The 288358-nt window shown below is 43.4% G+C and overlaps 1 protein-coding gene across 1 annotated transcript; it reads right to left on the reverse strand.

The window, feature by feature from the left end:
- Window positions 1-37100: 37100 nt before the first annotated feature.
- Window positions 37101-199434, reverse strand: LOC124619765 (cell surface glycoprotein 1). Its single transcript, XM_047146347.1, has 7 exons — window positions 199285-199434; window positions 191153-191352; window positions 154572-154958; window positions 45874-45939; window positions 44648-44752; window positions 43426-44106; window positions 37101-38320 (listed from the first exon to the last, which is right to left on the reverse strand). Exons 2-7 carry the CDS (start codon window positions 191327-191329, stop codon window positions 38300-38302), a joined length of 1437 nt encoding a protein of 478 aa, XP_047002303.1. The 5' UTR covers window positions 191330-191352; window positions 199285-199434; the 3' UTR covers window positions 37101-38299.
- Window positions 199435-288358: the final 88924 nt, after the last annotated feature.

The raw sequence follows: 288358 nt of genomic DNA on the forward strand, positions 1-288358 counted from the left end.
TGTTATTCACCTGGCAAACACACAAAATGTCCTCAGCACATGAATGTTTGAACTTAAATACACCCGCCACTGGAGCTGCAGAGAGGGGATGCTTCATCTCATTGTCAGTGACATAATCATTAGTGGCAGTGCCCTTGAGCTGTGGCGATGGCTGTAGGAAATGTGCCGGCGTAATTGGCAGCACACGTATTTGAAAGTGTGGCTGACTGGACAGCGGCCAATACTGCAGTCCCTTGGGGAAGGGTCACCTTTTTTGAAACCACCTATGTGGTAGTTTAGGTTACAACCCCAGGTATTACACTAAGCAGCCACAATTAACTGAATAAAAGTAATGATGACAGTCATTTCTATTAAAATGTAAAGAAATTGACATGTGACAGGACTCATGCTAACTACCTTGTGCATACTAGCCAAGTGTCTCGACCACTACACTACATAGTGTTTTCTTAAAAATAATACTTTGTTATTGTGGCTCTTACACATACAAACAAAATGACCATTTTGAAGTAATTCAGACAAAGGGGAAGGCAGTTCCCAAACATTGTCGAAATGAAAAATTTGAACTGAAAGTTACCTCTTTTTGCCAGGAGTTTTCGGTGATTTCCCAGGATTATTTTTACAAAACCTGCAAAGTCTTCTCACAGAACTGAAGTTTGTCCTTGTTTATGTCACTGCTCATATTATTAGCTGAGGGAGAAGGTGAAGCAACTCTTTATTTTTGCTCTCCTGCTTGCAACATTCAGCAACATTATTAATTATTTTTATTGCTCCACTAGGTAATGTACTATGCATTTCCCTTCTCTGAGGAGTTGTAGGAGTACCTGGCATGACCTGTGATAGGCCAGGAATTGCTTTGCCACTCATCAAGAGACGTGTTACTTTACTACACAACACAACACAATACAACAGTCACTTCATAATGGCTACATGTGCCTGGTTCTATATTAGATTGCTGAGGTTGTAGCAGTTGAACGCAAAATGTGAACAGACTGAAGTCAGTCAACTTGTGCTGATTTAGAACTAGGGAGGTCTCATTCTTCTCTTTGTGAACAAACTGTAGTACTGAAATAAAAACTAAAATGCAGATACGCAAGCCAATAAGGTAATTAAGAGATTGCAGGAATCAGTTCTAAGATGAAGCACATTAGTAATAATCTTTGGACTGAAGTTATACAGAAAATAATGGAGGTTCAAGAGGGAGTAACTAACGAAACAGAACATTTGGGTATCCATATTAAAGAATCCAGTTTAAAAAATAGAACAAGTGACAGTGCAGTTGCAAAAATTTAGAGGAGAGCTCCCAGAAAAGACAGAATAATTTGGGAAGTTTGAAACCAAAGATAGATACTGTAGTGGCACCACCATTTAGGATAGGGAAAGTTAGTTTCGTGCTATATCCTGAGTACAAGGTACAGCAAGGTGCAAGCCGGATTGCAGTGAGTTATGCATACCAACAGTTTCAAAGTGGAATAGAGGCCACAGGGCCGTCAAATAGCTGAAAGAGTATACGTAGTGGTATGGCATGTCGCAAAGCACAGGCAGAAGGGGCCCACTGGCCAACCTAGCATGTTATGAATACGTGACGCGAAGGGGCGCATATGGCAAAACAGAGGCACACAGCCGCGTATAAATAGGCGCGGGTTTCTAACGAGATTCATTCAAGTGTGGCAACTCTCCTGGATGGCGGGGCATGTCACACCACCAGCTAGATGCAGCAGCAGATGGGGCGCCAGCGATCCAGTCCTTGGCGGGTTGCTGGTTCGATCCTCTGAGGCCGACATGGGGCCGTAGCCAGCCAACGGCGGGCCACTCCACGGCTCGCTACTGCGGGCAGTCATCCTGGCTTCCAACACATGCCGGAGGCATCTTGAGGCGAGGGCCGCATATTCGGACTCCAAATAGTACGCGCTTGTTGTCGCCACGATCTTAGCTGCGCCAGGGAGAAACAAGCAGCTGGCCATCTGCGGCTCACACCGAGTTGACTTTCGAGTAGAGAAAGTCTGATTTAATGCATGCATGGAGGTAGTACCATGGGTAATCGAGGGCTACAACATGATCCTAGGAGTAGATTTCTTGCATCAACATCATACCAAAATTGACCTTGGACAACAAACTGTAGAACTTGGTGGAATGTTATTTCAGCTAGAGGAAACTGTTGTCAATGCAGAGCTGTCACAAGGGGCATTCAATGTAATGAACAAACCAATTGAACCACGTACATTAGCATTAAGGCTTAATTCACATGAGTGTGTGTCTAGTGGCACTGAGAAGCCGCTTTGGGTAAGTGTGGAGTCAAATCTACCTGTGGGTACAGTATGTGTTAGTGAACCATTGGAGGATAATGATGTTTTGGGTCCATTGGGTTTTTTTATGAAACATAGAATTGTATGCGTACAAGAGGGAAACGACGGGCAAGTAGTTCCCACAAACGTGCATAATTTTAGCGCTGTAGACGCGAATTTGAGAAAAGGAGTTTTAGTAGCAAATTTGGATGTGCCTGATGATGAAGACTGGTGCTCGAGAGGTAAACGAACCAATCAACCACTAACTGCTGATAGAACTGCATTGTGTGACAAAGTTAAGCATTTGAAAGGAGGAGAAAGAGAGCATGTGGAAGAATTACTGTGGGAATTTAAGGATTTGTTTTTTCCACAAGGGGCATTACTAGCAACTCCATTAGTTCAACATAGGATACCAACAGGAAATGAAGCACCTGTTTACCATAAACCATACAGAATACTGAGGTATTTTCAGCCGATTGTGGAGGACTTCATTGATCAGCAGCTTGCGGACAGTATTATAGAACATAGTAATAGTTGCTGGGGAGTGAGCATTGTCATTGAACCTAAAAAATCTATGGATGGAACTAAGAAATAGAGGTTCTGTTGTGACTACCAATACCTCAATAATAAGACAGTAATGGACACATACCCCATTCCAAACATATCAGAGACTTTGGATCACTTAGGACAGTGCCAGTATTTTTCTATGATCGATTTGACAAGTGGTTATCATCAGTTAGAGGTGGCTCCAGAGGATTGTCCAAAAACTGCTTTCTCTACTCCTGAAGGCCATTACCAGTACATTAGAATGCCATTCAGTTTGAAAAATGCTCTGGCAACATTTCAGAGGTTGCTACACAGCGTCTTGAGGGGTTTGAAACCACAGCAGTGTCTGGTCTATTTGGATCACTTTATAGTGTTTTCAAGTAGTATGGAGCAACATAGACAGCGGTTAAGGGAAGTCTTTATGAGGTTAAGAGCAGTTCATTTGATGTTGAGCCTAGAGAAGTGTCATTTTGCATTAGAAGAAGTAAAATAATCAGTAAGGATGAAGTGCAAACAGATCCGAGGTTGGTACAGGCTGTAAGGGATTTTCAGGAACTGAAAACAGTTAAGGTAGTGCAGTCATTCATCAAAATGTGTAATTTATATCAAGAGTTCGTGAAGGGTTTCGCAGATTTAGCACAGCCATTGATGCGATTGTTACGGAAGGGTGTGAAATTTGAGGGGACAGAAGAGTGTCAGAAAGCGTTTGACAAACTGAGAGAAGTGTTAACATCAAGTCTGGTTGAGGTTGAAGGATTTGTCCACTAGACTCGCTAGATGGGCTGTGAGGCTTAGTGAATTCGACTACGAGGTGGTGCACATGTTGGGGAGAAACACGGTAATGCAGATGCACTAAGTAGGAAGGTGGCAAAAGTAGAAGTCATCGGCTATGACCTAGCAGTATGGCAAGAATTACAGGACGCAGACGACGATTGAAAACTGTATCGGACACAGCCACGATTTAATATGTACAATGGTCTTCTGTGCAGGGAAATGAAGTTAGGGCCAAGGGTAGTAGTGCCAGTGAAGTTGAGGAATGAGGTTTTAAAGGAAGCACATGATCACATGTTATCTGGTCATGGAAGGTGTAGAGTGATGAATAGGAGAGTGACGGAGAGGTATTGGTGGAGAGGTAGGAAAGTAAATGTGGATCAGTATGTCAAAAATTGTATACCATGTGCGCAGAGAGCAGATTTGAGCCAGAAACAGATACAGCTACAACGATTACTGGAAGCAACATGTCCATTCTCCATGCTGGGGATCGATGTCTTAGGACCTTTCAGGTGAACCTCATTGGGGAACAGAATCATTCTAACAATAATAGACCATTTTTTGAGGTATGAGGAGATAGTGGCTATGCCAAATCAACAGGCAGCAATGGTCGTGCAAGCGTTAGTAAACAACTGGATTTTGAAGTTTGGTGTACTGGAGACAATAATTACTGACCAAGGGACCAACTTCATGTTGGATTTAATGATGGAACTGTGTAAATTGTTGAATGTAAAGAAGTTGAGGATGAGCACGTTGCATCCTCAGGCCAACAGAAGGACAGAACGGGTAGACAGAACAGCATACTGATTTTTTATGTGGATTCTCATCGCCATCAGTGGGATGAGTATTTGAAGCATATTGTATGTGCATACAATGCAAAAGTCCATACAAATACCAGTTTATCACCATATGAGGTAGTGTATGGGCGAAAAATGCAATCACCATTTGATTTGGTGAGGCTACAGAAAGGAAGGACCGGTGAATCTGTATGTGAATTTGCAAGGACAAGTCAGAATGTTTGGAAACGGGTACAAAAGGTTAATATGAAGGCTTTGGAAAGGCAGGAAGGTGCAGTAAAGTGGCAAGGAAGTTTACCGCAATATAGAGTGGGGCAATGGATAATGTTGTACAGCTCCTATATGCAAAAAGGGAAAACAAAGAAGTTCCTCACGAGGTATCAAGGGCCATACCAAGTTGTTGAAACCACATCTCCCATTAATGTTAAGCTTCAGCTGCCAACTAGAACAACGCTAGTACACATTGGGCAGTTACGGCCATTTAAAGGTTGCCTGGATGTGATTCCAGGCGTGTCACAGGAAGGAAAGAGGAAGAAAGAGAGAGTGAAGAGAGATGCTAAGCACAGAGAAAATCAGGAAGATAGAGTACAGCATGAAGTACCATATGCTATGCGATCCAGAAAGTAGTAGAGTGTTTGTAGTTTTCTTCGTTTTCTCATCATGTATCATTGGATTTGCGTAGAGTAATTAGGCATTGTATTTTTGTATGTTGTTTGTATTTTCAAATATAGGCTGCTGCGGACAGCAGTCCTTTTGAAGAGGGAGGAAGGGTGATGGTGATTCCTGTCCTCAGGTGACTGAAAGGGGGAGCATTGGCGGTGATTCATCTCTTCATCATCAGGGCTGATGCTTTATGGGTGCAGCACCTGGATGGGGGTGTGCTGTACACAAGGCAGGAAGATGTGGTGGTGTCGAGTTACTAGTGGGCATTGAGGTTGGCATGGAACATATGGGAAATGCAGAATGAAGTAAGGAGGCATGAGGAAGTGTTCAAAGAGCTTAGGCAATGTGCAAAGGGCAAGGGAATGCTGAAGGAAATTGCAGGGGAGTATAAGAAATTGCATGAGGCTTATAAGATGCTACGGAAGCAGGTAGGACAGATGGAGGAAGCAGTGCCACGGGTAGGACGGAAATGAGGATGGCTGAATGCAGGGGGAAAATTTTTAAAGACAGTTTTTGGAACCACAGACAAAAGCAATATAAAAGAACTGAACAACATGGTGGAAGTGGTGAGGCAACTCCCAGAGGAGAGTAGGGCAATGGAAGCTTGGCATGCAACTCAGACAGGGACATTGTAAGTCCTGAACAATACACAGTTGCTCCATGCGTTAGCAGGGCAGGTAATGGTATAGACTAAGGCGTCGGAAGACGTAATAAATCATAATCTGTGAACCTTACAGGGGCATCTAGAAGTGCTAGATAGCAGGGTGGTAAGTACTAATCCGGACACATGCACGGTGCAGTTATTTTTAGCCAGGGGGAAAGGAATAGACTGTCAAAGGGACATCGTGGAACCAAAATCGAGCTTGCAACGGGTCGGGATGCATTGGATCTTCTCCACCTACGAGAGTTTGGTAGTAGTAGCAAGTTGTTTTCAGCAGGGAGTATTTGCAGAAGTGAAATGTATAGAGCTTGAGGGGAGCGGAATTTTAATCAATGGAACTAAGTGAAACATAATAGGACCAACCTTCCACCTGCCAGTGTCAATTTCAGGAGCCACGCAATTAGATGTTACACAGCCACAGCTGTACTGGCGAGAAGCCACTTTAGAGTTTTTGCCAAGGCAGAATCTGACCTCGTTAAATCAAACTCTGGAGTCAGGCCTGTTGAGATCCGAAAACCAGTTCATTTTAGAGCAAGAGGGGCGCATATCAGCCGAACAGCTTGTGCAACATGTCGCTCAGTATAGGGAAAGGCAACAGCAAATAATGATAATATTGACGAGCACCTCTGTGCCAAGTGTCATAGCAGCCTTAACTTTGTTATGTGTTGTTTTCTTTCTGATCAGGCGGAGAGCTAATTCAAAGGGGGAACCACGGGTAGTCCAAGTCCCAGTGGATTGGATACTGAGGGCGTAAGACGAGTAGGTAAGTGGTTGATCGAGCAGTGGTCATCCAGTAAGGAATAGGCAGATCAAGAAATGATGGGTGTAACATATCAGGCAGTTGTCCTGGCTTCCAACACATGCCAGAGGCATCCCAAGGCGAGGGCCACAGATTCGGACTCCGGATTGTGGGCACTTGTCACCGGGATCTTAGCCATGCAGGCGAGAACCATGCAGCTGGCTGCCTGCGCCTCACATCGAGTGGTGCTGAGTCAGCAGAGACACAGACCACTGAGTCAACTGCCGGCACCCTGACGACAACCGACTCTGCTGCCGTACAAGGCCGACACACAGCAGTGCGTGTATGGGTCACTGAGGCAGCCATTCTGTGCCAAGCTGTTTCACAGACAGCGAAGTGGTGTCCTCAGCATTGTGGGACCCAGTGATGCAGATCGAGAGGAATGGGGGCACTGTAGTTGGAAACAATAAATCACTTGGAAAGCTCGGATGAGTCTTAATACTGTGCCTTCTACGTCTTTCCGCTATATTTGGTGTTGCTGTTACATTCAGTGGGAGAAGTTGCCACTATAATACATTAGCTACAATTATATCTAGTGAAGACCTAGATGAAAGGCTTACGGAAGTCCGACAAAGTGTAGATAGTAAACTTAAAGATGTAAAAGAAGAGCTAACAGAGTCTTTGAATGAAATCATATCTGACAGTATTAAACTACATGAGCATACAATAGAGCACATAGAGTTACATGTAACAAATATTAAAATACAAAGAAAATAGACAAAGTGACAGAATAGATTCAGAAAATATAAGAACATATCTATAACTATCCCCAAGCAAGGAGACAATTATAGTTATTCTAAGTTTTATAAGGGGGAACAAAGAATAGCAATAGAAATAATAGGCAGATCAAGAAATGATGGGTGTAACATATCACTTTGGTAAAGTGATGTGTTGCACAAAGTCTATCGTAAGAGGAGCATTCGGTAAGTAATGCAACACATCTTTTTTTCTGACAACAACCTCTGGTAAACTCCTCCCCAACAGGCCATGAAGGCCCAACGGTACTGAATGGCCGCCGTGTCATCCTCAGCTAATAGGCGTCACTGGATGTGGATTTGGAGGGGCATGTGGTCATCACACTGCACTCCCGGGCGTATGTCAGTTTCTGAGACAGGAGCCGCTACTTCTCAATCAAGTAGCTCCTCAGTTTGCCTCTCAAAGGCTGAGTGCACCCCACTTGCCAACAGCGCTCGGCAGACTGGATGGTCACCCATCCAAGTGCTAGCCCAGCCCGACAGCACTTATCTTCGGTGATCTGACAGGAACCGGTGTTACCACTGCAGCAAGGCTGTTGGCTTTTTCTGACAGCAGGTTGGTTTTTTTCAGGATTTTAGTAGACCATATTATTCCCTACTCTTCTGGCTACAAAAATCTATTTTCCAACATAATCTCTATTCAGTGTGAAAGCCTTATGCCACCTTACTTGGAGGGGCTGTATGCCCACATGGACCACTCTACAGGTTGGCATTGGAGCCAACATTTTGCTGTGTTAATAACCTCCACATCATCCATGTACTGCTTCCTGCAGCGTGCATCCTTCTTTGGGCTGAAAACATGGAAGTCAGAAGGCGTGAGTTCCCAGCTGTAGGGAGAATGAGGGAAAAGAGAGCTGTGAAGTTTTGTGAGCTCCTCTCCAGTGCCTCAAGGCTCCGTTTTGGGCTCACTGCTATTCCTCATCTTCATTAATGATCTTCCTATTTATTCTGAGCCGGCCTGTGTGGCCGTGCGGTTAAAGGCGCTTCAGTCTGGAACCGCGTGACCGCTACGGTCGCAGATTCGAATCCTGCTTCGGGCATGGATGTGTGTGATGTCCTTAGGTTAGTTAGGTTTAAGTAGTTCTAAGTTCTAGGGGACTGATGACCACAGAAGTTAAGTCCCATAGTGCTCAGAGCCATTTGAACCATTTGAGCCTTTATTCTGAGACAAACAACAATTTACCCTGCTCACTGATGATCCCACAATTCTAATTGATGATTTGATAGATCACAATCTTGAACAAACTACAAATACTATTTTTAATGACATCTTAAAATGGTCTCTCACACAATGCAAATAAAACTCATTATATGAGGTTCCATACATCACAATGTAATCTCGATGAAATTAACATAAAATGTAGAGATCAACCAATACAGAAAGTTGAAGATACAAAATTCCTGGGTGCTTTTTTAGACAGCAAATGTAATTGGTCAGTTCACATCCTTCATCTATGTAAAAAACTTAGCTCGGCGACATTTGCATTATGGGTTATTTCTTCAGTGGCTGAAGTTGACGCCATTAAGGTTGCCTACTTTGGCTACTTCCACTCATTGATGTCATATGCTATCATATTCTGGGGGAACCAACCACTTGCAAAACAAGTTTTCACTGTCCAAAAAAAAAAAGGAATCAGAATAATGTGTGGGGTCCATCAAAGACACTCTAGCAGGCACTTGTTTCAAAAGATAGATATCCTAACAACTACCTCACAGTATATTTTTTCCTTGTTGACCTTTGTGTGCAAAAATTATTCTATCTACCAAGAGAACAGTAAATTCCATGGCTATAACACCATAAACAAAAACAATCTACATGTCAAAATGAAACGTCTCACTCTGGTACAAAAAGGAGTTTACTACTCCAGCATTAAGCTGTTCAATGCTCTCCCACTACATATCAAATGTGTTCATACTGAACTGCCAAAATTTAAACAAGTTCTCAAAGATTACCTGACAGAGAAATCTTTTTATACTGTGGATGAATATTTGAAAGAAAATGTATACCATCACTAAACTTATTGTGTCTAGAACTAGTTCAATTGATTTTATTGAGCATTTGAGCATTATCACACTTTTAGTAACAACAGATTGGCTGTACCTGTATTTACTCTTGTAGGCCTAATATCTTATTTAACTTTGTGCTCTTATTTATAACCTTTATTTGAAACGCCTTTTTCTGTTAAATGGTTGTTATGTTATCTAGCTGACATTGTATCTATTACTGTATTTATAGGATGTCTTACTTAAACTATGTACAATTTGGCATTGAACTGCCCTTGTATTTATTGTAAGTTTAAATTGAAACCTGTACAATTTGACGCGTTCCATATCCTTGTGATTGACTCACTAACTGGATCTACGGAACATGAAATAAATAAATACAGACTTGTGTGAAACCTTGTGTTCTCATGGAGAAGGAGAAATTTGTTTGTATTTTTGTGGTAACATACATGCTGAAGTTGTTTCTTCAGTTTCCTGAGGGTAGCACAGTACACTTCAGAGTTGATCGTGTAAGTAGGCTGTATAGGTTTTTTTATTGATAACGCCACGTAGCACTCTATATGAAAATCACTGGCTGTGCTGCGTGTAGTCTGTGGCTGGTTTGCATTGTTGTTGGCTATTGTAGTGTTGGGCAGTTGGCTGTTAACAGCACGTAGCGTTGCGCAGTTGGAGGTGAGCCGCCGGCAGTGGTGGATATGGGGAACTGAGATGGCGGATTTTTGAAATTTGTAAGACTGGATGTCATGAATTGCTATATATATTATGACTTTTGAACACTATTAAGACCCAGTAAAGAATAATGTTACGATCTACTTCCAAAAAAACAAGGGAGCGCAAAAAGACATTTCCACTTCACAGGAATTGCATACATAATTTTTGTCAGTGACGTGGTAACTTGTCTGCTAGAGTAAGTTACAGTGATGCATCACTCTAGTGTTAAGATGTGACATAGGTATTAAACATGGCCATTTTTACTGTAATATTTTTTTGCTTGAGCTTTGTCATGTTTAGGTATAAGTTATTGCGTTTGCTGCTGCTGTTTGCCAGGCATAGTGCTACTGAATTTCAGTTTGTATTACTCTGTTAAGCCAGATTCTGTTTTGTTTTAATGCTCATGTGTGAAGTTGATGTTTCGAAAGTTATTCTGATCTTTTATGTATGTACTAATGTCATAATTCCTGTAACACTGATGTATATGTTATTTTGATTCTTTTGTAAAGCCTGTACTACAAATGTTATGTGTACTGTTATGTTCTTTAATGATGTATTTTGTACCTTTGTAATTGTATTCTTATGTTGTAAATTTATAATTGTATAGACACCAGTTCTTCAAATTAAGTATCATTTCACTGCACATGTTTCTGTTGGTCATAATATATGCACAGTATGTGAGCAGTTGGTTGTTTGGACATGTGTTAATAATTCAGCAAGGGACTGGTTAACAGCATTGCTGGTTCTAAGGACATTAAAAAAAAAAATTGTGAGTGCTCTAGTGGTGGTTTCTTGTCTTGCTATAATGTCCGCAAGACTCGTCGATGGTGATTGTGGACCTGCACAGTTGCAACAGATGGCTGCTGGCCGTCTCTACAAGGACTACAGTGGGTCTGCATCTTTGATGGCCCACCAATACCATTATTTCTACAAGGACTACAGTGGGTCTGCATCTTTGATGGCCCACCAATACCATTATTTCTACAAGGACTGCAGTGGGTCTGCACCTCTGGTGGCCCACCAATACCGTAATCTCTACCAGGACTACAGAGGGTCTACTCTGTGATGACCTACCTACCAATATTCTTCAAAACTTCAACTGACTCTGCTGTGGGTTTGCTCTGTTGTGGCCCATTACCTGTCTGCATGTCAAGAGTCAGCACTGTCTTTCCGTTGAAAGGACAACACTACTTCTTCAAGACTGCATGGAAATCCACTACTTCCATGTGCATTTTATTTTAGTGCTCAGACTTTGAGAAAAAAAAAACCACTGCAATTTTACTGTGATGAATGATCAGGACTGTCTTTATGGAGTGTGAGAAAATTTTAGCTTTTGACCAACATTGTATCAATAAGTGTGTGCATGTTATATATTTGTTATTGTAATTATGAAAAATTTTATCAAATCGTTATTGGCCACTGCCCAAAACACTTTTGTAAAATTTTTTGTGTGGAGCATGGGGGCTATGTAAGTAGGCTGTATAGGTTTCTTTTATTGATAACGCCACGTAGCACTCTATATGAAAATCACTGGCTGTGCTGCGTGCAGTCTGTGGCTGGTTTGCATTGTTGTTGGCTATTGTAGTGTTGGGCAGTTGGCTGTTAACAGCGCATAGCGTTGCGCAGTTGGAGGTGAGCCGCCAGCAGTGGGATGTGGGGAAGTGAGATGGCAGATTTTTGAGAGCGGATGATGTGTACGTGTGTCCATCAGAGACAGTACATTTGTAAGACTGGATGTCATGAAGTGATATATATAATATGACTTTTGAACAATATTAAGGTAAATGCATTGTTTGTTCTCTATCAAAATCTTTCTTTTGCTAACTGTGCCTATCAGTAGTTACTGCCTTCAGTAGTTTGAATCTTTTATTTAGCTGGCAGTAGTGGCGCTCGCTGTATTGCAGTAGTTCGAGTAACGAAGATTTTTGTGAGGTAAGTGATTTGTGAAACGTATAGGTTAATGTTAGTCAGGGCCATTCTTTTGTAGGGATTTTTGAAAGTCAGATTGCGTTGCGCTAAAAATATTGTGTGTCAGTTTAAGCACAGTCATGTATAATTGTTCAAAGGGGACGTTTCAATCGTTGCACCACGAGGGAGGACATCAAACAGAATAACTGCTTCAAAATCTCCTTAGACCTTTGCCGTGTCTTTACTGGCTGAGGATGCAGCTTTCAACATTTTCTTCGGAGGAGAGGTGGTGCGGTGCCAGTTCGTGGATTGCCATTTTGTTTTTGATTCAAAGCAATGATCCCATGTTTCATCACATGTGACGATATTTGGCAAAAAATTGTCACGCTCAGTCTCGTAACTCACAAATGATTCTGCACAGACTGTCTTTCTGGTCTTCTCTTGGGTGGTGAGTAATACAGTGGGTGCCCACCTTTGAGTACTCCAACTGATGGATGAGTGTGTCTGCATTTCCAACAGAGATGTCCAGCTGCGGAGTGAGGTGTTTGATTGTGAGCCCTTGATCACCTCAAATGAGAGTGTCTGCACATTCCAACATTGCAAGAGTCATAGCTGGGCTTCATGGGAGATTGTACAGTTTCGCGTGACCTTGTTGTGATGATGACAGATGTCTTGCCCAACAAGTCACTGGTCTCTGGAGACATTCTGCAAGCACCTATGAATATCTGCAATGCTGTGGTTTTTTTGCCGCAAATGACAGCTCTCTGCTTGGAATACACAATTACAGACACCATTTTGAAGATTACATATAGAGCTGCCAGGTATCTGAATTTCATGAAACAACAGGGGCTGAAGTAGGAATATTCCATAGTTTGAATAGCAAGTTTAGGGAGTATGATGACTATCGGTATTACACCGTGGGAACAATTGAGGAAGCTGATCTGCCATTCTAATGAGAACTGTTGTTCAAGTTGTACGGAATGCACGGAATATCACAACTTGTAAAGTTATTGATGGCTCATTATAATCATGTATGAGAAGAAGTGTTTTCTGTTAATTTAGTAGAAAATAGAGAACACTTTCAAGAATTCAGAACAGATACAGCAGCAGCAGAGAAAAGGCATGCATCAGAGGAACTACACTGTTTTTAGCTGAATGATAATTCAAGTGGTGTTAGTCCAGAATTTAAGGGTATCAGATATAGCAACCTGAACTTGTACACAATTTCCACATATGAAACACCTCAGTCTCCACAGATGCCATAGGAGAGTCTAGTAAATAGTGCACTTAATGTGACCATAGGTAGCTCTAATAAGAGATGCAAGGAAAAAGAAATGATAGAGGGAAGTAAAGGGACTTCAAGTGCAGTAAAGGGTATCTGGGAAGAGTACTAATTTGAGATTGGAACTTTAAACTTTGTGTTCTGCCTGACGGCAGGTCTTGTCATGGGGGAAGCCTCGTCAGAGAGGTCCACCGCATGAGCATCTAGGGAACTGATTCCAGTGGTGGTTTCCCGTCGCCTTCCACTGGTGATGATGAAATGATAACGAGGACAACACAACACCCAGACCCTGAACGGAGAAAATCCCCAACCCAGCCAGGAATTGAACCCGGGCCCTTTGGTACGGCAGACTGCCGCACTGACCAGTTAGCTATTGGGGCGGACTGAGATTGGAAAGGGGATGTCAAAAAAGACACCAGTATTTAAACAAGGTAATAAAGTACATCTGGTGCTATATTTTAGATCATTTGAAGGTGCATTTCCAAAATCGTGGGACAAGGATGAAAGGCTACAGCATGCTGTTGATCATTTAAGTGGAGAAACAAGAGAAGTGGGATTCTTGAATATTGATGAGTTTACTAACTGGCAAGAATTTTGAAGCTTATTTGAAGAAGAATATTGGTATGCAGGCAATCAGGAAATGCACACTCTAAAACTATCAGATCATGCTCATATGAAAGAAAATGAGGAGCCTGTAAATGTCATTTTAAACTGCACATTTTTAAACTGTCGAAGTGAAAAATCACCTCATCCTTCATCTTCAAACAATACTGATTTTGCACCTGACAATGAACTAACCAGTGAGCTATGAAAGTTTAGCCAGGCTGAACTAAGTGATTTAATTAGAGACTTGGACCTATCTAAAGACAAAGCAGAGCTTCTGGCATAGAAGCTTCTAGAATGGAATTTTCTGCAACCTAGTGTCAAAGTACTATACTTGGCAAAAACAGTTGGGTCAGTACTTCAGAAAGGAAGATACCCTTGTTGGGTACTGTAATGCAATTTGTTTGATGACAGTGTTTCATCTAGAGTAGAATCAAAAGGACTGTAGGCTATTCATACTCTTCGAAGCTAAGTTTAAAAGCTGAACATCTACACAATGGCTATTTTCTCCCTCCAGTTCTTATTGGCCATGCTGTCCACATGAAAGAAACCTATGAAAATATGAAATAACTTCTGACAGAAATTAAGTGCACCAACCATCAGTGGAAGATCTGTGGAGACTTGAAAGTCACTGCAGTTTTGCTGGGCATGTAGCTGGGCTACACAAAGTACTGCTGTTTCCTGTGTCAATAGGACTGTTGGGCTAGGTCATCTCACAACGAGGTAAAGGCCTGGCCCTCAAGGAAAATCTCTGGCATGAAAGGGGAGGGGGGGCGGGGGAACCGTTGAGCACGATCCTCTGGTAGAAAGAAGAAAAATTCTTTTGCCCCTCAACTCAAAAAACTTAATTAATTAACTTGATTAACGATGAACTTTCTAAAGGAGATAGAACAGAATGGAAAAGCTTTTCAATACCTCAGTGGACTGTTCCTACAGATCAGTGATGCTAAAGTTAAAGAAGGTATCTTCATTGGCCCACAGATTGATCAATTTCTCCAGAGCCATGAGAAAGCAGCATGATGTTGTGAATGGCTTCGTGGGAAATGAAAAGTTAACAACTGCATTGTGATTGTGAATGATCTCCTAGAAATGTACCATCAATTAGGATGCAACATTTCGCTTAAACTCCGTTTCCTACATCATCACCTGGACTTCTTCCCTGGCAACTAAGGTGCTCCAAGTGATGAACATGCAGAGCAATTCCATCAGGGCATTTCACAAATGGAACAAGGTATCAGGTAAAATGGAACAATTCTATGCTTATGGACCTCTGTTGGAGAATGACGAGACATGACCCAGAAAAGGAGTAGAAGTGACTACAAATGAGAAGACATGTTGTTGTTGTTGTTGTTGTTGTTGTGGTCTTCAGTCCTGAGACTGGTTTGATGCAGCTCTTCATGCTACTCTATCCTGTGCAAGCTTCTTCATCTCCCAGTACCTACCACAGCCTACATCCTTCTGAATCTGCTTAGTGTATTCATCTCTTCGTCTCCCTCTTCGATTTTTACCCTCCACACTACCCTCCAATGCTAAATTGGTGATCCCTCAATTCTGAGAACATGTCCTACCAACCGATCCCTTTTTCTAATCAAGTTGTGCCACAAACTCGTCTTCTCCCCACTTCTATTCAATACTTCCTCATTAGTTACGTGATCTACCCATCTAATATTCAGCATTCTTCTGTAGTACCACATTTCGAAAGCTTCTATTCTCTTCTTGTCTAAACTATTTATTGTTCATGTTTCACTTCCATACATGGCTACACTCCATACAAATACTTTCAGAAACGACTTCATGACATTTAAACCTGTACTTGATGTTAACAAATTTTTCTTCTTCAGAAACACTTTCGTTGCCATTGCCAGTCTACATTTTATATCCTCTCTACTTCGACCATCATCAGTTATTTTGCTCCCCAAATATCAAAACTCCTTTACTACTTTGAGTGTCTCATTATCTAATCTAATTCCTTCAGCATCACCTGACTTAATTCGAGTACATTCCATTATCCTCGTTTTGCTTTTGTTGATGTTCATCTTATACCCTCCTTTCAAGACACTGTCCATTCTCTTCAGCTGCTCTTCCAAGTCCTTTGCTGTCTCTGACAGAATTACAATGTCATCGGCAAACCTCAAAGTTTTTATTTCTTCTCCATGGATTTTAATACCTACTCTGAACTTTTCTTTTGTTTCCTTTACTGCTTGCTCAATATACAGATTGAATATCATCGGGGATAGGCTACAACGCTGTCTCTCTCCCTTCCCAACCACTGCTACCTTTTCATACTCCTCGACTCTAATAACTGCCATCTGGTTTCTGTACAAATTGTAAATAGCCTTTGCTCCCTGTATTTTAATCCTGCCACCTTCAGAATTTGAAAGAGTTTATTCCAATCAACATTGTCAAAAGCTTTCTCTAAGTCTACAAATGCTAGAAACATAGGTTTGTCTTTCATTAATCTTTCTTCTAAGATAAGTCGTAGGGTCAGTATTGCCCCACGTGTTCCAACATTTCTACTGATCTTCCCCGAGGTCGGCTTCTACCATTTTTTCCATTCGTCTGTAAATAATTTGTGTTAGTATTTTGCAGCTGTGACTTATTAAACTGATAGTTCGGTAATTTTCACATCTGTCAACACCTGCTTTCTTTGGGATTGGAATTATTATATTCTTTTTGAAGTCTGAGGGTATTTCACCTGTCTCATACATCTTGCTCACTAGATGGTAGAGTTTTGTCAGGACTGGCTCTCCCAAGGCTGTCAGTAGTTATAATGGAATGTTGTCTACTCCGGGGGTCTTGTTTCGACTCAGGTCTTTCAGTGCTCTGTCAAACTCCTCACGCAGTATCGTATCTCCTATTTCATCTTCATCTACATCCTCTTCCATTTCCATAATATTGTCTTCAAGTACATCGCCCTTGTATAGACCCTCTATATACTTTTCTGCTTTCCCTTCTTTGCTTAGAACTGGATTTCCATCAAAGCTCTTGATATTCATGCAAGTGGTTCTCCTTTCTCCAAAGGTCTCTTTAATTTTCCTGTAGGCAGTATCTATCTTACCCCTAGTGAGATAAGCCTCTACATCCTTACATTTGTCCTCTAGCCATTTTGCACTTCCTGTCGATCTCATTTTTGAGACGTTTGTATTCCTTTTTGCCTGCTTCATTTACTGCATTTTTATATTTTCTTCTTTCATCAATTAAATTCAATATTTCTTCTGTTACCCAAGGGTTTCTACTGGCCCTCATATATTTACCTATTTGATCCTCTGCTGGCTTCACTATTTCATCCCACAAAGCTACCCATTCTTCTTCTACTGTATTTCTTTCCCCCATTCCTGTCAATTGTTCCCTTATGCTCTCCCTGAAACCCTGTACAACCTCTGGTTCTTTCAGTTTATCCAGGTTCCCTCTCCTTAAATTCCCACCTTTTTGCAGTTTCTTCAGTTTTAATCTACAGTTCATAACCAATAGATTGTGGTCAGAGTCCACATCTGCCCCTGGAACTGTCTTACAATTTAAAACCTGGTTCCTAAATCTCTGTCTTACCATTATATAATCTATCTGACATCTTCTAGTATCTCCAGGGTTCTTCCATGTACACAACCTTCTTTCATGATTCTTGAACCAAATGTTAGCTATGATTAAGTTATGCTCTGCGCAAAATTCTACCAGGCGGCTTCCTCTTTCATTTCTTAGCCCCAATCCATATTCACCTACTATGTTTCCTTCTCTCCCTTTTCCTACTCTCGAATTCCAGTCACCCATGACTATAAAATTTTCATCTCCCTTCACTACCTGAATAATTTCTTTTATCTCACCATACATTTCATCAATTTATTCGTCATCTGCAGATCTAGTTGGGATATAAAATTGTACTACTCGTACTGCAGTAGGCGTGGGCTTCGTGTCTATCTTGGCCACAATAATGCATTCACTATGCTGTTTGTAGTAGCTTACCCATACTCCTATTTTTTTATTCATTATTAAACCTACTCCTGCATTACCCCTATTTGATTTTGAATTTATAACCCTGAATTTACCTGACCAAAAGTCTTGTTCCTCCTGCCACCAAACTTCACTAATTCCCACTATATCTAACTTTAACCTATCCATTTCTCTTTTTAAATTTTGTAACCTACCTGCCCGATTAAGGGATCTGACATACCACACTCCGATCTGTAGAACGCGTTTTCTTTCTCCTGATAACGATGTCCTCTTGAGTAGTCCCCGCCCGGAGATCCAAATGGGGGACTATTTTACCTCCGGAATATTTTACCCAAGAGGACGCCATCATCATTAACCATACAGTAAAGCTGCATGCCCTCGGGAAAAATTACGTCTGTAGTTTCCCCTTGCTTGCAGCCGTTCGCAGTACCAGAACAGAAAGGCCATTTTGGTTACAAGGCCAGATCAGTCAGTCATCCAGACTGTTGCCCCTGCAACTACTGAAAAGGCTGCTGCCCCTCTTCAGGAACCAGACGTTTGTCTGGCCTCTCAACAGATACCCCTCCGTTGTGGTTGCACCTATGGTACGGCTATCTGTATCGTTGAGGCACATAAGCCTCCTCACCAACGGCAAGGTCCATGGTTCATGGGGGGCGGGGAGAAGACATACATGTGAGTAAGTCATTTTATTTGAAGTTAGTAAAGCTATAAAACTAGAGTTGGAGTTACTGTACAATCTCTAATGTCACATCCATTTTTCTTGACCCAAAATTGGGCTAGTTTAGCTATTTTCAAAAGGAAAGAATTTTGAAATTAATTTGTAGTATTTCTAGTTGAAAGTAGTTTATTTTAAAAATTAGAGGTAACAAATAAAATCTGATGCCATATTTGTTCTTCTTGGCATAAAAGTTGGGTAGTTTAGCTACTTTTGAGACAGGAAAGCATTCCAAAGTGCATTTTTGTTGAAAAGTGTAATCAGTATCCAAACAGGACAGTGATTATTGAAACTGTAGAGGCCAGACTGGGGAAACAATAAGAAATGGTAACAATAGTTCCAAATAGGACTAAAAATGAACTAACTGAACTAGTAGTGGTGGGAAAGATTGAAAATCGAACCATGAAAAAGTTCTAGATTCAGGTAGTGACAAAAGTATAGCCAATCAAAAAATGTTTTGAACAAGTAAGGAAAATGGGAATGCACCCAATATTTGCTGTAACAGGAGTACATATTGTTGTTACAATTGGCTTCTGAGGGTAACTGGTAAGAGCAGAGGTAGTGATGACTTTTGCAGTAAGAATCTAGTCTTTTATCATAGCTTTCTAATCATTCATAATCTAATGAATAATTAGACTGGCTAGAAGCAACAAGCTCTATTAGATTTTGCAGATAAAAAGCTACAACTACCCTCTGCACCCAGTAGCTGAAATCCTATTAACTGATAGTATTCAGAGCAATAAGCCAACAGAAAACCAATTAATGATTTGTGTGAATACTAACACTGTAGGATTGTTGGAGAGGGGCAATATTAACTGTGGCCTAAGAGTGAAAGACAGGGAGGTAGAAAATAAAATTTTGCGAAACCATTAGTTAGTGAGTTCCTGAGTAATAAGGAGATGACTGAATTTCAACAGACTGCAATAGAGCATAAGAAAGGAGTTACAAGAGTGAGCTAAAAATTAAGACTGACAAACCCTTCTTCTTTTTGTAAAACCTTGCTAAACCAAAGGGTGATACAAAGGTCATTTAGTGCTTATAACAACTCACAACTTGGATCAGAAAACTGAGTGGAGATTTATGGCTCGTACTAGATTCTCATGCACTAAATTGAATAATTGAAATGGAAAGAGACCACAGAGGCAAAGATAAGCCACTACAAGGCAACGGTGAGGAATGCAGTATTATATGCTGCTGAGATGATGACACTAGGAAGAAATGGGGCAGAACAACTAGAGAAAGAAGAGAGAAAAATACTGAGAAAAATACTAGGTCCCAAAGAGGTGGAGAGAGGTGGATGCGAAGACTTAGGGAAGAATTGTACCGGAACATGAGAACAATATCCGGGGAAATCAGACTCAAAAGGGCAAGGTTTGCTGGACATGTAGTTAGGATGAGTATGGACAGAATGACGAAGAGAGTGTGGGAAACAACAGGGAGGACAAGGGGAAAGACAGGAACCAAGTGGGTTGTTGAACTTCGGAAGGACTGGTTGGAATTGGGGATCAAGGCCGAAGGAAAGGAAAATTGGAGGAATAAATATACACCGACCAATATGCCGGAGATCAATGACAGAGAAGAATACAGGAAAAGATTAGAGTGTCACCAGTGGAGCTGACAGGAGAAATGGAAACTGAAGATCTCGGAAGAAGAGAGGGAGCGAAGAAGAGAAAGAATGAAGAAGTTCTGGGAGAAGAAGAGGAAAATGCAGTCCACGAAGGAGCTACCCATGGTCCTACAGAGGCTGTAACGCAAGAAGAAGAAGAAGAAGAAGAAGAAGAAAGAGACCCACCCAGTACCTACTGAGGAAATCTTATTAAAGCTAGATGGTATCAAATACATAACTCCTAGTGAGACTGTTCTTCTGTGGAGTCATACCAGTCCTGTCACAGCTTGTGTTGCAGAGCTTTATCTTCAGCATTGTGCATCTTACTAGTTCTGAGGTGTTCTTGCTGTTAGTGCTCAGTGAAAAATGGAGTATGGATTTGATGAGGTTACTGACATGACAGTGTTATGGTGAAACAAGGGGAAATGGAAGAGCAGCTCTCCATATCTGTGAAAATCAGTTCCCTAGCAGAAGACACCTGCACCACAGTTCCTTTGCTGCAATTAATGAATGCTTATGAGAAACGGGGAGTGCGTGGTGGGCATCTGCACCTGCATCTACATACACACTCCACAAGACACCATAATGTGTATGGAGGAGGGTACGCTGTACCACTACTATCAATTAATTTTAGCAACAGAGTGAGGGAAAAATGATTATCTATATCCCTCCATGTGAGTCCTAATTTCTCTTATCTTATCTTTGTGGCCCTTATGAAAAATGTACTTTGGGGAAATAGAATTGTTCTCCATTCAATTCAAATGCCAGTTCTCCAGATTTTCTCTATAATGTTCCTAAAAAAAAATGTTGCCTTTCCTCCAGGAATTCCAATTTGAGTTCCTGGAGGATTTCCGTAATACTTGCGAGTTGTTTGAACCTACAGGTAACAAATCTAGCAACCTATATCTGAATTGCTTTCAGGTTTTCCTTTAATCTGACCTGGTGCAGATCCCAAACACACTAGCAGAACTCAAGGACACACTAGTGTCCTAAATGCAGTCTCCCTTGTAGATAAAATAGACTTGCCTAAAATTTCTCACAATAAAGCAAAGTTGACAGCTCACTTTCCCTACTCTAATCCTTATATACTTGTTCCATTTCAAATCACTTTGCAATGTTACACATAGATATTTAATTGACATGAGTGTGTCTAACAGCACACCAGTAATGCTGTTTCAAACATTAGGGGTTTGATTTTCCTACAACTTACATTTTTTCTACATTTAGAGCTAGCTGCCGTTCATCACACCAACTAGAAATTTTGTATCCTCCTACTGTCACTCAATGATAACATCTTCCTGCATATCAAAGCATCATCAGCAAACAGCCACAGACAGCTGCTCTCACTGTCTGCCAGATCATTTATATATTAGATTGGTGCATAAATTTATAGCATTTTTGTTTTGCATGTTGGTATTCCAATTGCTATGGGTTTATTTATCGACTGCCATATTTTATTTGTAGTTCATGTTGATGTTTGAGTTTACATACCATCATTTTGTCATTTGGAGATAGTGAGTGGAGCTGTGAGCACAAAGTGGAGTGCCAAGTGGAGAAATTAGAACATTCCTGACATATTCTTCTGGTTGAGTTCAATTGGGGGATGACAGCAATGGAGGCAGCTGGAAACATTTGTGCTGTGTATGGAGATAATCCATTGGACAGAACACAGAAAGCAAATAGTTTTCTCATTTTAAGGAGAATCGTTTTGACATTAGTGACTCCATACTCAGGAAGATCTTCGGGATTTGATGAAGGTTGTTCAAACATATTAATCCACAATGATCCATGTCAGTGAATTCAAGAACTGGCAAATGTGATGGAAAAATCAGTGGGTGGCCATATGTGCATCTTTGCTTCCTCATCGTTAATTGGCTCATGAGAAACACTGACCACTCCTATGCTGCATCATTACTGGTAACAAGAAATTGTATCTTTATGCTAATGTAAGGAAAAGAAAGGAATGGTTGAGCCAAAACAAGGCAGTAACTCCCCGTAAAAAGACCTGCATGCATCCACAAAAGATAATGTTCTGCACCTGGTGGAATGGTGGCAGTGTGGTGTATTATGAATTACTTCCCCAAGGTTTAACCATTATTCCTGACATTTATTGTCAACAACTGAGACATCTTGCAGATGCAGTCCAAGAACAAAGACCAGAAAGACAGCATGAAGTGATGCTACTCCGTGATAATGCCCATCCTCATTCCACCTGATTGACCAAAATGCTATACAGGAGTTGGATTGGAAAGTCGTTCCACACATACCTTATTCACATAAGCTTGCCCTCAGATGTTCACCTTTTCCACTCTCTATCAAATAACCTTCAAGGAACTTTTTTTGTGGATAAAAATGCATGCCAAACATGACTTGACGAGTTCTTCATCTCAAAAGCATGTGATTTCTAGTCACGAAATCAAAAAATTACCCCGGCATTGCCAGACCGTTGTAAATAGTGATGGAGAATGTATTACTGATGACTAGAGTCCCTGAAATGTGTATCTGTTGTGGTTATTAAGCTTATGGAAAAATGCTATGAACTTAAGCACCAACTCAATATAGACACAAAGTAACAGTTGTCCTATCACATTTCCCTGATGACACCCTTGTCTCTTATGAATACTTGCCATCGAGGGCAACATACTGGTTTGTGTTACTTAAGAAGTCTTCGAGCCAGTCACATATCTGGGAACCTACTCAGTGAACTCTTAGCTGTGTTAATAGTCTGCAGTGAGGCACTGTGTCAAATGCTCTTGAAATCTAGGAATATGGAATCTGCCTGTTTCCCTTCACCCATAGTGCACAGGGTATCATGTGAGAAAAGGGCAAGCTGAGTTTCACGCAAGCAATGCTTTCTAAAATTGTGATGAATCATGGACAGGAGCCTTCTGGTCTTGAGAACATTTATTAAACACAGATGGAAAAAAAAAAAAAAAAAAAAATTGCAATACCACGAAGGAGTTGTGCGACTTAAACAAAGATGATCGGTGTGTTTCTACATCTACAAGATAATGTCTGTTAAAATTTTGCATCAGTCGCATAAGAGTGGCACTAGTAGTGTCACTTTGAGGACAATAAATTAAGTTCGCTTTAAATACATGCTGTAACCATCATGAGCATTAGTTACCTTTGAGACTGGACGTGGTGAGTTGATGTTAGTCAAGAATGCCTTTAAGGGGACAAAGATGCTATTATCAGCACCACACTGGACCTGAATGAGGTTGTGTAATTGGGCTATAATAAACTGGATGATCTTTCAGTGATATTGCAGAAAGACTTGACAGTTTGTAACCATTGTATATGATTGCTGGCAGTGGTGGTCACGTGAATGTACGATTGCACAAAGATCAGGCTCTGGAGGGCCACGTGGCACTACTGAGAGGGACGACCATCATCTGCAGCAGCAATTGGCATCACAGTGACAAAACAAACTGTTACTTCAAGAACAGCTCCGAGCCAGATGCCTTGTAATGTGCATTCCACTGACCCCAAACCACCACCATTTGTGACTTCAGTGGTGTCGAGTGAGAGTTCACTGGAGGGCAGGGTGGAGGTCTGTTGCATTTTCTGATGAAAGCTGGTTCTGCCTCACAGGTGAAGGGTGGTCGAGTGCCTGCAACCAAACTGTCTGCGTGCTACAGACACTGGACCTACACCCGTGTTGTGGTCTGGGGTGCGATTTCATATGACAGTGGCAGCACTCAGTGGTTATTCCGTGCACTCAGATTGTAAATTTGTTTGTTGATTTGACCTGTTGTGCTGCCATTCATGAACAATATTCTAGGATTCATTTTCCAACAGGATAACACTTGCCTACATTCCACTGTTGTAACCCATTGTGTTGTACAGAGTGTAGACATGTTGCCTTAACCTGTTTGATCACCAGTTCTGTCTCCAATTGAACACACATGGATGACAGCTGCAGCATCACCCACTAACAGCATGAACCACCCCTGTGTTGACTGACCAAGTACAACATACATGGAACTCCATACCCTGAACTGACATCTGACACCTGTATAATGTAATGCACGCGCATTTGCGTGCTTTCATTCAACATTCTGGCAGTTACTCCAGTTATTAATGTACCAGCATTTCACATTTGCAATGGCTTACCTTACGCTTAGATTAACCTCTGATCTTGCAATGTTACTTAAATATGTTACCTAGACAAATGTGTTCCCAAAATTTCATTACTCCACATTAATTATTTTTTTCCATCAGTGTATTTGAACTGAGAATATGTTCAGTTCAATAATTATGCAGCAAATTGACGTTTTAATATTGGCTTGTAAATTTGTGGGTTTGTTCTTTTACTGTTCTTGTATACAGGAGTGACCTGCAGATTTTTCCAGTTGCTTGGGACTAGGCGAGAGAATCAAAATAAATGCAAGCTAAGTAAAGAGCCAATGCCATAGAGTTCTCTTTGTAAAACCAAACAGGGATTCCATCTGTACAAGGTGACTTATCTGTTTTCAATTCTTTCAGTTGTTTCTCTATGCCAAAGATGTCTATTACTATGTCCTCCATACAGGAGTTTGTGCAGTGGTCAAACAATGGTGTGTTTGTACAATTCTCCTGTGTGTACAATTTCTTAAATGTGAAATTTAAAACTTCAGCTTTTCTTTTGTTATATTCCACTGCCATATCAGACTGGTCAATCAGTGACCTTGGACCCACTTAGTGATATTACATAGGTCCAGAATTTTCTCAGGTTCTCGGCAATATCTTTTGCTAAGTTTTGATGTAGTAGTTTTATGCTTTGCACACTGATCTTTTTACAGATGCACAAATCTCTACTAAATTTTGCCTGTCATCGTTTGCATGATGTGAGAATACCAGAATTTAAGGTTGAAGTGATCCATAGATTTAGCAATGAATCTTCATGCAGCACACATGCCATAGACTCTGCTACTGGAAAAAGTCACATATCTGTTTGGAGAGTATTCCAGGAGTACAGCCAACACACATACCATCTTTAAGGGGTGCATCTTTTAGGACCAGCTGATTAGCCACACTGAATACAATTTGTGTAATGGTGTGTACACCAACAAATGGATGATGCTTTTCTGCAATTTTATTTGTAGATGGCTATATGCCCATGATTCACAACAATAGTTAAAGAAGAGCTTTTGCAACAGTCACTTTTTAGGGTTTTTGCAACAGTCACTTTTTAGGGTTCTGTACCTCATTCTGTAAAAATTGAACCATTGTAGGATCATTTTATCAACAAATTCATTTTCCTTGTCAAGAAGTCAAATACAAACAAAATCTGTTGAAAAAAGATAAACAATTTTGTTATGTTTTTAACATACAATGCAAAATCAGTAGATTCATATATCCTAGCCAAGTAAATTCATTGTCGACACTGGCGTAAACTTACAGAAATACTTGTCACTGAGATACAAAAAAAAAATTCAGTGTCATCTTTTGGGTCTTTGGTGTACTACACCATCATTAAAGTAAACATCCAAACTGCTAAGCATAGCAGACTCCTAAAACTTTTTACATTATAATATCTTTTTTCTATGATCCTATTTCCACAAAATAACGACTGTATGCCGCCCCATGCTCCGCTAAAGTTACCTGTGAAATCCCCATGAAAATTCATCTAGTGGTTTTGGAGATCAGACATGGTAGTTTTACGGTTTTATTATTAATATAGAAAATACTGGTGATGTCTTTCTTACACTTGATGGGTATTTTAACAGCAGGAACAGCCACATCAGGGATACAAGAACCCACACATCTGCTGTTAGCTCTCACCAACAAAGTTTCCTCTAGGACCTTTAATACTGCCACCTACATTAACTAGAGAAGCTTACTTACAGTTTCTGCATACAACAGGGCCCCAGCACACTTCAGTGTTGATGCACAAGCACAGCTTTCTAGTTTGGGAAAGCTCAAATAGGACAAGAAGGACCAGTAGCGTGACCAGACCCTTGATTACTTTCTTTGGGCATATGTCAAATGTATGGTTTATGTTACCCCAATTGCCACTAGAGCTGAGCTGATAGCCCAAATAACTGATGCATTCCACAAAATCCAATGCAATCCTGACATGCTCTCCAGGGCTGGAAAAGCAATGACATGAAGGTCAGCAACACGTACTGAGGTACAGGGAGGCTGTTTGGACCGCTCAAGTAAATTATTGTCAGAACACGCCTACTAATAATAATAAACAGTAATTTTTGTAATCACTGTTATCCATTTTGCAATCTTATGGAAACATTTAAGACTATAAATTCCTTAATAAAAAATGATCCTCTTTGTGTGAACTATCATTCCTCAAAGTTGGTCAGTGAGGTCTTGAAACACCCTGTATGTTAACAATGTTACGACTGTCTCAAAAATGTGGGCTGAACACACTGAAATTTTAAAAGTAATAATACTGATTTTACCAGAGAGATGAGTTGTGTAAAATCGAGTAAATCCACTTTCAGGGTGAAGGAAGTTAGATATTTAGGACACACAGTAGAATCTCACTAATCTGACCTCGGATGTTCCACCTCCCCACTTAATCTGACCATCCCATTTCCGGTGTTTGCTTACATACACAGGTCACTGCTACAATCAGATCTGGAATTGTCCATGGCTCATCGTCTACCATATGGATCAGTAGGCAGTTGACTGTTGGTAGGTGCAATAGTTCTGTCACTTTTATTATGAAGTAACTTGTTTCTAACTGGATCAATAAGTGGGGTTGTGCATGCATTTGTTTTGTGACAGTGTTCCTCTAACATATTAAAGTGGGTTAAACTACATTTGGCATCAACTAAACGTAAACATGTGATGCTGTCTTTACAACTGGTTGTTGTAAAAACAGCCCAGTGAGGTAAGTGAATAGATAAGTGACAATGACGACGAAAAAGACATTGAAGCTATGGCTCAAGTATTACATACATATGCTAAAAATGCATTTGATGTAGCCATTCAACGCACTGAACAAAGCTCTATGTCTGCCCTAATAGACATTTTGTGAATTAGGAAATGCCAGAACATCCCGACAAAATCAAAGTAGTTGTCTGCTCAGCACACGAACATTACAGACTTTTTTCGTCCTGCTTAAGAACAGGACGTTTTTTACCATGTGATTTCTCATGTTTTCAATGTTTATGTGCAAATCAGTTGTGTATCACTGTGATGATGGAATGAAGTATATACAGATGTTAAACTTGTACTCACAGTAGCAATATATCTTACCATGTGATACAGTAATGGCTCTATTGTATGTTACACTGTCATGTAAGATTTTCTAGTGTGTGAATGTTTTCTTTCAATTTGTTACTGTTATGTAGCTACTTTGTTACTGTTATGGAACTAGATTTCAGACGGTCTTTGTAGTTGAACTAGAAAGTTGTGCTGTACTGTATTGTGATTTTATGGGTCAGTAAAAGTGTTCCTCTGATAATCCGATGTTTCTTGCCTTCCAACCATGTGCTGGTTCATTGGGTACAGATTAGTGAGGTTCTAATTTACTGTCAGTGGTATAAGGCCTCCCCCACAGCCCACTGCAAAATGCTCATAACCAAAAAGTAAAGGCAGTTAAGAGTCCGTTCTCAGTACAATAGATATCTATAGATGGTGCTGTCCTAGATTAAGTGTGTTTCACCCTTTTGTATTATACTTATTAAAACCAAACACTATGGGGTGATAAGGAAAGTGAAGTATTTGATATTATAAAGAAGGAAATATTAAGTGCCAACTTATTCTATCAACCTAAAATGGATAAAGTCTTTGAATTGTCTTTGGATGCTTCAACGTATGGTATTGCATCTGACCACTAATGCTAATACTACACAAGCATTTAAAGGAAGATCATGTCAAAGTGTAAAGTTCCAAAAGATTACAATCTGATAACGGTAGCAAATTCGTTGGAGCCAAATTCAAAGTTTCTAGAAGTATAAAAAGTCAAACCAACAAGAATTTCCAAATGTCATCCACTAGAAAATCACAGAACAGTGTAGCAAATGGGTCAAAAATTTAAGAGAATTTGAGGCACTATTAAATGGTCTTCCACATTTAAGCACTGGGTTAGCACCTTTTGAAATTTTAGGCAAAAAATCACTGATGAGCCTCTATCACCTTTATTACAATGGCCTACACTGTGTGAGGGAAAGATATGAATTCTATCTTACTTAGAAGAACAAAAGCTTAAAGCAAGTGAAGAACAATGTTTGAAACAAACATTAACTTGCTAGTATACTAACATTTGTAAGTAAAGTAGCTGACTTATGGATCCACGCCTATGAGCATAGTCCTAAACTCGATAAAAACACAGGAAAATTTTGTGTATGAAACAACAGATCATAGGAAATAATAGATGTAAAACACCCAAGCAGTAATTTTGAAAGATCTTCACACAGAAGAAATTAAAGGTCAATATAAAGTGGAAAACATATATAAATGCACATCTTTACACACACGTAAATGTGTAGGGCCAAGGGCTTTACGTATATTAGAAAGCAAAGTACTGAATACACATATTTTCTAAATTTTTATTTATTTAATTTTATTCCTAACAGAATATGTTTGGGTGACTGCAAGCAGATCAGTGGCATTAAGATACCATGCAAATAGCATTCCGTTTAATGTGCAAAGATACAAATTGCTCTTTAAGTATGTGAAGTTATCTTAGGTTTCACAAACATTAAAGGAAAGCATATATAAGCTGGTATGATGGATTCTTCACAAGAAAAAGAAAACTTGATATGTGTGTTTCACTTTCGAAAGAAAAAAGTATACTATCTGCTATCTGCTCAGACAGTACAGAATATGGATAGATGCTACCAATGACAACTCTTTCTAGAATGTGACACCTTAACTAATACACAACTATTACACTAAATGCAATACCCTATGACACAGATAAGACATTTAGTAAATTCAGATAAGTGGTATATCAGGAAAGGCAATACAGTTTGTTTGAAAATGTTACACAGGTTTAGAAACTTCTTTGGTCTTAAAGCTGAGCTTAACTGTAAGAAATAGGGAAAAAGTGTGATGTAATATTGGGTTAGTCAAAATAAGTGGCAGTGTTGGTGGTAAAATATGATACTGGACTATATGAGACTGGACAACATAATATTAAGTTATGGTACTACTGGAATTTGAAACTAGTCAAAATGGGCTTATTTTAAACTAAATGAGAAAAGGTTATTATTATAATCATATATTGTAATGTTATTGGGGTTTTAGCAGGGAACCAAATCCCTTAGTGCTACTTGCATGGAACTGTGGTATCCATAATACTAGTCCCATTGTGGCAAATGAACTAATTACGAGTATTGGTTGGAGAGGATCTAAGATCACAGTAGGCTTGTAGCAAATGTGAATGCATTCATACAAGTCCTTTATCAAAGACTGAACATTTTGTCTATAAAACTGTGGCCTAAAAGACCCAATATAATGAAGTAAAAATCTTGTCTCACTTTCTCAGAGTATTAACCATACAACATTATACATTTGTTGTAGTTATCGAGTCTGAAAAGACATTATTAATGGAACTGATAAAGAAGTAGAAACAGATTTTGATGAGTTCCCTCAGACAAAACTTATTAGTATTATTTAATTATAAATTGGTATTCTAACACCTATTCTCATTACAGTTGACTCGACATGCCAATGTTATGAATGTCGTTATTCCATCTGGATTTTTCATTGTTTGATTGATATGCATTCGCCATATCAGAGATGAACTACATCTTAGTAATTAATGCCTAATCAATGACTGTGCACTAATAATTAACCAAGTCTTTCCCAGGCAAACTATGCTTCTCTTGCCAGTAAGTAGTGATGAGCTAGGGAACCATATCTGGAGCTGACGATCAAGGCAGTTCATTTCCAAACACCATTAGCAAGGCCATGTAAAAGACTTTTTGCAAAGTATTAAAAATATGACTACCATGTAGCTGATTTAAGTTGATATTTTGGTGTCCATAATGAGCACAAACTTTAACCCCAAGTGCGATTGAAAATGGTGTTCGCACTGCCAACTACGTCAGAACACTTCCTCATTTTTTTTTAGGGTGTCATGTTACTAAAATGATGTGCAAATGAAGATTGGTATGTCCTTGGCTACACTTTACTGCATACGCACGTCGAAGTAACATTATAATACATGGCCAGTAGCATGTATACAACAAACACGGTATAAAACTGCAATTTAAAAATCTATTCAGTGGTTATATATAGAGTTATTTCTGAATATCTTTTTACTGAAATGAGTAATAATTATGGAGAAACATAGGTGGGAGGGAGGGGGTGCAATGTTTATATTCAATGTTAACATATTCCTCTTCTGTGAAAATTTTCCTCTCTGTTCTCAGTTTGCATTTTATATCCTCTACTTCTGTCTTCCTCAGTTATTTTGCTGACCAAAGAGTGAAAATTTTCTACTACTTTTAGCATCTCATTTTCTAATAAATTTGCCCAGGATCAGACGAACTATACTGCACAGTCCGTGTTTTACCTTTAGTTTTGTTCACCTTACAACTTCTTTTCAAGACATCACTCTGTTCAAATGTCTGCAATCTGACAAAATTACAATGTCATTGTCACAAAGTTTTTATTTCTCCTCCATGATCACTTCCCTTTTAGAATTCTCCATATGTTTCCTTTACTACTCCCCAACAACTGTACTGAGGACATGGCAAGATACGGGCATGGGCACAAAAGGATCCTTTCCCTTAAGCACTGTAAAGAAATGAGTACTCAAAACATACAGCTATTGCTAACATGGCATATGTGGCTACATTGCATTTGGTTCACAACACTGCCACCTACACAATTCTCATGTTCAACAATGGAGTTCCCACTGCAGCTACTTTGCTATAGTGAGATGGTTTTGAGCTAGGGCACTTTAGAGTATTTAACAAAAGTGTTATAGTAAACATATCACATGTATCAAACATTTCATCTGACTAATTTCCTGTAAGTGTAATGAGCTTCCTGCACTTAAAAGAAATGCAAAATAAAATAATTATACAAAAATAATTTTTTAAAGGAATAGCATCTCAACTCATTAGACCTTTTTTCTTCTAATTACATAAAATCTGTATGTTAATATTTGCTCATGGACCTTACAGTGTTCTTACATTTGTTTTTCCAATCTTCCATACAACTCTCGTTCTCTCTCCATAGGCTATTTTTCTTTCTTCAGTTGACTTTGATAGAATGAGGATGGAAAAGACCCAACAGTATCTTTTGACTGAACAGATTTCTGTCTACCACTGCAACTGCTTCTGTCTGGACATAAATTGATGTCCTTTTTAACTCATTTGATCCATTCTTTAATTTTGCAATACTATAACCTGGTGTGTAAGCCTTGACTTATGTCCACAAAATCTTTTTTTTAATGGCTGCTGCCAGGTTTGACAATTTCTTTGTTCTGTTGAGATATTTCAAACTATTATTCTTCCACTTCATCTGGACCAAGAATTGCCCTTTTAATTCTTCATTCTTCCTTCAGACTGTTCTCCAGGCCACCATTTCTACTGGGAACTAAAATTTCCCCTCATCTACAGATTAGATTAGATTAATACTAGTTCCATGGATCATGAATACGATATTTCGTAATGATGTGGAATGAGTCAAATTTTCCAATACATGACATACTTAAGTTAATTTAACAACATACATAAGTTAATATAACAACTTTTTTATTTTTTGTGTTTTTTTTAAATTTTTTTTATAATTTTTTCTTAATTTATATCTAAAAATTCCTTTATGGAGAAGGAGGAGTTGTCATTCAGAAATTCTTTTAATTTCTTCTTAAATACTTGTTGGTTATCTGCCAGACTTTCGATACTATTTGGTAAGTGACCAAAGACTTTAGTGGCAGTATAATTCACCCCCTTTCTGTGCCAAAGTTAAATTTAATCTTGAATAGTGAAGGTCATCCTTTCTCCTAGTATTGTAGTTATGCACACTGCTATTACTTTTGAATTGGGTTTGGTTGTTAATAACAAATTTCATAAGAGTGTATATATACTGAGAAACTACTGTGAATATCCCTAGATCCTTAAATAAATGTCTGCAGGATGATCTTGGGTGGACTCCAGCTATTATTCTGATTACACGCTTTTGTGCAATAAATACTTTATTCCTCAGTGATGAATTACCCCAAAATATGATGCCATATGAAAGCAATGAGTGAAAATAGGCATAGTAAGCTAATTTACTAAGATGTTTATCACCAAAATTTGCAATGACCCTTATTGCATAAGTACCTGAACTCAAACGTTTCAGCAGATCATCAATGTGTTTCTTCCAATTTAATCTCTCATCAATGGACACTCCTAAAAATTTTGAATATTCTACCTTAGCTATATGCTTCTGATTAAGGTCTATAGTTATTAATGGCGTCATACCATTCACTGTACGGAACTGTATGTACTGTGTCTTATCAAAATTCAGTGAGAGTCCGTTTACAAGGAACCACTTAGTAATTTTCTGAAAGACAGTATTGACAATTTCATCAGTTAATTCTTGTTTGTCAGGTGTGATTACTATACTTGTATCATCTGCAAAGAGAACTAACTTTGACTCTTCATGAATATAGAATGGCAAGTCATTAATATATATTAAGAACAACAAAGGACCCAAGACTGACCCTTGTGGAACCCCATTCTTGATTAGTTCCCAGTTTTAGGAATGTGCTGATCTTTACTTATTATGAGAACTGCTTATTTCAACTTTCTGCACTCGTCCAGTTAGGTACGAATTGAACCATTTGTGCACTGTCCCACTCATGCCACAATATTTGAGCTTGTCTAGCAGAATTTCATGATTTACACAATCAAAAGCCTTTGAGAGATCACAAAAAATCCCAATGGGTGGTGTTCGGTTATGCAGATCATTCAAAATTTGATTGGTGAAGGCATACATGGCATTTTCTGTTGAAAAACCTTTCTGGAAACCAAACTGACATTTTGTTAGTACTTCATTTTTACAGATATGTGAAGCTACTCTTGAATACATTACATTCTCAAAAATTTTGGATAAAGCTGTTAGAAGGGAGATTGGACGGTAATTGTTGACATCAGATCTATCCCCCTTTTTATGCAAAGGTGTAACAATAGCATATTTCAGTCTATCAGGGAAAATGCCCTGTTCCAGAGAGCTATTACACAGGTGGCTGAGAATCTTACTTATCTGTTGACAACAAGCTTTTAGTATTTTGCTGGAAATGCAATCAATTCCATGTGAGTTTTAAGCAAGTTTATTATTTTCCTAATTTCAGAGGGAGAAGTGGGTGAGATTTCAATTGTATCAAATTGCATAGGTATGGTCTCTTCCATTAACAGCCTAGCAGCATCTTCTAATGAACACCTGGATCCTACTATATCCACAACATTTAGAATGATTATTAAAAATATTTTCAACGTCTGACTTTTTGTTCGTAAAGTTTTCATTCAATTTGATGGTAATACTGTCTTCCTGTGCTCTTGGTTGACCCGTTTCTCTTTTAATAATATTCCAAATTGTTTTACTTTTATTATCAGAGTTGCTGATTTCAGACATGATACACATACTTCTGGATTTTTTAATAACTTTTCTTAATATAACACAGTAGTTTTTATAATGTTTGATAGTTTCTAGGTCACTACTCTTTCTTGCTGTCAGATACATTTCCCTTTTCCGGTTACAAGATATTTTTATACCGTTAGTAAGCCATGGTTTGTTACAAGGTTTCTTACGAGTATAACTATTTCCTTGGGGAAGCAGTTTTCAAATGCGTTTACAAAAATGTCATGAAATAAATTATATTTTTAATTGGCATCAGGTTCACGGTACACTTCATCCTAGTCTAACTGCTGTAGGCTTTCCCTGAAACTTGCAATTGTTAAATCGTTGACTGAACGTACTACTTTGGAGGACTGTTTAGTATTGCTGAATGGAGCTATGTCATATATTGTAACTAGCTGTGCACCATGATCAGAAAGACCATTCTCAACAGGCTGAGCATTTATCTGGTTAAACTTATCTTGGTCTATAAAGAAGTTATCTATCTAAGCTGCTATCCTTTACCACCCGAGTAGGAAAATCAATAACGGGTGTCAAATTGAAAGAACCGAGTAATACTTCAAGGTCATTTTTCCTATTACCCTCTTTCAGAGAATCTACATTGAAGTCCCCACAAACAATAATTTGCTTCCCCCTGTCTGCACAACAAGGAGTCCAAATTTTTCAGAAATAGATGAAAATTTCCTGATGGGGACCTATATACAGTTACAATTATAAATGTGCCTTTATTTAATTTAAGCTCAGGCACATGCTTCTATATGTTTCTCTACACAAAACGTTTTTGTTTCTATACTTTTTGCACAATAACTTTTGACATATATGGCAACTCCTTTCTCCATATTTTCTCTCATTACATGTGCAGAGAGCTTATATCCACTTACATTTACCTTATCCATATCAGTAACAATGTGATGCTCAGACAGGCATAGTATATCTATTTCATCCTCAACTTCTAAATCTTCTAAACAAACCAGAAGCTCGTCTATTTTATTCTTTAAACTGCCAATATTTTGATGAAATATACTTACATTATTTTTAATTACACTTTTATGAGAACCTTTCCTTATTCTAACATTTGCAGTACTCTCCTGTCTGAGTTTCTCATTGTGCTTAGGCCTAGTTCCTATACCAGAGCTTCACGATTGCTCACTGTACTGTAATGTCTAATATCTGTATGTGGCTATGCAGTTTTGGTTGTAAGTCTTGCTTTCTCCTAAACACTCCAGAGTTCTTGTAATCTATCTCTCAGTGCTTCTTTTCTAGCCTGATTTTTCCTATGACCTCACTGAAACTAATTGTCTGATCCTTTTGACATGCTGTACTTCATGTTTAATTTCTGAATGTTCAGTATAGTAAAATCAACAGTTTTTGAAGTGATTTTTAGGGCAGCCTTTTCCATTGTGTTTTGAAGATTTCTGCCTTACTAATTTTTTTTAGAACATCTCTCTTTGAGAACAGCTTTTTCTTATTACTTAAAAACAAACATGAAAGTCACAACCACAATGGGAAAAAAAAAGTTTCTCACAGTTGTGACTTCTTGTTCATATGTCTTACTACTGAAATTTCATTGCCTGTTAGTATCACTAAATCTGTTGAAGCTACACGAGAGAGATTATCTTTGTTCATCCGAACAGAAAAGGTTTCCAGAGATTTATTTTCATTCTTTTTCCCCATTTGCTTAAGATTTAATGTAAGACAAGATTATAGTAGAGACATTCCATCTCCTTGGCAAGTGCTTGTTTTAATTTTTTGAAGGGTTTTGATATTCTGCATATAAATTTTACTGTAGACATTGTTTCCAGGAATGTGTGGTTAATGAGGCTTCCTGTTTTTTAGTCTAGCCCCTTACCTTCTAAAATAGGAAACAGACTATCAAGTCATGTTGTCAAAGTCAACAAAAGAGTAAATGAGTTAGCTACTTCAGGTTGCCTTATTACTTCAGAACTGATTTTAGGTCTATGCATGAGCACCCAAATAAACTTGCTTGGTATTCACCATTGCAATGTTCATTCTGTGCTTGCATTCTTTTAAGTAAACATGCCGAGTATTCTTGCATCTGACTCAAGAAAGTGATACCTTTCTTGTGGATTGGGTTGATGAATGGGTACTTTCACTCTTCTGGTAGTTTTTCTGCGTACCAAAATGTGCATGATCATTAGTGTAAGTTCCTAAACTGTGCAGAGTTATCGAAACACTAAGGGATACACAAACATGTCACCTTCTCTGGATGTCTCCCACATTTTTTTTCCTAAGGATATGTTTGCAGGTTTCATCTTTGGTGGATGGTTGATGCATATGTTTCTGAACAGTTGTGTACATCAGACAGGTGACTAAATTTCTCCTTACACAGCAAGTGCACCAGCTTGCTTTCTGAAAGATTCTGGGGGGTGTATCCACAGTTCTTCCCACTAAATGACCTGCTAAAGCCACACGTGTTCCCTAAAGTTGATTTCAATAATTTAGTATTGTGTCATCTTTACTTCATGTTGCCACATTTTCTGATCCCCAAAGCATTGTTTAGTCTAGTAGGATTCTTATTCTTTTAATGTACAACATACTAAAACCAATGTACATCATACTAAAACCAATGTACAGCAGCTCCATAAACAATACAGTACCCTTTACTTGAATTTTTTTTAGAAAGTTTTTACTAGTGATTTATCTACTACAATGAAATTTAATTTGTTGTGTGCATTGTTTTGTGTATAGTTGAATTAAATAATATTTTTCAGTTATAAAAAAATAGTTAACCTAAGTACACAGTTACAGTGGGTGGGGGTGGGGGTGGGGGTGGGTGAGAGCAGCAGCGACAGATTTGGCAGTTCAGCCAATGGCGCAGGATCAACTCTGTATGGCACTTTTCGCTGACTATCCATTGAACAACATGGGAATATGCTGTTGCTGTCACTGTCCCACTCCCTTTCATCTCCAACCCTAACTGCAGTCAAAAGTAATTACTGTATTCTGCAAAAACCAGCTGCATATGTTCACTGTCTGGTAAAGTTACCATTATCTATTATCTGATCTGATAATTACTTGCCCTCATTCTTTTAATAATATTTTATGATCTAAGTGGTCATTTCAGATATGATTACATTTTTTCCATATGTTACAGTATTGTTTATTATATGAATATTCATTGACCCAATAAAGTTCATAAACAGTTTCCCCTCTAACAGCTGGTTCCTGAAGTTAGTGTGTGGCCACTTTGTGCTTTATGTACATTGCTGAGTAATAATCAGAGGAGTTACATGGTACTCAGATATGAACATCCCATGCACAAGAATGGTCGAAGAAATTATTGGAAACAGGCAAGGTCTATAAGAAAGAGCACTCACATGCAACATATTTAGCGGCAAACAATTGCCTCCTCTTTTGGGCAACTCCTTGTTTATTAATGTTTAATCTATTTTGATCTTTAAACAAATTACCTTTAGTATATCATTACTTTATTTCCCTTCATATTCCAGGTGAGTGACTTTCCTGTCAACTTATATAGTGTAGGGAAAGGTTTTTACACAGAAAGAATTTTGCCAGATTTTAATGTATACTTTTACAATACAGAGAAATTGCTTTCAAAGCACCACTATAACTTATGCTATTGATTCAAAGCAAAACAAGGGAATGAATACTCAAATATAAAGGGGAATATTTATTACATATCAATGCTGTAAAACATTTTAAACTAAGAACTGTACACAAATCCAATGCTGAAAATATAGTATCAGACTTTTACACTCTCATAGTTTGCCAAACAATACTTTCACATATGATGAAGGCCGACAATGTGTACAAAAGATTAAATGGAAAAAAATTTTCAAGATAATATCACGTTATACAAATGCACAACTTGACGACACTAGGTTTTGTGCACTTAATTTCGTTGCATAGGTCTGCAATGTAGCTGCCAATTGTGTAAGCTTGGTCAGTTCTGCAGCTGCTTAATATACACAGACTTTCAATACAATGATATACAAATGTAGTACAATATAAATTATATGCTAAAACACTGTAGAAATATATATTTATATATAATATAGAGATCTCAAGGTAATGTAAAAACTGCACAATTCATAAATTTAATTTCTGAAATTTAGATGTCAGTAAAAATATTCTTTATTTGCTAAATCTAAATCTACAAATCAGAAAAATTCATACAAAACTTCAGATAATAATACAAAATCTTAAGAAAATATTTCCATAATTTTTAAAAAATTATCCAGAAATTTATCAAATTTTGCTTCCTGTGTGATGTAAGATAACTGACGCAACTCAGATCTACATTCGAATCCACTGAAAGAACCACTCCCCCACTTACTGAACTACAATGAGAAACAAATCTCGCAATCTTGCCTACAATATTTTACAAACTGCATATCGTCCACAATGCTGTCTCCATATCTTTAAAAATTTTTACATCACAAGCATGAAACCACTTCTCTTTGTAACACATGTTATGTAAATATATTGTGACAATGCTTTGGAAGGAGAATGTCAAGTAAGAGTATTTTTTTAACTTCAATACAGATTTAATTACATACGGCATCACATTAGTGCCTGCTTTGTCTTGGTCCTCTGGTGAACTTTTCGTGGCTAAAATAATTAGATGCCACTGATGGTGTAGAAAAGGCACAAGCATATGTTCCATTACTTGACTGGCCACACACACCACCATTCACTTAGGCGCACTTAGTACCTCTAGTCCCAACACAGATTCTTCAGTCCTATTCCGCTGCTGGTTTAGCCTGTGAAATGGAAACAATGTTAATGATGTACAGATAGTTTTCAGTGTGTTACAAGCACAAAAAATCTCAATAGCAAAACTATGCAGAGTGTACTTCTAGGACGTAAAATGAGCAGTACTGCCGATGCATGTAAAAGTAAAGGGAACACCTAGCTTTCAGATTTAATAGTTTCTTTGCCAAAAGGAGATAAGGTTAGATTGCAGAAGATTAAAAAGAATGTGTGGATCACTCAGACCCCTGGAAGATAAGAGTCCCACCTGTAGTGAGGATGAGTATTAGTTCAGTATGAAGGGGGAGGCATCATAGATGGTACATTAGAAGGCACTGTGCCAGGACAGAATGAGAAGTAAAGAGACTCCAGGTTTGAGAAACAAATAGAGTGATTAAAGTCCCTATTTTTACAAGTGGCATTTACCTAAAATTTCCCTGATGAATCTCCAAATGTGTAGAACAGAAAAGGTTAAAACCCTAAGTTCTATTTCAATTGCAGGATTTGACTGAAGCCAAACTAACAACAATGCAATGTTACAGCAATTGGGAATACAATCTTTACTTTGGTTCCAAATTGCACTACAGAGTGGGACTACGATATTTACCTTCCACAGACTACTTCACATCTTGAAAAGTCAAAACTGCACAAAATCTTTTCTCAGGGGGTTGTAGGATCACAGAAGTGAAGAGCAATTCTCAAACTAACAGGAATGACTTAACTGCGAGTTGAAATCCAGTTATTAGATATGTGATCGAACAAATCAATGGGAATACCCTTTCTGTGGGGCCACACAATTTTCATTCACAAAACTTGGGTTACAGAACATCTGTAGAATATAGACAAAAGGGGCAAAGTGAGACCAGAAAGGGCAAGAAAACAAAAACCTGTCATATCTTCCTTACATAAGCATTAATATACTGTTACACAGGGCATTTCATTTCATGCATTTTGTGTGCTTTTTATGCGCTGATAGTTTTGTATTTATTTATTTATGACTTTTGTACAAAGATTTGACTGAGTATTTAAGTGAGTAAGACTTGTCCATTTATTTCTGGCATGTTGTTGTGGTCTTCAGTCCTGAGACTGGTTTAATGCAGCTCTCCATGCTAATCTATCCTGTGCAAGCTTCATCTCCCAGTACCTACTGCAGCCTACATCCTTCTGAATCTGCTTGGTGTATTCATCTCTTGGTCTCCCTCTACGATTTTTACCCTCCACACTTCCCTCCAATACAAAATTGGCGATCCCTCGATGTCTCAGAATATGCCCTACCAACTGATCCCTTCTTCTAGTCAAGTCGTGCCATAAACTCCTCTTCTCTAAAATTCTATTCAATATCACCTTATTAGATATGTGATCTACCCATCTAATTTTCAGCATTCTTCTGTAGTACCACATTTTGAAAGTTATTCTCTTCTTGTCCAAACTATTTATCGTCCACGTTTCACTTCCATACATGGCTGCACTCCATACAAATACTTTCAGAAGAGACTTCCTGACACGTCAATCAATACTCTATGTTAACAAATTTCTCTTCTTCAGAAATGCTTTCCTTGCCATTGCCAGTCAACATTTTATATCCTCTCTCCTTTGACCATCATTAGTTATTTTGCTCCCCAAATAGCAAAATTCCTTCACTACTTGAAGTGTCATTTCCTAATCTAATACCCTCATCATCACCCAACTTAATTCGACCACATTCCATTATCCTTGTTTTGCTTTTGTTGATGTTCATCTTATATCCTCCTTTCAAGACACTATCCATTCTGTTCAACTGTCTTCCAAGTCCTTTGCTGTCTCTGACAGAATTACAATGTCATCCGCAAACCTCAAATTTTTTATTTCTTCTCCATGGATTTTAATACCTACTCCGAATTTTTCTTTTGTTTCCTTTACTGCTTGCTCAATATACAGATTGAATAACATAGGGAGCGGCTACAACCCTGTCTCACTCCCTTCCCAACCACTGCTTCCCTTTCATGTCCCAATAGCCTTTCGCTCCCTATATTTTACCCCTACCACCTTCATAATTTGAAAGAGTATTCCAGTCAACATTGTCAAAAGCTTTCTCTAAGTCTACAAATGCTAGAAACGTAGGTTTGCCTTTTCTTAATCTTTCTTCGAAGATAAGTCGTAATTCAGTATTGCCTCACGTGTTCCAACATTTCTACAGAATCCGAACTGATCTACCCCGAGGTTGGCTTCTACCAGTTTTTCCATTCATCTGTAAAGAATTCGCGTTAGTATTTTGCAGCTGTGACTTATTAAACTGATAGTTCAGTAATTTTCACATCTGTCAACACCTGCTTTCTTTGGGATTAGAATAATTATATTCTTCTTGAAGTCTGAGGGTATTTCACCTGTCTCTTACATCTTGCTCACTAGATGGTAGAGTTTTGTCAGTACTGGCTCTCCCAATGCTATCAGTAGTTCTAATGGAATGTTGTCTAGTCCCGGGACCTTGTTTCGACTTAGGTCTTTCAGTGCTCTGTCAAACTCTTCACGCAGTGTCATAACCCCACCTCATCTTCATCTACATTCTCTTCATTTCTGTAATATTGTCCTCAAGAACATCACCCTTGTATAGACCCTCTATATACTACTTCCACCTTTCTGCTTTCCCTTCTTTGTTTAGAACTGGGTTTCCATCTGAGCTCTTGATATTCATATAAGTGGTTCTCCTTTCTCCAAAGGTCTCTTTAATTTTCCTGTAGGCAGTATATCTTACCCCTAGTGAGATAAGCCACTACATCCGGACATTTGTCCTCTAGCCAACCCTGCTTAGCCATTTTGCACTTCCTGTCAATCTCATTTTTGAGACATTTGTATTCCTTTTTGCCTGCTTCATTTACTGCATTTTTATATTTTCTCCTTTCATCAATTAAATTCAATATTTCTTCTGTTACCCAAGGATTTCTACTAGCCCTGATCTTTTTACCTACTTGATCCTCTGCTACCTTCACTATTTTATATCTCAAAGCTACTCATTTTCTACTGTATTTCTTTCCCCCATTCTTGTCAGTAATTCCCTAATACTTTCCCTGAAGCTCTCTACAACCTCTGGTTCTTTCAGTTCATCCAAGTCCCATCTCCTCAAATTCCCACCTTTTTACAGTTTCTTCGGTTTTAATCTACAGTTCATAACCAATAGATTGTGGTCAGAGTCCACATCTGCCCCTGGAAATGTCTTACAATTTAAAACCTGGTTCCTAAATCTCTGTCTTACCATTATACAATCTGAGACCTTCCAGTATCTCCAGGCTTCTTCCATGTAAACAACCTTCTTTTACGATTCTTGAACCAAGTGTTAGCTATGATTAAGTTATGCTCTGTGAAAAATTCTACCAGACGGCTTCCTCTTTCATTCCTTAATCCCATTCCATATTCACCTACTACGTTTCCTTCTCTTCCTCTTCCTACTATTGAGTACCAGTCACCCATGACAAATTTTCATCTCCCTTCACTATCTGAATAATTTCTATTATCTCATCATATATTTCATCAACCTCTTCATCATCTGTGGAGCTAGTTGGCATATAAACTTGTACTACTGTGGTAGGCATGGGATTTGTATCTATCTCTGCCACAATAATGCATTCACTATGCTGTTTGTAGCAGCTTACCTGCACTCCTATTTTTTATTCTTTATTAAACCTACTCCTGCATTACCCCTGTTTGATTTTGTATTTATAACCCTGTATTCACCTGACCAAAAGTCAGGTTCCTCCTGCCACCGAACTTCACTAATTCCCACTATAACTTTAACCTATCCACTTCCCTTTTTAAGTTTTCTAACCTACCTGCCCGATTAAGGGATCTGACATTCCACGCTCCGATTCGTAGAATGCCAGTTTTCTTTCTTCTGATAATGATGTCGTCCTGAGTAGTCCCCGCCCGAAGATACAAATGGGGGACAATTTTACCCCCGGAATATTTTACCCAAGAGGACACCATCATCATTTAACCATACAGTAAAGACGCATGCCCTCGGGAAAAATTACAGCTGTAATTTCCCCTTGCTTTCAGCCGTCTGCAGTACCAGCACAGCATGGTCGTTTTGGTTACTATTACAAGGCCAGATCAGTCAATCATCCAAACTGTTGCCCCTGCAACTACTGAAGAGGCTGCTGCCCCTCTTTTGGCATACATAGTTATAAAGCAGACTAGAAAAAAAACAAGGCACATTACACTTCTACAAAACTGGCACTGCAGTGATGACAGTTTGCAAGGATGGATTTATGTAAGAACCTTTTCTTAAGAGAAGTATGGCCAACCACTCTGTCATATAGTTTAAGAAATTTTGAACATCAGTGTAAATTCATACTAAGTGCAGGCAAGATGGTACTCAGTTTTACAGGACACCAAGCATCGAGCTGAGACAATGTATTGTTTACCAATGCAGAAACTATGCTTCACAGTTCCAAAACTTCTGCAACATTAATGTTTGTATCTGCAGAACAATGAGGAATACTGATTTTTGTGGGATTATCCACTATCCTATCTTACTCCAACAATTTGACAATTTTCTTACACTTCAAAAATATTTGGGACACACATTCTCAGTCAACACTGTATTTCTACTGGCATAGATTATACACAGCAGTTTTCTTTATTAGCTGCATGGGGAAACCTAAGTGCTGTAACAGTTATTTAGGACAGTTGTGTGCTTTACAGATACCTTATTTTCCATTGTCAAGCAGTATCAAAAACTGAAGCTTTGTGGGAATTCAGGAATCTGCAAATGTAGTGCTAATATGAAGAACCCTCAATTTGAACTGTATTCTCAAGAATTAAATTTCAACATCCAACGACTGCAATGTGAGTCTTCGATATTTAAAAGTTACATATTGTTATTCTTCACAGCTATGAAAATTATGGCAAAGGTATATTTACTCAAAGTCAGCAATGTCCTCCAAGATTAGCCAGAGGTCAATAAATCTGGATGCACACACAATGATTAGGGTGCTTTTGGGTAACCAAGTATTAGAAGGTAGAAAAAGTAAGATCCTACCACAAGTAAAAAGGGAATTTAAGTAGTACACAGGTGTGTTCTCTTTCAGGCAAAACTAACTACTAAAGCCACACAGCTTCTATGTAAACATCTGTAACGTACCTGCGTGTCTGTACCAGAGTCTGTTGAGGCAACTGCAGAATCTGCTTCAGCAGGTACTGCTGCTGAATCTACGGCCACAACTGTAACATTTTCTGATGACTGTACGACATTATCAGTTGTGGCAGCAGCGGCAGCAGGTGTGGGAGCAGCTGGTACTTCTGGTGCAGGAGAATTCTCTGGCTTATCTTCCTGTGGAAGTGGCTGTGGCTGTGGTTCCGGAGTTGTTGGCACAGGAGGGATAACTGACGGAGGCTCTACAGCTGCTGGAACCTCTGGTACTTCAGAGGAGACCTTTGCTTCTGGAACTGGGCTATCTGCTAATTCAGGCTGAGTCACCGAGACTGGCGACACAGCCACCTCTGCCGGGATCTGCGGTCCTTCTGCTGTCTTAGCTGGTACTGGGGAAGCTGGTGTGGGGGAAGCCGGTGCTGCAGGCAGTGATGTCTCAACTGGGGGAACGACCTCTCTTGTGCTTTCAACAGATTCTACAGGAGAGGCAGCTGCTGCTAGCACTGGCGCTTCGGGAGATGCTGCTTCGACCTTCACCTCGACCGGTGGCTGAGGAGATTTTGGTTCTTCAGCAGGTGGTGGATTTGAATGAACTGCTGGAGCTACTTCCTCAACTTTAGCTGGCTCCTCTTTCTCCAGTTTAATTTCTGAATTTGTTTCTGTTGCACTAGCCTGAAAAAGTAAGTACCAAATTAAAATGAAATCTTATAGGTACAGAAAATATAACCCATACATAAGCTCATTTCAGCTGATCATGCTGCTTTGAATCGAAGATTTAAGAAATTAATGGCAATAGTAAAAACCTGCAGTTTAACTTCTTATTATGGTAGCTCCAGTGCATGTGAGATACTAGTAAAATTATTTTAACAGACTGTGTGGGCTTCATGATTATCCAAGGAAATTACCTCATTTAGAGGGAAACAAAACCTAAGGTTTAGGCACTAATTTTTGCATCTGTTTGAACTTTAGCACTCCCTGAAAGTACCAGCTTCGTATGAAATTATAGACTATTACTTTTCAGTCACGATTGGCTACTTAATTTGTGAGATCTGCCACACACCAGCTTTACACCTTTCCCTCCAACCATTGTTTATATTCCTCTGTGACATACCTCACTGTTATAGACTGTAACCACGGTGATGTTTAGGAAACCAAGCTATTACTAGCTAGATCACTGCTCAAAGTTTTTTGCTGGAGTAACTACAGTACTTACTTCCTGGGCTGGTGCCTCATTTGGAGCCGAAACTTCTGGTTCTTTTGCATCTGGTGAAGATGGTACTTCTGATTTGACTTCCACTTCCACCGATGACGAATCCGCCTGAAAGAATTAATTACATAAACATTACATCTCTCTCTCTCTCTCTCTCTCTCTCTCTCTCTCTCTCTCTCTCTCTCTCTGTGCGTGTGCGGGAGGGGGGGGGGGGGGGGCACTCACGCACAAATCCAGGCCTGCTGCTATGAAACAGGAGAACATGAAACTTCCCTGTCTGGTCCTTTATTACTTTCATAGCATTCATACATGCCAGATATTACACTGTTCAAACAAGTTTCCATTCCCTTATGAACACACTGCCCAACAGCCTCCTCCACCCTCAGTTCCACTACTTACACCCACACCTTTTGGCAGCAATTCTCAACTTCATGTTTTTGTAATTACAATAAAACATTAAATAGATTAATGCTAAAACAGAACATTTTAGAATTAACCATACCAAATTATGACCAATAAACAATGTATAAAATGTTTTGCAAAACACAAGGCACTAGTTTTTGATCTCTAACTATTTGCAATTAATTCTACCCAAACTTTAATAGGGCTGATTTCATAATCTAACAAGTTTGATTTTTGAATATTTCCCTTAAAATCCAAGATTTAAGAACAACGTATTCAGAAAATTGAGCTAAAATATTAACAGAGATTTTAGAAATATGAAATAGTATAAAATTTGGTGGTGTCAATATATAACTTTTCAACTATCTAATCTTAAGGTAAACTAATTTTTTCAAATCTAGACCACCTGGTTTACGAAATTTACGATGTTGCTGGTTGTTAAGCTTTAATTTTGACACTTTTTTTGTATCTTAATGATTTTATGGTTAAATTACAGTATCTCCTGAACTAATTAACTTTCAATAAAAACAATCTCATCCAAATGTTCGGGATCAAAGGAAACATATCTATAACAAGAATTAAAAATATTTTATGAAAGGAAAAGTGGACAAATGTGTATGCACATATGGTGCAATCACAATTTTGTTGTTATGATAAAGAGATGTCTGTAGAATGTCAATGGCTGAAACAAACATTGTGTTTCAAATGGAATCTTAACATCCACGTACTGGTCACAAGAGCCAGTTGAACCCTTTTCTATTGTGGCTAAGCATATTAATATTAACTATATTGCAGAGATAAAGACAGGCTGAGCTCACATATCATACCTGTGGTGCAGCTGTGTCTGCTGGCATTTCTGCTGTGCTAGCACCATCGGTCTTCTCTTCTGCAACCTGCAGGCAGATTTCCCTCGAGATCAGCAAGAATAAATTTATTTACAGAATTATTTAATAATCTAAGAAAAATCCAATTACAGCTGTTCCTAGTACAAAGTTAGGAAAATTATTGTACTTTTTGTCATGTGTAAGTGTCGTAGAAAACCTATCGCACTGCATATGTGATGGTGATGTTTAGTGTCAATACCAATTTTGGGCAGTTTGAAGCACGCAAGTAAATTACTGGCATCTGGATGCTGCTCTTCCCTTATGGCCAACACCAGTGCCTTTTATTACAGTATGCATTCTAACAGTTGCTCCTACACATCTTAATAGGCATCATAGGTAGAACCTGTCTCCAAATTAACCATATTTTTTATTATTATTATTAACATCCTCTCATGAGCTGCTTATAGTTCACAGAATAGTAAATGTTATTTACTGTGACTGCTGTATCTATCAATATTTATTATATACTCTAAGGTAAAGACAGGTTTTCCGTAATAACTTAAAAGTAATAACTTAAATGCACATTGCTTCCTGAAGTAAAGTTTTATTCTGGAAGGATGAGCACCATAATGACAACTTTAGGCTGTTCAAAACTGACAGGATGGGAGAGGATGTGAATCCCATGACTACCAGCTTGCCTCCCTTTTTAACAACGCACTACATTTTTATCTTGTTTGTTTCTGTCCTGTCCTGTCTCTTGCACTAATATTTATTTTCCTTTAAATCTGTAACTACCACCAACGGCTGGAAGTATTAGAAGTGCTAACGACTGTAGTAACATTGTATGTTCTCTTTGTGCTAAAAATATTTTAATATATCTTTGTCTAAGATAATTATTACAATGACATATCAACCTACGAAAAGACCAAATCACTGATGCCAAATACAAATTCAGTAAAACACATTTTCTGACAAATTTTAGTCACAGAACTAATTTCTCCACTAACAAAACATCTGACATAACTAAAGCCAGTGCTGCAAGAAGTAATTGCACCCTCAGCTGTAACAGTCTACTTATCTCTAACTCCATGCATACACCTTCGATGCCTCCTTATCTAGCACGCGAAACAAGTTTTCTTCTGCACTATTACCTACATACTTTTTCTTCAGCATAAATCTTATTTCCAGCCTTTCTCCCCACAGCAAAAAGGTACTTCATGTAAATATAACCATTTTTGCTTGAAATTTAGCTGCCTGGCAGTCAGAGTACAGTAATAAACACATCACAACTTAACAGTTTCACATTCAGATGTTTACATCATTCCAGAGACCATGATATAAACATTAGGAATGTAAACGTGTTAACCTGTCATGCGTTTGTTACTGTGCTCCAAGTGCCAGAAAACTCAGTTTCCAGCTAAAATGGTTATTTTTCCAATACAAAATCTTACTGGAACACCGAGCAAATGAACCTCACCACAGTTCAGATTAACATAATGTACATAAAACTCTAATGCAACTGACAATGGCATTGTGTTAATTAAATATTAGTAAAAAGTGACTGATGCAGTAGAAATTATTTCTTAAATTTACAGTACAATCACACACCTCAAACATTTCCATATAAAACAGATATATTTTAAGTCTGGTGTACAAGAAGGGAGGTTGAAGGTGGCAGTGCTGGTGAAGCAAAACTATTATCCCAGGAAATTGAACCTTCACTACAAATACTCTCACGTTACTTGTACCTATAAATTCCAGTCTCTATCACCATCAACTTTTCGACAGTAATTTCTCTCGGCTGCTGTCCACTGATGAGACTTCACAGGAAACTGCACTTTTATGCATACTTGCATTCGAATGTTTTCATCGCTCGTTGCATACTGTGCAATTTCCATCATCTTAAAGCGGATGACGCCGATTACCAGTTCCCAATATGTCTAAAGCTGAAGAATGCCAGATGCCTCTGTTCCGAGGGACCCGCCACATACAGGGGCCGGAGGGTGAAATGTACTGCCAAGCACATCTGGACCCCAGTGGAAAAAAGTAACCTCTCTAAGCTGACAAGAGGCACTAGAGTATATCTTACAACACGTCATTTGAATTTACACCTGATCTATTTAATATCACCCTCTTATGGAATAATAGTACTTTTCGTCTAAAGTGTGTCTTTTTCTATCACCTCCCAAGGCCAGAGAAATACTCAACGACCTTTTGTCATGCACCATAAGTTCAGAAACTGCCATAGGGCGCATATGTGAGGAGGGTTCAGTACCTAATGCAACACTTTTCTCGTACAATTTCGGTTAAAAATACGTAGTTTATTATGGGGCGTGGTGGGATGATATCGCCCAAGCCCCTGCACTTTCATGAAGTTCAGACAGGTGACAGTGCAATATGTAGCCTCCAAAATGGCGTCTGTAACGGAGGTGCATTCCAAGCAGAGAGCTGTCCCTGGGTCTCTTTTGGCAGAAAAAGAGCACCTCAGATATTCGGAATGTCTACGGAGACCTGGCAGTGAACGAAAGGACAGTGAGTAGTAGCCGAGGCGTCTGTTATCTCAACGTCCCGTGCGCCGTCCACCCACACACAGCTGTGGCTCCTACAGTGTTGGAACGTGCGGGTGCGGACACACACATTCGTGGTTATCGACGGATCACCATCACATACCGCGTTGCATAACTGCACGTGACTGTAGTGCTGACACTCGTGCACCAGTTGTACTCAAAGGATGTGTGCCGCTGAGTTCCTCAGTGCCTGATATAAGAGCGTGAGGAGCAACGAAGGTCCATATGTGCGGAATTGTTTACAAGTTACAAGGTACGAGGTTCAACGAGACGATTTTTTTGTCCAACATCGTCGAAGGCGAGAAAACTGGGGTTTCATCACTTCGAACAGGAAACAAAACGGTAATCCCCGAGTGGCGCCACACCACCTGTTCTCCGAAGAAAAAGCGAAAGCCGCACTCTGTGAAGTCATGGCGACGGTCTTTTGGGACTGTGATGGGGTTATTCTGTTGTCATCCCTCACGGTCCAACGATCAACTAACTGCATTGTGCCATCGTCCAGAACTTTAAGAAGAGACTTCAGCATGTTCGTCGCCACACAAATGCAAATTTACTACTCCATGACAACGCAAGGCCTCAAGTCCGCGCATCCGAGAGGATCTCACGAAACTTCATTGGACTGTTCTTCCTCACTCACACTACAGCCCTGATCTCGCAACTTCCGTCTGTTTGACCCAATGAAGGATGCACTCCGCGTGAAATATCAAGTGGAAGATGGGGAGGTTATTGAGGCAGCAAGACGTTGGCTCAGACGTCGACCAGTCCAGTGGTGCGTTGTGGCGCCGCAGTTTTGGTGTGTACTAGGTTGTTACGTAGTTTGTGATGTACTCGGAACTGGTTCAAAGGGCTCCAAGCACTATGGGACTTAACATTTGAGGTCATCAGTCCCCTAGAATTACAACTACTTAAACCTAACTAACCTAAGGACATCACACACATCCATGCCCGAGGCAGGATTCGAACCTGCGACCGTAGCAGCGTTGCGGTTCCAGACTGAAGCGCCTAGAACAGCTCGGCCACATCATGTACTCACGTTCGTTGGACAACTTGCAGCTGCTTTTAAACACAAACATACAACATTTGGCACCTTGTGTTTTTCTGTTTTTAAAAAGCACCTGCAAGCACTCTAACGAACGTGAGTACGTAACATATTACACACGCCAAAACTGTATCCACAACACTCCAGCAACCCCAACACTTTCATATTTTTTTACTAACAGCCACTTACACAGTTGCAGATAACATGCTGTACGCCTTAGAAACGGCAAAGAAAGCAGAAAAAAGCCAGAAATGGCGGCAACAAACGTAAAAACCAAACTGTGATGTGAAGCGAGTAAGGTACTAAGACGCGATGAACAGAACATAATATTTTGGAACCAAACGGTCACACCTTTTACAGTGTTTATAGGTGTGCTATTTTTGTCTTGTTTTAGAATTGAAGAACCCACTGATGGCGATATTGTCGCTGAAACTAGTTTGGGGATAAATAAAAAAACTCAAGTTTTTCCACCAAGGCTGACCCACAATACGATATAGGTTTTACGTTAGCATAGACCAATGGAAGGGTCTCAAAGCAAAATGATTTTCAAAGTTTAATATCCCCTTATTACGTAATGTTTTATGCAGTTTGGTCGACCAGCACAGCTGTTTTCGTAAATTACACTGTAGGAAATAATGCAACCCACCGCAAGTCTTTTAGAAATTATTTTATTGTACCATCAAGTGAAAGTCCAAGTTCATGTAGGCAATGAATTGCTTGAACAAGTTGATAAATTTACTTATCTGGGCAGTAATATTACCAGGGATGGAAGGAGCAAGGCAGAAGTGAGCAGTAGAATTGCTCAAGCAAAGGCTGCTTTTAACAAGAAAAACATCTTAACATCTAAGAGCATCAGCCTTGAAATCAGGAAAAGATTTTTGAAATCACGTGTGTGAAGTGTGGCATGCTACGGGTGTGAAACATGGACTCTCGGGACAGAGGAAGACCAGAACTAAATTCTTTTGAAATGTGGTGCTAAAGACGCATGCTCAAAATAAGATGTATCGACAAGGTCACAAACGAAGTGGTTCTGGAAAGAGCAGGTGAGAAGAGAAGCTTCTGGAGTTTCATTGATAAAAGAGTGCAATTTACAGGCCATCTATTAAGACAAAGGACTCCTGAACACAATCATCGAGGGATGTGTCTACAGCGTATAGCAGAGTAAAATTACATAAAATTTTACTTTGTTTATAATTATATACAGTTTTACATTTGCATACTAAAATATAACAAATGTCCACCGTACCATCTGTCTCAGGCCCGATACTAGCAATGGTACAATAAAATCATTTCTGAAAGGCTGGTTGCATTATTTCCTATAGCGTAATTTAAGAAATGACACTCGGCTGCAGTTTTAACTGGAAAAAATCTACGCTGACATTTTTGTTAATTCTACACTAACGAAAAGCACCAGAGCAACAGGATAAGTGACGACCGGCTACTAAACAGCGCCCCTACCTTCTGGGGTGCGGCTTCTTGCGTAGCGGCTGCAGCCGTCTCTGAAGCTGGTGGAGTAGTGGATTCAGGAGCAGTTGGGGCAGGAGCAGGGGCGGCAGGGGTTTCTGTCGGAGAAGCCGCGGCCATGGGAGCAGACTCCGGGTCGGGGATCACTTCGGCAACGGGGGCAGCAGCGGGAGCGGGTTCGGGAGCGACCGCAACTGGGGGTGAAGGTTCTGGACCAGCTGCAGCTGGAGACGCAGGTTCAGGTGCAGGTGCGGCTGTGGGAGCGGGTGCAGGTTCAGGCGCGACTGCAGCCGGCGGTGAGGATTCAGGTGCAGGGGTAGGGGTAGGGGTAGGTTCGGGAACAGCTGCAGCGGGTTCAGAGGCAGGCGCTGGGGGCTGGACGGGCTCAGGCTTGGCGGGGGCGGGGGTGGCGGCTGCGGCAGCCTGCTCGGCAGGGGTGTCTGCGGCGGGGGCGGCCGCGGACGACATGGCGGCTCGCGACAGCACGGCTCCCAGGAAGCACGCGGCGACGCCGACGAGCCCAAGGCAGAGCAGCACCAGTACCAGCGACAGCGTGTCCGGGCTGCGAGGGCGGCGCTCCCTCTCGTCGGCGGCGGTGGCGGAACTAGGCGCCCGGCACGGCCGCTCGCGCACTTTTATATTTACCCAGTACCCCTCCTCCTCGGCGGCCCGGCCTTCGAGGAGCACCACGAACCGAAATACCCCGTCCCCACCCCCCGCACCGGCCTACCCTGCCGCGGCATTCCGAGAGGTCGGGACACGAGCTTCCGGAAGCGGCGGCCGCCGCAGCGCCACACACAAAGAGCGCCTGCCATTGGTCGCCTGCCGAACGGGCGGATCGCGTTTCACGGTGACATTCCCGGCGCCCGGTCTCCCGTGGGGACACGCCCTCCCTCCGAGCAACGCGCCGCTTATTGTCTGCCGTGTCGTCGTCCGCTCGCAGCGATATCATCCTTGCCGTTTGTACAGTCATTAACTGCGAGGCTTCTAGTACAGATTTTAGGTTCCTTTCAGACAATGCTTATGCAATAGCTCCATAATTATCGCTCGACGAAAGATCCTAACCCAAAAACTGAAAACTTCACAAAAGACCCCAATATTCAAGAAAGGAAATAAGAGCAATCCACTGAATTACAGGTCCATGCCATTAACGTCGATATGCAGCTTTTGACAATGTTAACTGGAATACTCTCTTTCAAATTCTGAAGGTGGCAGGGGTAAAATACAGGGAGCGAAATGCTATTTACAATTTGTACAGAAAGCAGATGGCAGTTATGAGTCGAGGGGCATGATAGGGAAGCAGTGGTTGGGAAGTGAGTGAGACAGGGTTGTACCCGCTCCCCCATGTTATTTAATCTGTATACTGAGCAAGCAGTAAAGGAAACAAAAGAAAAATTCGGCTTAGGTATTAAAATCCATGGAGAAGAAATAAAAACCTTTCAGGTTCACCGATGACATAATACTGTCCGAGACAGCAAAGGACTTGGAAGAGCAGTTGAACGAAATGGATAGTGTCTTGAAAGGAGAGTATAAGATGATCATCAACAAAAGCAAAACGAGGATAATGGAATGTAGTCAAATTAAGTCGGGTGATGCTGAGGGAATTAGATTAGGAAATGAGACACTTAAAGCAGTAAAGGAGTTTTGCTGTTTGGGGAACAAAATAACTGATGATGGTCGAAGTAGAGAGGATATAAAATGTAGACTGGCAATGGCAAGGAAAGCGTTTCTGAAGAAGAGAAATTTGTTAACAGCGAGTATAGATTTAAGCGTCAGGAAGTCGTTTCTGAAACTATTTGTATGGAGTGTAGCCATGTATGGAAGTGAAACATGAACGATAAATAGTTCGGACAAGAAGAGAATAGAAGCTTTCGAACTGTGGTGCTACAGAAGAATGCTGAAGATTAGATGGGTAGATCACATAACTAATGAGGTGGTATTGAATAGAATTGGGGAGAAGAGGAGTTTGTGGCACAACTTGACTAGAGGAAGGGATCGGTTGGTAGGACATGTTCTGAGGCGTCAAGGGATCACCAATTTAGTACTGGAGGGCAGCGTGGAGGGTAAAAATTGTAGAGGGAGACGAAGAGATGAATACACTAAGCAGATTCAGAAGTATGTAGGCTGCAGTAGGTACTGGGAGATGATGAGGCTTGCACAGGATGAGTAGCATGGAGAGCTGCATCAAACCAGTCTCAGGACTGAAGACAACAACAACAACAACAACAACATGCAGCAGTAATTTGAAACATGTATTGTGTTTGAATATTATAAAATAGCTCGAACAGAACAATCTACTGACACGCAGTTAACACGGATTTCAGAAACATTCTAATAAACACAACTAGCTCTACTCACACGAAGTGTTCATTGCTATTGACAAGGGATCTCGAATTGATTCCGTTTTTCTACATTTCCAGAACGCTTCTGACATTGTAGCTCACTAGCAGCTTGTAATCAAATTGCGCGCTCCTGGAATATCGTCTCGGTTAAGGTAGATTCGTGATTTCCTGTCACAGATCACACTTCGTAGTAACTGACGGAAAGTCATCGAGTAAAACCGAATGATTTCTGGCGTTCCCCAAGTTAATATCACAGGCGCTCGGCTATTCCTTTTCTACAATGGGGTTCCGTAAGAGCGTGCAAAAAAATTTAACAGGACAGAGAATGCTCCACTTAACAATTTGAGGTAGGGTACCTGGGGGTCGGAGAGCCAGGTTAATGAGATATGGAAGTGAACTTTTCCATTTCCTGCAAGTAAACGAGGACGACGAGCCTGATTACTAGGAAGTATTTCCTGGTCGCCTGATTGGAAAGGGAGGTCCTTTTCCATGGCCTGCGAGGGCAACTGAGGTGAATCAATTATTTCCTATGGGGGTATCTAAAGTCACTTGTGTGTGAGGCCCCAGTGGATACGGAGATGGTATTAACTGCTAGAACTGTAGCTGCCTGTGGTGTGACTAAATAACGCCAAGGATGTTTGCCAGCGTGCGTCATAAACTTGTTCGCCGGTGTCATGTTTGCATTGAGGTTGATGGCCGTCAGTTTCAGCACATTTTGTATTATACAGTACAAATGATCGTTCATTGTGTCGATGATGGTATTTGCAGTTAACTAATGTAAACAGGAAGGTACACAGTAATGTGGTTTTATTCCTATCATCTAAGCTGAATTCCTCAACCTCAGGTTCCCTGCCACAAATTGTTCAGTGGAGCATCCTCTATGTCTTGTTTGCTTTTACGTGAACACCTTGTATATGAACGATTCAGTAGACACACTGAGCAGCCGTGTTAAGTTGTTTGCAGATGATGCTGCTGCTTATCGTCTAGTAAAGTCATCAGAAGACCAAAACAAATTGCGAAACTATTTAGAAAAGATATCCGTGTGGTGCAAAAATTGGCAATCGACCCTAAATAACGAAACGTGTGAAGTTATCCACATGAGTGCTAAAAGGAATTCGTTGAACTTCGGTTACACAATAAATCAGTCAAATCTGAAGACCGTGAATTCAACTAAATACCTGGAAATTACAATTAAGAAGAAAAATTGGAAGGAAAAAATGTTGTGGGAAGACGAACCCAAGACTACGATTTATTAGCAAAACACAGGATGCAACAGATCTTCTGAAGAGACTTTACACTGCGCAGTGTGGGATCCTTACCAGATACCGAATAGGATTAACGTAGTGCATCGAGCAAGTTCAACGAAGAGCAGCACGTTTTGTATTATCGAGAAGTAGGGGGAGTCACATGATACAGGATATGGGGTGGACGTCACTAAAATGCGTTTCTCGTTGCGATGAAAACCCCCTCACAACGCGAAAATATTTTCCTGACGCCGACATACATAGGAAGAAACGATCATCATAATAAAAGTGACGGAACTAATGTCCGACAAAGCTGGGCAGAGTGCGCGCGCGTTTGTGTGTGTGTGTGTGTGTGTGTGTGTGTGTGTGTGTGTGTGTGTGTGTGTGTGTGTGTGTACGCCGCGACATCGGCAATTACGATTAAATGGACACATGACTAGGCACTGGACGTTGGCAAAGTGAGAGAGCGTTGTATGGTCTGATGACTCCCGATACCACCTCTATGCCGATGGGAGGGCGCGAATCCGTAGTCTTTCAGGGGAACAGCAGCTTGACATCTGTACTGCAGGACGGAGACAAACTGGCGGCGGCTCCATTATGCTCTGGGGTACATTCACGTGGCCATCCATGGACCCAGTGGAGCTTGTTCAAGACACCACGACGACCCAGGAGTATCGTACACTGGCTGCAGACCACTTACACTCCCTTCCCGACGGCAGTTGCATTTCTTAACAAGATAACGCGCCATGCCTCAAGGCCAGGAGTAATGGAGTTGTTTGAACACAGAGGCGAGTTCCAATTTGTGCTCGGTTATGTCGTCATAGCGTGGACCCTTCATATCTATTTCTGCTCCCTGTAGGTTCGCATTGATAACACGAAGTCTCGTCACCCGTAATCATTTTTCTTAAAAATAATTGTCCGCCTTTTGCATTTTAAGCAAGAAGCGACAGGCGTACGCGCCACCTCGTTTTTATTCGGGAGTCGAGGTGCGCGAAAAATTTTAAACACCCTTCTCTCTTTAATACATTCCGGAAAACAACGTTATTTCGAAATGTCGCTCCACTGCGATCTGTGGCAACGCCGACGCACTACCACCGCAGGTCTAATACTTAACACTGCCTGCTCACCACCGACTGGTCAAACGCGTCATCTGTTTACAGTCGTTCAAGTTGCCACGGTGGCTACTACTACGACTTTCGCTACTGCACCAAGAAGCAAACCAGTGTCCGAACTTTCTGGACAGGCTGTGTACAGTCTGCCATTTCACTTACACGCTGGATGAAGGCTGATTCTAGAATTTTCCATGCATTGCGGAAGAATTTACCACCTGCTTTAGAGAATGATCACCCGAAGCTGAACCCTGCCAAAATTCACAGTGTAACTACCCGACTCAGGAATATCTGGGAGTGACTGCGCTCTACACTTTCATATAAGGAACACTGCCTAAAAATGAAAGTGAGTGTGTGCCAGAAACAACATAACGTGCAAACTAACAGGTAGTACGTGGGGGACTCACCCATGCACCGCGAGAATTAGCGCCAAGTTACTCCAGTGCTGAAAATGTATTTTCGGCATAGTACATGTCCAGTCATACCAGAAACATGTGGCGCTTAATTAGACCTGTTTCACCATCACGGGTTGTTTAAGACCTACACTGTTCTGCTGGCAGAGCCCCTCCTGAAATTAGACGCGAGATACGAGAAAAGCAAGGCTACGGCTTTGCAAGCACGTCCTTTATATTGCCGTCAGCCAGCACTTCAGCTGAAATTAAGAAAGAGCTTCTTGGCAGATACTGGAACTCCTACAGGAACATCAAAGCAAGCAAGAATCTCAAAGTGGCAGGAGAAATGTCAACAGTCTGAGATATGGACTGTCCCGAAGAAAGAAGTCATTCAGGGAAGTGGACAATATGGAAGGCTCTCAGTAGACCCTGTACTATCACGATATGCAGACCAAACTGCAGAAGTGAGGTTCTCTTGTGGAGTTAGTTTTTTCCAAGTGCAATCCTACGCAGACTAACAACAATCTGGTACAGTGTCATCTCCAGACACATGCACCACGAGAAACAAAGACGAGACCAAATTTACTCAATGTGGCCAATTTATGGTCAATTTATGTCAACGATCGATTTCCTTTTGTTGATTATACTTGTACAATACTAAATAAAACTAGATCGTCTGCTTATTTTTGAATCAAGACTAACTTACTTCATCAACCTATCATCCTTTCGCCTGATCACACGTGCCATTCACAGTCATGTTTTCCACTCTAGTTTGTTCTTCGACTCTTGTCATAGGAAAATCGAAGGTGCGTTCCAGAAAAAAATTTCTCAAGTCTAGAGGCCCAGAAAAACACACTGCAACAGCAGGGAGCAGTCGACAAGAAAAGGCCTTCATTCAACGTTTCCCACAATCTGTGTGTAGTAAGATTTACCATTGATGAAAAAGGCTAAACCCATTTTACTTAACTAATTTTACCAAAGTGTTCGCTCCGACTAATAATGGTGTCTGCATTAGTGGGTTAACATCAACGAATGCTCAAGCCCACAACAACACTAAGTGCAAGAAGAACGCGGAAATTCAACGCTCCCAAAATGTCTTTCCTCTTCCAGAGGATGTAGATGACAATGAACTATGTTTTGCAGTAGCTATATCAGAGTCTTGTGTTACGCAATCACAGTTTCTCAACCGAATTGACAAACACGACAAATTTGTATTTTCAGCTCAGTAGGCACGACGGGTAAAAACTTGCCAAGGTTTTTTTCAAAAATTCTCCGTGCGTTTATATTTAAAGCGGGTCCGTTATGCGCAGCCGGCAAACGAGATTTCAGATTTAGAACTGAGTCAGGAGGTGAACTGCGCACCTCCAGCTTCCTGTACACGCGACAAACGAGAGCGGCGCTCCCGCTCGCGAGCATGTGTCGTGGTTCAAAAAAAATGGCTCTGAGCACTATGCGACTTAACTTCTGAAGTCATCAGTCGCCTAGAACTAACCTAAGGACATCACACACATCCATGCCCGAGGCAGGATTCGAACCTGCGACCGCAGCGGTCACGCGGTTCCAGACAAGCGTCTAGAACCGCACGGCCACACCGGCCGGCTGTGTGTCGTGGTACCTGGGTCAAAGTACAGTCACCACTTCTATCGACAGCTGTTTTCCTCGCGGTTAACCAAAGCTCAAGAACTTCGAATTCTCCGATTTTGAATTTGCATTGTTCTGCGGTTGCAAATGCTGGGAGCAGTAAATCACTTTCCCACGTGTGCTTTCTTTCATGTTGCTGGTCATCTATTCGCAAACATATCAAGCGTTTTTTATAGTTCCATATACTCCAAACAATATGTTTACATTTGTCACGAACTATTTTTACCTATGTAGCGGCAGTGTTCAGAGTGTACGCCAAAGAACAATTGATTATATTTTACAACTGATCCAGAAACAGCGATGTGTGGTTGCTTCTACACTTTAGTTCTTTTTGAGAAGATCCTGCGGCAGCAGACGTGTGTTTTTAGAGGTGTAAGTTATCGGAATGATCTATTAAGGGGGGTGAGGTATCAACAGTTAAAGGGTAGTTAACTCAATCACACTTGCAAATTAGTTTGTTCAAGTAACTGGAGCACTTTTGCAGTTAGTGCAAAATCCTCCTGAACAACAAGAGCAAAGTGAGTTTGCGATCAAGTTAAAGAGTTGAAAATTATTTGCTGCAGGGCACAACTTTTTGCTGAGTCTTTGCACCTAAAGCAAATTGTGCAACCACCATTCTTACTCAACCTGAATAAGGCCGCCTCGACAACGTAGTGTCGGGGCGGAACCTGATATCGGCTTGTTTCACCCCAGAAGTAACTGTGTGTCTGGCAGAGGATGTTAACTATAATTCCGCCGAATAAAGCTTCAGTTGCTAGCTATTATTCTGTCCATCTCAATTATTCGATCAGTGGTTCTATTCCTGGAGGCGTCTTCATTCAAAGGGCGAGAACTTGATAATTCACACGTTTGTTTGGTTCGGGTCATATACCTTTGAGCGTTAACCACAGCAAAGCACGGTTTGCACATTTTGGTTTCTTTCAGTATTCTTCAGGCCGAGAAACTTACCTGCGTTATTAGTTTACGACGATCCTTTCATAGTAAACTCATCGCAAATTTTAGACTCCCCAGTATTTGCGTCTATTTCGTTGAAGCAATTCTAAATTACACTACTTAGGTTTCATTACGATTACTTTTCAGCCGCAGCAGCAGCCCAAATTCAGACCACGCGCCACACAGCGTTAATGGATCGCGCATGGATGATTTTAAAAATTGTAGCGGTCACTTGAAAGCCCTTTCGCATACCAGGTACGCTAAGTTCTTAAAAAATTTTACTAATCCTCACAGTGGATTTATGTATGAGGCGATTTGTAAACAGCAGAATTACAAAGATTGGAACATTAATATTGGCAACTATTTATTTGAATTCATAAATTTTGAGAACATTGTCTATGGGCCTCAGCGATGTGGTGCTATACTTACAATCAACAGTCGAGGTCGCAGTAAGCTTTGTATATTGACCAGTTTCGGCTGATGTTAAAGGTATCGCTCAAGACTCTTTGGTGCTGGCGGCTCCTCTTTTCACGTGATACCACTACCGTACAACAGTGTACAGCCGAACCCGTCACTAAACAAACATTATTGCGATCTCGACTCATTTTAACCTATTAATTTGAAACTTATGCAACGTGGATACACGTCTGAAAGTTTTGTCCTTCATAGTAGTCACACAGTCTTTAACCCGTTGTCAGTGATGTGGAAGTCTTAGGATACCGTTAGTACCACCAGTTGTGTTGATAGTTCAAGCGGAACAGTCTATTGCCCGACAAATCTCAGTTCTGAAGCGAATGCCATGAAGAGGTTCCTTCATCTTAGGAATCCAACTGCAGCCACACGGACTTGTGGATGGTACAACACTTCCCAGTCCCATCCATAGAACAAATCAGTCACAAACTTGCGTCATGTGCGTCAGAGCACAGTCATACAAAATAGTGGGCGGGTGCTGCAGAATTTGTCGCCGGTCGTTATTTTGAGAAGTTCATTTTTTGGAAACAGCCTGCGACAAAATTAGAGAAAGAAGCTACGACACTGTGGGGCCCGCCCACCATTCTATAGGACAATGCTCGGGCGCAGCATACGGCGCAACTTTTGATTGATTCCAGAGATTTAGGAAGCACTTCATGGCATTCGTTTCAGAACTCCGATTCCTCTGACAACAGACCGCTCTGCTGGAACTATCAACATAACTGGCGCTGCTAAAGGGTATTTTACAACTTCCACAGCCTTGGCAAAAGGTGATACACAATGCTGGCGACTACTCTGAAGGGCAGGACAACTTTGAAACACATTCCTATTTTGTGTAAGTTGTAAATAAATACTGGATGGGTAAGGAATCTTTCCTTAGTTTTAATTGTCCACACATTTTGTAATTATTGCTATTAATGAACATCGTCGTGTTGTGTTACAGGAACCCTGAGAATACCTTGGCCGTCCGTAGCATCATCTTACGATGAACGAGGAGATGGCAGAAAGTTTACTTTACACGAGCGCGCTTAGGTCGCTTCACTGAAGTGTAGCGATATGTAGTTTTTGTTCAGCGATGGTAGTGGGGTGTTTACGGCCCTCATTTCACACTTTGTGCCAAAGCCTTTAGGAACTGTCACACCGAGCTAAAGATAACTGGATCTGTTGTGGACAAACCACGAGGAGGACGACGACCTTCGGTGGCCTCATCTCCAGAAAATGTGGCAGCAGTGAGTGACACCACCACCAGTACTAGGGAATCAAAACGCCAGGTAGCTGGCACACGGTGCGTGGTGTATTAAAGAAGGACCTGATCTCGAAATCCTGGAAACCCCGTATGTTCCGGTGTTACCGTTTGAGGATTGAGTAATTGAGAAGGATTATGGGACCAAATGTTGTCGTCATCAGTCCCGCGATTCCGAAGTTACTCGCAGAAGAAACAGGGCTCCCTAAAAATGGAATGATTGTCAGGGGAGTCAAAACAATGAAGGTAAAACACAGCAAAAGGCATAAAAGGTGAGACCAAATCTAAACACTGGTAAAGAGCGGCCGGATATCCGCAGCTGGAATCATGAAAGGGAATGGGGGTATCAGCGTCTCTAGCTAATCTGTCAGCCAGGTCATTCCCTGGGACGCCCATATGACTTGGGACTCAGACAACTGAGCAGGCGACACAGCCAGGGGTAGAGAGGTGGTTATGAATAGCAGAGACGAAAGGGTGACGAGAGCGTGACGAGAGTAGCATCGGTCGATAGCCTACAGGCTGCTCATTGATTCGTAACAAATTAAAACACTGGGGAGCGAGGGCTGAGAAGGAGGGCCCTGTGAATGGCTAGAAGCTCTGCTGTCGACACAAACTACATGACCCTGGTAATAAATGGTGTTCGATGGCAGTAGAAGACGTGAAAACATATTCCACCTTATCGACTGTCTTAGGACTATCGGTGCAGAAGATGGTGGCACTCAGGAACTCTGCATGGATGGCACGTACAAGACGCTGAAAAACCATAGGGGCGACAGAGGCCTTAGGACCCTGGTATAGATCCGTCATGTCGTCTAGGCACCATCCTGAAGGGGGGGGGGGGGGCGAGGGGAGGGTTGTGGGAGGAAATACATGGAGTGCATTCCAGCGAGTGGAGATCCGGACAGAGGAAGTGAGATGCATGCCAACTGGCAATTCCACCTGTGGGCAGTTGTCAGAAAAGAGATTCCTCGTTAGCAAAGAGGACTAAGCTTCCACATGCACGAAGTCCTTAGGTGGCGAATATGGGGCAGCCACGTCAGCTTTATCAAACAGACGACTAGAAAACTGACCTGGTCAGCCTGGTCCCGATTTCAGTTGGTAAGAGCTGATGGTAGGGTTTGTGTAGCGCAGACACGAAGCGATGGACGCAAGCTCTCAACAAGGTACTGTGCAACCTGGTGGTGGCTCCATAATGGAATGGACTGGGCTGGCCTCTAAGCCAACCGAACCGATCAATGACTAAACGGTTACGGTTATGGGTGTGGGCTTAGTTATGCTCGTCTACTGGGAGACTATTTGCAGCTATTCATGGACTTCCTGTTTCCAAAAAGCAATGAAATTGTAATGGCTGACAATGCGCCATGCCACCAGGCCAGGCCAACGCGACTGGTTTGAAGAACATTCTGGACAATTAGAGTGAACGATTTGGCCACCCAGATCGCCCAACATGTATCCCAACGAACATTTATGGGACATGGTAAACAGGTACACAAAATCCTGCACCGACAACACTGTCGAAATTATGGACGGCTATACATGCAGCATGGTTCAACATACGACTCGTTGGGCCTATGACACGTCGAGTTGCTGCACTACGCCGGGCAAGAGTAGGTCTCGTCACCTCAAAGTAAAGGCGCTCCGTTGGAAGGAAATGGTCGCGAGGCGAGGTGGCTTGTTGGGAGACGCCAGACTGAGTGCGGAGCAGAGCAGGAGGCGCGGAGGTCGGCTGCGGTGGGTCTGCGGCCCCCGGACAAGGCCGCTGGCGCTCGGGTTTCCCGCCTTGCGCCGCCGCTGCACCGGCAGTCCTGAAACCGACACCCCGGCCCGAGCTGCATCTTGTCACGCAGCAGTGGGCCCCGAGCTCCGACCTTGTGCGGACGTAATCACCGAAGCCCTTCCGGGGAGCAGGCCAGCCAGACCCTGCGACCCACCGATTCCGACGGACTTTGGCGAACTGTAATCCGTTCATCATAAGAACAAACCTGATGTAAACATTGCACTATGTATTCTTCCGCGTTTGCTGGAACCTGATTGGATTTCCGTTTCACATGGGACTGCAGCCAAGCTGTCTCGACTACTGTCAAGTACGATAATACGTGACAACAGCTTTACCTGCACGTTTGACAACACTGGCCGGTCAGCTGGTACAGTTAGCCTGCAGTGACGTGGACAGATGCAGTTCACACGTAAAAATAGACGAGCAGAGGAGCAGAGGAGCAGTACAGCTTCGAATGTCATTTAATTTTTAAGCAGAATGAAATTATACACTGCAAATCTCCCGCAATGCGCTCCTTAGACGACTAGACGAAAACCGCAACACATCGTTTTCAGCCAACGTGCTATACGTAAGAGTATTGAAGGATTTCACCGTCAATATTGAAGCCACTGAAGATATTACTTAAGCCTAGTTTACACGACGACAAGGTTGCAGGCAACTGCGCTAGCAGCCACTGCGCATGCGCACCGCGCGTTTGTGCAACTCGTTGGTGAAACTAAACACTTTCGGCTTGTTCCAACTTGGGCGACACTAGTTGCAGGGGTTTTGAGGTTACGTGTGTTCGTAGAGTGTAGACAAACAAATATGAAGTGGGGAACGGAGAACAATGTTCGCTTGTTAGCTATCTATGCTTTGCATATGAGTCTGTGGGATTCCAGTGATGCTGATTACAAAAGTAAGCAACATATTGCTGCCGCTGAGACCGTCGTCACGTGCGACCATGACAGATTGTTTGACAGTATCTGAGATGCACGGCAAAATTTGAGTTAGGAGCACATATACAACTGAATTAAGAAAAATACAAGCAAGTGTAATTCTAGCTGTGGCAATGCTCTCGTCTACAAGACTAAAATCCCATTACAAATTTAAGAAGCTGTATTCTTTATTCAATATTCATCCATTTAAAACGTCGCTGCAGTGCTCCCCATTCACATGTTAGAGTTTTGAAATATTGCCACTGTACAGATTTCTTCAAGACAGTAGTTTGCAAACCATTCTTCTCTTAATGCGGCCTTCTTCGAATACTTATTGTTGCTAATGTTAATAATTACTACTGTTAATGTTAATAAGTTAATGAAAAAGCGTCAACTAAAACCGTATCTTGTAGCATGCCAAGTGTTCGATTGTAATGCACACAATATGATATGTAATTTCAGTTCTGGCGACAGTGCTTCATGCATTACAGTACCTTTATTCCTTATTTCATAATTAACTATTTAGAAGACGTGCGAACAGTTCTGGCGACATTCTAAGATAATTAGAACAACTTTTTGGATCTTGCGATATAAATTATTTCAGAAAGGACGCTGAGCAACCAAGCTGATGTCTTTTCGTCATCCAGTCAACAATCGAAACAAGTTTCTTATTTTTTCCTTATGCAGCGATTCCTCGCAACAAGCTTTAACTCGAACTCGTGCGTGTCATTTCAGAGACGACTCAGGGACCCATGAAACAACGAAACTGAAATGTATACTGCTATCGCCGTGTCTAGTCATATGAAACCACTTGCGTGCAACTCATTCCACGCAACGAGCGGCGCAGCCCAATGTCATCGTGTAAACTAGGCTTTACAGTCAGTCGTCTGGTAATGTCTTAGCTCCTCCCTCATCCGAATGCGAGAAATACAGTTCAGTTATGGAAGTGTCACCTGCTACGTTAATAATGAGGCTATGAACAACAGAATCCACGAAGCCAACGAGCCGTAGCATTTTCTTCTCTTATGACGAGCCCTCCTATATCCCGTCACCTTTTGCAGTGACGTGGGAAAGCTGCGTGCGTTAGTTCCAGTACGTTTCGCAGCTTAACAGTCTTGTTACTTCTAGGGTGAGATCCCGCAGCAAGACATCAGATCAGTTTTTTTGGGTTCATATTGTAATGGTACAGTAGCAAATGTAAAAATGCAGCACTTTTTAAGATGTGTCCGATGCTGTGAAAATGGTTGTTTTTCATGTTTCTACGATATTTATCTACCTCTGTGGTATAAAACCATGGGCATAGTCCAAATAAAGAGGATTTGGTTTTTCATTTTTTGCCTTAAAATTGTTATGTTTCCTGAATTTAAGCAACTTATGAACAGTCTTTCATAAAACATCGGTAATTAAGAATTTGTATTTGAAATGGAAACAGGAATTTCGCGTCCAATATGCAATTAGAAGAAGACATGTATTACTCATAAAAACTGATGAGTTTTATAGTCACAAGATGTAAGTATTTTACATTGAACGAGAAAAAAAGGTACTGGGAAGATTTGAACCAACGCACGAATAACTGCATTTAGTTCACATTCCATAACGCAACCGACTGCGCTATACGTTCAATTGTGTTTATCAACTGCATTATATATAACGCTGGGAAACTTCGAAGCAGTTTATCTCAGTAAATTTATGATAAACACTGAGAACAGCCTATTTGTCGGCACTTTATGACTATGTTCCACGCGTGTTTGACTACGTAACAGAAAACAGCCTCATCCATCTTCGTACCGCGCACTAACAGCGCGACAATCAGAGCACAACGCTGCAGAGGCTGTGACTGGACGATTTTTGAAATAACAACGTAGCTAAAGCGTGATTGAGATATTCAAATGTATTAACAGCCATCAATGTTTTTCTTAGTTTCATTTAAAGTAATAAGACAGCTAATGCATAAGTAGGACCTACTTCAAATAACACCAGTGTACGTGTGCTACGGCTTCTGACCAATCATCGCGTTTGTGTTTGTTGACATTATGTTTATTCTTATCATGAACGGATTATAGCCACGGGACACTTAGCTCATTACGCTTTCGTTTATGGACCGGTTCGAATAGTTACAAGTGGCTTTCAATTTATGATGCAACATTCGTTTCCTCGTCAAATTGCGGTCGAAAGAATGCGGAATTTGAAACTTCTTGTCAGACTTAAAACTGTGTGCCGGACCGAGACTCGAACTCGGGACCTTTGCCTTTCGCGGGCACGTTATCTACCAACTGAGCTACCCAAGCACGACTCACGCCCCGTCCTCACAGCTTTACTTCTGCCAGTACCTCGTCTCCTACCTTCCAAACTTCACAGAAGCTGTGAGGACGGGGCGTGATTCGTGCTTGGGTAGCTCAGTTGGTAGATAACTTGCCCGCGAAAGGCAAAGGTCCCGAGTTCCAGTCTCGGTCCGACACACAGTTTTAAACTTGCCAGAAGGTTTCATATCAGCGTACACACTGCTGCAGAGTGAAAATCTAATTCTGAATGCGGAATTTGTCGGACATGGTGAAATACTTTCACTTCAGTCCCTATAGTTTCATGAAGTTCCAACAGGTTGCCTTCGGAATGGCGTCTGTGACGGCGGTGCGTTCTAAGAGAGCGGTCGAGTTTCTTTTGGCGGGAAACTAGACCATCTTAGATATTCTTAGGTGCTTGCAGAATGTCTATGGAAACCCGGCAGTGAACAAAAGCGTGGCGAGCCGTTGGGCGAGGCATCTCATCGCAACAAGGTCGCACAAACCTGTCCGATATCCCACGTGCGGCCGGCCGCACACAGCTGTGACAATGTTGGAACGTGCGGACACACTCATTCGAGGTTATCGACGAATCACGAACACCTCGCCGCTTAACTGGACGTCTCTGCTGGCAGTACCTGCGCACTCGCCCGCCAGTTGGAGTACTCCAAGGTGTGTGTGCCCTTTAGACTCCCATCTGCTTGGCCCAATGAAGGGAAGCAGTACCTGGATGATGGGGAGGTTATTGGTGCAACAAGACGTTTGCTCCGACGTCTTCCCATGAAGGCATACAGGCCCTCTCTGTAAGGTGGTTAAGGCCGTTGCGTTGAACAGAATATGTTGGAAAACAAGGTTTTGTGGTCAGAGGAGTGGGAAGTAGTATGGTTTATTGGAATTCTGAATGAAACCAACCTGCCTTCAGGAAAAGGCATGCTGCTTTACTTATTGAATGCCAGTCTTTAAACACGACAGGTTTCACTTCTACGACCTCACGGAAGACAATTTTGGATTCCAGAAGAATGTAGGCGCACACGGCGAAGTACTGACTCTACGACATGTTTTATAGGATATATTAAACGAAAGAAAATCTCCGTTTATGATATTTGTAGACGATGAGAAAGGTTTCGAAAATGTTGACTGGATTACACTCACAATCGAAAGATTTGGGGGGGGGGGGGGGGGACGGGGGGGGGGGGGGGGGGGGAAGGCGGGCTTAGGGTTACTTCCAACTTTTAGAGGAATCAGTCACGTGAGTCGAAGGCTGTGAAAGGTAGGCAGTAGTTTAGAATGGAGTGAAACGGTGGTGTAAGCCTATCTCCAATGTCATTCCATCTGTAAAATAAGCAAGCAGCGAAGGAAACCAAAGAAAAGTTTAGGGCAGGAATTGAAGTTCCGAGAGAAGAAATAGAAACTTTGCGGTTTGCTGATGACATTTTAATTCGGCCGAAATAGCGAACGCTGTAAGATTAGTTTAACAGAATTGACATTGCCTTGGGAGAAGGACGTAAGATGAACAGAAAAAGGTAATGGAACACAGTCTAATTAGATCAGGCGCTACAACTGGAATTAGATCAGTAAAAGAGATAAGTAGCAGATGAGTTTTGCTATTTGCGCACCGACGTAAGCGATAGGAGGGCATAGAAAATGCAGACTGACTATAGCAAGGAATGCTTTTCTGAAAGAGCAATATAAACTTAAATATTACGAAGTCTTATGAAGGTATTTATTTGGAGTGCAGTCTGAACTGTTAACGTTATGCAATTCACGCAAGAAGAGAATAGAAGCTTTTTATGGTGCTGCAGGAAATGCTGAGTATTACATGGCCTCAACGCGGAACTAATGAAGTACTGACTAGAATTAGGGAGTAAAAATATTTGTGGCATAACTAAAGTAAGTGATCGGTTGACAGGGCACGTTCTTCGATATCAAGGAATCATCAATTTAGTACTGGGTGGGAGGGGAGGGGGGGGGGGGAGGGAGGGAGAGAGAGGGAGGGAGAGAGAGAGAGAGAGAGAGAGAGAGAGAGAGAGAGAGAGACCGGTGTGGCAGTGGGAAATCCTGTGACGGAATGAAAATCCTTGTGACTTCAGTGCTGTTTATAGAGTATCTGCCGAAAATAACTTCCAATCGCACGAGTGGAGCCTTCGCCAGACGATTTAAATTACCACCCGGACATCAAACTGTTAGAAACAAACATTTACATGCGCACTTGCTCTGCCTGTGGCCTTTTGTTCTATCAAAGATTACTAAATTGTAACCAGGATGTTAATAAAAGCTCTACAGTCGACAACTACCCGCAGCTTCTTGTTTAAGAACACGTCGTCTACCTGTGCAATTTGTAATAAAATATTAACTAAATATTTAACACACCTCGTCACACACTCATTGAACAAGAAAAAACTTCTATAGTCGGTAAAATGCTGTGTAGTCAACTCATGGGTGTGCAGAGAATGGTCGAACAGCCCTTCACATGACATTCTGAATCATCGCGATAGTGTTTGGTAGTGCGGTGTGTTGATGCAGCGAAACAATGTAGGAATTGAACATGCCACGTCCTTTGCGAACTGCTTTGCGCCTGAAGACCATGACAGTAATCTGCCACAAAAACTTACTTTACAACTAAGTCTTTAGTTTTGCTCTCCGACAAAACTTTCAATAACAGCTAGTACTAAATTATTTACAAAGCTTTAACGAAATTGTCCGACGACTCTGGAACAACAGCTTTTAAGAGATGTGGCCCCCTTTTCAGAGCTCATTAAACATTACGAGCACATTACACAAAATGAAAAATAGCTTTACGCTCACTCTGTAACAAAGACTAATTGTCTTGGCCTGTCTTTACTACGTAGCAGCACCTGCTCCCTACGCCGCTAGCTTCAGGAAGGTGGTAGTGTGACTTGAGTTGTTGCCAGGGGAGCCGACTGATTAAGTAAGCTCTCATACAGGTTTACAAACTCTAGGACGACACGAGAGAGAGAGAGAGAGAGAGAGAGAGAGAGAGAGAGAGAGAGAGAGAGAGAGAACAGGCATCTGATGACTAAGTAGTATCAAAGTATCTTGTGCCATACTGGAATCTATGGACTGTTGCTTCGCTTTTACGCGGAATCTTGCAGAGTGGATTCTTTAGAGAGCTAGCTCATACAGTGAGGCCTGCTCAAACCAGAAACATCTTTCGGTATTCGCCCGGAAAACGACGAACAGCTATCTTCTAAATGAGTGAGTGCTTGTCTGACAAGAACTGCCGAAGAGCAAAGGAAGTTTGCTAAAGAAAGAAATAGCTACTAAAACACAAAAATGTAAGCCCTTAGGCCACAGTAAGTTTCATGTAAAATTATGTTCCAGCATAGCAATGCATGATAACGATATGTTTGTATGGCCGCACGAAAGCAAGGTCCTTAGCGACCGTACTAAAATTTTATGGTGTTGTGGATGGGGGCAAAAGGATTAAAACGGTAGTTCCAAGGAAAAACAGGACACACACACACACACACACACACACACACACACTACAACTTGGAAGATTAGGCTGCAGTCTAGGAAATTCACAAGAGTTTAAAATCTCCGCCACACATATTAGCTAAAACAGACTGTAGATTCCCATCGAAATTTGCTTCTGTTCCCTCATCACAACAAAATCCACTCAAGGCGAGGTCACAACATTCGGACGAGGATTTACTTCAAACTTTTTACACCTAGTAGTCCATTAGGACAACATTATGTGCAAGTAGAAAGGCGTACTACTTAGGCGATTTGGAGAAAATAGTGTGCAAGCTACGTAATTTGTGGATCGCTGGATCGAGTCCTGCTCTTTATATTTTTTTCATTACTAATCATTATTTCGTACTTATTACGTTCAGTTTGTTGTTAAAATACTACGCTAATGCAATCAGTCTATAAACGATATTTCTTATATGTAAGTTGTGCGACCCGTCCTTAACTATGGAGAAACGTACCAAATACGACTAACAGTGCACACATTTAACGTATACAGAGAAGCGCAGAACGAATGTCATTTTTGACCCGTGGGAGATTGTTTCTTCAACATCTGCGACAGAGCTGGCAGACTAAGAGAAAGTATCCCGGGAAAAATTACTTACAAAGTGTCAGGAAAAGGCTTTAAATCACGACTACTAATATATTGCAAGCCACTACGTATCGCTCTAATGGGGACCTTTAAGGGAACATTCATACAGAAAGCACGGAAGCATTTAATGTCATTCTCCCCGTGCTCCATAATGCCACACAGTTCAAGTGGTTTGCAGAGTACGGATGTAGATATATAAGTATCAAATGGGACGATCACGTAGAATTATTAGGGAAAGGCGAATGGAAGACCTAGATTTGTTGGAAGAGTTCTACGAAAATGTAACGCATCGGTAAAGCAAACTGCATACAAGACAGTGGGAGCAATTTCAGAGTACTGTTACAGTGTTTGGGGCCATCATAAGGTAAGTATGTACCTAGTATAGAGCGAAACTGAGGGGATATACTAGGGGAGCATAAATGAGAATCCTGGAATTACTTAGTTCTCACGAAAATCAGTTTGGTAAATTTAGACAGCATGTAGTCGCAGAAGACCGTGCAATCATTTTGCAGTCACCATCGTATATGCCGCACAGCAATCACGTGACTAAAGTAAGTGTGGTGGAGCAGGGAGGGGAGGGGAGGGGAGGGTTTACAGAGGCGTGTAACCATTTTCGTATCTCCCTATAAGCGAATGGAACAGCAATGAGTTAAAAGGAGCCCGCTTCCCCTTTGAATGAGAGTGAAATATTCCGACTTCTGAATTAGATTAAATAGCTACAAGAATAGACAGCTCTGCAACAATCTGTTTCCATTCTGTCAGCGTTTCTGTTTATTTCATCAGTGTTGTTTGCAAAATGACTTTTGACAGAATAAAGTTTTTAAATTGTGGAAGCATATGTAAAAACAGGTTGATTTAAGGAAACTCGAGAAATTTTCGGGTCAAGTATCCGAATAGAGGGCTACCAAACAAGAGAGCAATACAGTCTGTATAAAATTTTACGCACCTACTGATCTGTGCACAATATAAAACTACAAAGGATTCCTTCAGTTCGCACACCAGAAGGTATTGCAGACATTCGCTGAAGAATTATTCAGAGCCTAAAGGAGTCTACACGTAAATTGGCCCAAAAGGCGCATGTAAGTAGGAGTTGGCAGCGGATATTGAAAAGTCTTAGTCTGAACCCCATGTGTGATGGTTGTGCAACAATTACGGGAGGATGACAAACGTCAAGGTAACTGCACATGGCTTTTGAAGATCAACGATAGTTTGTTAGACCCTTTCGATGACGCATGGTTTCATCTATCCGGTCATAGGAATTCATATAACCCGAGGTACTGCACAATGGAGAATCCTAACACTGTTTCAGCAACGACTGCATGATGAAAAATCTGCGTTTGATGCCGTGTAACAGAAACGCGCATAACTGGGCCGATACATCCAGACACTATCAGCCGTGAAGTTGTCGCCATCAATATCCAAACTTTACGCCGGATGTATCTGAATACGCTTATACCTTCACAGTTGTGTACTGATGTTGCAAGGAGTCACTTTCAACCTCTTTAAGCAGTAAGTCCATTTCAGCTCTTCCTTGCTGTAGTTTCACTACATTTTCATTACACTCACACGGGTTACTTTTATCTGTGAAACCTGTTTATGTAGACGTAGGACTGACGACGAAACAAATACGAAAGTAATGCCTCCTGTTTCTGTGGTGACTAGTTGTCCGTGCCGCATGCTTGTGTGGAGCTAATGACTGAACCTTCCTCTCGTTTGCAGGTGGTTCCGTTGTTTCGCACTAGTTAGCGCCATATAAAACAGATGTGTGATTGAATTCCTCACTACTGAAAAAATTGTGCAAACTGGAATCCCTCGACGCTTGCTGAACTTGTATGGAGACGATACAACAGGGGTGAGCAATTTGAGGCGAAGGGTAGGGTATTTTCAAGGCGGTCAAAAGGGTGCGCATGAAAAGCCACGGTCCGGTCGGCCCTGCACAGCTGTCATCCCTCGCAATGAAGAGGGCCTCTATCAACTCATCCGTGCTGATCGGCGGATAACGACCAGAGAACTGTGTGCGAAGCTGAATGTCGGCTGTAGTACCTTGAAAACGATGTTGCAACACCAGTGTTATTGCAAAATCTGTGAGAGATGGGTCGGGCGGATGCTTACAGAAGAACAAAAAGCCCAACGAACGGATATTTGTCGCGAGAAGACCGTCCATGAAATGGCGACAATAGAATTCTCCGTCAAAGAAGAAATTCAAAACACAGACGTCTGCATGCGGAATAAAGTGTGCAATCTTCTGGGATAGCCAGGGTGCAGTTCATTTGGATGTCCTGGAGAAACTCGTTCAGCACGCTACAAGGTGACCGTGACTAAGCTGAAAGCCCGAATTCCCAGCATAAGGTCAGAGAAGACCACCTTTCACCTCCAACACGGCAACTCCAGGCCTCAGAAAGATGGACTAAGTGGCGAACATTTTCAACACTCAGATGGTGTAGTCAAAGCTTAAGGAAGTGGTTAGCCTTAGGTGGTTCCGGTATTTTACAAGCGCGGCATGCAGGTTCTGGTTCATCGTTGGCAAAAAGTGCTAAACGAATTGTGGTGACTGTGTGGAAAAGATTGCAGTCTGCAGCTGAAACATTCCCCTATTTAGCTGTGCTGTTGTGCTTTGTGTCTCCTATAGTTGCCGCGAATAAAAATAGGACCCTCGTAACTGTGGTATAAAAAAGGAAGCAAGCTTGACGAGCTAACAGCTAATGAAGGCAAATAAACATACGAGTGTATCGTTATCCTTCGGAACGATGGCGGCGCTAGGGGGCCCAGGAGTGGGGCAGTGTGTTGGACTAGGTGGGAGGGGAGGGGAGGGTGTCACCGGAGCCTGGCGCCGTCACGGCCACGCGACGCTACAAGAGACGCGAAAGCCGACACCGCAACCCTAGCCGCGGGCCGCGGAGCGCCTGGCGCGCAGTTTCCGGCGGACGCCGGGAGTCGAAGCGGGACCAATCGACCGCTCAGAGCCCCGCGCCGTCGCCAGACGGCAGGGGGAGCTGACAGTTCAGCGCTACCACCGAAGCGTGCCAAGTTCTCATACCCAGAGAATCCGACAACTTACCTACACACACAATTTGTTGTTCGTAGAGCAGATTTGCGATTAGATTAACTGGAATATGTCGGTCGGTCAACCTACGCGAAACCGTCATCAAGATGGTGAAAAATTTGAGCTAGCGAATGCTTTAAGATAGACGCCTAGTTACGAAGTTATCAAGGAACAAGCAGTCTTGGTTGCAAAGTTACCATTTTTTTTTATTACTTCCCAATGACGCGTTTCACCTTCAGTCATCTTCGGATTGGCTGATTTGGTAGCGATGGCTACGTGGGATACCGTGCATAAAAATGTCCGACCAAAGCAAATTCCCTTGCACACATCACACTTTACAGCCACAATACCCACTATACCTCCGGCACGTCACTGAAGTAGAGATTCACTGTAGGCTTGATCCTGTGTGAATTAGTCTGCGCCAGATGCCATAAGGAGCGCACCGCCCAGTGTTTTTAAAGGTCTGACAAGGGACATCTGCCGTTTCGGATATTTGTACGCGAAATATCACATGCACGCATCACTAAGAGAGATCAGCCAGTCCGGAGGTGCCTAAATAAAGGTGAAACGCGTCATGGGGAAGTAATAAAATTTAACACTGCAACCAAGACTGCCTGTTTCTTCATATCACGCGTACTAGTTGCTGTCCCACAGCCCGGAATGAAACTGAAAAGTTAGTTACGAAGTTACGAGAAGCACCTGTAAGCGAGGAATCTAAAAAAATAAATAGCGAAGTCCACGTAATATCGTTACCATGGGGAGAGTGACGACGCATTTCTCGTAACACTTCCCACGCTCCATACTCTACTGAAACCTGAAGCCGATCTAATACGTGGTACAATGGAAAGCACACTGCGCACGCGAGAAACTGAAGTCTTGAGTCCGAAACATAATGAAGGGAAAGTTACGAGGCACGATATGCCGGTCACCTAGACTCAATAGCCAGACCTCCGAGGGAGAATACATAAAACGTCAAGAGGCCGCTAAATGCATAGGGGAAAGTACTGACCAGATTTGCCACGGTGCGGTCGCGTATAGCGATAACACTCTAAACTGTAATAAGAACAAGCGAGTTATAACTGCAGTCAAGGAGCGAGGGTAAGAAGAGTAGTGTACAATTAGAGCCAATGAGATGCCGAGGCAACTTCGACAACGCACCGTTTTAGGGACTGCCGTGGGAGAATGGCAAAACTGAATGAAACACTGAAGCAGGGCGCTCTGAGATGTCTACTGCTGTCTGAATATAAAGGCGGCAGCAGCTATCTGAGCCAGCCGGACAAAGCAGCCAGGCACGGCTAAGAAGAGTTAGCTGCAGCGGAGCTTATGGAATCCTAGTCGTTCAGCTGACCTCTGCGTGTCTCTGATGCGCGCGCTCAGTACAGAGTCGTTTCACGCAGGCGGAACGGTGCTAGTCACCATCTGAGCAAAGACGTTTTCAGGGATACAATTCCTTTAGAGCACGTACATCAGGAGTTGGTACTGTTTCCTGAAGAAAGTCAAAAGTTGTAAAACGCTCATTCATTGCCATTTCAGTACTTCCAACAAGCCTTACCATAAGTCAGGTCAAGCCTCCCTCCCTCCTACTCAGCCCAACAAGTATTCCCGTTCTTCCCGAACCCAGTGGCCCAGTCGCAAGCAACCCTAACGTTTGTGACGCGACAGCATCGTCTGGAACGCCGGCCGCGCAGGTCTGTCGCAGAGAGTTTTGCGGCAGCACCTTCACTTCTGTGCGGTCTGTCTGGGTGCCGTCGCGGCGCGGCTGGGGGGAAGTCTAATTGCTACGCATGCACACAGGCCGCTATTGATTCGCGTCGGCCACGTCCGGCGCCGCTGGAAGCCCGGCCAACGGACGCCGCCTGCTAGCTATCCGCTCTGCTGGCCGTGGCTGCGCATCCGACTCCAGCGTATGCCTCGCGAGAATAAGGACAAATCGCTCCATAGCGCCTGACAATCTTCATTCATTTGTAAGAAAGTTGACCTGAAGCTGTTTTGTGACGGGGGTACACAGACTGCTGTAGCAATTTTACCCCCTCGATTGTTGCTTGCAATCTATCGAAGACAAAGCCTCAACTTCAAGCACTTTGGCACAATTAGCTATGAGAAGGGTAGAAGGACGGATGTGAAGGGATGCCAACTCAGCCTGCATCCGAACACAGCAGTTGCAGTCCCTATCCACGCTAAAAACTGTTGTGCAAAGAATGTCTTAACTAATCTACAGAAACGCAACAATAACAATACAAACAGAACACAGCATGTTGTTCTCAATGGAGAGACGTCTACAGACAAAGTAACTTCTGGCGTGCCACAGGGGAGTGTTATGGGACCATTGATTTTGACGATATATATATAAATAACCTAGTAGATAGTGTCGGAAGTTTCATGCGGCTTTTCGCGGATGATGCTGTAGTATACAGAGAAGTTGCAGCATTAGAAAATTGTAGCGAAATGCAGGAAGATCTGCAGCGGATAGGCACTTGGTGCAGGGAGTGGCAACTGACCCTTAACATAGACAAATGTAATGTACTGCGAATACATAGAAGGATCCTTTATTGTATGATTATATGATAGCGGAACAAACACTGGTAGCAGTTACTTCTGTAAAATATCTGGGAGTATGCGTGCGGAACGATTTGAAGTGGAATGATCATATAATATTAATTGTTGGTAAGGTGGGTACCAGGTTGAGATTCATTGGGAGAGTCCTTGGAAAATGTAGTCAATCAACGAAGGAGGTGGCTTACAAAATACTCGTTCGACCTGTACTTCAGTATTGCCAGATCGGGTTGATGGAGGAGATAGAGAAGATCCAAAGAAGAGCGGCGCGTTTCGTCACAGGGTTATTTGGTAACCGTGATAGCGTTACGGAGATGTTTAACGAACTCTGCAAGAGAGGCGCTCTGCATCGAGGTGTAGGTTGCTCGCCAGGTTTCGAGAGGGTGCGTTTCTGGATGAGGTATCTAATATATTGCTTCCCCCTACTTATACCTCCCGAGGAGATCACGAATGTAAAATTAGAGAGATTAGAGCGCGCACGGAGGCTTTCAGACAGTCGTTCTTCCCGCGAACGATACACGACTGGAACAGAAAAGGGAGGTAATGACAGTGGCACGTAAAGTGCCCTCCGCCACACACCGTTGGGTGGCTTGCAGAGTATAAGTGTAGATGTAGATCCTCAAAATTACTGACCAATATCCTTAACATCGGTTTGTTGCAGGATTCTCGAACATATTCTCAGTTCGAATATAATGAATTTCCTTGAGACAGAAGTTGCTGTCCATGCATCAGCGCAGACTTAGAAAGCATCGCTCCTGCGAAACGCAACTCGCCCTTTTTTCATATCATATCTTGCGAACCATGGATGAAGGGTATCAGACGGATGCCATATTCCTTGACTTCCGGAAAGCGTTTGACTGTGTCCCGCTGCAGACTCCTAACTAAGGGACGAGCATATGGGATTGGTTCCCAAGTATGTGAGTGGCTCGAAGACTTCTTGAGTAATAGAACCCAGTACGTTGTCCTCGATGGTGAGTGTTCATCGGAGGTGAGGGTATCATCTGGAGTGCCGCGGGAAGTGTGGTAGGTTCGCTGTTTTCTATCTACATAAATGATCTTTTGGATAGTGTGGATAGCAATGTGGGGCTGTTTGCTGATGATACTGTGGTGTACGGGAAGGTGTGGTCGTTGAGTGACTGTATGAGGATACAAGATGACTGACAGGATTTGTGATTGGTGTAAAGAATGGCAGCTGATTCTAAATATAGATAAATGTAAATTAATGCAGATGAATACGATAAAGAATCCCGTAATGTTTGAATACTCCATTAGTAGTGTAGCGCTTGACACAGTCACGTCGATTAAATATTTGGGCGTAACACTGCAGAGCGATATGAAGTGGGACAAGCATGTAATGGCAGTTGTGGGGAAGGCGGATAGTCGTCTTCGGTTCATTGGTAGAATTTTGGGAAGATGTGGTTCATCTGTAGAGGAGACCGCTTATAAGACAGTAATACGACCTATTCTTGAGTACTGCTCGAGCGTTTGGGATCCCTATCAGGTCGGATTGATGGAGGACATAGAAGCAATACAGAGGCGGGCTGCTAGATTTGTTACTGGTAGGTTTGATCACGCGAGTGTTACGGAAATGCTTCAGGAATTCGGGTGGGAGTCTCTAGAGGAAAGGAGGCGTTCTTTTCGTGAATCGCTACTGAGGAAATTTAGAGAACCAGCATTTGAGGCTGACTGCAGTATAATTTTACTGCCGCCAACTTACATTTCGCGGAAAGACCACAAAGATAAGATGAGAGAGATTAGGGCTCGTAGAGAGACATATAGGCAGTCATTTTTACCTCGTTCTGTTTGTCAGTGGAACAGGGAGAGAAGATGCTAGTTGTTGTACGAGGTACCCTCCGCCACGGACCGTATGGTGGATTGCGGAATATGTATGTAGATGTAGAGATTCACATCTGCCAGTACAGCTTGTTGCTGCATCACAATATCGTCCACTGGGGTAAATGTAAGACTCAGAAGGAGGAGGAGGAGGAGGAGGAGAAACTGAAGAGAAATAGGAGAAATCAAGACAAAATTTGACAACTATGTGCCCTATCCATCAGAAGGTGGGCTCTGTTCTTTCTTTAGCTGTCTTTGTTCCGTATGCTTTCACCTTACAATCACATCAACATGGAAGCTTTAGAGGGGTTGAAGTATCCCAATGGATTTGTTACTTTAAGTGACATCCAATGACCAGTCCACATTCGAAGTCCCTGATCTTTTCTGACGCACCACTCTGCTCTTTCTGCTTCTCTGCTGACAACAGTACTCCCCACCTCGTTTTATACTTTCGGGTCGGGCTCTCGTGGCATCTAGTGATCAGTTCTGAATAGCATACGGGTGTCCAGATTCTTTTGACACGGCAGTGGATCTTTTTGCGAAAGAAGTCACGAGCGCTCACGTAGTTTTGCCGACAGTCTTTCTTCCCACGCACCATTCGCGACAGGAAAAGGGAAAGTGCCTTCCGCCGGCAGCAACTGTGAGGCGTCCCGTGCGCTCCAGATGTGGGCGGAGTCGCGGCTGCCCTGCCCCGCCCTGCTGGAATGCGGCGCCAGATTTACTGCCAGACGGCAGGGAGGATCCCGCTCCAAAATATTGTGTGCCTTACTCGCGCCAGGAATAGCCGCCCTCTACACTCCAGACTTCGTTACGCAGGCCACAATTCAAGAGCGGGAGGGGCGCCTTCGAGAGCAGGCGGCCACAAATCTCGATGCCAGCAACGGCCGTGACGCGCGCTGCTTAGGCAACACTGTGTGCGGGCGCTCCTGTACTACTGCAGGTAGTGTCTGGACTCGCTCACTGAACCGCGCAGACACTAACCCTGCCATATTACGTGGTGAGAGGGTGGTACTATATTCCCTTCTATTGAATATTTCTGCGAGAGGACTGCAGTTAGATTCTTGCTCATCTCGAGCACGCAAAGACTTATCCAGTAGCAGGCCCAAATTTATTTGCAGTGGGTTTTCGCTAGCAGCGTTGTTATGATACCAGGTACCCCACAATAGTCTGATCTTTCCGCACTTCCATTTATGGTTGCACGACGAGAGGTTCTGTATACTTTGATGCTGAAGGATGAGAGGAATATGGAGGCAATGGAAGAACTGGAGATGAAAGTGTCCATGATGTTTAAGAGGGCGTGACAGTCTATGAAGAAGTGATATTTTGGTAAAGAACCTACACCGCTACAAAGTATGCTGAAAGAGCACACTGCTAGAGCAGGACCCTGTTCCGTCCCAGGGAGAACGAAAGAAAAACGAACTTTCAGTTTTAAACACTGAACAGATTTATTTGCCACAAGAATTGTCAAAGTCCTATTTGTAAATTATAGGAGTACCAATGTCACTATTCACTGGATTGTTCATTTCATTGCAATTAATGATTCGAATAGTGACTATTTTCACACCGCGGATATAGAGCTCACAAGTAAAGTGAATAGGTATAGTATTGCAGTTATATTTTGAAGCTGAACTTTAAACTACACACGTGGTTAATCTGTCATAGGTTGGAAATTTAAGACTGCCATCCAGTTGTAACTACTTTCTATTAATATACGGGGTTCAGAAGTTTTAATTATCACCTCGGAAAAAATAACGATACGTAATTTTGTTTGCAGGTACGTGTCTGCTGCGCTGTTCACACTGAAGTAACCACGCCACAGTACCGCTCCAAGGCCGCAACGGGAACCAAAATGAAACGGCGCAGCCCATCGAGAACGTGGAGTATGGAGCAGTACATTATTTCCTGCATTTGAAAGGGAACGGTTATGTAACAAGACATGCTGAATTAGTCAAACCGTACGGCAACAATGCACTATCACAGAAGAGGCACAGACTCTTCAGGTGCGGCCAAACAAGCCTGAATGACGAATAACGCCGTAACACACTACTGCTCTGTTAAAGAACAGGTAATCGCAAGATATGTGAAGTCGACAATGGAAAAAGTGAATGTGTAGGTCTGATATAATTAGTGTTTCGTCGAGACATTTGAGTCTCATCTTCACCTACAATAATTACGGAAGCTGAAGAAATGAATTAAAATTTGTGCCACGGCCGAGACTAACACAGGTCTCGTCACTAGGAAAGTATGCTAGCCATTACACCAGCACAGCAAAACAGCCAAGATAGCTGCATGGACTATGCCAGTCCAATTCCCTCCCTAACACGAACTTCAGTTCATATCAAATTTTCCCCTTCTTAGAACATCACTGTTGCCAAGACTCGTCAGTATTAGAATCGTATTCCAGAGTTGGACAGAATGGGGAAATCTCGCCTGTAGTTCAGGTGTATGCGATCTATAGCTCTGATAAAATTTGATTTATGTTAAGCAGGCGTTGCACTATGATCGTGAAGGTATCTTTGCTATAGCGCCGTGGTGGTGTGCTGGCTAGCATTTCTTCCTTAGCAAGGAGACCCCGGTTTCAAGCCTGGCAATGTCACAAATTTTAATTCATTTCTTCAGCTACCATCATTGGCACAGTCGGGATTACGTTTTCAACTACTTGTATATAATTTTGAACAGAGTACGCCGGCCGCTGAGGTCCTCTACTGCTCACACCCATTCAGAAACCGCATGTAACCGGGGAACAAGCGAAAACGTTAACTTGTCACGCCAATGCAACCGACTTCTGATCACCATGATACAGAGCTGTGTGTATCATGACTCCGGGAAAAAGGAGCAAAGCATGTAGTACACCTTAGTTTTTCACTCTGAGGTTTTTGCGAGTAATACCTGTCGTGTAAACAGCGTCGTGGCTCAGCTCGCTGGCAGTCTCAGAGTGAAGAGGAACGGAAGGGGGGCGCAAGATCGCAGCCAGTCGTGCTCTGCGAGTTTAGACCTCCCGAGTAGACGGCAACCTCCGTCTCTTAAGCTGCTCGCCGTAGCTCTGACAAAAATTATACTGGTATTGTCGGGAAAGCTGAGGTTACTCAGAGCCGAGCAGCAATTTTGCGCCACAATTTTGGGCTTATTTCAGTTTGTACAGTTCCATATCATGGTAATATATTTTGCCCTTCCTATGCACACATTAAAGTGCCCACGAAACTGCGTGTTTCGAGTTTTGAGCCATAATATGTGGCCGTGGCATGTTTCTGAGCGAAGAAGTTGACCGCTTTACCTCCTAAACGAGCAGCACGAGCTGTTAGCCTATTTAGAAAATTCTATATTTCAACAACGCTGTGCAGCAACTAACATAGAAACATCCATACACATTACATAGATTTAAGAAACTAAAATAAAACTGTCTGTGGAGAGTAGATTCCACGTTAATATGAAAATGTTTAACTAGCGCGCTACCCATTGCGCCACACCAACACGGTAACAATCCGCTCCATAAATGTGCACCGGCATTATCGGGACAACAGGCTAACGTCGCGATGGATATGCGCTGTGAGTGAATGTCAATGTGCAAGCGAAACAAGGAATGAAGGAAGCTGCCAGGAACTGGACTCAAGACGTATTTTTCATTTAAGTGGTTTGGAATGTACAGTTACTGGACTACAGAAACTGAGAAGAAGCAAAGTTTGTTCGCTGAAGTGGCTACAGTTTTTACCACCACCACCACCACCACCACCACCACCACCACCACCACCGAAATTTACCAGAATACCAACAGTTCAACGAATCAATAGTTCCACAACATAGTAATTAAAATAAACAAGTGAAGTTTTGGAAGTCTGAAAATCGCCAGTTAACTTCATGTATTACAGCTGTAGCTACAATTTTATATAAAGTGCTATTTATTGATTACAATAATGTGTTTGGTGTTTAACAGAACTTCGAGAATGTACGAATGGTTCCTAGTCAGTCCAAATAGTACTTTCACATGAATGTACGCCCAGAATATTTTTTATCAGATAGCTTTTTAACTTATTGGTATCAAGATGAAATTTGTGTAATTTTATTTCGTCGTAACGTATTTCACCAAATATTGAAGAGAATAAACGTAGCTAATGCTAGATTATTATTCTCACAAGTAGTCACTAACACTAACTGATTTGCGCATAATAGTATTTACACTGGAATTTTGAGTCCAGTTATGAAGAGAATGATATTTCCATTGCTGGCGCTGTCACTCTATAAAATTTCGATCACAACGTCTCCGACAAGATTCTTGCTCCCGCCGCCTAATTCGCTCTCGTATCCAACAGGAACGCGGTCGTTTTCGTTTCTCTCCTTTTTCCACAAAAGGCACTCTAAGTGCGGCTGCAGGCCGTATCTCTTCTATCGCAACCTCTTCCTTCACTGGCGGAATGACACACACTGCTCTGAGTAAACGGTTCCGACATCTGCTCTCGCAAGTCTCCAACATTAAAAGAGTACTCGCATGGGGATATCCGACAGTAACTGTCATGGAAAATTCGGCCCTAGTATAAACCATTTTGTGAGTACTATTCGAGTATACCAAACTGTCCGAAAGCAAAAAACTATTGTTTACCCTAGCCCTTGTCGTAAGCGACATATCGTCGCAGGAGGCTGTCAAGATAAAATATCGCGGAAAGCTGTTGCTCCGTAACGCCCCAGTTCATTCAGCACAGGACAGTCGCACGCTGCTGCTTCTGGCTGTCAAATTTTGCCTCGCCCTCCGAATTCACCCGGTAACTACTTTATCGTTCTTGAGATGAAGCAACAGCTGCGCGGCACGCGATAGAACAACAAAGTGATTTTTCGTTGCCTATCACTGATCGGAAATGATACTGGTGCCATACTGCTAAAAGTACACATTATGAATGTCTTCACACGATTTGTAAAATGTGGCTGTAATCAGCGCGTGATAATACCCGCCGCAGAGCAGGCTCATCTCCCACACAACTACGTGAAGGTAGTAAAACCTTTCCAACTGAACGCCTGAGAAGGGGCATCCGGCAGTAGTTGGTGAGATGGCTCCTCAACTTGTTTACAGCCTGCAGCCAGTTTAGCGGCGAGTAAACGGCGTAGGGAGACGGTGCGTTCCCAGGTCTCTCTTACCAGCTGTAATGGTGCCAGCGCTGCTGCTACTACCTGCCACCGGGATCTAAACTTCACAGATGTGTTTCTATTGCCAAGGCTATCTGCTGGTCTCTTCCTTACTTTCGGTTACGGCAGTAAGCGAAAGAACAACACTAAATACGGATCCGTAATTTTCTATCTGATTCGTTAAGTTTTCTTGTTACGGTACCTATACAGTCTTCTGCGGGTACAATTATAATATTTCAGACACATTTTACTTCATACTTTCAGAAACACACTGACAGGGGAAAAAATTGCTGCACCGAGATGGAGTTGTGTGACAAACTGAAGTTGGTAGACTTTTTCTGCACCTGACGTCTCTTCTAATTTCGGGCAGTCACATACGACTGGCGCTAACAGCGCCACCGTGAAGATTCAAATGAGTTTTGCTTTGTATACACGCTGTAACGGTCGTGAGCGTTGGTTAGCTTGAGATTGGACGTGGTGAGCTAATGTTAGCAAAGAATGCCTTTAAGGCAACAGAAAGGCTAATATCACCTCACCTAGTTTGAACTAAGTTTTTTTTAACAGGACTACGAGAAGCTAGCTATTCCTTCTTCGATAGTGCAGAAATACTTGGCAGGAATTAAGCCACTGTACGTGACTGCTGGCAGCGGTGGTCACTGGAATGCAGCGTCACAAGAGGACACGGCTCCGAACGGCCGAGTGGTACTACCGAGGTGGAAGACTATCGTTTTCGGCGTATGGCTCTGTCGCATCGAACTGCATCTGCAGCAGCAACTTTAAGCAGTAGTTTGCACGACAGCGACACACAGAATGTTACAAATCTGTTACTTCAAGGGCAGCTCCGAGCTAGAAGCCCTATAGCGTGGATTTCTGAGGCGCAATTTTGTACGACACCAGCACTCTCGTGGCTATCCCACGCAGCCGGACTACAAATTTGTGCGTCAATCTGGCGATTACACTTGTGCTACCATTCATGAACAGCATTCCAAGGGAGGATGGGTGTCTAGCAGGATAACACTCGCCCACGTACCACTGTTGCAACCGAACATGCTCTACAGTGTCGACATGTTGCCTTGTCCCGTTCGATCACCAGCTCTGTCTCCAATCGAGAACATATGGGACATCTGACGATAACTCCACCGTCATCCACAAACAGCATTTACATCCCTGTATTGACCAGGTGGAACATCCCACAAAATGACATCCGGCAGCTTTACAACGCAATGCATTCCCGTTTGCATGCTTGCATTCAACATTTTGTCAGTTACACCGGTTATTAATGTACCAGCATTTCACATTTGCACTGGCTTCTCTCGCGCTTACATTAACCTGTGATCTTTCAATGTTAGTCACTTAACTGTGTTACCAAGAAAACTGTATTCTCGAAATTTAATTACTTCTTTGATGTTACGATTATTTTCCGTCAGTGTAGTTCCGTACTGGTTTGAGTGACTCGTTACGTAGAAATTCCACTTCGTTTGATATTGATTATTTAGCTTCGTATCAGTAATGCACAAAGTATATCTGCGACAGAGCAGATATCGACAATATCTCTCGTGTGGGGAAACTTCACTCACTGTACTCTAGACAACAGTAATGCCGCCTTCCGTTATTTCCGTGAAGCTTCCCTTCGGTACTGCTGGGATATCTCTCGGGTTTGTTTTTCAGACACTTTGTTGTACGTTGACAATGATACTCAGCGGAATGGCAGGTTTACTTATTAGTTAGCTGTTACCCACTTTGTATAAGGGTTCAATGGATACAACAGAAAAAGCGGAAAGAAAATGAATGCTGAGCTGTGCCTGCAGAGAAAGCAAACCAAGGTACTTTTGCATCTGTAGATTAGCGGCTGTTAGGAAACGGATCCTTCGGTGTTTAGAAAAGAAGATACTAGCCGTGCAGGGTAAGTTAGAACACTATCTGAAAGAAAATGTATTCGCTCGTTTGAGGACAATCTCGCCACCAGTTGAGTGTTTTATGAAATATAAACCGAAGAACTGTTGAGAATTCCACATGAACAATCACCGACTTTTCGTGATTGCGTATTACAAGAGTTACGCTGTTCAGGTATGATCGCCGAAACTAAGGTAACTTCCTCGACTTATTACTCTAATGTGTCAGACGTCTCACACGAGAATACTCAGAAAACAACTCTGACCAACCTCAGAAATTTTGTCGACGTTTGTGATCATCTTGTATACTTTGTGGAGCGCCAAATCACCGTCTTCTTCCAAATCCGTTCCCCTAGTAGTTCTACATCTACATACATACATACTCTGCAAGCCACCACACGGTGCATGGCGAAGTGAATGTTGCACCTACACCACCACTAATCGTTTCCTTACCTCTTCCTCTTGAAAGACGACTATCTAAACTTCTCTGTACCAACCCCAGTTTCTCTCGTCTTCGTGATCCTTACGCGAAATGCACGTTGGTGGCAGCAGAATCTTTCTCCGGGCGACAGCAAATGCCGGTTCTATAAATTCTCCATGTAGTGTTCCGCGAAAAGAACGTCGCCTTCCCTCCAGGGATTTCCCCATAATGCTCGCTTGTTGATGGAAACTGCCAGTAACTAACCTAGCTGCACGCCACTGAATTGCTTCGTCTTCCGTTATTCCCAACCTGGTGTGAACCCTAAACGCTTCATCAGTACCGACGAAGGCTCCCACTAGTCTTCTAAACTCTGCCTCTTATTCGAGCGGCACTTCCATAAAATTGTCCAGTAAAGCGAGATCTACAATTCGCCTTCCCTACTATCGACATCGCGTGCTCGTTCCATTTCACATCGCTCTGCAGCGTTACGACTTGTGTTTAATCGACGTGACTATCAAGCAGCGCAGGACCAATACTTATTAGAACATTACAGGGTTCCTCAAGGCTTTACTTCCGCCATTAACTCATTCCCTCCTTGCAAACTTCGGAACAAAACTACTATGAAGTTTGGAATGTAGGTGATTAGGCACTGGCAGGAGTAAAGCTGTGAGGACGGGCCGTGTCTCTCTCTTTGGTAACTCAGTACATGCCCGCGAAATGCAAAAGTCGCAATTTCGAGTCTCGGTCCGGCACAGTTTTAATCTTCGATTAACTTTCATAACGTTTTTGCTACTAATCTGCATCTACATACATATTTGTACCTTCATAGCAAGCTACTACTATCGCACAGAACAGGAGTTCTAAGCCATCCTTTATTCTCCTACAGTCACAACGACACTTTCTCTTAAGTACGTCGTCGGCAAACAGTCGCATATTGGTGCTCATCCTGTCCGTCACAATTATGTATATCTACCAACATCAGCGGTACTATCACAGTTAGCTGGGGCTCTCCTCATGATACCCTAGTCTCACACTTGCCGAAGAGGACGAAGTAGCCTTTGAGACACATCTGGGAACTAATTTTTTCCGTATGCTCGTACCTTCGTTAACACTCTACAGTGGGGCACCATGTCAAATGGTTTTTGGGTATCTAGGAATATTAGATGTGCTTGTTGTCCATCCTGGTTCGCAAGATATCGTGCGAGAAAAATCACGCACGTTTTAGGAGAGACTTTGGTTGTAGTAATAGGAAATTAAAAAGTGAAAACAGAATGGAAGTTTCATTTAAGCGTGGTCTTTTTCAGCTGAAGCGTTAAGGCGACTACTCGCAAGAAGCAGTCCTGGTTTGGCGTAAGCTATCATTTATCACTTTATACTCGCTGCACTGCAGGATTTCGCTCATAGGTCTTAGACTCGTCACACCCAGTGATGGTTCACAGTTTACCGCACTTTTTAGCAGTAATGTACCAGGGTACGTGCTGGGTAGCTCGGTAGGGGCCTTAGGCCCGGTGGCGGGGCTGAGCGCACTCGCAAGGCAAACATTTGGAGTGCAACGCCCTGCATGTGCAGTGCGGTGCGGTGCGGTGCGTTGCAGCGGGGCGGGAGGAGGGAACAGGTCGATACGGCGTCCCGCCATTGTGCCGCAACTGTTTTCACTCGCGGGAGCACCTCTTCAGTTCCGCTGCTGTGATCTCCGCCGCTCGGCAGTCTTTCATTACGGTAAACGCCACCGACACGCAAGTGACACTCCAACAGCACCGTTACACGCCTCTAGCACTGCCTCAATAAAGACGACGACACTTCTGACGCAATTTTGCGATCGAATTCGGAAGCCATCCAAGCCGAACGCCTGGTGTTCCCCTATAACTCTTCGATTAGAAGTTGGTTAACTTCCTCCTCGGCTCAGCTGTGAGGCAATACATCTGTTCCCTGAAGACTTCTTTGGCTTCCGGAAATGAAATGCCGCTACCCACCAGTTTCTGCGATTCATCGCGCCACTGACAATACAGGCACTCGATCGACATGACCACTTCGGGACGACGTTTGGGCTGTATCGCGTGCATTCGGCTTAGTCACGAGGGTGCCTGTGCATCTGACTTGTGCACCGCACGTGCGTCTTCTGAAATCTCTATCGGAATGGGAACCATGTCATGGTACAGCGTGGCCTGACCTCAAAGTCAGATCCCAGCGGGAGGAACTTGCCCCCTTCTTGCAGCGGTGTACCGTAGGTCTCTAGAAGAGCGTAGCGTTCCAAAGGATTGGAAAAGGGCAGAGGTCATCCCCGTTTTCAAGAAGGGACGTCGAACAGATGTGCAGAACTATAGACCTGTATATCTAACGTCGATCAGTTTTAGAATTTTGGAACACGTATTATGTTAGAGTATAATGACTTTTGTGGAGACTAGAAATCTAAAATACATGGAATCTAAAATCTAAAATCTAAAATACATGGAAGAACCCTGGAGATACTAAAAGGTATCAGATAGATTATATAATGGTAAGACAGAGATTTAGGAACCAGGTTTTAAATTGTAAGACATTACCAGGGGCAGATGTGGACTCTGACCACAATCTATTGGTTATGACCTGTAGATTAAAACTGAAGAAACTGCAAAAAGATAGGAATTTAAGGAGATGGGACCTGGATAAGCTAAAAGAACCAGAGGTTGTACAGAGATTCAGGGAGAGCATAAGGGAGCAATTGACAGGAATGGGGGAAATAAATACAGTAGAAGAAGAATGGGTAGCTTTGAGGGATGAAGTAGTGAAGGCAGCAGAGGATCAAGTAGGTAAAAAGACGAGGGCTAGTAGAAATCCCTGGGTAACAGAAGAAATATTGAATTTAATTGATGAAAGGAGAAAATATAAAAATGCAGTAAGTGAAACAGGCAAAAAGGAATACAAACGTCTCAAAAATGAGATCGACAGGAAGTGCAAAATGGCTAAGCAGGGATGGCTAGAGGACAAATGTAAGGATGTAGAGGCCTATCTCACTAGGGGTAAGATAGATACCGCCTACAGGAAAATTAAAGAGACCTTTGGAGATAAGAGAACGACTTGTATGAATATCAAGAGCTCAGATGGAAACCCAGTTCTAAGCAAAGAAGGGAAAGCAGAAAGGTGGAAGGAGTATATAGAGGGTCTATACAAGGGCGATGTACTTGAAGACAATATTATGGAAATGGAAGAGGATGTAGATGAAGATGAAATAGGAGATATGATACTGCGTGAAGAGTTTGACAGAGCACTGAAAGACCTGAGTCGAAACAAGGCTCCCGGAGTAGACAATATTCCATTGGAACTACTGACGGCCGTGGGAGAGCCAGTCCTGACAAAACTCTACCATCTGGTGAGCAAGATGTATGAAACAGGCGAAATACCCTCAGACTTCAAGAAGAATATAATAATTCCAATCCCAAAGAAAGCAGGTGTTGACAGATGTGAAAATTACCGAACTATCAGCTTAATAAGTCACAGCTGCAAAATACTAACACGAATTCTTTACAGACGAATGGAAAAACTAGTAGAAGCCAACCTCGGGGAAGATCAGTTTGGATTCCGTAGAAACACTGGAACACGTGAGGCAATACTGACCTTACGACTTATCTTAGAAGAAAGATTAAGGAAAGGCAAACCTACGTTTCTAGCATTTGTAGACTTAGAGAAAGCTTTTGACAATGTTGACTGGAATACTCTCTTTCAAATTCTGAAGGTGGCAGGGGTAAACTACAGGGAGCGAAAGGCTATTTACAATTTGTACAGAAACCAGATGGCAGTTATAAGAGTCGAGGGACATGAAAGGGAAGCAGTGGTTGGGAAGGGAGTAAGACAGGGTTGCAGCCTCTCCCCGATGTTGTTCAATCTGTATATTGAGCAAGCAGTAAAGGAAACAAAAGAAAAATTCGGAGTAGGTATTAAAATTCATGGAGAAGAAATAAAAACTTTGAGGTTCGCCGATGACATTGTAATTCTGTCAGAGACAGCAAAGGACTTGGAAGAGCAGTTGAATGGAATGGACAGTGTCTTGAAAGGAGGATATAAGATGAACATCAACAAAAGCAAAACAAGGATAATGGAATGTAGTCTAATTAATTCGGGTGATGCTGAGGGAATTAGATTAGGAAATGAGGCACTTAAAGTAGTAAAGGAGTTTTGCTATTTGGGGAGCAAAATAACTGATGATGGTCGAAGTAGAGAGGATATAAAATGTAGGCTGGCAATGGCAAGGAAAGCGTTTCTGAAGAAGAGAAATTTGTTAACATCCAGTATAGATTTAAGTGTCAGGAAGTCATTTCTGAAAGTATTCGTATGGAGTGTAGCCATGTATGGAAGTGAAACATGGACGATAAATAGTTTGGACAAGAAGAGAATAGAAGTTTTCGAAATGTGGTGCTACAGAAGAATGCTGAAGATTAGATGGGTAGATCACATAACTAATGAGGAAGTATTGAATAGGATTGGGGAGAAGAGAAGTTTGTGGCACAACTTGACCAGAAGAAGGGATCGGTTGGTAGGACATGTTCTGAGGCATCAAGGGATCACCAATTTAGTATTGGAGGGCAGCGTGGAGGGTAAAAATCGTAGAGGGAGACCAAGAGTTGAATACACTAAGCAGATTCAGAATGATGTAGGTTGCAGTAGGTACTGGGAGATGAAAAAGCTTGCACAGGATAGAGTAGCATGGAGAGCTGCATCAAACCAGTCTCAGGACTGAAGACCACAACAACAACAACAACAACAACAACAACAAAGAAATCTACTCTGTAGGAATCAGCATGGGTTTCGAAAAAGACGATCGTGTGAAACCCAGCTCGCGCTATTCGTCCAGGAGACTCAGAGGGCCATAGACACGGGTTGCCAGGTAGATGCCGTGTTTCTTGACTTCCGCAAGGCGTTCGATACAGTTCTCCACAGTCGTTTAATGAACAAAGTAAGAGCATATGGACTATCAGACCAATTGTGTGCTGGATTGAAGAGTTCCTAGATAACAGAACGCAGCATGTCATTCTCAATGGAGACAAGTGATTTCAGGTGTGCCGCAGGGGAGTGTCATAGGACCGTTGCTATTCACAATATACATAAATGACCTTGTGGATGACATCGGAAGTCCACTGAGGCTTTTTGCGGATGATGCTGTGGTATATCGAGAGGTTGTAACAATGGAAAATTGTACTGAAATGCAGGAGGATCTGCAGCGAATTGACGCATGGTGCAGGGAATTGCAATTGAATCTCAACGTAGACAAGTGTAATGTGCTGCGAATACATAGAAAGAAAGATCCCTTATTTAGCTACAATATAGCAGGTCAGCAACTGGAAGCAGTTAATTCCATAAATTATCTGGGAGTACGCATTAGGAGTGATATAAATGGAATGATCATATAAAGTTGATCGTCGGTAAAGCAGATGCCAGACAGATTCATTGGAAGAATCCTAAGGAAATGCAATCCGAAAACACAGGAAGTAAGTTACAGTACACTTGTTCATCCACTGCTTGAATATTGCTCACCGGTGTGGAATCCGTACCGGATAGAGTTGATAGATAAGATAGAGAAGATCCAACGGACAGCAGCGCGCTTCGTTAGAGGATCATTTAGTAACCGCGAAAGCGTTACGGAAATGATAGATAAACTCCAGTGGAAGACTCGCAGGAGAGACGCTCAGTAACTCTGTACAGGCCTTTGTTGAAGTTTCGAGAACATACCTTCACCGACGAGTCAAGCAGTATATTGCTCCCTCCTACGTATATCTCGCGAAGAGACCATGAGGATAAAATCAGAGAGATTAGAGACCACACAGAGGCATACCGACAATCCTTTCCACGAACAATACGAGACTGAAATAGAAGGGAGAACCGATAGAGGTACTCAAGGTACCCTCCGTCACACACCGACAGGTGGCTTGCGGAGTATGGATGTAGATGTAGAGTCCCACAAGGTTCAGTATTCGGCCTCCTACTGTGCACTACAAACAGCAAATGTGCCATCGTGTCCACTATCGCTATGTATGCCGACAACACATTGCTATACACTCGCAGTATGAGGCTAAATGAAGGTCGGTCTTCGCTGCATCGAACAGCCGAGCAGTCTCAGTGAGACGCCCAGTCCCCTTTGACTTTAGTGAGCTAGACTTCCTGGCTGGGTCTGTGCAACGGCGGAATACGGCCACATACAGTGCTTGCACAGTATTATGGATCACTGCAAGAAATGCATTCTTGAACATAAATGCAGATCCTAGCCAACCCTCCACGTAGTGCTGTTCTATCTGACCACCAACAGCAGCTGTGCAATGCTCAACACATGTTTGTACAGCGGGTGTTTCCGTAACCAAGGTAGCCTAAATGTATGGTGTTTCAAGAGGCACCATATCGCCGATTTATACTGCATACAGAGAAAACGGCAAAACGTCATCCACTAAATCAAGACGCGAATGTGCATGTGCGAGTCGGCGTAATGGCTGATTATACTCTTCCCAGAGTTGCAGTCGGATAATCTAGTCATCTTGGCAGTATTTCAACGGAATAACCGGCCGCCATCCTCAAGTGATTATGCTGATGCACAATCTCGCCGGTGGGAGATCCATAAGGAGGGAATTGCAATAAGGAGGGAATTGCAGGCGAGCTGGAGAGTCCGAAATCAATCGCCAGTTCTGCAAATGCTCACACCACAAACGTGGCGCCAAAGCCTTAAAACCTGAGTATAAAAAGATAGTAGAAACTCATTTGGTCAGGTGACTTGCATACAGTTTCCGTTTATCCAGTAAACAAAGTGACCTACACGGTGTTTTCCTATACACTGGATGTGGCATAGTGGACTGGGTAGTTACGTTTATGAAGACAGGAAAGTTTTTAACACGGACGGTGGATCGAGGGCGCTGTTAATTTCGTGACTAACGCTCTCCGCGACGTACATTATCCCTGGTGACCCCACAGTAGTTGGTTGGTTGGTCGGTTAACAATTCCCGTGAAATTCTGAAGTCGGAAACACGTGACAGTGCAGCTCTTCATATAATCTATATTTCCCGTTAAATACCATTCGCATCCCAGGCAGACTAACAACATTCAAGAATGTCTTACGAGAATTTGTTACGAGTAAATTTTATTTCCTGAGGATTCTTCACACTAATCAGCCTGACATCTTCCTTGCTCACGGCTACATTTAAGTAAGTCAGGACGAATTCAAGGACTAACAGTGAATTCGAACACATTTCGGGAACACTGATGATGCCGCAAATCGAACCTACACATCTTCCTAATTATTTTCATTCCTCAATACTGAAGTAACAAAAACTTTCATACCTCAACACCAAAAACGCTTTATACTGGATTTGCTGCGGGTTTATTTTCGACAGGCAAACAGTAGAACTGTGTTGGTGCACTACCAGTTGAAGTGGAAGCAGATAAACGCCCAACGACTTCGTAATTGAGCGCAAAATACAGGAAGACTAGAAATACAAATGTTATAGCAAAAAAAAAAAAAAAAAAAAAAAAAAAAAAAAAAAAAAAAAAAAAATCACTAAACTAGTTGGATTAATTTACATCACAGGCTGTGGAGGCCTAAGGTGACAAGATGACGGGATTTGAAAGCAGAGTAAGTTAAAGAATTTGCTGTATGTCTCCTGACATCTACAGGCTGTTACAAAAAGGTACGGCCAAACTTTCAGGAAACATTCCTCACACACAAAGAAAGAAAATATTTTATGTGGATTTGTGTCTCTTCAAATCACATTAATCAGGGAATGGAAACACACAGCAACAGAACGTACCAGCGTGACTTCAAACACTTTGTTACAGGAAATGTTCAAAATGTCCTCCGTTAGCGAGGATACATGCATCCACCCTCCGTCGCATGGAATCCCTGATGCAGCCCTGGAGAATGGCGTATTGTATCACAACCGTCCACAATACGAGCCCGAAGAGTCGCTACATTTGGTACCAGGGTTGCGTAGACAAGAGCTTTCAAATGGCCCCATAAATGAAAGTCAAGAGGGTTGAGGTCAGGAGAGCGTGGAGGCCATGGAATTGGTCTGCCTCTACCAATCCCTCGGTCACCGAATCTGTTGTTGAGAAGCGTATGAACACTTCGACTGAAATGTGCAGGAGCTCCATCGTGCATGAACCACATGTGTCGTACTTGTAAAGGCACATGTTCTAGCAGCACAGGTAGAGTATCCCGTATGAAATCATAACGTGCTCCATTGAGCGTAGGTGGAAGAACATACTGACGAAACTAAAATGAGCTCTAACATGGAAATTAAGCGTTTCCGGACACATGTCCACATGACATCTTTTCTTTATTTGTGTGTGAGGAATGTTTCCCGAAAGTTTGGCAGTACCTTTTTGTAACACCTTGTATACGATTGTACAGACGCAGCGCCATCTTCCCTCCACTCGCAAGTATACGGCAGAATAACACTGGAATACTACTATTCAAGTACTGAGGTATGTGCCTCAGTGATTAAAATATTTGACCCGAATTTGGGCCTATCAGGGTTCGAATCTCTGACTGCTAAGCCACGCTGATTCAGTTTGTCTACTTTCTTCCAGAAACAAGTAAGTCCAATTAATTCGTCGTGTAGTGTAAGCTTCTGCTTCGTCATTGGTGAGCGGTGTATATCAGAGATTTCCTTACCCCTTCTAAATATTAACTCTTTCTGTACCTCTCAGTTTTAGAACAGATCAAAAAGTATCAATAAAGCTTGACTTATATCGTGCATGATTTTTACAGTCATCACCGCCACGTTACACGCATTTGTAGTATGTCGTCTATAAAGATTTTAGGCAAACCTACAACTTTAGTTTTAAGAAAACTTAACGAGCGTTTTACTCAAAATTACCGTACCGAGCGTGGTGCGCATTGGGAAGACTGGACTCATCCTGGAGAACCTCCATTCAATCCCCTTCTGACCATCCTGATTTCCATTTTCCGAGATTTCCCCGTATCTGGCACGGTTCGCACAGGAAGGGAGGATTTCCTTCCCCGTCACAGCTTCTGCTCTGTCTCCAGTGACATCGAAGATGTAATGTTAGCTCCTAATCTTCCTGTCCTGCTTCTGTAAATATCTTTTCCTGGCTCGAAGAATCGGATAAAAAGTTACAACCATGATTCGAAGCATTTCTCGTACACTAGTCTTCTAGTGATCAGGGTTTGCACTTTCATTTAAAGTATTTTTAAATTTTTTAGATCTCGTGAAAAGCAAGTCTAGATTCTACGCCCACGTGCTCTGTGATTAACGCACCTACCCGACATTAATTCAAACCGACACGGAGCAGGAAGTCACGTGGACGGCACCATTACCCGCGCGCACGGCGAAACACGTGCGTGCGCGCTGCAGCCATATTGAAGCAGGCAGCGGCTGGCGGGCGGCGAGATAATTACATCGAAGGGGGTGGGGCAGCGGGGGTGGCCGGGTCGATACCAGACGTGGGGCTCCTGTTGCCATGGCGACCGCCGCCCGCGCTCCGCATCGATCATCTGGGACACTTTCACACGCGCCGCGGGTCGCCACTCCAGCGGAATGGTACCTCGTCCCGTAATGACCCGGCCGAGAGCACCGGGGCCGAAATAAATACGGTCTAGCCGTGCCCGCTACACATCGTCCTAAGTCTCGACACGTGGCGAGGGAGCGCCACATTTCTCGGTATGTGAATTCCACCCAGTTTCTCAAATCTATGGAAATATTTTATTACCCAGCAACCCTTTGACTATGTAACTGGACCAAGCAAAGAAGTAATTCAAGAAGAGCCTCTCAGAATCCAGATGTAATAGTGTTCATCCAGGGCAGGATATTGTTTCTAGCACATTTAATTACGTGTGCACCATGTTCTCCGCACCAAATTAGTGCCGTAAGTCTGCTGACCTGGGTAGATTCCCTGACGGTATTGTGACAACCGTAAACCGGTTGTACTTTGACCGCCGTGGTTACTTTGACCACTCACACAACGTTTTTCAGCTCTCTTCTGAGCTGAGTGTTTAGTGAATACTGTTTGGTGGTAATGTTAAATCAATAATACTAGTTGGCGACATGTAGTGCCGATTTTCTTGCGCAACAGTTCGCGAACCTGTTATTTCTAATTCTATACGAAAAGTGTTGAAATATGCTCGTGCCAAACCCAGCGACATCGTTTAACAGCAAAGCCATCAGTTTTGTCCGACTACATCATGTATGTTACTCGATTAAATCTCAAAACAGACCACTGATTAGTTTTTCTTCACATGTACGTATCTGCCAGTATATTACAACTTCTGAAGTCTTGTTTATTTCTCTGTTTCGACGTTACTTTGATCATTGGTCATTGTTACACCAGGATTACAGATCCACAATTTGTTGAACAGTGTTTAAGCCGATGACTATGTCGAATTAATATAGCTTAAGCACGAGTATACTCATGAAAGCTCCATTTGTAACTGCAAATGTGTCTAAAACTAAGACCAAATAACAATCATATTGCTCAAACTGCAAGCTATTGTGGTTCAGGCAGCGATTGAGGTATAACAGATCTCTTGAAATAAGCAATGAAGTTAGTCTGGCCGCAAGTGCTAGATATTGACTGTTTTGAAACGAGAGTTCAGGTTTAAGAGGAATGAAATTGATATTATATTATGCTCTAATAAATTTGGAGCTGTGTGTGTGTGTGTGTGTGTGTGTGTGTGTGTGTGTGTGTGTGTGTGTGTGTCTTTCCTAGTACCTTCACTGTAATATGTATTATAAATATAATTCTGATAATGCATCTTACCGATTTTTGCACCATACTAGGTTTCTTCCTTTTGTGCGAATAAAGGACTTAAGAAAACTTTAGATCAATGTATTTATCCTTGGGCGGTCAAAGTTTCATTGTGTGTTTGAAATACTGACAAACGGAATGGTAATTGACAGTTATCGTGGAAGTGTAGGCCGCTCAATATATCCTCAAATCCATGCTTGCTTACCACCACAATTTTTCCTATTACTTCCTCTGCATTTAAGAAAATGAGTTATTGTAATTAGTATGCAGTCCTTCCATGCAAGCCCATATGTTCACTACCGTAAGTAGCACTTAAGTTGAACAGTCACGATAAACACATCTGACTCTGAAAATCTGCCAAATTGTACCCGATTTACCATACTTTGGCCGACCCTGCCACATCCTAATTTTACTTTTAATGGTACTGTAGAAGAGCTTCTACGCCGGTAGCCGCACCCCTGGTTACTCAGACTAGGTCCCCTGGCTAAGCTACTGCTGTCTCCGTCAAGTGAGCATGCGAAAGCCAGCTACAGCTTACACTACAGTCTGTACTCCATTGACAGATGTAATCTAAAGGAGTGATTATGCATTTTCAAAGTTTTCGCTTTAATAATACACATGACAGTCTTTTCATATCGGTACCCAGCAAGTTTGCAATTTGACAGTGCTTTCTTGGCAGACAGAGCATCTGTCTGTACAGTCATACATAAGCAACTTCGTCTGTTTCTTAGGGACCTAAATCATAACAAAAGGTTGGCATTCAGTGATACTTATGATTAAGAATACCAAATGAGAGCAGTAATAACTGCAACTTTTGCAGGTAACACTCGTCGGTAACAGCGCTGTCCGAAATTTAACACGGAGGCTAATATTTAAACGTTCAAAACCATTCAAAAACCAAAATCCCACAAAATACTTTTTATTCAAGATAACCCGTTTCAGCAGTCTTAGCTGTTATCTTCAGGTCTTAAACGTTTTTTTGTAGTAAAAGATGTTCATTTTACGCAGAACCTCATGCACAAGATGTCAAGTGGATGAAAGAACACGTTACAAAAATTTGTCACCGCTAAAAATATTTAATGACCCACAGCACCTTGTCTAAATGGCTGTTTAAAGTGGATTCGCACTGTTTTGTATGTTTCCAGCATATGTAAACAGATGTGCTATTGCGTATAGTGTTTTATCACGTAACCAGCAGCTGTGAGCAAAATGTATAAGGGCATGGCCTTTTGGACAAGGTGCTTTGTGTTTTCAAATATTTTAGCGCCGACAAACGTTTATAATTTGCTGTTTCATCCACGTGACATCTTGTGTTGAGGTTCGGCATAATATGAACACTTCTTACTACAAAAAAACGACCGCTAGGACTGTTGAAACGGGTTGTCTTTAATAAAAAAGTATTGTGCTGTCTTTGCTTTTGAATGTTTTTTAACAACACAGAGCGCCCTTTAATACTCTCAACTAGGAAAATTCAATCAAAGAGGCTAACATTGACAAATTCCAATAGATCTAGCGCGCGAAAAACTGTAGAATTCAATCTTTGGATTGGTCGCAATCTTTCGTCCGAGGACGAGTCGATTTAGCGCTCTATGCAGAAGTGTCATACTAACCTGTTCACCTCTGCCTAGCTATATTGCAAGCTACATCTATTTGAAACCTCTTTACTGGAGTAAAGTCAGTCTCATTCTACTTTCAACACCTTCTCCCCACCCCTGCCCGACTTCCCTTCACTAAGATATTTACGACACACTGCTTGCGCATGATATGTTATAGCAAGTTATTTTTTCCTTTAGTAAACTTTTGCCATAAATTCCTTTGCAGCTTAATTTTATTCAGCACTTCATTAGTTATATTGACTGCCGATCTAATCTTGGGCATTCTCCTTTAGCACAACATTTCAAAAGCCTCTATTCTCTTATAAGGGTTTATTCTCTTATCTCCTGTGTATCTTGTCCACTTTTCACTTTCGTCGAGGTCTACAAGCCTGACAAATATATTCAGGAAAGAATTCTTAACAACGCTCCACAACTACGCCCAAGATTCAGGAAACCCCTAAATTACAATAAGATGCAGCTGCCTGAGGTGGGATTCTTTAAGGTATTTCGTATGGGGTACCCAGCAAGATTTGCTAACTGAACTGAGGACATTTTTAAAACAACAAAACACGGTCTCCGTATTTCCTCACTGGCTATTAAAATCATCTTTACAGAGGTAATTAAGATAGCGCATGCAACCCGTACAACTTAGCTTGTGAAAGGCAAGAGACGATCTGCATCGCACCAACTCCAAACTGTGTCCGTGAGGGGAGGTTGGACTACTTTTTTTAACACCACGAACGGAACACAAATTTCCCGCGCGCATCGCCGAGGTGAACTCAGAGCATGTGCAATGTCGTGCGCTATGAGTACAATGTTTGGGGGTGATTAACCGCTCCGCCGCAACTATTTGGCACGATCTCAAGACTGCCAGCCGACGCTCATTGTCTAGCCAGACCATTTAGGAGCTGTGTATTCATTTCCGTTTCCATTCGGAATTACTTTAAAACCACCTCACAAAAAGTAGCTAAGGAATCGTCGAGCAAACTGACTTGAGAGGAAGACAACGTAATTGGTTTACCCTGGGTTAAGAAACAGCGTACTGTATATTAAAATTACAATATTGTGACTGCACTTAGGTTTCTTTGTAACTGAAAATGCTATAGTGCTTCCGGGGATAAGACCTGAAAGATCCGCGTGTACATCAGACGTGCACGTATTACAGAGGAGTTGGTGATATGTTAAGCTCTGCATTTTTGAAATTACAGTCAGCAAACTAAACGATTGTTCCACTTTCAGTCGTTCTAGCACCACACGATAGACAAATTGTGAATAAGGCGAAATGCCCAGAAACCAGTTGACAACTTACGAAGCACTTTGAATTATTGCTGTTCTGCCGGCTGAGTGATAAAATTAGGGGAACTGAACGAGTGCCACACCCACACGTAGCCTCTTCAGCACCTGAGGACTGACTCGGCGGGAAAACCAGATGTGATTTCGAAGCTCCAGTAACAATAAGGGCATTTCTTCCCATACTCTGTCCAGTTTTTAAAACTGGTTACTATTGCGACTCATTTTCACTTATAATACTTGCGCCGTTTCAGAAACAAGGGCTGGTACCCTTAAGAGACACTGTCTCCACATACACAATAGCCAGTGCGCGTTTCTCACTATCATCTGGTAACATCTGACAGACACTAGGAATTTCTTCTCTGCTTGGACAACTTCTGAAATGTTAGTAAACTATAAAATCTGTGGTGTAGTCATGTGCTACAATACGAGTAATGTAGCGTCCTTGGTTCCTGACGAGCATACCATATCTGCGTGCCGTACGCACTGCGTGTGTTTTACTGTGAAGATTACGGATTAAAACGAAAAGTAAATTTATCAAGAACATCTGAGTGCTCGGGATGAACAGCTAACAAATGAATAATGTTAATACGAGACCCTGAGTGCCCTGAACATATTTTAAATGTAAATTAATGAAGATATTCGATCACTTGAGTGCGACTGATCCGGTACAATATGGATGAAATGGACACCTTACACATCTAAAGCCAGTCGGAAAGCCAACAGCATAGACGCGACATTACGCTGAAAAGAATACCAGCGCCGGCCGGTGCGGCCGTGCGGTTCTAGGCGCTTCAGTCCGGAAGCGCGTGACCGCTACGATCGCAGGTTCGAATCCTGCCTCGGGCGTGGATGTGTGTGATGTCCTTGGGTTAGTTAGGTTTAAGTAGTTCTAAGTTCTAGGGGGACTGATGATAACCGATGTTAAGTCCCATAGTGCTCAGGGCCATTTGAACCATTTTTTGAAAACCAGCAGACACTTTCGATTGTGTTTCCGATGGAAGTATTGAGAATGGCTATGACGCGGAATTCGATTTGAGATTAGTTATGGTACCGCTTCTGTCATGATATGCCTTTTAATATGACAGGTGAGTTTATAAGACTTATGTTCGCTCGTTTTTAACTTTGAATTCAACTAAACTTGCCATTATGATTAGAAAGAATGGGCATTTGATTACGGAGTCTGAATATTTCAATTTCCTAGATATTCAGATAGCAAGTTATCGTTGAAAGTCCATGTCTAGGAACTTGTTCAAAAACTTAATGCTGCTCTATTTAGATTAGAACTGTGCGAAGTAAGTGCTAGTCTAATCTACTTATTTTTATTCGCTTATGGCATATGGTGTTACTTTCTGAGTTTACTCTTCCTATTCACAAAGGGTATTTTTGGCTGAAAACTGGCTGTTCGAGGAATGTGGCGGAAGTTCCCTAACTTCTTGCCGACGCTTTTCAGGTGTCTGCAGATTCTAACATCGGCCTCTCAATATATATATTTTCTTTAATGCTGTTAACAATATGAGCTTATTCCCAAGAATTAGCAGTTTTGACTCGGTCAAAACTAGGCAGAAATCCAATCTGCATTTAAACAGCATCTCCTTGACTAATGCAGATAGCTATACATTATTCTGTTACACCCGTTTTCAATAAGCTACCACAAAGATTACGAAGTACTGGTAGTAATCCAAGCACTTCCAAGTCTAGACTGAAGTTTCCTCTAGGGTCAGCCCCCTACTGTGTGGGAGTTACTGGGAAAAAAATTAAGGTAATTCCAGCGTTTCATCGTTGATTACCCTAATATGAACTTTTAGTTTGCCGGCTGCATAGGAGTTGTATACATTACTTCCCAGATTATAAACATTCATAAGGCATAAAATGGCGCGCGCGCACACACACACACACACACACACACACACACACACACACACACACAACTTTGTATCCTGTATTGCATGTGACACCCAGGTTTTTGTGAACGTACGTACTATTTGTTATAGGACCCAGTGACGTAACAGCGGAGTCTGACGCCATTTGCGAAAGTGTATTCAAACAAGGAGACAACCCAATGTGTCCTCTGGTATCACGAAACAGTCACCAAAAACAGTCCAGGGGAACTTCCAGACGACATACCATAAACAGCCACCACATATTAAAATCACCAAGATGGTGTAAGCGAAGTTTTTGAAAACCGGGAGCATCGTATCTCCTTAAGAAAGGCAGGCCTGGACGTGATGCGCAGATACTCAGACTGCGAGAGACGCCTTCGTACGAAGTCAAACGGCAAGCCTCACGTGAATTGTACGAGGGTTATTCCAAAAGTAAGGTGCGATCGGTCGCGAAATGGAAACGACTATGAAAATCCGATAAAGCTTTGCACAGATGTGTTGGGTAGTGTCTCTAGTATAACCCCAGTTAGCATCACGTCGCTCTTCTCATTTCTGAGCTCGCAGTGAGTGCGTAAAGATGTCTAGAAAATAGTGTCTGCCGCCAAGTACGAGGGCCTGGTGAGAAATTTCGCCTGAAGCTATGCAGCCAACATTACATAACTGTCGTGCTGTTTCGTCTTCACGACAATTCTCAGCCGCATTCTGCAGGGGCAATGAAGATGCTCCTGCATCGTTTTCAAATGGAAATGTTAGATTACCCACAATACAGTCCGCAATTGTCTCCCCCTGAGTTTCATCTCTGGTCACATGAACCGCTGTCTTTGAAGACAACATTTTGACACAGACAACGAGGTGTAGGCCAGCGTGGAGAATTGGCGGAAAGCACTGGCGGCTGCCTTCTATGATGAGGCTATTGAAAAGTTGGTACAACGCTATGACAAAAGTCTAAGTCAGAACGGCGACTACGTAGAGAAGTAGCTGAAAGGTGTAGCTAATTGTTACAAGTAAAACATTTCTGATGTTCACTGTGGTTTCAATTTGGCAATCAATCGGACCTTACTTTTGGAATAACCCTCGTAGATTTCGAAGATGTCAGTGCACCGCATCCTCCATAAACAACTTTTCCGTGAGTACGAAGTCAACATCTCGCAATCCCTCCAACCAACGGATTACAGTGTTCGTTGTGTGTTTTCTGTTGCCATGCTGGCCGAGATTAGAGAACGATTATTATCTGAAACTTGTCCTTTTCTCAAATGAGGACAGTTTTTTTGTGACTCTCTTGATACTAGACGACACTGGGCTTTCTCCTGGTTTGAAATACATGTTTGCAAACTGTTTCCGATTCTGCTGTTACGTCAGTGGGCCTGCAACAAACAGTGTATATGTACACACAAATTGATGTCAATGCAGTTAGAAAGTATTTACCTATGTCCCATATTTTATGCCTTATGAATGTGTGTAATCAGGGGAAGACTTCTGAGACACCTGCTACTTTTCTACACTGAGATGATAGTCATGGGATATCTCCTAATATATCGAACGTCCTTTTGCCCGGAGTCGTGAAGCACCTCTACGTGGCATGGACTCAAGTTGTTGGGAGTCCCCTCCAGAAATACTGAGCCACTCTGCCCATACTTGCGGAAGTGTTGCCGGTGCAGGATTTTAAGCACAAACTGATCTCTCGTTCACGTCCCACATTTTCGACGGCACTCACGTCGGGCAATCTGGGTGGCCAAATGGTCCAGAACGTTCTTCACACCAATGGCGAAAATTGTGGGCCAGTGACATAGCGCACAGTCAGCCATTAAAATTCCATCTTCGTTTTGGAACATGAAGTGCATGAATGGCTCCAAAAGGTCTCCAAGTAGCTGAACATAACCATCCGCAGTGAATCAGTTCGATTGTACCAGAGGACTCAGTCCATTCCATGTAAACAAGCGACACCCTTATGGAGCCACAACAACTTGGGACCATGGCTTGTGGGGTCGGCGCCACAGAAACCCTACCATCAGCTTTCACCAATTGAAATCTGGACTCATCTGACCAGGCTACAGTTTTCCAGTCCTCCAGGGTCCAACCGATATGGTCAGGAGCCGACGAGAGGCGCTGCAGGCGATGTACTGTTAGCAAAGGCACTCGCGTCGGTCGTATGCTGCCATAATAGCCCATTAATCCCAAATTTCGCCGCACTGTCCTAACGGTTACGTTCTACTTACGCCCCAAATATATTTCTTGCCGTGTTGCTTGTCTGTTAGCACTGACAACTCTACGCAAAAGCCGCTGCCCTCGGTTGTTAAGTCCGTTGACCATGTGATAAACCTTTTGCATTTTCTTTATGTTTTCGTCGTCTTTAAAGGCAAAGAGAAAAGATGAAGCGGTAGCCCATCATAGAGCCTATGCCTACCGTCATGTATTTTTTGACTCTCAGTTGTTAAAAAACAGGATTTTTCTGGTACCGGTAGGAGGAAGGAAGGATTCGCGCTCAGCTAGTGAACGAGTGAGAAGCACGCCATTTTTAGCGAGTAATTGTAGACCGCCATTTTGGGGTCGCTATGAATAAGTGAGGAGTATGTATTTCATATGTGCACCGTTTAGAAAAATACAGTATTGTTTTATTAACAGAAAGGTCGTGTGAGTTATTTCAAATAGTACAATAATTACAAGAACTGAAGCCCACCTGTGTACTTTGGAAAATTACGAAGATCCGATAAGCTTAATGGGAACACGGTCAGGACTTCAAAGGTGAACACGGCGACCAAACGTAGCATTATAATGAATGCTAAGCACAAATCTACAGCGGAGAAAGAAACTACTTCGCCCTGCAAAATAATATGAACTAATACGAACTTATTTCCAGGCATAGCTCAGCTTATTGCGCTTGTCATTCATGCCGAAAAATTAATCTCATTAATTCAATACATTTTAAAAAGCCACACATTTCAACTTTTTATCATCTATTCCATTATTTTATTATATTATATTATAGCCACTGCGTTGCGCGTGGTGAGAAAGTGCCGGAAATTTGGTATTCTCGGCAGACACACTACAGTGTGGCTCGCGGAATATTAAATTCCCTAACTATTTCGAAAATGGATTGCCCCAAGTGTCTAGAAGTACCAGTCCGCGTTCAAAGTGTAAATAACGTCGTGCGGCCATACGTCGTAGAGCTTTTCACATTAATCACCTGAGTACAAATGGCACCTCCACCAGTGTACTGCCCTTTTATCTGCATAGCGCTATCATGACTTGTCACCTCAGTGTGTGTGTTAGTTGGTGATGTTATCATTGAGACTGATTCAAGTTTTCACTCTTATTGAACTAGACGTATAAAGTAACAGAGGAAATAAAAATAAACGAGCAGCGGAGCAGTTTGGTACGCGACGGCAGACGCTGGAGGTCCGATAAGCAGCGTGTTTAAAATAAACGCGGAGCGAGCGGAGGGCCGGCTGGACGGAAGGCGGCAGCAGCGCCGGAACTGCTGCCTCGGCCGGCCGACCTCGGCAGCGCGTGTCGTGTTTTTACTCGCGGGCCGCGGCGTCTGGCATCTCTGGGGCGGCGGCAGGAATCCGAGGGGAGCGCGACAGAGGCGCGCGCGTGCGGCAAAAATAGACCACAGCCGGCATCCGGCTGCACCGACACCCCCCCCCCCCTTCTGATCGCGTTCCGGACACCGCCCCACACAACTACGCCGCCGGTCATCACTGTGTCCGGAAGCTAGCAATCACCACAACCAGGGCGCAACACGACCTGAACACGAAACTCGCAGCTGTCTGAGTACCACGCCCAGCAGACAACGCAGGTGAAGAGCAGACCTGTTGCTCATCTTACTGGGCTTGCAAGACAATTCGTTCGATTCTCGCCACTTACAATATTTTTACTATTCTTTATGAAATCTATACGATCAAATGGAAATAGGAACTAAAAATTCAGTCTTAATTTTTAATGAAAATTTTACCGCTAACCACAAACATGTCTGTTTAGTAACCTAGGTCACTGTAAATTTGACCTTACGTAGAACTACAAATTACGGGAGGAATGATCACATAGGTTCAGTCGTGGGTAAAGCAGATGGTAGACTTCGGGTAATTGGTGTAATACAGGGGGAAGTGCAATCAGTCTACAAAGGAGATTGCTTACGAATCACTCGTGCGTCCAGTTCTAGGATGCTGCTCAAGTCTGTGGGACCCGTACCCTATAGGACTAGCAAAAAAATGGTCCAAATGGCTGAGCACTATGGGACTCAACTGCTGTGGTCATAAGTCCCCTAGAACTTAGAACTACTTAAACCTAACTAACCTAAGGACATCACACACATCCATGCCCGAGGCAGGATTCTAACCTGCGACCGTAGCGGTCGTGCGGTTCCAGACTGTAGCGCCTTTAACCGCTCGGCCACTCCGGCCGGCTATAGGACTAGCAGGGGACACAAAGTATACAGAGAGGGGCAGCATGAATAGTCACAGGTTTGTTTAATGGATGAGAGGGAGTCGCAGAGATACTGGAGGACCTGAACTGGCAGACTAAGAGACGTAAACTATCCCGAGAAACTCTCAACAAAATTTTCAAGAACCAGCTTTAAATAATTACTCCAGGGATATAGTATAACCCCCTATGTATCGCTCACATAGGAATTGTGAAGATTAGATTAATTACTGCACGCACAGAGGCATTAATCATTCTTCCCGCGCTCCATATTCGAATGGAACAGGAAGAAACCGTACTAACTGGTACAATGGGACGTACCCTCTGCCATGCACCTCCCGGTGGTTTGCAAAGTGTTGATGTAGATGTGTAAGGTAACAAAGTAGTAACCAATGACACGAACAGGAGTGACGCTTATTGAAATACTATAATTACACTGAAGTCCCCTGAACACTACAAAAAAGAGGATATGTGATGAACACGGACGGCAATGCATGCTCTGTTACATGATCCTACGAGGTGTGCGACGAACGTCACGAACCTTATTTGTATTTAGCAAAATTTTTATTTTTTTTTCGAACAAAAATTGTCCCGTTCGAAGTAGCTCTCTTTGGTAGCTATACAGGGTGTTACAAAAAGGTACGGCCAAACTTTCAGGAAACATTCCTCACACACAAAGAATGAAAATATTTTATGTGGATTTGTGTCCGGAAACGCTTACTTTCCATGTTAGAGCTCATTTTATTACTTCTCTTCACATTAATCATGGAATGGAAACACACAGCAACAGAACGTACCAGCGTGACTTCAAACACTGTTACAGGAAATGTACAAAATGTCCGTTAGCGAGGATACATGCATCCACCCTCCGTCGCATGGAATCCCTGATGCGCTGATGCAACCCTGGAGAATGGCGTATTGTATCACAGCCGTCCACAATACGAACACGAAGAGTCTCTACATTTGGTACCGGGGTTGCGTAGACAAGAGCTTTGAACTGCCTCCAGAAATGAAAGTCAAGAGGGTTGAGGTCAGGAGAGCGTGGAGGCCATGGAATTCATCCGCCTCTACCAATCCATCTGTCACCGAATTTGTTGTTGAGAAGCGTACGAACACTTCGACTGAAATGTGCAGGAGCTCCATCGTGCATGAACCACATGTTGTGTCGAAGTTGTAAAGGCACATGTTCTAGCAGCACAGGTAGAGTATCCTGTATGAAATCATGATAACGTGCTCCACTGAGCGTAGGTGGAAGAACATGGGACCCAATCAAGACATCACCAACAATGCCTGTCCAAACGTTCATAGAAAATCTGTGTTCATGACGTGATTGCACAATTGCGTGCGGATTCTCGTCAGCCCACACATGTTGATTGTGAAAATTTACGGTGAATCGAGGAAGTACAGTACAAACTGACGAAACTAAAATGAGCTCTAACATGGATATTAAGCGTTTCCGGACACATGTCCACATGACATCTTTTCTTTATTTGTGTGTGGGGAATGTTTCCTGAAAGTTTGGCCGTACCTTTTTGTAACAGCCTGTATATCGTCGGGGTCATCGATCCCAGTTTTGGTAACAGCGCTGAAAGGCTTCAGCTTTGTAGGGCCTTTAACATGTTCATCACATTGCTTTGAATGTTTTCCAGATTCCCAAAATGACCTTTTAAGACATTTTTGGGAAAAGAAAATGGTCACAAAGGTTCAGATCAGATGACTAGGGGGCTATGGAACAGGAATGCCTTTTGAGGTCAAAAATTCGTTTCTAATCTCACGAGCTCATTTTGATGCGTTTTTCATAGACATCTACAAGGAACGTTCGTACGTATATATGTAATTTATTACTGCCAAGTATTAAGTAGCACTTGGGAATGTGACATCTTGTGGGAATTATGGAAGCTACGAGCTAGTGAACTAAGGTGGTGCTTGGGAAGAATGATTTTCGGTAAGCCTCTGTATGTTTTCCTCGTGGTCATTACACGAGTCGTATGTAGGGGGAAGTAATATGTTGTTCCATAATATGTTTTTCCACTCTTTCCGAAAAGTGCCCTCGAAATCTCAATAGTAAGTCTCCGTGACGCGCAACGCGTATGTATGAAGATGTGCGGCACAGGTATGTATACAGACGGTCTCATTTACTTTTAAAACACTAAAAACACTAGGTGTTTTTTCGCAATCGAGGCGGGTTTTTAGTTTTTTAATATATTAACCAACGATTTCTGACGCGCTGCGATGTTTAAGGTTCTTTCATCTTCTTTTCACGAACAACAACGATAGTATGTAACAATCTCCCAAGGCTCGACAGAACCAGAGAAGGTACCAGACCTCGAGCCTCTGAGAACCACCTTCAGTCTTCGGCGAGATGGGAGGCCGGGCCGTGACGCAGCCGCGCTGTCGCACGGCGAAACTGCGACGCCGCCAGCGCAATGTCCTCGGGCGAAATTTAGCGGGCTCTTTAGCCGTGTAAACAAGCCGCCTGCGGCTGGCCGCTAGACCGCACAGGTGGGAAGCGGGGACGCCGCCGGTGGCGGGCGGCCAAGTAGCCTCTCACGTTTCTCTTTTAAATCCGATCTCTGAGTCACCCGGCCACACCTGCTTATTTCCCCCTCGCGCCTTTATTACGACGTGTGAACACCGGCATACATTGTGACATCGAGCTGCGTCCATTCCACGGCTAATGAGTTAACAGCCAGTGTGCCGCCAGTAGATTACAAGTTCACTGAGTGACTCGTATTGTTCTTTCGAGCAAGTGAGTTCCTTAGTGAGGTGTGACAGCCAGGATGTTACAACGACAGGGAGGCACCTACGATTCCGCCGTTTGTGACGTTACTCTTCATCTGGATAGCACCTAGCTGCACTCATTCGAAACTACAGAACTCGGAAAGGTAAGTCTTTGAATCTTACACAAGATACTAAACTGCTAATTGTGCAAATTTATTCTTCTAGTAAAATTTAATATTTTAGACAAATAGCTCTGACGTAGGAACAGTCGTGCAGTTAGCTAAACGTAAAATATGCCTAGTAGTGCCGCTGTTAGCGAAGCTCACCATTCCTTGAAACAGAAATACGAGGGTCGCCAAGGAAGTAACGCACCGCATTTTTTTCTTTAACATTTATTGAACATAAAGAGAATTACACACGAAAGAATGGTGTTCTATCTACACCCCTATTTTTCTACGTAATCTCCATCCAGTTGTATGGCCTTCCTTCAGCGCGAAACAAGGCCGTGTATGCCCCGTCGGTATCAATCCTTGTCCTGGCGGCGGAGCCAGTGCTTCACTATGTGAATCACCACCTCATCGTTCTCAAAATGTCTTCTACTAATGGCATCCTTTAATGGCCGAAACAAGTGGAAGTCCGAGGGGGCTAGGTCCGGTGTGAAAGCCGGCCGTGGATGGTCTCCCCGATCGCTGCAAATCGTGGAGCTCCGCCGAACTGCCTTCTGATGACCTCACCCTCAGTGGCCAGCTACTAACTGTACTACTGTCAACAGCAGAAGCTCCAGTCTTTGCACAAGCGTTTGTGAATATTCCTCACGGTTTCTATCTCTGCAGTGAGAAATAGAATGAAGGCACGTTGCTTGTAACGTACATCACATACAGACTCCATTTTGAAACTGTCGTGCAGCCACGCTATCTGTCGGAAGTGATGTAAACTTGGCGCGCTCATTCAGGACACCTCGAACAATACATACGTAACGTTTCACATTCGTAACACTGTTTTCGGCTGAAAAATGCTGAGCAACCTTCTTAGTACTTTTTTTTTTTTTTTTTTTTGTGGTTTTAGGGCGCACAACTTCAATGGTCATTAGCGCCCTGACTACTCTAAGAATGCACCGCGAGGCACAAGTTGACCACAACAACTAAAAGGGAAAACACGATAAAAGACAGACTGACAGGCATAGGATTAAAAAACAGCATCATCAAATGTCCTTAGCGAGGTGTGTCAAATTGATAAAACGAAGAACACGAGCAGCTGCTCGTGGGTCATCCGCTAAAATGGCATCGAAAGTATTTGGCAGGTTAAGATCGAGGCGCAGTGTGTTAAGATCTGGACAGGACATTAAAATGTGTGTAACCGTCAGCAAGTGCCCACATGGGCAGAACGGCGCCGGCGCAGCCGTCAGCAGATGGCGATGGCTGAACCGGCAGTGTCCAATTCTTAACCGGGCTAAAACGACCTCCTCCCGCCGAGAAGGGCGTGAGGAGGACGTCCAAGCCACGGGAAGAGGTTTTAAGGCCCGAAGCTTGTTGTCGGTAAGTGCAGCCCAATCGGCATGCCACGGAGATAAGATGCGCCGACAAATCACCCTGCTAAAATCGGACGAAGGGACGCAACAAGAAGCTGTTCGAGGCTGGAGGACCGCAGCCTTGGCCGCGGCATCTGCAGCTTCGTTCCCAGGGATACCGACATGGCCCGGAACCCACATAAAGCTAACTGGAGAACCGACGTCCACCAGCTGCTGAAGAGAGCGTTGGATCCGGTGTACGAAAGGGTGAACCGGGTACGGATCACTGAGGCTCTGGATGGCGCTCAGGGAATCTGAGCAGATGACATAAGCAGAATGTCGGTGGCGGCAGATGTAAAGAACAGCCTGGTAGAGGGCAAAGAGCTCAGCTGTGAAGACCGAACAATGGCCATGGAGCCGGTATTTGAAACTTTTTGCCTCGACAATAAAGGAACACCCGACCCCGTCATTGGTCTTAGAGCCATCTGTATAAATGAAAGTCATGTCGATGAACTTCGAACGAAGTTCCAAAAAACGGGAGTGGTAGACCGAACCGGGGGTGACCCCTTTTGGGAGCGAGCTGAGGTCAAGGTGAACGCGGACCTGAGCCTGGAGCCAAGGTGGCGTGCGGCTCTCGCCCACTCGAAAGGTTGCAGGGAGGGAAAAAGTAAGGTGTTGAAGGAGGCGACGAAAGCGAACGCCAGGGGGTAGCAGGGCAGAGACATACAACCCGTATTGACGGTCAAGAGAGTCGTCAAAAAAGGAAAGATAAGACGGATGGTCGGGCATTGACAGTAGCCGACAGGCATACCGACAAAGCAGTATATCGCGCCGGTAGGTGAGTGGCAATTCGCCAGCGTCAGCATTAAGACTCTCTACGGGACTGGTATAAAATGCTCCGATCGCAAGTCGTAAACCCCGATGTTGTATGGAGTTGAGGCGGCGTAAGATGGATGGCCGTGCAGAGGAGTATACGAAGCTCCCATAATCCAGCTTGGAGCGGACGATCGACCGATATAGACGAAGTAGGACGGTTCGATCCGCTCCCCACGACAGACCACTGAGAACACGGAGGACATTTAAAGAACGGGTACAACGGGCGGCCAAATATGACACATGTGGAGACCAGCTAAGTTTCCTGTCAAATGTAAGGCCTAAAAATTTGGTTGTCTCCACGATTGGGAGAGCAACGGGACCGAGTCTTAAGGACGGTGGGAGAAACTCTTTGTATCTCCAGAAGTTAATACAGACCGTCTTCTCGGCAGAAAAACGGAAGCCATTGGCGACACTCCAGGAGTAAAGACGGTCAAGAGAACGCTGAAGACAGCGCTCCAGGACACGTGTACACTGCGCGCTGCAATAGATGGTAAAATCGTCCACGAAAAGGGAGCCTGATACATCAGCTGGGAGGCAATCCATTACTGGATTGATCGCAATGGCGAAGAGAGCGACGCTCAAAACTGAGCCCTGTGGCACCCCATTCTCCTGGCGAAAGGTGTCGGACAGGACAGAACCCACACGTACCCTGAACTGTCGATCCATTAAAAAGGAACGAATAAAAAGAGGGAGGCGACCGCGAAGGCCCCATGTATGCATGGTGCGGAGGATGCCCGCCTTCCAACAGGTGTCGTAAGCCTTCTCCAAATCAAAGAACACAGCCGCGGTCGGGCGCTTCCGCAAGAAGTTATTCATAATGAAGGTCGACAAGGTAACCAGATGGTCAACAGCAGAGCGGCGCCTACGAAATCCACATTGTACATTGGTAAGTAGGCGTCGAGACTCGAGCAGCCAAACCAATCGAGAGTTAACCATTCGCTCCATCACTTTACAGACACAGCTGGTAAGCGAGATAGGTCGATAACTGGAAGGCAAGTGCTTGTCCTTCCCCGGCTTAGGAATCGGGACAACAATAGACTCGCGCCAGCATGCGGGAACATGTCCCTCAATCCAGATGCGATTGTATGTACGAAGAAGAAAACCTTTACCCGCAGGAGAAAGGTTCTTCAGCATCTGAATATGAATAGAATCTGGCCCTGGAGCAGAGGACCGTGATCGGCCAAGTGCGTTTTCGAGTTCCCGCATGGTGAATGGGGCATTATAACTTTCACAATTCGAGGAGCGGAAGTTAGGTGGCCTAGCCTCCTCTGCCTGTTTGCGGGGGAGGAAGGCAGGGTGGTAATGAGCGGAGCTCGAAACCTCTGCGAAAAAGCGGCCGAAGGCATTGGAGACAGCCTCAGGGGCCACAAGGACGTCATTCGCGACCTTCAAGCCAGAAACTGGTGAGTGGACCTTAGTGCCAGATAGCCGGCGCAGGCTACCCCAGACAACAGAAGGAGTAAAACTGTTGAAGGTGCTTGTGAAAGCAGCCCAGCTGGCTTTGCTTTCTTTGATAATACGACGACACTGAGCACGTAATCGTTTATAATTGATACAATTCGCCACTGTAGGGTGGCGTTTAAAAGTGCGTAAAGCACGTCGACGAGCACGTAAAGCGTCTCTACATGCTGCGGTCCACCAGGGGACCGGTACGCGACGTGGAGAAGGAGGGTGAGGGATGGAATATTCAGCAGCAGCGAGAATGACTTCCGTGAGGTGTGCGACCTGACGATCGCAGCTTGGAAAGGTTTGATCCTGAAAGGTCGCCCTGGAAGAGAAGAGCCCCCAGTCTGCCTTGGAGATGGTCCAATTAGAGAAGCACGGAGAGGGGGTATGCTGCAGGAGATGGATAACACACGGGAAGTGGTCGCTCGAGTATGTATCAGAAAGTGCATACCACTCAAACCGGCGTGCAAGTTGGGGAGTACATATAGAGAGGTCTAAATGGGAATAGGTGTGAGATGTGTCCGAAAGAAAAGTAGGGGCGCCAGTATTGAGGCAGACAAGATCGAGCTGGTTGAAAAGGTCTGCTAACAAGGAGCCCCTCGGGCAGGATGCTGGAGAGCCCCAAAGGGGATGGTGGGCATTGAAGTCTCCAGTTAACAAAAATGGTGCAGGTAGCTGAGCAATAAGTTGCATCACGTCTGCCCTGGTAACGGCAGATGACGATGGAGTGTAAACGGTACAAAAGGAAAACTTAAAAGTGGCGAGAGTAATGCGGATGGCAACTGCCTGCAGGCCGGTGTGCAACGTGATGGGATCGTAGTAAATATCATCCCGGACCAGCAACATAACCCCTCCATGAGCTGGGATACCTACCACAGGGGGTAGGTCAAAACGCACAGAGGTGTAGTGTGCCAAGGCAATTTGATCGCATGGGCGTAGCTTCGTTTCCTGGAGGGCTACGACAAGCGGACGGTGCAAGCGGAGCAGCAACTTCAAGTCCTCTCGGTTGGAGCGAATGCTGCGAATATTCCAGTGAATAAGTGCCATCGTAAGAAAAGAAAGATGAGAGAAGTGGTCACCTCGAAGGCCGCTTAGGGCCTGGCTTCGAGCGAGCACTGCCGCCGCTATCAGTAGGCGGACAGTCATCGTCCGTTGGGTCTATAGGGTCATCGGCCATCTCGGGAGGATGGCCGGGAGGGGGAGCTTCCTCCGCCAGTGAACGGCCAGATGTACGGCTACCAGCGGTGCGGCCAGGCGAAACGGATGACGGCCTGGGGCGGCAGCCGCTGGGTGGCGCAAGAGAAGAAATGCGCCGTGGTGGGGAAGGAGAACTGTGCTTCCTATGCGCCTTTTTGGAAGGACGTGTAGTGGAAGTACCGGTCGAAGGCTGGGAGGTCGAGGTACGGAGGAAGTCTGCACGGGATGGTTCCTTCTTGAAGGCCCGTGCATCTGACTTCGGTGTCTTCGTCTTAGCAGAAGCTGAGGAAGGTGCTCGTGTCTGTGGGGTGATGGGAGGAAGAGGAGACGTCGACCGCGCGATCTTAGCACTGGCCGAACGGACGACCGTGGTGCTGAAGGTCAGATCGCATGTCTGGGTTGCTACCTCCCGGGTAGTCCGAGGAGAGGCGAGGACAGTACTGTATTTCCCCGCTGGGAGCAGCGTGGGCTTCCTACTAGCCAATAGCTTGCGAGCAGCCGAGGTGGACACTTTCTCTTTGACCTGAATTTCCTGGATACAGCGTTCTTCCTTATAGACAGGACAGTCGCGGGAGGATGCGGCATGGTCACCCTGACAGTTCACACAACGAGGAGACGGAGGTGGACAGTCACCCTCATGGGCATCCCTGCCACAGGTGACACATTTAGCCGCATTGGAACAAGACTGTCGAGTGTGATTGAAACGCTGACACTGGTAGCAGCGCGTAGGTGTCGGGATATAGGGGCGAACAGAAATAACCTCGTAGCCCGCCTTGATGCGCGATGGCAGCTTAACACTATCGAAGGTCAAGAAAATTGTCCGGGTCGGTACAAGGTCATTGTTGACCTTTTTCATGACCCTATGGACAGCCGTCACGCCCTGCTCAGCGAGGAATGATTGAAGCTCCTCGTCAGTCAATCCGTCGAGGGAGCCAGTATAGACCACACCACGAGACGAATTCAAAGTTCGGTGGGCCTCCACCCGGACAGGGAACGTGTACAGGAGGGTGGCCCGAAGCAGTTTTTGTGCCTGAAAGGCACTCTCAGTTTCTAGTAATAAGGTGCCGTTACGCAACCTGGTACAGGATTTGACAGATCCGGCTATGGCATCTACGCCCTTCTGAATAACGAAAGGGTTGACAGAGGAAAAATCCTTTCCGTCCTCAGTTCGAGAAACTACGAGGAACTGTGGGGCAGGCGGTAGTACTTTTGTCACTGTTGGCTGGTCACGTTTCCGTTTTTGGGTCGAAGTGGAAAGAGATGGAGTAGAATCCATTGCGGAGGAATCCCCCATGATTGCCAGCGTCTCCGATGGCGCGCTCCTTCCTTGTGGGGACCCTCTCAGGGCGCTCCCGCCTTAGGTGAATGTTTACACCTCAGGTCACACCTCCCGAGAAACAGACGGAGGGACCAATCGGCATGGTCAGAAGGTATCAGCTCAGGCAATTACCCCTCCCCGGGCCTGGCCTTTACCAGGGGGTACGCGCGTGCCTTACATGTCTACCCAGGGCGGGGAATTACGCGTTACCCCGTCACCGGCTACGCGTGAGAACGCGTGGGTCGGCCTTCAGGCACGCACAGGGAGGAAGGAAGAAGAGGAAAAAGAAGAGGAAAAAGAAGAGAGAGAGGGAGAAAGAGGACAGGCTGTCTCAAACGCCGAGGCGGAGACCAGAGAAGGCAAGTGGAAGAAGGCAATGAGAAAGCAAGGGGAAGAAGGCAATGAGAAGGCAAGGAGAAGGCAAGGAGAAGAAGGCAAGGAGAAAAAGGCAATGAGAAGGCAAGGAGAAAAAGGCAATGAGAAGGCAAGGAGAAAAAGGCAATGAGAAGGCAAGGAGAAAAAGGCAATGAGAAGGCAAGGAGAAAAAGGCAATGAGAAGGCAAGGAGAAGGCAAGGGAAAGAGTAAGGAAGACAGTGAGGTGGAGAAGAGCAAAGAAAGGAACCAACAAAAGGAAGGAAGAAACGAGAAGTGAAAAAACCAAAAGGACCACGATGATAGGTCGTGGAACCGTCCGTCTCCGGACGCAGGCGCGAACTACCCCCGTGAGGGGGAGGGACTCCTTTTAGTCGCCTCTTACGACAGGCAGGAATACCGCGGGCCTATTCTAATCCCCGTACCCGCAGGGGGACTTCTTAGTACGAGGGCGTGCTGAAAATTAATGCCCGAGAGCTTTTTATTCTGTTCGGGATCAGTTGTATGAAGCAAGTTGCAACCTCTGTCGCTAGAGGGCTCCAAATTTTAGCTTGTAACATGGTGTTTAACGCAGCTGTCACTGCGTGGGAAACAGCGAGCTTTAATCGGGCCTTTAATGGCAGAAAACTTTTCTAAATCCTTAGAAGAATGAAACTTCTGTAGGGTGCCGATTTTGTCGGCATCAGTACTGCGCGAAGTTGAGATGGACGTGCTCGTAATGAAGGGAACGGTGGGGCCAACCTCAACGTGACAGAACTGAGTGGACGATGAAACTCAGACCCACTGGAATATGGTTGATGCATTCAACAGATAAAATCGTCAGATAACACAGACAGCACTCTGGTAAGTGTGGCATATCACAAGAGGGTGTACAGGTCATCATTGCAGAACTGCAGCACAAAACCGTGTGCATGGTGGGTGCCTCGAATGCTCAGCTCTGACATGAAACAGAAGCCTTGACATTTGTCAACAATTTCTTTTGCCGAAACAGTTCACGAGTGAACTTCCGGATGTTTTCTTTCGCGTGAGGGCGACAGGTTCCTTAACACTAACAGGTAATGAAAGCTGGGTTAACCATTTGGACCCAGAGAACAAGAGCACCAATGAACTTTCACCACAGAGGATCACAGGCGCCAAAAAATTCCAGACCATGTCAACAGAAGGCAAAGCCAAGCTCAGTATTTTAGGATTATCACTTGGGATTCATGCCTAAGGGCACCGTATAGACCTCGCAAGGTACTGCGAGGCCCTCAAAGCTGAAAGCACGGATTTGGAGAGTTCACCAACATATGGAGCAACTTCTCTTCTAACATAGTGCCAGAATACATACGAGCGGTGCGAGATCTGCAACAATCCGAGGCCTCTGGATCATTGTCATTGATCATCCTCCATACAGTTCAGACAAACATTCTACAGTGACAGTATCAAGGAGTTGATCTCTGGGAGAAATGCGTTCGTCGGCAAAGTCAGGACGACGATGTTGAGGAATGAACAGGTAGACATGAATCAAGATATAGAATATTAATAAAGTTTTATTTACAAAGATATACGAGTTATCACCTAAATTCGGAGCCATTACTTCTCAGCACGTCTTCGTACATACTCATACTCTGTAGTATCTCCTGAGATGAGTGTAGACAGTCATGCAGTTCAAACGTGGAACCATTGCGTACATGGAATACTTCGAATCGAGTGATCCCTAGACTGGCAGTCTTAAGCAACAGACTGCATTCTTCAGTTAGACTGCAATGTGACTACGAAAGATTCAATACGGAAACTGACTAGGGCACACAAAGGGCGACATAATCTTCACTGGTGACACGCTATCACACACCCAAATCGTACACGCACACGCTTCTGGAAACCATGCCACACAAATGCGAAGACGCTTTACCAGACCAATTTCGGATACAATAAACATTCATAAGGCAGCACCATAAACTACTTTGACAACTGGCTCTGTCGATGCAACATTTAGTTGCCCCTAGACTGCAGCTGGAACGACAGTACAAGAGATTTAGATGTCCACCATCAAACTTAACTAGCGCCCAAACAGACTAAAATTAACTGACTGCTTTCAAATGTCAGGACTACAGCTACTTAACAGCAATTATTCGCGAAATGTGTTCCATGGCTCCGCAAAAGCAATGCACAGCATCGTGTGCTTACATTCGGCTACTCCCCGCTGTCAGTTTGAGAGAGACCGGAAGAACGGTTTGCTTCCGCTGCGTATTCTGAGCCTGGTGACTGCAGACAGCTGCCAGCAAACACACGCTCACACCGCCAAACGCCGAACTGCCAGCTAACTTAACAGTGCCTAATGATCCTGTTGCCCACGGAAAAATTAAGCATTTATGCTCCATTAAATTTCGGGAATGCAGCCGCATAAATTCTGCTTCTTCTTCTAATATTTCGGCTGTATATCTTTCAGCCATCTTCAGAGAGAGCCGTACGACTGACGCTCCAGCGCTCGCTCCATCCTTTTAAACTCGCGGACCGCGCCACTGCGCATGCGGCCACAGATGAACAAGGCGCCAGTGATGTTGATCGGCGGCAAAGACGTAACATATGCATGAGTTACGTCTGTGGCTGCGCATTCGATCCATGCTGGGAGAATGATGTATTACTGGGAGCTGAACTGTAGCGACGTCTTTGTAAGTTCAATATTGAAAGTGCCGGATTCCATGATCTATCTAATGTGAAACCGCTGTCTCTATTAATTAAATTCTTCGCCAAGCGGATTTCAATGGCCTCTTTTACTACGGAGTCCCAGAAAGATGAAACAGAAGTCAGAATTTCGACATTTTCATATACCATAGAGTGACCTGAATCAATACAATGCTCTGCCACGGCCGATTTACTGGGTTGTAAGAGCCGAGTGTACCTGCGATGTTCCGTACACCTCTCTTGGACTGTACGATTCGTTTGTCCGATATATGAAAGGCCACATTCACATGGTATTTTGTAAACTCCAGGTTTGCGGAGTAGTAAGTCATCTTTAACGGAACCCAGGAGTGCAGCCGTCTTCGCCGGTGGACGAAAAATCACTTTTACTTTATGTTTAGTGAGGATCCGTCCTATTTTGGATGAAAGGCTTCCCACATACGGCAGGACAGCCATGGATTTAAATGTTTCCTCGTCATCTTCTGCATTCCTTACGGACACCTTAGGTTTTATTTGTAGTGCCTTACGTATCTGTTGTGGAGAATACCCGTTGTCCTCAAAAACTCTCTTCAAATGTAAAAGTTCGTCTTTTAAACTACTTTCATCAGATATGACGTGTGCTCGGTGTACCAAAGTTCTTAGAACACTACTCGTCTGCGAAGGATGGTGACAGCTATTTGCATGTAAATATAAGTCCGTATGGGTCGGTTTCCGATATACTGCATGACCCAGAGTGCCATGCAGTTTGAAGCCTACAGTTTTTTGGAGGTACGTTGACGACACCTTTGTAGTGTGGCCCCATGGCGAGGACAAATTGCAGGACTTCTTAAACCATCTGAATTCCATCCATGGACAAATTCAGTTTACAATGGAAGTGGAAAACGAGGGATGTCTTCCATTTTTGGATGTCTTGGTTCGGCGTAAAGAAGATGGCACTCTGGGTCATGCAGTATATCGGAAACCGACCCATACGGACTTATATTTACATGCAAATAGCTGTCACCATCCTTCGCAGACGAGTAGTGTTCTAAGAACTTTGGTACACCGAGCACACGTCATATCTGATGAAAGTAGTTTAAAAGACGAACTTTTACATTTGAAGAGAGTTTTTGAGGACAACGGGTATTCTCCACAACAGATACGTAAGGCACTACAAATAAAACCTAAGGTGTCCGTAAGGAATGCAGAAGATGACGAGGAAACATTTAAATCCATGGCTGTCCTGCCGTATGTGGGAAGCCTTTCATCCAAAATAGGACGGATCCTCACTAAACATAAAGTAAAAGTGATTTTTCGTCCACCGGCGAAGACGGCTGCACTCCTGGGTTCCGTTAAAGATGACTTACTACTCCGCAAACCTGGAGTTTACAAAATACCATGTGAATGTGGCCTTTCATATATCGGACAAACGAATCGTACAGTCCAAGAGAGGTGTACGGAACATCGCAGGTACACTCGGCTCTTACAACCCAGTAAATCGGCCGTGGCAGAGCATTGTATTGATTCAGGTCACTCTATGGTATATGAAAATGTCGAAATTCTGACTTCTGTTTCATCTTTCTGGGACTCCGTAGTAAAAGAGGCCATTGAAATCCGCTTGGCGAAGAATTTAATTAATAGAGACAGCGGTTTCACATTAGATAGATCATGGAATCCGGCACTTTCAATATTGAACTTACAAAGACGTCGCTACAGTTCAGCTCCCAGTAATACATCATTCTCCCAGCATGGATCGAATGCGCAGCCACAGACGTAACTCATGCATATGTTACGTCTTTGCCGCCGATCAACATCACTGGCGCCTTGTTCATCTGTGGCCGCATGCGCAGTGGCGCGGTCCGCGAGTTTAAAAGGATGGAGCGAGCGCTGGAGCGTCAGTCGTACGGCTCTCTCTGAAGATGGCTGAAAGATATACAGCCGAAATATTAGAAGAAGAAGCAGAATTTATGCGGCTGCATTCCCGAAATTTAATGGAGCAGTTTTTGCGCCGCGAAAACCTGAAGATTCACATTAAGCATTTATGGCTTGTACTCGCCCCATGTACTTTGAAGTACTACGCAACCTAAAAACATACGATTTGTAATAGCTGTAACTATTAGTCTGCAAATTACATTAATACTGATTTAATGTTGCTCAGTACACTTTCCTCAGTCACCAAAAGAAATCTCAGCACTTCCGTAAGTCACACCCTGTTTATGGCCCAGTCATTGTCCGCGTGCATAAAAGGCGCTGGTCACAGGTCAGGGAACAATTTCCCCCACAAGCGCCCGAGACACGAAGTGACACCGAACAATGCTAGCACTGAATATGACGGGCACACAGACCAGTGGGTGACTTTGAAGTGTGTCTACAGACTTCTCAGATGTCACGAGATTAAGTTGAACGACCACAAGCACAGCTTCAGTACAGAGTGCACTGCGTGAATGCCAATCATTAGCTAAACTTGCGTTCGTGCTTTTCTACGCACATTTCAGATTCTGAAGTAGCGACGTCCGATCAAAAGTTTAGTTTAATACGAGTTATTCAGTTACATCTGTCTTTTACGGACACGTTGCATTAACTTTACGTATTTTAATTTTTGTAGATGTAGTAGGTTACTGATTAAGTTCGCACCGCCTCGAGCGACTGGCCTAAGGTACACCAGATATGTTCCATTCTTAGTCATCCGCGTTAACACAATACTATGTTAAGGAAGGTTAATCCTCACGTGTGAAACTTGCAACCTATTTCTTCAAAGACAGTTTTACCAGGTTGTTGGTTAAAATTAGTACTTCAGTCACTGTGGGGCAATTTGGAAGTTTGGCTCATTTTCAAGAACACAAATGGATGTTGACACATCCACCTAGAACATGGTAGAAGTCACGTGCCACGCACGTTTACACGAGGCACAGTCCTCAACCGACATTACATCAGAATAATTCGTCAGAAGCTATGCGCACAGAACCGTTTCTAATTCACACTGACATTCTCTGTAGGGAAGCTTCAGGAAACTGCGCACTTCGTTCTTGATTGGCTGATATAACAAACAGCAAATCAGGTTGCAGTATTATCCCGCGCTAACCCGCGATTTACTTCAATGACCAATCATAGTAAAACATTTCTTTCTATGGCAATTGCTAAATAAATTTAGAAAAGTATCAAATATAAAATTACTCCTTCCGAAATTACCGATTAATTTGTGTTCTACTCACGATTTATTAATACCATAAACTAACTGGACATTTAATTATAGTACATCCCCTGTATAGTTTAACTGGTACTTCGTGAATAAACAATTTTCATTTACTTCTGTTCCTCACTCATACAAAACACACACTGCTAATTACTATACATATAAAACATTTATAATTATGCAAATCCATTAAATATTTGTCAAACATAGCTTTACAACATTGTTTTGACTACGAGTGCTAGCACTGTCCGTCAACTGCTGACCTCTGCCGACTACTAGTACAACTACGTGCAGCTCTGTAACTCAGGTCCATGTCAGCTGGCGACATCTGTCGATGACTCATGCCTAAAACGATATCTTCCTAACAAGTGACAGGAGCGATGCGAAGCCGCTACTCAACTGCACAGTTCCTGGCAGTTTACCCGTGTTTCCGAAAACGCTTCGGTTTTTCAGGAAGGGCGAAGGTAAGTTTGTGATCTCTCAGTGGATAACTGCCGCCCTGTACCGGAGCAGTCTGCCTCATGCAACAGTAAAAGCTCTGGTTATTAAAAGCACAATTCCCACCTCTGGCCCGGCTGATTTAGTGACACTGGCGACTTTAGGCGGTGATTTGTTGCTTCCTGTGAGCCAGCGCCGGCAGCGCAGAAACTGACACGCCACCGGTGGGACCAGCGGCCCGCCAGCCCGGTTTTTAAAAAGGGATTCCGGACGGCCAGCGGGTGCAGTTCCGGTGCCGCGGGGGTCCACTGCGGATACACGGCCGCCGCTCTGCAGGAAGCGACGCGTCCTGGCCACGTACCCAGCTCCTCACCAATCCTGTCTCTGAACGAGTTCCGTTCTAAAACATCGCACCACCTCCCGCAAACGCAACGCCGTAGGCCGTCCGGAAGCCACTACTCATGAGCACTTTCCTTGCGCCACTGAAATGATACGCTACGCACACGCACGATTCTCTGGCACTACAAATTTGTGGTACGGCCTCCAATACTGACCGTGTATGTCGCTTCAAATGTGCGTGATGAGGGTAATGGCACACCACAACCCACATGAACAAGTTTACTGAAACGCTGCAGTGTTCGAACTAACCTTCGGCTCAATGGTATCTGTGCAGGTTTTCGAAAGTTTGAAGAAGCACCTATACTCACAGCCAACAATTTAAACTATTACGGCACTATGTCTACATAGATGCCATGCATGCTGTCTATTTTGTAGCCGAGAGGAGTGCGCGCTTGATACCACTTACACATTATTCTGTTTCATTCGCAGAGCACGAGCGGTGCTGTACCTCTTACAGATGAGGCCACGTTAGAAAATAGTTCTGCACATCTCAACCTGCTGATGCTTTCACAGCCTCTGCGCCACAAAGCAACCTTGAGGAAGCACGCTTCACTTCAGGTAGCCGTTTGGATTTCTAGTTTTGGAATTCCTTTTGCGTGTATTTAATGAATACCGGCATTTGAGTGTTTTTTAATTATCTGCACCATGAAGACTTCAGCTTTTGATCTAGTATCAAGTGGAACTGAGAAAGATATAAACACACGAACATGTTTGCATAATGTGTCGTAAAATTACTACCGTTGTTATCACATGTGTGACTGGCAAGAGTGTTCAAAAATATCGAAGTTTCATTACCGCTTACAATCCAAAAGTTCTGCTGTGCAACCAACCCGTGAGATGTAAGCTGCGTCCTTGCCGCCATGACACCTACCGAATGTTCCACCTTTGTCTTCCTTATCTCCCAGGAGAGGTAGTAACTTGTACCTAGAGACGAGCTCTTGAGTTTGGGAAACTGCCGACAAAAACTGTGTCGTCCTTTGAACAGAAGCGGTAGAAACTGATACCTTCACTTAGTCTGAAGTTTGCTGTTTCGGTAAACCTCTTGCGTGGATTTCGGAAAACTTCAAAAATATTTTGCTTTCATTTAACACGTAACAATGACCAATTGCCTACTAGTTTTTAACAGCATAAAGACTAGCGGGAGCAGAATATTGCCAAAAAATTGTTAATTCGCACAAGCTGTGCTTGCGAATGTAAGCGTAGAAATTTCGGACTACTCAAAAAACAAGCCTCTGTTATGTTTAAACACATCATTAAAGATGGGTAACGTGAGCAGTTCCAGGTACGTACAGACGTGATCTAAGCTGTATATAGATACGAAGCATAGTCTCCCACTTTACTCGTGAACGACGAAAGCGTTCTACCTCTAGAAAATTTACTATCACGTCGTCTACAGCGCTACTTCAATAAATTACGAACATCGAGGCGGAAACACTTTGCGTTGCACAACAGAATGTGTCAACGCAAGTACGTGCGGAACACAAAGCACAAATATTTTTATAACAACGCAACTGAGGTTTTTATGCGGCAGTATGAAGAGCATAGTGAGAATGGCCAATACGATCGGTCAGTCGACTCATTTTGGATTTAATGCGAACAGTTGCCTCTGCACGGGAAAGGCAATTTTGCTCATCCCTCGAGGACTTAGCACCTACTTTGGGCAAGGCTGGGGAAGGCACCATCGTTCGGTAACGTGTCCTAAAGAACAGACACCACTTTGATCCAGCAGCCATTATGAACTGAGAGAGGAATTAACACAATGGCTGCGAACAGGCATCGCTTGAAGTCAATGGGGAAACTGCGCCTGACCGGGATTCGAACCCCGCTTACTAGGTGAAATGCACTACATTACTAGCTTGTAAGTAGAAAATTTGGGTGTTAAGGGAGGAGTGTCAGGGCAGTCGGGCACTGTCTCAGAACAGCTGAGTGGTCAGAGCATCTACATTCCCTTGCGGATGTCGCAACGACCGGGCCACATCGCTCGAGGCATTCGAGCGTTGAAAGAGGGTCACTAATAGCTGTGGCAATGTACTGCATGCACGCTCTGGAGGCGCCGCCGCTCAGAGACCTGCGCAGCTGCCAAGGCGCGCTCTTGGCGAGGCCGGCGTGCGTGGTCGTCTGGCGTGACGTGGGAGAGCAAAACAAGCCGCACCTGCTGCCACCTTCCTCACACCCTCACTTTCCTATGTGTACTTCTGTGCTCGCCATCTACGTTTAAACTCCTAATTGCCGTAAAATGAATGCCAGGTGGTGTAATTTGTTGTATCCAATATTTGTATCTTAAGGGTCAGTATGTTTACAACTTACGGATGGAAAAAGAGACTGACTGGACCTAACAAGAGTATTCAGACTTTTTACTACCACGTCGAAAAAATTACGTAACAGTTTTTCCAGATACATCTCTAATTCTGTGCAGCGCCCCCAGTGAAATAATACGAAAAGACTTAAAAAAACAGTATTTATAAAGAAGAGAGATTTAAAAATTGAATAGTATACATTTTTCTCATGTACCCGTATTATAATAATTTCTCTAAGTTTCGAGGGCAAAGAATTATAACCAAATGATCTAAAGAGACAAGATACGCTTTTTTGTTAATTTTTTAGTCGTCTTCACTTCATGTCTTTGTTGCAAGTAGACGCACATCTTGCGAGTCTTGGCAAATGTAAGCATATTTGTACTAATTAAGCAGATAATGTATTGATTTAACATCATTCACTTTTAATTTGTAAGATGTGATCCCGATTTCATGTCCGCCTTCCTTGAATTAACCTGTATTCGAGTAATTTACAGTGCGACAATCGCAGCGGCCGATGCAGCCAACGACGCCATTACGTGGCGATATTAGCTTTTAAAATTTAGCGGAAGCGAAAAACTCGCCCGCTATTAACATATTATACATATTTCTCCACAGCCGCTCGACGTTGCAGAAAATACGTAGCTTTAAGATTCTTATTTTCAGTACAACAGCCGAGAGCCAGAGCCAAGACTCCGACTACAATGCAATTGTTAACGGAGGTAAGAAAAATACTCTCGCGCATGCGTGGCGGCCGCAATTTTAATTAATAACTAAAGATTTTTTTGCTTTAAAGTGAACTGACTAGCCGAGGAAATTAATATGAAAAGTTTATTCCATTGTTCCACTTGTATGTTCATGTTTTAAGATTCAGAAAGTCTAACGTTTATTAACGTAAGAAATAATTTTCACTGAACATTAATATTGTTAAAGAACATCACAAAGCATGTAATTCTAAATTAAAATTGAATGAAATACCATTTTTATTAAGGACCACCACGTAAGTCGGCAACAATCACCATTACCAATAATTTTTTGTGGTGAATAATATATTAAATTACGACGGCCGACGGACGCGAGATTTGGTACACACTAACGTCTCCGGCCACAGGGTGGTAGCATATCGCTAGGAGTCAAAAATGGAGCAACAGTCATTTTGTTTTGCCTCCTATGGCAGAGTGCTAAGGCAGTGTAAGCGCGGATGTCAGTAACAGCAATGTGGACATGTACCTGCAAACTAAACACTTCCCATATATCAATGATAATATTAGCTGACAAAACTGCTATCTTGAGTGAAAGTGAATAAGAATTACATTATCTGCTGAATGGAATGAACAGTCTAATGAGTACAGAATAAGTACACAGCAGAACCACGAAAGACTAACGTAATGGGAAGTAACAGAAATAAGAACAGCAAGAAATTTATCAGAATTAGTGATTACGAAGTAGAGGAAGTGAAGGCATTCTGCGACCTACGGAGCCAACTAAACCTGACGGACGGACCGACCAAGGACATACAAAAGCGGACTAGCACTGGCAAAAGCGGTATTCCTGGCCAAGGGAAGTCTACTGGTTTCAAACATAGGCCTTAATTGGAGGAGACCTTTCTCAGAATGTACGGTTGCAGCACAGCATTGTATGGTAGTTTAATCATGGACAGTGGGAAACCGGAACAAGGGAATCTGAGCGTTCGAGTTTTCGTGCTACGGAAGAAAGTTTAAAATTAGATGGACTGGTAAGATAACGAGGTTCTCCGCAGAATAGGCGAAGAAAGCAACATAGGGAGAACACTGACTAGAAAAGGATGATATGCCACGTGTTAAAGCATCGGAGAATAACCTCCACGGTTCTAGAGGGAGTTTTAGAAGGTAAAAACTGTATACGAAGACAGACGAATACATCGAACAAATACCTGATGTAGAGTGCAAGTGCTATTCTCAGACGGAAAGGTTATCGCAGGAGAGCAATTCGTGGCGACACATCAAAGCAGTTGAAGGACTGATGACAAAAACCATCATCCCTTGTATACCTCTGTCCAAAGTGTTAGTCTCATTTTGTTCTTTGCGGGGCGCTTGTTGCGGGTTGCAACTTGTTACTACTACAGATATGTTCGTCAGGTACTTTTTCCACTGAGCGTGTAAACCGTATCGGTATCACAAACACCGCGTAAGGTGCTGGTTTATATGTCCTACGTCCGTATTACAATTACACCATTCGCTGTTTACTGCAATAGCGTGTAACCTGGGTGTCATTACAACTAAAAATACGTGCATGGCATAAATGCAATTTCAGCTGTACGAGGACGAATTCAATTGACAGCAAGGGCCTTTAAATACGTCGTCTATAAAAATATAAGCTGAGTGATGCAGAATTATGTTCACAGCACCGCACAGAACCTGTACTTTGGAGAGAACTATTAAGCCCTCAAAACCGGAGCATATAATTATGCAAGCTTTTGAGAGATCTCAAACCACGAGCTCACTAATTGGAATTTTCCAACACTTACTGTTCCCTTCCTAGTATTTGTCGGACCATTAGCAGAGGCTTCCTTCGCAAATGCACTACTTCCCACATTTACCGAATCTGATGCAGTAGCAGCACGAGGTGTACGTGTAGTCTTAACCTCCTTCCTTAGTTCTCCTCGAGTCTTACCAACTGAAGCTTGTCATTTACTTCACTCGCGACTGGAACGCATTACGTGTTTAAGAAGTCGATATTGTTGGGCTTATATGAAAACCACATAGCGCGCTTTGCAATATTTATTAAGACGCTAGACGTTTAAAAGAACGCGAAATATTTGCACGTTATTACAGAAAACCATGACACAAATGTACTCGCGGTAACTAACCCATCCCATCCGGACTTCCCGTGTTGGTACCGGACTTGCAACGGGGAGTAGCTGCTGCAGCGACGGCTCCAGCACGGCGCCTTCCACTCCTGCTGACCCGCAATGCACTCCCGTCAAGCGGAAAGTTCACGCTCATTATTGTTAGGCGCGAACCTTTAATATTCGAAAATTGGTATATAGCTTGTTAATGGTCAACTTTTTTCCTTTCATGAAAAAAGTAAACATGTGGAACTTAATACAAGTACAGGCTCAAGTTTAAATAGGTGTTTTGATCTCACTATTCCTATACGATTATCCTATCTGCAACGTACGTTGCTGAATTCTTGGGCCACTAATTTCGTATGACTAAACAGAGCAATCCGTGTTTGCACTTCAGTTTCGTCGTTTCGCGTGTGCCGAAATCGCATCTGAATTGGATGTTTTGCAGCTGCCAGAGTTATTGAGTTACTGCCTGTCCGCATAAAATATCTTCACAGCGAAAGTATAAGAAGCGCGTTTCGATTCGAGATTGATTAAAAAGACTTCAGCTCGGAGGTACAGCAAGTTTGTTGACATAGTGAACGTTATTTCAAACAGCTGACGATGTCATCTAACAGTTCCCGCTTCTTATGGTGAATGACACGCGATAAAGAAATATAAAGCGTGAAGAAATGTCGCCCGAACTGGAACTAGGCAACAGCGGTTTTTGCAAGTGGAGACTTCGTATTCATTTCTACAGTGTATAATATTTCGTGTACCAAAATCAATTCCCAATGTTACAATCAACAAATCAGTTCACACGTAAACTGGCGGATGTCTGTTCAACTGGCACAAAATTTCGGCAAACGGCCAAGTTGCCCTTATCAAGTTCCGCTGCGAACTACTTGCCTCTAGGTAGGGATGGAGCTGGGTTTAAATCTCTTCAATTTGTGAATTTACAACTGACATCAGAGAAATGAAACAGCCCCCAAAACCAGCCGGGATTTTTGTCTTTTAGGTGTGTCCTGTTCCACAGCCGAATGTTTTATTTTTTTTATAAGTCATTCGCGTATTTTGCTCTGCAGCTCCCATATCGTCAATCGATGTTCAGGTCGCATTGGACGGTCCGCTAGCGCGTTTTCCAAATTGTTTCTCAACCTGGTGTTGCCGTTTGAACTAGCCTTAAAGTTCCGCGAAGTTATGTATTTCATGAATAACGGGTCAGCGAGTTAAGACGAAACGACTTTAGCAAGGACTTTTAGTGAACATTCTAGAGATTTATACCAACTACTGTCCTACTTTAGAGAGGGATAAAACATTTCAGCCCATATATTTGGTACCGGCGATGCTTCTACTATAAACGCACTGCAAGAATACGAAATATGTTCAGGAAGTAAGTGTACTGGATTTCTTTTTAGAGAAAGAATTTGTAGAAAATTACAGAATACTATTGATCCACTTATTGACTATTTTTCCACATAATGGCCATCCCGTTCAACGAATATGAGCAGTGGCACAGGCATCTTTACGCCACTGGTAATGACCTTACGTGTGTGAAAGGTAGAGTTGTGATCAAACTGTGTAATTAAGAGCTAGAAATCATACGGACTTATTTGACAGCTCTATTCTCAAGGTAAACCTGTAGGTGTTACATTTGGTCAATCTACTTACGTAGATAACAGTTACCCATAAAGACCATGCATCTAGTTTGAATAGCTGTCCATATTACATCAGTAAGTAGACTGTCAACCGTATTTGTTGCATTTTGTTCGTATAGAATATTTTCGTGAAATGTTTTATGTTTACAGTGTAACCTTTGCTAGTTACATTAGCTGCGTTTTACTGCTATTTTGTTATCGTTTGTATCCATAGTTATCTTTTGTTTCACGTGTACTATGATTTTCATCCGCAAGCCTAAATAATTACATTACAGTTTGTCATATCTGCACCTACCGGCTGTGTTTAAATAGTTCAAGTATATTTTAGGTGTGTCAGTAACCTATATCTAGATGTCAAAAGTATTTCACAAAAACATTTTACACAAAAAAACATACGTGGTGATAACGATGTAGCAACAAACAAAAGTCTTCAGCTAACTCGCTGATGCACTATGGGCATCTATTCCAACTGGATTAAGTATGAATACGAACTGCTCTTTATGTAAAATTTTATAAAGTTCAGTAGACTGATCAAATGTAACAATCTACAGGTTTGAGAATGATGCTATAGCCGAAATAAGCTTATAGTAAAGAAGCACTATTTAACTATTTGCAGCTTACCTGGAATTAATCATTACAAAAATTTTAAAAGTGTTGTGAAACGTGACTTCTTATTCAGTACTTTCCAAGCTATTAACGGCACATACTTTAAGCAGTCTTATTGGATAGGGCACGCAACCATTGTCAGAAGTGAAGAATACCAACGGATGTAAACTTTTACTAATTGAACATTCCAATTTCCGAAAATTACTTACACGGTTATAAATTACTAGTCGAGAGATTAGTCTCTTCTCTGACTGCACAGATGTACGCCAACCGAAGACAAAGTTGTCTGCTAATGAACGTTGGCAGTGACCAGAAAGGAGTCATCTGTACGTCATTTAGCTTATCAGCTACCTCGACAGTTATAATTAGCAGGCAGTCTCTTAAAATTTCTGGCTCCACGCGAAGCAGAAACACTTAACCTGTATTGGTCTGCAAGTCGCCACGCTGTACAGAGATCCTACGTAACCGAGCGCTCTCCGAGGGATCCAGTTGCCACACGGATTGTCACGGTGGGTGCAGGCCGCGAAGTGCTCCCTGCATATTCAGCCGCCAGTCTAGCGGATCCGCGGTGCTCTTGCAACACGCCATTGTGAGCCCAGCCGGCTGGCGTGGAACACTAACTGCGCCATGTGTCACTGTCGGTACGATACACATGTTAGTAGGTTCGCGCAACATGCGACTTGGAAAACTAACAATTTTTTTCCGAATTGTGGTATTCTCATCGCGTGTAAGGCAGCAATGTACTCCACCTGGGAGCGTAACTGTCTAGTTGGTACTCCGCAAGTCACGGAGGGAGAAGGAAGATTAGGACTTAACGTCTCGTCTACGGCGAAGCGTAAGCTCAAATTGGGGAAGAAAGGGAAGGAACTCTAACGCGTCCTTTCGGAAGAACCATCCTAACGTTCGCCTTATGCTATTTAGAAAAGGCAGGAAAACCTAAATCTGTATGGCGCTGCGGCGATTTGAACCCACGTCCTCGCGAGTACGAGATTCGTGTTGTAAGTAGGCTGTTTAGGTTTTTATTTTGGTAACGCCGTGTAGCGATCTATGTGAAAATCACCGACTGTGCATTGTTGGAATTTGCTATTGTAGTGTTGGGCAGTTGGCTGTTAACAGCGCCTAGCGTTGCGCAGTTGGAGGTGAGCCGCCAGCAGTGGTGGATGTGGGGAGTGAGATGGAGTTTTGAGAGCGGATGATCTGGACGTGTGTCCATCAGAGAGTAAATTTGTAAGACTGGATGTCATGAACTGATATGCCTATCAATAGTTAGTGCGTTCAGTAGTTGGAATCTTTTAATTTAGCTGGCAGTATTGGCGCACGCTGTATTGCAATAGTTTGAGTAACGAAGATTTTTGTACGGTAAGTCATTCATGAAACGTATAGGTTATTGTTAGTCAGGGCCATTCTTTTGTAGGGATTTTTGAAAGTCAGATTGCGTTGCGCTAAAAATATTGTCAGTTTAAGCACAGTCATTTATAATTTTTCCAAGGGGTTTCAGTGTCAACACTGCTACCTAGGCAGTAGTAATACGCGGGGTCATACTTTTAAGTAAAGGAGATAGTGTGATTTTATACCTTTCAGTATAACGAACTGATCGACGTTCCAGCACGATTCAATACAGAAGAGGGATGATATTTAGTCTTGATCCGTGCGCTATCGCAGCTGTGCGGTACCGTAGTGAATACATAATCCTCTGTTAACGACCATTATTGAGTTCCTTTACAAAACAGTATTAGCCTTGCCACTTTTTTTACACTGTCTCGTGTAGTTTGAGACATTCTGATGCGTCAGACACGCCGCACAGACAAACTACGTGCACGAAAGACCCTGACTAACGGCAACAAGTGTCTTCTGCAACCGACTGATTACCAGTACCTGGAGTAGAAGAGCAATATGGCAGTATAGTTATTGGCAGGACACGTCGGACATTTCTTATGAAATGCTTGTACGACTTTATTACCGCTGAAGAGATTGGAGCTCTTAAGTCTTGTATAACGTAAACCTACTTATGAATGCAGTATTCTCAGTCATTTTCCACATTCGATATGCGCCTGGAAGGAGAAAAATCTGAAAATACGGCAAAATAGGAAAACTTCTGCCAAGCCTTTTACAGTTTATAGATTCAGACAGAGCCGGGAAGTAGGACGACAGCTGAGTCGCATGTGGCGACAGCCGCTGCAACATAATGCCACCATCTGGTGTTTCGCCCCGTACCGACAGTGGAACACCCTCTCCACATACCGAAAATCACACAGTGACGTCTGCACTTCTCTTGCTAGCCAGTTACCCCTGCAAGAAATGAAATATTCGACCAAAAAATGAAAAATATGCTTCAAAAACTTTATGCTGAATGTTCTGCAATAACTAATATCTGCTGAATTAAGCATTTTCGAAGTAATGAATCCAACGTGTAATATTTGCCCCTCCCAGAGACACGATTCTCAAACCAACTACATTGGATGGTAGGTATATAGCATAACAGGGATAAGAATGAATGGATATATATCCAAAATTCACAATCTTTATTACGAAGCTTGTTTCAATAAGTACAGTAAGCCGTATGAAAACTTTTGCTTCAGGGAACTATGCATATAAATAAGTTCCTTTTTTGTAAATGCACACTTACGTTATATCACCTGCCACGGATCGCTTTTGACGTTTTTTTATATCTCTTACGTTTGTAATCAGATTAGGGCCCTCGACTCTTGGTAGATGAGACCAAGGTAATTAAATTTACGAGTCCCTTTGCGTGGCCATTCTCCGCAGCAAGCACACGAATATTTGCTTTGTAAATAAAAACGCCTTCTCTTGCTGCACTGTATGTTACACTCGCAGACGCGTTTCAGCTTTTTTCACTTTAAGGCATCAGTGGGATCTATGATGGTACAGTTATGATACACTTTTATTGTGTATTATTCGTGGATTATTCGTGGATTATGAAACAGTTCAATTCTCGCTTTTTATGTACATAAGTGGTTAGTTCTTCGCGTTCTTAGTTGGCATCTGTGTTTTCTCTCGTCTGGTCACATGCTGGAGTTCACTAAATCTCTGTATACGAAACATAAGCATGTTTGTTTGGAACATTTTTCTTCCCACTTCCCATTTTCTTTGCTCTTGTTGTGATGCATATCACTAACAGACACTGTCTATCGAAGTATTTATTTATTGAAGATACACTTTTCGATCAAATGTCTAATAGTGACAGAAGACTTACTGCATCACCCAACAGGTACAGGGGCACACGAAACGAAAAGTGGGAAGAAACATGTTCGAAACACAAAAACGTACTCATATTTCGTAATTATGGGCTGTGGTGCGACCTCCTCCACGTGACGAGATGAGGGGGAACGCAGATGCCAACTAAGAACACGAATAACTAAGTAACCACTTACACAAAAAAAAAACGAGAAGTGAACTGTTTTGATACGTATTAATCGTAGATTATAAAACAAAAGTATATCATATATCCCAATGATGCCCCAAAGTTAAAAAGGGCGAAACGTATGTGGGAGAATAAAATACAGTGCGGCAAGAGAAGGCGTTTTTATTTACAAAATAAATTGACTTAATATCTGAGGAAGATGGATGAGAAAAAATTCTCACTGATGACACAGGCCAACGACTTGTCTCTTCAATCGCTGGAACGAATACAATCTCTCTACTTAACGTTGTATTATCAATAAACTGAAAAATATGTTTCGTTAAGACTATTGTAGCACTGCACTGTAACAGCTCGCGTGTAAGTTACATTATACGTATCCAGATTACTTGATGCTCCTCCTGCCTGCAGGATATTACATTCATACTGAGGTTATTCTACAACGCCCTGAAGATTTCCTTCACCCATCTCCCATTTATTATGGGGTCTAATGACCTAGGGAACTAAACTTTATAGGCTTTTTCCGAGTAACAGAGTTACTGACGTGAGTAGTCTACCTAAAGAGACTCTTCTAATCTTAAACAACTATAAGAAATAATTATTCATGTTTGCCACTTTACTGGTAACGACATCAGAAACTAGTACTTTTGACAGTAACGTTTATCGCAATCAAATACGGCTATAAAATATCTTCAGTGGCTGTTACATTTATCCTTAACGCTTCATTTTACGTTCAGGGTCACACTGCGTAGTTCTAGTACTAGCCACGCGCAGGTAGTCACCCAATGCAGCTGTAGGCCAAGAAGCCAACACAGGCTACTGAAAAATGAGTCAAATCCGCTTTAGCCACACATTTTATCCTCACTGTCTTTCTGTACCTGATACAGAAATTTCACGTTCCTGGCGAGGCGCGTGCACGAGCGTGAAGATGTCTGGCTAACTGGGTTAGCAGCTGCCACGGTCAGCGAGTTGTGGAGTGGTGTGCGGCCGGCAACAGGGAGGCAGCCGCGAGGAAAGCGCCAGCGACATCAGGGATTCTGTGGCGGTCGGGCGGCGGAAGTCGGGATGGAAGTGCTGGGTTATGCAGGCGGGCGGGCGCCCGGCGCTGAGTCACGGTGCGTACCGTATCGACCGCGGTACGCACGCACCAGACGCACCGCCGCGCCGGGCTGACTCATCCCGGGACGCCTGCCTCCCCACAAATCGCCGGAAAACACGAACAGCTCCACGGCGCGGCGCTGCTAACTACTACACTTTTACAGCTACCGGTGACGTTATGGGGAACAACTAACTTTGTGGCCTCTCAGGTTATCGCAGCTTTGTTGACTAACGATATATATTCGGGTGTTCAGTCGAGTAGTTTCCATTTCTTCTGGACACTATACAATCCACACTTTACGAGCCGTGAGTTATGCGTACTCCCTTACTGGACTACACGAAATAATGGCCGCTATCGACAGGGGATCTCAAGTTTATTCCGTATTTCTAGATTTCCGGAAAGCTTTTGACACCGTTCCTCACAAGCGACTTCTAATCAAGCTGCGGGCCTATGGGGTATCGTCTCAGTTGTGCGACTGGATTCGTGATTTCCTGTCAGGAAGGTCGCAGTTCGTAGTAATAGACGGCAAATCGAGTAAAACTGAAGTGATATCAGGTGTTCCCCAGGGAAGCGTCCTGGGACCTCTGCTGTTCCTGATCTATATGAACGACCTGGGTGACAATCTGAGCAGTTCTTTTAGGTTGTTCGCTGATGATGCTGTAATTTACAGTCTAGTAAGGTCATCCGAAGACCAGTATCAGTTGCAAGGCGATTTAGATAAGATTGCTGTATGGTGTGGCAGGTGGCAGTTGACGCTAAATAACGAAAAGTGTGAGGTGATCCACATGAGTTCCAAAAGAAATCCGTTGGAATTCGATTACTCGATAAATAGTACAATTATCAAGGCTTTCAATTCAACTAAGTACCTGGGTGTTAAAATTACGAACAACTTCAGTTGGAAAGACCACACAGATAATACTGTGGGGAAGGCGAGCCAAAGGTTGCGTTTCACTGGCAGGACACTTAGAAGATGCAACAAGTTCACTAAAGAGACAGCTTACACTACACTCGTTCGTCCTCTGTTAGAATATTGCTGTGCGGTGTGGGATCCTTACCAGGTGGGATTGACGGAGGACATCGAAAGGGTGCAAAAAAGGGCAGCTCGTTTTGTATTATCACGTAATAGGGGAGAGAGTGTGGCAGATATAATACGCGAGTTGGGATGGAAGTCATTAAAGCAAAGACGTTTTTCGTCGCGGCGAGATCTATTTACGAAATTTCAGTCACCAACTTTCTCTTCCGAATGCGAAAATATTTTGTTGAGCCCAACCTACATAGGCAGGAATGATCATCAAAATAAAATAAGAGAAATCAGAGCTCGAACAGAAAGGTTTAGGTGTTCTTTTTTCCCGCGCGCTGTTCGGGAGTGGAATGGTAGAGAGATAGTATGATAGTGGTTCGATGAACCCTCTGCCAAGCTTTAAATGTGAATTGCAGAGTAATGATGTAGTTGTACACCTACTCGGATACTCACGAGAAAAGTCGTTATGACCAGAATGTGTGACAACTGCGGCAGGGGCTGCACCCGTTAGAATGAGTGGAAAATGGCGCTTGATGCTGAAAGAGAGAGAGTAATAAGCTGACACATCTACCATCAGCAATACCACTACTGATTCTTTCATCGGGGACATCGACATCTGGTAGCATATAGAACATCGCACACTTAGGAACGTCTCCATGGTTTAACTGCCAGTAGCATACCAAAGTAACATAAGGCCTGCTAGCAAGACCTGTAACTCCTGACGATGACAGCAAGTCGGCGAAATCTTTACTATACTATCAAATCCGACGCTGCAAGAAAACCGCCAGCATTAACCCAAACTGAATTATTGTTGGTGCCGTGGCGCTATATGCATCCGTGTTCGGCTCCCCATCTTATACTGGCCCAATTTTAGGAGATGGTTTGTGGGGGCTCAACTGCGCGGTTATCAGCGCCCGTAGTAATTCCCAGCTCAATCTCGCCACTTTCATGAATAATGATGAAATATTGAGGACAACACAAACACCCAGTAATCTCGAGGCAGGTGAAAATCCCTGACCCCCAATCGCAGGAGAGATTCCCAAGGAAAAATATTTCGCTTCTGTCAAATGCAAATCTCCTTTGTCCGGGCGTGTATCGCATTCTATGCAAATGTGACATCTTACGTGGAACAGACGGTTAGAATAATCTAAGAGCTTTGCAAGGAACATCTGCGACACATTCTTCTGTAAGAACCAAGCAAGTCAGTCTTTGCATGTCCATCTTATCAAAGATGGTTGCGGGACTCTGCTGTTTGATAAAGGATGTCAAATCGACAGAACAGTTGGCAGATGATGGTTGAAGTGTTCACTAAAACAAGCAGAAATCTACAGATACCAGTATTCGAATGCTGGCCCCTGTTTTGATCACAACTGACGGACTCTTCCTACATGTCGATCAGGGGCCTGAAGATGGCGTACTAAATAGCTGAAACTGGTAGCCAAATAAAATAAGTTTGGAATCTAGACGGCTGAATGGTTATTTGACATCCTGAAGCGAATCAGTTGTCACCGAGCACAGCCACAAGGCAAGAGACTAATACTGTCGTGAAACCACCAAGTTTCTGGGACAGGGTAATTACGGAAATTGTCTAAATAGACCATAAAACCTAATAAACCGAGACGGAGGATTCAATTTAAACAAAGCATGGGGCAGGCACTCAATTTCTTAGGATTCCATCAGCCGTACCTGTCTGATGACTAACGCAGAAAGAATGAGTCTTTCCACAGAGTAACAGTGCGGGTTCTGAAAAACAAATGAGCATCAGAGGGGCAGCGAGAACCGGGATTCGAACTCCTAACTATAAATAGAGGCGCAGCACCAACCTTATTTCAGCGCCTGGTAGTAGTTCATTCAGGGAGTACAACTAACAGCTTGCAACACCTGAAGACTGAACCAGTCGTCTAAATATCCGGAACAAAAGTAAAAACCATCTTGTCTGAACACCTGAAAGAACATTTTGTCAGTAGATGAAACTGAGAAAATGGTGCTTGTACATTAGAACACGTTCTCAGTGCGAGATCCTGCTAATCATTGCTTAGGGCAAATGAATATTTCCATTATCAAGCAATGTGACGCATTGCAAGACAGTGGATGCGCATTCGGGAGAACGCCAGTTTAAATCTGTTTGGCCATCCTGATTTAGGTTTTCCATTGCTTCCCTAAATCGGCTGAACAGAGCACTGCAAATTTCTTTCCCCTGTCCGCGTTCGTCACCTCTGCTATTTTGATCCGTACTTTAGAGCGAAACGTTTGTGATTCTGCTCATAAAAAGGAACGTAATACAATTTTGTACTACACGGAAAACGCCTACCTTCGAAAAAATGGACACTTTTCGCACAACTTTCATCTGACCGATAGATCGTCATTCAAAAGAAACTCAGCCCTCTTATTAACAAAACGTTGTAGAGTAGCCACTAACCGCAACAATAAAAATTGTTTTAAGTGTATATCATCGATTCAGTGTTCGGTAGCTGCTTGAGAAACGTTCTGTAATTGACAAAGTAATTTACTGTGTCAGTAAAAGCATTTTACTATTTGCACTATGCATCTGATGTGTACTACCATGAGTTACCTTTGGATCACATTATCTTCACAGGCTGACTTTGAATAACGATTTCATCTTCAAAATGGCATTGCAGCAGCAAACAAAATACAGTTAATTCCGAATCGTGAATAATATAGCATTGTACTGGAGGTTTTCTGTTAGTTTGCTTTTTTATGTAGTCGTTGCTCCACCCGTCATTGGCTATTTTACTGCCTAGGTAGCAGAATTACTTCATCTACTTCGTAACAGTCACTCCTGATAAGTTTCTCGCTGTTCTCATTTCTGCTACTTCTCTTTACTTTCCAAACACTGTACTTACTAGACTGTGCATTCCAGTCAGCAGTTCATATTCTTCTTCACTTTCACTCAGGATAGCAATGTCATCAGCGAATGTTATCATTGATTGCCTTTCACCTTTAATTTTAATTCCGCTCCTGAACTTTTATTTCCAAGATTGATTCTTCGATGTATAGACTGAACAGCAGAGGTGAAACATCCATCCTTGTCTTACACCCTTTTTAGTCCGACCACTTCGTTATTGATCTTTCACTCTTATGTTCCCTTTTTGTTCTTTCACACTATGTATTACCCGTCTTTCCCTATAGCTTACCCTCATTTTTATCACAATTTCTAACATCTTGCACCATTTTACATTATCGAACTTTTTTCCAGGTCGATGAATACTATGGACGCGTCTTGAGTTTTCTTTAGTCTTGCTTCCATTATCAACCGCAACGTCAGAATTGCCTTTCTGGTGCCTTTATCTTTCCTAAAGCCATACTGATCATCTGACACCCCAATTTTCTTTTCCATCATTGCTATGATTGAAACAGCTTACACCCATTTTAAAAGGTTCGTCCAGAAGTGAATTATTTCAGAGTACATTTACTAGAACACCAATTTTTATTTTGTACCTACTTGTTCGAAGTCTGAAGAGCGCTCAGGATGTAGAGCGATGTCTGCTGCAGCCTGTCCTACACACACACACACACACACACACACACACACACACACACACACACACACTACGCCGCAATTTTTCTTACCTAAGTCTGAAATAGTTGGTAATTTTGGCGACTGCGTGACCCTGGCTGACACCCAATGCCGTCCGCTGCTGGCAAGCGCGCACCAAGGGGTGTGCGCGTCACACGGCCAAGTAAACAGCGCAGCCTCCAGTGCAAGCAGTTCTGCACTACAGCTGGGACGGTCGACACACACACACACACACACACACACACACACACACACACACACACACACACACTGCAACGCATGTACCAAAGGCCAGATAATACCGTTACCGAACGTACTTCCCGACTGACACGCCGGCAATGGGACATGTGCAAGTGAACTAGTCTAGCCCGTATCAACTTTATCCAAGCAGTGGCGCAAAACTGCACTAAATTCCATCCGGGCATCGGAGGAAAGAGCAACCACACTTAATTGCTATACAGAAACAGTCACGAAGTACTGGGAGCCAGCGACAACGTGTCAGCCGAATCCACCATTTTAGGAGACTTATCCCGTGTCAGCGTTAAACTCACGAGTCAGGTGCATGATTAACTCTGCGTTGGGCATAACCAACGTTTCCAAGACATGGCTTAACTGAACTACATTCACCAATATTTTTTGCTTCACGATTACCAGCACCTCATTGACTTCGAAACACACAACCCAATTGTCCCCCTTCCCCCCCAACCTACTGTTAGTTTTTCTAAAGAAAGATCTGGTTGTCTAATATATTTTCACCAGCAGTTTCACTTAATATTTTTAACTTTGTACTATCTTAAGCAATTGCTGTCTGAACAAGTCACGCTTCGCAGTTCAGTTTTGATGCAAACCAGATCGCTCCACATTATGAAATTTCTGTCAATCTAGAAATCAAGTACCGAACTATGTATCAGATTTAATTTTAATGGATCACTTCTGACTGCCCTATACGGCATCTGACTACAAAATGAAAGATAAGCTGCTTTATTGTGCCAACAGTTTTTCGAGAAGACGAAATGATAATTCCACCTTTAGAGGTGAGCAATGAAAAATGAATGTTTCATAGATTCAATAATATACGTTATATCACTGATTTTAAAAAAGCTGAAATACAAGAAAGGTTGATAACTTTTAAACAATTAGATATTCCGAACGGTAACTGGGCAGCGTAACGGAACACCTTCAAGAAGTAGGTACAGTAGATCCTAAAATAAGGAATAGGTGAGTGACAGTAAGGACAAGACGGATAATTATTGCTGGATTTCTATGATCGAAAGCCACTACTTTTTCTGTACAAATGTATTCGTTGCGCTGGACTTAATCTGTTAGAGACTTTGGTTTTGAGGTACAACGTCATCGTTAGGGGTTACTTGCCTTAGTAGGCCGCGTGTGACTAGTATGTTACTGGCTGAGTTGTCATGAAGAGTTTCTGAAGACTCCGTTAGTGTTTCCTTACGTAAAATTGTTGCGACAAAACCATTAAAGGGTAAAGCGCATACAAACTTGATCGGTGGCAAATGCTATAAATACTGTTTCGCCAGACAGCAAGTGGCAGTATGCTGACGTGACTTGAGACATCCACGCCTGACTGGGCTACCACTGGGTTTGTGCACCATTCGTGCGACTATCAGTCTCCCTTTGACGTTACTGGTGCAGCACTGGTTGAACGGAAGCTTGGTTACGCTTTTTGCAGATTCTGTTGTCTACAGAAAAGTGGTTGCGTTAGAAGACTGCAAGGAGATCGATGGTTGACGGAGGACTCGCAGTTGACGCTGAATCGAAGTAACATTGTGTAAAAAATAGGCGAAGAGAGCCACTATTGGTGATAAATCATTGGAAACGTTACAACTGCAAAATAGAGTTAGTAGTCCCTCGGACTGATCTGAAGACTAATTATCACAAAAGCGATTGTACGAAATATAAAAACCACACGAATCCATTGGGAGACTTTAACACACACACGAAAGATCCACCCCACAGAACACTTGTTTCATCTGTTTTTCACTATTTTGGGATCCTTTTCAGATTGGCTTAATGGAACGTTTTGGACACCAAGGGGTCGTTTAAGGAGCGCGGTGGCGTGTCGGTGACTAACTTCAGTGGCTGCCGCTTCAACATTGGCGTCTTGTATTAACGGGAGTTTTGTTGTTCAACTTCAGAGAGTGTAAGTTCCAAGAAAGTCTGCCTGCACATTACTTCCAGACAGGTCACGCGAGATGACTAGAGCGAGAAAATTGGATGACTTACCAACTGTCGTTCTTTCCAGGCTCCAGATAAAGGGGGGAAACGAGAGGAGGTACCTTCCACGACATCCCTTAAGGTGGCTTCCGAAGTATTGAAGTACAAAAATTAAGAAGCTACTAGTCATTTACTACGACTGAAAGACATTACCATTAGCTCACTGCTAAGATAATAAATAGCTCTTACTCCAGTGTGAATCACTATCTACCGAAGTTTATGACATTCCAATGCGTCAGAAGCAGCAACAAGACGTTTTCCTTAACGTTTATCAAAGCATTGGGTGGTTACACATCATTAAAAGCTCATTTACGACGAAGTACCGTGGGATCATTTTGAAGACATATCTAAGTAATTTAATTGCTACGCAGAAATACGTAAGCTCTGTGCGCACAACCAACCGTGACAAGGAAGAGAACCAGCCTCTGATAAATGTTTCCGCGGAACTCAGCTGTCCCGTGAGTTCCGCGGAAAGTTGCTGTCAGCTGGGTTCCGGACTGCGCAACTCCCGTCGACGATGGTCGTGGAAACCAACCGCGACACACACACACACACACACACACACACACACTTATGCGCTGCAGCTCTCGACTGAGGTAGTCCCTTCTCCACATGCTGGCAACGTCCCGTTGTTTTTGACAACGACCGCACGGAAGATAGATACGGCGACGAGGCGGGATAAAATTACCTGCCCGCCGTCGCGACACGCCAGACCAGACAACCTTATTTCATAAGCCCTGAGAACTCGATTATCTTATTTATACCTCCGTGTATGCTGCGACGCTCAAACCGACCACAGGCTGAAGAGAGGTAGGTATTACTGCGTCTTAAATCAGTTTCGTAAGAGAGACCTTATGAAAAAGATGTTTTGAAAATTTGCTCCACTGAGCTCACAGAATATTCAACAGATTTTGTACATAGTATTTACGCGTGGTGAAAAATTTCACTTTATCGCCGTCTCTTAACGGCATTGGCTAGTTGTTACACCGAAAAAGTGAAACTGTGACATATATGCAGACGAAAATGTGTACAAAGGCCCGGATTCGATCCCAGGTCGCTGCTCTCGCTAGGTACAAATTTTGATTTATCGCTTCAATCTGCATACACCCAACACAGGTATTCCAGGCTTAAGTCTCTTGAACTACGTAGTTTCATTTGATTTAAGCATATGTACCTGGGTTTCATATATTTCGTTCGATGCTGAAGTGCTATTCCAATACAGTTGGAGCCCCTTTGCAATGCTGTTTCAGTTTAGGGGAATACCAAGTGGTCTAAAGCGCGAATGGGAATTTGGACTTAAGAGGGAGGTGTGCTAGGGTAGTCCACGCAGCAGTGGAAATCCACTGTGCCAGGATGGCGTACTGGGTAGCGCTTCGGTCTAGTGAGCTGGAGACCAAGATTCGAATCCCGGCCTCAGTACGTATTTTCATTCGTCACTTCAGTCTGTTCACATAGAATTAAACTCCTGCGTCCCAATTTTAAACATATATTAAGACAGGCGCAGTACGGAAATTAAGCATTGGCACTACATTTTTAGAATTCCTAGGTTTTTATCAATGATGCGTTATAAATCATCTAAAAAAGCAGCTCCTAACAGAAAATATTTCAAAATGGCTCTGAGCGAAATGGGACTTAACATGTGAGGTCATCAGTCACCTAGAACTTAGAACTACTTAAACCTAACTAACCTAAGGACAACACACACTTCCATGCACGAGCCATGATTCGAACCTGCGACAGCAAATATTTATTGTAAGCTATTTTCATATTTTAAGTGAGACATAGAATATTTATCCCTACTCTAAGGATGGCTACGAATTCTACAATCAGTTTAATTCTAATTTAAAATCTTAAAAGGGTTAGTAAAGAGAGATGCGCTAAATAAAATAGCGGGGTTACATACTACTACTTTGGTCGAATATGAAAATTATACTGCCACAGTAGTTAGCAACAACTGTATTGGGCAATTTTCGATCAGAATCAGATCGCCACACTTCGGTGCCTCGTTGTCGTTGGTGCTGCGAGAACTTAGTAGTTATTGTGGTTTGCGCGTGCATGTAGGAGGAAGGCAACGCACTCCTTCCCATGTGTGCAACTGGAGTATCCTCCGGTGTTCATGACTACTGCACTTTTCATTCAGATGTCACCATGTCGAACAGAAAATGTAAGGAGAATAACCCAAAGAACATGGGAACTGCAAGTTTTGACCATCTGCATTCTGGCAAAGCATCTGTAAGGTCATGTCAGTCGACTTCTGTAAGCATTCCTTTTACAATACGGATTTACACTGAAGTCCCAAAGAAACTGGTATAAGAATGCGTATTCAAATACAGAGATTTAAACAGGCAGAAAACGGAGCCGCGTTCGAAATCGCCTATATAAGACAAGTGTGGTGCAGTAGTTACATCGGTTACTGCTGATATAATAGCAGGTTATCAAGATTTGAGTGAACGTGGTTGTGTAGTCTGCGCACCAGCGATGGGACATAGCATCTCCGAGGTAGCTCGGAAGTGGGGATTTTCCCGTACGACCATTTCACGAGTACTGTACCAGGAATCCGGTAGAACATCGAATCTCCGACATGGCTGCGGCCGGAAAAACATCGTGCAATAACGGGACCTACGGCGACTGAAGAAAATCGTTCAACGTGACAGTGCCCACAAATTGCTGCAGATTTCAATGCTGGGCCATCAAGCGTGTGCGTGCTAACCATTCAACGAAACAACATCGATACGGGCTTTCGGAGCCGAAGACCCACTCGTGTACTCTCGATGACTGTGCACGACAGAGCTTTGTCTCGCCTGGGCCCGTCAACACCGACGTTGGACTGTTGGTGACTGGAAACATGTCACCTGGTCGGACTAGTCTTTCAAATTGTATCGAGCGGATGGACGTGTACGGGTATGGAGACAGCCTCATGAATCTCCGGACCCTGAATGTCAGCAAGCGACTGTTCAAGCTTGTGGAGGCTCTAATGCAGGGCGTGTGCAGCTGGAGCGAAATTGGACCTCTGATAAGTCTAGATAAGACTTAAAGGTGACGCGTACGTAAGCATCCTGTGATCGCCTGCATCCATTCATGTCCATTGTGCATACCGACGGACTGACTTTTCCAGCAGAACAATGCGACACCCCACACGTCCAGAATTGCTACGGAGTGGCTCCAGGAACTCTTAGTTTGAACGCTTCTACTGGCGACCCAACTCCCCAGATATGAACAATGAGCATACCTGGGATGCCTTGCAACGAGCTCTTTAGGAAAGATCTCCGACTCCCCGCCCCCTTGTATTCTTGACGATTTATGGACAATCCTGCGAGATTCATGGTATCATTTCCCTCCGGCACTACTTTAGACATTAGTCTAGTCCATGCCACCTAATGTTACGGCACTCCAGCGTGCTCGCGGGAGCCCTGTACGATGTACCAGATTCTTTGGCTCTTCAGTGTATGAGTGGATGTGTAAGCAGCACCTTAAGGTATCTATTAGACAATCTGCGTAGTCCTAACTACTCGATTCGTATACACTTGGCATCCAGTCAACGCTTGAACATCGAAGTGCTTCACATCAGGTACCGACTTAAGCAGTTACCTTCTCGTTCCTCCGACCAGTGAAACTTCCGTCCTAACACAGAAGATAACGGCGCGACTTTCTAGTTCGAGTGGCCAGAGGCGAGGATCACATTAAGGGGCAGCGGCCCTCCTTTTATTAGGCGGAGGAAACGCCAAACCTCTAGACTGTTACGGGGTGCGTCTAAGGTAGGGGTGCAGCGCGTCTTGTTAATACAGGGCACCATTATACGGCGACCCTTTACAAGCTGGTTGGCTGACGGAAGAAGGCGTTCCCTGGGACCACTCCTAATAAACGCGCGCGTCTGCCAACCGTTGCACCGACACGCACTCCTCATATGTTAAAGTAAAGGGCTGACACCGTGACTTAAAAAGCCTGCAAGTGCTTGAAGGGAAAACGTGAATGGCCCTTGTTCTAATAATTATACAAATAGCCTGTAAGCACTCGTTTGTGCACCGAATGTACTCCCATTAACAGCAAAAAGCGGAAATTACCACTTTCGACTACCTGTTTCATCGTTACCGTTCAGAATCCTTTCAGTTCCACCCAGCCAATTTCATTTCAGAATCTCTAATAACTTTCTGAATCTTTGTTTTTCTTACTCCTAAAGCCACAAACTACTGTCAAGCGCCTGCTAGAGGGTATATCCCATTGTAACACGCACTGGGTTCACTTCGTAAGCACGCGAGCAATGACTGCTTAAATGCCTTACATTGACCTTACACTGGCCGCCCCACGGAAGCAATACGTCGGGGGGCTGTAGTAACATTCCTACATTCCTCACTTAATACTGATTCTTGGAACTTCGCTTTGAGGCTTCCACGGGTAAGTGGTGTTCACCTACAGGCGTTTGCCAGTCAGATATGGCTATCATTTCTGTGGCGTTCTCTTTTGGGTCAAACCAGTCAATATTCACGCTACCCTTCTCTGTGAACGTTTAGTATCCTCGGCAGTGCTATTTGGTACGGCTTGAGCAGTATTCTAGAGCACGAATGATTTGGTACCAGTCTCCTTTGTAAACTGGCTACTATCTTACCCACGAAACACACCAGCCTGCCATCTGCTACATCTACGATTCTGGTGCCCATACGATAATTTTATATCCCCACTAGTTTCTATATCGCTGTATTTGTAGCAGCAGACAAATTCAATTTGATTTCAGTCATAAGAAACTACCTTTTCGCAATTTTTCGAAGTGCACGGATTTACATTTCCCAGCATTTAAAACAAAGCTGTCAGTCTTGGGCACCACTTTCAAATCTTATCAAGATCCTGCTGATGAGTGTGAAGCTGCTATTAACACTGTCTGCGAGGTCATTGATACAGAACATGGTCAGCAAGAATCCCAATACACTTCCCTGGAGCAGGCCTGAAACTGCAGCGTGTGGACAAAAAATATGGGAACTAAAAATCGCATATGGAGCAGGAAAATCGTTGGCATTCTGAACAGCTTTTACCCTATATATGACGACACGTAAGAAAATCTGTCGTCACACCGGACTACACTGGAACGAATCCAGTACATCGTAACACGAAAGCGTAGGACGATAGATGGAAGAACTGCAGTGACTAACTTTGTTGAACATGATCGTCTTGTCTTGGGTGTGCGACGGTGCTGGGAAATTGTGGGAGCAGGGTCCGCTGAGCGGTACAGCTGAAGCGGCGGCAGTGGCAGGGGTCTTGCGGGATGAATTGGGGCGGCGGCGCGGAATCCGCCGGCTCCACCCCCGCTACGTACGGTCCGTTCCAAAAACATGGGACACCTAACGAGGCCGCTAGTGCTCCCCGAACTTTTAACATATAGCGCCTTCATACGTTCCCCGCGCTACAGAAAGATTTACCAAGACGTTTGCCATTCCACATAAAAGTTTTAAAGTACTCTTATCTAGATTTATTTTTGCGTAGAATACCGTTGACGTTTCTGGCTTATGCATTTTGACTACACTAAGATACATATGTGAGAGCGTTATTTTTGCCTTCTATTACTCCACTGCAACCAAACACTTATTCTTAAGGATTATTAATCTACTCCTAAATGACAGGAGTCATTCGCGTTGCTCAACTTACAAACCCGGATACCAATTAAACAGTTTAGAGTTGCGCCTGAAACTCTGTGACTCAGACGAATGGCACGTTGCTACAGCCAGCTCGCGTTTGTTAAGGCGAAGAAATCAGGGCAAGTTCAAACAGCTACTTGTCTACGACGGGAGTGCTTTTCATCCTGTATCTCCGTGGCAAATAAGTTACTTCTTGTAAAACAGGTGATGTGCAGTAGATGCAGTTTGAATCTACTTTAACGCGAAGGATAGCTTTGCTGCCTCTGGATCACGGGGTCCCGGGTTCGATTCCCGGCCGGGTCGGGATTTTCTCCGGCCGGGTCGGGATTTTCTCCGCCCGGGGCTGGGTGCTTGCGTAATATCAACATTCGGGAGGTGCCGAGACTAGAAATGGAAAGATGTGGAACTTCTACGGGCGCTGATCACCACGATGTTGAGCGCCCCACACGCAACAACCACCGTACAGGAGCCAACAGAAGGCATTTATATTTCGATGGAAGTACATTTCACAGAATGGAGGTGAGGGTTCTATAATTCAGGAGTCTGCTGATTTCGATTACATATTCTATCTGCCTCTGCACATACACGCCTTACGTAAGTACATTCATGGCGGAGAGTACTTTGTCATAATACGACACACATGCGATTTCCTATCCTCGTGTTCATACAAGTGTAATTTTTGTACTTTCCGCAGCCAATAACGGCAGCTTCCATAGCATGTTTTACACTTTTTATGCCTCATACAAATCCTAGAAAGGCTTCTACGAGTTCAGTCACACAAACCGAATACCGACCACAGACTGATGTCAATCCAGGAATCGGTGCGATTAGAGTTTATCCTATCCAGCTATCTTCCACTATATGTCAGTTACACGAGAGAAATCTCCTTAAATTTCGTCTCTATGCTGTAACTCTGGAAAATAGGTTGAAACTCTGCAGAGAGCAATGTTACATATGAAACTTCCTGGCAGATTAAAACTGTGCCGGACCGAGACTCGAACTCGGGTCCTTTGTCTTCTGCAGACAAGTGCTCTACCAACTGAGCTACACAAGCACGACTCACGATCCGTCCTCTAAGCTTTACTACCGCCAGTGCCTCGTCTCCTACCTTGCAGAACTAACACTCCCCCACAAAATTTTAATCTGCCAGTAAGTTTCATACCAGCGCGCACATACCACTGAAGAAGGAAAATTTCATTCTGCAAGTGCTACATATGTTTGCTTACCTAAAATTTTCATTTTACTTGCTATTTTGTAGGTTATAAACAACACCTATCTGAAATATCCGGTATGTTTACAGGCTGTTTATAAATTATACAAAAGTAGCTTTGAATTGTGAAGAAGGTAAATAACTTTCTGAAATTTATGATACAGCACTGAATGCAGTATATCGTCAACTAATCGAAGATCAGAATGGAATAGTGACAATATCTTCAAGTTTTATTTAGGAATGTTCGATGTGGCTACCTTTCGTAACATGATTAATGTCATCTCTAACGAGTTTCCTGCCAAATACCATGAAGCCAGTCTTTACGCAAGGCGGCAACTGCTTGTGTTATCCGTTGTGGCAGCTCGTCAACCCTTCCGGGAGCCGAGGAACAAACGCTCAGCCTTTAACGCAACCCCAGTACACAGAGGTCTATGGGGGCTAATTCTGCTAATCGTCGTGGCCAGGACATTGTTCTACCAAGTCCAATCCAAATCGGCACATTCCTCCCAAGACACGACAACTTCACAATGGTAAGTGTGGTGGCGCTGAAAAATTCTGTTCACATTTTCCACTGTAATTGGGTCATTACCTAATGTTCAAGCATGTCCAGGTACGATATGCTTGAAAATGGACAGTACATTCGTTACTACTTACAGCCCTAGGCGTGTCCGCTACATCTTCAATTATGATGTGGTTTCTACTCATCTTACATCCGAACATTATGCCGATTCACTTTACCCAGGTATGGAAAGTAGGTTTGTCACTGAACACTACAATCCATCTTCAGTCCGCATTTTCTTAAACACTTCTACACAAACGTCAGCTCGTTTTAATGTTTCACATTCTCTTAAAGCTTGAGGCAGTTCGAGTGTGGATGGTTCGAATGACAGGCGATTCCTAATGCATTCCACACTGTAACACTAGGCATATTCATTCTGAGCTGGCACGTCTCGTTTATTTACCCACACTACGAATTTAAGACTGCAGAACTTTTTCAACTGCAGCGTCAGAGACTGTTGTGCCTTCCTGACACGGAGTTCTGTGTGATGCACAGCCAGTTTCGGTGAAATTGGTAAAGTTTGTGTTTGAGGTGGTGGCTGCTTGCGAGATTAGTTCTGAATTGTTTGTGAATTGTAGCCGATATGGATTCATGAAACCTTACGCAACACTGCACACGCTCTGCACCGTTCTACGTCGACTTCGTGATTACAGTTGGAATGTATCATTCGCGCATACCATCTAGCGGCAACTTAGGTAATTAACATTTTTAAGCGGGTTAAAACTTTAAAATTTACTTATTCAGTGCTGCATCAAACATTTCTATAACTTATTAACCCTTTTCACAATTAAAGGTTACTTTATTTTATACACACACTGTACGGCAACATGACATTTTCAGTATACACTGAAGCGCAAAAAAAGAGGGAATAGACATGCGTATTCAAATACAGATGTTAACAGGCAGAATACGGCGCTGCGCTCGGCAACGCCTATATAAGAGAAGTGCCTGGAGCAGTTAGATCGGTTACTGCTGCTACACCGGCAGGTTAGGAAGATTTAAGAGTTTAAGAGAGTTTTAATGTGGTGTTATAGACGGCGCACGAGCGATGGGACACAGTATCTACGGCGTAGCGATGAAGCGGGGGATTTTCATGTACGAGCATTTCAAGAGCGTACCGTAAATATCAGAAATCTGGCAAAACAAATTTGCGACATCGCTGCGGCCGAAAAAAGATCCTGCAAGAACAGGACCAACGACGACTGAAGAGAATTGTTCAATGTGACAGAAGTGCAGCCCTTCCGCAAATTGCTGCAGATTTCAATGCTGTGCCATCTAGTATCAGCTTGTGAACTATTTAAAGAAACATCGGTATGGGATTTCGGGAGCCGATGGGCCACTCTTTTAGCTTTGATGACTGTGCACGACAAAAGCTTTACGCATCGCCTGGGCGCGTGAACACCGACATTGGACTGTTGCTGACTGGAAACGCGTTATCTGCTCGGACGAGTATCGTTTCAAATTTTATCGAGCGGATGAACGTGTACAGGTATGGGGACAACCTCATGAATCCATGGACCCTTCATGTCAGCAGGAGATTGTACAAGCTGGCGGAGGCTTCGTAATGGCGTGGAGCATATGCAGTAGGAATGAAATGGGACCCCTGATACGTCTAGATAGGTGACACGTACGTAAGCGTCCTGTCTGATCATCTGCATCCATTCATGTCCATTGTGCATTCCCTCGGACTTGGGCAATTCCACCAGGACAATGCGACACCCCACAAGTCCAGAACTGCTACAGAGTGGCTCCAGGAAAACCCCCCCCTCAGAGATTAAACACGTCCGCTGGCCAACAAACTCCCCAGACATGGAGGTTATTTAGCATATCTGGGATTACTTGCAACATACTGTATTGTTCAGAATAGATCACCTCTTACAGATTTATGGACAGCCCTACAGGATTAATGGTGTTAATTCCCTCGAGATCTACTTCAGCCATTAGTCGAGTCCATGCCACGTCGTGTCGCGGTACTTCTGCGTGCTTGTGGGGGTCCTACACGACATTAGGCAGGTGTGCAGTTTCTTTGGCTCTTCAGTGCATTTTTGACTAGGTTCTCGGAGATCAGGAACAGCCCATCAAATGAGATGCACCGTCATAACACGCATTCGTATGAGAGTATACATTAACGCCTCGACGAAACCCACATCATTAAAGAAATACGTCCTCAGTGCAGCTATCACTGGCTGGGCTGGGAGGATGTGTCAGCAGTCTTACTGACAAAATCGACAGCATTCGACAGAAATGAATCAGTTTAATCAAGAAAAAAAATGGCGTATGTCAGAAGGGTTCGAGCCTTGTTTCTCTCTAATACGGTTCCAGTGCTCTCATTGGAGCTAGCTGACTAACTGAAGTACATTACTCTTTTAGCCGATTCGAAGCAACCTTTTAGTAGATTCGAAGCAACATTTTAGTAGATTCGAAGCAACATTTTAGTAGATTCGAAGCAACATTTTAGTAGATTCGAAGCAACGTTTTAGTAGATTCGAAGCAACATTTTAGTAGATTCGAAGCAACATTTTAGTAGATTCGAAGCAACATTTTAGTAGATTCGAAGCAACCGCGCCACAGTAATGTCAACGCCAGAACTCTAGAACACGCATTTCACTGCACCAACTGGCTCGCTGCCAGATTTACAAGGAGCAGGAGTACGGGCGACTAGCAGCAGAGTCCCGGACAGACGGACGCCAGGGGTCGCCGCGGGACGCGAGACGCCGCGGTCAGCGCGCTGCCAGCGATAGCTTTGTTTGTCACAGATAAACCCAAGGCGGCCGGAAGAGCCGTACTTTCGGCGGCGGGCGCCGTTAGCGAGACGCCGAGGGCAAAGTTTCTGGCCGCCTATCACGTTTCCTGGCAACCAGACGCCAGCACGCTCCACCACGGACCACTGAGTGCCTCCGAACCTCTATCCACATTCACTCATGTCTCAAGGTCGCGACCGCCCAAATACACTGACTGGCACGACAAACGCAACAAATGATGTGCAATTATCTAATCAAAATGGAGCACTTCCAAGTTTTTTAAACGTATTTTTCTGCTGTTGCCTTACGAGCAAACAATGAAGTGTTGATTGTTTATTGTACTACTAGCCTCAACTGTTTCTCGCGCAACCTTGAAAACACATAACTGAATGTGAGCGAATAATGCTTTGCCGCTCTTGTAGCGCTTATTATTGTACTCTGAATTGTCCCCTTTCAGACGTGTTTGCAGGATCTTTCTGTGACTGTCGTAATCAACTTTCTGGAGTGACATGCCATTAAGCCCTGAACAGGCTGCGGTGCGGAAGCTGTTGTGGAAGATGGCCGCAGCATGAATTACGTTGCGAAAGTTTTGAGGATTGGACCTTCCACAGTTCCACAAGCCTTGAGAGGTACAGAGAAACTTGAGCCTTTGCAAGGAGACCAGCAACAGGCCCGAGAAGAGCAACATCAGAGAGGAACGCTTCTTACGACTTCAATTTCACCGCAACAGTCACGCCACCGCCACTGAACTGTGCGTCTCTGGTTTATTTGGTTAAATTTGTAACCTTTTTCATTGTTGGGCACTTAAATGGGACCGTACCACGATATTACATCGTAAGATGGCGATTAGAGTCAAAAGTGACAAATTTAAAATAAATTTCAGTTTTTGTAAGCAATTTCAGTACTGCTTTTTCGTGCCGGTCAGTATATGTTAGATACGTACAAATTTAACTTAGGCCAAACAAATGTCAGGTAAGGGCGCGCACTTTGTTGAACTAACAAGGGTCATCCATTATGTCACAACAACGAACAAAGATCGTGTTTGTCAATGTATACAGACGTATCCGCTAACTCGCTTCGACAATAGCAAACGGTAGAATTGTATATTCATTGCCACGGACAAAAAGTGCTGACCAATGTTTAAAGTCTGCGTATGTAACTCATCTACGAACACACCCCCGCCAATCGGCAAAGCTTCGAAACACTATTAATAAACGTTAACATGGTGATTTTAGTGCTTCAGGTTTTCTACATAGTCCAAGGGCATTCACGAAATTCCCCTTGCGACTACCGCCGTACTGAATACATAAGGTCCACCAGGAGAAGCGGTGTTTTGGGTTTCTTGCAACTTTCCCACTACCGTGATCTAGAATCAGCAAATTCAGAAGTTCAAATCCGTAGTTTTTTAGGTCATCTGAAGTGACCGTGAACTTCTGTGATAATTTAGGGGATATCTTCTCGGCAATTAATCTGTCAAAATTAGCACACAAACTCTGCTAATTACAGTCTTAAAGTCCGATAGTTACACCACACACGACACATGAATACAGCAACATCAATGGAACGAGCCCAATAAAGTCATTTAGAGGAACCAGAGCATTACATAATACGGCAGCTTTAAGGAATATAATTAGAGTGAAGAATTTTTCAACTTTACTTTTCCTTTCGCAGACGTTTGTACGACCAGCAAACACACTGTTGTGCTACAGTAAATTTCTTATTCTATGTTGGTTTACGTACAGTAGTCAGGAATGTAGCAGACAGCCTTGCGGATTACACGATGAAGGTTATTTGGCGACAATTTGAAATTACACCACCGACAGCTCAGTTCGTTTAAACATGGGTAGTCATGCACAAACAATTAGAGATTCGGACATATTTATTCTCTGACAGTCGCTTGTACAGCGTTCGTTTGGTACTGACGAAAGTTCACAGACGTGGTTGGTTAGGACCTGCAACAGCGTTTTCGGAATTCCTTGTTACGAAAGCTGGGGAAACTGCGACTTGTCAAGCATCGCTAGTTGCACCTTGTTTCCGTTCGGTAACCACGTATGATTCTACGACCGTTAGCGTTCAAGCACCGTAATCGTTTGAGTGCCGATCGTCAGTTTTTTATTTTCAACAAAGTCATTTTCTTTACTATTTATATTACAATTGATATAATGGGAAAAATATGTATAATCGGATGAACTTTTATTAAATTTACAATGTTATTTGGAAGTCTACAATTTTTTACTATCACAATAATATAGTATTCATAACTGTTTGCCATGTTTTGTGGAAAAATACCATCCTGCAACATGTAATGTCGAAAGCGACGATTAATTGTACATCTTCCGAAAGCCGTGTGTGCCGGTCAAAACTTGCAGGTAACAAGTAGTTTCGGGCTCCTTCCACGTATAAGGGATTTCCCAAATCAGCACAAGCACACATTTTCAATGTCACTACATGTGTTTGGTCGTTTACTAGTCGATAGTTATGAATATTATTTGCGATAAAAATTTGTAGACAGCCAAATAACATTGTAAATTTAATGAAAGTTCATTCGATTGCACTTATTTTCCCATTATATCAATTGTAATATAAATAATAAAGAAAGTGACTGTTGAAACTAAAAGAAACATAACGGGACTATACATCGATTACGGGGCTTGAACGCAAGCCACTCGGCAGCCGCAGCTTCATGATAAAAATGGCCACGCGCAGATATATATTTGACGATCGAAATTAGCTTGCGATTTTCTCAATAACGCTTGAGAAGTACGCGGTACTGCTTACACATTTTGTTGTCCTCATGGAGTACTACGAGTGTACGAAGTTTACAGTAAATCCGCGTTCCAAACGTCGTGGCCTCCTTGTTAGAAACGTCGGATGCTCTCTCCTGGCACACAACTCTCAAGACGTTCTTCACTTCCGGACTCCGACCCTGCTTGGATCGGACGTTGATAAACGGCTCCTAGAACAGATATCGAAGATATCTGATACGAATCATTTTCCCCGATGCTACTCCTAATTTCTGGGTGTATACGTGTACAAGAAAAAATTCCCGGTTTTTTTCTGGATTCCCGAGTTAGATACCCTTTTCCCGGTGAAAACATTTTTCCATGTTAAGTGAATACTTCTCCGCGGAGCTGCAGAACTTAGCAATCCTTTGAATAGCAAATGTTTTACACATCGGCGTGGAGGTTTTAATCATAGCTCGTCACGTGATGTTACCAGCCAATGCCAGCAGATATTCAGGGCATCGACAAGCGACAGTCGGCCAATGGCAACACAGAAGCGCGAACACACAAATAGGGAAAGTTAATGATCTAACTTAATAAACATACATTACAGACAAGAGAGGTTAAGCTTTCACACATGGTTACATGCGGTGGATGTCTATGGCGATCGCGTCTGAGTTTTGTGGCAGCACAGGGTTTTTACGCAACTTAAATCAGCAAACAGAATCTTCCATTATCACGGACTTCTGCTTTGACCAGTAGCAATGTGGTGAGGCCAGGAGAGCGCAAATAGAACACTGTCTTTGTTTCTATACATAGTGTATCTCCAGGATCACAGATAATGACTGCTCGGAAACTAAGATATATAGAAAACAGCCATATCAGTGGCTACAGCGTCTAACTTTTAACCCAACATACCAAGTTCTCAACAGGTTGGTTGATTTGGGGGAGGGGACCAAACGGCAAGGTCATTGATCCCATCGGATTAGGGGAGGATGTGGAAGGTAGTCCGCCATACCCTTTCAGAGGAACCATCCTGGCATTTGCCTGAAGCGATTTAGGGAAATCACGGAAAACCTAAATCAGGATGCCTGGATGCGGATTTGAACTGTTTTCCTCCCGAATGCGAGTCCGGTGTGCTAATCACTGCCCTACCTCGCTAGGTAAGTGCTCAATAGGGTCATCGTGCGTAACGCAGCAGACATCAGCACCGGCAGAAGAACACGTGTATTTCATTTACGTCATTGCTGCTACTGCTGCCGCCGCCACCACCATCCGTGAAGGCGTAAAGACAGCAACCCGCTTTTGAGATCTGTTCGTTGGGACGGTTATCTACAGGCGCGAACTAATTCGCTGCGGCGATACGGAACGGATTACTTTTATACATGGTCCATCTCATCTGCCACCTAGAGAAACTACAAAAATATTTTCGGGCAACTGTCAACGGTATCAATTTGAGAAATGCATAATACACAATGTGCTGTCTTACAATAAATTTAGTCACAAGCTGTTTCGATCACGGATCATCCCGGCAGTCGAAAAATATTTTAACACCTTCACCTGGCATACAAGCTATTTAACCAGAATACCCCAATACTGACTTGTCTTACGATTTCAAGTCCAGCAATAGCGCGTAATTTCCTGGTTAAATTGCATGTATGCCATTTGGCGTTGCCACAATAGAAATTTTTCAACTGTGAAAACGTCCATGATGGAAACTGGTAGTGAAAATATGTATCTTAAGACTGGACAGTGTTGGCACGTATTTCTGCAAGTAGTGCCACTACACAGCGCGTATTATGAAGCTCAACTTTCAGCGATGCTCTTTCCACCGTCCTTTTGATGCGTGTTTTCTATTCAAGCAGTCGTCTTCCGAAACACTGAAGGTACTTGTAATTTCAGTATATCCATTCTGGATGACTAACTGAAACTGATTTAAATTGGTGATTTATATGGGCTAAGTATGCAACCAGTCGTATTTTTGGATTTTCTGATACCACTCACTAACTTCTTGTCTAGGCACTGCAGGGTCATCCAGTGGAGGAGTTATAGCAACATTCTTGATCAGACGACGTTCTAGTCCTGCTGGCAGAAATTTCGTTACAGGAACGGAAAAATTTATGATCGAAAAGTTGTCATCTCAGGACAACACCCCCCCCCCCCCCCCCCCCCCACACACACACACACACACACACACACACACACACACAGTTAGCTGTACTGTCATTCATATTCTTTGTACTTCCATTCAGTGCTTACCATACTTTCTGTGAATAAGTTTAAGACCAAGTGCAGCAGCGCGTGCGCATGTAACCTGAAAAATTACATTATGGGAATGTATTTGCCATTGATATCAAGGCAGTGAACTGTAAGGACGAACTTTTCGTTTCAAAACTCTTCGTTATCGGTAAGTGACATTTCCGGCTCATCATGACCACAGCGTCTAGCTGCACATGGTCCGGAATACAATGTTCCTATCACAGCGTCTGATTAGCGTGCACTGGCTTGGAGACTGGTTGATGGTAGAATGAATCTAAGCCAAAATCCGGAAGTTTAGAGGTTTGCAAATTTACACGCTCAAATTGCCGAAAAATTTATGAGCCTGTATTTATTTTAGGACATAGGTTTTGGTGAGTGATCTGTAGCATATCCCAAGGTGTAGATTAGACTAATAGCTTGTGCAAGAGTTGGCGAAACCAAAGATGACGACGTCATGAGAAGTCCACGCGTATTTCCAGTTATACTGGGGTTTTCGTCAGAGATGTTCGCGTCATGGGACAAAGCAGACGGGTGTTAGTGGTAAGTTCAACATTCCCGGAAGGGCGTACTCACCGAGTTCTCCTTGGGCGGCTCTGCGGCGTCCTGCTTGCCCCTGAGCAGGTTCCTCAGCGAGAACTTCCTGGCCACCGGCTTGCTCTTGTCCTTCTCCTTGCCCTTGTCCTTTTCCTTCTCCTTCTCCTTCTTATCCTTCTTGCCCTTTTCCTTCTTGCCCTTCGGTTTGTCCTCCGCGGGGGAGGTGGCCGCGTCGGCTCCCTCCTTGCTGTCGCCGTCCGCCGCCGCCTCCTTGGCGTCGGTGCCGTTGACGTTCACGTTCGCTTCTGGCTCCGCGGCCGACACGGAGTTCTCGTCCCCGTCGGCTTTTGCGGCCGGCGCCGAGGGTGCAGCGTCGCCATCCTCGTCCACCACGGCCTCCGACCCGTTCACCATCACCTCGCCATCCTGCACAGGCACGACACACCCTGTAGGTACACATACAGAACTGGGCGCAGCGTGTTAGTAACTCGAAAATACATATTTACAACAAATTACTGAATCAGCTGATTTTTTCCATTCATAACTATCACATACATGGACTCGGAGGTTCACTGCTATCTATTTACGAGTCGTCGTGATAAAGAAACGCAAAATTACAATATACAGGGTGTTACAAAAAGGTACGGCCAAACTCAGGAAACATTCCTCACACACAAAGAAAGAAAATATGTTATGTGGACGTGTGTCCGGAAACGCTTACTTTCCATGTTAGAGCTCATTTTATTACTTCTCTTCAAATCACATTAATCATGGAATGGAAACACACAGCAACAGAACGTACCAGCGTGACTTCAAACACTTTGTTACAGGAAATGTTCAAAATTTCCTCCGTTAGCGAGGATACGTGCATCCACCCTCCGTCGCATGGAATCCCTGATGCAGCCCTGGAGAATGGCGTATTGTATCCCAGCCGTCCACAATGCGTGCACGAAGAGAGTCTACATTTGGTACCGGGGTTGCGTAGACAAGAGCTTTCAAATGCCCCCATAAATGACAGTCAAGAGGGTTGAGGTCAGGAGAGCGTGGAGGCCACGGAATTGGTCCGCCTCTACCAATCCATCGGTCACCGGATCTGTTGTTGAGAAGCGTACGAACACGACTGAAATGTGTAGGAACTCCATCGTGCATGAACCACATGTTGTGTCGTACTTGTAAAGGCACATTTTCTAGCAGCACAGGTGGAGTATCCCGTATGAAATGATAACGTGCTCCATTGAGCGTAGGTGGAAGAACATAGGGTCCAATCGAGACATCAACAATGCCTGCCCAAACGTTCACAGAAAATCTGTGTTGATGACGTGATTGCACAATTGCGTGCGGATTCTCGTCAGCACACACATGTTGATTGTGAAAATTTACAATTTGATCACGTTGGAATGAAGCCTCATCCGTAAAGAGAACATTTGCACTGACATGAGGATTCACACATTGTTGGATGAACCATTCGCAGAAGTGTACCCGTGGAGGCCAATAAGCTGCTGATAGTGCCTGCACACGCTGTACATGGTACGGGAACAACTGGTTCTCCCGTAGCACTCCCCATAAGTTACCTTGTACAGCAGCAACTTCTGACGCTGACATTAGGGTTATTGTCAACTGCACGAAGAATTACAGGTGTCCTCGTCGTTCTAGGTCTTCCCCAGTCGCGATTCATAGGCTGGAATGTTCCGTGCTCCCTAAGACGCCGATCAATTGCTTCGAACGTCTTCCTGTCGGGACACCTTCGTTCTGGAAATCTGTCTCGATACAAACGTACCGCGCCACGGCTATTGCCCCGTGCTAATCCATAGCATCAGCATCGTAATGGGCATCTGCCAACTCCGCATTTGTAAACATTGCACTGACTGCAAAACCACGTTCGTGATGAACACTAACCTGTTGATGCTACGTACTGATGTGCTTGATGCTAGTACTGTAGAGCAATGAGTCGCATGTCAACACAAGCACCGAGGTCAACATTACCTTCCTTCAATTGGGCCAACTGGCGCTGAATCGAGGAAGTACAGTACATACTGACGAAACTAAAATGAGCTCTAACATGGAAATTAGGCGTTTCCGGACACATGTCTACATAACATCTTTGTGTGTGAGGAATGTTTCCTGAAAGTTTGGCCGTACCTTTTTGTAACATCCTGTAGAAAACGGACGAACTGCTTATTTAGGGTTCCATACAAAATTGTGTACAGGCAGCTCATCTGTATGTTCTGATACGAGTTTGAAAATATGTGAGCAATGACCCTATCTCCTGCTTGAAGTGACAAACGCTTAAATTTTTTTATACTATGAAGGGACAGCAGACCTCAGTATTTGATAAATTTCAACTTTATAGCTCGAACCGTTTCTCAGATAATAGCGTCCTAACAGGCAGACACAATGATACTGTAAGGGTTCCAATTTTATCCATAGTGGTACAAACCCTGAAAATTATGTTTAAGACCAATTTAAGGCAAACCCAATATTTTGTTAGAAATCTAAGACGTCGAACCGTCACATCAGGCGCATCTTCGTCGCTTAAAACACTTCTCACGTGCCGTACTTAGAAAAGTAAACTTACGTTCGTGAAGAGCACATGAACGTCTGTGCTAGTTTAACAAAACGGTTTTCAAACACTTTTTTGTACCTTCTGCTTTGCAAAGGAAGTCCGAATCTAATTTATCGTGTAAAGTGTACTGCCTGTAACAAGTGTCACTTAACCCGAGCTCGATCCCACGAGCAATTCTTAAATGGAGGGATAAGGAATTATCGCAATTACACCACCTTAATTATTTCAACAACTAAATGAGCACCGAGAACCGAAAACCCACTTGGACCACCAGGGCATACACTAATTGCAGCTATGCTAGGCTGGAGGATACATTGGTTTCACAATATTCTAAAACTTGCTGGCTTGGCGCGCGAAGTGTCTCGGGCAGTCCGGCACTAGGTACAGACATGTTTGTCTGTCATAGTAGTATTTGGTTCGCGTAATTTTATTCTCCAGTTCTGACGGTTCCAGTAGACAGACGTTGTCTGTGGCAGGATGTATTTCATGTTATTTTAGCCAGATATAATGACTGTGGAAAGATATGTTCAATACGTTGTGATCAAGAATAGTTTCTCGTGTCTATATCAATAACAACGCAAGTGGCATCCCAAATGAGTTATAGTTTATTCGTAGCAGCAGTTCCTTGCGAAGTTAATTTCAGCCTCAAGAAAAAGAATCCACGACCTGCGTGCTGTTTTCTGCGCTGGGGACATCATGAAGGCAGCAGGTTAGTGAAGTGTATAAGAACTTATGTATTCCACACAGGGCAGTGGAAACAACTAGGCACCTCACGTGTACTGCATGCACAGTACAAATGTGCTCAGTGACACGTCATCTGCAGTAATGCAGAGGTGGTAAAGGAGGTAAAGAAGGATGAGAGTATTAACACTCACTTTTATTCCTTGTTTCTTGTCGTACCTGGCAGGAAACAAGGCTGAAGCAACTAAGTCAGATGAACGGACAAGCGCTCACTGAGCAAGAATGAAGTAATGTGAGCGCGAAGTAATGTGAGCGCAAAGAAAAGCGAAAGCAAAAGAAAAACTATGAAAATGCCTGTTTAACATCAGGCGGTCCAGTAGGGACCAAATTTAATACATACACAACTGAAAAATTTACGCGATGGTCGTGTTGCCTTAAAGTAGCATGCCAAACTTCGTGTAATTTCATTAAGTCTAGGGGCACAAATAGATACAATTAGGCAATTGCTAAACGAGCACATCAGCAAAGGCTTGTGTACGAGCTGGGAATAGACAGCGGTTCCGGTGTCGGTCGGCCATTCATTCAGCCGGTGGTAAGTGAGGAGCCTTGTGTAGGACGATACAGCAGACAGCCGCTGGACTGCTGGGTGAGTCACGTGCTCCTGCGACCTGAGTCACGGCGGCCGCTGGCTGGCTGGCAGTGACTCAGGGCAGGTCCCGCTCTCTGCACAACAGCTGATGCACGCCGTTTCGTCGCTGCCGCCGCCTCGTGAGGCAACACCAGCAAGAGTGTCCGATTCGGCCCCACAAAGACGTCGAAGCTGCCGCTTTCCAATAGAGGCCCAAGAAACTTTTTACAATTTCCACGACCTGATACATTATGAAAGGCGCTTCAAGATTAACGCACAGTGGCACTCTTCTGGAGGAAGGCTAAATCAGAGCTGCTACATCTACGTCTACATTTATACTCCGCAAGCCACCCAACGGTGTGTGTCGGAGGGCACTTTACGTGTCACTGCCATTACCTCCCTTTTCTGTTCCAGTCGCGTATGGTTCGCGGGAAGAACGACTGCCGGAAAGCCTCTGTGCGCGCTCGAATCTCTCTAATTTTACATACGTGATCTCCTCGGGAGGTATAAGTAGGGGGAAGCAATATATTAGATACCTCATCCAGAAACGCACCTTCTCGAAACCTGGCGAGCAAGCTACACCTCGATGCAGAGCGCCTCTCTTGCAGAGTCTGCCACTTGAGTTTGTTAAACATCTCCGTAACGCTATCACGGTTACCAAATAACCCTGTGACGAAACGCGCCGCTCTTCTTTGGATCTTCTCTATCTCCTCCATCAACCCGATCTGGCAATACTGAAGTACAGGTCGAACTAGTATTTTGTAAGCCACCTCCTTTGTTGATGGACTACATTTTCCAAGGACTCTCCCAATGAATCTCAACCTGGTACCCACCTTACCAACAATTAATATTATATGATCATTCCACTTCAAATCGTTCCGCACGCATACTCCCAGATATTTTACAGAAGTAACTGCTACCAGTGTTTGTTCCGCTATCATGTAATCATACAATAAAGGATCCTTCTTTCTATGTAATCGCAATACATTAAATTTGTCTATGTTAAGGGTCAGTTGCCACTCCCTGCACAAAGTGCCTATCCGCTGCAGATCTTCCTGCATTTCGCTACAATTTTCTATTGCTGCAAGTTCTCTGTGTACTACAGCATCATCCACGAAAAGCCGCATGGAACTTCCGACACTACTAGGTCATTTATATATGTTGTGAAAAGCAATGGTCCCATAACACTCCCCTGTGGCACGCCAGAGGTTGCTTTAACGTCTGTAGACGCCTCTCCAATGAGAACAACATGCTGTGTTCTGTTTGCTAAAAAGTCTTCAATCCAGCTACACAGCTGGTCTGATATTCCGTAAGCTCTTACTTTGTTTATCGGGCGACAGTGCGGAACTGTATCGAACGCCTTCCGGAAGTCAAGGAAAATAGCATCTGCCTGGGAGCCTGTATCTAATATTTTCTGGGTCTCATGAATGAATAAATAAATAAATAAATAAATAAATAAAGGGAGTTGGGTCTCGCACGATCGCTGCTTCTGGAATCCATGTTGATTCCTACAGAGCAGATCCTGGGTTTCCAGAAACGATATGATACGCTGCTACGAATATTCTGACGGAAGAAGTTGAGCGCACACGTGCAGGACGCTGAGTGATACTAATTGTGGCTCCTGGGCCAAAACATTCCGCGGGTGATAATTGCTAAGGCAGTCATGTATATCAACACTCCCCTCCCTCCCCCCACCCCCCTCGCCAAGCACAAGTTTACGAATTGATTTTTAAAGGCACTCCCATTATAATGCAGTTATGTCTTTTCCTTACCATATAAAAATCACTATTTCTTGGCAGAAGGTATTTACCATTTCATTACCAATTGTTACAGCTTCACTGTAGGAGGGAAAATTACGGATTAAAGTCCAGTCGATGGCGAGTTCATTATAGCGTTCAATGATGGATGGAGAGCAATAAATAAGTTCACACACATCCCTCTATGCGCCTTACTGTCATCATTATGTTCTGTTTTAGGTTCGTATAACAGTCATGCGAGTTATTCAGTGTTTTTGACGGGTTCTTAGGGCACATTTCTTTCTTGGGGCATGTTTTTCGTACTTTGGGTACTTTTGGAAGCACTGGTGTTGGTGCCTTCTTTACAAAGGTTCTACATCTCTGATACACATTTTCTCACGAGTGTCTTCTAACAGACTGCTTGTCTACGGAATTTTGCCTCCGTTGTGCGACTGGATTCGTGATTTCCTGTCAGAAAGGTCACAGTTCGCAGTAATAGATGGAAAGTCATCGAGCAATACCGAAGTAATAGCCAGCATTCCCCAAGGAAGTGTTATAGACCCTCTATCGTTCCTGATCTATACTAACGAAACAGGAAAATCTGAGTAGTCTTCTTAGATTTTTTTGCAGATGATGCTGTCATTTACTGCCTTCTGAAGTCATCAGATGACCAAAACTAATAGCAAAATGATTTAGATAAGATGTATGTATGGTGCGAAAAGTGGCAATTGACCCTGAATAACGAAATGTGAAGTTATTCACATGAGTACTGAAAGAAATCAGCTAAATTTCGATTACAAGATAAGTCACAGATCTGAAGGCTGTAAATTCGACTAAATACTTAGGGATTACAACTACAAATAAACCAAATTGGAACGATCACATAGATAATGTCATAGGTAGAGCAAACCAAAGACTGCGATTCACTGGCAGAACAGTTAGAAGGTGCAAGAAGTCTACTAAAGACTTGTTACACCACGCTTGTCTGCCCTATTCTGAAGTATTGCTGTGCAGTGTGGGATTCGCATCAGGTGGAATTGACGAACGACATCGAAAAAGTTCAAAGGCAGCAGCTCTCATTATCGTGAAATAGGCGAGATAGTGCCACAGGTATTATACGTGAACTGAAGGCGTTTTTCGTTGCGACGGGATCTTATGAAATTTCAATCACCGGTGTTCTCCACCGATTGCGAAAACATTGTTGGCACCCACCTACATAGGGAGAACTGATCACGATGAAGTAAGAGAAATAAGGGCTCACAGAAAAATTTAAGTGTTCATTTTTCCCGCGCGCCATTCGATAGTGGAACGGTAGACAGCTTGAAGGTCGTTCATTGAACCCTCTGCCAGGAACTTAATTGTGAACATCAGAGTAATCTCGTAAATGTAGATAACTAGTAGACAACTATTACAGGAAAATCTTACATTTTAAAAGCAATTCCACCCGCAAGCAAATCGCAGTTTCCCACTATCAGTCAAGATGGAAGTGGGTCACGCTTTATCCCGGCAGTCTAATCCATTTCCATCAGATGTACATACTTATTTACTTCCTGGTGCTTGCATAAATTATACTCGCTCAGAGTTTAGTGAAAGGTTATTCACGTTTCGCCTGTCGATCTAACTGGTTTTGATTTCGCGTACTGAAGTCAGAACCCTGAACCTAACACAAGCGAAACGAAACATTTAGATTACTGGACGAAGAAACACGTCACTCTAAACGACATTCGGAAGACAAATTACGTGACTTTCATTCCTCTTCACATCATCCATCTGTAATCAGATTAGCATGTAAATTTTGAGACTACGATAATCTGCAATCCAGTACAGTGTCCTAACAAGAGCAAACCCTTTTCTTAAGGTTACGAAAAACAGTCTCTTGGAAAACTAGGCTTCCTACTAAACGCACAAAGAACCTTATGACTGACAGACTAACAGATTATATTCATAATATTTAAACTGCATATCTCAGTTCGCTACGCGCAAAAACAGTCTAGCAATGTCAGAAAACATTTTTATGCGGAGTTTCTAGCTTCAAAGAGGAAGGAGGGACGGAAGGGCATTTTACAGCAGTTTAATTGTACGTGACGCCTATACACCAGAATACGCCTAACAACCACGGCCTCACTGTCGCCTCACTATTTACTCGAGATGGTATTGCTACTTATGTATGACCGTCTATGTATGTAAAGTTGTCAACATATTGAAAATTACACTCTGCGCACGGCAATCACCTTTTACACATTGAGATGACGTAGAACGTATGTACGAGACGCAGCAACATCGTTAATATAACTGACAGTGGCACCAACGCCGCATTAGGAGATATAGTATGGTTGAGAATGAAGCTCTTCTGTAAGACTGTAATAAAGTGGAGGCTGTTTTAACAGAAGAGTTCCAGGTTATTTCACTTTCAGTTACCGAATTTTCCTGACCCAATTTTTATTATATCTGAGAACGTATTATTTCTCTAATTTTCATGACGGCAAGTTACACTGCAGTTGCTACAATCACTTACTGGGCATTATTTCCAGTTAGAATAAACTACAGTTTTACCAACAGTCAGTCTTACCTAATGGCACACTTGAAAATTTCTTCGTCAACATCGTTTGACACCATCGTGCCATGCCCTTACGCACAAACTATGAACGAAAAAAATCACAGGAAAGCACTTCGAACTGTGGTCACTGGAAAGTGGTATCCATAGACTGATAGCAACGAAGTACCACAAATCAAATCTTTCTTTACTCGTCGCCAGGCAAAGAAAGTACCTAAGCATGAATACGCGAGACTGATCTTCAAAACACGCGTGTTCAAGTATGGACATTTTTCTAGTGAACTCTAAATGCTACGCAATTGCTAATGAGTAGAAATTGGAAATACATCCTACCCACAACCTTCTCCCGCTTACCCCCTCCCCCCGTGCCTTACGAAGTTTCAAAAAAATTAAAAAGTAGTTGTATTAACTTAAGAATGTTGTTAAATTAACTTAATTATGTCGTGTATTGGAAAATTTGACTCGTTCCACATCATTACGAAATATCGTATTCATGATCCATGGAACTAGTATTAATCCAACAGTATTTTAACTATAAAATTCTAAGTCGTGAAACAATCTGTCTTCTGTAAAACAGATGACGAGGAAGAAAGTACACTTGTGTATACAAGCATTGTTCGGAAATTTGAGAATTTTTGTAAAGGTTACATGCCCTGCTATTAGTTATAAGCTGACAGCAAGAAAACTAAACTGCACATTTTCGCAGGTGGTTACAACATAAAACCTGCGCATTATTGGCTAAAAATAGGCTACATATGTCTCACTTCAGAGTATGTTGTAAAAATTTTAAGTAAAGCTGTCAAGAACTGAGATTTTAGGTAACTACCTGTTTTATACAAAATCCGCCAGAAAAATGTATACAATTTTTATCAGGCTCAATCGAGATATCGATATTGTTGTTCGACTTGAGTTAGAGTGTTTTATGTTCATTGGCTCAACGTATGTTATTACTTTCATCTCGCTATTGAGAAAACAAGATGGCTCGAGCATGTTTGACATTCGAGCGACGAATATGTATTGTGAAGTGATTTTTCAAGTTTGATAATGCCGTTGAAGTGCAACGTCATTGGAGCCGGGGAGTTTGAAACGGAACCGCCAACTCGCCTAACAAACGGATCATTGACAAGTCTGAATTGCATGGAACGATTTGTGATATTCACAAAGGAAGATCAGGAAGACAGCGTACAGCTACAAGTTCTACTTCGTCGGCTCTCGTGTTGGAAAAGTTTGTTAATCCTCCACAGAAGTCTGCTACACAATGTGGACGTGAAGTGGGGTGGCAGTACAATTTTACGTAGAATTCTGAAAGCTGCAAAGTGGAAAGTTTACGTTCCACTACTACTGCACGTTATTAATGACAACGATCCTCATCGGCCAATGTAACTTTGCGAATGGTATCAGCAAACGGTAACTGATAAATTTGTGACGGAGGTAGTGGAGTGACGAGGCACAATTTAAACTTTATGGAACCGTGACTCGGCATAACAGTGTACTGGGCACCGGAAAGTCCGCATGTTTATGTGGATCAAGCGGTCATGCTACCAGGGGTTCATGTGTGGGGTCGACTATCATCTAGAGACTTAGAAGGGCCATTTTTCTTTGATGTTAGTGTCACTGGAGAAGTGTACCTGGAAATGTTACGCACGTCAATTTTGCCAGGTATACGTGCGCTTTATTGAGCTGATGAGGTCTTCTACCAACAGGACGGGGCGCCACCACACTACCACCTAGCCCTACGAGCTTTCCTCGATGACAATTTTCCGGGTCTATTGAGTCCCCTCCACAATCGCCAGATCTAACACCTATGGACTTTTACTTGTGGGGATCTGTGAAAGGTAACGTCTACCGACGTAAGCCAAGCACGCTGGAAGAACTTCGCTAGGACATTACAGCGTCATGCGCAGCGATCTCCCTGTAACACTAACGTAGTGGCGGCGAGCGCTTGTCGTTCTGTTATGTATAGAGGGTGTTACAAAAAGGTACGGCCAAACTTTCTGGAAACATTCCTCACACACAAATAAAGAAAAGATGTTATGTGGACATGTGTCCGGGAGCGCTTGATTTCCATGTTAGAGCTCATTTTAGTTTCGTCAGTATGTACTGTACTTCCTCTATTCACCGCCAGTTGGGCCAATTTGAAGGAAGGTAATGTTGACTTCGGTGCTTGTGTTGACATGCGACTCATTGCTCTACAGTACTAGCATCAAGCACATCAGTACGCAGCATCAACAGGTTAGTGTTCATCACAAACGTGGTTTTGCAGTCAGTGCAATTTCACAAATGCGGAGTTGGCAGATGCCCATTTGATGTATGAATTAGCACGGGGCGATGGCCGTCACGCGGTACGTTTGTATCGAGACAGATTTCCAGAACGAGGGTGTCCCGACAGGAAGACGTTCGAAGCAATTGATCGGCGGAACATTCCAGCCTATGACTCACGACTGGGGAAGACCTAGAACGACGGGGACACCTGTAATTCTTCGTGCAGTTGATAATAACCCTAATGTCAGCGTCAGAGAAGTTGCTGCTGTACAAGGTAACGTTGACCACGTCACTGTATGGGGAGTGCTACGGGAGAACCAGTTGTTTCCGTACCATGTACAGCGTGTGCAGGCACTATCAGCAGCTGACTAGCCTCCACGGGTACACTTCTGCGAATGGTTCATCCAACAATGTGTCAATCCTCATTTCAGTGCAAATGTTCTCTTTACGGATGAGGCTTCATTCCAACGTGATCAAATTGTAAATTTTCACAATCAACATGTGTGTGCTGACGAGAATCCGCACGCAATTGTGCAATCACGTCATCATCACAGATTTTCTGTGAACGTTTGGGCAGGCATTGTTGATGTCTCGATTGGACCCTATGTTCTTCCACCTACGCTCAATGGAGCACGTTATCATTTCATACGGGATACTCCACCTGTGCTGCTAGAAAATGTGCCTTTACAAGTACGACACAACATGTGGTTCATGCACGATGGAGTTCCTACACATTTCAGTCGTGTTCGTACGCTTCTCAACAACAGATCCGGTGACCGATGGATTGGTAGAGGCGGACCAATTCCGTGGCCTCCACGCTCTCCTGACCTCAACCCTCTTGACTGTCATTTATGGGGGCATTTGAAAGCTCTTGTCTACGCAACCCCGGTACCAAATGTAGAGACTCTTCGTGCACGCATTGTGGACGACTGTGATACAATACGCCATTCTCCAGGGCTGCATCAGGGATTCCATGCGACGGAGGGTGGATGCATGTATCCTCGCTAACGGAGAACATTTTGAACATTTCCTGTAACGAAGTGTTTGACCTCACGCTGGTACGTTCTGTTGCTGTGTGTTTCCATTCCATGATTAATGTGATTTGAAGAGAAGTAATAAAATGAGCTCTAACATGGAAAGTAAGCGTTTCCGGACCTACGTCCACAACATTTTCTTTCTTCGTGTGTGAGGAATGTTTGCTGAAAGTTTGGGAGTACCTTCTTGTAACACCCTGTATAGCCGCAAACGATAATTATTTTGAACATTTAAAGCAACCATGTGCTAATCTGAAGGCCGTACAACATGTGTGATCAATTATTAAATTTAAAATAAACACAAAAGTAATACTTTTCGTTGTTTAAATTTTGTACATTTTGTGGTGGACACTAGATTTACGTTTGAGTGAATAACGAAGTCAGGGCTATATGAACTTTCTCACCCGCACTTCAGACACTGTCTTACTCTTAATGAAATGAGAAACGGACCTGCAGCCAGAGACAGAAACATGACCTACGAACGTGATGAAGGTAACCGTGATAGAGCAACAAACATTACAGCAATTCAGTGGCCTTCATCTTTCCTTGCCCGACACCACGAGAGGTTGATTGTAACAAAAACCAGCCACGTGCGATTAGGACTGGAGATCTGAGGATTAAGAACAAATTATGTTTCCAGATAATTTATATAGGTTTTGATCCTGGTTGCGAACTTCAAAGTGTGACAAACAGCTGTATTTTGACTGCATGGATGACAGAATAAGAAATTTGGACTTTATTCCTACACTCGTTCCTGAGAAAAAGGGGTCTAAACAGGTGAACGACGAAGTAATCCTGTAAGGGTCCCATGTTTATGGGCAGGTATCTTGACTGCATGGATGACAGAATAAGAAATTTGGACTTTATTCCTACACTCGTTCCTGAGAAAAAAGGGTCTGAACAGGTGAACGACGAAGTAATCCTGTAAGGGTCCCATGTTTATGGGCAGGTATCTTGACTGCATGGATGACAGAATAAGAAATTTGGACTTTATTCCTACACTCGTTCCTGAGAAAAAGGGGTCTGAACAGGTGAACGACGAAGTAATCCTGTAAGGGTCCCATGTTTATGGGCAGGTAAGGGGGCCTAAATACGAATCTGATTTTTTCTGTTATTGAAAGTATCTACAGTCTCAGACTTTCCTGAATCTTTCAGAATTCAATTTTTCCAGGAAATATACCTGAGAATTGGCGATTTTCCACGGTTGTCAGATAGGTCGCCGCTACTTACAAGCTATGAAGGAACATGAGGCAGGAAAGGCCTCGCCTCATAGCTCAGTGAACTGTGGAAGAAAGCAGGAAGAACCTCGCGGTGATCTCATTCGATGGTGGTGGTGCTTATGACTGGCCACCGCCGCAAGACGTATCAGCGAGGAAGCGTCACCAGCCGAGGAAGTTCCCCGCCAGATAATGCGCGTCCGGTGCCATCTGAGCGAGTGCGCTAGGGCGGCCTAGTTTTAACACGGGCTGAGCACTAACTAAACCCCGTGAGAAATACTCAAGCACAGCGTCGTTCTGTGACAAAAAACTGCACATCAGTTGGAAGGAGGCGCAGAAGTTACAATTTTGTTCATTTACTGTAGAATCTTTGAACGTGAGCTCAAAGGTAATGAGGTGCAACAAAATGACGTCATCCCTACCAAGAGGGATTCAGGAAACATCTTAATGTGCGAAACCCAACCCTCGTTTTCTCAGTTGACATGCTGGATGCTTTCTCTCAAGACAGTCAGATGCAGTATTTCATTTCCGGAAACCATTACACATAAGCTTATTATTTATTACTTAAAGTATAATCGCATGGGGTATCAAGCGAAATTTGTGAGGGTTTCTTGGCAGGGACTACATTCAGTGTTACCTTGGACGCAAAATCGACAGCTACAGAAGTAACAGCGGGTATCATATTAATCGCCCTTGCATAAAATGGTAACCTCACACTTTTCGCAGATTCAGTTAGCTACAATGAAGCAATGTCTGAGAAATTAATGTACAAATAAGTGACACTGGAAAGATTTCAGATTGGAGCAAAAAATTGGCAACTTGCTTTTTTTAAATCTTCGGGAATGTAAAATTGTAAATTTCATAAATCGAAAAAGACAGTCTGCGATGATTACAGTATCAATGAGTCACAATTGCAACGCTAACTATTACCCGAGTATTTCAGGGATATGAAATGGAACGATCATATAGGCTAAAACGCAGGTAAAGCAGATGACCTTCATCGATGGAATACTAGGCAAACGCAGTCTACAAAGTAGATTGCGCACATAACACTTGTGCGACCCATCTTAGAATATTGTTTAAAGAGTGGGACACCGAATAGGACAGCACCAATGATCACAGGTTTGACACGTGGGAGAGAGTCACAGAGACGCTGAAAGAACTGAACTGGCGGACGCTTGAAGATAGACAAACTATCCCGTGGATTCCTACTTAGTTTCTAGAACCAACTAAATGATGAATCTATACTGCAGCCTCCTACATCTCTCTCATACGAGTCGCGAAGTAAGATTAGATTAATTCCAACATTCAGAGGCTTTTACGCAATCATTCTTCCCTTGCTCAATACGTGAATGAATATTGGTAAAGATTACAATAGGACGTCCATTCTGCCATGGTTTGCAGAATATGGGTGTAGATGCTAATTAGTAAGAATGAGGATTTTAAGATGTTAGCTTTTAAGAACATGGCCTTTGACCTACAATCGTTAGTATTCTGGTCTCGGAAAAAAAAGGCAACAGGATTTCGGTGTTTCCTGCAATTTCTGTTTCATTTAATAATTGTAACCTAGTACATTTCGTAGACTTAAAGCGGAGAAAAAGCCTTCAAGTTGGTTTTCACGCCACATTACAGTGTATGCCACTGCTTGCTTCCGAACGGAACCGAATTTAGGTGAATCTACGCCTCGACATAATTACATTGCAGATTTATTAAATAATCGTTTCAAGAACTGAGTTTATTTTACTCCAGTTGTCGGAGGTCTCGTATCCAAACGAGCAATAGCTGTACACTTACTGCAGCGCCGAAGTTGGCTAAGCCCCATGACATACGTCCTGTGCCTTTCGTATCAGCCTCCAGCCAATGTTTGCGTAATTATTGTGACGTTTTGCCCACACGAGTTATGGCATTATCGAACGTCTACCCTTCACTGGTGATGGCGGCTGAATCTTTGTCAATGATAGCCACTGTGCTGGCAAACCGCTAGCAAAATAAATACACTAACGTCCGTCGACAATACAGAGACTAAAGTCGACAGCCAAATACGTCAACACGTGGCCGCAAAAATTTCGACAATTTGAACTCCAGGAGTGTCATGTCTTCAAATACTAGTCCAGTAAGAAGTTCATTGTCAATATAAAAATTCTTTAACGATTAGTAATTTTCAACTCTACAACCTAAAACGCTACGTTTTTCTTATTTGATGCAGTTAAAATGTTCATCCTGCTAAATTACCTTTACATTTTGGACACTTGTCTGATTCAGTTTCTAGGACATTTTTTCATTCTCTTTACGTATTTCGATCTTTTTACAAGGAAGCGGATCGGTTCTGAATTTTAACACTTCCCTCAAGCTTCACTAAACACTGCACCAAACAGTGGAAGTCTCCTAAACCACGCCACGTTTTCAAATATGTAAATTTCTTCTGCTAAACATACGCAACCACGACAATTCTAGAAATAGCCCTTAGTCACTTCGGCATCAGGTTACGTGAAGCGCGTATGACGTGGAGTAAGAGTAAGTCACTCGCATTCCAGAGAGTTGATGCTACGGATTGCACCTGTTACGCATGTTTTTACCCTGAGAGTATCGGTCACGAAGATACATCACATAAAAATGGAAAAGTTTACGTATTACCGACAGCCGGAACGCAACTGAGCAAGTGTATGACACTGCGAAATCATTAACAGCCACCTGAGTTGCTCGCATGGTAAGCAGTGTAACCAAGTGACCTGAAAATTCATACTGATGAGAGCAGACGTACTGTAGCTTTATTACGCTGTCCGTGCGAATTTAAGTACCGGTACAGCAGAGAAGCTGCTCCATGGTAATTCTTCCTGCCTCACGTATCATGCTGCTCATTCTTCCGTTCACGAAATTGATCATTCCTCGTCTGTGAGGTCAGCGGAGCTTCAGCCAATAACAGAGTGTGTGTGGTAATCCATCGAGCGTAATGAGATGATAGCCGCATATGAACATTTAGTACTTCAATGATTACGTTGCGGTTCGTACGTTGATGGCAGATTACACTTCTTGGCGACGAAACTGGTAGAATGTTTTAAATAAACCACATTGGATTTTAACATAGCTGTTTATTTCAATTATGCAAGTAATAGAGCGTTTTCCATCACGTGACGAATCCTTGATATTTGGAAATTTCTAAGCTTTAATTACATAAATTGATAATATGAACCGTAACTGCTATTTGGATGTTATAAGCACTCATAATAACAATCCGAACCATATTTTTAACATATAAAAATAGCCTACTCTAAGACAAAAGTCAGCAAGCCACACTTAACACAGGATTGCCTTCGATCATTGGAGAACCTGCTGGTAATCAGAGGTAGACTGTAGTACTGTAGACCAGGTGATTAAAGACTGACCCAAGTTTAGACTGTTGAAAGATGAGAAATTTAAACAGTGGGCTTTTTCAGATGAATGGAACGTATAATTCCTTTACGCAATTTATTTAAATTACAGAAAATGTAAATGTACACGTCATGGCAAGAATACGAACCGCTGAATTTCCAAACGCGAATCCAATGTCTTACCACTGAACCAGTGTCTGGGTTGCGACACTTCTCTTGCAGGTCACAGCGTTATTGACAACCAGTTACCGAGAACTATTTCGCGAAAAAAGGTGCAGAAGAATACGGTCAGCCGAATAAAGTTTCGGTGCCGACGGTGGAACATTTGTGAATGGTGATGACAACTCGAAAAATTGAGGTTTGTTACATGTCCGCAGTCCTGGTAAAGACTGAAATCCTCCGTCACAATTGCGTACCACGCACAGAGGAGCGGAAACATACTGCAGCCCACTCATCAAGTGAAGACTTGTTGGATAGCTTGTTTTCTGATTGAGTCCAACCACATAAAAATTTTAATCTTCGCAAAATTGACTTACCCCTCTAGTAAGCAACGAACGCAAGAAGAAACTGGCAAAAACTGAACAGTTTGTTTACAGTTTTGATTTCACTTTGGGAAGCACTCCAACAGTTTTCCATTTTTCCTAGACAATCTGACATTTCTACGCTCTTATTGACTAATGCCTAAACAAATTATAATCCTACATAACAAGCAAAAATGAGGCTTAAATTTAATAAATTTCTGTCAGAAATACAGGGTAATTCAAAAGGCATTTTATAACTTTAAAAATTCATATAAATTTACTGAAAGAAGTTAGAGAGCTAGGTTTAGTGTTATTTTGTACGGAAACGCATCACATCTTTTACCTTAAACTAAAGATGTATGCGACTTCCGTTGGTTATCCTGCACACAGCCCATCAGAAGTCAATTTCTTCTGAAACTTTTGTCTTATTTCTCGTACGATCGTCAGTTTGTGCTGTTTCAAATGCAAACGGTTTTTCAACACATGCCAAACAATCTTAAGTGGGATTTGTAGTTCGAGAGTTGCACGCCAGGTCTATTTCGTAGAGCTGTAGAGAAAATTTCTTACTCGCTCAAGGACGACGTCAAATGAGCTTTGACGACCTGATGATTTTCCATGTCTTACCAAGCACCCTGTTTCTACAAAGCATTTATGCCACTCGAATTGTAGGCCTACTAGGAGGACCTTTAGCATACTCTGTACGAAAATTACGATAAACTGTTGTCGCCGACTTCAATTCAAACTGAAACAACTAGCACGCTAGGATCCAGTGCCGGCAGCCATCTTTAACGCTACTGCTGCTAGCATTTTCGCGAAATAGTTCTCGTTAACTGGTTGTCAATAACGCTGTGACCTGCAAGAGAAGTGTCGCAACCCAGACACTGGTTCAGTGGTAAGACGTCGAATTTCCAGAATCTGAATTTTTCGAGATCCAACGTTTCTTCAACAGCCAAACCTGCGGACCTCTGCCACCACCGATGAGAAAAACTTGTAATGAAGGCTGAATATGCATGTCATGGCCGCAGCTAAATTTTTTCGAGGTGATAAACCAGTCGTCCATTGTAAAATGGGATCGCGATCGCTAGCGCTTTCAGAGGCCTGGAATGCATGGAGTGACCCTGGCGTTCTTTCGTGACAAACTGGCCGCGGAAGCGAAAATTGCCTTGTTACGCGTGTTAGGGCATCGGCCCTGCGGCAGCGACAAGAGCCGACAGTGGCTACGAAAAGCGGCAGGTGTTCGGCGACAGGGCGGTGGACGCGCGCAGACAAAAAGGATCTGGCCTCGCCACGGCCTTGGGGAGCCACTCGTACTGAGCTCTGTCTAGACGCCACCATTTTGGGCCTAGCTGCGCGCCAAACACACGGGTTCCAACTTCACGATCCGTTTCTACACTGAAAGCCGCCAACACACGGTTACCGCAGGGGACTACAGCACAAATGACTGCCATTACATCGATGAAAATAATGGTCGTGGCCACGGCAGCGATTTCTCTACTATTTGGATGTAGAACTGCTCCCCGTGCATACAGCTTCCGCGATCGTACTGATACTTGTGCACTGCATCATCCGCCAATGTTTATGCAGAGATTTAGATAGGTCTGTACGAGAGGATATTTACTCATTTCAGACTAAAAAGCCTTATGAATGGGGTGTACCAATAAAGCACAATAGCTGAGGCAGGGAATTTGAGATCAGCAGGGTATTGCACTACAACAGAAGTGGCGTACATAACCAGAATAGCTGCTTCCTTCACGTATGTTACGAATTTTAGAGTGCTGAGGTTCAGTAACAGCAAATGTTAACACAAGTTAGCGCCCCAGAACTATTTCGTGCGCTTTCTATCTTTTACTGTGTACGTTCTGTAGGGAATCAATATTTGCAACACCATTCCCATCTTTTCCACGTATTTGTAGCCCCCATGTAGCATCCGCAAGTGCAGATAGTTTTGTGAATTCTATATTTAAGCCGCTGTGAACGAAATATATTGTATCTGCAGTAGGTGCCTGGACGACTGGCAGCCTAATTAGTTAGCACACTTCAGAGACCAAACATGTAAAATTTTATTTCGTTTTAGACAGATGCAGGTGCCATTCGATATTTTATCACTTTCCCACTATTTTGTACGGTACCACAGCCGTGAATGTGTAAAGGGCAGTGGAATGGTTACACGTCGGCCCTTTCTTAATTAACAAACATCTACATTACTATACGTTTCGCACGATCTACGAATTCCTAAGTGCTATAGGTACAGACAATATATAATACAAAGGGTACTAGGAAAGTTTTGCAGTAAGTCGCAGTAGGTTGATTGTTGCTGTGCTCTGAGAATACTTCATACTTGCATTGTAGCCGCAGTGCCAAGCTTATGGCCACACTTTCACTAGCAAGGATATACAAGTGCTTCCTATGCCATCGTGGTCATGAAGTCAGATTCGGGCAGTTTTGCGGTACAACTTCGAACGTGCTTAAAGCATAGACCAGTGCTTTGAAGACTCTTGCGCTCTTGTGCCCACATCGTGCAACTACATTCATGAGGTGCAGAATTTTCCAAAGAGGATATTTCACTTTGGAGGACGCTGAGAGGACGGGAATGCTACGATCATCAGTTACGGAGGAAAACACTGATGCTGTGGCGAAAGTGCCGGACGAAGACAGGGGAGTGACCCATAAACAGATGAAGACACGTCGGGGGGTAAATGCACCTGCAATTCGTTCTATTCTGCATCATCGTTTGCAAGTAAAGAAACTGTCTCTTGATAGACTGACGAAAGTGCAGATGACTACGTGTGACTTCGCGCAGGGAGATGTTAAAGAAGTTTTCTAACGGACAACCTCAGTATCTGAATAACATCTCGGCTGGTGACAAGACTTTGTTGTGATATGACGTGCCGACAGACTCAAAATTCCAGTCTTTGAAGAAGGTACACCCAGACGATCATTAAAGAAGAAAATGATAGCCGTTTCTCTTTCAAATCGATTGGAACTGTGGAGCGTGTCGTTTTGGACACAGGAGACAGTCACAGGTAAGTGATCAGTGCCTGCCTAAAATCATCCAATCTTTGAAGAACCTGCGAGTGAAGTCACGGAAACTTGGTTCCTCAATCACGATAAGTCTCCAGATCACTGCGCCAAAACATGCACCGAATATTTGCGAGGTACAGGACAGACTTCTTGAGCATTCTCCTTTACAGTCCAGACCTAGCTCCTTGTGACTTTTGCATTGTTCCCGCATGTGAAAATGAAGCAGAAAGGAATGCAGTTTTCAAGTGATGAGGACCTTCTGAGGGCTTGGGACAAGTGTGCCTTACTCCCTACAGAAACTTTGGAGAACTGGGTTAGGGATTGGTTTCGGAGGATGGAGAGGTATTCACCATGTGGTGGAAATTACTTCGAAAAAATTAAAGCCGCATTGCAAAACTTTCCTAGTACCCTTTGTATGTTGGACTATAAGCAGCACACATGCTATTAACAGCACCTAAAGCAACAGTATAAACACTGTGCAAGGAACTACCACGTCCTCTGCTACTAGGCAGATACACTTATGTTGTCGGCATCTATAGGAATGCCTATAAGGCAGAAATTAGCGAATGGTGCCAAACGTTATGAATATTTGTTAATGAAGGTATAGCCGGAACCATTACACTGGCGATTAATAGGTGTAAGATCAGTTTACAATAACAGGTAGGTTTGTGCGTAACAGTATTTACGAGTGGTACTATGTCTGAACATCTGATGTCAACTTTGTGCAAGATTGTTTTTCCTACTGCATCTCATGCTGTTCTCTTTGAAATGATACAGCAGAATCACCACCCTTTTTTGCACTAGTGCTGAAACACATCCACAAACCAGAAACATGCGATGTAGTAGGGTTATCAGAGCAGAATCTGGGAATATTCTCTTTTGCATTTAGTGTCGGCAGGTGGCCGTCATATTGCGGCACATGCAGTCCAAAGAGGGATCACTGGCCCGTAGATAAGTTCATTCCACTACCTTGAAATGGAATGAGAGGCCCGCTGTATATACAGGTTCTTCAGACGCACACATCAGTTAGCCTGCAAGTGAATGCACTACTGAAAAAAGTTATTTAGACTTTGGGCTCTGTATTTGGCTTTCGCTGGGAGGTGGAAATTTTCTTCGAAGAGTCAATTCATAGACTAGGAGACGTTTACACTCCAGATGAGACCATTGGGATCTAAGAACAGCCGAACCACAAGCTGTTGGAAGTGGGGGGGGGGGGGGGGGAGATTATATATAGGGGAGGGGGGGTGGTTACGTGCCGCCACAAGCACGTGAGTGGAAAGGGCCGCAGTACTCTGTGGGCTGGTGCATCCCGGCCGCTTTCCCCGAGCAAGGCCGCCAAGCATGTCAGCCCGCATGGCGAGGGCACACGTGTGCCCACACGCGCCGTACCCTCCGATCACGCTACACCAAACTTAACACACTGCACGGCTCAAAGCAGTCAGCTGCTGATATACAAGTAGAGGTAATCTAGAGGCACCATTCACCTCTAGAAACTTACATCCAGCACGTTCACCACTACCGATGCTAATTCTACTGCTCCACCATGTTTTTTTTTCTTTTGCCATCAGTCTTCTGAATGGTTTGATGCTACCCGCCACGAATTCCTATCCTGTGCTAACCTCTATCTCAGAGTACCACTTGCAACCTACGTCCTCCATTTGCTGGATGCATTCCGATCTGTCTTCCTCTACAGTCTTTGCACTCTACAGCTTCCTCTAGTACCCTGGAAGTCACTCCCTCATGACTCCCTGATGTCCTACCATCGTGACCCTTCTTATCAGTGTTTTCCACATATTCCTTCCCTCTCAGATTCTGCGCAAAACCACCTCATTCCTTACCTTATCAGTCCACTTAATTTCCAACATTCGTCTGTAGCACCTCATCTCAAATGCTTCGAAACTGAAGGGGCTGCTCACAAAATTCCAAAATCTGATCTTCACCGAGAATGAAGAGCATATCTATTACCACTAATTTTCAAATCGCGCAATGATTACCATTCAAAGAGAAGGGAAATTAGAGCTCTTACTGAGGCGTTCAGTCTTTTTTCCCTCGCGCAATCCGCAAGTGGAACAGAGAGGGGGGAGGGGACGGGGAGGATATGACTGGCGCGAATTGTGCTCTCCGCCACACGCCGCTTGGTGGCTAGCGGAATATATATGTAGATGTAGAAATCAATTTCTAAAGATTTTCATTATTACCACAATTCTGTGAGACTAATATCGGTTATATAAGTTATCGATAATCACTTTCTCAATTAGTAGCATTAATGCGGTGGAGGTTACAGGTTCCTCACATAATTCACCTACTACACGCGTATGTTGTGCTTTGACCAGTGCAGCGCTGATGAAAAAAATTCTAAATATATCACGAAAATGCGTTCAATTTGCAGATAGTACCTGTAGCAGTGCAGAAATTGTTTCATTGACAGCACGATACCACACTAACTACATAACGACCGCTAGACTACTGTACACATTATTATTTACTATTAATAGAGTGGTTAGACACAAAGCATTAAAAACCTGAAGCCAAACTTCTGCCAGTTCAGAAGTAAGGAGCTTAGCAATCAAGTGATTTACAAACAGTAAGTATAGTGCATACATCTGAACAAGCTTGGTTTTAAACGAGGTTGCGGTGTGCAGGTCAAGCAAGTGCCGCATTGCGGAGGAGTAACGCAGAAGTATGTTTTGCAAGAAGTGTCTGCCCTCACTGTGGATAGTTAGCTTTCCTTTCTGAGGAGTTGTGGGTACCACTTGAGATGCACCACGAAGCTTCATCATTCATTCTAAAATACACATTTCATCGTTTTAAAAATAAAAGTGTTCCAAAAAATGTTTTTCGTTATAGTTTAGTTTGGCGCTAAATTTGGTGACAGTGGAGCGGAGAGGGGTGGGGGTTGGATTACGGCAGGGGGGACGGTACTAGCTAATGTCTGATTGCACTCAGGGGTAACGGGATGGGACCACTGGCATAGCAGATAGCTAACTACGTTTCTGAAGCGTTCAGCTGGTGGCTCTCTGAACAAGATAACGCAAGACCACATGTTGCCATTGCTGTCCTGACCTGATACAGGGTACTCGACTGTTGCAGGTGGACAGCGCCTCCTCCAGCTCTCACCCACTGCAAACCATCTGGTCATGAGCTGCCGAGAGACTGACGCCACTACTCAGCAGGTACTACGGTTAATGAACTCACACTTTAACCAGCATAGAATGTCATCCACGCTCAGTTCGACTATAACCGGCCAGTTATACCAAGGTATCTTACTTGCTTTATATGAAATTCACAAGCACACTTTCGCCGCAAGTACGCGATGAATGTCCCACCTTGAGTGGGTATGTTGAACGACATGAACGCCTTGGGTGCTTACGGCCGGCTATCATCTATAGTTTGCCTCGTGTCCCATCTACACTGAAGAGCCAAACTGGTACACCTCTCCAATATAGTGTAGGGCTTCCGCCAGCACGCTGAAGTGCCGCAACACGATGTGGCATTAACTCTATTAATGTCTAAAGTAGTGCTGGAGGCAACTGACACTGAATCCTGCAGGACTTCATAAATCCGTAGGAGTACGAGAGGCTGGAGATCTCCCCTGAACAGCGCGTTGACGGCATCCCACATACGCTCGATAATGTTCATGTCTAAGAAGTTTGCTAGCCAGCGGAAGTGTTCCTGGAGCCACGCTGTAGCAAATCGAGACGTACGGTGTGTTGCATTGCCTGCTGGAATTGCCCATGTCCGTCGGAATGCACAATGGACATGAATGGATGCAGGTGATCAGACAGAATGCTTACGCACGTGTCACCTGTCAGCCGCATCTAGACGCATCTAGACCTATCAGGGGCCCTATATCACTCCAACTGCACACGCCACACATAATTACAAAGATTCCATCAGCTTCATCAGTCCCCTGCTGACATGCAGGCTCCAAGGATTCATAAGGTTGGCTCCATACCTATAAAAGAACATCTGCTCGATACAATTTGAAAACTGACTCATCCGACCAGACATGTTTCCAGTCAACAGTAGTCTGTGTGTTGATGGACCCAGGCTGTCATCAAGAGCATATGAGTGCGCCTTCGGCTCCGAAAGCCCATACCTAAGTTTCGTTGAATGGTTCGCAAGCTGACACTTGCTGATGGCATAGCATTGGAGTCTGCAGCAATTTGCTGAAGGGTTGCACTTGTCACGCTGAACGATTCTCTTCAGTCGTCGTTGGGCCCGTTCTTGCACGATCTTTCTCCGACCGCTGCGGTGTCGGGGATTTGATTTTTACCAGATTGCTGATATTCACAGTACACTCGTGAAATGGTCGTACTGGTAAATCCCGTCTTCATCGCTGCCTCTGACATGCTGTGTCCCACTGCTCGTGCGCCGACTATAAAACCACGTTGAAACTCAATATTGATAGCCTGCCATCGTAGAAGCAGTAACCGATCTAACAACTGCGCCAGACACTTGTTGCCTTCTATAGGCGTTGCCGACCGCAGCGCCGTATTCTGCCTGTTTATATATCTATTTGATACGCATGCCAATGCCAGTTTCTTTGGCGCTTCATTGTACATCGGCGGATGAACATAAGATGCAAGAACACCCATACCACAATCCGTGGGCAGGAGCGGTAGAAGCGGGGCTAGATCTGAGGATGTGGAGTATTTTTAATATTTTGGAAAACGAATGGCATGTGAGTAGCCATAAAAACTTCCAGTCCCCGACGCCGCTAAAAATTTAGTAATACCAACTTCCAAATCATTTTCTTTGGAGAAAAACACGTGACTGCACTATTTTGTTGGTTTCCCTCGCATGTGCGGCCTTAAGATGTGGCTGTTGTGTCCTGCCCCACCAGTGGGTCGTCCGCCGACATGTCCTGAGTGAATCTGCAGTGTTGCACTACTAAACGCACCGATTTCATTATGTGCCACCACTCAGTTCCTGCCAGATACCACACTTTATGTGCAACCAGGAAATTGCGCAACGGATACGACACTGCCTGGAAGAATCCACACGCACCGCCACCTTTGCTGCCCACGACTGAGCATTATTCTGCTCCGCTCTACTTCTCTTCAGGGAAGACTTCGAGGATGCCGATGACATTTACAGTCGTAAAGTGTTGCTAGATCTAATTTACATGAAATGGGGATCTAAGGATTGCTTAAAAATCGGCGGGACAAGGAGCTGGAGGAGTAGATTTTAAATTAGATAATATATTCTTGTAATATGTTAACATAATCAGTACGGTGGTACAACTGTGCGCGAAAGTACTTTTCTGTTCATCGACAGTACGAACTTTAGGCTAATAGTATGCAAAAAGTGAAATTAGAGTTTACCTAATCTTCCTGACACCTGTGACAAATTACAAAAGTAAGACTTTCACAGTAGCGAAAATGAAAGAGCGCTCATAGCTCTTACGATAAGCATTTTGGAAGTCGTATTGACTACACTATTATTTTCTTCGAACGATCGTTCTTGTCCTATTCCTGAATATTGACCATTCCTCCTGGAACACCCCGTGTGAATAAACAGGTATAATACAGACTTATGCCTTGCATTTCTTAAAATTACTGTACTAATGGAAGAAAGCTTAACACCGGGCAATGTTTAGGATTATTGGTGTAGTCAGTTTAATGTTCAGTGAAGTTACATGCTATATAATTATAAATTTACTGCGTTTCCGAAAGAGATACATATTGTATAAATTGCTGAACGCACTTATTTCAGTTCACTGAATTTAGATTGTCTATGGGCGTTGTGCACAAACCTAGACGTCAGTCACCTCCCTCTCGCCGTTTACTTCGCACTACAAACAACCACCAAACTAACTTTCGCGGGCGCGAGGGTTGGTCATCGCCATCGAATGGAAAGAGACAGTACTAAATGTGCCACGAAAAGGTGCGCCCTACAGTTTCATAGGGGCTCAATCACGGTGCAAACGCATTTTTCACATTAACGAATTACTGCAGGAGGTGAAGAACGAGTAAGTGACAAACCTAAGCCCGTCTGGAGACAAACTTGGACTTTAGATTTTTAGTCTGACGCACAATGAACAACAGTGACATTGCATTTTTTTCAGTTGCTAAATGTACTGAAATGTCAGTGGGCGAGAGGGGCATAGACAGCGGTGTGAGAGTAATAATACAACAATGTATGCAACGTGGTGATTCTTTTTAATGTCCCAAGAACTTAAACGTAGGGCAGGCCATGTCATGAGACCCCTAAACATCGGGGAATCAGGCAACATTATGACCTAAGCAGTATCTTATCGGGCAGTGCTGAGGAGTCTGACATGTCAAATCTTAGTGTTGCCGTCTGGAAATTTACAAACCATTTTTGACCTTTCTCACCCATATGCCCACAGGACGACAATGTCGCTTCGAAGCAACTTTTCAAGGAGTTTCCTCCGCGTATCTTCGGGCGATAACCTAATGTGATTTCATCCTCACTTTTTTGTTTACCACGGTGGCGGATGTTCACGATTATGTAGTTGCGAAACTGCCGAGGTAAGATGTTCTAGAGACTTTTGTGGTCGCGTTATTAGATTTTAGAGCCCTTTGAGGCTGGCCCCGGGCTCGCGGCTTAAGCCCTCGCAGCGCTTGTCGCGTAATGAATAGCGTCATTAGGCGCCGGCCCTTCACAGTGGGAGTCCTTGTTAACGCGAAAACTCCGCGCAAATTGCTATCCGCCGCGCACAGCCCGCTCTTCTGACGAGAACTGGTTTGCGCCTAATGAGTATTCACACAGCTGCATATCACAAAGAACTTCCAGCGCTGTTTTAGATTTACTTCATATCGGAAAGTAAGGTTAAGGCCCTATATAGTGTCTACATCATTAACGATGGAAGACTTACTCTAAGGGAGGTCGCAACCTTAACCCTGCATTACGCTGGTGGCATCTTATTACACGCCATTTTGTGTTAACAGGATTGGTATCTACCACATTTCATTTCTCTTTCTGTGTACCTTCTTTTGTAACCCGAGTTACAACAATATAACGAGCCTGACACCAGCAACAATAAAGAATTCAACTATCTTATGTCACAACCCAACAGACTACTTTAGCAACAGTGGTAAATTCTTGAGTACTAAGTGTTTTTGGATCGAAATGTCAATATGTTCTACAAATGTACTAAGCAGCATGTGTCAGAAATGTAGGAAGCATAGCAGGTTCTCATACTGAAACTTCAAGATTGTTAAGAGGAAAGCTAGTAGTTGCAGATGGGTATAATGTAATTTTGGGTCAGTCAGTGACTAAAATACTGATACGGAATCAGACTACAGGGCTGAGGGTTAAACTACTAAATAGCAAAGAAAAAATTTCAGATTAATAGGAGAAGATGGGAGTTACACACTACCCGGAAAACAATTGACACGCGCCTGTCTTAACTCACGAACGTTTATTTTGTGCTATATATTATTAGTGAACACGCACGATAAATACAAAGTAAAAAGGAAAAGTGTACCTGAAATTTAAGCTTGCGTCTCACTGATTTACATGCCCAGTGTAATGAAGCCAAATAATCTGGAAGATTTATCGTCGAATTCAATACAGATTCGACAAGTCTTAGGTATGTATCCGGAGGTATGCGTTACCAGTTTTCTAAGCACGGATCACGAAATTATCGTAAATGTTCGTAAATTACATGCCTGTGGTTTGTAAAAGTGAAACTGTCGCCCGCTATCGTCCCAGATGTGCACCATCGTGTTCAGATCACGCCAATTTCGTGTCCAAGACTACTTCACTAACCTGTTCCTCTTGTCGCTAGCACGTTATTGGTCTTGCGACACGGGCAGTTATCCTGTAGGAAGATGCCACTGCTGCCGAGCGAAACATCAAGCATGAGAGAATGCACGTGGTCTTCAATAACGTTCACGTAGTCCACAGTCGCCATGGCGCCTTCGATTACTACAACAGGGTGAATATAGAAGCCTAGCTGACTGTCCCCCACAGTATTATACTGCCCTGGGCCGTACGTAACCGTAACGCAATGTATTTCGAGCAGCACATTCGTGGAAAACGCTATTTAGAAGATGAACCCAATCCACAAGTTTGAAGATATGGCAATGAAATTTTGTACCATGCACTGCATCAAATTATCACGTTTACTGTAGTTTCTTGGCTTATAAATAGCTTTCCACGGAATTTAAAATGCTTTTCAATATACACATACATTTCCCTCAAACTATTCAAGGTATTTCGACAAAGTTTTCTGTTTAATCACTTTGCATATAATCTTGTTTTCTGCCTTCTTTCCTTTACCAGGCCTTTAACTGGCTTTTCAGCTGCAGACGCGCTGTAAAGCAATTTTTCTGAAGACGTCTTTAGTGAAATTTCCCATCTTGAAGCCATTCTTTCTAACAACTCCGTATGTTCCCACCATTAAATGCACGTAGTCACCGCAATGTCATTTCGCTATCTGGAGCCAACGGTCAATACAATGTACAATGTCAATGCGTCTAAGGACGGCTTCATGCATCATCCAAATGAACTTTTCTGTGTTTGAAATACAAGAAGCTTTCCTTTCGAAACTTCAACATTATGTTTTTATAGGTGTTCCTGATTTAGACTGCTGATACATTTCTTATTCTTCCTTATTCCTAAAAGCACTCGCTTACGGTCCTGTGAATGGTTCACTGCAATAGGTACGCTGGTAGACAAAATATGTAAGAGTCTTGCTTCCTGAACCGGACGTTACACCATCCTCTGGACTACGCCAGCGGCTGCTTTGATGAGTTAGTCTAGCCCCTCTGCCTGCTGCCGTACATATTTCCAAGTTTTATGTGAAGTTTCTAGAGTAACAAGTTATTTAATACCATGATTCCCGGTTTTCGTTCTGTATTCTCGAGTGAAAGCATATTTCTAGATCTCTAAGTTAGTCAAAATGTTACCATTTCTCCAACTGAAAAATGAATTTTGTAACAAAAAGGTAGAAAAACTATCTGCGTGGTTTCAGTTCCTTAGATCTTTCTGTACCTATAATTAACAGACTTTTCTTTTTATTTAAAAGACCTCGTTGACAAAATTTAAATACTGCCCTCGCATCCTGAAAAAATAGACCCCGTATCTTCCTGCTACGCAAATTTTGTGAAGCAGCAGTTCAATAGTAGCTCGGTGAACGCTTTCTTGAATTACATTCACAAAGAGATTTCCAAACTGTGTTGGATGTTGTCAAGCCTGCTTAGACTTCTGACCGATCATCAAGTTCTAAAGGTGTTCATGGCATAACCCAGAATCCAAATTAGTCTAAATACGTAAATGATGCCCCTTATACGGCATTTTCATCTGCCACAGTTGGCAGAATTGCAACTGATGCAAACATGGTGAATGTACACGGCAGCAGATACTCCACCCTTGGGCTCGCTTTGCGTTCGCCAGAAGGAAAGACATAGGCGGCTGAAGCGGTAGCACAAGAAGAGATGACACGATACGCGAGTCAAATAGGTATCAACTTCGAGGATGGGCGCTCGTCCATTTGAAGTGGTACTGAAAATAGTTGCACAAATAATCAAGAAAAAGGACACATTTGCGAGAAGTTATTCCTGCAACTCAGCGCCTGTCAATTACTTTGAATTATTTGGGCACAAGAAATTCATATGAAGACCCACAATTCAGAGGCGCAATATTGCCAGTCAAGTTTAGCATGAAAAATTATCACAGCTGTTATGAAAGCATGGAACGTTACAAAAAGATAAAGCTGTGTTTGGGCATTTAATTGATGTATTTGAGGTAGAAGAAATTTCTAGCCCTTGCAAAAAGTTTATTACACCGAAAGTATCTAAGTTTTAGCGCCAGAATCTCCTGAACTCCAGATCAGCTTTTTGTTACATTTCCCATAATTAGTCCGCAATGACTTCTTTACAAATGGTAGCTCTCTTGTTTTAGGATTCATTTTCCTCTATTTCGATAACTGATCGTACTGCTGCATTTTTCATCTGTTACTATATTTCATTTTACATATCAAACGGCTGAAAACCCCCTACAGATTTTCACCAACGCTAAAATGAACCAGTTTCGCTGATTTTCAAATTATTTCCACAGTTAGGTTTCAAAAAACAGATCGGACAAAATAGTTCGGCACATATGTGACATATGGTAAGTATATAGAGTATTAGAATACACAGTGCAACCAATCTGCGCAATCTTATTTCAGTAATCCATCAATACACTCACTGTACAATATATTGCACAACTTCAGTGTAATCCATAGCTTGGGAGATATTTCAGTATACGAAAAATTGCACAACAGACTATTAGGAGCCGCTTGGAGAAAAGATTATCGAAATATGAAGCCAGTTTGAAAAAACAGATTTAATTACATATTAAAAGGCGATGTGTATACAGTGAGTAATTGTGTTCTACTTACGATGTGTCACATAACTCAGGAAGATGGCCTGTAACTATTCTAAATATTGATAGAACTAGTGCCCAGACTATTTACAGGCAAAACGGAGACTAATATGAAAGTGCACCAGGTTCCTCCGATAGAACTCGCGGAAGATGAATTGGCAGCAGTGAATCGACAGGTCACTGCTCCAGTACGAGAATCAAGGGAAACTTCCAAAACAAGGTTTGTGCATCTACCCTCGCGTTCACAATACAAAACAGAGCACGATTCGTACGTAAAAATATATCTGCGCTTGGGATACATTCCGAAGTGTGAGGCATGTGTTTCTGAAACAAGTAACTGAATTCTGCTACTTTTAATTTTCCACATTTAGTTTCCCATCATAACGGGTGTTTTATAGTGACAGTATCGTTGAATAAACAATACGGATATTTTCTTAGGCAAATAAATTTTGACCTCAAACTTTCATTCCCGCGAAGACCTAGTAGTTTCAGTTTAGTGCAATAAAATTACAGGATTAAGATTTGGCAGTAACTAGTGATTTTCTATCAGTGAAGTCCTTGGATGTCAAATTCCATCAGACTAATTGTGTCATTTTCTTTCGACAATCTAGCGTAGCGTTAAAGAACCATGCGAGTAGTCACGAAAAATCAACACGGTAGCACAGAGATTGGTCGTATGGTGGAGGAAAGCCATTGGCTGGTCCTTTTTTTTGCAAAGTAGTTAAAAAGTTTCCAGGACTCAAACAATATCCCGGGATAATCTTATTACGGTGAAGAGTCAAATCCTAGCATGATAAAATTTTCGTATCCGTAACTGTCACATACTCTGGTAAAAGTTCTGATATTCCCGATGGCTGCATCTGCTTTCGTCACACCCTCGTAGCTCTTTTCGCCTTTGTTACAGTGTTATTTACAAATTGTAGTGCGCGTCCTATTATTCTCTGCAAAGTTCGGGCTTCCCATGCAACTCGGGCCATGGTTCACACGTATATACACCACTGCATATCTTGGACTTGCTTCGGTGCACGTCCTAAGCTTTCCAGGACATTACAGACCAATGCACAACTTTACGATCCCCGCTTAATGTTCTTTCCTGCTTTATTCCTTTTGATTTGCTTCAGTGTTTTTGTAATTAAAGTAAGCAATATCTTATGGGCCTGTGCAATGCACTGTTAACCGCTACTACAGTGCTGAAAATTTTCTTGACATGGCCTCTAAGCTGCTTACCTTGATATCTTCGTCCCTTGCTAAGTCTGATTCAACATCCATCTAACCGACCACAAAATCCTTTACTGGTAAGCAAGACTTTCAACAAATACTTTATGTTTCGGAAATTATGAATAAAACAGTATTAGATCATTTTATTCGTTTCAGGACAACCATTGTCTCTCCATCACACTGAAATCTGAATTCTAAGCAGAACTGTTGCCCTCACATACGGAACAGTGGCGTAAGGTACATCGTACGCCCACACTTCGCAAGCCACCCTACGGTGTGTGGCGGAGGGTACTTCCCGTACCCTTCATTATCTTTGCCCTTCCCTGTCCACACGCGAATGGCACGTAGGGATAATGGCTGTAGACATGACACTGTATGAGCTCTAATTTCTGATTTTCTCGTAATTTGCGGTGGGACATTATGTTGTACAACCGTTCTGAGGTATGCTACTTTATTAAGAATCAGTTTTCAAAATATTGTAAATCACATAACTGATTACTTCATATATACATATAATTGCTTATTAATCGCGGTGCAAAATTTTTACAGAAATTGCCCCAAAACAAGCAAATATGCCACACCATTTCCTGTAACTTAAAAGCGCCGATACACTGTTACGCCTACTTATCAGACTTTAACGTGAAGACGTTTTGGTTTGCGATTATCATCTCTTAGTTGTATGTAACGTTGTACAGTTAGCGTGTTTAAGCGTGCCGCTAAAAGCGCCAGCATTTGTGTAGCCAGTCTGGCGTATGAACGCCGGCCGGCGGTAGAGTACGCCGACACGTAAACACTGAGGGCAGCGAGCGACCGGGACGTTGCGCAGAACTGTTTTGGAATGCCGTACTTCGTTTACAAGATACACGAGCAGACCTGGACCCAAAGAGTGTAACGACTACGGGTCACCCAACTATGTAACAGCAAAGGGGAAGTCAAGCTGTAACGTCAGTAACAGGCGTAAGTTATCGGCAAACCACACTCTCAGCCGAACGTGGTTCTGCTTGCGAATCCATTTTGCCAAATTAAGTTCTTGGTCGTTTGACTGCATTAATGTTTTTTCCAATCAGCCATCTACTTTTGTTGTTTATGAGTACAATGTGTTAACGACTTCATAGAACTAGCACCAGACGTCTATACGACTGCCCAAACGTGCAAATCAAATGGCTCGCACAGCACAGATGTGCGAACCCGCATTATATGTGCCTGAACCCTGGTACCCTGTGGCAGTAAACCCAACACGTCCCGTTCCCCCCGCCCCAACTATACATTAGTCTCTCTCTACATCCTGTTCAACGAAACATTAAACACCGCGCTCTACCTGATTATGAAATGTGCATAAAGATCCATCCTTCCCGATTTAACGAATCACTTGTTCCTCATTCTGAATCTCTTCGCCTTCTCCACTTTCTTCACTAATTTTCCAATGCTTTGCTCGGGGCCTCCTCTCCAATAATCGTCCAATAACGATCACCTGCTGTTCACATCCCACAATCCACTCCAGTCAATTGCGTTTCTCCATTTTTTGTAAATACTATCGTCAACTGACTCAAATACAAAAATGTTACTATGAACCAATATACAACAACCAATTCCAAACTTTTTAAACATGTACATATTTTATAGGAACTTCATATTTTATTAATTCTCTAGGCCGAAGAGCTTCAGTTTACAGCTTATAGCGTCCCCAGTGAAATAATACAAAAATACTTAAAAACAGTATTTATAAACAAGAGATTTTAAAAATTGAATAATATACTTTTCTCATGTACCCGTTAATTAATTTGTGTAAGTTTCGAGGGCAAAGAAATATAACAAAACGATCTAGAGACAAGATACGCTCTTTTGTTAATTTTTTAGTCTTCTTCACTTCTCTCGTCTTGGTTGCGTGTAGACTGACGTCTTGCGAGTGCTGGCCAATGTAAGCATATTTGTACTAATTAAGCAGATTATATATTGATTTAATATCATTGTTCACTTTTAATTTGTAAGAGGTGATCCCGATTTCATGTCCGCCTTCCTTGAATTAACTTGCATTCGAGTAATTTACAGTGCAACAATCGCAGCGGCCGATGCAGCCAACGACGCCATTACGTGGCGATATTAACTTATAAAAAATTACCGGAAGCGAAAAACTCGCCCGCTATTAACATAATACACATTTTTCTCCACAGCCGCCCGACGTTGCAGAAAATACGTAGCTTTAAGATTCTTATTTTCAGTACCACAGCCGAGAGCCAGAGCCAGGACTCCGACAATGGTTAACGGAGGTAAGAAGAAATACTCTCGCGCGTGTGTGGGCCGCAATTGTAATTAATAACTAAAGATTTTGCTTTAAAGCGAGGTGACTAGCCGAGGAAATTAATATGAAAAGTTTATTCCATTGTTCAACTTATATGTTCATGTTTTAAGATTCAGCGAGTCTAACGTTATTTACGTGGAAAATAATTTATACTGAAGATTAAATTGTCAAAAAAGGAGAACTTCACAAAAGCATTTAATTGTAAAATGAAATATTTTTATTAAGGGCCACCACGTAAGTCGGCAACAAACAATAATATATTAAATTACGAAGGCCGACGGACGCGAGAAGCTGACGACTCTCTCGCCTTGATGGGCGAAGGAGAAAAAAAAAAAGGAAAGTTTATTGCATGCAGGTTAAGACATTACCTTCAAATATACTGATGTGATACACGCCCGTCATATCTGACCATATAATGAAAGTTTACATTTAATGCAATACGCATCCATGGTTACCCAAAACTGCTTTACGCAAATGGTTCTAACAATCGACTACCTACTGTCCTTATGAAATTAAGTATGTTAATACCCGTATGTAAGAAATTACTTTTTGTTAATATGCAATACCATGTCAACTCGTGTGGGCATTAACGTGTAATGTTTTAGGTCTGTGCGTGTGAAAGGGTGAAGGACTGGGGGTTTCGCAGTTCGGGACTGGTTGCGTAAGGTAACGGTAGAGGGCGGGGATATGCTACCCCGTTTATGGCTCTGCCAACCTCATCAAGCAATTGAGGTAGCCATCACCGAATGCTTTGCCTACTCCACTCTGCTGTGCAGTTCTTTGCTACTTATTGTGAAATGATGCTGTTCTATGTTCCTTACGGGGCTCAGCTCTCAATCCCACGATGGGTCAGCGGCCGTCATCAGCATGCATCGGTTCTGTTTTCGAAGGAAAAACATAGCTAAGCTGCCCTGCGACGTGGAGGTCGGGCTTTATCCTCTCTCCTCACCTCTGCGGCAGCTGACTGCTACGTTAGTGTTACTACCACTACTACTAGGGTGGCCGTCACGAAATTAAGACACCTCAAGATCACCGCCGCTTCCTGCAGTACTCTGGCAGTCAGCGCTGTGATTCGCCCGCCTCATTGCTTTGTTGCCTCATGTGCATTGGCCAGCGCCAGTTGACCTGTATTCCCCATGCGATATCGTGTGTTCACGTGAGGTGATTTTTACTGGTCTACCAACAGCGAAACCAGGATTAATATAAATTATGCCCAAGTTCATAAAATAAAACCTTGTATTTCAGAATATATTCTTTTCCGTACTAATAGTGCAGTAACATCGGCAGAATCGAGAGACTTGGGGACAGGTTTTCATTCTCCAAACGAAAAAATAAAACAAATTACTGGATTTTACGATTTTGACGAAGTGTGTAGAAATTTACACCGATAGTACGACAGGGGAGAGTTTCCGACAGCTAGAACAAATGAGAGCTCCGTGAAAATAATTATTCTGACATATCTATCGTTCATCTACGTCCACTTGGTTTTATACAGGAAGTATGAAAATTTTTAATGCAGATACTTTTCGGAAGCAAAAACAAAGCTTTGTGTAAAATGCATTTAATACGAGCACAGGACAAAGTCTTCTTGTGTACTTCGATAAAGCCTGGATTTAACAAGTATCATTCGCGAAGATATACATTTTGCTCTCGACTTCAACAGAAATATTGGCCTCAAAAACCTAGTTACTTTTGTGTTGCGTATAGCGGAGATTTGGGTAATGGGTGCAGTGGCGAAGTGTCAGTTAAGGGTCGCAAATAAATTTTCGGAACAAAGCAAAGAATCTCAGTCATATTAAGGCAAGCCGTCTGAAAAAAATTCTGGGGACGGCGTAGAAGTACTCGCGCGCTGTCGCGGCACGGCGTCTCTCGTAAATAACTCCGTTTGTCGGTGACACTACATAGTAAAAGATCTCATTACCAATCATTTCATAGTTTTAACTTTCTCGCTGCAAGTTTCTATAAGGTTCTACAGAATGCAAACTCATCACTGACGTGTTTTCATTACACAGGTGGAAAAGTTCCACATCTGTCACGTGAACTATTTTTATCTGAGTACTCGTATGTTCTTACGATAAAATACGTGTCGCGAACATCTTTAAACTGATAACGTTCATACATAATTTTCAGTCCAAATATACATGGTTTTCGCAATGCATCTTACACACATTTAGATGTTTTAGAGGGGACTTTTAGATCAAGTACCGGTAACGTCACCCACCAACGCTACAGAGCGTCAAAGTTATACGAGTGGCGCCTGTAAATGTTTGTGTATACAGGATGGAGACGGATAAATACGTAAAGGAAGCAAAAGAAAAATTCGGAGTAGGTATTAAAGTCCATGGAGAAGAAATAAAAACTGAGGTTCGCCGATGACATTGTAATTCTGTCAGACAGCAAAGGACTTGGAAGAGCAGTTTAACGGAATGGACAGTGTCTTGAAAGGAGGATATAAGGTGAACATCAACAAAAGCAAAACGAGGATAATGGAATGTAGTCGAATTAAGTCGGGTGATGCTGAGGGAATTAGATTAGGACATGAGACACTTAAAGCAGTAAAGGAGTCTTGCTGTTTGGGGAGCAAAATAACTGATGGTCAAAGTAGAGAGGATATAGAATGTAGACTGGCAATGGCAAGGAAAGCGTTCCTCAAGAAGAGAAATTTGTTAACATCGAGTATAGATTTAAGTGTCAGGAAGTCGTTTCTGAAAGTATTTGTATGAAGTGTAGCCATGTATGGAAGTGAAACATGGACGATGAATATTTTGGACAAGAAGAGAATAGAAACTTTGGAAATGTGGTGCTACAGAAGAATGCTGAAGATTAGATGGGTAGATCACAACTAATGAGGAGGTATTGAATAGAATTGGGGAGAAAAGTTTGTGGCACAACTTGACAAGAAGGGACCAGTTGGTAGAACATGTTCTGAGGCATCAAGGGATCACTAATTTAGCATTGGAGGGCAGCGAGGCGGGTAAAAATCGTAGAGGGAGACCAAGAGATGAATACACTCACAGATTCAGAAGGATATAGGTTGCAGTAGGTACTGGGAGATGAAGCTTGCACAGGATAGAGCAGCATGGAGAGCTGCATCAAACTAGTCTCAGGACTGAAGACAACAACAATACTACTACTACTACTACTACTACTACTACTACTACTACTAGCGCTACGCACATGCGCGCCTTCAGACGGGGCGTGGGTGTCGCCGTTGGCCTGTGCTGGCTTGATGGCGGCCGCGTCGCCGCCGTCTTCGATCTTCTCCAGACGCCCTTCCAGCGGCTGGCCGTCCACCTCGCCCTTCTTCGGCGTCGTCGTGATGTCCACCGACCGCTTGCTCTGCTTGCCTCCCATTATGGCGCTCTCAGCTTTACTCTCTGCAACAAAAACACGTTTCCGCTCATTTCCTGGAGTCAATGCTACAACAAATTAAGCTGTATGTAGAAAGGTTACACACGAAAACGATCATTATCAGCGGTCAGTGTTTTATTGGCTGGCTGTATAAAACGTGGTACACCTGTTTACATCGAAGTTCCGTAGGCTAGTCGGCGAATTCACAGCAATGATCCAGCACCAACTCACTAAGATTCTCTCTTTGGTTCACAGTAACAGTGCCTTGGTACGATGCGATTTCAAAACTATACTGGATGTTGCAAACCCCGCGGTCGTTAATAAAATGTTTTATTTTAGTCTCATAACCGGTTTCGGGTTACCACGTGCATCTTCAAATGGCTAACAGTTCTTGTTACGCAGATGTCTGCTCCTCACGGCACAAGAATATTTGACTATTAATTTGTTTACAATGTGTGTGCTGTGTGGAAAGAACGTATACATCGAGCTAGAATATCACATGGATCACAACGAAACAAATTGCCATCTACTGGAATTGAAAAAAACTATTTTGCAACAAAAACTGCAAGCACTTTAGCTCATTTTTATTAATGAAATAACTGAAAGTGGCACTAAATAGTTAAATATCCTTCTGCAGTGTGGAGGAGACGACATACTCTTTATCAAAAGATCTGGGTAACAAAGTATTCGACATCTAAAGATGGGCATGGTAGCCCAAAACCAAGTTTTTGTGGTTCGTTGCGTCATTCAACTAAATTGCGAAACTAAGTGTACATAAATTTGGCGATTTTCGTTTGCCCTTATCCATAAGGTACGAGCATACAGAATAGGTTCCCAGATATGAAGGGAGGGGTCGCAATACCTGCCGTACGACTTTCGTAACACTAAGAAACATGAGAAAAACAACTTCCTACCATACCTGTAAAGTTAAAATTTGGTGTATTTATCACCATTAGAGATCTCGAAAAGTATGCAGAATCAGACTAAGAACAGCCGACCAGTTGCAAAGGATAAAGTAATCTTTACCTAGGTTTCAATAGATATAAATCTATCTTCTTCAGAAGACGGCAGTATTATAACAACATGAAGTGATATGTCCTTATCGTTTAGGCAAACATCTGCATAGTTACATTAATCATATAAAATATAGCCCTGACAACAGGGTTTGTCAAACAAATAAAATAGGTACATAGAAGTTGCAGAGAGGCTTAGGCGCTCTGCAACTTCTATGTACCTATTTTATTTGTTTGACAAACCCTGTTGTCAGGGCTATATTTTATATGATTAATGTAACTATGCAGATGTTTGCCTAAACGATAAGGACATATCACTTCATGTTGTTATAATACTGCCGTCTTCTGAAGAAGATAGATTTATATCTATTGAAACCTAGGTAAAGATTACTTTATCCTTTGCAACTGGTCGGCTGTTCTTAGTCTGATTTACGTGGAACCATTGCTGTAGCGCAGCTATGTTTAAAGTATGCAGAATATTTGGAGACCTGAACTTATTGTTGCCAATACTTCTGCGTATTTCATTTGGACGTTGTCAGTTTCGATACAAACTGATAGAAACCGTGAAAAATGTGTTTTAGCATTTTTAGAGCAATTACATCTTTCATAATTAGTATTAATAGTAATTAACAATGTAAAAACTTATGTGGTTATACAAGTTTAGGCATTAAGGTAATGCTCCTTTTGTAGAATCAGTACGATGGTTCTCTTCTGCAGGTCTGTTCACATTTCGCCATCCACATATGTATTCACGTTATGAATCACTTTCCTGTTTTCAGTCACAAGTCTATAGTATTCCAGACGACATTTGCCCACTGCGCAGCAAAATGCTTCAACAGTTTCTGAGAGTCCACTACTTTTGCCTCTGCAACAGGCATGTCAATTTTGGCGGGGCTTTTGGTGCGTATGATTAGTGAAGTGTAACGTTGCAGATCAATATGAAATGGAATGAGGATGCAAGGGTTGAAGCACGGTCGACGAATGGCCGAATTAGGTTTATTGAGAGAATGTGAGGAAAGTGTGGTTCCACCTGTAAAGGAGACTGCATATAGTACACTAGAGTGACACACAGTCTACTCGAGTGTTTGGTGTTCATCAGGTCGGATTAAAGAAAGACATCGAAGCGATTCGGAGGCGGGTTTCTAGATTAGTTACCGGTAGGTTTGAACACGTAACTGTTACGGAGATGCTTCGTGAACTCAAATGGGGATACCTGGAGAGAAAGCGATGCTTTTTTCGTGGAAAACTATTGAGAAAATTTACAGAACCGGCACCGCCAACGCAGATTTCGCGCGTAAGAACCACGAATATTAGAGAGATTAGGGCTCTTACGGAGGAATACAGGCGGTCGCTTTTTCCCCTCGCTCCACTTTCAAGGGCATAAGGAAAGGAAATGACTAGTAGTGGTCCCATACGGTGGCTTGCGGGGTGTACATATAGGTGTAATGTACAACACGTGGGGTTGCTAGCTTCTTCAGTCTGAACTATGAAAATCCAAGAAAGTGTCGGGATTATCGCAGATATCTTAGTATTGTTAGATTTTGTATAATCTGTTGCTACTGAAACTTCAGCAGCTGCAGGTCTACTACACGCGTGAGCTTACGGGACGCCTAGTCGCGGCGTGGTAACTCGTCTCTTATCCTGAATCATTTGCACGATAAATCGTAATGGTTTGTACCGAGTTATTTTACATTCACGTCACTAATTTGTAAATGTGGCGACACGCTCAACATGTACAAGTATTTGTCCTTTACATGAATACTGTAGGCCTACTTGGCGCATTTATGAAAGAAATAACGGCCCAACGAGCTATGCTGTCAGTATTTTCTTTCAGATGATCAATATAGGAGTGGCTTATTTGCAATGACAATTTTATTCTTGCACTAGAACGATCACGTCCATGTTTAATCAGGAATAAATGTAATATCACCCAAAGTATGAGTGATGGCTTGATCGTGGTATTTGTTAACATATTCAAACTATACTTGAAAAGTATATAATGGTTGGTTGACTCGGGGGAGGGGAAGAAACAGCGGGATCATCGGTCCCATCTGAGTAGGGAAGGATGGAAGGAAGTCTGCCGTGCCCTTTCAAATGAGCCATCCCGACATTTTCCTGAAGCGATTTACGCAAATCGTGGACAACAAATCAGGGCGGCCGGGCGCGGGTTTGAACCGTCGTCCTCCCGAATGCAATTCCTGTGCCCTAACCATTGCGCCACCTCGCTCGGTGGTATATAATGGAAGGACACGCAAATTTAAATGTGAATGCTCAGACCTCGCAAACTGAACTAATTAACAAGCAATCAACTAACGGAACTGCAAACGAAAAACAGCATTTCTTATTGAAGTCTGGTGCTAAGAATTTTGAATAGTAAAACCAGATTCAGGTCGAGCAGACTGACCCTCATAAATGCAGACTAACGCATACGACAGCCAGCTCCGCGCATGCAGTGCCGTCCTTTCAAGAACCTGTTTCTTCGCCAGTATCCGAGCATTCGTAGCAGATAGCCGTCTGAAAGAAGAGTTCACAATACCCTGACCTGCTACTGACCAGCACCACCCTTTCTCCGTCTATCTTCTGCAAAACTGCAAGCCTAAGCAGTGAATACTGCTGCGGCCACGCAGCTATAAACGTTCCTTCGGCATTGCATCATTTAACGCGTGCTACAGTTATGACTCAGGAAGTACGCCGACGACCTCCAGCGCGTCAAGTCGTTATCGGTCATGCTGCACTTTAAACTGAAGGGTGACACTTTCCGGAAAGTTGTAGCAGTTTGTAGCAGTGGCAAGAGTTGCTTTATCACACCCGTTTCAAACCACGCGAAACGTTGTTACTGGAAATAAACTGCGCAATTAGTGCACTCATTTGTCCTCACACTGCGTTGTAACCGCCACAACGAATTCCCGTGTTTCGTCTCTTACATCACTTAACTGCCTCAGTCTACTGTCCCATTACGTGCTGTGGATATCAGTTTTTCACTATACATCATTTTCTTCAGAAAATCGCTCCTATGTGCACACAACGTGTTTAACACGTTTTCAGACAGACACTAGTCAATACACATTCACTAAGACGGCAGTATTTCTATGGACATAGACGAAGCATCCACAGAACAGACCTGCAAACTACGAGGGCTATCCACAAAGTACATTACGTTTTGGAATTAAAAATAAATAAAGTATTGGAAAATTTTTATGATACACAGATGAAAGCCACACTTAAATACTAGTTTTCTACATACTTGCCATTTAAATTAAGGCACGTGGTTACCTCTTCTTTTGGGACAGAAAAGATGTGATTTTTGTGGATTTCATGGAAAGAGGCACTACAATAAACTCTCAAAGGTATTGCCAGACTCTGCACAACCTCAGAAGAGCAATACAAAACAAGCGCAGGGGAAAGTTGGGCTCAAAGATCTTGCTGATTCACGACAACGCCCGGGCCCACACGGCAAATGCCACTCGTGAAGTTCTCGAATCTTAAGTGGGAGTTGTTTCCTCATCCGCCGTACAGTCCCAATCTGGCACCGAGCGACTTCCATTTATTCCCAGCAATGAAGAAGTGGTTGGCTATGCAGCGTTTTGATGACGCACAGCTTCAAGAAGAGAACCACGTGGTTGAAGGCGCAGGCGGTCGAATTTTACGACGAAGTTATTTCCAAGCTCGTCCATCGCTACGCCAAGTGCCTTAATTTAAATGGCAACTATGTAGAAAAGTAGTATTTAAGCGTGGCTTTCATCTGTATATAATTAAAAAATTTCCAATACTTTATTTTTAATTCCAAAACGTAATGTACTTTGTGGATAGCCCTCGTATTACTTTCGATAATAGACGACGCGATCTACGAATAACATGTTTCCTATCTGTTGCTCGCTGTTCCTTCGAATCTCAAATTGTTCCGAGATTGCAAAAATTTTTACGTTTTGAAGAAACAAAGGTCGATCCAGAGCCCGTGCGCGTGTAATCTAAGGCTCCTCCTACACACGCATCAGCGTATCGGCCAAGTGACCAATTTCGTGGCAGCCTACCACACGTCCCGAACGACTGCACTCAGCGATTACAGGCGCCGCCCTGTTGTGAATTTTTTGGTTTCACACCAACAAGAAAAGTTTTGCCTCAGCTGTTTTAGAGGTAAACTGGGGCAAAGAAGTGGCTACATAATGCAAGGAAAGAAATTTACCCACATTGTTACTTAAGCAATGGGAGCCGACTTTCGTAATTAAGAATGGATGAGATGCGTTTTCAAGCTGCTGAACATAAAATCTTAACGATAAGGTATAGTCACAGAGGATGTTAGATACATTACGATTTCTACTTAGTGCCAGACATTAAGAGGACCTCAAATTCAGTACTGTTGAATCCACACAAATATCAACTAAATTGCCTCCCGAAACCTGCAATGTGATTTCTAGTTGACTGAGGAAATACATCATGGCAAACCAAAATAAAAGATATCCACGTAAACGTTATTAATTTACTTATATACGTAACAAAAGACGACCTGTAAGATTCAGAAACTCTTCAAATTCGAACATTAAGGCACACATGGCGGCGCAAATCTAGAGGCTACAGATACATGAGAAAGCATTTGGCAACTGTCATGACTAATAAAAGTCGCACATTTAGCTCGATGCAAGGGCCTTAGATATAGACAACTTTTTTTAACTCTTATACCAATGAACCAAGTGGGTATTAGATTAATATCCGTCAAATGTCTTTAGATTTCCGATAAGTATAGTAAATAAAACCTAAAAGCACAAATACAGAAGGTCCACGGACATTGATTCTCTCTACATGCCATACGAAAGCTTTATGAATTCGTTAAAAGAAAAAAGCTCTTGCATCTAAACTCCACGCACGATGTGTCCCACAAGCATCTACGGTCTTTACATTTCTCCAGAAACAACTTCGCCCGCCTCGCACCCTGTTACGTACATTTGGTCAGCATTTAATGCTGCGCGCAGTGACAAAAGAACTCTTTGTCTGGCGGTTTCTTGGGTGGGGCGGGGCGGTCGGCTACCGGATGGTCCTACCTAGAGAGCCTGTATACAGAGAGTGGTCCTAGATTATGCGTTGTGCATGCATGTTCGATTTAGTTGTATATCGTTTTTAGTACGTAATTAGCGTTTGCGAACTTGTCGTTTGTTATCTACGAGAGGTATTCAAGCATATATATGAAAGAAAGTCGTAAGCAGGTGTTTACTTCGTGACAAGCAAAAAGTTTGAAGACTTGACAATTACTAATACGTCTCACTTTTTTTGCATGTCACAAGTAAACAACTGCTTACGACTTTCATTCATCTGACGCAATACAGGTAAGTTAAATCTTTAGCGTTATGCACTTCCGATACAAAACAAATGCTATACACTTTTTTTATTTACGTTACTTTCATTGCAATATATCTAGTAAACGAACTTTAAAGGAGATAAATGAAAGTAACGAATAATTTTTACAGCCACTGTATCCAATTTTCCTATGTTGTACGTAGTAGGCTACTATGAGTATATTATAGCTGCAAAGAAAGGCATTTCCACTACTGGCCATTCAAAAGTTCCGCCCGAAGATTTGCACAAAAACAGCGGCCGTATCGTCCGGTTGGCCACTCTCTCCCTATACAGGTTCTAGTCCTACCCAGCCGACGTCGACAAGGAAAGTGCATCGGTGGGTCAAAACGCCAATTTCTCCGTCCGTCGGCGCGTGTGTAGGGCCCTTTACGCACGCAGCAACACACGTGGCGTATAACGTTAACAGACAGTTAACGCCCCCACCGCTTACGTGGAGAAAGATTTTTCTATTATGTCAGTAACTGCGAGAGAGAGAGAGAGAGAGAGAGAGAGAGAGAGAGAGAGAGAGAGAGAGAGGGGGGGGGGGAGGATGACGAGGGTGAGTGGGGGGGGGGGGGGAGGGGGGGTGCGGCCCTTGAATGGAGACTGATGAGAGAAGTAAGTCAGGAGGAGGGGAGGGCGACTTCACGTCTCAGGTTGACCCTGAAACGCAGCTCCACCCTCCTTCCTTGTGAATGAGGCTTGTTTTGCACCAAACGCACCAGAAAAATAGACGGTATGAGACATTGGAAGAACCGCATGACAGATTTACTAAGACCAGTATCAAGGTTTTGTTTTAAGTTACCGATTTTACAAGCTTATCTGCATGCAAAACCGCTCTGAAGTATTCCCTAACTCACCATTTTCTATGAAACCATCAGACAGGACGCTATATTTTTCTGTAATTTTCAAAACAAACACCAGAATAGGAGAATAAGCCAGCAATCTAGGACATGGGTAAGTAATAATTCAGCTGGCTATGTTACCGTGCTGATGGGAGATTCGTAAATTTCGCCCAAGATCATTTTCATACATGTATCTTAACCCAAGTGCATTTCTCCTCCCCCTTCTCTAAAAAATGGTTCAATGGCTCTGAGCACTATGCGACTTCTGAGATCATCAGTCGCCTAGAACTTAGAACTAATTAAACCTAATTAACATAAGGACATCACGCACATCCATGCCCGAGGCAGGATTCGAGCCTGCGACCGTAGCGGTCGCCCGGTTCCAGACTGTAGCGCCTAGAACCGCACGGCCACCCCAGCCGGCCCCCCTTCTCTAGAACAAAGTTACCGATACTACAAAGCCATCTCTAACTAGTGCAGATTAAGAGTGTAGTAACATCAGGCAATTCTTTGAGTCATTACTAATAGTTGGTCCAGAATTCATTAGCTCCAATACGCGTTTGTTGTAAACCTAGGGTGAAATGCAGTAATACTGTGGCAGAAACAATAGTAAAACGGTTGAAATGCCGGTGCTTAGTTATAACCAGAACCATGTCAGTACCAGAGAAACTGGCAGCGAAGAAAATATCACAGCGAACTGTTCACGATGGAGACTAAACTCCCCTCTGCCACCGGGCGAAGTACGCGGCAGGCTGGAGAAAACGCGGCTCACCTGTCCCGCTGACTGCTGGAGCTGGCAACGCCGTCGCAACACCTGCTGCTCGACTGACCGAGTGAACGCACGCGAGCTTCCCTGGCGACGTCCTCGCCCCGACTGACGACGACTGGCGGGCCCGCTTCCTTCGGAACAGCGCACCGCGAGATAAGGAACTGCCCCGCCGGAAACCGGGAAGCGAAGCGTCCGCTCCGTCTGCGGCCGCTCGGCTACGTCACCCGTGACGTCACCCGGCCGCTGACTGCTCTGACACACTTGGCGTGCTACACACTCTGCGCCTGCGTAGCCTTAGGAATGCGGCAGCTCAGCGGAATTCCACGAATGCGACGCGACGCGATGTGATGCGATCAATGCGCTGCGATGAATCACAAGCCGGCGGATCAGTCCTCGCTCGTACCGAGAACGAGCGAGCGTCGTACTGCTGTGGGCGAGACTACTGTGTGTGGCTTCTCCTGCGCCAAACTCTTCGTCTCACCATCTTGCACCCTATGTCCTTAATCATTTGCTGCCTGTATTCCAGTCTCTCTCTTCTCCTACAGTTTTTACCCTCTGCAGTTCCCTCTATTATCGGGAAGTTCTTCCCGAAACCTTACCGCACGTCTTATCACCCTGTCCTTGTGTTTTCCTTATGTTCCTTCCTTTGTGCGATTCGTGGGAGAAACCCACATTCCTTACCTTATCACTCTAACATTTGTCTGTAGCACCAAATCTCAAACGCTTCGATTATCATCTGTTCCGGTTTTCCCACTGCCTATAACGCACTGTTCACTACCATGGAATGCTGTGCTTCAAACGTATGTTCTCGGAAATTTCTTCCTCAAATTGAGGCCTAGTTTGGTGCTAGTAGACTTCTTTTAGTGAGTAATGCCAGCTTTGCCAGCGCTAGTCTGCTTTGATCCGCCAAAGGTTATTTTGCTTCCAAGGTAAGAGAATTTCTCCAGTTCGTCTACTTCGGTACCACAAATTTTTGTAAGTTTCTTGCTAGTCTCATTATTTTTGCCTTTTTCTGGTTTACTCCAATCCAGGTTATGTGCTCATTAGACTCTTCATTCCATTCAACAGGTCCCGTAATTGTTCATCACTTTCAATGACGACAGCAGTGCCACCAGCGAATCTTCCCATTGATGTCTTTCTACCCTGAATTTTAACCACATGCTTGAACCTTTATTTTTTATTTTCATCATTGCTTCAGCGATGTATAAATTGAACAGTACGGGGGGGGGGGGGGGGGGGAGGGAGGGAGGGAGGAGAAACTACATCTTTGCTTTACAACCTTTTTAATCCGAGCACTTCATTCTTGTTTCAATTTTGTCATATACAGACATGGCTGGGGAATCGTGGCTGTTACATAAAATAAATTGTTGGTGTGCAGCAACCAGCCAGAAATTGGTTTTAGGTTACTTTATTGAAAAAGTGCCGTTACCGGTTTCAAATTTTTTACAATTAATCATCAGACGGATTTTTCATGCAAAAATTCGACACCGGTAACAGTACATTTTCAGTAAAGTTACCTAAAACCAATCTGTGGCTGCTTCCTGTACACCATCCACAATTTACTTCATTCTTGTCTCCATGGTTCTTGTACGTACTGCATATTACCCGTATTTTCCTATAGCATTGCCTAGTACGGCGGTGCGGGTCTCCAGCACCGTTCCCCTACGCTCTGTCAAGAAGCATGGGACTTCATTTCCATATTACTACTCTTTCGCAAAATTTTAAACTAGCGCCATTTTACAAGGCCGAAAACATTTTCTTTAAGGACAGCAAATTCTATGAATGTATCTCGATTTTACTTAAATCTTGCTTCCATTATCAAGAGAAATGTCAGAACTATCTGGTGCCTTTACCTTTCCAACAGCCAAGCTGATCATTATCTAAGGAATCCTCATTTTTCTTTTTCAATCTTCTGTATAATATATTTTGTAGTAGCTTGGATGCGTAAGACGTTAAGCTGATTGTGTGGCAGTTCTCGCATGTATCTGCCCTTGCTCTCTTTGGAATTGTGTGGATAACAATTTTCTGAAAATCTGATAGAATTTCTCCAATCTTACAGAATCTGCACACCAACGTGAATAGCCATTTGGTTGCCATTTCCCCCCAGTTATTTTATAAATTCTGATGGAATGTTATTTATCCCTTCTGCCTTATTTGATCCAAGTCATCCACAGCTTTTTTTAAAAAAATCTCTCTAATACGGGATCTCCTATGTCTTCCATATTTATTCCAATTTCTTGTATCAAGTCGTCAGACAAGCCCCTTCCCTCATCGAGACCTTCATATAATGACGGGTGCACAGCTCAGTACAACTACAGCTCCGATTTATCATTAACTTATCCTTCTAACGGAGGTAGTTCTAGGTTAAACTACTTGAAAATATACAGCATCCAGCAACTTCATGCATAGCTTTATTTTTGCCGCGACGCTCCGTCTGTAATGACTTCGATGTGGACGGGAAGTGAAACCCAACATTCCTTCCTTGCTACCTCATTCGATTGGGGTCTTAAACATTTATCTCCAGCTCCACCAAGAAATGTCATTTTCGGCTGCAGCAGGTCTGTGATTTGGTTGACCTTATTTAATCAGGGAGACGAAACAACAGTGGTCTTAGCTTCCTGTTGCCCGCAGCGAATCTGAGTTTATGGTGCAGTTTCTCTCTTTATCATTCTACGAAGCCAACCGCCACCCTTCAACAGTAGTAGGAGACCGATTACTAGGCCTTTGTTAGACAGTCTTCGGTAATTAATGATCCAAATATTGTCTTTTGGCGTCTAGTGCTTCGCATTGGAGAATTAAATGTGGAGCAGTTTCATCCACCCCCACACCACACAGTTTGCACTTGAGTTTCTTTCTCTATATCGATCGTGTGCAGGTGTTTCGATAAGTTCCCACGGCCAGTCAGTACACCTGCCTTAAGATTAATCCGCCTCCTGTTCAAGCCGAGGATTGCATAACTTCTGTTGAAACACGATTTCAGCGTCATTAGCTCGCTTTGTTTTTTTGTCTACGTGCTGTCTCCTGATCCGGCTACGTAGTTTATATTTTACTGTTGCATTAGTGATGGTTAAGCCAGTGTCCGATCCAACAAATCCAATGGTCGTTCCTGCGTTGGCCAGCCTATCAGCTTGATCATTGCCACACATAATAATTCAATTAACTAGTGCTTCACCCGAGTTGCATATTTACATTTAATTAAGACTTGGGTCCACTTTTATTTAATAACTTGTAGTACTTTGTTGTCCATTTATGTTAATACACACACTAATAGCTTCAATGATGCAGCACAACATTCGCCAAGTGACAGACTTCGCTTATTTACGCCGTAACTTACAAATAAAGTCTAGTTACTTCTCAGACATATAGAACTACTAATGCTGCTATCAATTGTATTTATCAACACAGCGAAAATCGTACATGGTCAATGTAAGTCGGCCACATGGAGACTGCTGCATTGATAAAGCTAAAATGTGTGTATTAATGCTTATAAATGTAAAACAAGTAGCTAAAAGTTAGTACGTGAGTATTAATTAAACGGAAACATACAACTAATGTAAGGTGATAAATAAAGGAATTATTTTCCAAAGGGAAGCTACAGTGTTCAAAATGCAGTCGACAGTAACGTTTAGTTGAAGAAGATATAAATGTAAAACGCCATCTGAGGATATGTGAAAGTCCGAAACCATTCTTGGCATAAATAAAAGTATATAAAAGTTTGTTGGTAGCTATTTCAAGTAATGCCTTTTACACGTTCCAATCTATTAGCAAGATGCAGCGAAGAAGCCTACGCCTAGACGTTATCGTATATTAACCCCTCACTATTCTTGTGATTAGGCTACTACCAGACTATAGGCACGGCCCGTTTAAGGTGTAAGCCCCCATTACCACACAGTTCAGAGGAGAGAGACAGAGGTGTCCTTAGCGCAAAATTTGTGCAGAGGATCTTTTGTAATTAGTGGCGAAACCACCCCATCTCGGCGAGCACTAGGTTTAGATTTATTTTAAAGGTCTTCTCAATTGGCGAAGGAACGGTAACACAACTAGCGTACGAGGCAGGGAAACGAGGGGGGAGGGGCAGATATATGCTGTTTCTGCAGAAAAACGTTCGCGAACAGGTCCTGCATCTAGGTATGTCACATTATTTGGTCGAGTCACTAACAACAAGTATGCGTCATCGCTGTGTACGAACGGACATCATTTACGCGTGTTATTATCGGAAATTATTTGCTACCTTCAGAGAGTAGCGCAGTGTTTCGATTCTTCAAAATTGGACGCCGACAAGGATCTCTCATATGATCGTTATTGAAGTTTTAAAAAGTAAGCGCGCCTCGTCATACGATGCTTTTCGCTTTGTTGGCGTACAGATTAAACAAGCCTGTCGCGTTTTTCAGTTGTCATTTTCAACACTTTGACAGTTTTTTTCGGTAATTCAGACCAGCTAAGAGACTCCCCGCACACGAGTGATGCGGAAGTAATGTAGAGCTAGTGTCGTCAGACTTTCGTTCATCCACAGAACGGCAACCCAACGCTTATCTCTATACCCAGAGTGAACATTAATGAAGCCGACAGACAGATGGTGTGGACTGACTGGAAATGGAGGAAAAAAAGATCCTTTGAAGATGTGTCCGGGAATGGACGGTGTGCGTGCAACGACAACAAATCGTTCCGCAACACAGCACAGAGCTGCATAGCATCCAAGTCACAACAGATGTTCAAAGTGGCTTCCATGGGAATGCAGTAGTGATAATACCGTGTGTTATGCAGAAAACACGTAATCGTACTTTGGCTTACATCATGTTGACGGGCCACTTGCCTGGACCTTGTACTAGGGTCCGTCTCAGTATCCTGTAGAACAGTGATTCCCAACTTTTCCGAGACTGAGAGCAGTCAAATATTGGCTACCACCCAACCCCCTCCCTCCAACGTCAACAACATTAGCGCCTAACTAAAGGTTAAAATGAAAAAAAAAAATTCTTTGAACGCTTTCATTTTTTAAATGGCGGAAAATAAATATTTAGTTTTCGTAGGTGTCTTATTAAAGCCCGAAATAAGGAGCCAATTAGACAATTGGTACCGCTTAATTCTAACATTTCATTTATATTTATAGAAAAATGAAGTAATTCTCTATTCATCGCGAGTGTTACCTAAAACTCCTGCTCAGAAAACAAAGCTAATTATCCATATTGGTAGTAGATATTTATTATAAAACGTGCTTCCTCTACACCACTCGTCTCCCTAGTGACACTTGCTGTATCACACGTTGCAACCCCATTGTGCAATCAAACACATCAAAGGCCATACACTATAACTACCACTTGTGTACCACTAGATTCCTGGACTCCTTACCGTTGAAATGGCAGAAACTGGAAGACTAGGCTGCCAATGCTTAGGGTCTGACCACTGCCTCACATCAGTGTAGCAGCCACTACATAATTATTGCTGTGTTATGATCTCAATTAGGTCTTTTATTGCAGCGAAGTGTATAATGAAGCAGTTTCTGGTCCATTGTGGGATTACATACAACTCGGACAAGGCATTTTCATGAGATATTTAAGCATATATGTATAATTTTACTGTCACAGAGTGATGATACAATAGTGTATGTGCAGTAGGTGGACTATGTGAGAAAGACGTTGTTCAAATATTCGTTTCACAAGCTGCACCCTCCACCACAATGTCTCACGCGTTGATGAAAGTATTTGAAATAAAAAAGTCATTACAAGTAACTTATGCAATCAGTATTACTGTTTTACAAAATAGTGATAATAATGATTTTTTGAAAAAAAATCAGTTTCGAGACCCAAACATTAGTGAAACCTTTCTTTAGCCCTTAGAAAATTTCTGGTTAGGAACCACTGCTACAGGACCTGATCCAGCAAATCTAGTCCGCCGCCTCCCTGCACGCTCGTCTGACTGAAAGGAACCGTGATCACATGGGTCTTTTAAACGGATTGAAATGTTGTGTAGTGTGGTTTGTGTCTGTGAAGGTACTTGTTGCGGTGTAGCCGTGCTGCCTCTCGACCGTTTCCATCTGCTTGGCTACACAAACACCATCTCGGCTTGTTCCCGACATGACTACCGGTCCATTCTGCTTCTTATAGTACGCAGTATTAATTATGCACCCTGCAACACGTAAGAAACACACGGCACTCGGTCAGAGGAACTGTCGTTCGTCAGCGCCATCTACCGTGGCAACGACGCATTTCCGGATACATGTTCATAGGACCGTTTTCCTGTCATTTTCCATGACGAATCCGTTCCTGCAGTTTGTGAAGTTTATGAATGTCTACACTGTGTAACTGTGGAAATACGGTTCTGTAAGCTATTCTTATTTAACACCCAAACACGTGTCAGTGAAACATTTCCATCGTCAGTAGATACATTTACTCTCTTAGTGCCACCTACTACTGTTTATGTAGCTGTCTGACATTTTCAGTACAGCTGATATTTTACTCCACGCTGTCATTCGGAAATGCCTGGACTTGAGTAGCGATATTCAAATTATGTGTTAAACGAGAAGAATTGTTCCGATAATGATGTATTAGGGTGCAAACACGTAACAGAAGAACGGAAAAAATGGTAGAAACCCCGTCGTTCGTTTTACCACCGTGGCTAAACTAATTTTCATTTACAATATCATTCCCTGCTTATTTATTATGACTTCTTAGCTCTGAGTCAGGAAAAAAGTAAATACATACAAAGCTATTCTTTAGAAGTTAGATAGCGTAGTTGTGGAAGAACAGAAGACGCGATCTTCTCTCCCGTAAAGAAGTTCCAGAGCTGGCGTTCATTAACTTGTAAACGAAAATATAAACCAGAGACAGATTTGAATATTTGTGGCCCAGGTGATGACTTCAAGAACGTGGTGGAAGTTCAATGGCTGCGCCAAATTCCCCAAAGTGGCATTCCTGCCAACGCCAGCGCAAGCGAAAGTAATTTTAGCAGGACTGCTTAACTGTGTCAGAGAAGCCTTGCTCGATTGAGTAAATGACATTTTGTTAATTCATAATAGTAAGAGAGGCAAGTAAATTATTTAATGACGACAACCAATCACACGAGATGAAATACAAAGAATCTGTGTAAATAGCATCTACTTGCGTGATGTACATGTAGCATAGTTTTTTATTCTGAAGTTAAGGTATTAAATATTTTTTCGTTCTGGACACACAGGTGCCGCATGCAGCGTGTTACAACTCATCTCCTTCGCACTTTCCGTTTTATTTTTCATTTAAATATCATAAGAAACACTATTTCTTCCACTGAAATGTGAAATGACTTCACACGAGTATAATTATAGCAGACAAAAGTTTAGCTTCTAGGCACGTGCTCAACCAATCGTGTGACCATTTTCTGTAGCCACGATGTTTCTAAATGTGAGAGCAAGTTAATAGCAAAGATCAAAATATTACGATGATAAAATGATGTATGCTGTTTTTAATAGCAGGCAAATCATTATCAGACTTGGGCTGCTTCCCTTCCAGTAAGTGTGTGTGTGTGTCGCCTCGCTCGTCACCGCCTCTGCTTGAGCCACGACTTATCTCACACACCCACTTCCGAGGAAGACATAGAGAATTAAGGGGAAACTTAATCCGGCTAGCCAGAGGGGGACAACTTTCAGAAGAACGATTAAGAGAATACTAAATGTGCTTGCACAGGAAACCACAACAGAATTTGACTCTCTACACTGTGGTCATTGAGGCATATCAGACGACAGCTTCGTGACCTGAAAAAGAAGGCATCTCCCTCATCTGAGTATACCCATCCCTTCACAGTTTCAGACATTGATTCTGGACTGAAGGACCTCAAACCTCTTAAGGCGCCTGGATTCGATGGTATCCATCCAGAATTCCTGATCCCTATGGGAGAAAAAGCTAAGAAATGGCTGGCAGAATTCTTCACTGACATCCTGCTGACTGGCCAACTTCCATTGGAGCTTAAAAAGGCGAAGATAATATCTGTTCTGAAACTTGGCAAACCCAGGAACAAGCTATCGCCCCATTGCCCTACTTAGCTGCTGCTACAAGCTTTTTGAAAGGCTAATATATAACAGAATAAAAAGCACTATCCTACAGAACGTTCCAGTTGATCAGGCAGGCTCTAGACCAGGGCGTAGCTGCTGCGACCAAGTATTGTCTCTCACATCCTTCATAGAGTCAGGATACCAAATGAAGCAAAAAAACATCTGTGGCATTTGTTGATCTAACTGCCGCCTTCGACACTGTGTGGAGGGAAGGCCTTATGTAGAAATTTCTCCGCATCATACCCTGCAGAACAATGGCTCGACTGATTAACAGCATGCTAAGTGATCGGAAGTTCCAGGTAATCACTGGAAGCAACATAAGTAAGGGGAGGAAGCTGAACAACGGATTGCCTCAAGGATCAGTTCTGTCACTCTTACTGTTCAAGCTATATCTATCTGATCTACCTGAAACTTCGTCCAGAAAATACTGCTATGCCGATGAGCTGGCTCTAGCCGTGAAACATCAGGAAATGAAGAGAACAGAAGAGATTCTAGCCAATGACCTGTCTGCATTAGATAATTACTTCAAAATCTGGAGACTCCAACCCAGTGTGAGTAAAACAGAAGTGTGTTGCTTCCATCTGAATAACCGGATGGAGAACGTTAAACTTCCTCCATAAGCTATGCGGAACTACCTGGGGATCTTCAGCAACCACCCTGCGATCTTCAGCTCTGGGCTTGGTGTACTCAAGTGCTGAGTATTGTGCACCTGTTTGGACGAACAGTCATCATACAAGGCTTGTTGATACCCAGCTGAATACGACAATGCGCATAATATCTGGCGCAATCAGATCTACTCCAGTTTATTGGCTTCCACTGTTAACTGGTATAATGCCTCCTGGTCTACGCAGATGTACTGCCCTTATGAGAGAATTCCACAAGATCTCCAGGAATTCGAACCTACCCGTGCATAGCGACCTGCCACTTTTAAATCGTAAGAGACTGAAATCACGTCATCCAACTCTGTGCGATGCTGCTGATATTGTTGCTAAGGATTTCAAATCTCTTGAAGAATGGAAAGGTCGGTGGGAAGCAGTGACAGATGTGCACCTGCATAACATCTTCTCAGGTGCTAAACTTCCAAGTGGATTCGACCTACCACGCAAGACCTGGACTACTCTCAACAGAATCCGTACTGGCCATGGCCGATACAGGGATGCTCTCTTTAAGTGGAAGAAGCTGCCTGATTCAGCCTGTGACTGCGGGGCTCCATACCAGACTGTTCACCACATTGTCAGTGAATGCAGGATTCGAGCCTATCACGGCGCCAAAGAGGACTTCTTGCTAGCAACTCCAGATGCAGTGCGCTGGATTGAAGGACTGGATATTCAGTTGTAAAGACAAACTTAAGTTTCTTGTGTGTCAATATGTACATATGTATATGTAATTCAATTTCATGATATGTCTGTATTAGCCATACGCTAAATAAACTTTTGGAATTGTGAGTGAAAGATAAAGAAAAGAAAAAAAACTATAGAGACAAATAAGTCACATACTTCCACGGTTTAATCTGTGAACGGGTTGGTACCACAGAATGAGGTCCGAGGAGCGCCACAGTTTTATAAGTAGCTACCAAGAGGCGTTTCCCCTCCCGTAGCCTCTGGCTTTGGCGGGCGTTACAAGTCGGGACAAGTGGCGGGTGTCTTGACTTAGGAGATTCGGCCACCTGTCGCCCCGACGTGACACCTGTTGCTCTGGCCCGCCTCTGGCTGCTTGCCAACGCCGGCAGCTCCGGTCACAAAAAGGCTCACCTACGTGGGCGCCAAGAGCGAGCGCCAGAGTGTGTACTCCCCGACAGGGCAAACATTTGTATACGTAAGAGGCGCAGACACGTGAATCACACACGCATAAATTTGCTCACGTGCTCTGGTAGAGGAGCAAACAGTCAAGCCATACCACAGCATAGACTTAAGACACGAGCTAATGAACAGATCACAAGGCAGGGGGGTTATGGTTTCAAAGTGTATGTTCCGGCACGTGGCAAAAACTTTTATCCAGTTTTTCAACGAATATTTTAAAAGTACGTTATGAGAGCAACACAATTCCTAATCGCATGCTCCAGGGATGGGGGTCTGCGCAGGCAAGAGAAAATGAGATCCGCATCTGCAAGTGCCTATATGCCTTACCAATGACGACGGGGCATTCACCGACATTAAAAATTTCGTGGACAGTTTTAACACATTCGCTACGCTGAAGCTTCAAGTAGGTTGACCCCGGCATCAATTCTCGCCTCCTGAGGTGGAACCATGTATCTTTGAGTCATTAGTCTTCTAGCTGGTTTGATGCGGCCCGCTACGACGTTCTCTCCTGCGCCAACATCTTCATCTCAGAGCAGCACTTGCAATCTACGTCCTGAATTATTTGCTGGATGTATGCCAGTCTCTGTCTTCCTCTATAGTTTCTGCCCTCTGCAGGTCCCTCTAGTACCGTGAAAATCATCCTGTCCCTTCTCCTTATCCGTGTTTTTCACATATTCCTTTCCTCTCCGATTCTGCACAGAGCTTCCTCATTGTTTTGCTGATCACTCCACCTAATTTTCAACATTCGTCTGTAGCAACACACGTCAAATGCTTCGATTCTCTTCTGTTCCGGATTTCCCACAGTCTTCACAACCATAGAATACCGTACCCGCAGCCGCGGTGGCCGAGCGGTTCTAGGCGCTTCAGTCCGAAACAGCGTGACTGCTACGGTCGCAGGTTCGAATCCTGCCTCGGGCATGGATGTGTGTGATGTCCTTAGGTTAGTTAGGTTTAAGTATTTCTAAGTTCTAGGGGACTGATGACCTCAGATGTTAAGTCCCATAGTGCTCAGAGCCATTTGAACCAGTACCGTACTCCAGATTTACACTAACAGAAATTTGTTCGTCAAATCAAGGCCTATGTTTGATACCAGTAGATTTCTCTTGGCCAGGAACGCCCTTTTTGCCAGTGCTACTCTGCTTTTGATGTCCTCTTCGCCCCGTCCGTCATTGGTTACTTTACTACCTAGGTACCAGAATTCCTTAACTTGTCTACTTCTTGGCCATTAATCCTGATCTTAAGTTTCTCGCTGTTCCCATTTTCGCTGCTTCTCATTACATTCGTCTTTCTTCGATTTACTCTCAGTCCATGTTCTCCAATCATTAGACTTCATTCCATTCAGTAGATCATATAATTCTTCTTCACTGTCACTGATGATATCAATGTCATCAACGAATCGTATCACTGATATCCTTTCACCTTCAATTTTAGTTCCAGTACTGAACCTTTCTTTTATTTCCATTACTGCTTCTTCGACGTACAGATTGAGCAGTAGGGGCGAAAGACTACTATCCTGTCTTACACCCTTTTTACCCGAGGACGTCGTTCTTGGTCGTCCAATCTTATTATTCCGTGTTGGCTCTAATTTTCCGAGAATTTCGAACATCTTGCACCATTATACATTGCCGAACGCTTTTTCCAGCTCGACAAATCATACGAACTCGCCTTGATTTTTCTTTAGTAATTTACATTCCGCTAAGAATGTAGAAGCCGATCAAGACCTCATTTTCATACATTGCCCAAAATAATTAAGGAATCGCGTTTTTGAGCACCGTAATTTCGCCAACTGCGCCGCAGAAGTTTGAAAAATGGCTCAATGGTGCCTGCTTAACCTTCTTCTGTAGTGGCGTAACAGAGAGGCGCTCTGCGACGCCATACTGGGGCTCGGCGGCGCTTCAGACATCGAGGTGTCTACACATGCGAGGAAAAATGGCCACAGCTCTGACGTTCATGTGAGGTGTAAGGTGAGTCAGTGAGGTCAAATTTGCTCCAAATTCCGCCACCATTCTGCCCCGTGCCACGATGCGCGTGTAACACGAAGGGGGAGGTAGTCACCCTCTCCCCTTCCGCTTACTGCCGCCTCACTCCTTCTCTTGACGCCTCTGCAGTGGAGGTCAAAACCGCGGTGTACAGCGTTGAAATCACGCGGCTTTCCCATGGGTGGGCGAGGAAAGCATTTCAGACACACCGTCGCTCAGAACGGACACGAAATGGCCACAGGAGGCGGCATAAATAGCGTCATTAAAACCACTCCATCCCTTGGGGCGTTCGTTTACACGACAGTCGGGAACGGGACGACGTTCTTGACAACCTTTGGCACTGTCGACCCCCCCCCCCCTCCCCCCCGACGCTCGAGACGATTCAACCTTTCCTATATTGAGCAAGCAGTAAAGGAAACAAAAGAAAAATTCGGAGTAGGTATTGAAATCCATGGAGAAGAAATAAAAACTTTGAGGTTCGCCGATGACATTGTAATACTGTCAGAGACAGCAAAGGACTTGGAAGAGCAGATGAACGGAATGGACAGTGTCTTGAAAGGAGAATATAAGATGAACATCAACAAAAGCAAAACGAGGATCATGGAATGTAGTCGAATTAAGTCGGGTGATGCTGAGGGAATTAGATTAGGAAATGAGACACTTAAAGTAGTAAAGGAGTTTTGTTATTTGGGGAGCAAAATAACTGATGATGGTCAAAGTAGAGAGGATATAAAATGTAGATTGGCAATGGCAAGGAAAGCGTTTCTGAAGAAGAGAAATTTGTTAACATCGAGTATTGATTGAAGTGTCAAGAAGTAGTTTCTGAAAGTATTTGTATGGAATTGATTTAAGTGTCAGGAAGTAGTTTCTGAAAGTATTTGTATGGAGTGTAGCCATGTATGGAAGTGAAACGTGGACGATCAATAGTTTGGACAAGAAGAGAATAGAAGCTTTCGAAATGTGGTGCTACAGAAGAATGCCGAAGATTAGATGGGTAGACCATATAACTAATGAGGAGGTATTGAATAGAATTCGGGAGAAGAGGAGTTTGTGGCACAACTTGACTACAAGAAGGGACAGGTTGGTAGAACATGTTCTGAGGTATCAGGACTGAAGACAAAGATTAGAAATTATTAGAAAGTGTGTATTATTGACTTAGTTGTCACCTATCATGGTCGCAACCAATTATTACCATTAACCAAGGTTTTTTTTCCCTCTGAAGTTCGAGGCCGGCTTCTGGTGACCGAGCGGTTCTAGGCGCTTCAGTCTGGACCCGCGCGACCGCTACGGTCGCAGGTTCGAATCCTGCCTCGGGCTTGGATGTGTGTGATGTCCTTAGGTTAGTTAGGTTTAATTAGTTCTAAGTTCTAGGGTACTGATGATCTCAGAAGTTAAGTCCCATAGTACTCAGAGCCATTTGAACCATTTTTTGAAAATCATTCCATTCAATATGCTCCGCAATATCTCAGTTAATCTTTGTGACATTTGTAATAAATAACCAGTAGCCCCTGAGACTCATATTAATAATTACAGTTTGCGTAAGAATACACATATTTTCTTCTCTAAATAGCAGCGCTCACGCAAATTATGTATTAGAAGGCGGCGAGTCGCGCGTTGTGTTTAAAAAATAGTATATCGTACGTACGAGGTTAGCGCGATATAAGTTAATTAAAAGTCTTATGCTAGTCCACAATATTTAAAGACACCCCAACCAAAATCATAAAATATAATTATAAAAATAAAAATATATAATTATCCCGTGATAAGTGGCCCCATATATAGGATAGTGTCCTGGAAAAGGGTTGAATGGTCCGCGGGCGAGGGAGTCAGATGTGTCAAAGGTTGGCAACAATGTCGTCATTCCCGCTCACGCTGCGGGGTGAGTTACGCAGAACTGATTGTCGCTGTTGGTACTCGAGATGTCGGGACGCGGAAGAGGACGTAAAGCTGCTGCCTTGGCCGAGTTGCTGCTCACGCTAGCAGGAACATCCGGCAAGAAGAAGAGGAAGACTGCAGCGCAGTGCTTTCGCTGCCTTGCAGCGGAGCAGTTGCGTGCTTGAAGTGTGCGCAAGCACACGACACACGCGACTGCAAGAAGCAGAAGGACGCCCCCTGTACCTGCGCCAACTGCGGCGGCGCACACGCGGCCAACGCCCGTTCCTGCGCCTACAGAAGAAATTGGCGCGGACCGGAGAAGAAGACGCAGAAGCAAGTGACCACCACAGACGAAGAGGTGGTCACTAGTACAGAAGACGTCGTCACCAGGCGCCTTAACGACGCCGTACAAGAAGCCATGTCCGCCTTCAAATCCGCCATGGCGGAAGAGAGGGCGGCCATGCTGGCGGAACTGGGCGAGGCTCGGCGTCAGATTGCTGTGCTGACGCAGGAGCTTCGCTCAGCCAAAGCAGCTTCCGCCACAACAGAAGACACCGCCACCCAGACGACTCCTCCACGTGAGGAGGAGTTCGCGACGGTGGCCACGCAGACCGACGAGCCTGCCGAAGGGGAGGCGACACAGCACAAGAAGGACACCGAAGCAGCAGCGCAAGAAGAAGAGTGGGAAGAAGTCCAATTCCTCCCGCTTCCAGACATGTACAGAGCAAGCGCTGTAATGAAGAAGATCGCTGGCTCGCTTCGCGATGGTACATACCCCCACCACGACCACCCTTATCCTTTCGTTCCACCTAACCATCCTGTACCTCCACTCCCACATCACCCACTTGGGTATCCAGAAGGCCTTATTGGTCTTTCTAGGGAGGAGTTCAATCTGATTGACTCCTACCCTATCTTCACAGAGTTGCAAATGCGCTGTATCATTATCTCTCTGGTCAACGGAGAATATGATAAATTAGGAATCCGTATGCACGGTATCCCAGCCGAGGAAGAGGCCTCAGCAACAAGTAAGAAGAAAAAGAAAAATCGTCATATCGACAAGCTCAAGAAATAGGTCATCGGCACTCCTTGCCAGTCCAGAAATACCTACCAGTACAGAAAGAAGATTGGACAAGATTCCCAGGGGAGTAAAGGCCAACAGGCCACAAACTTCCAATCGAACATCCTCACAGTGAGGAAGTCATAATAGGAGCAGCAGCAACAATGTCGTTCAGTCGTACATCGCACATCAAACTGACTTCCGGCTGCGAATTGTGTGTAAACAAACTGCCAAAGGGAAGAGGTGGTTTCAGCGATGCCATTTATGCCACCTTTTGAGGCCATTTCGTGTCTATCGGTGGGTGTGTCTCAAATGTTTTCTTCGGTCACCAATAAGAAAGCGCCGTTACTTCAACGCTGGGCGTCGCGTTTCTAACCTACATCGCAGGGGCGTCACGAGAAGCAGTGAGCTGTGACTAAGGGTGTGGGGGGTGGGGGGAGACAGCCTTCCCATCGCTGATACGTCCACGGTGGCACTGGGCAGAACTGTGGCCAAATTTGTTGTCAACGTGAAGCTATTATCCCGCTTTACACCTCATGTTAACTTCTGAGCTCTGCCCTTTTTTTTTCCCCCGGATGCGTCGGCAACTAGCTGTCTGAAGCACATCGGCGAGCCCGAGTGAGGCATTGCAGAGATCACGCTTTTGCACCATTACCGAGGAATCTTAGGCACCTTTGGGAAAAATGACAGGGTTTAAAAACAAAGTGTCCGTTAATTTTTTTGCGCAGTCTACAACAAAGCCTGCATATCCTCGATAAGTTCTGTGAGCTTTCTCTTTAATTAATGAAGCGGATTTTGTAAAGTCTTGCGCACAATATTTTCTAAAAACTAAGTATTTAAATGAAATAGCGTTAAAAGTTGTCGCATACTGCGTACTCTTGAAAGTTTTTTTTAAGCTCGTTTCATTCCTTCTCCTGAGTGGAGAGGGCGGGCTGTTTTAAGGTTTATCTCAGTGCCCTTCATCAGCCAGAGGTTTACATCTTTATTTTATTTATTGTACATAACTTATATTTTTGAATACATGCTGTACATAATTTTGTTTTTTTTTTTTTGTTCATTAACAGATAAATAAGTGATTGGTAACATTATAAATTAAAATAATTGAAATATAAATAAAAATAGATAAGTGATGTATCATTGAGTAATGGTTTACATTGTTTTTTTTTTCCTGCTATCTTGTGCAGGAGTGTTATGTGTTGTGGTGTTCGTACTTTTGTGTTTTCGCTTACTTCTACGTTACAGGTTCTCCTTTCCTGTTACTACAGTTCCCGGAGTTGGGTATTAAAATACTTTCCTTAGTCTATGATTTTTTTGTTCTCTTTTGTCATGTTTTATGTGTGTTGATGTTGTGTTTTTCTGTGTGACACTTGTGTGTTTTGTGCGGTGTGGAGCCGTTGCGGTGTTTTGGATATGGGTTTTGGTGCGTTATACTTCATGTCATGGGCTTTTGCTATGGTCTTTCGTCTAGGTGAGGTGGGGTTGTTTCAGGATGAGTCAGTTGTGTCACTGTTGGTGCTAGGTCGGGGAATATTTTGGAGGTGTTTTGAGCTACTGTACGCGCTGGATAGATGTATTTAAATTTTGGTCGTCGTGTCGTTGGTGGCTTGTTTGTCAGTATGTCTTCCATGTCTGGTCTTTTATGGAGGATATGGGATCCATATCTTGCTCTGAGTTTGGCGAGCCTTGTCTGGTGTGGTGTCATGTCTGTGATCTAGTATACTTCGTTGCTTGGGGTGCGAGGTGGTAGTTTTGCGATGCTGCGCGATAGTCGTCGCTCTGTTGCGTATAGTTTTTTTGCTATAGTCTTCGGTATACCGCCTAGTGGCGCTGAGGCGTATTCGTAAATAGGTCTGATGTATGTTTTGCACGTCTGTATGGCTGTCCTGGTGGAACATCCATACAGTCGGCCTTGGACATGTCTGACGAGGTTTTGTCTTCGTCTTGTTTTGTTTAATAGGTGCTGAAGTGAAAGTTAGCCGTATAGTTCAATTATCAACAGTGCCATTATTTTAAACCAGGTTAACCTTCAACACTCATCAGTATAACGAGGGTTGTATTGCGTACTTGTGAACATCATTAAGAGGAACGTTTAGAGATTCACTGAACGTTATTTGTGACGTACGTGATACACAAACATGAAGTGAAGACCCAGTGGAGAGGAATGTCCAAAAGCGCCATCATGTCGCTGTGTGGCAGCTTCCGCTAATTGCGCAAGTGACCTCTGTTACCGTAAACGAAACACGACTGACTCAGGCAGGAATGACTCAGGGGTAAGGCAGCTGTTCTAACGCCGGAAATAGGATGCACGTGTAATTGTGTGTAAAAACAGGTAGAAAGGCATGACAGATGTCAACAACGCATGTAAACTTTCCAGCTACTGCACAAGGAACGTAGTACAGTGGCACACCGTCTCAAATGGGTATTAACAGCGATTTAAAACGAAGGCAATTATATTATAGATCACATACAACGCAATTAGACGAAAATCGCAATGCTGACACTGTCGTTCAACGTAAACCACAGCGCAGCTATTACTGTGGATGTCCGCATCCGCGCAGATCCCTATCTCTAGCAACGATGGCGGCAACTGATCAGACTGGTTATGTTACCTATTCTAAGCAGAAGCTCTTCGAGGACCCTCTCTTTGCATAAAAAGCTACCAAAGCAGTCTCACATTCTACACCGTTCTGGCAAAAGACGGAGTCCTTCTCCTAATATACTGTCTTTGTAGAGAAAGGATTGTGAGGCAACGTACAGTGAAAAGGGCAGATCGGTCAACATACCCTGGCATATTTTCCGAGACCTAGTGAATGAAACCGTCTAGGATATTAGCAGTCAGTATATTAGTATAGAAATAGGAAAAGAATCCTCGGTGTTACTTTCATAGGGCACTGCTCTGACTACAGTAACTATGGTTTAATCAATGTGTGGCTCGGTGAGCCACTCGCAGGGGATCAGCTGGCCAGTCAGTACGAGGCAGCAAATGCCACGGGGCTGAGAGCTATGGAATAGTTTTTCAGTTGTGCGATGTGTTGGATCGAAGATGTCCAGGCCAACTCCATGGGCAACGCCAGCCGGTGACTTCTTGGACTTGGCGGCAGCAGTACAGCTACAGTGAGATTTGCAAAGATGAAGTATATCGACTTAAAACATCTGCAGTATCTGTGCGAAGATAATTTCACGCACACTGACCCATGGTATCGACACTTTAGTTGCCACAAACATTAAGGGTGGGTGGCACTTGATCATGTTTTGCAGTACAAATTTAGTAGTAAGCCTAACAACCGGCGCGATAACATACGGAGAGGGAGTGACTGAGTGTGGAGCATAAAATCAACCCATACTTCTGCGCGTAACATCGTAGACTGCAAGCGGGTATGACAACGTTCGCGCAATTACAGACTTCCGCTTCATCCGAAACAATGGTCGACAACACGCTTTAATTTAAGAGTTATCACCCGATGCTTTCTGGGCTTATGGTCTATTGAACATACTGTACTTTGTTGGTTTTAATATACGAGGGGCGTTTGAAAATTCCGTGTAAAAATAAAAACTATTTTTCGACATAGTCTCCTTTTAGACTGTCCCGCCAGCCATTTCTTCAAATTGGGGAACAAATATTAGTCCGAGGGAGCCAAGTCTGGAGAATAGGGGGGATGTGAAACGAGTTGGAATCCTATTTCCATTTATTTTGCGACCACAACTGCTGAGGTGTGTACTGGTGCATTGTCGTGATGGAAAAGGGCATTTTTGCGGTAAAATCGCCGACGTTTTTCTTGCAGCTCGGTTTTCAAACGGTCCAGTAACGATGAATAATAAGCACCTGTAATAGTTTTACTCTTTTCCAGATAGACGATGAGGATTATCCCTTGCAAATCCCAACAGACAGTCGCCGTAACCTTTTCGACCGAAGGAATGGTCTTCGCCTTTTTTGGTGCAGATTCTCCTTTGGTAACCCACTGTTTAGATAGTTGTTTGGTCTCAGGAGTATAGTAATGTACCCATGTTTCATCCACAGTGACGAAACGACGCTTAAAGTCCTGCGGATTCTTCCTGAACAGCTGCAAACCATCCTTGCAACACTTCACACGATTCCGTTTTTGGTCGAGCGTGAGCAATCGCGGAACCCATCTTGCGGATAGCTTTCTCATGTCCAAATGTTTATGCAAAATACTATGTACCCGTTCATTCGAAATGCCCACAGCACTAGAAGTATCACGCAGCTTAACTCTTCTGTCATCCATCACCATATCGTGGATTTTGTCAATGATTTCTGGAGTCATAACGTCCACTGGGCGTCCTGAACGTTCAGCATCACTTGTGCCCATATCGCCACTCCGAAAATTTTGAAACCACTTGTAAACTGTTCTAATCGAAGGTGCAGTCACTGTAATGTTTATCAAGCTTCTCTCTAGTCTCCTGAGGCGTTTTGCCTTTCATAAAGTAATGTTTAATTGCCACCACTATAAAATTTTAGAAAAGATAAAACGTCAGAAACAGCAAACGTATAATGACAAGGAGAATAAACTGGTGGGATGGGTAGGGGCTAGACCAGACCGCTGAGCAAGGGCCGCCACGGGATCTCTGGGCCAGAGCAGGTGAAGGATGCTCCTCCAACTCTTCAGGCGGTCAGTGAGGCCAAAGCGCCTCCCCTCTGAGAGGCGAGTAAAAGCCACGTTCGCGAGTGAAACGTAATACCAGGTCAGCCGCTGTGGCGTCGTCCGCTAGCACCAGAGGAGACGTGTCAAGAAGGTTAACATATCGCCGCAAATCATCCAAATTTGGGCTTCTAGTAGCATGTGGGCCACCGTCAGGCGGGCACCACATCGGCGGTAAGGTAGGTCCTAAAGCCGGACTCAGTCAAGCGTGGCCAATGCGTAGCCGACGAAGGACTGAATTTCCTGCGTGAAGGGCGAAGGGAAGAGTGTCTGTCACGTTGTCGTGATCTTCGTTATTGCCCTCAGTTTGGGGGGAGTCCAAGGAGAACCTTATTGCGACTTCTAACAATTGATGGCGCTTGGTAGGTTACACTCAACAAAACGGCGCAGTGGTCGAAAAATAAAGTGCTTTCTTTACGAGGAGCAGGCTTCCGATCCACATATGCACATCACTTTCCCTAAACCACATGCAGGAAAATGTCACGTTGGCTATTTTAAAAAGTTATGATCAATGTCTTGTTTCAAATTCTGTCCCTAATGACCTCGCTGGCTACGGAACGCCAAAATTGAAATTTTGTTCCTTCATGTATTCGTGCAGGTGATTGTGTGTGTGCGTAGCATATCACGCCTGTGGCCCAAGAAAATTCTCTTGATGTGTAGTGACTTCTGAACCATGATAAGGTGTGGGCGGCAACACTGTTGCTCGGGAAACTGATGAACACCCTACATATAGGTGTAGATGCAATATTATAGCAATGTTTGCATTGAATGTCTGTTTGAATCCTACGACGAGTTTGTCACTGTTTCGACAATGCTTCCATATTCGTCATGTAGAAAAGCAAAACGAGGATAATGGAATGTAGTCGAATTAAGTCGGGTGATGCTGAGGGAATTAGATTAGGAAATGAGACACTTAAAGTAGTAAAGGAGTTTTGCTATTTGGGGAGCAAAATAACTGATGATGGTCGAAGTAGAGAGGATATAAAATGTAGACTGGCAATGGCAAGGAAAGCGTTTTTGAATAAGAGAAATTTGTTAACATCGAGTATTGATTTAAGTGTCAGGAAGTCGTTTCTGAAAGTATTTGTATGGAATGTAGCCATTTGGACGATAAATAGTTTGGATAAGAAGAGAATGGAAGCTTTCGGAATGTGGTGCTACAGAAGAATGCTGAAGATTAGATGGGTAGATCACATAACTAATGAGGAGGTATTCAACAGAATTGGGGAGAAGAGGAGTTTGTGGCACAACTTGACTAGAAGAAGGGATCGCTTGATAGGGCATGTTCTGAGGCATCAAGGGGTCAACAATTTAGCACTGGAGGGCAGCGTGGATGGTAAAAATCGTAGAGGGAGACCAAGAGATGAATACACTAAGCAGATTCAGAAGGATGTAGGCTGCAGTAGGTACTGGGAGATGAAGAAGCTTGCACAGGATAGAGTAACATTGAGAGCTGCATCAAACCAGTCTCAGGACTAAAGACCACAACAACAACAACCCATATTCTGTCCGCCCCCGGTAGCTGAGTGGCCAGCGCGACAGAATGTTAATCCTAGGGCCCGGGTTCGATTCCCGACTGGGTCGGGGATTTTCTCTGCTCAGGGACTGGGTGTTGTGTTGTCCTAATTGTCATCATAGTTTCATCCCCATCGATGCGCAAGTCGCCGAAGTGGCGTCAAATCGAAAGACTTGCACCCGGCGAACGGTCTACCCGACGGGAGGCCCTAGTCACACGACATTTACATTTAGCCATATGCTGCAGTTAATCCCACTTAATAAGAACCGCACTCGAATTTATTGTACTGTCTTCTAAGAAGTGTACTTCTCCCAAGCGCTATTATCAAACAGAAGATAGCGCGCGAATAGACACTTATCAGTTGCAATAGCGCACTTACTGAGAATCCAGGCAGTTTTAAGATAACCTTTTGTATTTGCAGTTCGGAAACAATTCGCAGAGGTCCATGTTCAGGTTACTTTAATACCAGCTCAACGTTACGGTCACCGTTAAGGAACCCAGAAGTGATGGAGCGGTCGTAAGGCGTTAGATTAGAATTAGCTTAAGAAGAGAGAGATAGGGGAGGGCAGAGCGTCATATTTTCGTCCGAGACTGAGTTAATATTCGTAGAGTCTCCAACCAACTGAAGTCTTGTTGCTTGAGGTTAGATGCTGAAATGCATGTAATATCCATGCATGTAATACACGGCCTTCATAGCACTACACTTTTAACGGCTAGCAGCGTATTTGGCTAATTTTATTCAAACGATCTCGAAGATAGAGGACTGAAGAATATTCGCTATAAAAGTCGGTCCTATTTTCTAAGGTGATCCTCACGGTTCAGTGCAGAGCATTCAGTTATCTTTCTAACATGTTTACTGATTATATCTTTTTCTTTTCGCACATCGTCTAAGTTTTGTTCTTTATAGAGTTTTATGAAACAGCTCCTTCTCACTCGTTCATAAAGGAGCAGGAGCTTGAGGTACTTCCGAACTCAATAAGAAAATGAGGCGCTGACCCTGCGAAATGAAACGTGATTATTGTTATTCCAGACTCATTTTTGCATTCACAGGGGGTGAATGTTAACGTTAGATTGAATATACTAACGAGTACTACATACTGTGATCACCTGCTGCTCTCCTCGAGTCAAGCTTCGAGATCGTTCAGGAAGATTATACTCGTACAACTTCTATGTAAAATGTTTGAGATCTTTCCGCATCCTCGAGACTCCACAGATGTAGTGCTGTCAGATTATCCCCGAAATATTCATCTTTATAGTCTAACTTACACAAAATCAACTATCGAATGAAAATTTGCTGAGAGGATCTGGTCCAATACGATGCCCAATATGACAATTTTCTGTGCACCATCGTCATCGGAGATGAGTCGTGGTGTCACTACAATGAGCAGCAAACCAGACGACAGTCCATACAGTGATAGAAGAATTCTCCACAAAAGAAGAAGTTCAAGACACAACATTCCCAGGCAAAGTGATGTGCATAATCTTCTGGGATAGTCTATCCAGAACACTTAATACGACACCGACATGGCTGAAAGCCACAGAGTAAGATCTTCAGACCCCACAACAGTTTTGCTAACACGAAACTCGTTGCCATATTTGGTTGCACTGTGCTACCTAATGCATCCAACGTACAGTCCCGATTTGGCACGATAATACTACAGAACTGCGAGGGCCAGGGTGTGGGAAAAGTGCTCTTTGCGGATGCGCTACATGACAAGCCAAGTCGTTGCTGCCAACACCAGTCGTCTCATTGTTAGCTTGGTATTTAGGTCAATGCTGGTAGTTCTGACTGTAGCCGGTGCCAAATGACATGTGCAAGCTGCTTTGAGTTCTCTTGGCGTGGCGATTGTGCTTCCATCTCTTTGGGCATATCAAAGATGGATTGGTGGTCTACAATCTCCAGACACAGGTACTGTCGTCTAAGTTTTCAGGTAGTGGCCAGCATCAAACGGTTCAGGTGCATATGAGCGCGATATGCAAGAAATTGTGGTGACTTCGTGAAACAATGACATGTAACTGGAATCTTGTTCAGCTGTGTTACTGCGCTTTCTGTAACTACGAGGTGTGGTTATGAAACAACGGGACTACTGATGCTAAAATAATTATTTCCAAAAACACACACATTTAGTTATTGTGACTTTCAATATACTACCTTCCGTTAGCCCTAAAACGCTCCATACGAATTTTCCATTGATGAAAACTGTGCAGGGTGTCTTTGTGTGTGAGCTCCTTGATGACGAGTGCCACTTTTTCTTTCGCTGCCTCAGTGAACTAAAGTCTTGTTTCTTTTAATGCACACTTGACTTCGGTTAATATATAACAGTCACATGGTGTTAGGTCATGCGAATAAGTTGGTGGTCTGACCCTGGGATGCTGTACCTCCCTAGAAACCACGTAACGGACAAAGCGGCATCAGCCGGTGCGTTGTGTCGATGCAGAACCATTCACTTCTTCTTCCACAATTTGGGTCGTTCTTGTCTTATTTTCTTGTGGAGTTCAGCAAGAACCTCAAGGCAGTAATGTTGATTAATAGTTAAACCTTCACCCACCCGTTGAAGATACAAATTTCCTTGGGGATAAAAAAAACAGTCATCATCATCGCTTTGAATCTTGATTTGCTAATTTGAGCTTTCTTCGCTCTCAGTGAAGTTGGACCCTTCCAATGCAAGGATTGGCGCTTAGCTTCTGGATCATAACTGGAAAACCAAGATCGTTACCTGTAAACTCTTTCCAATAAACTAGGATCATTTCCAATGGTATTCAAAGTGTCAGTAGAAACATTTTCAAGCGCTTCCTTTTATTCGATAATGAGAATTTCGGGAACGAGTTTCCCACACACTTTTGTCGTCTTAAACTAGATATGTAAAATTTGCCACGTATTCTTTATCAATTCCTACAGTTTCAGCAATTGATCAAATAATCAACCGACAGTCAGATCGAGTCTGATTACCTGCTTTTACGATACTTCCATCCATTTTTAATGTTGAAAGACGTCCCAGGAGTGAGTGGTCTTCAACGTCTTCACGGCGATCTTGGAAATGCTTGAGCCACTTAAAAACTCACGTACGTGATAAAACAGTCTTCACCTTACATTTCTGTTAGAAAAATATAGGCTGCATAGCAGTTGTTCCAAGTTTCATGTGAAACTGCACGACAATTTGTTGCTCTGATGTTATACTTACCAATTTTCCAGCAAAACAAATTAGCAGCTCGCACAAGAACGAAGGCTATGATCACACTGATTTGCATACAGACACCAAAGATGCCGCATTAGACCGACAAGGGGAAGCGACGACGCTGGGATCACAGATTTACTTCAAACTTTGTACAGCTTTATTTAGTAGGCAATTAAAACAACATAATCTGTGAAGTAGTAAGGTACACTACTCTGGCAGTTCCGTCAAAATAGCAAGAGAAGTTTTACTCTTCTGATTTGTTGCTTATGTATCTGTGCGAAGGTGGCGGACGTTAGATTCAATGATGGTCAAGTGATTAGCGTTCAAGATTCGTAAGCCGAACGTGTCTGAAGCGACAGTTAGACCCCCACGCGAACTTAATCATCTGTTTCTTTTTTTATCACTGGTCATATAATTTTATTTATACGAAATTTGAGACGTAATAAAATGAAAAAAAACTACGAGTATTTGCATGAAGTTCCAGTTTATGTTCTCCGTTTTTGTAGGTCAAATAACATCCTGCCAAGTGTGATGTCGAGAGCACATCAGACGAGTAATTGTACATTACTCTTGTGGTCTCGCACAATGTGACTTACTGCATTACTGATTGTAAATATCGTCATTCGATCATTATTTATCGAGGTTTGACTTGGGCTTTCCAAGCCTGTCTTGCGTCCTTGAAAATTTAGAAATAGTAGACAGTCAACACATGAAATTCACTACAACTTCATCAAAACGTACACGTTTTTTCCCATTACATTGCCTCTCAAGCGCCATATAAAATAATGAGACCACTGATGAAAAAATATAAATTGAAAAATACTTTTTTTTCAATTTATTCGCTATCGTTCGATTTTTATTTCATTTTTATTTTTATCTCTTTATTTATTTATTTATTTTTGTCGTTGCGGACGTCACGCGACATCCGTTGAAGTTCGTTTGTTGATCCTTCCACTCAGTTTTTTATTACAGAGGCCAACCAGCTCTCTGACCGAACACGCTGAGCTACCGTGCCGGCATAAAATCGTGGGACTGACCAGGGATCGAACCTGACAACTTTGTATTCGTAGTCCTGCTCTTTACCACTTTGCCGCCATGTAGCCTATGCATTTGGTCGAGGCGGACGCCACAGGACACCCTTTCAAATTCATCGTTTATCCTTTCACTCAGTTATTATATTACAGAGGGCAGCCAGGCCTCCGAGCGAACACGCTGAGCTACCGTGCTGGCACAACTTGACCTCAATGACTTCTTTCGGCCGTCACCTTAGCACAGGTACATAAGCCACATAATTGACGCGTAAAACGTCTCTCGCAATTTTCTCGGAAAGTGCCCGAGTAGTGCACCTGACAACTTGCACGTTACGTTGTTTTAATGGCCTAAGTCGGTGATCCCAACGTCGTGGCCTTCACTTGTGACAAGGCGTCACAATTCACAGCTACTGGTCGTTCGTCTTTAGCAAATGAGTGCTTACTCTGTGACAGCATCAGTCCCGTTATTTTACAGCCACGCCTCGTATAGTAATTTACAAGAATATAAATCGAAGGCTTTGTTTCAGAATGAGGTTCGTGGCTTGTGCTAATTTCGTGTGCTCGCCGGTGCCGTTAGACGCAGACGGAAGCCACGTTAATTGATTTTCTCCCCAGGTGCCGGGCCGCAGTGTGTTGGCGAGATTTTCCGGTCTAGCGGCTGCGGTTCGAGACCCACCGCCAGCCCCCTGCGGCTCGAGTTCTCCGGAGCAGGTGCGGGCGCAGCTGCCGCCGGCGCCGCGCAGGCCTGCCAACTGCAGCTGCGCCGTGAAGGCCGCGCGCCAGGCTCACACACTTGGCCGGCGTTCCTTGGCAAGAGAAGCCTCGGCCTTCCCCCCGCAATACATCTCGCCCTTCCCACGAAAAACTAGTCCGCACGCTGGGCATTTCAATTTTTAACTTGTTCCACCCCCCGCTACCTACTAAAATCGCAATTAGCTCACACGTGGCATCGAGAAGAACTTGATTTAACTGACAGTTGTAAAATACTGTTAGTGAATAACACTTCGCATGTTTTTCTAAATCTAATTTTACATTGCTATTTTACAAAAGTAAAATTTCAGTTTCTCCGCTACCGTTAGGGTTGGAGAAAGACGACCTGATGATAAGGTGAGACCATGGTAAGGGACACCGATTCTGCCGGCCGCGGTGGTCTAGCGGTTCTAGGCGCGCAGTCCGGAACCGCGCGACTGCTACGGTCGCAGGTTCGAATCCTGCCTCGGGCACGGATGTGTGTGATGTCCTTAGGTTAGTTAGGCTTAAGTAGTTCTGAGTTCTAGGGGACTGATGACCACAGTAGTTAAGTCCCATAGTGCTCAGAGCCATTTTGAACACCGATTCTAGCAATATTTTCCTGTTTTGGAGCAACGACCACAAAATTGCAACCTATCAATGATAAGCGCGCCGAAATGTGTGCGTGCCCTAGCTAGTACCTTTTATGCTAATGAGCGCAGTTACTAAACAAATTAGCTGAAGATTATGGTTTCAGATATGCAATAAAAGCTAGGCAAACTTTATCCGTTTCCTTGGCTGCTCACGTTAGAAGGGAATTTTTTGTGATGTTTACTGGGTGAGGTTTGAGTACTAAATCAACTACGGTGGAGGTATGGGGACTGGACAGAAATAACGTAACATCTCGAGAAACGTATGGTGTCACCGCCAGACACCACACTTGCTAGGCGGTCCGTTAGTATACGTCGGACCCGCGTGTCGCCACTATCAGTGATTGCAGACCGAGCGCCGCCACACGGCAGGTATAGTCTAGACTAGAGACTCCCTAGCACTCGCCCCAGTTGGGCAGCCGACTTTGCTAGCGATGGTTCACTGTCTACATACGCTCTCATTTGCAGAGACGACAGTTTAGCATAGCCTTCAGCTACGTAATTTGCTACGACCTAGCAAGGCGCCCAATTCAGTTACTATGTCTTCTGAACAGATAGTATTGTGACTCATGTAGCGTCAAGAGCGACGTTCATCATTAATGGATTAAAGTTAAGTATCAAACTAATTACGTCCGCTTTCTGAATTCTCATCCCTTGTCATGTTCCAGACCTCACGTCGGTATAGTTCTTCCCTCCTCACGCTAGCCTGCGTGAGCTAAAACGCATGCATTTCGGTCTCCTTTAGCAACACGGTGTTGGCTCTTCTGCCAACACAACAAAACGAATGCCTGAACATAAATGCAAATGCTAGCCAAGCCTGCGCCTGTGCAGTGTTCTAAAGACATTGCAAGTGTCAGTCCTGGTCACAACAGTGTTCTGTGTAGTTGTGAGTCCGTTATGTCGGAGCTCGTGCATTCGGGATGGGGAAATCGTTGGTGCTTGCGTATGATGGGTGCTTCCGCAACCGAGGGACTCGAAGAGTTCGGTGTTTCAAGAGGCATTGAATCGAAAATGTATACCGTTCACAGGCAAAGCGGAAAACGAAGATGTATACCGCGCATTGGGAATGAGGGGAAACTGTTCCGGCGTATCGACAAGCGGCGGCACGGAGACGAAGAAAGCAAGAGCAGAGAAGGCGGTGAGATGACGACAGCCGGCTGACTAGGTCTGCACGACGACAAAAGCGGCCTCTGCAAGAAGAGCATTAAAGCCCCGCTTCCGCCAGCCTCGGCCGGACAGTACTAGACCCGATCTAGCAGAGAGGACTACGACACTAGTTATTAGCGATCCTTACTCTCTTCCAAATTCTGAAGGTGGCAAGGGTAAAGTACAGGGAGCGAAAGGCTGTTTACAATTTGTACAGAAACCAGATGGCAGTTATAAGACTCGAGGGACATGAAAGGGAAGCAGTGGTTGGGAAGGGAGTGAGACAGGGTTGTAGCCTCTCCCCGATGTTATTCAATCTGTGTATTGAGCAAGCAGTAAAGGAAACAAAAGAAAAATTCGGAGTAGGCATTGAAATCCATGGAGAAGAAATAAAAAGTTTGAGGTCCGCCGATGATATCGTAATTCTGTCAGAGACAGCAAAGGACTTGGAAGAGCAGTTGAACGGAATGGACAGTGTCTTGAAAGGAGGATATAAGATGAACAACAAAAGCAAAACGAGGATAATAGAATGTAGTTGAATTAAGTCGGGTGATGCTGAGGGAATTAGATTAGGAAATGAGACACTTAAAGTAGTAAAGGAGTTTTGCTATTTGGGGAGAAAAATAACTGATGATGGTCGAAGTAGAGAGGATATAAAATGTAGACTGGTAAAGGCAAGGAAAGCGTTTCTGAAAAAGAGAAATTTGTTAACATCGAGTACAGATTTAAGTGTCAGGAAGTTGTGTCTGAATGTATTTGTATGGAGTGTAGCCATGTATGGAAGTGAAACATGGACGATAAATAGTTTGGATAAGAAGAGAATAGAAGCTTTCGAAATGTGGTGCTACAGAAGAATGCTGAAGATTAGATGGGTAGATCACATAACTAATGAGGAGGTATTCAACAGAACTGGGGAGAAGAGGAGTTTGTGGCACAACTTGACTAGAAGAAGGGATCGCTTGATAGGGCATGTTCTGAGGCATCAAGGGATCACCAATTTAGTACAGATGTTCAAAAATGTTCAAATGTGTGTGAATTGTTATGGGACTTAACTGCTAAGGTCATCAGTCCCTAAGCTTACATACTACTTAATGTAAATTATCCTAAGGACAAACACACACACACACACACACACACACACACACACACACACACACACACACACACACGCCCGAGGGAGGACTCGAACCTCCGCCGGGACCAGCCTCACAGTCCATGACTGTAGCGCCTAAGACCGCTCGGCTAATCGCGCGGGCCAGCAATTTAGTATTGGAGGGCAGTGTGGAGGGTAAAAATCGTAGAGGGAGACCAAGAGATGAATACACTAAACAGATTCAGAAGGATGCAGGTTGCAGTAGGTACTGGGAGATGAAGAAGCTTGCACAGGATAGAGTAGGATGGAGAGCCGCATCAAACCAGTCTCTGGACTGAAGACCACAACAACATCGTTAGTTTGTATGGACATTGTATACAGCAAAAGACTTTGTTTGTATGTCGCCCATCGCTTGCGACACCGTTGTAAATTCCATGTATTGTCAATCTTCTTACTAGTAATAAAAACTATTAATGTTATCTGCTTGAACTGTTGTATAGCATCCTTCGGGCACCCTATAAGCGACGAGGGGGAGAGCCCCACAGAAGCATCAACTGGTACGTCATAACGTTAGGAAAGTATGTGTAGAATGATCGTGACATACGGCCACTGTGGAAAGTTGTGACGAAAAGTGAGGAAGACAGCTGCAAACGTTACAGCAGAACTGAATGTCTCACTCACAAACCGTCTCAGCACCAAAACATCTCGAAGGGGGCTCCATAAGCAGGGAATTGCAGGCCGAGATGCAATTCGAAAACCGCTCATCAGTGATACAAATGTCCGTAACAGGAAAAAGTGCGGCTGGAGCCATAAAATCTGGGCTATGGAGCAATGCAAGAAAGTCATGTAGTCGGATGAGTCTTGTTTTACCCGTTTCCGGTTTCTGGCCGATTTTACGTCCCAGTAGTGAAACATGATGGTACGGGCAGCCACATCGTGGAGTTCCGTGGGCCCCATGGCTACTCACCAAGATCGCATTACTACCAAGGATTATGTTACCATTTTGGCTGGCCATGCTCATCCCGTGGTATAATATTTGTTCCCGCAGGGTGATGTGTTCCAACAAGGGAGGGCCACTGTTTATACATAATATATAATCGCCCAGGACTGATTTTCTGAGCATAAAGATGAATTGTCGCATCTCCCCTGTCAACTGTAGTCACCGGAGGTCAATATTATTGAGCCTTCGTGGTCTACTTGCGAGACAAAGGTGAGTGATGGCTACCCACCTCCATCACTGTGACGTCAACTTGCCACTGTTATCCTCGGCTGCTCTTTAATTACTCCTTTGCTTTTTCTAATCCTTATAGGTCACTGCTTTGGTAAATTGTTGTTTTCTCAGAAAACGTCACATGTTCGCCTCGATTTACTGACTGCCTCGAAAATCTAATTTTTTGCCGTAACAGCGTAGTTAACCACACCTCTGACATTTTGCGATACCTAAATAAGCAATAAATAAATAAATGTTAATCTGGCAAATACATGTGCTGAACGACTTTCAATTACTCCGAATGTATCTGATAAACTCTTTAGTTACGGCTGTCAGTGAAGCAGCTACACGATTCCAGAGGAATGGTTAACCGCGCTATTATGCACAGAGAGAAAGTTTCAATGCTTTTATCAATTAAATACGGCCAACACAAGACACGCTAAAGGTTTCTTGAAATTACTGCAGCCTGCCTTGTAGCATCTGCCACTGCAGTTTGTTGCGCCTCTACGGAACGCTCTCGCGACGGGTAAACAATCCCGTGACGAAACGCACCGCTCTTCGTTCTATCTTCTTTCTCTCTTCCATTAATGCTACTTTACAAGGGTCCAAGTGTCATGAACAACACTCAATAATCGGTCTAAAGAGTGTCTCGTAAGTCACCTTTTGGTGGATGAATCGGATTTCTTTAAGATTCTCGGATTTACTGTATGTGATCACATCACTTTAGACCAGTTCGGGTGTCAAGTCCTAGCCACGTTAAGGCAGTTACCGTTTATAAATATTTGTCGCCAATAGTGTAATCGAGCAGTAATTGATTTCCTTGCCTATTTACGCTACGCGGGAAAATCCTTTTAAGCAAAATTACTTCTTTAAAGAACAAACCTCAAGGAAGAATTAAAAACTGAAGTAACTTAGAAGTCTTAGAAGCACTGTTGAAATAGTGGAACCAACACAAAATGAGGTACACTACTGGCCATTAAAATTGCTATTCCACGAACATGACGTGCTACAGACGCGAAATTTAACCGACACGAAGAAGATGCTATGATATGCAACTGATTAGCTTCTCAGAGCATTCACACAAGGTTGGCGACACGAGGAAAGTTTCCAACCGATTTCTCATACACAAACAGCAGTTGACCGGCGTTGCCTGGTGAAACGTTGTTGTGATGCCTCGTGTAAGGAGGAGAAATGCGTACCATTACGTTTCCTGCTTTGATAAAGATCGGATTGTAGCCTAACGCGATTGCGGTTTCTCGTATCGTGACATTGCTGCTCGCGTTGGTCGAGATCCAATGACTGTTAGCAGAATATGGAATCGGTGCGTTCAGGATGGTAATACGGAATACCGTGCTGGATCCCAACGGCCTCGTATCACTAGCAGTCGAGATGACAGGCATCTTATCCGTATGGCTGTAACGGATCGTGCAGCCACGTCTCGATCCCTGAGCCAACAGATGGGGACGTTTGCAAGAAAACAACCATCTGCACGAATAGTTCGACGACGTTTGCAGCAGCATACACTATCAGCTCGGAGACCACGGCTGCGGTTACCCTTGACGCCGCATCACAGACAGGAGCGCCTGCGATGGTGTACTCAACGACGAACCTGGGTGCACGAATGGCAAAACGTCATTTTTTCGGATGAATCTAGGTTCTGTTTAGAGCATCATGATGGTCGCACCCGTTTTTGGCGACATCGCGGTGAACGCACATTGAAATTGTGTATTCGTCATCGCCATACTGGCGTATCACCCGGTGTGATGGTATGGGGTGCCATTGGTTACACGTCCCGGTCACCTCTTGTTCGCATTGACGGCACTCTGAACAGTGAACGTTACATTTCAGATGCGTTACAACCCGTAGCTCTACCTTTCATTCGATCCCTGCGAAACCCTACATTTCAGCAGGATAATGCACGACCGCATGTTGCAGGTCCTGTACGGGCCTTTCTGGATACAGAAAATGTTCGACTACTGCCCTGGCCACCACATTCTCCAGATCTCTCACCAACTGAATCGTGTGGTCAATGGTGGCCGAGCAATTGGCTCGTCACAATACGCTGGTTCAAATGGCTCTGAGCACTATGGGACTTAACTACTGAGGTCATCAGTCCCCTAGAACTTAGAACTACTTAAACCTAACTAATCTAAGGACATCACACACATCCATGCCCGAGGCAGGATTCGAACCTGCGACCGTAGCGGTCTCGCGGTTCCAGACTATAGCGCCTAGAACCGTACGGCCACTCCGGCCGGCCACAATACGCCAGTCACTACTCTTGATGAACTGTGGTATCATGTTGAAGCTGCATGGGCAGTTGTACCTGTACACACCATCCAAGCTATGTTTGACTCAATGCCCAGGGGTATCAAGGCCGTTATTACGGCCAGAGGTGGTTGTTCTGGGTACTGATTTCTCAGGGTCTATGCACCCAAATTGCGTGAAAATGTAATCACATGTCATTTCTAGTATAATATATTTGTCCAATGAGTACCCGTTTATCATCTGCATTTCTTCTTGGTGTAGCAGTTTTAATGGCCAGTAGTGTAGTTTTTGGGAGATATATTTTCATGGGTACCACGAAGTGGTCGGCACAGACAGAACGTTAATCCATGCTGCTGATTATCATTTGTCTCGTTCAACCTCAATCCATTCAACAGGTTCTCACGAGTGAATTTTTTACGCTCGTTATACGTAGTGAGTTCAGAAAGTATGTTAACCGTACCGTGATACGCTAATATAATTGCTCGACAAGAGTGGCACATTGTCACAAGCCAGTAGATGTTCCGGGTTTGCTACAGACACAGTTCTGCTACGGTGCGGATAACAGTCGTGTCACAGTGTGTGAGTGAAATGGGGCGGCAACAGCAAACTTACTCCGAACTTAAAATGCGCGTGTCAGTACAATTCTTGTGAGCATCGACGTCTCTACTGCACACAGATTAAGATTCCAGCCATAGTGAAATGGTGGCAACAATTTGAACAAGGCCGCACAGACGTGGGTGATGGTGAATAGGAGGTTCACATCTTACACCATGAGATTTACATCTTTTAACAAAGTGAAACAACTTGGAAAGCTTTCTTCCAAGACGACGAGATTCTAGAACGTCTTCGTGTCTAAGCAGCAGTTATCTACAGTCAAGGAATTCACTGAATGGTAGAACGTTCCTACGTTGTTTACACATAGACTTCGTGACCATGTTGAAAAGCAGAGCCACACATCTGTGTCCCTTTGAAATATAGTGGAGCAGGTAGCCTGTCTAGCCATACTTGTAGCTTTGTTTTAGAAGTGCCCTAGTGACGATCGTGTGAAACCCAACTCGCGCTATTCGTCCACGAGGCTCAGAGGGTCATAGACACGGGTTCGCAGGTAGATGCCGTGTTTCTTGACTTCCGCAAGGCATTCGATACAGTTCCCCACAGTCGTTTAATGAACAAAGTATGAGCATATGGACTGTCAGACCAATTGTGTGACTGAATTGAAGAGTTCCTAGGTAACAGAACGAAGCATGTCATTATCAATGGAGAGAAGTCTTCCGAAGTGAGTTCAGGTGTGCCGCAAGGGAGTGTCGTAGGACCGTTGCTATTCACAATATATACAAATGACCTTGTGGATAACGTCGGAAGTTCACTGAGGCTTTTTGGGGATGATGCTGTAGTATATCGAGTGGTTGTAACAATGGAAAATTGTACTGAAATGCAGGAGGATGTGCGACGAATTGACGCATGGTGCAGGGATTGGCAATTGAATCTCAACGTAGACAAGTGTAATGTGCTGCGAATACTTAGAAAGAAAGACCCTTTATCATTTAGCTACAATATAGCAGGCCAGCAACTCGAAGCAGTTAATTCCATAAATTATCTGGGAGTAGGCATTAGGAGTGATTTAAAATGGAATGGTCCTATAAAGTTGATCGTCGGTAAAGCAGATGCCAGACTGAGATTCATTGGAAGAATCCTACGGAAATGCAATCCAAAAACAAAGGAAGCAGGTTACAGTACACTTGTTCGCCCACTGCTTGAATATTGGTCATCAGTGTGGGATCCGTACGAGATAGGGTTGATAGAAGAGGTAGAGAAGATCCAACGGAGAGCAGTGCGCTTCGTTACAGGATCATTTAGTTATCGCGAAAGCGTTACGGAGATGATAGATAAACTCCAGTGGAAGACTCTGCAGGAGAGACGCTCAGTAGCTCGGTACGGGCTTTTGTTGAAGTTTCGAGAACATACCTTCACCGAGGAGTCAAGTAGTATGTTGCTCCCTCCTACGTATATCTCACGAAGAGACCATGAAGACAGAATCAGAGAGATTAGAGCCCACACAGAGGCATACCGACAATTTTTCTTTCCACGAACAATACGAGACTGGAATAGAAGGGAGAACCGATAGATGTACTCAAAGTACCCTCCGCCACACACCGTCAGGTGGCTTGCGGAGTATGGATGTAGATGTAGTGCTAAAGTTTCATTCATCACCTTTCTTTCTTTTGCTTGCAACAAAGTATAGCAACAACTACAGTAGTAGCGTCTTTATTGTCTTACATTTCAAACCAAACGAAGTATTGCACAATATTACTGCACATTTTTTATTCAGGACTCTAGGGAGAACATTTAGCGTGTAATACGTATTATTTGTGGAATAAATTCACGGACGTCCTGTAGAAACCTCTTCAAAGAACTGAGTATACTAACTATTGCCTCTCAGTATATTTACTCCTTAATTAAATTTGTCCTAATTAATATATCTCTTTTTCCAACAAACAGTTCAGTTCATACATACAATACCAGGAACAAAAATGATCTGCACAAGAACTTAAAAGCACTTACTTTAGTTCAAAAAGGGGTCCACTACTCAGGAACACTCATCTTCAATAATTTGCCAGCAAACATAAAAAATTTAGTTGCATAAAGATCAGTTTAAAAGGAGCCTGAAAGACTTACTAGTGGCCAACTCCTTCTACTCCATTGACGAATTTTTCAATAGAAACAAATGATGTATTGTATATATTCATGCTATTAGTATTGTTATTTCAGCTTAAAAAAATGACACGTTCCACATCCACGAGGCTCTCCTCAGCAGGGATCTATGGAACGAAAAACTAATCTATTCTAATCTAATCATTAATATTGCACAACATTATTGTCGGTCTGGGGGCCGCTTCGTGGATGTGTGGAAGCAGCAGTAGGTCGCTGAACCATGTTGGGACTAGTGCCTAGTTGGTACGTATTCGTCTGGGAACAGTGTCGTACGACATGCCTCGAAACATTTCCTCACTGTATGCGAGGGAAATTATGTATAATTATCTTTCAGTTTCTCAGGTAAGTCGGATATGACGAGAGCTAGTACGGGAGGCACATTCAAAACGAAATGAATTTTAACGGCAAACAGCCGACGTGTCAACTGAGAGCACGGTCAAACGCCGAGTTGACAGGAAGCAGGTAAGCGAAGCGTACAGCCTCTGTTCCGAGAAGTGAAGAAGCCCAGGGCTGGGCCCTTATCTGGCTGGCATTTGCCTGAACCGCTTATCTCAAGAATGCAGCCAGACCGCTAATTGCCGGGTGGACGGCTTTGCTGACAGCTTAGCCTGCACAGGGGCGGGAGGGAGGGCAGGGAGAGGGCGGGGGAGGGGGGAGAGACAGAGAGAGAGAGGGAGAGAGAGAGATTAGCCGACCCGAGCTCGGAGCGTACGCCCACGCGGTACGCAGCTGTCGCGCCAAACAGCTGCCGCCAGCCCACACGCTACGCTGAGGGGCAGGGGAACGGAGCAGCCAAAAGAGAAAAAGAACGGCCTGCCAAGGGTCGCACAGCTGCACCGCGGAAGGCCCGCCAGCTGGGGCTGCGACAGTTTCTCTCAGGTAGCGGCCGCTGCCAACGTACTAATCAGCGGCACGTCTGCATCCAGCCGTTACTACACACTTACTGTCGCTGCTCTATCTAATTACACATACCTTTACAACTAATGCAATAAAGAGGTATTTAATGTTACAGTTCTACATCTACATCTACATGGATACTCTGCAAATCACATTTAAGTGCCTGGCAGAGGATTCATCGAACCACCTTCACAATTCTCTAAAATGGCTCTGAGCACTATGGGACTTAACATCTGAGGTCATCAGTCCCCTAGAACTTAGAACTACTTAAACCAAATTAACCTAAGGACATCACACACATCCATGCCCGAGGCAGGATTCGAACCTGTGACCGTAGCAGCAGCGCGGTTCCGGACTGAAGCGCCTAGAACCGCTCGGTCACTCCGGACGGCACAATTCTATATTAATCCAATCTCGTATAGCACGCGGAAAGAATGAACGCCTATATCTTTGCGTACGAGCTGTAATTTCCCTGTGGTGATATAAAATTGTGGTGATCGTTCCTCCCTGTGTAAGTCGGTGTCAACAAAATATTTTCGTATTCGGAGGAGAAAGTTGGTGATTGGAATTCCGTAAGAAGATTCCGTCGCAACGAAAAACGCCTTCTTTTAATGATGTCCAGCCCAAATCCTGTATCATTTCTGTGACACTATCACCCATATTTAGCGATAGTACAAAACGTGCTGCCCTTCTTTGAACTTTCTCGATGTACTCCGTCCTATCTGGTAAGGATCCCACACTGCGCAGCAGTATTCTAAAAGAGGACGAACAATCATAGTGTAGGATGTCTCCTTAGCAGGTCTGTTGCATTTTCTAAGTGTCCTGACAATAAAACGCAATCTTTGATTAGCCTTCCCCACAACATTTTCTGTGCGTTCCTTCCAACTTAAGTTGTTTGTTACTGTAATACCTAGGTATTTAGTTGAATTTACGGCTTTTAGATTAGACTGATTTATCGTGTAACCGAAGTTTAACGATTTCCTTTTAGCACTCATGTGGAAGACCTAACACTTTTCGTTATTTAGGGTCAGCTGCCACTTTTCGCACCATTCCGATATTTCTTCTAAATCGTTTTGCAGTTCGTTTTCATCTTCTGATGACTTTGTTAGTCGATAAACGACAGCGTCATCTGCAAACATCCGACGACGGCTGCTCAGATTGTCTCCACCGAGCGAGGTGGCGCAGTGGCTAGCACACTGGACTCGCATTCGGGAGGACGACGGTTCAATTCCGCGTCAGGCCATCCTGATTTAGGTTTTCTGTGATTTCCCAAAATTGCTCCAGGCAAATGCCGGGATGGTTCCTGTGAAAGGGCACGGCCGGCTTCCTTTCCCGTCCTTCCCTAATCCGATGAGACCGATGGCCTCGTTGGTCTCCGCCCCCAAAACAATCCAATCCAGATTGTCTCCCAAATCGTTTATACAGATAAGGAACAGCAAAGGGCCTATAACCCTACCTTGGGGAACGCCAGAAATCACTTCTGTTTTACTCGATGACTTTCCGTCAATTACTACGAACTGTGACCCCTCTGACAGAAAACCACAGATCCAGTCACATAGCTGAGACGATATTCATAAGCACGCAATTTCACTACGAGCCTCTTGTGTGGCACAGTGTCAAAAGCCTTCCGGAAATCAAGAAATACGGAATCGATCTGAAATCCCTTGTCAATAGCACTGAGCACTTCATGTGAATAAAGAGCTAGTTGTGTTTCACAGGAACGATGTTTTCTAAACCCATGTTGACTGTGTTTCAATACACCGTTTCCTTCGAGGTAATTCATAATGTTCGAATACAATATATGTCCTAAAATCCTGCTGCATATCGACGTTAACGATACGGGCCTGTAATTTAGTGGATTACTGCTACTACCTTTCTTGAATATAGGTGTGACCTGTGCAACTTTCGAGTCTTTGGGTACGGATCTTTCGTCGAGCGAACGGTTGTATATGATTAAGTATGGAGCTAATGCATCAGCATACTTCGAAAGAAACCTAATTGGTATACAATCTGGACCAGAAGGCTTGCTTTTATTAAGTGATTTAAGTTAGAAGGTATTTAACATTAACGGTGGAAAAAACTTCGGATAGAACATTTTGACTTACAGATACCGCAGAGTTGATAGTGTCCGCATACCAATATGCAATAATAATATATTTTGCAAGTAAAGTGAGATACACAAAAACTAAAAAAAGTGTGCACCTGCTGTCTTCAACCGGTTTACAGTGGTAAAGAAACTGGTAGAGCCACACGTATTCAAATACAGAGATATTTACACAGGCAGAATACGGTGCTGTGGTCGGGAATGCCTAATAAGACAAGTGTCGGGTGCATGTGGTAGATCGGTCACCGCAGCTACAACGTCAGATTACCAAGATTTAAAAACGTTTGAACGTGGTGTTATAGCCGGAGCACGATGTAGCGATGATTTTCCCGTATGACCATTTCACGAGTGTACCTTTAATATCAGGAATCCAGCAAAACATGAAATCTCCGACATCGCTCGGACCGGAAAAAGATCCTGCAAGAACTGGACCAACGACGGCTGAAGAGAATTGTTCAACGTGACAGAAGTGCAAACCCTTCCACAGATTGCTGCAGATCTCAATGCTGGGCCATCAAAAGTGTCTGCGTGCGAATCATTCTACGAAACAACACCGATATGGGCCTTCGGAGCCGAAGGCCGACGTGTGCCCTTGATGACTGCACGATGCAAAGCTTTACGCCTCGCCTGGGCGCGTCAACACCGACACTGGACAATTGACGGGAAACATGTTGCCAGGTCGGACGAGTCTCTCTTCAAATAGTATCAAGAGCATGGACGTGTACGGGTATGGAGACAACCTCATGAATCCATGGATCCTGCATGTCAACAGGGGACTGTTCAAGCTGGTGGAGACTATGCAATGGTGTGAGGCGGGTGCAGTTGGAATGATATGGGACGCTGATACATCTAGATACGACTCTTGACAGGTGACACGTACGTAAGAATCCTGTCCGATCAGTTGCATCCATTCATGTTCTATTGCGCATTCCGACGGACTTGGGCAATTCCAGCAGGACAATGCGACACCCCACACGTCCAGAATTGCTACAGAGAGGCTCCAGGAACACATTTCAGAGTTGAAACACTTCCGCTGGCCACCAAACTGCCCAGACACGAACATTACTGAGCATATCTGGGATGCCTTGCAACGTGCCTCCACCCCCTCGTACACTTACGGATTTACGGACAGCGCTGCAGGATTCATGGGGTAAGTTTCCTCCAGCACTATTTCAGCCATTAGTCGAGTCCATGCCACATCGTGCTGCGGCAGTTCTGCGTGTTTGCTGGAGTCCTACACAATATCAGGCAGGTGTACCAGTTTCTTTGGCTCTTCAGTGTGTATGTAAAGGTTCTCTCTCTCTCTCTCTCTCTCTCTCTCTCACTCTCTCTCTCTCTCTCTGGTTGTCTTTCGAAGCGTTATGACGTATACTTCTTATCTAGGTCTGCAATGTAATGTAATTTACTGAACTGATGTCAAATAGACAGTAAGTTAAAACGTCAGCCGAGTTTTATCTAAAGAAGTGTTAAACCTATGTCAATTTTCGGAAGTACGGTATGGTCTGCAACGGAGCAAAAACAGCATCGGTGGAGCTCTGCCGCCCGCCAGCGTTAGGCGGCACATTTAATTTAAAATTTACATTATTGCTTTACAGGTTCGTTAGGGTCACGCAGATTGTTTAACAATTTTTCTTCTAGCAAAGGTAGAGCAGGCAGTTTTATTGAAGAATTTGCCAATCATTTTAAGGTTGTTGTTGTGGTCTTCAGTCCTGAGACTGGTTTGATCCAGCACTCCATGCTACTCTATCCTGTGCAAGCTTCTTCATCTCCCAGTACTTACTACAACCTATGTCCTTCTGAATCTGCTTAGTGTATTCATCTCTTGATCTCCCTCTATCATTTTTACCCTTCACACTGCCCTCCAACGCTAAATTTGTGATCCCTTGATGCCTCAGAACATGTCCTACCAATCGGTCCCTTCTTCTTGTCAAGTTGTGCCACAAGCTCCTCTTCTCCCCAATTCTATTCAATACCTCCTCATTAGTTATGTGATCTATCCATCTAATCTTCAGCATTCTTCTGCAGCACCACATTTCAAAAGCCTCTATTCTCTTCTTGTCCAAACTATTTATCGTCCATGTTTCGCTTCCATACATGGCTACACTTCATACAAATACTTTCAGAAACGACTTCCTGACACTTAAATCTATACTCGATGTTAACAAATTTCTTCAGAAACGCTTTTCTTGCCATTGCCAGTCTACATTTTATATCCTCTCTACTTTGACCATCATCAGTTATTTTGCTCCCCAAATAGCAAAACTCCTTTACTACTTTAAGTGTCTCATTTCCTAATCTAATACCCTCAGCATCACCCGATTTAATTCGACTACATTCCATTATCCTCGTTTTGCTTTTGTTGATGTTCATATTATGTCCTCCTTTCAAGACTCCTCCCATTCCGTTCAACTGCTCTTCCAGGTCCTTTGCTGTCTCTGACAGAATACAATGTCATCGGCGAACCTCAAAGTTTTTATATCTTCTCCATGGATTTTAATACCTACTCCGAATTTTTCTTTTGTTTCCTTTACTGCTTGCTCAATATACAGATTGAATAACATCGGGGAGAGGCTACAAGCCTGTCTCACTCCCTTCCCAACCACTGCTTCCCTTTCATGTCCATCGACTCTTATAACTGCCATCTGGTTTCTGTACAAATTGTAAATAGCCTTTCGCTCCCTGTATTTTACCCCTGCCACCTTCAGAATTTGAAAGAGAATATTCCAATCAACATTGTCAAAAGCTTTCTCTAAGTCTACAAATGCTAGAAACGTAGGTTTGGCTTTCCTTAATCTTTCTTCTAAGATAAGTCGTAGGGTCAAGTATTGCCTCACGTGTTTCAATATTTCTACGGAGTCCAAACTGATCTTCCCCCCAAAGTTGGCTTCTACTAGTTTTTCCTTTCGTCTGTAAAAAATTCGCGTTAGTATTTAGCAGCTGTGGCTTATTAAACTGATTGTTCGTTAATTTCACATCTGTCAACACCTGCTTTCTTTGGGATTGGAATTATTATATTCTTCTTGAAGTCTGAGGGTATTTCGCCTGTCTCATACATCTTGCTCACCAGATGGTAGAATTTTGTCAGGACTGGTTCTCCCGAGGCCGACAGTAGTTCTAATGGAATGTTGTCTACTCCCGGGGCCTTGTTTCGACTCAGGTCTTTCAGTGTTCTGTCGAACTCTTCACGCAGTATTGTATCTCCTATTTCGTCTTCATCTATATTCTCTTCCATTTCCAGAATATTGTCCTCAAATACGTCGCCCTTGTATAGACCCTCTATATACTCCTTCCAGCTTTCTGCTTTCCCTTCTTTGCTTAGAACTAGGTTTCCATCTGAGCTCTTGATATTCATACAAGTGGTTCTCTTTTCTCCAAAGGTCTCTTTATTTTTCCTGTAGGCAGTATCTATCTTACCCCTAGTGAAATAAGCCTCTACATCGTTACATTTGTCCTCTAGCCATCCCTGCTTAGCCATTTTGCACATCCTATCGATCTCATTTTTGAAATGTTTGTATTCCTTTTTGCCTGCTTCATTTACTGCATTTTTATATTTTCTCCTATCATCAATTAAATTCAATATTTCTTCTGTTACCCAAGGATTTCTACTAGCCCTCGTCTTTTTACCTACTTGATCCTCTGCTGCCTTCACTACTTCATCCCTCAGAGCTACCCATTCTCCTTCTACTGTATTTCTTTCCCCCATTTGTGACAATTGTTCCCTTATGCTCTCCCTGAAACTCTGTACAACCTCTGGTTTAATCAGTTTGTCCAGATCGCATCTCCTTAAATACCCACCTTTTTGCAGTTTCTTCAGTTTTAATCTACAGCTCATAACCAATAGATTGTGGCCAGAGTCCACATCTGTCCCTGGAAATGTCTTACAATTTAATACCTGATTCCTAAATCTCTGTCTTACCATTATGTAATCTATTTGATACCTTCTAGTATTTCCCAGGATTCTTCCATGTGTACAACCTTCTTTTATGATTCCTGAACCAAGTGTTAGCTATGATTAAGTTATGCTCTGTGCAAAATTCTACCAGACGGCTTCCTCTTTCGTTTCTTTCCCCCAATCCATATTCACCTACTATGTTTCCTTCTCTCCCTTTTCCTACTCTCGAATTCCAGTCACCCATGACCACATTTTAAGGTATTAGGTGGAAATAGGCCGTGCCCTGTACTACGTCTAAATGACAACGACTTTCGTTACAAAGAGTCAACGCTGTATTTGACTTGCCACGTTGAAAAGCTAAGTGACAGCTAAAAGAATCTTTATTTTCGTGAACAATTATGAAGGCGCAATGGGTTGTGTTCGTAAGATATCGATCGTATGTGGCTAGAATTTCCTTAGCGTCCCTAGATTGTTTGTACCATTTTATCAATTGTAGCAATATTACGCCACATACAGACAATTTCACTGGAATAGTAATATTTAATTAAACATAATAATATATTCAAGGAATACATAAAACATAATTTAATCACAGGACAGGCACATTAAAAGTTAATAGTTCAATTACAATAACTTCGTGACTTTCAGACTGTACTAGTAGCGGAAAGGCGTCAGCATGGGGAAAAGAGAGAGAGAGAGAGAGAGAGAGAGAGAGAGAGAGAGAGAGAAGAAGAAGAAGAAGACGAGGTGGCATAACGTCACAAACTTGAAGCCAATGTCCGCCATCTTAACTAGCCTAAAACATAAAGTTCACTGCATTGATACTCCCATAGTTCACCGCGGTGACACTTCCACGTGATGTCACTGACGGTATCGCTTTACTTGAGCAAATACGCATTCAAGAACAGAAAAACGTTGGAAGTCGCCTTCCTGACACTCCATTATTCGTGTAAGCTCTACAACTTTTAGTACTTTAAACAGATGTTTCGCGCACACGACAGAAATAACGAACAACAAGCAATCGTAAACAGTAGTCTGCTAATGTTTTGGACTATTTAAAACGGCGGCAGGCCCCGCCCACTTTGGCTTGAAAACAAAGTACAGCGTAAGTCCGTCGTGCCACCTCCTCCTTTTTTTACTTCCATGGGCGTCAGCCAACCACAGTTCTCCACGTGCTCGCTGCGATGTCCGTCGTAGCTATGTGCTGAGCCTTACCAGCTGAGGTAGGTTGCTCGTGTGGAGAGAGGAGGGTCAAACACTGAGTGAATTATATCAATCGCATGAGCACGTGATACGCTGCGTACCGGCTGGCATCACTGCCCGACCCCCACCCCCACCGACACCTGTCTTTCACTAACTTATTTTCCTTGAAACGACTCCTGTCTCCTGTCTTTCACTCCCCACACATCCGACATCTGTCTTTCACTAAATTATTTTTCTTGAACTGCTATCACACAGAAAAACAGGTAAGGAAAATATATTCGAATTTGGAGGAAAACAAAATAGCAAAAAACACATTCTTTTTAATTAGTTTTCCGTAACTCAATAGGTAAAACGAAATCTTTATACCGGAGGTTCCCAAACTTTTGCTCTGACTGAACACTTGCACAATCCCGGTACTTTGATGAAACGCCTTGTTTACTTTGAAATTTAATATTATTTTTAAAATGTCAAAAACTCTATTCAGTGATGACATCAATTTTAAATTATAGCTAATAATACAGAAACCATGATAAACTTTAAAAAAATAATTAGTATCGTCAAAACGCCGAAAAAAATATGTCATGTTATTAATAGTTTTTCGCAGTGGAATTATTCACTTTGCGCGGGCCACCAGTGTCCATGGCAGACGGTGTGCGAAACCCTGACTCATAGGAGCACTTTGCTGGCCGACTCTTGAGATCCCTTTTTTCGCAGGGTCGGGTACTGGTGTCGAGTTGAAATTTGTGTCATTTACGTACGTCTACAATCCCTCAGCTTTGTAAAAAGAAATTTAAGCTTCTAAGTAAATGCAATCAAAAAATGCGGCCTTTATGTCATACATTTTGACACTCACAAATTCACTCATCAAAACACATTGGGTTCTTTCCGTTGACCTACAATCACGAAATTTGGCAAGAAGCATGGTTTCACAGCACAAGTAAAAGAAAGATCTGAAACTGTTAATTTGTAATTATATCACATCAAAAATATGTTTTTGACATTTTTATTTCGTCTTTCTGTCCGTCAGCTGAGACCCCATTTTCTCAGGAACGGTATCAAGTTGAAGTTTATGTCAAATACTAAGTTGTACGGTTCTTTGGTAATGTAAAATATTTAGGCTTCTATGTCAATGCAATGACATAACATGACCATTTACGTCACATATTTTGATACTCGTGTCAGAAACACACACTATAGCTTACAAGTTATGCAAAATGTTCCAAAACATGCAACTTCGCGCTTTTCCTTGGTAGGATCGATTTCATTCTGTGGCGTGCATGACGTTGGGCATAGGCTGCAGACAAGAAGATGACTAACTGTCTGTTCTTTACCACATTCACATGCTGTGGAGTCGCATGCAAAAAAATGGCTCTGAGCACTATGGGACTTAACATCTGAGGTCATCAGTCCCCTAGAACTTAGAACTACTTAAACCTAACCAACTTAAGGACGACACACACATCCATGCCCGAGGCAGGATTCGAACCTGCGACCGTAGCAGCAGCGCAGTTCCGGACTGAAGCGTCTAGAACCGCTCGGCCACAGCGGCCGAAGAATAAAGGCCTGGTTCGTTTGGCCTGAGATACCTAGCGTATGTGTCACCTGGGACTAGATGTCCCCTTACAGCTAGCTACAGTGTGTGCTCGTGCCTCAATAAAGGGCGGCGGCTATGAGAAAGAGTGCGCCACAGGTGCCCTCCCACGCCGCATGACCGCTGTTTACGTTGCGGCAGCTGTTCTTCTGCTGGCGCCGAGCGCACATGTCAACCATGTGCGTACGCCAAGGACGCTCGCGGGATCGATAAAATTGACCTCCTCCTCTGCCTTCAGCTTACGCAGCGTGCCAAGTGGCCAGCATTCGCTTTGTATTAACGCAGTAGCCATCTTCGTTTGGATACGTTTCAACGCATGATCTATCGGTCATCATGCGCATTTACGTTCTGTCCTGGATTCGACTTCCCGCGAGCTTGTATTTATTACTTGACACAGAACTACCACAGAACACAGAGCCTTACATTTCTTTATAGACGATACGGAGCGACGCTCTTCGTCAAGTGTTTGTTAACTAATTGTAAGCGCCAAATCCTCACCGAGGTCCAACCCTAGCGGCAGACGATACAAGAGAGGCGTTGTGCATCATGTGGTGGTTTAATAGTAAAATTCCCAAGAGCGAAATGTTCTTTAAGAATTAAACAACATTCTACCTTCTTCCATACACACTGAGTTAATAAAACTTGTGGGATACCTCCTAACATTCTGTCGGACCTCATTTTGCCCAGCGTACTGCAGCATCTCGAGGTGGCATAGTCTCAACAATGTATGGAATTCGTCATAAGCCATGGATTACAGTTTGAAAAGTCAAGTGATGTCCATATCAACAACACTATAAGAAAAAAATAACCTTTGTTACTCGTTGTTAAAGCTGTCAGTGGCTCAAATCAATATGAATCCACAAAAATTTTTGATCATCTGCCCAACAATATAAAATGGCTGTCAGGTATAAAAGCAAGATTTAAATGTAACCTAGAATCATTCCGTCTGGACAACACCTTCTATTCATTAGGTGAATATTTATTTAATAAGGCGTAGCCTGTAAAAAAAACTAATGCTACATAGGTATTCTGTAAATTGATTCCTTGCACATCATTTCGATAAAAAAGACGAGAACACGACAAGAGCTATGACCCGATTGCTCAAAAACCTCGCTCAGTGGAAGAGGAGCCAAAATAAGCGAACATCTGTCTCGCTTACCTCTAAACACTCAACCGTTTCTGACAAAGCGATCATCAAAAGTTTTCGACGTCTTTAAGATGCCTTTTAGTGCACTTAAAGCTTGGCAGAAGTGGTGGCGTAATGGCTAGTGTCGCGGTTTCTGACTTCCGCGTCCTATGTTCGAGACCAGATTGTTTTTATTTATTTTATTATTTTCATTTATCTACATCCGTAGAAGGTTACTGCGTAAATGTTTCTTATCAAGTTAGGGGATGCAAGGGCGCTACATTAATTGTAAAATTACAAATGAGTTTCATAATACGTGTCATTCATTTACTATATAATATTTGTGAGAAAGGTGATTTCAGTCCTTCCAATTGTTTGTAAATTCTCATATGCTTATATTTCATTCTTATATCAGTTCTTAATTCTTACATTTTATTCTTACGTTTATTCTTCAGCAAGATTTGGTCCATTCCCTTGGATGATACCGATTGTAGAAACATCCGAAACACAGAAACTCCGAACGTCACAAGCATCGTGGGAAGGCAGATTTGCCACAGTGACATTTCTTCGCATGAATGTCACTCGGAAAAAAAAACTCGGAAAAACACTGCTGAAGATATCGGGCGTTGGCAATAATGTCGCGGCAAACCAAGCATAACGAATTATTTTTCAAAAAACTGGCGCTTGCAATTACTTATGAATCAAGATACGGTACTGGAATTGCACCGAAAACAACTTTAAATAGTTTTTTCATTCTTTCTTTTTTTAAATTATCAGACAAAGTAAGGACAACATTATTTCAAGATTCACATGAAAACATCTTCTACAGATATGGATAGAAATATGAAAAATAAAAATGACGCATTTAGCCATCTGCTAATACAAATGCACCAGACGGATATTTCACGTAAGTTGCATTCCAACACAGGTAACTAGCGCAACCATTTTGGTTACACATTTGTAATCTGTAAATTATTGTTTATCCTAGGGCAACTCACAGAAAACCATTAAGTGTATAATCTGATTGATGAAAGCATGTGCGGCTGGTCCCGGCGGAGGTTCGACTCCTCCCTCGGCCATGGGTGTATGTGTTTCTCCTTAGGATAATTTAAGTTAAGTAGTGTGTAAGCTTAGGGACTGATGACATTAGCAGTGAAGTCCCATAAGATTTCACACACATTTGAACATTTTTGATGAAAGCATAAAAAAACCGTCTGATGAAGAAATGTAAAAAATTCGAAACCGGTAACGCTGCTTTTAGAATAAAGCAACGTAAAGCTCAGAAGGAAACCCAGCTCGAAGCAAAGAAGGGAAAGCAGAAAGGTGGAAGGAGTATATAGAGGGTCTACACAAGGGCGACGTACTTGAGGACAATATTATGGGAATGGAAGAGGACGTAGATGAAGATGAAATGGGAGATACGATACTGCGTGAAAAGTTTGATAGAGCACTGAAAAGACCTGAGCCGAAACAAGGCCCGGCGAGTAGAACTACTGACGGCCTTGGGAGAGCCAGTCATGACAAAGCTCTACCATCTGGTGAGCAAGATGTATGAGGCAGGCGAAATACCCTCAGACTTCAAGAAGAATATAATTATTCCAATCCCAAAAAACTATCAGTTTAATAAGTCACAGCTGCAAAATACTAACGCGAATTCTTTACAGGCGAATGGAAAAACTGGTAGAAGTCGACCTCGAGGAAGATCAGTTTGGGTTCCGTAGAAATGTTGGAACACGTGAGGCAATACTGACCTTACGCCTTATCTTACAAGAAACATTAAGGAAAGGCAAACCTACGTTTCTAGCATTTGTAGACATAGAGAAAGCTTTTGACAATGTTGACTGGAATACTCTCTTTCAAATTCTAAAGGTGGCAGGGGTAAAATACAGGGAGCGAAAGGCTATTTACAATTTGTACAGAAACCAGATGGCAGTTATAAGAGTCGAGGCGCATGAAAGGGACGCAGTGGTTCGAAACGGAGTGAGACAGGGTTGTAGCCTCTCCCCGATGTAATTCAATCTGCATATTGAGCAAGCAGTAAAGGAAACAAAAGAAAAATTCGGAGTAGGTATTAAAATTCATGGAGAAGAAGTAAAAACTTTGAGGTTCGCCGATGACATTGTAATTCTGTCAGAGACAGCAAAGGACTTGGAAGAGCAGTTGAATAGAATGGGAGGTGTCTTGAAAGGAGGATATAAGATGAACATCAACAAAAGCAAAACGAGGATCATGGAATGTAGTCGAATTAAGTCGGGTGATGCTGAGGGAAATAGATTAGGAAATGAGACACTTAAAGTAGTAAAGGAGTTTTGCTATTTGGGGAGCAAAATAATTGATGATGGTCGAAGTAGAGAGGATATAAAATGTAGACTGGCAATGGCAAGAAAAGCGTTTCTGAAGAAATTTGTTAACATCGAGTATAGATTTAAGTGTCAGGAAGTCGTTTCTGAAAGTATTTGTATGGAGTGTAGCCATGTATGGAAGCGAAACATGGTCGATAAATAGTTTGGACAAGAAGAGAATAGAAGCTTTCGAAATGTGGTGCTATAGACGAATGCTGAAGATTAGATGGGTAGATCACATAACTAATGAGGAGGTATTGAATAGAATTGGGGAGAAGAGGAGCTTGTGGCACAACTTGACAAGAAGAAGGGACCGGTTGGTAGGACATGTTCTGAGGCATCAAGGGATCACAAATTTAGCATTGGAGGGCAGTGTGGAGGGTAAAAACCGTAGAGGGAGACCAAGAGATGAATACACTAAGCAGATTCAGAAGGATGTAGGTTGCAGTAAGTACTGGGAGATAAAGAAGCTTACACAGGATAGAGTAACATGGAGAGCTGTATCAAACTAGTCTCAGGACTGAAGACCACAACAACAACAAAGTAAAACTAATTTGTGGCTGATTGCTGTTCACCATCAACAATTTATAAATAAAAATGATAAACGCGTTTCGAACACGGCAGGGGGGGGGGGGGAGGGGGAGGCAAAAGTGAGAAACCGCGACGATGGCCACTGCGCAACCTGCAACCGCTTCGGCTGAATTCCCTACTCGCTAAAAGTCACACAAAATATCTCGAAAACTTTGAATGTTGTTTTCTCAGAAACGTTGGAATATCTACGAACAAAGTGAGACACGTGCTCGGTTACTTTGACTCCTCTTCCATTGAGCGAAGTTTGCCGTGTTCTCCTCGTAAGGCGTGACCAGGTCACAGTCGGAAAGAACGTTATCTCTGGAGGTCGACTGCCGCACGTACAGCGGACGCTAGAGATGAGCGGCGGGCAGCCCGCGTGTTGAGGAACCCGCAGGAGGTGCGTGGCAAGCCATTGGCGGCGCTAATTGCTGTGTGCGTTGCCCACGAGTTGGCTCGTTAGTGGCGGCGCGTGAGCCCGCCTAATGTCGCCATTACGCAACCAGAGGCGCTGCCGGCCGCACTGCAGACACCTGCTGCGAGCCGGGGGGCGCCACTGGGCAGAGGGTGAGCACCCACTGCTCCCCCCCCCCCCCCCCAACAACAAACCGATTAAAGTCTTTATATCTTTATCTACGAGGTCTGTTCAAAAAAATTCCGCAACTACACGAAATTTTTCTGTGCGTATCTTCTACTTATTGTGCTTGGTCTCCGAAAAAGTCTCTCCCACAACTGATACACCGCTCCGAACGCTGTTTCCACTTCCGGAAGCGGTCGTGCTGTGCCTCTTGCTGGATCCCGCGATGCGCCGTCCGCAAATTTTCTTTTATACCGTCTGTCGTTACATATCTCGCCTGTCATTGCAAATGTTCGTCCTTTCAATGGGGTTTTCAACTTTGGGAAAAAAAAAAAAAAAAAAAAAAAAAAAAAAAAAAGAGAGAGAGAGAGAGAGAGAGAGAGAGAATGTCCGCAGGGGCCAGGTCTGCAGAGTACGGAGGATGAGGCAGCACAGTGACTTCGTTTTTTGTGCAATAGTCACGCACCAACAGGGATGAATGTGCGGGTGCGTTATCGTGAGGGCCGGCCGGAGTGGCCGAGCGGTTCTAGGCGCTACAGTCCGGAACCGCGAGACCGCTACGTTCGCAGGTTCGAATCCTGCCTCGGGCATGGATGTGTGTGCTGTCCTTAGGTGAGTTAGGTTTAAGTAGTTCTAAGTTCTAGGTGACTGATGACCTCAGATGTTAAGTCGCATAGTGCTCAGAGCCATTTGAACCATTTTCTCTTAAGGAACGTCTCGTTCTCATTTGTACGATCCATAAGCTCTTCACAGACTGCCAGGCGAAGGTCTATCTCCTCTTGACGCATGAGACCTGGGGCGAACTTGGCGGCAACACGTTGCATTTCGAGATGCTGTGTCACGATTTCATGAGATGATACAATACAGAAATGTTACATTCTTCAAAAATGGTTCAAATGGCTCTAGGCACTATGGGACTTAACATCTGAGTCATCAGTCCCCCTAGACTTGGAACTACTTAAACCTAACTAACCTAAGACCATCACACACATCGATGCCCGAGGCAGGATTCGAACCTGCGACCGTAGCAGCAGCGCGGTTCCGGACAGAAGCCTCTAGAACCACTCTGTCACCCCGTCCGGCTGTTACATTCTTCTTAAATCTCTCAGTCGGTCAGTCCGAGTGGCACGCACAATTTCACTGGCGTTCCTGATGTCAGCGTCGTCGGCCATTTTTAAACGGTGTTAACCATTCGTATCATCGAGTACGCTTCTAGCTCTCATCACCATTGGCTTCCTGCGTCGTTTGGTGCACCTCTGTAAAGGTTTACTTGAGTTTCACGCAAAATTTAATGCAGACGCGTTGCTCCTCTAACTCTGCCATATCGAAAATTGCAAACTGTACGACACTACGTTCTACTCAATACAGCACCGAACAATTACTAACAGACATACGAGAATGAAACTTCCGCTATTTACACAATAAAAACAGATGTGTGCAGGGATGCCAACCACATTTCGCTTCAACACACAGTTGGCGCAAAATTACGAGGTTTCGGAATTTTTTGAACAGACTTCGTATACGTATCTCGTATTTCTCAGCTAGACTAAACTCACACGAAAAAGTTACGAATTCAACTATTTTGAGAAAATTACAAGCTATGTTTAACGCAAGATACTTTCCAGTTGCCATCAAGGATGAGCTTGCATGGTGACCCCACGAGGAGAACATTCTACCCAAGTAAAGGCGCACAAGCACAGAATGACCACAGCTGCTGCTGATAACGAACCTGAGACAGTTCGAAGGCCTACAGTGGTGGCCATCAAACTATTTTGCTCAAGAGCCAGTACTCACACTTGTAAAATTTGTGGTAAGGACTATGGGAACAAATTGCTGAGGTCATCGGTCCCTAGGCTTACGCAATACTTAATTCAACTTACGCTAAGGACAAGACACACACCCATGCCCGAGGGAAGACTCGAATTTCCGACGGGGGGAGCGGCGCGAACCGTGACAAAGACGCCTCAGACCTCACGGCTTCCCTGCGCGGCCGTGCTCACACGGTGGAGTGATCCCACGGGCCCATCTTATTATTAATTGATAACCTCCATAAAGTAGTATGTCATGCCGCCTCAACATACGAGCTCTACTAAGGGCTCGATAAGCTGCCCGCCACCACCCAAGTACTGATCGTTAATAGTCGCGCACCATTCTAAACACTTCGTGTCGACTGCGCTCTGTTTCATTTTGCTACTACCTTCAGCGATCCCGAAGTTATGATACTGAATTTCCTGACGAAATATTCAGTTGTCTGTGTGAGCGGATGATTAACTGATTAAGAAGAGAAATTGTACTTCCATTTAAGTGCATCTTGAAATACGAGACGCGATCACAAATCTGTACTACATAGTTTGAAAGTAATTTTTCTTCTACAAATTGCTTTGTATTACAACAGGCTTGATTTAATTTTATGTTCCTTGCTACAAATACGTAACGCATCTGAAGATGGCAGTCTCTAACGCGAACTTCCGTTTCAAAATTTATACCACCGCAGTTGATCGATACGATTGCGCACGCCCTTGAATTGCCGACACTGGAAGACGAACAATAAATCATTCCCGCTGTCACATCCCCCAACCCACAGTGGCCGCGGCTATCTACCCACCTACTCCTCAAGTAAGCGGCCAGTTTTACTTAGCTCACGACTGAATTCACCAACGTCCATTAAAATTAAGCACACCTTAAAATATTAGTTTCTGTAAGTAAATTTGTTTGTCACTGAACCTGAAAACTTCTTTCTCAAGAAGGTGTTAACGTTAGTTGACGTTTTTGAATTCGGTTGTTAGTTGCTAGACGTATAATGTTTATGAAATATAGCTAAGACATACGGGCCGCACCAACATTTCTTGACGATGGCTGGTCTGCAGGTAGAACCAGCAAACCACAGGAAGTTTAGTAAGGCAAGACACGAAGACACACAGGGAGAGAGGGAGAGGGAGAGAGAGAGAGAGGGGGGGGGGGGAAGGGAGGGGGGGAGGGAGGAGGAGGTGGAGAGGGGGGGGGCTGGCCTCCTTGAACGCTAGGAGTAACGACTAAAAGAAACAGCATTCCCCTCATTTACAGGCTGACACAACCCACAGTCGCACGATTCACTTTATATCGCGTAAATTTAGGTACAGTCAACGTTATGAGAGAATGTTGTTGTTAGACGTTATGTTGTAAAATAAATTGCGTAACTCATGTACTTCTCAAACTTTGGGATGAATGCTCCTCAAATGCAACAGTTATCTGAAACGTAACTTTTTGTGCCAAAGACAATGAAGTGAACAGTACGGGCATCAGCGGTGTATTAAAGGTATGGCTGAAGGCAAGTTCAATTTCAGGAGCGACGGGGAGAGACTCTTCACAAACAGTGAAGCTCTCTCAGAACGCAATCCTGCACTTCCACAAATTAAGTATTGTTATATTCATGTGGCTAAAAGTCAAGATCCACTTATGAAACTGTAGTATCACTTAGGCGACTGATGATGAAATTACTACACATCCTGAGTATTCCGACATCTTTCAAATGCGATATTACTGCTCATAAGTGCGAGTACAAGGTGTAAAAAAATGGTTGAAGACATAAAATGTTTTGGTCTGGCCGTGAGTCGTGTTCGGATAGCGTAATGGTAAGACGACAGCTCGGGATAAGCTGGAGATCCGGGTTCGAGCCCCAGTGCGGTACAAACGTTAATTGTCGTCATTCCATTCTATAGCTGATGGTCTTCCATGCTCGCAGCTGCGAGTACATTTGCTTTCAAACTCCCTGGTAGATTAAAACTGTATGCTGGAAAGGGGCTCAGTAAGGAGCCTTACGGGCGGTGACCATACTAACTGAGCTATCGAGGCATAGCGCCGCCGGTTTAGGCTGCCAGGAAAACAAACAGCTAACAGCTAAAGAAAACAACAGCAAATGTACACGTGAACAGCCATCTGAAGTTGAACCTGTCGGCTCGAAATCGATAACTACGCTATTTGTGTAAATAAATGTCATTAGTAACAGTGGCCGGTTGCTTTTTTTTCCCCTTTCGAAGAATCGGCTTGTGGTAGCTTCCTTATTACCTTGTGCGCGTGAAGCATTCCTGATAATCCGCTACACTATGGAAGCGACGGGCTGAGGCGCTCGTACTTGTGCACTCGCCGTCAAAAGTACGATCTCAAGCGCTCATGGGAAACGTTCGCGCGCGAGTCTTTAAAATGGTTCAAATGGCTCTAAGCACTATGGGTCCTAACATCTGAGGTCATCAATCCCTTAGACTTAGAACTACTTAAACCTAAACTAAACATCACACACATCCACGTCCGAGGCAGGATTCGAACCTGCGGCCGTAGCAGCAGCGCGGCTCCGAACTGAAGCGCCTAGAAACACTCGGCCACGGCGGCCGGCCGTGAGTCTTCGACAGCATCACGTGCTCTCTCTTTCTGTACGAGATACCGTCGATTTGCGCACTCGTTATTGTAAAAGGTGTCACCAAAAGCAATCACTTCGCTACAAATTATTTATGTGCAAAGACAGGCTCATAGCTTTTTTGCTTCCGTTGACAAATTAAACATTTGGCACTTAAAAACTTCTCAATTTCCAATCATCAAACTTTTACGCTTTCACATGTTTGTTATACTTTCAGTGGTCTGCCGTATGGGAAATTGCCTTTGCCTTTTTTATGGATTTTGCTGTGAGCATTAATAAACACTACTAGCATTGCTAGCTCTTTAATATCGATACTATTTTCCGACTCTTTGTATCAGTATGGTATCTGATAAATCCACTTTCAGTGCTGGGCTAAGCCGGCCACTGTGACCGTGCGGTTCTACGCGCATTACTCCGGAACCGCGCTGCTGCTGCGGTCGCAGGTTCGAATCCTGCCTCGGGCATGGATGTGTGTGATGTCCTTAGGTTAGTTAGGTTTAGGTAATTCTAAGCCTAGTGGATGATGACCTTAGATGTTAAGTCCCATAGTGCTTAGAGCCATTTGAAGTGCTGGGCTAAGAAAAACGACATGGTGTTGACGTTCCGTCTAGTGTACACCCACATCCATTTGAGGGGTCGAGATGCTGTAAGGAAGTCACTGCCTTACCTCCCACCTCAGACTCGGCGCGGCACCCCAAGGAAGCTACAGAACCCCTCTGCACAGTTCTGTGGAGGAACACACACACAGAATCACTTCTCAAACTGGCGTGACTCATCGGAAAGCGCTATGCGCTGTCCACAGAATGATATCAATCCTGACTCATCGCGCGACCCCGCAGACACAGATGGAAAGAGGTTCGAATAACTGGGGATTAAAGATAAGGCATATTTGTATACTCTAACGCCGATTGTTTCCCCAATATATCCAGTAGACGGGCCGCAGGCTTGAGCAAACACATTCGAACCAGCAGAGTCTTTGATAGTTTGCGCAAGGCGTCACTGTTTTAATAATTCAAAACGCTTATTCTTCGCACATTAAGTTTCCAACAGCTCCGATTACAGTTGAGCAGCTAACGTCCGCATTCTTACGGATCTCTCTTCGGCCAGCGCCACCAGCTGTCATGATGGTGCTTACGGCCTCAAGTTGGTACAAATTATGGAAAGAAACCGGTTGCCGACCAGAATATACATCTATCATATGTTATGGAAAACCGCTTGCAAGGCTGTAGTACGGAGTATTCTCGAATACTGTTCTAATGTTGCGGGTTTTCATCAAGTTATCTTGTGGGAGGCGTCGAAGTACTCTACAAGGGGGGGAAAAAAAGGGAATGGTGTCCCAGTGAGAAGAAGAGTGCGTGTGTGTCCTGTGCAGAGAGGGACAGAACGCTTTGCGACATCATCAGTGGATATGCTTAGAAGGAAACAATATTTAGACAGCATTCTTACGTCATTTTCGGACTGAAAGTGACTTTCTTCAGCGAACAAACACATTGCATGCTCCTGAACTGCTGCTCGCACAAGGTGTAACGGGACATCCTCCTCTAGCATTACTTCTGCTTAACAGTAGTTGTAGATACCAGTATTATTTTTCAAATTTTGGACAGGTCAATATTATCTCAGTGGCTCTTCTGGAAACTTTCATATAATTTTATACATAATGTTTTATTTCAAGCTAAAATTTATGAAAAGGAATTACTTTATTTTCGATGTTACAATCTGGACGTACAGTTAAAATTATTGTTTCAGAAACATTTGAAATTACGAATTGTTTGGCACACTTAAAATTTCTATTATTAATTACGCAATCTAGTACTGTTTACTATGTTTAATTTTGGATCCATTTATGAAGTAATAATCTAAATTAATATAAATTCATTTGTCAAGAAAAACTGTAAGCCCTTTGGAATATGGTTATTACCGCAGAGTGAAGTAGGAGTAAGCGTGCCTCTGGTGTGATCGGGCGTATTTTTGTATTTTGGACGAATAATGTAATTTCGGCTTTGTTAATGTGAAAATTCAAAAGACTGTATGATATACTACAAAGTGACAAAATACATTAACGTAACAACAAAAACTCTGCAACAACTACTTTCAAATTTATTTAGGTCAATTCAACCGTGAGGATCTAAAATGTGAGAATTTCAGCTTCAAGAATCAGACCTCTAGACAACAAAAACAAGAGCCAATTCTACACGAAAAGCTAAGTAAACTAGACAGTGTGTTGTAGTGTCAGATCCTCTAAAAAAATTTCATAAAAGACTTTGCTTATTGTGGGCGTTAGCTGGAATTAGGAAGGAGCGTGGAGATTACAAAGGACTGTTAATTTGTCACGTATTATGGCCGAACACAACACTCCGATGTCTTCTTGTCGCACATTCAGTGTAGCCGACATTTGTCGACGGATTACTTCGTCCTTAATCTCCCTCAGGTGGTAGTTGAGATTTATTACCCGTGGAGACCATGCTGTGTATTTAACAACAGTTCTTCGACCTCTCTATTGTGCAGCTGTAGAAACGTCGACTAATTGTAACGAGACGGAGCACAATCTTGCTGTTAATAAAATCTCTCGTCTCCAAACTGTTCTCGGTCGACAGCGAAATATAAACGTACACCCGGCGAGACGCGGTACTTGGTGCGATCTAATTGGTCATTTTTTAAATCTTATTTTTAAGGACAGCTCGTTTGTACCTCGCCAGACAAGCAATCTATGGCACAGGCTGACCTAGGATATCTTCTGTCAGACCCTCCTTGTAATTGGCTAGGTTTGTCGGTTCGATCGATTTCTTTTACTATTATGAAGTAAATTTATTTTATATTCATCTGCGAGTCAGAGGCAATGTCTCTTGTGTCGTACCTTGTTGTAAGTAACCATTGTCATTTCTCCACTGTTATGCCATTTCACATCTATCAGTCACAACTAGTTATGTCGTCGCAAGTGACCTTTTAAATCTATGGAAACTTCCAGTACCGATCAAGTACAACTGTGAATTTGTGAAAGGAAAACGTATCTGCCTTCGTTGTTACACTGTATTCTCCCCGCAACAAGCAAATAGCTATGGGTTAGCGAGCAAGCGGATATCCGCAATAGTACTGACTTTGTGGATAGAAGCCTCCGTCGTTCGATATCCGCGAGTGCATCTGCGGGTTTCCGCAATAATAATGACGTTGCCTTTAAAATCTGAAGTTCAGCGTCCATATTACTGTTAACGTCAATTTTCGCACTGTAGTGATCCCTAACAAGGAGTTCTAGTTTCAAGTCACTACTAATACCCATTCGGGAAGGAGTGCAGCCACATTGGATTAAACGCGCCATATACGGAATAGGGCAAAGGAGTTGTTGACAGACGAAATAAACTTGTGCCCGCCTTTACAAGCTTTGACACTTGGTCTTCTGTGATACGTACTATTCGATGCTCTTCGCACTAATCTCTATCTAAATATGATCTCGCCACACTCAACTGCCAGAGTCCAGTGTATTATTTTCGCACGACCAGCTAGCAAAATGTCAATTACAACATTAATCCTCGCGTTGCACTCAGTTGCCTGACTGTCTATGTATTCATACCAATGGATTGAAAATTCCACAAGAAGATTATACTCTATGTGCTTTTCTATGCCCTAAGCGCCAATTTCGGAAAGCCTTCAGATTGCCTAAAAGCGCTTCTCTTTTTACGGAGGACACAGTGGCTCTTTTGGAAGCACTTAAGTATTCATATTGAACTCCCTTCTCAAAGATATTAACCGTGTCTGATGCCCAGACCGCCAGCAAAAATATTCGACATCGAACAAGGAATACGGCAATCAACCGTTATATATCGGATATGGTTTTAGAATATGTTCGCGGTAAACGGAGGGGGGAATTGGGGGCAGGCATGCTGTCCGTTTGCTGTGGGTGCATTCCCATGCTGGCATCCGCATTCGCAAGTTGACGTATTAACGAAGCAGGCACTGTCCTTGACTGAAACTGGCGTCTACGGGCTTCTTAAATGACATCAAGAACCACGGAAAACATCAATGGCAAGAGACGTGGAGCGTGACCCGACAAAAGAAAGGTAGTTATTATGACGTATTAACAATGTCAAAATCCTACAACGCCGTGTTATTCGAGGACGCATTTGGACCGACCATCGACACTTCTCTCCATCAACATCGGATCAACTTTTACAGTTAGTTCTCCTGCATTTGAGTGTGATTTTGAGTCGGAAGCCCATGCAAACCACATCTTGTTTTCATGTCCCAAATCTAAGAACAGCTGGACTTTTTGAAGACACGTTGCGTATGAGAGACTACTTTACTCAGTCAGCCTCTTCTTTTTTATTTACTAAAGACTTTCCCTTTTATTAAGTTGTTCTTAATTTTCTCCCGAGTATTGGAAAAAATCTGCCGGTTTTAAGAGCACACATATTTCACGTTTAAGTTCATATGGTTCAACTGGCTCTGAGCACTATGGGACTTAACTGCTGAGGTCATCAGTACCCTAGAACTTAGAACTACTTAAACCTAACTAACCTAAGGACATCACACACATCCATGGCCGAGGCCGGATTCGAACCTGCGACCGTAGCGGTCGCGCGGTTCCAGACTGTAGCGCCTAGAACCGGTCGGCCACTCGGCCGGCCATGTTTAAGTGTTGCTTATGATAAAGTCGTGAGAATTTATGACTCGAAACTGTCTAATTTACTTTTAATACTAGTTTTAAACAATTTATTGTGAACAGCATTATGACAGCTTGTTTCCTATATCTGTAAATTTAAATGGATGTATTTTTTCATAAAATTCAGCTGAGTGGTCAGATTTTCTCCGCTTGAAGATTGTATATTGTGTTGTCCTCGCCGTCATTTTATCATCATCGACACGCAAGTGGCGTCAACTGAAATGAGTTGCAACTAGGCGGCCGAATTTCCCCGGATGGGAATTCCCGGCCCTTAATGCCATACGATCATTTCATTTCACCGTCCATTGTAACCACGTGTTTTAGATTAATAAATAGAGTACTGTCTCTATACTCTTTGAAACACCGTGACGTGCATGGCAGACGGTATGTTCCACTGTACCAGTTATTACAGCTCCATTCGCGTTTGGAGCGGGAGAAAAGTGATTGCTTAAACGCATCTGCGTGTGCTGTAATTAACCTAAGCTTCTCATCACGTTCCCCATGGGATTGGTATGTAGGGTGTTGTAGTATGTACCTGGAGCCATCATCTAAAGCCAGTTCTTGAAACTCTGGCAGTAGACTTTCTCGGGGTAGTTTCCGTCTATATTCAACAGTTTGCCAGTGCAGCTCTTTCCACGTCTCACTTGCCCTCTCCTGCAGGTCAGACAAACATTTGACCATTCCTGCTGCCCCTTCTGTGTATGCGTTCAATATCCACTGTTAGTCCTATTCCGTACGAGTCCCACAACTAGCAATATTCTAGGATGGGTCGCACGAGTAATTTGTAAGCAATCTCCTTTGTCGACTGATCACATTTTCCTAGTATTGTACCAATAAATCTAAGTCTGCAACCTATTTTCCACACGACTGATACTCTGTGATCATTACACTTCATGTCCCTACTAAGCGTTACACCCAAGTATTTGTATAAGTTTACAGATTCCAACTGTGACGCACTAACATAGTATTCATAGGATACCCTGTTTTTTCGTCTTGTGAAGAGCACAATTACCATTTTTGAACATTTAAACCAAGGTGCCAATCATTGCACCACTTTGAAACTTATCAAGGTCTGACTGAGTATTTGTACAGTTACTATCAGACTACTGTTTTGTATATAACTGGATCACCTGCGGAAAGTCCGAGGTTACTATAAAATATTGTTTGCTAGATCATTAATATACAACATAAACAGCAAGGGACTCAACACACTACCCTGGGGGTACACCCGAAGGTACTCCTACATCTGTCGACGGCTCTCCATCAAAGATAACATGCTGCGTCCTCCCTACCAAGAAATCCTCAATGCAGTCACCTATTTTGTCTGCCACCCCCTACGATAGCATTTTTGATAATAAACGTAGATGTGGTACAGAGTCAAATGCTTTTCGGAAATGGAGAAATACTGCATGTACCTGACTGCCTTGATCTATGGCTCTCAGGATGTAATGTGACAAAAGTGCGAGTTGATTTTCACAAGTTCTACGTTTTCGAAATACATGGTGGATGGCATGGAGGAGGTCGTTGTGTTCGAGATACATCATTACGTTTGAGCTCAGAATATGTTTTAGGATAGTCAACCCACTAGATTATTCGATCCATTGTCTGACTGTCTGACTCCTGATTGTATATCACATAGGACACGAATAATGTTCGGTATAAATTCAGTGTGCCCATCAATGATGCTCTTAAATATACCGGGTGATCAAAAAGTCAGTATAAATTTGAAAACTGAATAAATCACGGAATAATGTAGATAGAGAGGTACATATTGACACATATGCTTGGAATGACATGGGGTTTTATTAGAACCAAAAAAATACAAAAGTTCAAAAAATGTCCGACAGACGGCGCTTCATCTAATCAGAATAGCAATAATTAGCATAACAAAGTAAGACAAAGCAAAGATGATGTTCTTTACAGGAAATGCTCAATATGTCCACCATCATTCCTCAAAAATAGCTGTAGTCGAGGAATAATGTTGTGAACAGCACTGAAAAAGTATGTCCGGAGCTATTGTGAGGCATTGGCGTCGGATGTTGTCTTTCAGCATCCCTAGGGATGTCGGTCGATCACGATGATACACTTGCGACTTCAGGTAACCCCAAACCCAATAATTGCACGGACTGAGGTCTGGGAGGCCAATCATGACGAAAGTGGCGGCTGAGCACACGATCACCACCAAACGACGCGCGCAAGAGACCTTTCACGCGTCTAGCAATGTGGGGTGGAGCGCCATCCCGCATATACATCGTACATTCCAGGTGGTGTTTATCAGCCAGGCTGGGGATGATGTGATTCTGTAACATATCGACGTACCTCTCACCCGTCACGGTAGCAGTTTTGCTGTCAAGGCGCCATCTGTCGGACATTTTGTGAACTTTGTTTTTTTGTTTTTTTTGTTTGTTCAAATAAAACCCCATGTCATTCCAAGCATGTGTATCAATATTTACCTCTCCATCTACATTATTCCGTGGTTTATTAAGTTTTCGAATTTATACTGACTTTTTGATCACCCGGTATTTTCTAGCACACAATGCAACACTTACTACAGTATTATTGAACTATACGGAATCAAATCGTCATAACTTCTCAATGGTTTGCGTTAGGACGTTCAAACTGATCGATTGGTTGCGGGGCATGATGCGAATTATTATGTGCATGCGCACGGTTGGATTTAACGACGAAGCTCACTTTCATTTGGATGGGTTCGTGAATAAGCAACACTGGCGCATTTGGGGGACCGAGAATCCGCATTTCGCGATCGAGAAGTCTCTTCGCCCTCAACGGGTGACTATTTGGTGTGCAACGTCCAGTCACGGAATAATCGGTGCGATATTCCTTGATGGCACGGTGACTACCGAACGATAAGTAAGGTTTTGAAAAATGATTTAATCCTCTCATTTCGACACGATGTGATTCATGCAAGCAGGAGAATGTTTGATGTCCTGGAGGAGCAGTTTGGGGACCGCATTCTGGCTCTGAGGTACCCAAAGACTACTGGCATGGGCATCTCGATTGGCGTCCACATAATCTACAAGAGTCCCGGTGTACCGAACAGCTCAAAGTGGTTTACACTACTGAATAACCGCGGATCCGCATGAAAAGACTTGCGCATGCTGACAGCTATTTTCATCCGCGCAGGCAACAATATACACCTCTTGACACCCCTTTCGCTATCGACTGCGCCCGACAGTGAAATACAGCGGCGAAGAAAAAATGTAAACCCGTTTCGTTTTGTGGCAGAGATACTGACTGACAAAAGAGTGCGCAGTTTCTTTTCGGCAACCCCAGGGCGGGCGAGCGCAGGTAGGCGGCCGTTTATCCCGGCACAGGTAGCAGCAGGCCGGCACGCCGCGCCATTGTGCGCGATAACCCGCTTATCTGGGGGCCCGTTTACACAGGCCGCCCACGCCGCTACTGCGCAGCGCCTACAGTGCGCCCCGGACCGACGCCGGTGCGGCGCACGCAAATGGAGACGCCGCCACACCCTTACCCCTTGCTCTTCTCAATACTGTCTTATCGAAAACTGACATTCTGAGCCCATGGCTGTGTACGAAATATAGGCTGACTCTTACATAGAAAAATGGTTCAAATGGCTCTGAGCACTATGGACATAACTGCTCAGGTCATCAGTCCCCTAGAACTTAGAACTACTTAAACCAGGGCTTCCCAACCTTTTCAGCTGGTGGATCCCTTCTTCAGTCGAAAATCCATGGCGGACCCCTAGTCAGTCAAGAGTAACTTTAAATTTCAGAGCGAAACCCATGGGAACTGAAAGCTTCTTAATGCAAGTTCCATGTCCCGATGCCCCCCCCCCCCCCCCCCGAAGTATCAATAGTCTTTGGTTTAGAGATGAATGAAAACAACTGGACGGTCAAAAATCGACTTATGAAATAGGTAGTGCACTGACAAAGCAAGTTTAACATTTAATGATGCCTAGGGCCGCATACGTGCCAGCGAGCGCTGTGATGGTTGACAAAGCTCGCTCCGCGCATGCGTAAAAGGTTTCAGCGCATCTAGCGCCGCGCAGTGTGCCGGCGCACAAACGACCCCCATATTGTTGCAAAACAGTCTATCAGAGAAGCCGCATTCTCCGGCACTAAACTGTGTATGCGTTCTCACTTAGGAACTGCAAAGGCTGCTTGGGAATAAGACCTGAAGTAAAAGCACACATGTTTTTCACACGAAAGAAAAAAATTGTGATGAACTTTATTTTCACATTTTTATTCTATAATTTTACTCATTATTTTAATCGATTTGGTGAAGGGTGGCCGCGGACCCACTAGAAAGAGCCGGCGGACCCCTAAGGGGTCCACGGACCACACGTTGGGAAGCCCTGACATAAACCTAACTAACCTAAGGACATCACACACATCCATGCCCGAGGCAGGATTCGAACCTGCGACCGTAGCAGTTGCGCGGTTCCAGACTAGTGCCTAGAACCGCTCGGCCACACCGGCCGGCACTCTTACATAGAAGATAACAACAACCAGCCACTTTTTAGAATGTTGTTTAGTTATTTAAATAGCGCCGTTGCCGGTTTCGAACATTACAGGTTCATCTTCAGACCGCTAGTTGACGTTACGATACATTTTACATTAGCTTTCATTTTTTCTTTTCCCAACTGATGAAATTTGCTTGGGGTGATGGTGCCGATGAAAAATTTGCCCCATTACCTTCTACTGCTGCTAATTGCTTGTGATCATGCAGCAGCGAAAGCTGTAGGATGCACTTTTTTATGTATATGTATACACATAATCTGAATCACCACTCACACACCAAGACGTTTCACCACATGTATGCATTAGATTACATGCAAGTATGTAATACTTCCATGTGTTGAAACTTCTTGGTGTGTGAGTGGGCCGGCCGGAGTGGCCAAGCGGTTCTAGGCGCTTCAGTCTGGAACCGTGCGACCGCTACGGTCGCAGGTTCGAATCTTGCCTCGGGCATGGATGTGTGTGACGTCCTTAGGTTAGTTAAGTTTAAGTAGTTCTAAGATCTAGAGGACTGATGACCTCAGATGTTAAGTCCCATAGTGCTCAGAGCCATTTGAACCATTTTTGTGTGAGTGGTGCTTCAGATTATGTGTATACAATAAATAAAAAAGTGCATCATATAGTCTTCACTGCCGCACGATCGCAAGCAGTCAACACTAGAACGTAATGGCGATTTTTCAACGGAGCCACCACCCCAACGAAATATCGTCGTTTGGGTTAAGAAAAAAGTGGAAGCTAATGTAAAACGTATTTTAAAGTGAACTAGCCGTGTAAAGATGGACTGCGACGATTGAGACTGGTGACGGTGCTATTTAAATAAATGAATAGCATTGTAAAAGGTGGCTAGTTGCTGCTATATTCTATGTAAGAGTCAAACTGTAACTTCTCAATACATCGAAGGTGAGGTTACTAAATCGAAAAGCGCTAAGTTCAATGAACACAGCGAGCTGGCTAACACGAACGCCGCTAATTCTTCACAGACCGAACAGTTTGACATACGCGGCAGTAGCGCGAGCAGATATTGCCTGCAGAGGAAACAGTGACTGCTGACATTCTTCTTCTTCTTCTCTTTTTCCAGAACAGTCAAAAGTCGCACTCAGTAGATTTATTGACGGGTTTCGGTCGATAAAAATACACGATCATCATCAGAATCCCTAAAATGTGCACTGTGAAATATACAACGTAGTGTGACAATATCAAATCTTCACTGACGTTACGTTTGTAGTATAGTAGTTGGCCGATTACATTGCCAGCGCCAGAAATTAAGTTTTTCGCATTGTGTTGTTGGAGCCCACCCAAACAAATAGTGATCATGGCGTACTTCATGTGACGCCTAGTATCGACGGAAGATGAGGCTCAGGTAGTAAGCGTTATGCTTACTACCGGAGCCCCATCTTATTCTGTTACTCCCTCCTGTGAACGGGAACGCGTTATGCAGGTCCTGAAGTCACTCGCGTCCATCTAGAAAAGTTTTTACTGAGTTTAACGAAGGCGATGTTGGCCTGATGTATTCGACGATGCCCTTTGGCTACACTGTCTAAAGTATAGTTCTAAGAAATACCAAATTAAGATCAACCGGAAGATGCCTAAATAAGGCGAAACGCGTAGTTGAAAAATAAAAAAAACTAAAATTGTAACCAAGACTGTTTTTAACCAATACCGTTAAGCACTGGTTTGCTGTATGCCACATATGGATTGGAAGGATTTCTCTCTCTCTCTCTCTCTCTCTCTCTCGTTATTAACGAACTTTCAGCACTGGCAATGGTTTGTGTATGAGTAATTTTATTAATTATGGTATATAAATAAGGCACTACGACGGAAAGGAAGAAGCAACCACGCTTTGTTGCCAAATTCACTATGTTGTTGATTTCGATTTCATAGGACAGATAAATAGCGTAGAATTCGTCAATCGTATGCAGTGAAAATTTCCTCCCCCCTCTTCTTTGGCAGTCGTATATGGCGTTCCAAAATTTACCGAGAACCAGACTGAACCTTGACGTTCACTGCATTTAACCTTGTTATGTACTGAACAGCAAGCGTGTAGCATGCAGTTGATTGAAAACTTATCAACGATTTATGAGTCCAGAGCCAGTGGATACACAGGAACTACAGGAGGCATATAAAGCACTGCGTATACCTAATCCAATCAGGCAAAAAACGAGTTATTAAAAATAATAATTCATTTGTTAAAAGCGAGTAACAGTTTTTCTTATCTAGAAGCTAAAAGACCATAAGGACTTGCTTAGTCGCGCCTTAATCTCATTCTAAAATTTTGACCTCACACGTCCCTCCATTACAAAACTATTCCTTGACGCCTTTAGATGTTTCCTACCAACCTACCACTTCTTTCAGTGAAGCCGCGGCGTAAGTTTCTTTCCTCCCATCATTGATTCTGTACCTCTTCCTTAGCTATATGTCTATACATCTAATTTTGATTGGACTAGACCCTATTATCCACGTTTACTTTCGTTGATGATCATCTTATTAACTCTTTTCAAGACATTATCCATTCCGTTCAACTGATATTCCAAGTACTTTGTAGCCACTTAGTATTACATCATTGGCATCCCTAAGTTTTTATTTCTCCTGCATGAGCTTCAAATTTCTTATCATACTTAGTGAGCCGTGGTAAAAATTGCTGTTTTGAAGAGCGCGCCACAGCGCGTAGTGTGAAGCAGTCGCAGCTTTAGTGTCTCCCTCTGGTGGGAAAGGTTGCCTGTTCACGTGCATTTATGGGGCGCTATAGCTCGCCAGTGGGTCAGTCTCTCGTCCCCAGCTTGCTAGTCTGTCTCTCGTCCGTATTTGTTAGGCAGTTAGTGTCTGTCTGTCGTTCGGAGTGCTAGTATGTCTGTCGTTCGGATCAACATTTAAAGCCGGCAAAATGAGAGTCTTTCCACTCCGCCAGTAAGAGAACTCAGTGAGTCGTCGCCCGGTCGGGGTTTAGTTGCTGCATCTGAGTCTGCCCGTTGGGCCGCCAGTCTGCTCGAGTTTGCTCAGGCAATGGTCGTTGGCGGTGGGATCGATCGGTTGGTCGGTACGCACTGAGACACAAGATGACTTGTCCGCCTTGAACGTCGGCGTATGAGGCCGCCACGTGAGTCCAGTGGGCCGCGGCGTATAGCGAGGGGTAGTGGCTTCGCGGCCGACACGAGATCAACAGGAGTCAACCCACGACATGTATGGCCGGTGCGAGCTGCGACGCCGCGAGACGGGAGATCGGCGCGCCTTCCTGCGTCCGTTGAAGCGGCTGGCAGCGGACGGTTCGGGAGAGCGATTTGAGGGTGCTGCGCCAGGTCTTCTCGAGAAATCGCAGTTTATTAGAAGTTAAGTGATTGGTGATATCTTGTTTGATTTACTCTTGTTAAACTCTGCTTGTTTTCTTAGTGAGGTCACCAGCCGTTTGCTTTGGGGTCGTCCCACCATTCTTCTCCGTTTGCCCACCGGCGGGAAGGTGATTGTTTATAAATTGGGTGGTCCGTTTTTCCCTTGTGGAGTAGGGACGGGTGAGAGCAACCTGCGGTTCAGGTTGTTCGGTAATCTACCTATCAATCTACTGTACGTTAGTAGCTGCCTCTGTCATGTTTGTCGGATTTGGTGTGTTAACGAATTTATTGCTTGGAGTGTAACGGCCTAATACCTGAAATATGTTTTGATCTTTGGAAACTTTGATATTATTGCCTTTGATCTTGAGAGGCGGTATCTGTGTACTGTAAAGCATCTTAACTATTGTTTGGCCAACCTTGTAGAATTTTATATAAGATTGCATTTCATGGGCTTTTATTTAAATGATAATTTTAGTATATAAAATTGCCACCCTTTCACCGTAAGACTTTTCTTAGAAGTTAAAATCAAGTTGCACCTTCGGTGGCAAGGTTAATATTTTAATTGTTAGTGTTTTGTACCATTTCCATCCCTCCTAGGGGGAGGGGGGGGGGGGGGTGCGTAGTTTGTGTGCTTGCGTGAGTTGTTAAAACTCTTAGTTTAAAGTTATCTGGTGTGTTGCAGATTTGCACCAGTGTAGTCTTTCAGAGGTTGTTGTGAGCGGTCGTAACTACGGCCGTGTCAAAAGGGAGCGGCAAGGTTCTCTGCCCAAAAGCTCATACAGTCAAAACTTATTTCTTTCTGCCTCTGAATAAATTGCAGCTTTTATATTTAGAGAGTGCTTTCTGATTATAATTTTAAATCTGTTTCTTTAAAGAAAATGCTTTTAGGCACTATTAATGTGAATAAAATTCCCATTTGGTAAAAGGAATTTGGTTATGATTTCATCAGTTACTCCCTGGCAACTACTTCCATGCTTACATAGTGTGATTAAATGTGTTAACGATGTTGATGAATCGCTGGTAAATAAAATAAATTCTTAAGAATATTCTTTGAAAATCAATCACGGTTCACTTAGTTTTCTTTATTGTTTGTTGAATGTACAACTGAATAACACGAGGAGCTAGAGCAGAAACGTGCTTCACTCCCTTCACGATAATTGGCTCCCTGCTTATAGTTGCAGTGTGATGTAAAATCCTTTCGCTCCCTTTACATTATCCCTTGTACTTTCAGATTTCCAGTCACTTCACTTGTGCTCTCCAAACTGGCAATACATAAAGTAGTTCACCGCGTCTACGTGAGACTGGTGATGACGACACTGTTGCAGCCGTCGTCTGCGACGCCACGCCTGGTGCAGGCGCCCAAGCTCGGAGCAGCAGCGCTTCCTGTAGACAGATTCCGCCGGGTTCCCGTTATGCGGCCAAAGGTTGTGGCGGACAAAGCGCACAGCGGGGTCTCCGCACAGCCCCGGCGGCAACAGCCCCCCGGTCTGGGCATATCGACCGCTGAGGGAGGGTCGCGCCGACCGCCTACGCGGCTGCTGGTAGGTCGCGTCTGCTCTCCCCCGCGTCTGTAGACTGAAGAGGCGCTCCTCAGACACCTCGGCTCACACGCGGGGAATGAGCAGCGCAGCTCCTGTGAGCCTCTATTCGTTCTCCAGCTGCTGACGCGTCGCGCACAGGCCGAGGGCGGCTACCAACGGGGTTACAAATTCGTTGTGCATCGATACATCTACTTGTAAAAATCAAAGTTCCTCTCTAAATTAGTCGTCAGGCTTCGTCCATACGGATCCACACTCCCCAAACTACCACGAAAACTGACCAAACAACGCTTCTGGCCATTAAAATTGCTACACCAAGAAGAAATGCAGATGATAAACGGGTATTCATTGGACAAATATATTATACTAGAACTGACATGTGATTAAATTTTCACGCAATTTGGGTGCATAGACCCTGAGAAATCAGTACCCAGGAATACCACCTTGATACGCCTGGGCATTGAGCTTGGATGGCGTGTACAGGTACAGCTGCCCAAGCAGCTTCAACACGATACTACAGTTCATCAAGAGTAGTGACTGGCGTATTGTGACGAGCCAGTTGGTCGGCCACCATTGACCAGACGTTTTCTATTGGTGAGAGATCTGGAGAATGTGCTGGCCAGGGCAGCAGTCGTAACTTTTCTCTATCCAGAAAGACCCGTACAGGACCTGCAGCATGCGGTCGTGCATTATCCTGCAGAAATGTAGGTTTTCGCAGGGGTCGAATGAAGGAGGGGTAGAGCCACGGGTCGTAACACATCTGAAATGTAACGTGCACTGTTCAAAGTGCCGTCAATGCGAACAAGAGGTGACCGAGACGTGTATGCAATGGCACCCCATACCATCACGCCGGGTGATGCGCCAGTATGGAGATGACGAATACACGCTTCCAATATGATTTCACCGCGATGTTGCCGAACACGGATGCGACCAACATGATGCTGTACACATAACCTGGATTCATCCGAAAAAATGACGTTTTGCCATTCGTGCACCCAGGTTCGTCGTCGAGTACACCATCGCAGGCGCTCCTGTCTGTGATGCAGCGTCAAGGGTAACCGCAGCCACAGTCTCCGAGCTGATAGTCCATGCTGCTGTAAACGTCGTCGAACTGTTCGTGTAGATGGTTGTTGTCTTGCAAACGTCCCCTTCTGTTGACTCGGGGATCGAGACGTGGCTGCACGATCCGTTACAGCCATGCGGATAAGATGCCTGTCATCCCGACTGCTAGTGATACGAGGCCGTTGGGATCCAGCACGGCGTTCCGTATCACCCTCCTGAACCCACCGATTCCATATTCTGCTAACAGTCATTGGATCTCGACCAACGCGAGCAGCAATGTCGCGAAACGATAAACCGCAATCGCGATAGGCTACAATCCGACAAGTCGGAAAGGTGATGGTACGCATTTCTCCTCCTTAATCGAGGCATCACAACAACGTTTCACCAGGCAACGCCGGTCAACTGCTGTTTGTGTATGAGAAATCGGTTGGAAACTTTCCTCATGTCAGCACGTTGTAGGTGTCGCCACCTACGCCAACCTTGTATGAATGCTCTGAAAAGCTAATCATTTGCATATCACAGCATCTTCTTCCTGTCGGTTAAATTTCGCGTCTGTAGCACGTCATCATCTTGGTGTAGCAATTTTAATGGCCAGTAGTGCACAATAAAGAACCAAGTGGATGGGTTAGTTTCTACCTATGTCACGCTCTTCTACCCTACTGCAGGCTCGTACTGACCATACGAAAACCCAGTATACAGAGTTACTCTAACTACATGTACCTCCAGATTTCAGACGACACGTGAAAACTACAAAACAAACAAAAATACGCACATATCCGTGGACAGAGCATTTCTACAAGTTTTTAACTCACGTTAAACGTGGTCGATACGGGCACGTATGTTTAATTCACTAAATTCGCTGACACCAGTTGCCCGGGAAGGCACGAAAGCAACCTACTTTGAAAGCCTGTCAACTGTGTTAGCTATCTGCAGGAGGTCCTAAAGTGCAACTAGGCTACTACGTCCATTACGAATCCACGCGAGTGGTTCAATAAGTCATGTTCCTCATTTTTTTCTCAGCACATATTTATTGTTAAAAGAAATGGGCTAAAAATGGTTCAAATGGCTCTAAGCACTGTGGGACTTAACATCTGAGGTCATCAGTCGCCTAGACTTAGAACTACTTAAACCCAACTAACCTAAGGACATCTCACACATCCATACCCGAGGCAGCATTCGAACCTGCGACCGTAGCAGCAGCGCAGTTCCAGAATGAAACGCCTAGAACCGCTAGGCCACAGCGGCCAGCAAGAAATTGGTGACAATATACATCAATATGTCTTCTCCAAGTCCTATTTTTCAACGTAGTCTCTATCACGTACTATGGCCGCCAACGTTGTAGAAGAGCATGTATTCCCTGCTGGTAAAAGCTCCTGTCCTGTAGGTGTAGCCATGTTTTCACTGCGTGACTGACACTCTCGTCATCTTCACAGACAGTTACCCATAGAGAATCTTTAAGCGGCCCAAAGAGATGGAAGCGCCACGAATAAAGGCATCCGCACGATTCAGCACATCTGGGGCAGTGGCTGTGATAGGACGTTCCGATCGTGGCTGATCAAGGAGCTCTGTTTCTACATTTATTGAGGCTGTAACTTTCTTTACCCATCGCCCAACCGTACTCCTATCGACTGCAGCATCGCCATACACTGCACACAAACGTTTCTGAATGTTCAGCACGGTTTCTTTTTCTGCACGCAATAATTCAATAATAGCACGCTGCTTGTAACGTGAAACGTATGTAGGCGCCATTTTGACGGTGTACTACGGCTCTGACACTTGCCAGAACGGTTCGAAACTTCATCGGCGCACAGAATAAACATCAAATGTGAAGCACCAACAAGGACGTTGTCTACATGTATTAATGGCTTTTTTTTTTAATGGGGCATTCCTTATTGAACAACCCTTGTCAAACTTGGCCGGGCTCTATCCGTGGAAGTGTGTCTGTTTCTGTGTGTCTTGTAGTTCCTGGAGGTATGTATGAATGACGAGCCCAATCCCTCTTATTTCCATGATTCCCTCGCGGGATATACGATGACGCAGCAGAATTGTCGCAAGTTGTTCCTAGAATAACAGCTTTCTATAGATACCCATAGAAGCTCACCGAAAAACCGTCTTCCACATTTGCATATAGGTAATACCAACTCCTAATCATGAAAACGAGTTTATGAATTCTCTCGATGTCTGCTGCCATGTCTAAGACCATTTTAAAAGCTGTAGTAATTCCCTGGCATTGGGCGCATCAGCATCTTCTAGGCTATTTCCTTTACACCTATAGTGCATTTTCCTAGAATCCTTCCAACAAATTTTTGTCTTCCATTCGCATTTTCTAGTACTGATGTTATTTTTAGTTCCACTGCCGCTGATTTCATTCTAAGGAGGGAGAAAAGAAAAAGAAACGACGTACCACGAAGGAGATAAGCAAACTGTTCACAAATTGGAATTGATGCTGGTATCGACGCGAAGTGAAACGTTTTAAACTTTGGCGGCCGGCGGATGAGCGTGTGACGCTGCAGCGCAATTACACTGCTAAACTGGCAAGGACAATGAACAGGGGAAATGTCGATAACAGGGTATAAAGTCTTTGCGAATTTCATTCTGTGTGCTCAGTCAAATCGAAAGACTTGCACCCGGCGAAAGGCGTACCCGACGGGAAGGCCCAGTCACACGACATCTACAGTTTACTTCGACAGAAGCTATGCCTTGCAGACAGGCGCGTGAAACAATACACTCAGATGTCGAGCGGATAGAAGTGTACGGGTATTTAGACAACCTCATGAATCCATGGACCCTGCAGGTCAACAGGGGACTGTTCAAGCTGGTGGAGACTCTGCAATGGTGTGAGGCGGGTGCAGTTGGAATGATATGGGACGCTGATACATCTAGATACGACTCTTGACAGGTGACACGTACGTAAGAATCCTGTCCGATCAGTTGCATCCATTCATGTTCTATTGCGCATTCCGACGGACTTCGGCAATTCCAGCAGGACAATGCGACACCCCACACGTCCAGAATTGCTACAGAGAGTCTCCAGGAACACATTTCAGAGTTGAAACACTTCCGCTGGCCACCAAACTCCCCAGACACGAACATTATTGAGCGTATCTGGGATGCCTTGCAATGTGCCTGCACTCCCTCGTACACTTATGGATTTACGGACAGCACTGCAGGATTCATGGTGTCAATTCCCTCCAGCACTGTCCAGACATTAGTCGAGTTCACGCCATGTCATGTTACGGCACTTCTGCGTACTCGCGGGGACTCTACACAACAGGCAGGTGTACCAGCTTCTTTGGCTCTTCAGTGTATGAAGAGGAAGTAGACAGAGGAACGTGAACGAGGGGGATCTCTGATGTGGGACAAAACAGGCAGAAAAGAGTTGTAGTCTACAGTTTATCTTGAAAGAAGATATCAGGGACATCGATTTGAGACATAAGGGTAGGTATCTTGTGTTCCGATTATGTGTAGCAACTGCAGCGCTGAACCTGGTGTTAGGCCGGTATTACACTATCAAATTTCTTTGTCCAATATCTTTGTCAAAGATATTTGATAGTGTAATAGGGACTTTGTCAAATGTCGTCCAATATTTGATCAAATCTAGGGCCTCGCTGTATATTTGATCAAAGAAACCGCTTGTCTTCTGTTCACTGCAATGTGACATGTTACCACATGGAGCGCTAGCATCGCTGCAGCGTACTGTCGTCTGTAGTGTTTTTATAACCATTGCCGGTAAATACAATTGGTGTGCGCCGACAACTACAAAATTAATAGAGATGTCTGAAGCTGATGAGGCGCTTTACAACGTGAGGCACCCTGAATACAAAAATAGATTATGAACATTGGAGACCTGACCTGACCTAACCTAACCTAACATAACCCTCTCCTGTAGCAAGGAATCGGAGTGTTATACTGAGCCTGTCTTCAGAAGATGTAGCAGTTCTTAAGTGAATATTGTGCTTTGTGATATGAGGATACACTTCATTGAGCACATACAGAAATGTATGCTCATCCATTCTTAAGTAATTGATGTACGACTTGACGTCTTCCACTGTAAGCTCACGTAACAAGTTTTGTTGAATGCTTTTATCGTGTCGTCGTAAAACCCACGGCTTCACCCAGATTAGATTAGTTTTTCGTTCCATAGATGCGTGCTGAGGAGAGCCTCGTGGATGTGGAACATGTCGATTTTTTTTAAGCTGAAATAACAATATTAATAGTATGAATAAATACAATACATCATTTGTTTCTATTAAAAATTTCGCCAATGGAGTAGAAGGAGTTGGCCAGTAGTAAGTCTTTCAGGCTCCTTTTAAACTGATCTTTATTTCTAACTAAATTTTTTATGTTTCCTGGAAAATTATTGAAGATGAGTGTTCCTGAGTAGTGGACCCCTTTTTGAACTAAAGTAAGTTGGTTGGTTTGTGGGATTAAAGGGACCAGACTGCGATGGTAATCGGTCCCTTTTTCCAAATACTAAAAACACCCACAGAGAATAAAAACGAGTAACAGAATAGATCACAGACGCTTTTAAGTCCTTGTGCAGATCATTTTTGTTCCTGGTATTGTATGTATGAACTGAGTTGTTTGTTGGAAAAAGAGATATATTATTTAAGACAGATTTCATTAAGAAGTAAATATACTGAGAGGCAGTAGTTAGTATACCCAGTTCTTTGAAGAGGTTTCTGCAGGAGGTCCGTGAATTTACTCCACAAATAATACGTATTACACGCTTTTGGACCTTGAAAACTTGTTTGACTTCAAGATTTACCCCAAAATATTATCCCATATGACATTATGGAATGAAAGTATGCAAGCTTTTTCATTTTTATGTTTCCTATGTCTGCTAACACTCGAATTGCAAATATAGATTTGTTAAGGCCTTTCTGCAGTTCTGTGGTGTGCTCCTCCCAACTGAATTTATTATCAAGTTGTAATCCCAGGACTTTTAAGACTGTCAACCTCGTATGTATGGTTCCATTTTTTCCCCCACTTCTTTTCCGCTGTGCACACAGTGCAATTGGAGTGCGTAGAACTGCTGCGGTTGTAACAAGTTGTTGTCAGCCATCTTGAACTTTGACGAAAAATTTGATGACAGTGTAATACCCCCTCTAGCGCTACGTCAAAGATCTTTGTCAAATATATTGGACGGAATATTGGATCACATCTTTGATCAAATCTTTGACAAAGTAATTTGATAGTGTAATACCGGCCTTAGCAGTCTGAGAGCCCAGCAGCACGTGGCTGTAGCACGGTCGCAGACGCCACCTAGCGTCGGCCCTTGGCACGACCAGCGGTCCACGACAGCGGGCGCCATCTGTCGGCGGAACGCAGAGCTCCACCGGTTCTACGCAGTCTATTTTTGGAACGCGCACAATTCAAAGTCGCTTTGCCCGCAGACACCGGAGCGCCACTTTGCCGCATCACACACTGTCTTGCGATTACTAACGCACATTACGTCGATCTTACGAGGCAGCTGTGCACGACTTCCGTTGTTATCGCTCATCATTTGAGCAGCCTCACCTTACTACTGTGATACTGTAACACAACACGAAGGCGACATGAGCTCAGCGTTCGTCTTCTGAAGATAAATCGTAAGCAGTCCACCTAGCAGGTCCATTTGACATCGAGCGAACACGAGAGCACTGCAAGTGAACAGTTGGGGCTACAGTTCGTTCGATTTGGTCACAGTTTGCAGAGGCATGCGAAAAACGACCGCCCTCAGGTTTCATTACACATGCTGCTTCTCCATCAGCATTCGTTCCTAGCCTTCAAAATGTCAACAGTTCTAGCACGAATCTCGTCTATCATCCTATAAATACTTACCAACGTTGGAGTTAAGGAAACAGTGGGGAGTGGATAACAAACGAGGTTGTAAATTTCAAAATCAACTCAACTTTGGTATAAGTGGTAGTGGTGGTGGTGAAGCAGGGCGAGCGGCACTTGCTGCTCAGTCTACGTATCTTGTATCCTCTGCAGATTGTGTCTCAATCACGTAAAGCCCAACAAGTGTCAGTAACAAGGATTACACTGAACGATATGTTGAATACGTTATAAATTAATGTCGCAAATCTACGGAACTAAAAACAATGCTCAAATACTTTCCAAAGGCCCAAGAAATATACGACAACAGCATATAATTTACTTCTTAAATGGAAGTTAGCCTCCGATGACGAGCGCATTTAGTACTTCCAGAATTTCAGCAGTAGCCATTTCTTGAAGTTTGTAGGTTCATGTTTAATGACAGTTTTGAGAGTCGTCTGACTGATACAGTCTCGGAAATTTCTCTTCTCACAATCAGTGGTTATATAATATCAGCGAATGCGATCTGTCATGATGACGCAATTGCTGTTTAGCTCCAGAATTCTAAACAGTAAATCGGTGAAAGACGCATAGCTGTAATTCGCGACTCTCGATGGTGGACATGTGTGTCCTCGTAGAAGTGGCTTAGAGTAGGCATGACCGCGTCACTCACTCCTTATGTTGTTTGAAATTTAGGAATTTAGGGTGCGGTTAGACTGTACGCTCTTGACTTCAGATTGCGCTCTTGTGCTCTAAGGTTGGTTGGTTGGTTTGGGGAAGGAGACCAGACAGCGAGGTCATCGGTCTCATCGGACCAGGGAAGGACGGGGAAGGAAGTCGGCCGTGCCCTTTGAAAGGAACCATCCCGCCATTTGCCTGGAGCGATTTAGGGAAATCACGGAAAACCCAAATCAGGATGGCCGGACGCGGGATTGTGCTCTAAGGAATAGAGGTTTGGGAGTGAACATTGTTTACCTGTTTGTGGTTGCGTTGAGCAGAATTGTGGCAAAATTTGGTGCTATAATGTGATAGCTCACAAGAATTTCTGAGCTTTGACCTTTTTTTCGCATGTGTCCACATCTTGCTGTTTGAGCTCCATCCAGCTCGAGGATAACGGGATGGCGCCATACCTTTGCAGCACTACAGAGAAAAAATTGTAGGCACTTTCGGGCTGAATTTCAGAGTTCTGCGTCTTAGTGGGGGACAATATGAGGTTTCAAAAAAGTGACCCTTTAGGCTAATTGTGTGGAACATTTGTAATTTCGATCGGGTTGGTATGTTCGAGCGAAATCTGGCTGTCATCCCTGCACAGGCCTATGTTTAATGTGTAACTGCCAGAAGTTTCATAGTTGTGTGTCAGTTAATTGTTGTTCAGTGCTGTATTGAACAGAACGGTGTGTCGCACAGTTTGCGAATTTCGAGATGGCAGGGTTAGGGTAGCAACGCGTCTACATTAAATCTTGCGTTAAACTGAAGAAAACCTTTATAGAGAGACACCAAATGATGCAGGAAGCCTACGGTGATGAGCGATGGGCGGACGGAAGTTAAAGATGACACTCGTTCAGGACGCCCTTCGACGTCTACCGACGATGCTGACGTCAGGAACGTCAACGAATCTGAAAATTCCAATGGAAGAGTGACTGTCTAAGTCAGGCAGAATAATGTAACATTGGATCATGTCATGACATCCTGACACAGCATCTTGAAATGTATCATGTTGTATCCAAGTTGGTCCCACGGCTCGTGAGTCAAGACCAGAAAGACCTTCGCCTCGCAATCTGTGAAGAGCTTTTGGATCGAGCAAATGAGAACGAGATGTTCCTTAAGAGAATCATAAGTGGTGATGAATTGTGGGTCTACGGTTATGTTGAGACCAAGTTCATTCACCACAATGGCTTGGGAAAGGTTCTCCAAGACCAAAAAAAGCTCGTCAGGTCAGGTGAAATGTCAAATGCAATGCTGATAGTTTTCTTTGGTTTTGAAGGCTTAGTTCATCAGGAATTCGCGCCAGAGGCACTAACTGTTAATCGATGGTACTACCGGGAAGTGTTGCGACATCTGCGTTAAAATGTGAGAATGAAACGGCCTGAAATGTGGCGAGACAATTCATAGCTCTTGCATCACAATAACGCACCCGCACATTCATCCGGGTGCGTGACTAATGCACAAAAAACGGAATCGCTGAACTGCTTCATCCTCAGTACTCTCCAGACGTGGCCTCCGCTGACATTTTTCTTCATTTCCAAAATTGAAAACCCCGTTGAAAGGAAGGAGATTTGCAACGATAAAAAGGCCGCGACAATAATCATTAAGTCTCTCCCTGTGCGGGAGTACAGGACGCAAACGCACGGTTACGTATGGAAATTTGGGTCGGTCCTCGGGGCGTGCTCGGATGGCCGATGCGGTTAAGGCGACCGCTCACGTACCATGACTTGACCAGGCTCATTCGGGCCACCGTCAAACACAAACAAGGGTGTTTACATCAACATTCTCGATGGGTAAGTGTTTCCCCATGTTTTAAATATTCATGATGAGTATACTGTGGTGATTCACGGTTTGGAAGTTGACAACAGCTGTGTTTACAGGACAGCACCAACACATTCCTGATCAGATGGATCCTCAAGCGCTCTATAGCGCATCGTGTTCAAAAATAGTTCAAATGGCTCTGAGCACTTTGGAACTTAACGTCTGAGGTCATCAGTCCCCTAGAACTTAGAACTACTAAAACCGAACCAACCTAAGGACATCACACACATCCATGCCCGAGGCAGGATTCGAACCTGCGACCGTAGCAGTCACGCGGTTCCGGACTGAAGTGCCTAGAACCGCACGGCCACCGTGGGCCGGCACGCATCGTGTGGCTCGATAAATTTTCCACACTTAATCCCTTAAAAAATCTTCTTCTTTCGCCTTTTCGCATCTTACCGTGGGCTCGGCATTGTTATATGAACCGACCGATGCCAGTGGCAGTTGGTGGTCGGATACCCTTCTCGATGCCATTACTGCCTCTGGGACGGAATTCGTGAACTCCATCAGTCTGCGTCTATAGTACATTCTGTGTATGAGGATTGGAACTTTAACAGTGCCAACTATTTACTTAAAACTTATACACGATAGAGAATTGTTTCAAAGTTTTACTGTCTTTCAAAGTAGGGCCACTAGTATTGTGCATAAGCACTTGAGAGCGATGTGCAACTCGTAGGATACCGGTACCCTTAGCAGCGCGTCTTGTGTTGCTACTTCGGGTGGAGCGGTTTATTTCCTCCGACGGATCTCTGTAATAGTTCTGAAGCGAATGCCATAAACTGCTTCATACATATTAGGAAGCTGAAGTTGCAAGTGGACTGTGGTGGGGACCACAGCACTTCCCAGGCCCATCGATCGAAGAAATCAGTCACAACCTCCGCCATATGCACCATAACTTTGTTCTGCAAACAATGGATGGCTCCTGCTGAAAGTGACGCCATTTCTTTGTCTAAGCTGATCGCAGGCTGTATTCCAAAACAATGAACTTCTTAGAGAAAAAAGCGGCTACATTTTCTGCATCGGCCGTCCATTGCTTTCTAAGATAATGCTAGGGCGTACATGGCGTAAGTTGTGACTGATTTGTTCCATCGATGGGACTGACAAGGGAACCTCCCCATCGTACCCCCCCTCAGATTTAGTTATAAGTTAGCACAGTGGATAGGCCTTGAAAAACTGAACACAGATCAATCGAGAAAACAGGAAGAAGTTGTGTGGAACTATGAAAAATATACAAACTGAGTAGTCCATGTGCAACATCGGCAACATCAAGGATAGCGTGAGCTCAGGAGCACCGAGGTCCCGTGGTTAGCGTGAGCAGCTGCGTAACGAGAGGTCCCTGGTTCAAGTCTTCCCTAGAGTGAAAAGTTTACCTTCTTTATTTTCACAAAGTTATGATCTGTCCGTTCGTTCATTGACGTGTCTGTTCACTGTAATAAGTTTAGTGTCTGTGTTTTGTGACCGCACCGCAAAACCGTGCGATTAGTAGACGAAAGGACGTGCCTCTCGAATGGGAACCAAAAGCATTTGTTCGCAAGGTCATAGGTCAACCGATTCCTCCACAGGAAAACACGTCTGATATATTCTATACGACACTGGTGACGGCATGTGCGTCACATCACAGGAATATGTTGTCGACCCACCTAACTTGTACACTTGGCGAATGGGTACAAAGATTCTTCTACCTTGCCCGATTTAGGTTTTCTTGCGGATGTGATAATCATAAATAAAATAAAATAAATGAAACTTTCTACTCAAGGGAAGACTTGAACCAAAGACCTCTCGTTCCACAGCTGCCCCCGCTAACGACGAGACCACGGCGCTCATGAGCTCACACTCTCCTTGATGTTGCCTGTCTTGCAAATGGACTACTCAGTTTGTATATTTTGCTTTACTTGTTTCATAGTTCCACGTAACTTCTTCCTGTTTTCTCGATTGATCTGTGTTCAGTTTTTCAAGGCCTATCCACTGTGCCAACTTATAACTAAATCTGAGGGGGGTGCGATGGGGAGGTTCCCTCGTGAGAAGTGCTGTACCACCCATCAAATTCCCCAGCTTTAAGCCCTAGTGACTTCAACCTCTTTCCCACACAGAAAAAAGCACTTCATGACGTTCGCTTCAGAAGCATCAAAGACATACGGGTTCGGGTCCCGGTCCGGCACAATTTTTCACTGTCACGGACACATCGTGCAGCTGGAACTGCGAATAGATTTCTGGTATGTTAGGAATGGTGCAGTACTTTGTCGAATACGGGCCGCATCTGCCGCTGACAGTGGGTGGCGGCTGGCGCCGGCGTGGGGCAGGCCAGAGGCTGGCTATACAGGGCCGGCCCGCGGCAGCGCCGGAAGCGGCGGATGTGGCGGCGACGGAGCGCGACACGCATCCGCGATGCGGCGCTCATTGTCCGCTCTGCGCAGCGCCGGCCTCCACGCCCAAACGGCGCTCTTTGTACCGACACGCGCCTGCCGAAGTCACCATCTGTCTCTCTGCGCGAGCCACGCCGTTGTGTACACAAGAGGTCGCAATTATTACAAAATTACCCTGAAACACAGCGAGGGCTTCAAACTCGGCAGTATCGGCTCGCTTTCTTTTTGCGTGAGATCGCGTCCGCGATATACTACACTGTTCATTTAAGGCCTGGCCAGACAGAATGCGGCCTGGCCGCCCGGCCTGTGGCCTTGAACCGCAGCCGGCAGGCCGCACTGTTGAATCGCTCGTTACTGTATGGCGGCGGTCACACAGAGTGCGGCTCTGACGCACCGGCCGCCGCCGGGTTGTGACATTACAGATTCGCCGCGAGCCGGAGCGGCTGCTTGCCTCTGTTGGCGCACTCAACTGCTCTGTGGTCACACTGGAAGCAGCGGCTTGAGGCGGTTTTTGTCTTGCAGCTCGTAGTGCATGCATCATGGACATAGAAAGACTTATAGAGGAGGTGAGACAATACAACTTTTTGTATGATACACGCGATCCTGATTTGGAGGTAGAATACTTTTGCCCTCGGTATACTCTTGATAGAAAGCTGAATTCTCAGAAATAGTGTTGTCACTGTGACGTCCATAATTTCCAATATCAACTACTGTAAACTCGTCGTATGGATCAACGATCTCCAGGAGAACCAGCGAAAATAATGGTTTGTAACTGGGATCCGCTATCCTTCGGGCATTTTAACGTGATATGCTTTCCCTCTATGCTTCCAAGGCAGTTCGGAAACCCCCAAAGTTCTAGAAATCCTTCTTCAGATTTCTTCCACATCTCTGTTGTAGGAGTAGGTAAATACTTGGGTTGTTGAATAGTCCATATTGCCTGGCACACTTGTTTCACAATTTCTGAGACTGTTGAACGTCCTAACCGAAAAGAAAAAGCTATGGCCTGGTGACTGTCGCTTGTAGTCAAGTATTTGGAAAAGATTAAAATGAATTATGCATGTAGAACGAATAGATAAGTTAACGACCAGAGATATATTTGTTTGAATTCAATGACAGTCTTATGAATACAATGAAACAAAACAATCTATTAAGTAGAAAGTTCTCTCTAGCGGGACATACGGAACTAGGTGTTACTATCGTTTGCTGTATTCGAGACACTGCAGATAAATTTATCACTCCACTCGTAACTACGTTGTGGGATAGCACTTTCTTCCGCCGAATCTTACATATAATACAGCAAAACTGAAATGGAATAAATTATATGACTTTGAAGCACAAAGAGGCCACAAATGGTAAAACGTATCTCAAACAAATGGCTAGTCTTTTTATCAGGCGATGCAGTTCCTCAAACATTCTCGCGACAGAACCTATCTTCGTCAGACTCTAGATCAATACACAGACGATGGTGTTCTCCTCAGCTTTCTCTCTTGCCATTAATGTGGTGCACCCACCATCTCCTCTTGTTGGTGTCATTTCGTATCGCTAGTGCGAGCTACTCACTTCTGCACGTAACAAAAAACAACTCGCACAAAGATAACGTGTCCCGCGTGAAGCTTCCAAATCTAACGCCAAGACAATCGCGCTACGCATGCAAGCTTAATAATGGGGTTCGGCCCTTTCCCCAGTGTGACAGCTGACCCACCAAGAGTGGCTGCGGCCGGTCGTTGCCTGTGTGGCGTCCCTGGCCGCTGACTGGCCCGGCCTCCCGCTGCGCCGTCCGTCTCAGCGGCAGGCCGGATTCTGTCTGGCCAGGCATTTAGGGAGCGTGGTGGTGGTGTCAAGATCGGGGAAGACAGGAGTTGCCGCGGGGAATGGTGCTGCTCCGACGGCGACCTCCTCGTCTCTCACAAGGGAAACTCCCCATCGCAACCCCCATCAGAATTAGTGGTAAACGGCCCAGAGGAAAGCCCGCCAAAAACTGAATACAAAAAAATTCAAATGGCTCTGAGCACTATGGGACTCAACATATGAGGTCATCAGTCCCTTAGAACTTAGAACTACTTAAACCTAACTAACCGAAGGACATCACACACAACCATGTCCGAGGCTAAGCTATGATGTTCATAATTGACTAACCGCCACAGGAGCATACTACCGCAGTCTCGTAGATTACGGAAGGTTATCAACATGTAGCTCCGTGGGAAGCTGTCCAAAGGGGTTGCTTTTGCTCCACAACAGTGCCCCAAATCATTCTGAACAGAACACTCCCACACATGCAGCTTCTTTGGGCTACCAAATATAACCCCCCCCCCTTTCCCCCTCCCCCAGTATGCTCTGTAAAAGACACAGAGTGACTTCTTCTTCTTTTTCCAGGTGAAGAAACCATTGCGTTGCGGGCATTTCCAGAGTGAAGAGGTGATTTTCCAGGTTCAACGTTTCCTGAACAGCCAAATGCAGACTTCTCCGACTAATGTCTCCCCAAGATGTCGATCACTACGAAAATGTTTCGCACTGGAGGGCGAATCTGCAAAGAAAGACTAACACCATAAAGCAAGTTTCATGGTCACAGCTCGATTTTTTCGAGGTCATTACTAAAACGTTATTAAAACCCTCGTACAGCTTCCTATCTCAAGCTATTTTTCATACATGTCGAATAAAAAGTTGAATCGAGTGCGGCCCTAATTAGAGCCTTTAACGTATCCCCAAGCTTGCAGGTATACATTTCCACAGTATATTCCCACGAAAGACACTTGTCACTCATGTGATTCCAAAATGCATCTCCTTTATCAACATACACTTACGGAATGGACGGAGTCCCTGAAGACGAGTTGTTCGTTTTTTGGAAGAGGTTTCTAATGATCACAGCGTTTCGACCGAAAGGTCGGATAGCTTCCCTTGATGTCAGCACACAATTCTGGTCCTAACGACTGATCCTGCAAAGGAACAAATGGTTCAAATGGCTCTGAGCACTATGGGACTTAACATCTGAGGTCATCAGTCCCCTAGAAATTAGAACATCTGAGGTCATCAGTCCCGTAGAACTTAGAACTACTTAACCCTAACTAACATATGGGCATCACACACATCCATGTCCGAGGCAGGATTAGAACCTGCGACCGTAGCAGTCGCGCGGTTCCGGACTGAAGCGCCTAGAACCGCTCGGCCACCGCGGCCGGTAAACTGAATACAGATCAAGCACGATAACAGGAAGAAAGTGCGCCGAATTGTGAAAAAAGAAGCAAAATAAAAGTGTGAACGATGCAAGCTCAAAATGTGCAACACTGGCCCAACTGCAGGACGTACGATGTCGTGGTTGAGTGGTCACGGCATTGGACTACAAAGTGGTAGATCCATTTTCAAATCACCCTCATACCCCATTTTTTTAACAACATTATGAACTTACTGTCCTATCATTGACGTGTCTGTTCTCCTTCTGTAGTCTTGACAGTTATACGTTCGTTATAAAATATGAGCCATGTGGTAAGAATAGCAGGCAAGATGCTGCATAGACCTCTCACAGAAATGAGAACAACAAATAAACGGATATGAACTATGTTACAAAAAAGAAAATCAAGAGCCAAACTTTCAAAACGAAAAGCAAGAGTCGTAGCTTGTGATACCTCTGTAGAACAGGTAGAAGGTAACTACATCTTACACCTCGCTTTCACAAACTGACGTTACACCATGATACAGACACAAATTTGAATACAGCGACCAGACACGTGAGTGACTGGACGGACAGTTCACAATATTATTAAAAAAAGAATATTTGTGGGCACGAGAGAGATTTGAACACGGATCTCCCCCTTCGCAGTCCAACATCGTGACCACATATCGTTGACACTTTTGTGAGTCAAGTTCGCTTGATGTTGCACATCTTCAGCTTGGACCGTTCACTGTTTCTATTTTTCCTCTTTTTCCACAGTTCACTACACCGTCTCCCTGTTTTAGTGCTTGATCTGCGTTCAGTTTTTGACGGGCTGTCCAATGAGCCATTTCACCCCTAACAGTGTAATATGTTTTTAAACTTTGTAATTAGTATGGGAAGCTGCTCCTGTTGTCAACTGTTCATTCTTTTGGATTAGTGGTTTATTTAATCTGGCAGTCCCCCCCCCCCCCCCCCTTCTTTTAATATCGACGGCTGTAATAGCACAGACTTTGGGCAGGCAGGCGCGGTGCATCTGCGGTGCCTAGATGCAAACAGATTGTTTTTAGCTATTCCTTATTTTGTCAGGTCATCACCCTGTTGGATTCTATTTATTGTGTTGGGTGTTACCACTCAAATTTTCTAAGACGAAATGCATATAACTTCCACTGCGTGGCTTAAACCTTGTGCTTAAAGGACTTATCCCTGCCGAAAATTGTGGCCGCGTGTTGTTAGCTGTGATCGGACTTGCACGTGGCAGAGTTCCTTGATATTGAACGTTTATTAAGCTAGGGGAGGGGGCGGGGGGGGGGGGGGGGGGGAGGAAGAGGAGAGAAAAGACTCTAGCGCCAAATATTAAATATGTTTTTCACTCACTGACTTACACCCGTTACTGTTATCCCAAACAGTGTACTTTCTTAAAATATATGCAGCCTGTGATTTAAATGAGAATAGCTTTTGGTCGTAATATGACATTAGATTTTTCAGTTTTACGGGTTTGTCTAAAAATAGTTATAATTTGATACAACGCCTTGTTTCATTTTATAACTGTTGCTGGTATTCAAGCTCTTGTCCGCTTTGATTAAAAAAAAAAAAAAAAAAGGGTGATTGAATTGGTCATAACTTTTTTTACTTCCTGTTTCATGTATTTGTTGCTGATCTCAGAAATTGTTTCTCTCAGTATGTATACGGCTAGTTTAATGGTAAAAAAGTTCGCCAAATGGTGAAACCCCGGCCCAGTCCTTTCACGTGTCTGATTTTGGTTAAGCCGCGCACTAAAAGGTCAGGCTGAACATTCAGAGTGTTCGGGCTGACGGCTAACCATCAGATTAAAGAAATGTGGGGCCCGTAAACAGATAAGATGAGAAGATACGGTGTGATTCAATTACACCACAGTCGGTCTATCTCTGCACTCATAAAACAAGTGAATACGATTGGTGTCTTAATGAATTTCCGTTGCTGCTTGGCAGAACAAGACAACAATATTAAATAAGGAACACTTTCCTGGTGTTCTCCAAAACATTTATTTGAACACGAACAAGAATTTCGGCCCCTTAGGCAATGACAGGTGATAACTGAATGTCGCAACCACAGATAAACTGACGTAACAGTTATACAGAAGATACGTAGAATGCTGAGATACGCAAAGATTACAAAAGAAAGTATGATTTTTTTTTATTATTTCGCAGAAATATTTACATTAACAGGTCAAACAACAAATCAAATTTCTGCCTTTTCCCCCTCTGTTAAGTTTTAATTACGCAAATGTTAGATTACAACCAGTAGCCCTCACCCTCCGGGTTTCTATAAAATCAAACTGCCATGCACAGGTTGTTCATGAATCAGTTACACAAAAGTAACCTTTAATTGTGAAAAATGTAAATAACCTACAGAAATGTTTGATACAGCACTGAATGCAGTGGATCTTAAAGTTTTATTTACAAATGTTCAATGTGATTACCTTTCGAAACACGACAAATGTCGCATCTGTAATCAATTTCCTGCCCTGGCATGGAGTCCTCTGTGATACGCAGACACTTTCGGTGTAACGATTGTAACAATTAATAACAGTTACTTTTTGAGATGGTGGCTTGCGATATTTAGTCATAAATTGCCTGTGAATTACAGTAGCGGATTTGGATTCATGAAACCGTAAACAGCACTGCGCACACACTGCACCGTTCACGGTTGCATGATGACTGTTGGAATAACTTATTCGCGCATGCCACCTAGCGGGAACATCGGAAACTAACAGTTAGGCGGGAGTAAAATATACCGCATTCAGTGCGGCATCAATTATTCGTGTATGTTATTTACCCTTTTCATAGTGGGTACTTCGAGCGCCTTGGGTTAGGCTGCCTCAAGATATATACACACTTTCTAACTTTTATATCTGAATCAAGCTAAATCTTAATGACTACGTTATCACAGCACTAGAAATTTTTAAATTCTGTCGGAAAGTATATGAAACATTGAAAAGCAAATTTTTCTTGGTCTTGGAATCCGCAAGACAGGCAGTCTACAATAGGAACCAGGTGATCATATTATCCACTTAGTGATACAGATGGTAAATTCAATTTTGTTATCCGTTGTTAAGTGTAACGATTTCCATATAAAATTTTATCTATCAGTTTTTGTTAATGAATGTTTTCCTTCCCCGTCCTTTCTCAAGCCAGTGCTCGGTTCTCTAATGACATCACCGTCGACAGGACGCTAAGCCCTTATACTCCTTTCTTCCAGTGTATTGTCGCAGCCTGTTTCATCAGATTTATTCACTATCTTCCTTCGGTTTTGTTCATTCCCCATTTATTTCACTTGTTCTCTTTTCTCAATCAGCGCTTTGTAAATATGATGGTTTGAACTAGACATACAGGAGTCAGGATTTTCAATAAAATAAAATATCGACTTCAAGCAGTCACGTATCCAAATTTCAAAAACAATGAATGCTATAAATTCTGGATTGGTATCCTTATTTGCCACTGCATCTAAGCGCTTCACAAATGAGTAAAAAAGTAAAAGGTGTTTGACGAAGTACGCAAGACAGGAAATACCTTGCATTTTTATGAGAGTAGTTCGCAGAATTCTTGCGGAAAACAGAAGATCAAAGCGCAATGCCAGCTGTCAGCGAAAACCGCATAACAAGGAAGATTAAAGTCATGCGCAGTGTGGGAGGAATACTCAGTACAGTACTCTAGTCACATGAGGTGTCAGACGAGTGAACTGTGCACGGTGAGATTCCAGGTTGACTCGTCTAGCTTCCTAGCAACTGAAACATGGAATCATTTCTTTATGAGGCTATGTCAGATCGCTAGCTCATGAGAGTTGCTCTGCCAGGGACCAGACGGCTGATTGGCGAAACTGGACGACAGATGCGTGACAACAGTGATGGCAAATTTCATAGAGAGTACATGGGGATACAAGGGATATTGTTTTTTATACTGAAAGAATTGTGTAGTTACATATTATTTTTTCCGTTCAAGGAGGAGGAGGAGGAGATTAGTGTTTAACGTCCCGTCGACAACGAGGTCATTAGAGACGGAGCGCAAGCTCGGGTTAGGGAAGGACGGGGTCTGAAATCGGCCGTGCCCTTTCAAAGGAACCATCCCGGCATTTGCCTGAAAGGACTTAGGGAAATCGCGGAAAACCTAAACCAGGATGGCCGGAGACGGGATTGAACCGTCGTCCTCCCGAATGCGAGTCCAGTGTGCTAACCACTGAGCCACCTCGCTCGGTCTTTCCGTTCAAGCTGAGGTGATTTACACACTAGCAAACAGTGTACTTACACAAGGTACACTCCACGGACCTTTCCACCTGGGAATGCATAAGCCCACATATCCACAGCTCAGTGGTATTATTTTTTTCTTTTCCTAATCAATCTCCTGATTGGTTTGATGCGACCCGCCACTATTTCCTCTCCTATACCAACCTCTTCATCTCAGAGTAGCACTTGCAACCAACGTCCTCAATTATTTGCTGGACGTATTCCAGTCTGTCTTCCTCTACCATTTTTGCCCTCTACAGCTCCCTCTAGTACCATGGAAGTCATTCCCTCATGTCTTAGCAGATGTCCCACCATCCTGTTCCTTATTGTCAGTTTTTTCCACATATTCCTTTCCTCTCCGATTCTCCGCAGAAGCTCCTCAATTCTTACCTTAGCAATCCACCTAATTTTCAATATTCATCTGTAGCACCACATTTCAAATGCTTCGATTCTCTTCTGTTCCCGTTTTCCCACAGTCCAAGTTTCACTACCATACAATACTGTGCCCCAAACGTACATTCTCAGGAATTTATTTCTCAAATTAAGCCCTCTGTTTGACACTAGTAGACTTCGCTTAGGCAGGAATGCCCTTTTAGCCAGTGCTAGTCTGCTTTTGATGTCCTCCTTGCTCTGACCATCATTAGTTATTTTGTTGCAGAATTCCTTAACTTACACTGTCACCATCAATCCTGATGTTAAGTTCATCGCTGTTCCGATTCTGCTACTTCTCGTTACTTTCATCTTTCTTCAATTTACTCTCAGTCCATATTCTGCACTCATTAGATGGTTCAAATGGCTCTGAGCACTGTGCGACTTAGCTTCTGAGGTCATCAGTCGCCTAGAACTTAGAACTAACTAAACCAACTAACCTAAGGACATCACACACATCCATGCCCGAGGCAGGATTCGAACCTGCGGTCGTAGCGGACGCTCGGCTCCAGACTGTAGCGCCTAGAACCGCACGGCCACTCCGGCCGGCCACTCATTAGACGTTCATTCCATTCAGCCGGTCGCGAAATTCTTCTTCAGTTTCACTCAGGATGGCAACGTCATCAGTGAATCATATGCTTTCACCTTGAATTTTAATTCCACTCCTGAACCTTTCTTTTATTTCCATCATTCCTTCTTCAATGTACAGACTGATTACACCCTTGTCTTACACCCTTTTTAATCCGAGCACTTGGTTCTTGGTTGTCCACTCTTATTTTTCCCTCTTGGCTCTTGCATATATTGTATTTTATTCGTCTCTCCCGACACCTTATCCTGTGTTTCTCAGAATTTCCAACATCTTGCACCATTTTACACTGTCCAACGCTTTTCCCAGGCCGAGAAATCCTATGAACGTGTCTTGATTTTTCTTTAGTCTTGCTTCCATTATCAACCGCAACGTCAGAATTGCCTCTCTGGTGCCTCTACCTTCCCTAAGCCAAACATCGTCATCTATCTCATCCTCAATTTTCTCTTCCATGGTTCTGTACATTATTCTTTTCAGCAACTTGGATGCATGAGCTGTTAAGCTAATTGTGCGGTAATTCTCGCACTCGACAGCTCTTTCAGTCTTCGAAATCGTGTTGACGATTTTTTTCCGAATGTCAGATGGTATATCGCCACTCTCATATATTCTACACACCAACGCGAATGGAAATTCTACCTTATTTGATCTTAAGTCTTCCAAAGCTCTTTTAAATTCTGATTCTAACACTAGATCACCATTTTTTTCAAAATCTACTGCTGTCTCTCGTCATATTCAGAGCAAATATTCCCACAGCTGCCAAATATGCACCATTTACAGGAAAAATGCTCCTCACCAGATATGAAGAAGCGGAAAGCCGCCCATGTATTTCACGTTGATACGAAGTGAATGCACAAAAATACGTGATGATCATTATGCGCAAATGTCGCATGGGATTACACATCGTGTCACTTTGACGTGTAGTGCAACATTCAATAAAAGTTACTTGGCTATCCAAAAAAATGTGTATATCGTAGATCCATGTCATTTACAGTAAATCAGTCAGCAATCCGAAGATTGTTATGAACACCAAATTGCTTTACTAGGCATGATCCTGTTGGAGGTGGTACGCCGTTTCCTCCTTCCGGCTTTTTACCTAACCACGGTGCAGCTCGGCATTTGTTATATCAACAAACATGGTGAAAGAAGTGATAAACGAAATATAAAAATGCTAGGATTAAGCGAGGATCAAACCTGAGACTTTTGGGTTGGTAATCTGCCACTTTACCACCCAAGAAAGCAGTTGGTCGTCTCCTCCTGACGATCAGGAACGTGCGAGCC

The sequence above is a fragment of the Schistocerca americana genome, chromosome 6 (assembly GCF_021461395.2).
Source record: "Schistocerca americana isolate TAMUIC-IGC-003095 chromosome 6, iqSchAmer2.1, whole genome shotgun sequence".
In the NCBI taxonomy this organism is placed as follows: domain Eukaryota; kingdom Metazoa; phylum Arthropoda; class Insecta; order Orthoptera; family Acrididae; genus Schistocerca; species Schistocerca americana.

Coding starts and splice junctions, on each gene's coding strand:
- LOC124619765 (XM_047146347.1), bottom strand. CDS start 191,329: ATGGGAGGCAAGCAGAGCAAGCGGTCGGTGGACATCACGACGACGCCG. Junction 45,940..154,571: donor AGCCGCCCAAGGAGAACTCG/GTGAGTACGCCC, acceptor ATCTGCCTGCAG/GTTGCAGAAGAGAAGACCGA. Junction 44,753..45,873: donor CAGACACAGCTGCACCACAG/GTATGATATGTG, acceptor TAATTCTTTCAG/GCGGATTCGTCATCGGTGGA.